Raw genomic sequence first — 285,877 nt, forward strand, 5'->3', positions numbered from 1 at the left:
CCAGGAAGAAGCTCTCCTTCTGCCTGCTGAGCTCCTTATGACTCCAGCAGCCAGCCCTGAGGGCTGCACCCCTTCCTGACTTGTCATCAGCCACAGTTGTTGAGAGCGCTCAGACCCTACTTCCTGCCTGGGGGCTGAATCCTGGCAGTACCTATCCCCTACTCCTGAGGAGCCCCTTACTCCTGAGGGCACCTGCACTGCTGGAGCTGACCCCCAGGCAACAGGAGGATTCCTGTACCCCATCCAGGGCTGTCACAGGAGGGTCCTCTCAGCAGTGAGTGGACACAGAAATTCACAGGCAGCAAAGAAAATAACTAAGACAATCAAAAGATCCCAATATCAGCTGAGAACTGTCCACTCAGCTGCCAAATCACATAGCTCAGGTCATTTGCATAATCCCAAATTAATGACATCTGGGACTGTCCTTGTAAATTTCAGGATCATTAAGATAACCCTGGATAGCAGCCACTTGTGAACTCACTTCCTTCCGGTTCCCCTGCTGCAACTCATTTCCTAACACTCGATTTGACAGTTTTATTCTTCTCTCCAGACCCCTGGCCCTCTCTGGCTGACATCAAACAAATTCCCACTTTTTTCCCACTAGATAAACATGAAAGAACTCCTGCATTTCAAGGTATTCAAATATCCCAGAACAGAGCATCTCTCTTCAAAGCAGCATTCCCTGTGATGGTATAGACAAGGAGAAGGGGGAAGAGTCCACCTCCAGGACAAACAGAGTAATTGTGTTTTTCTAGAATATCTCTAATCAAAAGATCCGTCAGCGTCTTAGCTTTTAAATCAGTTGACTTGCAAAGCCAATGAATTCATGCCCTCAGCAACATATAATCTTGGAAGGGGTGAAACTCACAAAGGCAGAAATAAATGATCCCAGTCCAACAAACTGTGGTTGCTTGAACTACACATGAATGTTGAGCCTGGGAATGTCCTCCTTTCTCCCTGAACTTTCCTCTTCCTCTCACATACCTGGCTGGAAAGGAGGAATGCTGCTTTCTCAAACCAGAGTTTCCCTTAATGACCAAAGTAGGGATCCTTGATCCTCCATACAAACCAAGATATCAAACCATTGTGAAAATCTTCCAGGGGATATGTAGCATCTTTGGGTCCATTAGACCTGCCACTGGCTTTAGCATAGTCCTCCCTTTTCCCCAGCTGGATCGCATCAATTGCTTTCTCACCTCAGAACAGTGTCAGTGGGATGGCTACTCAAATGAAGTGTGTGGGATTGAAAGTGATCCATCAGAAAGGAAATAAAAATGAATCCACTTGGGATCAGGCCATTATTATCTCACTGTTAATTGTCTTGTTGTAGTTGATGCTGAGATGTCACAGTTGGAAGGAACACACTGCAGGTGATGAGACATATCTTTGTAGGAGCTGTTTCTTTGTTGGACAGGTTCCTCAAAGAGGTAGATGCAGGACTGAGCCCAGGAAGGATCCTGAGTGAGTCAGGATAAAGTCCAGAAGACATGGTAGTCAACATGAAGTCCAAAGTAGAGGCAAGTGTACCAGTGCAAAGGCAGAACCAAAGTCAGGGCTATTTAAAGCTGCTTCCTCCTCTGACTGTACTTGGCCTCAACCAAAATCAGCATCAGAGCAAGCACAATTAAGATGGCTACTCCTAGGCGAATGCTGGCTTCTGCAGATGAGAGAGCTATAGTTTGCAAGAGAAGGTCACTCAGTCATTTGGGGCAAAGGAAAAAAAAACAGTGACAAGCTGCACCTGCTGAAATTCTCGCTCCTGCACAATTGTTAAAGGTCCAGGATCCCTAAAGCTGAAAGTTTGCCCACCCCTGGTCTAAGGGCTCGATCTTATCCAACTTTCCAGTGCCTATGCAGACACAATACAGCCCCAAGGTATGGGAACAAACATTATCTTACTTTGAGAGGCTTCTGTGACTGCCCACTCACAGTAGCATGTAGCAAAAGCTGCATCAGTGCTGGAAAGTTGGATAGGATTGGGCCCTAAATCATTTAAAATCAGCACAGCAAGTAATATAATAATTCTAAAAACCAATACACAACAAGCTAAAAACACATGAATACACAATTAAAAAAACGGTCCACATAAAGGCAATAAGAAGTATTCTACCCTTACCCAACCCCAAAAGTTACTGTAGATAAAAATGCTTTTAGGACTGGCTGGAAACTCTCTATGGAAGGGGCAGGTTTTAGATTTTCTGGTAGAGAGTTCCATAAAAGTGGTGCCACACATAAGAAGGCCCTGTTTCTTGCTGCCGCACCCCTCACTTCTCCTGGCTGTGGCACTCTCCACAGGCCCCTCTCCCTATAGGCTGTTTAGGTCTTTAAAGGTAATTACCAGCACCTTGAACTGGACCCAGAAACAAATGGGCAGCCAGTGTAGCCACCAGAGCAGTGACTCAACTGAGTCAACCCCTCAAACCCCTGTGACGACATGAGCGTGTTACAATAGTTTAAATGGATGTCACCAAGGCATGGACCACCGTAGCCACACCCGATTGACACAGGCATGGCCGCAGCTGACACACAAGCTGAAGCTGGGCAAAGCCCCCCCCCCCGACACCGATGTCATCTGGGCATCCAGGAGAAACTGTGGATCCACAAGCACACCCAGATTGTGCAAAAGTGCAACACCATCTAGAACAGATTGATAGTCTAATACCTGAATTGTGGTTTCTGAACTAAAAGGACCTCTGTTTTGTTCAGTTTTAATTTCAGCTTTTTGGCCCTCATCCAGACCCCAACTGCCACCAGGCAGGCTAAACAACCCTCCATCATATGCAGGGATTGGGACTTTGAAGAAAAGAAAAAGACATTAATCCATGCGGCTCACCTCTCACGACCAGCTCCACAGGGTCACTGGATTCTGACCAAACAAAGGGTTTTCCTCTGTGGTGATACTGACAGCTGTATTTCCCTGCATCCTCCAATCTCACACCAGGGAAACTGAACTGAGTTGTGTTTCCAGCTGATTTTGTCAACCATGATGCTGCTGGGTCCTTTGATTTGAACAGAGAGAGGTGCAGACCACTTCCCGGCCCCTAGCACTCAATGGTGGCATTTGAGCCCAGAGCAACTGCCTCCCTGGGCCTTATCTTGATGGTAGGCTTGGAGAAGCTGGAATCTAGGGATAGGAAAATACAGTGGAGATTCACCATATTCGAATGCAGCAATTTTCAGCCTTTTTCATCTCATGTCACACTGACAAAGTACTAAAATTGTCAAGGCGCACCATCCGTTTTTTGACAATTGACAAGACACACCATACTGCCAGCAGGGGGACTACATCCCCCAATGACCCTACTAATAAATGATCCTTCCCCAAACTCCCATGCGCCATGGCACGCTGGTTGAAATTCACTGCTCTAATGGAACAAAGCTTAAGTACGTGCAACTGAAATAGTTGCATATTTTCCCCTCTTTACCCTGTTACCTTCTGCTTTCCCCAGTGTGTCAATAGCTAGACTATACTCCTGTCAGATCAAGAGCCAGACCTCTAGTTTCTTTTATAACACCATGTACATAGAGGGTGGTGATACATAAATCAATTAAAAAATAATGATTCTGTTTCATATCCTGCTGATTTTGACAAGACCAAACAGACCCAAAGGCTACCCAGTATAACTGTTTCTGTATGTGAAAAGGTTCTTGGTGTCTTACAGTGCAATCCTATGCATGTCTACTCAGAAGTAAGTCCTATTGTGTTCAATGGGGCTTATTCCCAGGAATGTATGGATAGGATTGCAGCCTCAGCGGACAATAAGTTGAACATGAGCCAGCAGTGTGATGAGGCTGCAAAAAAGGCTAATGCAATGCTGGGCTGCAGTAACAGAGGCATAACGTTCCAATCACATGAAGTCATAGTTCTGCACTTGCCAGACCTCTCTTGGAATCCTGCACCCAATTCTGGGCACCTCATTTTTAAAAGGATATTGTCTCCGCTCACAACAGGAGAGGAAACTGAACGCTTTCCACATGCGCTGCCTCCGACGCATCCTCGGCATCACCTGGCAGGACAAAGTTCCTAACAACACAGTCCTGGAACATGCTGGAATCTCTAGCATGTATGCACTGCTGAAACAGAGACGCCTGCGTTGCTCGGTCATGTCGTGAGAATGGATGATGGCCGGATCCCAAAGGATCTCCTCTATGGAGAACTCGTGCAAGGAAAGCGCCCTACAGGTAGACCACAGCTGCGATACAAGGACATCTGCAAGAGGGATCTGAAGGCCTTAGGAATGGACCTCAACAAGTGGGAAACCCTGGCCTCTGAGCGGCCTGCTTGGAGGCAGGCTGTGCAGCATGGCCTCTCCCAGTTTGAAGAGACACTTGGCCAACAGAGTGAGGCAAAGAGGCAAAGAAGGAAGGCCCATAGCCAGGGAGACAGACCAGGGACAGACTGCACTTGCTCCTGGTGTGGAAGGGATTGTCACTCCCGGATTGGCCTTTTCAGCCACACTAGATGCTGTGCCAGAACCACCTTTCAGAGCGCGATACCATAGTCTTTCGAGACTGAAGGTTGCCAATATATACAATACTTCCTGCCCTACCAATCTGTGAATGGAATTTGTCCTTCCTCTGAAGGAAGCCCATTCATTGTTGTAGAGGCTGGGAAGAGACCGATGGGAGAGGGAAGAGAAGGGGTGATTCTCTCTGCCACAAGGATTGTGCTGTTGATTGAAGGTGGGAACACAGGACAGGTTGGCCCCGCAAAGTAAATTATACAAATTCATATCCCAAAAATCTCAGGCTTCATTTATTTTAAAGCACAATTTCAAGTCTTTGAGGTTTCTAATGTAAAACTAATGCCTGGTCAATGCCAAGTCTCATCTCGGAAGCTGAAGTGGAAGAGTGCGGTAGCCTGGGGTGCCAAATCAGATTTCCATTGGTCGCCTTAGAGATCGCCTACTTCTGTACAATCCGGCTCATCCTCTTGGGTCATCAGAGAAGGTCTTTTTACAAGTGCCGCTGCCTAAGGAGGTACGTGGGGCGGCGGCAGGAAATAGGGCCTTCTCAGCAGTGGCACCGTTATGGAATTCCCTTCCCCTTGACTTAAGAATGGCTCCCTCTCTTGAGACCTTTCGGCGAGGCCTGAAGACCCTTCTGTTTAAACAAGCCTTCTGAGTTCATGGCCTTTTAACATCTTTTCTACATCTTTTAGAATTTTTTACAGGCCTGATTCCTTTATGATCTGCTGCTCTATGCTCTTTTTACCTGACTTTTTATCTGACTACTGTTTTTATGATATCTGTCAAGGTGTTAATATGCTTTTATCTGTTTGTTAAATTATGTTTTAATCTGTTTTTAACCTGTTGTAAGCTGCCTTGGGTCCCTTTGGAGAGAAGGGCGGGGTATAAATAAAGTTATTATTATTATTATTATTTTGAAAATGCACTATAACAATTTCAAAATACACAATTATACAGATTTCAGAGTCCTGCTTTCAGCTGTGCAAAATTTAGATGATCGCAATGCAAAAATTTGCTTTCTAGCACAGAATATTATCCTGGTTCATTATTTCTACAGCACTCCTGGTGGGTACTGTATTATCAGTTACAAGTACCGGGCTTTATCATGTGGCCATTCCTAGTAGATTGCTGGTTAACTTTGCCACCTAGTGATCATCAAGAAGAACTGTAGTCCTGGAATTTTTGTCTCTTCTACACCCACATCCACTTCTGATCAAGACTTTGCACTGCTTGGAGCGGTCAGAGATGGGGGTTCATTGCAAGGCAAAACACCCGACTGCACGCAAAGTTTAGCTTAGGGGGATCATGCTAAATATACCCCTGTGTGCAACTGGTCCTTGACTCACTTGCTGCATTTTATCTGTGTTCTGTTAGCAGCCTTGAAGTGTTTGCAAAATAGAGGGGTAGAATGCAAATGTGTGAAATTAAAAATTAAACATCAATTGTAAGTGTTAGACAACACCACTTTTTCCTTTGATTTATGGATGCAGAAAGTGCAAAATATAGCCCCAAACTACAGATGATGCAGGTGATCTGTGATTCAGATTGCCCACCATTTTTTGGTGTTTTTCAATATTCATAGCAGCCATGGGGTGAAGGATAACAAGGATGGCAGTGCAGGAAGAGAAGGAGTTTAACTCTTTCCTCCATGCCCTTTTCCTTATAAAGATTACTCACCCTGAAACTGCTCGACCAATGAGAATTATTTGCAGCGATCATGAAATTATCTGTAAGTTTTCTTCTACAGGGCAAATAGTAGTTGCTGGAGCATTTAATTGGGCAAAAATGATGGAGAGAAGGGTTAAATCCACACACACACACACACCCGTGCCACAGTGCTACTATAGATTGTCCATCCCACTTCAGTACTACTGTTCAGTGTGGTTTTTAAAAGAGGAAGCTCCTAATCATGAATCTACCACTTCAAATGTCGTTGTAGCTTTAATGTTTGTTTGTGAAAATCCTATGCACAGAAAATAAGCCAGAGCCTCACCGGTTATGTTGATACAAACTCTGTCACTGACATCTGAGCAGGATTGCAGCAGGCTGGATTTAACGCAGTATTGACAGCGGTAGATCCCCCCCATCGGATTGTCTGGCATTGACAACGGGGAATGCAGACTCTCTCCGCTCTCCACTTCCTGACTGCCCAACGCTGGAAAGATGACACCCCTTCTTTGTACAAAGAGAACTCGGCCTCCTGGAACAGCTCGCTCTGACACCGGATGCTGACGTGTCCCCCCAGAGGCACCACCACACTGGGGGTCACTGAGATGGAAGGCCTGGGATACGTTGGGCCTGGACAAGAAAGACAAGTAGCAGTTGGAAAGTGGCAAATCTGTATTCTGAGGGCCAAAATCATGTTTTTTACTCTCATGCTGGGGAACAACCACATCTGTCCTTCACGAAAAAGAAACTGGGGGAGAATAAACAATCTGGATTGGGATGGAAAGTGCGGTAAGCCTGTCTGTTCCACCCATGCCGTTCCTCCACTGAAAGTGGTTCTGCTTTTAAAAAAAATGTAACTCTTAAGCAATTTTTGCATCCTCCTCAAATTTGTTCTTTCATCAGGACTTGACTGTTAGCAGGAACAGGAAAGACCAGAAGGCCATGCTGGGCCCCAAGGACCAAGGTTGTCCCTTATTGCAAAGGATCTCCTCGTGTAGTTCAAAACCTGCACAAGCATTTCTGGGCTGTCCACCATTGAGACTATCCTTGCTGGGTTTTGCTGAGCTAGAACATTGGGAGCAGAGGCTGGCAGAGTTTGGCAAGGGGGGCAGCACGTCTCATGCCTCCGCAGGCATCAGGAGGCTTTGCCACCGTGCTGCATCAGCAATCACAGACTTCTCTGGAGTCTGGTTGGAGTCTGACCCTCAGTCCATCCATTTCAGTTTTGTCTATGGGGCTTTCCAGCATTCCAGACAGCTCTAGTGGAGACATCAGGGACAGAAAAAGATTGATCTAATGCAGGGGTGCCCAAACTCTGGCCCTGGGGCCACTTGCGGCCCTCAAGGCCTCTCAATGCGGCCCTCAGGGAACCCCCAGTCTCCAATGAGCCTCTGGCCCTCAGGAGATTTGTTGGAGCCCGCACTGGCCCTACACAACTGCTCTCAGAGTGAGGGCGACTGTTTGACCTCTTGTGTGAGCTATGGGATGAGGGCTCCCTCCACTGCTTCCTTTTTCACATCTGTGATGCAGTAGCGGCAACAAAGGAAAGGCCAGCCTTGCTTTGTGCAAGGCCTTGTATAGGCCTCGAGCTATTGCAAGACCTTCGTTCATTCATATAAGTTCGTCTTTAATATATTCACTTCTGTAAACATATGTAAATTTATTCAAATTTTAAATGTAAATGCATCTGTGATGCAGCAGTGGCAGAGAAGGAAAGGCTGGCCTTGCTTTGTGCAAGGCCTTGAGTTACTGCAAGACCTTTGTTCATTCATATAAGTGCCATCTCTAATAAATTCATTTATGTAAATTTATTCAAATTTTAAATGTAAATTAAGTCTTTTTTTCCCTGGCCCCCGACATAGCGTAAGAGAGCTGATGTGGCCCTCCTACCAAAAACTTTGGACACCCCTGATCTAATGTATACAAAGCAGGTAGTCTATTACAGAGCTGTGGCCCCCCTCCATAGTGCATGAATAGGGCTGGATAAAATATATTAAAACATAACAAATGCAGAATATAGTACAATTCCTGGGATTCCCTTCAACGTATTTGCATTGGGCAGCCATATCCTTCCAAATCTCCTCCATAAGGGAAGTAGAATTGGCCATGAGTGTGCCATTGCCAACGCAGGATTCCTTACCTGTTTCAATTACCTCCACAGAATCACTTGACTCTGACCATATAAAGGGATATCTCTCACGATGGTATTGGCAGGTGTAGTTCCCTGTGGCTACCAGCTTTGCTACAGAGATAGAGAACTCTGCCATGTCTTCATCGGTGCTCCGTAGGGCTATTAGGTCTCCGGATTTGAAGAGGGCAAATACGAGACGCTGCTGCCTGTCCGGCCAGAAATGGCACTCGATGACCTTCAAACCTAAAGCGTGCTGGTCGCTGGCTGTCACTTTGAGGAGGCTGGGGTCTACGTGTTGGAGGGGGGGAAAGCAGCAAGAATCAAAATGCATTTTATATATGATCTCTATATTCTTTTGTGATGGACACAGCAGTAGACTCATTCAACCCAATCGAACAGTTTTGGTATTTTCTGTTCCAGGATTCTGCAATTAGAACTATCCAAGCACAGGAAGGCCCCAATCCTATCTTTTTCTTCCACCACCACCCCAATGCAGCCGTTCTATATATGCTGCATCCTGTGGGGCGTGGGGTGGGTGGGGGTCCTGGAGGTTTCCTCTGGATAAAGGAACATTTGCTCCCTTACATTTTTTCCCTTACCAGGCGGTAAGCCTTCAGTGCAGAAATGGGTCTACTCGGACCTGCACCAGTAATTTTAATGGCACCAATCTGAGTGTACCCAGGAAGGTGAATTGAGACCTGGAAGGGAGATAGGCTCTCCACAGCACCAGACACCTACCAGGCTGCAATCCGCCGCCATTCCACCCCACCCTTTGTGGAAAATGCAAAACCACATTTAAGTTATGTTTGTGAGTAGAGCACCCGGGACTAAGTCAGGTCCTCACCTGTTATGTTGAGATACATCCTGTCACTCAGATGTGACGATTCATTGCATTAAGGTCTGAAGCAATATGTGCACCAGTAGATTGCCCCATCGGATACCTTGGCATTGGTAATGGGAAATACAGCTCTGTGCTGCCTGGTCTTCTGGATTCCGGAGATGTGCGGAGACCTAACTGTTTGTTTGTGGAGATGAAACTCTGCTTCTCGATACAACTCACTCTTACACTGGATGGTGACACTTTCTCCCAGGAAGACCCTCTCACTGGGGCTCACTGAGATGGAAGGCTTGGGGTAAGACTGTCCTGTTTGAGAAAGAGAATAAGGGTGACATTTGGAAGGTGGATCGTGTGCGACAGTCTGATCCTAAGTTGCATTCTTAGAGCTGCAGTTCTTCCTAAGTTAGGTTCTCATAAGTTTGCCCTCAGGAGACCCTGGTAGAAAAAGAGGGGGAAAGTGGAGGAGAAGCAAGAGGAAGGTTTCATGGAAGGAAGAGCTGAAGGAGGCAAGCGCTCTAAAATAAGCAACTTGTGTTGGGGGGTCTTGCCTGTCGTGTCTTTCATATCAGGAACAGGATGCAAAACTCTGTAAAATGGAAGACATTGTTCCCGAATGGGCACACGGTTAATTGGATTATGGAGAGGCAAATAACAGATAGGAGAATTCAGAGGACTTATGACAAAGTAAACGCTTACCCGTTTGCAAACGGGACCCCCCCACACACAGGTGGAGGACCCCAGAGAGTTACAATAATGCAGGTTTTATAGAGCATTCTAAATAGGGGAGGGGTAACAAGAGCCCACAGAGAGAGGAGAACATCTGTGGGAAAAATAACACATAAGCAGGCAGAAAAACAAAATCGGCAGTCATTAACAGTTCAGGATGTTTGTTTGGGAAGGGCAATTTGACGTGCATCGACACGTTCTTTACAGGCAGGATGTCCATTACTGAAGATCTGGTAATCTATCACACCACTTTACCCTAGTCCGTTCATCTCACACCCTGATTTGTTTATTGCCATCTTGTTCGTCCTTGGAGGCCCATACCAGGCTTATCCTGTAGCCAGCTTGTTTGCTGAGAAGGATGTTAGATGCTGGCTGGTAGCATTCTCGAACAAGGGTCAGAGAGGGGCTTCAAGCCAGAGAATTTGGGCCTTGTGGGCATTTCAATATTGTGAGCTGGGCATTTTGGGGACAACATGAATGCGCTCCAGGACGCAGGTGTAGCTTTAGGTCTATTGGATTGATTGGGCCCAATCACGCCCTGCGCCTGAGGGAGCCCTGCTCTAAAGCGGTAAGGGGATCGCCCGCTGCCACAGCCAACACTTCACTCTACAGCTGACACTCACAAGTGCGAAGAACAAAGCGTCTCTGCTGGTGGGCCCTCCCACTCACCCCCTTTCCTATTGGCCCAAAATTGGGGGGGGGAAGCAGTTGGTGGTCACATCACATCATGTCCCTGCCACCTACTTCCAGGTGCCATGCTTCACAGTAGGTGCCATCAGCCCTGGGCCCACCACTGCTGCTGTTCATCCTGATAAGTATGGGGTGAAGTATGGGGTGAAGTATGCAGGGGGTGAAGTTCCACGAAAAAAGGTTTTGCATTGCGTCCCTCAGCTCCCAATGCAGTCCCTGCCAGGGGTACAGGATCACGGCTAATATTAAAATGCCGTTGTACAAATCGATGGTAAGGCCACACCTGGAGTATTGTGTCCAGTTCTGGTCGCCACATCTCAAAAAAGACATAGTGAAAATGGAAAAGGTGCAAAAGAGAGCGACTAAGATGTTTACGGGGCTGGGGCACCTTCCTTATGAGGAAAGGCTACGGCGTTTGGGCCTCTTCAGCCTAGAAAAGAGGCGCCTGAGGGGGGACATGATTGAGACATACAAAATTATGCAGGGGATGGACAGAGTGGATTGGGAGATACTCTTTACACTCTCACATAACACCAGAACCAGGGGACATCCACCAAAATGGAGCGTTGGGAGAGTTAGAACAGACAAAAGAAAATATTTCTTTACTCAACCTGTGGTTGGTCTGTGAAACTCCTTGCCACAGGATGTGCTGATGGCGTCTGGCCTGGACTCCTTTAAAAGGGGATTGGACAAGTTTCTGGAGGAAAAATCCATTACGGGGTACAAGCCATGATGTGTATGTGCAACCTCCTGATTTTAGAAATGGGCTATGTCAGAATGCCAGATGCAAGGGAGGGCACCAGAATGAGGCCTCTTGTTATCTGGTGTGCTCCCTGGGGCATTTGGTGGGATGCTGTGAGATACAGGAAGCTGGACTAGATAGGTCTATGGCCTGATCCAGTGGGGCTGTTCTTATGTTCTTATCACAGATGCCCTGATGCATGTAAGATCCATTTAAGATATAAGCCAACTCTCCTACCCCTAACATGTTTATATGTCTGGTTGACAACCAATGGGCAACAGATGACTGAACCTTATGAGACTGTGGCTCAATGCCACTATTTTGCTGATGTTTGTGTTCATGTTTCAGTATGTGGACATAGCTACATAGTCCTCCTTCAGTCAAGAGGAAAGAGCCACCACCCTCTCCCCCTGAGATTGATGGGCAGCAGAAGAGAAGATGTTACTGATGCATTATTCTGATACCTGGCCTTTCTTCTATGGAACAGGCCAGTGTCCATGGAGTGCCTGGGTGGCCTCCTGCCCAAGCACTGAACAGAATCAGACCTATTTATCTCCAGCAAGGTGGCTGCATCATTCAACCACGGTGGGGACAAAGCAATGATAACATGGAAGAAGGAGAGGAACAGCAGCAGCGTCTCTGCCAACTTTGCCCAACTTTGCCCTCTGCTGGCTCTGGCAGTTGCAGAAACCGCTGCTCCTTCTCCTCTTTGCACGGCCACTCTGGATGCCCCTGTTCCCTCTTACTTACCTTGCAGGTGTACAAGAGTCAAGTGGTGTGTAACACAGGCTTTGGGGCTGTTCCAGCCGGTGAAAGGAGATTCAAGAGCCCTTTGCCTGCGTCTGAGTCTGAACTGATGAAGAGCATACTAAGGGGGGTGGCCCTCCCAAAGCTTGCCTTGTTCCAACTCCTAGTGAGTTAGAGCCCTTTGCGTGTCTTTTGCAGGAGGAAGAGGAAGGGCAGGGCTCTGTGCTGAGCGTGAAAGAGGAGGCCAAGGAGGCTGGCTGAAGTTCCCAGGCTGCCAGCTTCCGGCTTTACATTGACAAACTAGCTTAAGGATTCTTCCCAAAGGGGGGGTTTGTGAGTACAGGGGCATTCAATGATTGAGGATAGGTGTCCCTGACATCCAGAATCCACACAGTCAAGGTAAATGGACATAGCACTGCAGCACAGCCATTGTGGCAGCAATAAGAGCACCAGACCCCTCCCTCCATAACAGTCACTTAGTACATCTTTCATAATGCATTGTGTTCCCACTTCCTCCTTGGTGCTACCATTGTTGGGAAGCAACTATAAGGAACTGACTGATGAGAACTGAGGTTTGACCAGTGTTCTCAACCAGTGGTATGGGTACCACCAGTGGTACTTGAGGTAGTGTCTGGTGCTACTTGCAGGACCCCTGGACCCCTGCCACTTGGCTGCAAGACCAAGGACACAACAAACAGCAGTAGGAGGCTCAGTTCAGCGGGCAGAGCTCTAAAGCATGCTTTTTCATGCTCAAAGAAAGCCCTCTCATCTACCCTGAGCCTCTTACCGATTGATGTCTGTCGTGTCGTATCTGGGCTGCCAAGCCGGAAGTAACTGGCAATGAAACTGGAGGCTTCTGTGGGCCATTCTGAGATCCGTGGAAGGGTCGTCAGTCCAATGCGATCCAAAAGAGACCTCCCTGGCACTACCAGGAACATCACAACTCACCACAGAGGACAAGGTAGTTTGAGGCACCAATACAATTGGAAACCGCTGTGAAAGAACTAATCTTACCACGACAGCAAAAAGTACATTTTAAAAAACCTTCAGACAAGTGTAACACAGTCAACTGCATTTAGCTTAAAATTCCAGCAATTCTGTTTAACGTATCATTGTTAAAAAAAACAAGTAATCTAGCTTTTGAAGAACAGGCCACTAGCAGTTACCTTTAAGAAGTCAGAAATACATTTTTCTCAGGCATCCTGGGTCAGTGGGCAGTTATGTAAATAGCAGGAATGAGCCTTGATGTGATCAGTCCCACATTATGGGATTCAATTTTGAAGGGATGGTGCCTTTGTTCCCTCCATCTCCCCCAATATTCGTACTGTATTCCCACAGATACTCACCCACAGACACCCACATCTCTCTGGTCAGCCACCCTGGGAACAATAGAATTCCATCAGTGATAACAAGACACCAAGGGTCTTTGATCCCCCCACTCTGCCACTACATCCTTCAGATCCCATTACTGTCCCAAACCTGATACCAACCAAGGAAGAGGATGTTGAAAGAAAGCCTCATGTTGAGACACCTCTCAGCGCAGAAGCCACCAGCTTCCTGACTGTTTCTAGCTCTGCTGCCTTCCAAGTGGAGATCTTAGCTGGACTCGGCAGCTTCTGAAATTCAGCACCGTACCCAGACACAGCGCATCTCCAGAAATGGTACAGTTTCTCCGTACCCCGACGGCACAGCTGCACTCAGTCATCTCCCTACAGGGACTGGCTAACCACACCTGTGATAACAATATGCCCAGCTCACAATATGGAAATATCCCAAGATGCCCAGTTCACCCATAAGGCTCTTCCCTGACCAAAAAGCTATCCCTCTCAGAGAACCAGTTACGCCTCCAAGGGTGAACAGAAAGGTCCTAGACAAGGGCAATCAACAAACGAGGATAAAAAGGTTAGGGTAAAAGGGATGAGTCAGAGTGCCAGACCCCCTCTAACGGATATCTCTGTAAACAAACTGCTGATGTGTATTGAATTGCCATCCTCAGATCAACATCCTGTACTGATAACATGCCGAATGTTGTTTTGGGCGTCTGCCTGTATGTTATTTTTCCCTATAAAACCTGCATGATTGTAATCCTTCGGGGTCCTCCAAGTGGGTGGGGGTCCCGTTTGCAAACAGTAAACGTTAAGAAGTTCTTTGAATTCTCCTGTCGCCTGTTTGATTGCCTCTCCAAAATCCAAAGAACCGTGTGTGTGTTCATTCGGGCTCAGTTTATGGTGCCGTGACTCGGATTGGAAGGCAAGGCTCTGCAAGAATTGAGACGAAGTCACTGTAGGGGACAGCGCACCGCCAGAAGATAAAATGAGTCGGCTCCCACACCCCTTGTGTGTGTCCTGGCGCTGGGTTGTCTCTGAATCTGACTGTCTCCTTCTGCGCAAGAAAGAGCCCAGGAGAACGGAACTTCACCCGCGGGAAGGTACAGCGCGCTTATGTGAGAATTCTCTGTGAGTTCCCAGGGTGGGGACTTTGAAGTTTGAAGGGAGGTTTTAGTGGGAAACCTCAGTGGGGAGGGTGATTGTGTTTGTATTACTGTACATTTTGTTGTGTGTGTTTGCCCATCTCCGTGGCTTCAGAGCAAGGCCACGTGGTTCTCTGCCTGACTGAGTGTTGTGTGATTGAGATACGAATGAGAATATGAGTGTGAGTGTGTGTGTGTGTCAAGGCAGCAAACCCCAAGGTTTTGAAGGATTGGCCATGAGTGAGTCACTGTTTTGGGCAGCCGGTCCAGTTGAGACCCCAGGCAGGAGGCTCCCAGGCAGGAGGCCAGCCCCTGTGACAATTAAGATGAGGCACTCAGAGCCTGGGCCTGAAGGAAGAAACCTTTTGAAATGCATATTGGGTAACTTTGAGTCTCTGGGAAGGGGAAACCCCACCCTTCTGAATGGGCGCATTACTGACCAGCTCAGTACCTTTCAGCAAAAGGTAATTTCCATATGTTGTTAACCAGGTCTCCTTAGTCTCAGGAAGGCATTAGACATTGAATCTTTCCTGAGTTTCAACAAGGCCCCCTCCCTTCTCTCCTCCAAAGTACTCAGTGTTCTGCTTGCCTGCCCCTTCCCCTCAGTGTTCCTGACATCCCTCCCTTTTATCTGCTTGGCAATTTCATATGATGTGTTATGTCTTCCCTTGTCTGAGAGACAAGATACAATTCGCTGTCTTGTTCATGGGTGCTCAGAATCAGGCTCATTTGAACTTAGTGTTTTTTAATGCACTTACGTAAGAACAAACTGCACTGCATGTTTGCTTAAGAAACACAGCCTGCAAGACAATATAGGTGCCCATTATATAGATCAGCAAAACTGAGTCAGTGAGACCCTAGGGGTCAGAATACAAGCTAAAAATGCTCAGAATGATTTAGAGAGACCCTAAAGTATAGTTTCCAGCTACAATAATAACCATGATTTGCTTCCTACCTATTTAGGTAACTAAAAAAGACTAATTGCAGCTGCAACCAACCTAGACAGTTGTCAAAAGTGTGTTTCTCTTTAAATACAACCTTTAATCATTCTTAATAACTTTTGGATTTCACAGGTATGAAATGCAGGAAGTCTGTGCTTTCTGTTTCCTCCCCTCCAAGAGAAAGGAAAGCTAGAGAAACCCTCCTAGCCTTTGTGCCTCAAGGCATGCACAGAGTGCAAACTAGTAGCAATCTTTTGTTTTAACCCTTTTTTGTGTGTGTGTTCCAGCAACTAAGAAGCATTGTTCCTAGGGAACAAGGAAAAAGCCTCTAAATGCCTAACTTTGCAATGGCTATCTTTTGTTTTAACCCTTTTTTGTTTCAGCAACAAGTAAAGACAAAGAAAACAGCATTTGCCCTCCAGAGGACAAATTTACGTAATCTCATTTCCTTTACAGAAACTAAGCCCTGATGCCTATATCTGTATATATTTCAGTTTGGTTTAATACTAATGAAGTATTTCTTTTTCTAATGGAAAGATTGTCATGACAAATTCTTTTAATTCTACTTATGTTCTCCGCTTATAGACATATAAATACTAAAATGTTCTATATGTTCGTTGGATGTGTGTGTGTGTGGTATGAAAGAAGCGCTTTGTCTATCTTTGTTCTTGTTTGTTTTTGACTTATAGTGAAGTCTATCTTAAGTCCACATGACTTCCTTTCTGTAATAGGCCTGATATTCGTTGCAACAATTTTTATTATTTTTGTATATTGAGCTCATTACCATTTTTGGTACCATGGTTCCTTTTTTTCTGTTTTTTAACATGTAAGAGTACTCTTATCAAATGTGCTTTATTTTCACACAACCCCCCCCCCAATCCAAGAGGGAGGGAACATGAAGAATAACCCTAAGATAATTGGACAAAATGTTTTGTTCCATCGATGATGGATATTTTCAAGGGTTACAGTCCCTCAGCAAATAATCTCTTAATGTTAAGCTTTCACCCCATTGTAAAAAGTATTGTGGTGCAATTAGAATTTTGCATTCTCTTAATTCTACTTATATGTTAAGAAAAAAAAAGGGGGGAAGAGAGAGAAAATAGAAGAGGAATGAACTGTGCAAGTATTTGCAGGACCAACTTGTGTCCTCCTTGAAGGAAAAACCCAGGTTCTCTCCAGCCCCCAGGGAATCAAAAGAATTCTGAATAAGAAAAGAAAAGAAAAGGAAAAAAAAAGGTCAGATTTGGCTGACTGTAGTATGTAAAGTTCATGATGTGTTCCAGTTTTCCTCTGTCTTAATGATAAGAAATTGCACTCAATCAGAGGTAGCCCTGGACAACCTGTTTACTTTCTCTGTGGCGAATGTGTTAAAACACCTAACCTTCTGTGCTCAACAAGAATGTAAGCAAAGTCAGCACAGTGTCTTTCCCCTACTGTATTTGTACTGTATTTGTATTTCTGTACTGTTATTACCTCTTCTCTAGTTCCTACAGCAAACCAACCAACAAGCAGGCCACGTACAGCGTTCTGTAACAACACCAGCCCTTTAAGGTTGAACAGTCCAAGAAAAAGAGAGAGAGGGAAAATAGAATTAAGGGCCATGTGGTCTGACCAAAGGAACTTTGAGCTAAGAGAAACTGACTCGGAGTACCAGACATAGCCAAGCAACTGACATATCTCTCTCAAAACAATTGATTGTATTTTCTCAAATCTAAAGAGGACTCCTACAGTAATAGGCTATGAGACAAAGCTTGGCCTGTCACCTTCTCCAGAAGAACCATACACGTACAGAGTGCCTTCATGGTGTTTTGGCAGAAGTCACAATATGTATTATTATTGTTTATTGTCTGCTGTAAATCAATGTCTGTGTGCAGGTTTAAAGCTAGCAGATTGCCTCTATTCCAATATTGCACTCCCTGAACTGCTATTCTCACAATGTTTTAAGTTTCCTATGTTTAGTAAATTGTTCCATCTTATCTTTGTTTGAAACTAAAGCAGCTAAAAGAGTCTGAAGTATGTGCAGTATCTGAACGTTAGATATCAACAAGAGTGTCTAGGCAAAGGACGGTGAGAAAACAAAGAAAGGACATCTGAACATATAAGATCAAGTTCACTAAAAAGTTTTGGTAACAAGGGTCAAAAATAACTTTAACCTTTAATTTATTCCAAGTGCTAATAGCTATGCTAGTTGTGTTTAACTGTTTGAATGTAGGGGCACAAGAGACCTGCACCCTGGTGCCCTCCCTTGCATCTGACATAGCCCATTTCTAGAATCAGGGGGGTGCACATACACATGATCACTTGTGGCCAGTGGTGGATTTTTCCTCCAGAGACTTGTCCAATCCCCTTTTGAAGGCATCCAGGCCAGATGCCGCCATCACATCCTATGGCAAGGAGTTCCACAGACCTACCACACACGGAGTGAACAAATATTTTCTTTTGTCTGTCCTAACTCATCTCTCCCCACACTCAATTTTGAGTGAATGTCCCCTGGTTTTGGTGTTATGTGAGAGTGCACGGAGAACATCTCTCTGTCCACTGTGTTCTCCCCATGCATGATTTTCTATGTCTCAATCATGTTCCCCCTCAGGTGTCTCTTTTCTGGGCTAAGGGAGCTCAGGCGCTGTGGCCTTTCCTCATAGGGGAGGTGCCCCAGCCCAGCAATCACCTTAGTTGCTCTCTTTTGTACTTTTTCTATTTCCAATATCTCCTTTTGAGATGTCTCGAATGTGTTCCAACGCAGAGAAAGTGTACCCTGAAATACACTGCTTAAGAAACCACATTGACCCCTTGAGTATGTGTTTTGCTTTGCTAACTTTTCTTTTCTGCTTTATACTCAGAAATCATGAGGGCTTTACCATTATCATCTGCAGTGAGCTCCCAAAGCAGGGTCGGTGCAGCTAACTCCAACCAACACATCCACTGGACAAGCTCAAGCAAGTCCAGAGCTACATGGACCCAACTTCCAACCAATGCTGGTTCAGACCTAAAGATGGTTCCTGTCTGTGCTCCTCTGAACTGAGACAAATGGTGGAGGCAACTTGGCTGCGAAGGCGACCAGACCTCTTTTCCTCAACCTGTGTACACTCACTGAAGAAAGAGATGGCAAGATAGAGGTTACACCTGCCCCTCGCCACATGCCCCCAGATGAACAGATGGAGATTCAACATGGGAGGTACAAGCTTGTCAGGTCACTGATTATACACTACGTCGCCTAGAAGACAGCTGCTGGAAGATGAAGAACACCTTGCTCACCTGATGCTGAAGAATATGTTGGAGTTGGACCTGCTGAGGGGACTCACGGCTGATGAATAATGAGTTGTTATGAGCATGTATGATTTCTTTGGATGAAGTTGTTTTAGTGTAGCATTTTTATTTCCTATTCTTTCTATTATTTTCCATTGTATCTTCAGTTTGTGTTTGCTTTCCCGAATGTAATTCCAGTAACTTCTGTATTTTGTACCAAAACTTTGGATTATATCTGTATTTAGCATTAACTTAGTTAAACTTCACTTGAAAGTTGCTAGACAGGCTCTGGCACCAAGGAGCTAATATGCATTTTAGCTGACACTGCTGGCCCAGTTTACCTGCATCCTGGGTAATTAAGGAAATTCCCTCCATTCATACCTTAACTTTCACTAATTTGCTAAAATTCCACCTCTTTTCTGTCCCCCTTTCTCCTTTCTGTTTTCAGGGGGGAAAACTGATAACAATATGCCCAGCTCACAATATGGAAATATCCCAAGATGCCCAGTTCACCCATAAGGCTCTTCCCTGACCAAAAAGCTATCCCTCTCAGAGAACCAGTTACGCCTCCAAGGGTGAACAGAAAGGTCCTAGACAAGGGCAATCAACAAACGAGGATAAAAAGGTTAGGGTAAAAGGGATGAGTCAGAGTGCCAGACCCCCTCTAACGGATATCTCTGTAAACAAACTGCTGATGTGTATTGAATTGCCATCCTCAGATCAACATCCTGTACTGATAACATGCCGAATGTTGTTTTGGGCGTCTGCCTGTATGTTATTTTTCCCTATAAAACCTGCATGATTGTAATCCTTCGGGGTCCTCCAAGTGGGTGGGGGTCCCGTTTGCAAACAGTAAACGTTAAGAAGTTCTTTGAATTCTCCTGTCGCCTGTTTGATTGCCTCTCCAAAATCCAAAGAACCGTGTGTGTGTTCATTCGGGCTCACCTGCCTTCAAGCTGCAGCCACAGGAAGCCCTGAGGAAGTGGACAGGTCTCAGACCAAGACTCTTACTCATTACACTTAACATAAGAACATAAGAACAGCCCCACTTGATCAGGCCATAGGCCCATCTAGTCCAGCTTCCTGTATCTCACAGCTGCCCACCAAATGCCCCAGGGAGCACACCAGATAACAAGAGACCTGCAAGGCTTCCTGGGAATTGTAGTTAAGAACATAAGAACAGCCCCACTGGATCAGGCCATAGGCCCATCTAGTCCAGCTTCCTGTATCTCACAGCGGCCCACCAAATGCCCCAGGGAGCACACCAGATAACAAGAGACCTCATTTGGTGCCCTCCCTTGCATCTGGCATTCTGACATAGCCCATTTCTAAAATCAGGAGGTTGCACATACACATCATGGCTTGTAACTCGTAATGGATTTTTCCTCCAGAAACTTGTCCAATCCCCTTTTAAAGGCATCCAGGCCAGATGCCATCACCACATCCTGCAGCAAGGAGTTCCATAGTCCGACCACACGCTGAGTAAAGAAATATTTTCTTTTGTCTGTCCTAACCCTCCCAACACTCAATTTTGGTGGATGTCCCCTGGTTCTGGTGTTATGTGAGAGCGTAAAGAGCATCTCCCAATCCACTCTGTCCATCCCCTGCATAATTTTGTATGTCTCAATCATGTCCCCCCTCAGGTGCCTCTTTTCTAGGCTTTTTATCTGCCCTTCTTCCAAGGAGCTCCGCTCAGTGTACATGGCACTCTTCCACCCTATGCCCCATGGCACAACAACCCTATGAGGTAGGAAACTATGAGAGAAAGGGGGAATGGCACTGACCTTCATGTCTGAGTACAGATTTGGAAAAACCCTTCATCTCTCTCTGGTCCTGCTCAGGCAAAGAAACTACTATACCTGGCTTGGCGCTGTGGCAAAATATTCAGATGTTGTTCCTTGATGGTAAATGGCACGTAATAGAGAAAATAATCTGCAGAGCTCCCAAATCATCTGCCTGAGGTGCACTGCCCACCCTCAGTCATGCAAGGCACTAACGGTTGGGAGGGATGCTCTTGGGAATAAACCAAAGCCTGAACTTTCTGGAAGGCAGGGAAGCATGTGCGGGGTGTGTGTGTGTGTGTGTGTGTGTGTGTGTGTGTGTGTGTTTGCATGCCATGAATTGCACAGGCCTGACTTTTCTGTCCTGCAGAAAGAGGAAGTCTCCACAGGGTTGGGATTTATGTCCTCTTTCACTTTCTTCTTGCGGAAATGGCATATTCAGTGACTGTACTTGTGACCTCCAAAACGACCTATCCTTTTGAATTCAGCGGATGAAACATTGTGGTTATGAGTTGAGACGCCTGGGATGGAATCCATGCCAATTGCCACCTCCGCCTCACCCACCCTATTCAGAGTTCATTTCCCAAATGAGAAAAAAATGGTTGGCAACCTTCAGTCTCAAAAGACTATGGTATAAGCCTACAGCACCCAGTATTCCCAGGCGGTCTCCCATCCAAGTACTAACCAGGCCTGACCTTGCTTCGCTTCCAAGATCAGACAAGATCAGGCATTAGATGGGGGTCTTAAGTCTGCCTGGCAGTCATACTCTGTAGCCTTAGAAGCCCTTCCTTCTCAGAGCAGAAGTTTCAGGGCTCACTGTGATTTCTCTGTAGAGAGATGAAATTCACTGTGCATATTTTCCAAGGCACTTTTCTCTATATGAGTAAATAAATTTAGACCTGTTCCCTGTGCTCTTGTTTTGTCTCCAATGAAAGCTGCCCCTTCTTTAAATGGAGTCATTCCCAACCTTCTTTCTTAACGGAGCATATTTTGCTGCTGCTCTCAGTTCATTTAAGATTCCTCCTTCCCTACACCAGAATATGAAATAAATGTGAAAAATAAAGAGGTTTCTCCACCTATGCCTCTCATTCGGAGTCCCCATCCATCTCTATATTATTTCTATATGACACTGGCACAACACTGTCAATCCACCTGCAATAACCCATCCGGCCACCCACCCGCATCTCCTAGTCATACCCATCATTCCCGCACAATATGGATGAATACAAACCATTTACTGTTGAAAGCCTAATTTTTCATCACCCCTGCACACGTCCTCTTCCCCACCTTCTTGCTTCTTTCTATTGTTAATTGCCAATTTCTATTGTCATCATCCACCCATCCACCTTCCTCACAAGGGCACAATCCTAACCCCTTACGTCAGTGCTTTCCAGTACTGGCACAAGGGTGCCAATGGGACGTGTGCTGCATCCTGCAGTTGGGTGTCACTCACGGAGGCCTCCTCAAAGTAACGGAATGTTTGTTCCCTTACCTCGGAGCTGGAAAGCACAGTGCTGGAAAGCACTGACATAAGGGGTTTGGATTGCCCCCAAAATCACTTAAGGAAGGCTGAAATGTTAAGTACAGGTATTTGCAACTCCTAGATGTTGTGCTTCAACTGTGGGAAACATCCCCATCTCAGAGGAGGGCAAGGCACCACAAGAACGGGTATGAAGTTTGTAATGGACTTTGAATGAACATGCCAACATATGACCATTTCAGCAACTCTTCATTTCAGCAACTCTTCAGCAACTCTTCATGGACAAAAAAAATCAGCAGCTATATTGCGCATGATACATGAACTATCTTTCTGGATACTTTTAGCAAAATTTCCCCCTAGAATGTTTATATTCCTCATTCAACCTTAAGGGGTATGTTAACCATCTGACATGTAAACCAGTGGTGGACCTTGGGGGAGTCAGGGGGGTAAAAATCCCAGGCACCATGCCTGTGGGCCTTGTGGGGGTGGCACCACCCTGCCTGCCACGGCAGTGCTGCCACTGCTTCTGCATGCCCTCCTGAACTGTTCCAGGGACAGGTGAAGCCCCACACTGTGGTCGTGGGCGCTCCAAAAGCTTCCAAGGACTCTGGAGCATCCTTAAACAGTACTTCTTTGTTGGAAAACCAGAAGTACTGTTCAATGGTGCTCTGGAGGCCTCAGAAGGCTTTGGGAGCACTCAGGAATGTCTCAAGAGGCTCCATACAAAGCTGGGTAAGTATGCCCTGAGGGGGCGTTGTGGGGGGGGCGACATGTTGTGGTCCTGTGCTCCAGGGCAGCACAGGGGCCAGGTCCACAACTGCCTGGCATCACTCTTTGCAACTGGGTGACAAAAGCATTTTTCTTACGAGAGAAAAGTTTCATAGGATTGGCTACAGCTGCCCACTTATGGGAAAAGACATTGGAGAAGCAACTAACTCAGGATCTCTCTCTTGCCATTTTTGTTGTCTACCTGTTATGGCTTAGTTGTCATTTAAATTTGATTTTTATCAAGTCGCACTTTTAGCTGCTAAAATGAGCTGTTATAGCCATAGAGAGAGTTCTGTTCCTTACAGGTATATTAGACAGGGTTGGGACTGATCAAAATCAGATCTGTAGCAAGAGAGCATAGAGACTGGAAATACGTGATTGAAGACAGTCAAGATAGGGTCGGCATGACACAGAATACTGCCTGATGCCGTCTTGGGTCTGTTGCCTTTGCGCTAGTTAAAAAAACCCACCAAAACTCTTACTGTTCCTCACATACTGCTGTGGAATCAGAAGTTCTGCACTCCCAGGTTTGATGGCAACGTGCAAACATCACACTAAGGAGGGGGGTTGATCTGCTTCCCACTCCAGTAAGTGGGAAGAGGAACATGTGGTTTGCATTGGTGGCACACTGGAGAGAAGTGGCAGTGGTGGCAGACTTGGGATGAAAGCCCAATCAGACCCTCAAAATCTGTTGCTGATGCAACCCACATCAGGTGTCCTCATGGATGGGCCAGCCATGTGTCTAAGCAGGAGCAACTGGGCCACTGTAAAAGACAGAGGCAAAGTACAGCAGGCCCTCCTTATCTGTGGTCTCATCACCAGCAGATTTGAATTTGAATGTTGAGCCCATAGCTGAAGGTTCTGAGTGGACCTCCCAGATATGACCGGAAGTGACTTTAGTCATGTCTAGAGATGTTCAGAGGCATGAAAAGGCTTTACACTGCCTCCCCATGCTTTAGAAGGCCTCCCGGACGCTATTGAAAGGCATTTTCAGTCTCTGGTGCAAACCAGAAGCGGTTTCCAGTCCAGATTTAATTATACATGGAATCCTGTGTCCATGGGGGGGTCCTGGAACAGATCACCTTCAGATACTAAGGAGCGCCCTACAGGTAGACCACAGCTGCAATACAAGGACATCTGCAAGAAGGATCTGAAGGCCTTAGGAGTGGACCTCAACAAGTGGGAAACCCTGGCCTCTGAGCAGCCCGCTTGGAGGCAGGCTGTGCAGCATGGTCTTTCCCAGTTTGAAGAGACACTTGGCCAACAGTCTGAGGCAAAGAGGCAAAGAAGGAAGGCCCATAGCCAGGGAGACAGACCAGGGACAGACTGCACTTGCTCCCAGTGTGGAAGGGATTGTCACTCCCGAATTGGCCTTTTCAGCCACACTAGACGCTGTTCCAGAACCACCATTCAGAGTGCGATACCATGGTCTTTCGAGACTGAAGGTTGCCAACATGACATGACTGTATCTCCGTTTGCCTGAAGTTCATCCAAGTGTAGCACTGCAAGCTCTGGTAGCACAGTGTAACATAAAGCCATTTCTGCCCACAGAAAGATACTGGGATGCTGCCACAGCATTAAAAAAAAAAATGAACAACACGAACAAAACTTGACATGATTCATAAACACAGCAGGTCCCCGTGATGCCTCTTTCGCTTTCATGGAGAAGCTGGTTCCTGTGCCTTGTCTTGCACTTGGACAGAAGGCACTTGGCTGATGGAATAGGTCGACTGTGGGAAAAGCTGCCCCTTCCTCCAGCTGTACATGGCCTCAGCCACTATCAGCACCAAAGCAAGCAAGACCAAGCCAGCTACCCCCAGGCGGATGTTGGCCTCCAAAGATGAGGTCCCTGTAAAAGTCGGAGACAGAATCGTCACTAGCATTCGGGGATGCACTGTGCAATTGTAGTAACATACGTATATAGTTCTGGTTATTCCCACTCCTGCCTGAATTACCTGCTAGGCTCTGCCATCTAGTGGTCAGCAGGGAGAACTGTAATCTTGTGATTCCAGGTTGCCTCTTCTCTAGAGCCACAAGGCCATCAAATTTTTAGAGAAACTTTTGGGCAGCTGAGAGTGCTAGGGGCAAACATTGGCAGTGTGGCAGTGTTGGTGTCCTGGATTGATCTGAACCAACCTCATCCTTCCCATTGGGGGGAGAGAAAGACTTGAAGGATTGCTGATCTCTCTCTCTCTCTCTCTCACACACACACACACACACACACACACACACACACACACACACACACACACTTGTTCAGAGCAAAATAGTTTTAAAATTGGAAGTGTACTGCTGCCACCACTGCCCTCCAAAACATTTTCACACATTTGCACTTCCTCCCTGCAAAAAAAAATGGGTGACATGGCCTCTCCATTTACTGCCTGAAAATGGGGCAGTGAATTTGGGGTGGTTATTTTCACTCAGTCCTAACAGCAAGACATCCCCCACCATTCCCAGGGCTTACTTCCATGTCTGTGCCTTCAGATGCCTATCCAGTTTTATTTCAAAAGCATTTGCTGATGACTTCTTTACTCCTGCCATTCCCCATAAGAGTTCCACCTGACGTGGCAATGGAAAATGGGAGGGAATGCCATGTTTGGAACCTTACCGCTCAAAATCAGCTCCACGGGGTCACTCGGCTCTGACCAGACAAATGGACTTCCTCTGAGGCGATACTGACAGGTGTAGTTCCCTGCATCCTCCAACCTCGCAAGGGGGAAAAGGAACTTAGCTGTGATGCTCGCTGGTCCTACCGTTTGTGATGCTGTCTGGTTCTTTGATTTATGCAGGCTGAAGCTCAGACTATGCTCTGGTCCCTGGCACTCAATGGTGACATTCATGCCTGCAGCACTCTGTCCCCTTGGTCTCACCTGGATGGAAGGCTTGGGGAGGCTGGGATCTATGGGTAAGAAAAATGCAATGACATTCAAAGAGGGTCACATTACCCTGTTGAAACAACTTACAGAGAATGTCTTTCAGTTTGGAATACCACATTTGTGAATTATATCCAAGTGTGACATAAAGGTGGGGGGAAAGCCATTTTCAACTCATTTTTTTTGTCATTGGGCATTGCAAAAGTCCATGATGATGTCATCCGTGAAAATGGCATACAACCCAGGCTGCTCTTGAAAGCACCTTAAAAACTGGCAAACCAATTTCTGCTTTTGGAGACTACAGCCCACTTGATTAGTGGACTGGACCCTCGTCCACAAAATCTTATGCCAAAACTAGACTGCGATCTTATACACATTTACCTGGGAGTAAGCTGCATTCAAATCAAAGGGACTTACTTCTGAGTAGACATGCATAGGCTAATGCAGTAAATTTGCCAGTCTTTAAGGAGATTTAAAGGGGATTCAGAGTTGAGTTGTTGGCAACCTTCAGTCTCGAAAGACTATGGTATTGCACTCTGAAAGGTGGTTCTGGAACAGCGTCTAGTGTGGCTGAAAAGGCCAATTCGGGAGTGACAATCCCTTCCACACTGGGAGCAAGTGCAGTCTGTCCCTGGTCTGTCTCCCTGGCTATGGGCCTTCCTTCTTTGCCTCTTTGCCTCAGACTGTTGGCCAAGTGTCTCTTCAAACTGGGAAAGGCCATGCTGCACAGCCTGCCTCCAAGCGGGCTGCTCAGAGGCCAGGGTTTCCCACTTGTTGAGGTCCACTCCTAAGGCCTTCAGATCCCTCTTGCAGATGTCCTTGTATCGCAGCTGTGGTCTACCTATAGGGCGCTTTCAAATATATATGTCTTAGTCAGTGCAGCTTTTCCACCTTGCTTTACAGGTGCAGAAAATATAAAAGCCAAATGTGGTGACTTGTGTAAAAATAGCATGCAAGGCCTGAGCCAGGCCCTCACCTGTTATATTGATATAGACTCTGTCACTTGACTCTGACCACTGTTGCTCACAGGACAATTTGGGGCAATATGTGCACCAGTAGATCCCCCCATCTCTTTGCTCAGCACTGACAATGGGAAACGCCACCTCATCCTTCTCGGCCTCCTGGGTACCGAGAGTATCGATGTACGATGCGTCTGCTTTTTGCAGGTAGAATTCCATTTGCTGGTGGCCTTCGCTCCTGCAGTGGATGGTGACATTTCCTCCCATCACGACCACCTCACTGGGGCTCACCCAGATAGAAGGCTTGAGAAACGGTTGTGCTGAACAAGAAAAAAATCAAACAAGAGTGAGGTTTGGATGGTAAAATGCCAGGTTATAAATGCCCCTTTGTACATTTGCCCTGCTCTGAAGTCTGAAGCACCTGATGCTTCTCAGAGGCTTTCATCTTGCTGCAAGTGTAGGTGCTGGGACCAGGAAACTGGAACAGCACAAGGAGGACAGGGGAAGTACTCAAAGAAGTCACACGAGGGTTTCTGCTTTATCTGCCACTGGATTTTAACAGCCTTGCCAAATGTGCCTCTCCTTTTACTAATCAGTCACTGCCTTTTGTTTCTCCCTTACATTTTCCCCTCCATTGTTTTGATTTTTCAGTCTTTTAATAAACTACTTTGACTTTGACGGCTCAGTTTGCTTAGGAAGGAGCAGGCCATGACAACTCCCAGACCTTCATGCTCCACCACTGTTGGGGACTCTCTGGATTTTAAGGCTCCCGAGTAACCTGGGAGGGAGGTTTCTCCCATGGTGGCCTCCTCCTGCCTGAGCTCTCTGGCTTTGGGTAGTGGCAGCAGAAACTGTTCCCTTCTCCAATCCAATCTTTTATCCAGAGAAAAGGGTGAAGCAGGGGGAGTAGGAAGGGTGGTACCATCATTAAGCACCACTAGATGCTTTATCCTTTATCTTCCTTCTTAGTTCCATCCCTCCTTCCTATTTCTATGACAAACCACAGAGCTGAATGAGAGGGGCATCCATCCCAGCCTCCTTTACAGAGCTCAGCTTGTTTGCATACTCAAGACATGGGAAGTTCATCATGGCCTGGAAGTTCAAGGAAGTTCATCATGGAAGCTCAAGGGCTGATGTGCATGTCAGAGCTTCTGTTGATGTTCACACTACTCCAGCCAGTGAATTATGAGCTCTTTAGTGTTGGCACCAAAAGATGCTTCCCTGCAGGGACGGCAGGGACTGGAGCAGCTGCAAGAGGCCTGATCCAAATCAGAACTTTAGTGGGATCAAAGGGTTACCTTCTCTCTTCCACCCTGCTCCCAATCCAGATTAGGGCCTCGGGCAACTCCTATTAGCATTTTAACCCACTTTTGCCTGGCTCACAGGTATATGCAACGGTGGGCAGAAATGGCTTAAAACAACCACATTGGCCCCGATCACACAGACTACTTATCATCTAGTTTTGGACTTGCACTGAGGTGTATACTAAGTGGAGAGATTTTCCCCAAACTTTTGTCATTCTTCACAGTGGGAGGAAGGGACTCACACACTACTGCAGTGTGAACAATAGCTTGATATTCAGGAATAAATAGATGAAGCAGCTTTTCAAATCACATAAACAATGATCACCACATGCTAGCTACTTCATAGTTAAAAGCACGATTTCGGAGGTCATAGAATATGGAGAAGATGTCCTTGAGGTCATCTAGTCCAACCCCCCTGCTCAGCACAGTGCAGAACATTTGATAAGCCAGCAATTCTGCAAAAGCAGCAACCATCGCATCAAGCACCCCATGCTAGCTAGTGTGCAATTTGGCACTATCATCAGCAGGAGAAGAAGCAGCCCTATAAGCAAGTTAACAGATATGGAGCACCAGGTTAGCATCTCACCTCTTTGAGGTTACTCTGGATCTACCTTTGGGGAAAAACTGGGAATCTATATGGCATTGGCCAGAGGGGACAGGGAATATGGCCCCTGCTTTTGTAATAATGGCACAGAACAAGGGCTTTTAGCAGATGTTGCCATTGTGCAGGGGGAGAAGATATTTGGTGGGAGAAGGCCACAGCATTTTGTTCCCCTTTCACCCCATTCATCACCCCTGGTATTAGTATTCAGTTGTCTTCTGATACTCACTTCCAGACAGCTCCCACTGCCCAGTCAGCCACCATCCTGGAAAGGAGAGGATTACATTAGCGGCAAGTTATCTGAGCAACAGGATTCAATACTGAACCTCCCACATGGTCACTCCACACCGCCTTGTCCCACCTCCCTGCCATTGGGGATACTAACCAAGAAAGAGGATCCTGAAAGAGAAACTCATGGTGAGGGCTATGTGGTGTCCTGGTTGCTTCTGGTTCTCCAGTCTCCAGAACGAAGATCGCAATGAAGGTGGCAGCTTCTGAAATACAGGAGTGCTGTACAACTCTACTCTTGCCCCTCATGTGTAGTAATTTGCAGCCTGACAGCACTGTTGACTCTGATCAGTAGTCCACTATGCTGGCCTTATGCCATCAGAAAGACCACATCCTTTTTCAAGATGTGTATGCAGCAGCAGCCAAAAAAAAAAAAGCTAGAGGAAGTGAACCGTTCTCTCTTTCTCTCAACATCCACATTTACAATTCTGTGAAAGTTCAGCATGTACTAGATCCTGTGTTTCCTGATTCTTTGCCAAGGGGAGGAATTCATCTTTGGGACCAAGGGGGATCTGAATTAACTGAAAGGACTGAGACCTCAAAGCAGAGGTGGCCCAAGAGGTTTTCTCCCCTCAGGTAATGAATTGAATGGTGGCCCCCATTCTCACTGGTTTCCAACTGTGATCTGTGGACCACAGGTGGTCTGTGAGATCCTGAGAAGTGGTCCACAAGGTCTCAGCAGAAAAAAAGATGGCCTTTGATCACTTCCAGCATTTCACTGAGCAAGAGTTCTGCCACGGACCACCAGAGAGAGCAGAGAATTGACCAACCACAGCCAGCACTGAAGTGTCAGCTATGGCTTTGGTTGGTTCATTTCCAACCCTCTCTGGTAGTCTTTGGGGGAGTGCTAACTTGGGAGACAAGTTAATCAATCACCCACAGCCACAAACAAAAGTAGCAACCCACAGATCTTCTCTATCAATAATAACTCTAACAAATCTCTAATAGATCTTCTCTAATTATTACAAATTTAATTGTATTTTTTGTGTGCAGGGGTGTGCGGTGCAGGGTTGCATGTGGTCTATGACAATTCTAATTTTTGCCTCAATGGTCTGCAGGTTCTTAAAAGTTGGGAACCACTGGTCTAAACATAGATGGAACTTTGAGTTAGGGAAATATAGGTAGGTGGAGGAACTCTGTGACAAAGCAGGAAGACATGAGTTGATGGAACAGCAACCAGGAGGTTGTACAACAGCAAAGGGAGAGCAAGAGAGTGCAGGAAGGACATGGAGGAGGTTAAAGAAGCATGCTCATTGCTAAAGAATGTGCTTTATGCAACTCGTGATTGACGCGAAACTGGTAACAAGCACCTCTTGCAACACACAGCATGTTAAAAATAATTTTAGAAGTACTAATTTTGACCATTTGCTACTTCTTGATAACTTAAAATCTGTCTCCGGGGTGGCTACCTCACTCTGCCTAATGAATGAGCCTGCTCTCCACTGGGAATTCCTTCCTTGGTGATAGGAGACATTCTTATGGAAATAAAGTCTGGCATTCCAAGGCAATGGAGTCTGTTTCTTTTGCAAGACATGAGTGATAAATATACACCCAGTTTAGGAGAAAGAGGAACTCTTCTCAGGATCAGCCTTTGTTTTGGTTTTCAGGAAATGGAGTTTAAGTTGCCTAAACCCATGTCTCTTCCCCTTCCCAAGGAAAATGATATACCAGCTGTGACTTTTAAGCTGCATGTTTAAAAGTTCAGATCCTCAAATTGTGCTCAGACCTGCTTCTCCCCCATTGCTTCCTTAAAATCGCTTCTCAATATCATATCTTAATATGTTGGGCTTTGATACAAATTGCTTGCTCCATTCCGTACAGTACGAAGTCAAGTACATTTCAGTCCTTCCTCTATTTACCTCTCCCTCCATCCCTTCCCCCCCACACTGTTGTTTCAATATCTCGAGATTGTAAGCACAATGGGGCAGGGACCTGTCTTTCCATTCTGTACAAACCTCTGGGTACATTGATGGCATGAAATAATAATACTAATAATAGCTGTGAAAGTTTATATAATAAAGCAGAGTAAGGATAGAATTGTTATACACAAAGAAAAGCATTGAAATGAACAGGAGCAGGGGATTCTGGGAAAAAGCAGAAGCAGTACAGAGCAAGAAGTCTGGCCCATCATGCTCACCATAAATAAAGGGAAGGAGAGAGGGATCCAAATCACCTTTCTCTGCCTGCTTGGCATCCTCCCTCCCCCATCCTCCAGCAGCCCTGGGGGGAGAAGGAGGCTGTTGTCATAGTAATCCTCTTCCAACTTACTCTAGCAAGTCGGAAGAGGTATGGAGCCCCCAGAGGAGCTGCAGCTTGGAGAGGATGGCAGAGAGATGGGTTGGTCACCTGTAGATGCCTGATCTTGTCTGATCTCAGAAGCTAAGCAGGGTCAGGCCTGGTTAGTACTTGGATGGGAGACCGCCTGAGAATGCCAGGTGCTGTAGGCTTATACCAAAGTCTTTCGAGACTGAAGGTTGACAACCACCACATGACTATTTCAAGTTGCTGCCTGGCAAAGCCAGTCCTGTACAGACTCATTTCTTAGGAGTCTAAGACCTGTTTCGTGGGTTTTTTCCTCCAGAGAATTAGTATTTCTTTCTCTTCCACCTTCTTTCTGGTGAAAAGACTTGGAGGAACTACTGACTTCCCCACCCCGTGACATCAACCTTTGCTGACTGCTCTGGATCTAGAGCCCACTCCTAAGCTCTTCTGCATTGGTCGTATGAGCATACTGCCAGCACTGGGTTTTGTAACCCTGCCGTAAAGCACACTTATGGCACCATCAGTGCCAGCCCAGTGCCTCTTGGCACTGAGCCCAGCACCGAACAGGCACCACCTGGAGCAAGGGAAGAGCTCTGGGTGGCAGTAAAGTTTGTTGGGGTGGGGAGGAAGGCATTTGGGGAGTGGGGAGAGGGCAGGGGAGGGAAGACAAGGAAGGAACTGGGGTGGGAGAGGGTGGGACCGGCAGAGTCTTGCTCCACCGGATCCAGTGCGCCATGTCAGGCTGAAAAGCCTAACATGGAGCCCCTCCAGTCTGCACCAGCAAAATAGCCAGTGTAGGCCAGAGAAGACCCGCTGAGGGAACTTCAACCTTCAATGAGGAGATGCGGTTGAATAGTCTGGTTTAAGTACTATGACCCTCAGGACTGTGGCCAGTTCTGTCACCCTTTCACTTAGCCACAGCCACCCCTCCTGTGAAATGAGTCTTTTTGGCAATGAGAGGAACAGCAGCTTGGCCTGTCTGGTAACCACAGTGTGTAGTCTGTGTTCTTGCTTCCTCCTCATGACAGACATTTTAGGTCTAATTGTGGTTTTTCTGTGGCACAGGAACACACCCTATAAATGTGCAAAGCACTGTTCTTTATTATTACGTCACATTTCCCAGCTCTGAGCACTGACATGAATGAACCTCAGGCCTGTTCCCTCTGTGTGCATTTTGTGCAGTGGTTCCCAACCTGTGATCCGGTGACCACAAGTGGTCCGTGAGACCCTCAGAAGTGGTCAAATTGAATTGTATTTTTTTGTGTGGTGGGGATGGAGGGGGATTGCATGTGGTCCACAACAACTCTAATGGTGGTCTGTGGGCACCTAAAGGTTGGGAACCACTGATTTTGTGTCAATAGAAAGATTCTCTGACTGAAGATGGAATACATCCCCACATAGCTTTTTTAGCTGAGCACATCCAGCTGTTGCATCCCCTATTGTAGCAACTGAACTGAAAAGACAAGCTGCCTTTACATAAAAGGAGGCCCACAAGGATTATTTCAAGAGCACCTGAAGAGCACAGTCATGCAGGTGACCCTGCCTTTATTTTTTATTTATTTTTATTTTTCACATTTTTATACCGCCCTTCCTCCAAAGAGCTCAGGGCGGTTTACACAGCTGCTCCTCCCCTCTTTCTTGTCCTCACAACAACCCTGTGAGGTAGGTGAGGCTGAGAGAAAGTGACTGGCCCAAGGTCACCCAGGAAGCTTTGTGGCTGAGGGGGGATTTGAACCTGGATCATCCAGGTCTAAGTCCACCTCCCAAACCACTACACCACCCTGGCTCTCTACACCTTTCATGTCCGTCACCCTCTGACATATCCCACACACCCCCAGGTATTTCTCAGTGTGGCTGAAATTGCTTTCAGGGAAGATGGCTGAAGCCCCACACAACCCTCACAGACGACTGAAACCAGAAGCTGCAGAAATAAGATATGCTTGCACTAGGAAAGGAGGCATCTCATTTTACACAAGTCTTTTGTTCTGACATTGTTTCTCAAGGAGCCTGAAGGCAAAAAGCAAGGCCAAGCAGTTCCCTTAACCTCTGCTCTTTCTAAGCAGTGGGAATAATATTGTCAGGAAACTAAGGGCCCAATCCCATCCAACTTTCCAGCACTGATGCAGCCACAATGCAACCCTGAGATAAGGGAGTAAACGTTCCCCTACCTTGAAAGGCTCTGTGACTGACCCCCTCAATGCAGGATACAGCGCACACCCCATTGGCATGGCTGCCTCAGTGCTGGAAAGTTGGATAGGACTGGGCCCTTAGAATGCTGCATGTTAAGTGTTGTGGTCTGCATAAGGGTCTCTTCAAGGCAAAAGGCAGTGGTCTTCAACCTTGGGTTCAGGAACCCAATGAAGTTGTGAAGCCTCAGTTGTGGGGTTGCGGCAACTTGCAGGAAAAAGAAAGGTTGAAGGCCACTGGACTAAAGCACCACCAGGTAAAGGGGAAGGCTTCTGGTGGACGCTTTCCGGTACCAGGAGATGGTGCCCCAGTCCTACTCAGGTTCTTTCCAGTTGTGCTAAAATAGCTTCTACTAGTGCCAGGCTTCCAGGTGACTTTTTCAGTTCTCTCTAATAAGAATATTTCATTACAGTGAACAGTGTTGAGAGGGCATAACAGGGGTGGGGAGTGGGCAGTGACGAGGGCAGGGAGTGGGCAGATAGGGTCCCAGGAGGGGTCAGGACCAACCGAGGGTCCCCAGTCTATTTATTTATTTATAGGGTCTTGGCATGGAAAAGGTTGAAGACCACTGCCGTAAGGCATCTTCAGAATATGATGGAATTCTTTGCATCCGTATTTTAAATGTTAATAGAAACAGAGAGAGCTGCTTTATCCTGAGGCAACTGCTTATTAGTTGTCAAATGCTTGGCAACCTTCAGTCTGGAAAGACTATGGTATAAGCCTACAGCACCCAGTATTCCCAGGCGGTCTCCCATCCAAGTACTAACCAGGCCTGACCCTGCTTAGCTTCCGAGTTCAGATGAGATTAGGCATCTACAAGGTAACAGTTGCTGCTGGTTGTCAAAGAACATTTGATAATTGAGAAAAGACTTTAAAATTACAGGGACAACAATAACAATAACAATAACAATAACAATAACAATAACAATAACAATAACAACAACAACAACAACAACAGGTATTTATATACCGCCTTTCTTGGTCTTTATTCAAGGTGGTTTACATAGGCAGGCTTATCCAAATCCCTTATTAAATAGGGATTTTTACAATTGAAAGAAGGTTCTCTCTTTCAAGAACCACTACATTCAGGTGTTTCAATCTGATCTGGCTTCACATTCTGGCCTCCATCCTCCCACGCTCAGAGCAGATGGAATAGCTCGGTTTCAGCTTGTCAGCTGCTTCAAGGTCGCACGGTGCTGGTGGCCTCAAACTGGCGACCTTGTGGATGTTATCTTCAGGCAGATGGAGGCTCTACCCTCTAGACCAGACCTCCTGCCCTTGGTTCTTGATCCCTGGCTATGCTGATGAACTGGTTAAGGCAGTGATTCTCACACTTTTAGAACCAGGACCCACTTTTTAGGATGAGAATCTGTCAGGGGCCACCAGAAGTGATGTCAGGACCAGAAGTGACATCATCAAACAGGAACATTTCTACCAATCCTAGGCTGTAATCCTACCCACACTTACCCAGGAGTAAGTCCCATTGACTATCATTGTTAAAAGCATAAACACAGTAGCCTGTTCAAAGTACGAGATCTGTCACATTTCCTCAAATGCTGTCACATACCATAGGAGCAGTAACTCTAATATATTAAAAATAAAATATTGAAATGAATGGGGACCCACCTGAAATTGGCTCGCAACCCACCCAGTGGGTCTCGACCCACAGTTTGAGAAACACTGGGTTAAGGGAATTCCACATGTAGGATTTTTTTTTAAAAAATGTGGGATGCTTCCCCCACAACAACCGATCTAGTTAGCGGGCTTTGGATGTTGGCCTCCTGATTACAGTCTAGTAGAATACAATGAACTGGGTGAAGTAACTGAAAAGTTTGTGAAGTTTTGCTAGTGGGAGGTGTTCTCTCTCTTCCCCCCCCCCCAAATCCAACTCATGGCTCCTGCTATAAATAGATCAATCCACTTGAGGGAGCCATCAGTCAGTCTCCCTGAGAGGTAGGGTAGGCAAGGATTAGTTGAAAAACCAGTGATGCAGCAGGAGTCCACTAGATGGCACCGTGCCTTGCTCAATCAACCCCCCCTTATTTTCCCACCATCATTCCCCCCTCCCCAACATCCCAAGCGGAGAAGCCCTGATGTTCTGCACTGCCTCCCTACACACCATTCCCCCACATCCATCCCTGTGTCAGCATGGGTGGCCGGCACCCAGCGCGGTGAGCAACCTTGGGGTGCCAGGTGGCCGGTGTAGGAGTGATGGGGTCCCCCCAGGGGTACCGAGCATCGTGGTGGACGTTCCTTCTGCACCAGGCACCGCACATCAACTTCCAGTTTGAGGCAGTGGGGAGTGAATTTGCCCCAGAGGATTGGGGGTACCAGCAGGTGAGTGCCATGCGGAGGCGGGCACAGACTGGGCACAGAGCTGTGGGTGGTGAGCAAAGAATCAGGCAGACCTCTGGGAGAGATGAAGTCAATGAGAGTGGCAACAGACAGATGCACAGGAGAGGAATGATGGAGGAGAGAGATGAAGGGATCCAGTAACACTGGAGCTGGCGAAGGAAAGGGCAGGGAGAAATTGAATGAAAATGTATCTGTATAGATTGACAGAGGATGGAACACAGGCACCCAGGCAAAGAGATCTGAATGGAAGGATGGGCAAAGGAGTCATGGGGAGAGATGTAAAGATGAAAGATGGACAAGAGGGAGGAAATCCAAGAGTGCCAGAGGTGGGTGGGAAAAGAATCAGGATGGGGAGAGAAAGTCAGGCTCAAAGGAGTGAAAGAGGTCGGTGGAGGAAAAGAGAAGGGCTGAAAGACCTATGGATATAATGCAAAGGGAAGGGGGAGAGATGGTGAGCAGTAGATCATGCAGGACTAAAGCAGGGAGAAGGAATGAAACATGGACCTGGAGAAGGGAGTGATGGAGGCAGAGATGGGAGAAGTGAAGGGGGAGGCAGCAGCGAGACTGAGATGGACAAAAATAGGATGGGAGAGATGGATGAAGGCAAGAGAAAAACCTGACAGGGAGACGGATGCATTAGGGAAGATGGAGGACCAGATTGCGAGAGATAAAGGGAGAGATGGATGGCAATGGAAATGCAGGTGGATGGAAGGGAAAGAAGAGGATAACAAGGCATGGGAGAGATGAATGGAAGGGGAAAGTGATGAGGAGTTCAAAGGAGACTCCCGACACTCAACTGTTGAGGGATCCAATGGATCCAATCTCTGATCAACGTCCCATCTCAGCTTGCAATGTGTCTTCAGAGGACTGTCTCACTTAGGACTTCAACCAACAAGCAGACCTATCTGATCCAGAGTGCACCCTCGTGTAGAGAAATGTAATGTGTGAACCGGCTGACCCTGGATGCGGCTGGCAGCATTGTATAGATTCTTTCAGAGAAAGTGCCGCTGAGATTGTGGAAATCCATGCCAGCCATATCTGGGTTTGGTTGATTCACACATTACATCACTCTACACCACCACCACCACAGACATGTGGGCAGCTGAGGACACGATGAGGTGGTGGTGGCAAAACTGGAATGGTGTTTCGCAACCCTTTGCTCCCCTGATTTAAACACAAATCCAAACCAACTCAATATGAATTGCAGTTGTGGCCTCTCTAATTAAAAGTTAAATTAGAAACATTGGTTCACCCCAGCATCGTTATCTGAATTGCTCAGTAAACCCTAATTCCTACCTCTCACTTCTGCTGGTTTCTCTTCCCTGGTCTATTCAACAGGGAAGGAAACTGTGCAACTGAAGGGACTGATAGATATTCTACTTCCGTCCAAGACAGGAATGGCTTGCAACCAAGTCACAAATGGTTGTCGGCCAAATACTTCCAAATAGGGATTTGGGCACAAATTGTACTAAAGTGTGTATACAATATCTAAACGCCTCTGATGCAGATGTGGTGTGTATACAATATATAAACACCTCTGATGCAGATGTGGCAACAAATGCTGATCGACCTAATTAGCGTGTGCTTGTGGAACTCAACGCCACAAGATTTGGATGGCACGAGCTGGAAAGCGAAATCTAGCAGATAAGTAATATTGGATAAATAGAATCTCCAAGCTATAGAACCAAGAAATTTTTTTTGGAGGGGGGGGAGGGATATCATCCTTCCAAATGAAGCCAAATGCTCTATGTAATTATTAAAAGACCTTAAGAAGAATAGATCATCCCCGTTCAGCATCTCTAGGGGGTTCTTTGCATCATCTTCTTCTGAACAGGCTGGTTGTTTGACATCAGTGGACTTGCTAACCCAGCATCATATCATCAAAGATTAATGTTAACTTTCAAACGATCAAGTAGACAGCTGTTGAATAAGCCACATGATGTCCTTTCTTGTTCCCATCCATCAGAGAGATCCGTCCCTCTGATCATGGTGATGCCCCCCATTTCTTCTCAACAACCACTGATGTTTCCGACCTCATTGCCTCCCTCTCTGCCATCCCACTTCAGAACTGAGTTATCGATTCCAGCATCTCACTGTTATTAGTTTCACTACCCAATCAGCAACAGAGCCAGAGACATTGTTAGATGGGCCCATAGGGTGTCCTCTGGGAAGAAGGAAAGTCAATTCATTCTGGCAGTAACAGGTGAAATCTGGGCTGTTTTCCTGATGTTAAGATGAAGCGATCTGTCGTTATTTAGAATGCTGAAAGCCAACTAGACGTGTGACATTCGATCAACAGGATACCAATCAGGCAGCAGATTTTTTTCCCCCACCTGTTTCTTAATCCAAACATGAAACTTCATGTTTCTCTCCCTGAGAAAGTCTCTCTCGCTGAAGTGTTTGGCTGAAAAAAGCCATCACCTTCACTCACAGCACTGGCAAGACTGTCCTCTCCATTCACGGCTTTGAGAATGCCTCTGGGAGGGGGCACAGTGCATTCCCCCCACTTGGTGAGAACATCCTGTCCTCAGAAGAACTCCAAGAACAAACTGTGGCCTGCTTGACAAGCAGAGCCTTGCTATCAATCGACACATTACGTAAAAGAAGGATGCACAGCTAAGATGGTTGCATTTTGACTGTCCCGCTTCAGAAAACTGGTGGAAGGGGTCATTTTTGTGAATGCTCCCCCATGCAAAAAACTCCCTTCATGTAATAAATGAGTTCATCAGGGAAAGGATTTTGTCATCTTATCATTTGGTGCCATAAACCAAATTTGATGGGGAGAGGCTATAGCATGGGTGGCCATACTCGCTTAACTTAAGAGCCACGTGTGATAAACTTCAAATGTTTGAGAGCCACAATATTTAAGAGGCATTTAAATTCTTAAATATATTTACTCACCATGAACATTAAACTTATGTTTTAATCCAGTGGGCTCTCACTTCATAGATGGTAAATAATTAAAAGCGTGATCATTTTTATTTACCCTTTTATATGAATCGTGATGCAAAAAGGAGCTCAGCCAATGTATTTCTGAGAGCCGAACATTATATGTCAAAGAGCCATATGTGGCTTTTAAGCTGTGGTTTGGCCACCCCTGAGATATAGCTTAGTGGTAGAGCAGCGTTTCTCAATGTTTATCCCCTGCTATATCACTTCACGTGGTCCACCTATTGGAAGTACCACCAGAAGTAACTGGCGATGATCGGGATGCTAGACACAACGTGACAAACACCAGCAAGAGGCCCAGGGCAGATGGGAGGCCATTTTTGAGAGGGTGGAAAAGTGCATGCTGGAGCTCTGCCCACTGAGCTTCCTACTGCTGCTTGTTGAGTTGCATTGCTGGTCTTGCTGCCAGGCATCAGGGGCCATGGATACCATTGGACACCACCTCAAGTACCACTGGTGGTAAACATACCACTGGTTGCGAAACGCTGTGATAGAGTACTCTGCTGGGCTTACAGAATGTTCCAGTTCCTTTTCCTGGCATCTCCAGGCAGGGCTAAACCTTGGTCCAAAAGCCTGCTGGTCAGCACAGTTCAGTACTAACCGAGGTAGACCAAGCGCCTGACTCAGCAGAGAGGCAGCCGCATGTATTCAGTTGCACCACACAAAAATGCGTGTTTCCCCACAGCATCCAGATTGCTCTGTTCTTTTCGCCGCCTCGTTCCCTGACACAGGAATTCCAAATGCTACAAAAACCTTGTACTCCGAAACCATCATGAAGTGTGCTGATTGAAGAAGCTCAGGCAAATCTCTCACTCCATTCGATTAAAGAATTTGGGTTTTCTGGTCACATAAAATATAGGACGCCCTCCACCTCCCTTCATAACCTCCTTTTGGAGATACTCCTGCAGACAGATCTTCACAAAGGCCTTTTTCTTCTCCTGTGCCTTTATTCTTTTTTTTTTCTAACACCCTGCGTTCCCGAGCATCCTTTCGAAAGATGTGGGTGTGAGAACTTGGCACGGGAGAAATACATAATTTATATTTTATGTAGCCCATTATCCTGGCATGTTGCCAGAGCTCTTGACTCCTCCGTGCTATTTTACTCTTGAGCTATAAAGAGCTCCTGCCACCTTGATTTATGCCACACTGTGGCACTGGCAAGGTGTGGCTGTTGCATATTTCCGCTTACCACTTCCCAAGGCCTCAGGAGAGGCAGCTGGCACCTCAACAATCTCTAAACTATCACAACAATCTCTGCATCTCAACAATCTCTAAACCATCCATAAGGGGAGAAAATAGGCTTATTGATTTGCAAGGTATGTCCCCGAAATCATGCTCCCTCCCCTCTGTTGACAACCAAGCATGCATTGTACATGACACTTGCTCCAACCACATCTACCTACTTCCTTCTGAGTACTAATGGTGTCCCTTCTTGGGACACACTTGCAGCAGCACTCAGACACTCGCCTTTACAGCAAGTGACATTTTCTGGTGCTTGGCCCAGTTCTTCTCACACATACTGGAGCTCACCTGCCAATGATATCAATAGATTTGGCTCCTCCAATACAGCCCACTTGAGTAGAGAATTGGTTCCTCCAAGTTGGTAGGCATGCTGAAATTTGAAATTTGAAAATTCTTAGCACATTCGTGGCTGAGACTGGGTAACACCGGGTCAATGCATGGCACCTAGATATGAAAGTCTGTGTTATGGATAGCACAAAATGACTTAGGGCCCAATCCTATATCCAATCCAACTTTCCAACCCCGGTACAGCTGCAGTGCAACCCCTAGGCAAGTGAACAAATAACTCTTCCCTTGTGGAGGCCTCCATAACTACACTCCCACCAAAGGACATAGCGCAAACCCCATTGGCATGGCTACACCAGGGCTGGAAAGTTGGATAAAATGTGGCCCTTATTTGAGATCCTCACCACCAAATGACAAACCTTTCTTTTTCCATTTACTACGGAGATTTCTTTCGGATTAGATGTGCTTGCCAAGTGATGAGAAACATCAACACGTGCATAAAAACCTATCAAGCAGTAGAATTCCCTTTCAAAGAGTTGCCAAGGCCAGTGGTGTTATAATGTGGGTCCTTTGGGTCCTTTCTTAAAATATTCCACCCCACAGCAATTCCGAAAAGACCAAAGAAAGCAGAAGACTTTGCTTAGGACACTGCCCTATCAAAGCAATCTTTCTTAGGTTCTGATTGGCCATCAGCTGAACTTCTTCCTTTGGTTTGGCCAACCAACCAATAAAGCAGACCAATTTCATTTTGAGCTACCTGGCACTACAGTTAATCAGGTTCATTCTCACTGAGATGGGAAGCCTATGCCTGGGTTGCATTACACAGTGTGGATGGAGACTCACATAACTGAATGCTCCTCCATACAAACATTTAAAAATCCTTGCATATAGAAAGCCAGCATGTCAGAGAGGTTAGGCAGAAAACCTCCCTGGTGTCAAGTTTTCAACGTGCAGGAAATGTCAAATACAGCAGACCCCTGCATTACAATGGTAATCCGTTTCGGAGACACCATCATATTGTGAAAATATTATAATGTGAACTCGGTAACGCATTATTTTTTTGGTAATTCATTCCAAGATCTCAAAAGTTGAAGTTCCTGCCACAGCGCTAAACAATTTCACTCTCCAAAAGGTTATTTAAAAGGTTCCCACTGTACTCTTTAGGGGCCGTGGTTATCAGTTTACATAGTGTCATAATGATAAAACACAAATCACAAAGCTGTATTCTTCCCTCACTACACATAGCCAAGATGTTAAAAATGTTACTACCAGCTGAGATGCAACCTGGAAGGCTTACATCAGCATCAGCATTCACATTGGCTATATCCTTCCCTCCAGACACACACGCATAGTGTTAAAAACACTGCTATTGGCTAAGATGCCACCAAATGCTTGCACTCGCGTCCCTGATTGGCTTATCTACCACCCACAAAGTCCTGTTGGCTGCAATCCTGAACCCATTGTAAAGTTAATAAGGGCACAATCCCGACCGATAAGGGTACAATCCAGATGACCCATCGTTGTCACGGAAGTGTCATAAAGCACTTTTCCACCAACGTAAGTGGGGTTAGGCTGGCGCACAGACTTGCACTGGCCTCCCTGTGCCAATGCGGGCCACGGTGAAAGGATGAGTTGTGCCGGCCCAACTCGGCCAACACAGGAGTTTGGGGGGAAGATGGGGAGGAGGCTGGAGGGAGGCATTTCGGGGCAGGGGTGGGGCCAGGACTTTCCTGGGGACAGGTGAGTGGGGAGAGGGGGGTGGGGCCAGGATCCAGCGATTATGCCAGATCTTAACCCCCTTCCCAGGTGGCCCGGGGCGATCCCAGGCTGTTGGGATTTATGCCACCTCTTGGGGTGGCACAGATCCAAGTAGCCCCATTGCGGCTACTGTGGCTATACCTGGGGTAAGGGGAAGCAATTCCCCTTGCCTTGGGTTGAGCCACTTTCAGCCCCAAGCCTGCCTTGGATGCAGCACAGGCCCACTGGTCTGTCTGCTCCAGGGCAGGTTAGCATTGCGCTGCACCTTATTTGAATAGTGAACCATGTTTCATGATGGAAAGTCAATCGTAAAGTGATTTGATCATCTGCTAAACCCATCACAAAGCAAAGGTCCACTGTCTTTCATTGTAGCCTACCCTTCTTCCATGATGCTCAGGGCAGCATACTTGATTCTCTCTTTCCCGCCCCATCTTAGCCTCATGAGTGAAGTGGGTTGGGCTGAGAGGTGGTGCTGTTCCAAGGCCACCTAGTGAGCTTTGTGGCTTGAGTGGAGATCTTACCCCAGGTCTCCACAGTTCTGGTCCAGTCATTCTCCAACCACTAAACCAGTGATTTAGTGTGCTGGGGCACATTGGTTTTGAATGGCCAGCAAGTGTGCGGCAGAGTTTGGGGGAGGGTCATTTATTAGTAGGGCCATTGCAGGATGTGAGCCTGCCACCAGCAGTGCGGTGTGCCTCGTCAATTGTCAAAAAAGCTGATGGTGTGCCTTGATAATTTTAGTGCCTTGTCAGTGTGCTGTGAGATGAAAAAGGTTGAAAATTGCTACACTGCACCATATTGGCTCGCTATTTGCTCAGTGGATGAGTATTCAGTCACATGAGTCTCCATCTGCAGTCCAAAGTGGCACAATCCAGACACAGATCACCACCCAAGCTTATTTCTGGATTATTTCCAGTCCATTTGTCTGCTTCAGTTAGACTCAGCATTTGCCTTCTGTCTTACCTTCACCTACAGCAACATTTCTCAACCAGCGGTACGGGTACCACCAGTGGTACTTGAGGTGGTGTCTGGTGGTACTCGCGGGACCCCTGAACACCTGCCGTTCAGCAGCAAGATCAGGATCATGACACAACAAACAGTGGTAGGAGGCTTGGTTCAGTGGGCAGAGCTCCAAAGCAAGCTTTTCCATGCTCAAAAAAGCCCTCCAGTCCACTCTGAGCCTCTTACTGGTGTTTGTCACATTGCATCTGGCCTCCCAACCCAGAAGGAAATGGCAATGATGTCATCACCAGTTACTTCCAGTGGTACTTTGAATAGGTGGACCTTGTGAAGTGGTGTGGTGGGGGACAAACATTGAGAAACACTGACATAGTATATATGTGGCACATTCCAATTCAAGGCCTGCTTCTCCAATTTTTTGATCTTTACTAGCTACGACAGCTTGAATGACTGCTGGAGAGCAAAGGTGCATACCCCACCTACCTACCCATATCAATACACACTCGGAATTTGGCTTACTTCCATATACTGAATACTATTTCACGTCATTCGTGCATCCCATCTGAGGATGGCAATGGTGGAGTGCCCTTGCTAGATCCAACCTGGACGATTCTCCCCACTTCTGCAGTCTGTTGATTGTGAAGGTTCCACATGGCGCATGTCATCTAAAGCAGGCCTGGACTGGAGGTAGATTGCAGCACACCGACGGACCATTCCTAGCCTTAGTGTGCACACATTTTAGTGATCCTCTGGTAGTGGTAGCTGTTTTGAAAGGTGTGTGTCTTCTTGGGTGATTTGAGCTATTCTCATCAGGTAGTATACAGAAATTTCCAGAATGTGAGTTAAGGTAACTTCTCATGAGAAAAAAAGACCAAGGGTGTTGTGGCATGTTAAAGATTAACAAATTTCGTTGTTAAATAATTTTCTATGGACTACAGTCCATCGTGAACATAAAGTCTTACCCGCAGTTGGTAGGCATCTACCGAGAAATATATGTATGTACTGCATACAGGGGAAAAAAAGTGACCTGAGAGGTCAAATGGCCAGGAAATGTCAGAGGCATCATCTATGACAATTCTATGTACAACTACACTGTATATAAGAGACCCACAATGACAACTCACAACAGACATCAGTGATAGTGAAATCTTCCTAGCCTAGCTGAGTTCATCAGCCACTATAGTATGACAGACTCCATTTTCATGCTGAAGTGTCTCTTTCAAGTTTCTTTGTTGACAAACAAAGACTTTCAAGTCCACAGCAGAGTGTCCTAGCATGATGAGATGTTCTCCCACTGGTCTCTGTATGTTGCTATTTTTCATGCCAAATTTGTGTGCAATGTGAGAAAAAAAGCACTCTCACCAAGCACCTGCTGGTTGCTGGAGTTCTTGTAGGGATGCTGGCTGAGAAAATGGACCTTGTTCTATCCCAGCAAAACACTCATGTTTTGACAGAAGAGCACATACGTACAATAGCTCACTTAGCAGAGACTCACTATAGCTTTGCTCTTAAGAGATCCTGTACATGCACGCTTGGCTTGCATGTGAAAACACGAAATTGGACCATTGGGATTCTTGAAAATGCAGTTGACTGCTCCCTGGCTCCCTGGCTCAAGATCATTTTCCTGGACAGTTTATCAGAGATTCCCCAGAGATATTTGGGACCTTCCAGTATTGACTCCCATATGTTACATGGTTGTTGTACTATGGAACTATAAATAGGGAGGCATGAGAACACTTCAGTAGTAGCGCTCACTCCATACTCATTTCTAACCTGAATATGGGATAGACAGCAAGAATGTGCCCCAGGAGAAGACGTCTCCATGTATCAATTGTCACTGTACAAAAGGTAGCTTCCCCCTCCCTACAAACACACCATTTTGCATTCATGTGATCCCGCATAATGGAGCAGGGTTCACCCCGTGTGGGATCGAGCCCCACTGACGAAAACAATGAAATGAGGCTGGTTCACACCAGCTGAGAGATTTGGCTTTGGGATTAGGAGATTCAAATATTGAAAGTGCTTTTTAAAACAATCAGATCAAATTAGGAGGATTAATGAGTGTCAGGGGATCTGTATATTCAGCCAGAATGTGTGTGTGGGGGGGGGGGGGGGTCTGGGGAGACATAGTTTCTTTTCTCCGCCTATTCTACACTGAGGTTTTATATTGATTGTTTTCCTGCCTGTTCTATTTTTGCTGTTTTATTAAAAGTCTTGTAGTGCACATATTTACTTTCCAATGATTTCTTCTGCTCCCAGTCTGTCCTCCTCATTTTGTCCTTCTCCATTCACAAGTGTCAGTTCCTGCCATCTTTCTCACACAGGAAGAGCAGTCAGGCAGGACTTCAGAATTACACTTCCGCTTCTCTGTTTTGGAAACCAGTGGCTTGCACAGATCCCCAAGTACCACAGGGCTCAACTACAGGGCAGATTGTGATAGACAGCACCCTCGGCCTTACATGCCCCTTCAGTGTGACTTGAGGGGTAGGATGCACAACTATGGATCACGAACAGCCCAAGCCTACCTAACTCCCCATGTGGCAATGCAGTAGGACCAATGTGGCATCCATAGCATTCCACGGGGAAGTTTTGGCCTCCGGAGGCCTCCTTGGGGGAAGGGAACATTTGCTCCCTTCCTCCGGTGTAAGATCCTGCCAGCCCAGTGGGTCAAGTTGAACCTGCACCAGCAATATCACCTGTGCAAGTCTGCGTGGACCCATGAAGATGGATCAAGCCCAGGAAGGGGGTTAGGATTTGGTGGGCATTGCTACCACCAAACCCACCCTCTTCCTGGGCCTGATCCACCTCCTTCCCACCCCATCACCTCCTGCCTACCCCTGTCTCATTCCACCCCTTCCCGCTTCCCTTTTGCCCCTTGTGCAATCCTACCTGGGGCAGCGGGCTTCCAGTGTCCACTGCCATGCAGAGCAAGCCGCTCACTGTTTCTGGCAGTGGCCAGCCTGTATGCTCCTGTGTGTCACCCTTCATAACAGCCAGAAAGCACGTTACACCACCAGAACACTTGTTCCAGCAGTGTAATATGCCGTCAGGATTGGGCCGCTAGACTGCAGTCCTATACACATGGTTGGCAACCTTAAGTCTCGAAAGACTATGGTATAAGCCGACAGCACCCGGTATTCCCAGGCGGCCTCCCATCCAAGCACTAACCAGGCCTGACCCTGCTTAGCTTCCAAGATCAGACAAGATCAGGTATGTGCAGGGTAAAAGTTGGGGCACCTTCCTTATGAGGAAAGGCTACGGTGTTTGGGCCTCTTCAGCCTAGAAAAGAGGTGCCTGAGGGGGGACATGATTGAGACATACAAAATTATGCAGGGGATGGACAGAGTGGACAGGGAGATGCTCTTTACACTCTCACATAACACCAGAACCAGGGGACATCCACTAAAATTGAGTGTTGGGAGAGTTAGAACAGAGAAAAGAAAATATTTCTTTTCTCAGCTTGTGGTTGGTCTGTGGAACTCCTTGCCACAGGATGTGGTGGTGGCGTCTAGCCTGGACGCCTTTAAAAGGGGATTGGACAAGTTTCTGGAGGAAAAATCCATTACGGGGTACAAGCCATGATGTGTATGCGCAACCTCCTGATTTTAGAAATGGGTTATGTCAGAATGCCAGATGCAAGGGAGGGCACCAGGATGAGGTCTCTTGTTATCTGGTGTGCTCCTTGGGGCATTTGGTGGGCCGCTGTGAGATACAGGAAGCTGGACTAGATGGGCCTATGGCCTGATCCAGTGGGGCTGTTCTTATGTTCTTATGTTATGTAACAGTTGCTGTATCCTCTACACATATCCATGGGAATAAGTCTCACTGAACTCTGAGTAGAAATGCATGGGATTGCCTTGTTACTGTTGCCTGATTACATCCCAGAATTTTGCTGCTGATCCTGCTGCTTTCCCACCACCTGCTGTAGGTTAAAGGTGGAGTCCTGTTTCCTGTTAACAGGTGGGGAGGAGAGTGGGTGAAAGCACCAGTGGAGAAAGAGGGTCCTAAGTTTAGTCCTGGAATCTCCACTTAAAATAATCAGGTGACGAGAGAGACCTCTGCCAGATACCCTGGAGAGCTGCTGCTGGTCAAACTTACACAATAAAGCTGAGATGACCCAATGGTCTGACTCAGCCAAGCAGTTTCATATGTCCAAATGGGATGAGTGGCAGTCCCACTGAGTAGCAGTCCCTACTGCTGATAGAATTCACTGTAGCACAGTGGACACCATTTCTTTCAGTACACTTGCTCCAGAGGAACAGGGTGGCTGAGTACATTGGCTCATCTTAATTACTGACTGTTCGTTTTTTAAACAAGTGGCATGCCCTCATTGTGGTGAAGATACGCCGAACAAAGCCTGTTGACCATTTCAGCTAAAAGCTTAAAGACATTATTTGAATAAGGGTGGGAGAGTGTTCCCTCACCTTTTGTGATGGCCTCCTTAGTTGCTACATAAGAACATAAGAACAGCCCCACTGGATCAGGCCATAGGCCCATCTAGTCCAGCTTCCTGTATCTCACAGCGGCCCACCAAATGCCCCAGGGAGCACACCAGATAACAAGAGACCTCATCCTGGTGCCCTCCCTTGCATCTGGCATTCTGACATAACCCATTTCTAAAATCAGGAGGTTGCACATACACATCATGGCTTGTAACCCATAATGCATTTTTCCTCCAGAAACTTGTCCAATCCCCTTTTAAAGGCATCCAGGCCAGACACCGTCACCACATCATGTGGCAAGGAGTTCCACAGACCGACCACACGCTGAGTAAAGAAATATTTTCTCTTGTCTGTTCTAACTCTTCCAACACTCAATTTTAGTGGATGTCCCCTGGTTCTGGTGTTATGTGAGAGTGTAAAGAGCATCTCCCTGTCCACTCTGTCCATCCCCTGCATAATTTTGTGGTTGTACCCATGTGGTACCCATGTGTACCCATGGATTGTACCCAAAGTTGTACCCAAAGTTGTACCCAATGTACCCAAAGTTGTACAACCCAAAGTTGTACCCACGTAGCCTTCCTCTGTGCCTGCAGTTGGCAAATTTGTGGCCATTGTGCACCAAAAAAAGCAGTCCCCATTCGGACGGGAGCTTAGCGTTCCGCCTCTGCACTGCGTGTTTTCCCATTGGGCACTGGGACGCAAGGGACAGTTGCATCTGTTGCCCAGTGTCCCAGAAGGCTGTGCTACAGGGTGTCTGGGCAGATGCAATTGCCCAGAGCGTCCCAATGCCCACATCTACTGGGGAGACACATGGCACAGAGGCGGAACGGTAAGCTCCACTCACAGAGCAGAGGGCTTTCCCCAAACCTTGGATCCAGCCCCTGGGCTGGGGTTTGGAAAACCCTACTCTGTGTGATCTGGAACTCTGCTAAAGTCTGTCTTCCTAATAACATAAACAACGGAACACACAGGGGGAGTATGAGGCCAATGTGTGCAATCTCACCTCCTTCTGCCCACATCCTCCATATCCATCTTCATGTGTCACATGAACAGGGCTTCGGTCTGGCTGAGGAAGGGAGAACAGCATCCTGAGACATTCCCTGTTTGCGTGTTTGGGGCACAAGTGCTAGTGCTGGCCTTCCAGACTTTGGATAAGGGTCAAACTAGATATTCATGTGAATGTGCTTAGCAGGTATGCTTCCAACTGGAAGTGTCTCTTTTTCCCCCACAAAGGAGGGAAATTGAGATCAGGACCATGGCACATGGGAAGGGGAGGGTATGCGCTTGATCCTTAAGGCTCAGAGATCATGTTATGTTTCCACTTGTGTCATCCTTCCCCCCCCTCCAATTGCTAGTTGCTGCCAACACAGATATTGGCAGCAACTAACCAACTGAGGGACAAACAGCAGTTTTGGTGAACAGTTTTCTATAGGAAAAACACACAAGGAGAAAGAGTTGTGTGTCTCCTCCTCTCCCCATACCAAGCTCTGGCTGTTGAACAGACAATGTTGGATATGGACCCGGGAGACGTGATTTTGAATTCCTCGTCGGGCCAAGAAGCTCCACCAGAGACTTTGGGCCAGTCATTCTTTTCCAAACTAATATACCCTGGTTGCATCAGCGGTGGATTGCGGGGTGGGATGAGCGGGTGGTGCATTTGAAGAGCCTTTCACACTGAGTCCACCACTGCGGCCTCTTTCCAGCCCGTCGCAGATGCAAGTCCCATTGATCCACCTTCCACCCACTAAAAACAAATGGCAAGCTGATCATCCATCTCCTTACCATGCCCACAGAAGAGCGGGGCTTCTGGTTTTATTCACAGGGACTGTGCAAACAAAGAAGTTCCACTGTTTGAGTAGCTCCTTTCAATAAAACCGGAAGTCTTGCACTTCCATATTTGAAGAAACAATGTGCAGAGCATGGTAAGGGATTATTCCCCCCTGCAGAGGTGGCATTGGGTGGTGTTCCAGGTTGTACCACCCTTGAATGCACCTCACAAGGTTGTTGTGGAGAATAACTGTGTGGGGGGGGGGGGTCCCATCCATGAGATCCTTGGAAAAAGGATGGGATATAAATAAGAGGAATCGATAACCAAATGCATTGGGTATGTGCTCAAGGTTCATGTTCCATATTGAATCTGCTAGCTCTGGGTCCGGCTCATGTGTCATTAATTGCTCCCATCACGGATGCCTCCAGCGCTGGGGAAACACCGCCATAGGGGCAGAGGAATGTAAATGTATGGTATGGTGAAGACTGAGGAGCACTGTGAGGTGGGGGCAAAGGAGTCATGGGAACCTGCAGAAATCTGGAGCTTCTGCTCCCATTTGGCTGCAGAAGTGGTGGGTGGGAAGCGGTGGGTGACTGTGGGACAGAGCAGCGCCATCCCACCCTGCGGGTGAGGGGGCGGGAGTTTGTGGCAGCAGATTCCCTCACAGCGCCAGTGCTGAGGCGAGCACTCTAACTATTGATATGTAGGTCAGGCTGAGCCTCACAGCTGCAGCTGATCCAATTTACTCAGAGTGTGTGTGTGTGTGTGTGTGTGTGTGTGAGAGAGAGAGAGAGGGGGGGGGATGAAAGACTCAAAGAACTGATGGAACATAGAGATTCGTGTTCATCTCACTGTTTCTGTCCCCATTATCTCTATCTGCCCCTCTGTCCATCCTTAGTAGGGGCTCAGGCACAAACCCTGCGGAGAAGCTGATCTAGAATCCTAGATCTAAAGGAGCAGGGTGTGCATATTTCATGCAGCACTCTGTATATTCTCAGTGGTTCTCTCTTCTCATCCACATTATTGCTTCATATGTTCAAGGGTGGAAGCCCAGCACTGAAAACTACCCCTCCAGAGGAGTTCTGACTCATAAGACCTTGATCTTTTCCCTATAAGCCCAAAGCATTCCAAATTAAACGGATTTCCCCGCCATCAAATATTTCTATCCAACTCACCCCTCTTTTGCTACTGCATTTTTATCCCAGGGGAGTTCAGGACAAGATTTTCTCCTCCCCCCATTATTCTCAACAACAACTGTGAAAGGTAGGTTAGATTAAGAAATAGCAACTGACCCAATATCACCTAGATCACAGTAGAATTTGAACCTAGTTCACTGTGGGCCACCCTAGCCTGACAGTTAACAGTAAGACCAGTGATTTTCAACCTTTTCCATCTCATAGCACACTGGCAAGGCACTAAAATGGTTAAGGCACACCATCGGTTTTTTGACAACTGACAAGGCACGCTGTGCTACCAATGGGGGGCTCACATCCCCAATGGCCCTACTAAAAAATGACCCTCTCCCAAATTCCTACTGCATACCCGGGGACCATTCATGGCGCACCAATGTGCCATGGCGCAGTGGTTGAAAATAGCTGGATCAGACTCTAACCACAACAGTAGCTAGTTAATGGTTAGAATGTAGAGTGTAGTGGTTAGACTTTAACCACTGCAATACACCAGCTTACACTGGATAGAGGAAATAAGAGAAGAAAATGATAAATATTTCATGGTGAAAATCTGCATAACAAGTATAATTATTACATTAATTTAAATCTAACTCGTTCGAAAGCCATTCCAAGTTTACCCCAAAGTCACCCCAAATGCCAGTACCAAAAGGAAAAAGTTGTGTGGCATGATAAAAATAGAAGAAATGACATTTAATAACCACATTATACAGCATCAATACAGGGTTAAAATCAATGATGAAAATGTTTCAGATATTCTAGCTTCACATAATGAGATTTAGCACCTCAAGCTTTAGCACCTCCTGCAAACTATCAGGAACTTTCTTATGTTTTACCTTATGTTTTACCTTATTTCCCATGAGCTTTTTCACCTCCTGCTGTTCTTTATTTACAATAATTTGTAGAAACACAGCACAAAAACAGATACAGTCGGACCTCGGCATTGCGAGGGTTCTGTTCTCGAAACCCCCAGGGGTGCAAAAAACCGTGGATAATGAAATCCACGGTCGGCCCACAGGGGACCTCTGAATGCGTCCATCTGTAAGAAGCTCTGCTGTTCTTTGAATGAGTGCAACAGTGCAGAAAGAGCTGATCGGTTCCTTACAAATCCTGGCAGTGAACCCACCCACCCGGCCACCCCCGTTCACAACTTGGCTCCCAAATCTGCCCTCAGAAGGGGCACCAGGGAGGACCAACAGCTTGGCAAGGGGGTCCCAGCTTGGCAAGGCAGAGGGAACGGGCAATGCAAGCAAGGGGACAGAAGCAGCAGACAGGTGGGCGGGCGGGCAGCGGGAGGGAGGGAGGAAGAGTCACCCTCGGCAGCCAGGAGGAAGCACGCACAGAGAGACAACAAGCAGAGTTTCCAAGTCTCCACTTGTTCCCGAAAAAACTCTCAAGTCCCAAATCACTTCCGGTTTCAACCATGTGTAACGATAGTCCATACGAGCCACTGAAAATGCGTGTTTGGCGACTCGAGTCCAGAGTCATTCAAGTCTCTGTCCCATCCCTGGTGTGTGGCCAGATACAGGTTATCAGGTCAGAAGGATATGTTTGAAGTGTGCATGTGAATTGGAATGGAAAGAGGAATAGCTTCCTCATTTGCGTGAATGGAGACTTAGGCAGACGAACGTGAGGAACAGGGGCGTGGAGCACCGATTGAGAAGACATGGCACCCTTCCGCTTTGAAAATCCATTTTGCTTGGCAAAGCAGTATGCACATATTATCATAATAAATACTGCATTAAGTAAGTGAATGGTGAACTTCCCCCCAGGGCCAAATAGCAGTTGTGGGTGCAGGGGAATATGGATCCGCACTGTGGCCAGGGTGAAGAGTAAAAAAATACTCCCTTGTTGTGGTCCCAATCCAGATGGAACCGGTCCCCCCCCCCCCAGCTGCTTCTGACATTTTTAACAACATTGAGAGTTAGGAGAGTTAGGACAGGCAAAAGAAAATATTTCTTTACCCGGCGTGTAATTAATCTGTGGAACACCTTGCCACAGGAAGTAGTGATGGCATCTTGTCTAGATGCCTTTAAGAGGGAATTGGATGAATTTTTAGAGGAAAAGTCCATCACGGGTTACAAGTCAAGATAGGCATGTGCCAGCTCCTGGTTTCTGAGGTAGGCTACCTCAGAGTGCCAGATACAGGGGAGGGCACCAGGACGCAGGTTGTGTCTTACTGTCTTGTGTGCTCCCTGAAGCATTTGGTGGGCCACTGTGAGATACAGGAAGCTGGACTGGATGGGCCTTTGGCCTGATTCAGCAGGGCTCTTCTTAACAAACACACAAGACCCATCGCACAACCTGCGTAAGGTCTAGTTTGCCTAGATGGGAGTGAGAGGAAGATTCGGGGGATGGATGGTGACCAGGGAACAGGTGAAGTAATGCATGGATGTGCAGATGACTGGACAGAGGGGGTACTTTGCAGGCAGTGTGAGGACCTGGGGGACCCAAGAAAGCATGGCAATGTGTAGTGGACAGGACAGATACAAGAACTGAGTTGTGTGGTTGGCTGGTGGTGTCTGCACATTCAGTGACTCTGTGCAAAGATGGATATTTTCGTATGCGGGGGAGGTGCTTGGATGCATCCTTGTTCTCATGACCGGTGATGCTTTCAGGCCTTGAAAGGCCAGAGAGTGTAACGGACTAACTCCTGCCCCCTCCAGCCACTCCCCTTGGCCCTGCCAGCTGCTGTGGGCGCAGATTGTGGTGCGTCTAAGCCTGAGGCGAATTGTCAGATTGCCTGTAATCTGTTTGTTTGTATGCTTGCAGGGGGGAGTGCGGGCAGGCACATGAGGCAGAGAAACACTTCCACCCAGCCGCATCTCTTGTGGTGATGCCTCAGGCAGTACCAGCAAATCAGGGGAGGCTGTTACCTGCTGTGTGCTGAGCATCGGTGTCATCCAGAACATCTGTGAAGAACTCTTTGTTTATGTGTGTGTTTGCGTGTGAGAGATCCTGTTGCACCTTCTCTTGCAAAGGAGGATGTGGGCTTGGGTGTACCTCTGGGAACCTTCAAGGATTGTAATGATTCTTCACACTTTGTGTGACGAGATTCTGGGACCAGGGCCCAACACGCAAAAGTGCCAAACTCTTTGTAGTTGTGTGCCAATAAAAGATCCCATCCTTGGCACTTACAGTCTCTCAAATGTTGAGGAATGAATAAATAAAAGTCAGGCATCTTGCTTGTTTTACATAAACAATCAGTCCAAATCTAATGCACATTTCATCAGACGTTCGACCGAGTTCATTGAGGATTACTCTCGGGTAAATGCACAGGATTGCAACCTTATGCTCCCAGAGAGGTCAGTAAAGTTAATATCTCTAGTAAATGTCTTAGGGCCCAATCCTATTCAACTTTCCAGTGCTGGTGCAGTTGTGTGAGTAGGATGTGCACTGCATCCTGGGGTGAAGGGCCATCACTGGGGCCTTCTTAAAGTATGGGAATATGTGTTCACTTACCACAGGGCTGCATTGAGGCTATACTGGAAAATTGGATTGGATTGGGCCCTTAGGCTACAATCCTATGCACACTTCCCTAAGAGTAAGCCCCATTGAATTTCCTGAGCCTCACTTCTGAGCAGACATGCCTAAGATTGCTAGTTTTGTTAGTTAGAATTGTTAGTTTACATGTTTTATTCTGAGCCTAATAACTGCAGAACAGGGGATATTATTGTTAATGAATTAATTTAGATCCCAATGTACCAGACAGTCTCTTTCCCATTTTAACAACGACAGCATGAAAATACAATTAACATAAAGTCACCGTTTTTAAACAAATTCACAAAGAAACACTTGTCCCAACGCCAGAAGATCACAGTCAAGTGTGAGGTGCTCAGTGAGGCAGTGGGCTCATAAAAATTCACCAACATGCCTTCCTGAGCAGAAAAGTCTTTCATGTTTTCTGAAGGATTGGAAGCTCTGGCTGACATGGCCCTCTTGATGCATTTTGAATATGCAGCACTCACCTTTCCTTTAACAAAAAAAAAAAAAATCTACATACTACACAATACAACTGCAGAGTGAGGCCTGTCTCCATTTTTTCTGCTTGTTAGCACAAAAGGGTAACAGGGTAAGAAAAATCATTGGCCTGAATTTGGTTTTTTTTTGCCAAGAAAGGATGAGGAAAAAACTTCGTCCCAGCTGCTCCAAGGAAGGAAGGGCTCCGAACTTGGTTGATGGGGGAGAGGGACACAGATATGAGTACTGTGGTAGGATAAAAAGTGAACTGCGAAAAAGGGGTATGAAAGAGATTCTGGAGGCTTTGTGGGATGATGAATACACAAGGCATAACTGTTCTGCTTTTGTATGCTTTCCAACACTATAGTAATGAGAACTAGAAACTTGACAAAGGAAGTTGAGATTTCAGATCATGTTTGATGTGGGCAGCATGAATTTAACGTGTTTTCCCAGCTATGGGCCAAAGACCCTTCATTTGACTGGATTTTTTTATTTCTACTTGCCCTTTAGGCACTGCTGTTCCTAGCTAGCATCTCGGGCCTATGCTTTGCCATCAGTCTAGTCCTCATCTGTGTCTACCTGATCCGCTTTTGCTGCTGTAGCCACGAAGATGACGAGGAAACCAAGACGCAACGGGTTTGCTGCGTCACCTGGAGCTGCGTGGCAGCCGTTATCGTCTGCTGGTAAAGAAAGGCTTCCGTTTTCCCAAACGCAGTCAGCCCTAGTCTAGTCAGCCCTAGTCTAGCCCTAGTCTACTTTTGGGGAGAGAGGGAGGGAGTGTAGGCACTGGGGGGGTCTCAAATCTCCAGCTTAAGTATCCGCTGCTTTGCAGGTAGGATGGCTTGTGGGTGTGCTGTAGCCTTTTGACCCATGGGATTAGTTGGAGACAATAGTCTTACTTAGCCCTATACAGTCTAACAATTGTCTCTGGGCTGGATATAGACAACCTGAGTCTACTAAATTGTTATTCTGCCTTCTGATTCCCAACCTTGTGCCCTGTTTACCACACTTTATTTTATTCATCATGGTTTGTTTGTTTTTTTAAAAAAAAAAAAAACAGAAACAAAATCCTTCCAGCAAATTGCTCAGGGCAGCATCTCCCACTTTTTATTCTCACCATGCTGTTCGACTGAGAAAGATGTCTGGTCCAAGTTTAGGTTGATTGGTCAAAAGTCACCTAGTAAGCTAAGCGTGAATTTGAACCCAGGTCGCTAAAGTAAATCCAAACATTACAACCACTACATCATGATGCCCCCACACAACCCCCTTAAATCAATAGGGATTGGAGGTGGTGCCCCCCCAGTGGTCCCCAAACTTTTTCAACTGGTGATTCCCTTGTCCTACTGGGCCATTGGCCACGGCTCCCCATTAGGGCTACAATCTTATACATTGTATAGGGCAGCAGATTTTCAGGAAGATTCGGCTGCTCTCCTGGCTGGTGTCTGCGGCTCCCTAGGCAGCCAAGGTTCACAATTTGGGAACCACTGCAAGGCAAAGGTTGCACACTCAATGTATCTTCTTCTTAACCATCAGTACAGCCATTTTCAACCACTGTGCCGTGGTGCACTGGTGTGCCGCGAATGGTTCCCAAGTGTGCCGCAGGAATTTGGGATAGGGTCATTTATCAATAGGACCACTGGGGGATGTGAGCCCCCACTGACAGCAAAGTGTGCCTTGTCAATTGTCAAAAAGCTGACTATGTGCCTTGACCATTTTATTGCCTTGCCAGTGTGCTGAAAGATGAAAAAGGTTGGAAATCACTGCATCAGTACCTAACACAGAATTTGGCCCCTGCCTCCAGATGCCATCACCTGTCTTTTGAACATACCCACTTGCTCCTCTGGGATAGGGAGGGTGGTAGTCCTTCCATTGTAGCAATATGCACCAGTGCAATCTAGACTGGTTGCTCTGAGAACCATCATTCGAGCACCAGGTTAGTTTGCCAGCTGTGATTTTCATATGGGCACATATTCTAGGCAAGTGACCAAAAAAAAAAACAAAACACCCACCTTTTAAATTGCTCCCTGTTCCATAATCCAAGGTAACTGCTTTATCCAACCTCTGGCCCATTTCCTCAACATTCTCCTTGACCTAACCTATCTGAGAACCAGAGCTAGAAGGGAAAGAGACTTTCCCATTTTCCAAGGCCCATCCAAGTCGAAGCAAATGAAAATACATCCCAGTGGCACCCTCTACAAGGAAAAGGCTTGAAAACCTGCCCCCTCCGCACGCCCCTCATCCAGACACTAACTTGCTGGAAAAGGATTGCTTTCCCTACTTCTTTCATGACTCTGATGGTTCACTCTTGTCTCTCCAACTAGATGTCCATTCATCCCCCATCATCTCCACCCCCTTTTTTCTGAACTGATGCCACAATGGGTCTCTTGTTCCCCTGGGAGAATAGGAAATTGTGTCCCATTCTTTCTACCCCGTCACCACCTCACCAGGCCCCTTTGTCTGTTTGTTATTCCAGGCCCTGCACTCTTCCCCCCCAAACCCCCACCAACTCCACTTGTCTCTGCCACTATTCCCTCTCTCCCTACCCCCACCCAACACATGTTGCCCAACCTTGCGGTGATGCTCAGGATTGAAATGCACTTCTATCGCCGCCCTTCCAAAAGGAAAAATTCCCTTCCCAGAAACAGTATTTCACTGACGAAAATATACTAGTCCATCTGCAATACTATCTTAGACTGTATATAAAAGTAACACTGTTTGAGTAGTGGGGAAGCTGTGGAAGAACACTCACCACATTCTGTTCAAATGACATTCTGTTCTTTCTGGGGTTGATTTTGGGGTGGGGGGCAGTTCTGTGAATTTGTAGCAGAAACTGACTGTGCACAGCTCTCATTGGTAGGTGTGAAGTTGCAAACCCACTCCCCCCCATACCATTCCTGAAGCATCTTTATTTAAATATATTTTGCTCTTAAAAACTGCAACAAAAAGGTACCAAATCAAACCAATGCAGAAGTGAATCAATGTACATGCAGCTATACAGTTAGAAAGGTGCAGCTGGAAACCCACCTGAAGTATGAGGGAGGCAGGATTGACAATTGAACCAGCATTCACTAGTATGTACCTATCATTTACTTGTGAAGAAAGAAGGTTCAGGCTTCTCGTATTGGAGGGACATCTGCCCAGGCTCCTGATTTAATGTTGCTTTGGTACACACCCTTGTTTTGAAACCAAGAAGAAGTATTTGTGCACCCTCCGTCTATGCCATTACACAGTGCTAAAAGGTTTTCTCTGTACACTGTATTCATTTACTACAGAACAGTCTGTTTTGCACTAGTTTCCAAAGGAGGGCACGTTAGTAACAGTTTCTTTTTTGGAAAGCATAAGAACTCTTTAATAGAATGTTTTGGTTCACATTGGATCTGGTGGTACTTAAAGAATAGCTGCAGTTCAAACGCATTCAGCAACGTTTATTGCCTAGCTAGGCATCCCAGTGGCACCCAGTAGGGGTGGGATAGTGCACTGCCATTTTGTTTATATTAACTTGCATTGGAAGTCAAGATCCTTCCTTTCCTCATTCAGACATTTAACTCATAGGGAACCTGGGGGAGGAAACTGGAATCTGAAAATTAGACTATGCACACACTGTTTTAAAAGCATCCTTAACATCTCCCTGAAAAACAAAATAGACACAAAATAGGGCACATTGTTTTACAGCTACCAAGAAGCAGGGGTTGATCCTAGAAAATAAGAATTGTTGGGCCATGTGGAAAAGCACCCATGAATCTGGTCCCATGCCCACAGCATGCACAGCTCTCAGGTTCGGAACAATCCGTGAGGCCAACTGAAGCAGTTGCCTCACAGCCCAGTACTGAGCTGCCCAGTGCACAGGGCTGCCACGGCATCCTATGGGCATTTGGGAAGCTGCCTCCAGCCCCCGGCATCTCCTTGGGTGAAGGGGACATTCATCCCCTTCCCCTGACTAAGTAAAGTAGTTTGGAAATTAAACTACTCAACTCTGCACTGGCCACTTTGCTGGTGCAGAGTAAAGGAGTTCTGTGTCGGACCAAGAGGCACAACATGGGGCTCTGGATCTGGCGGAGCTGAACTCCACTGGTCTTGCTCCCTCCTGCCCCTCTCCCTCCCCTGCCATGCCTCTCCCTGCCCACCCCCACCCCAGAATGCCTTCCCCACCTTCCCCCACGTCCCCACTAACCTCTTCATTACCCAGCACTCCATGAGAGCGCCAGGCAGTAGTCTGCCTGCCTCCTACCGGTGCTGGCCCAGCGTGGGCTTGCACCGTGCCAGCTCTAGTGCTGGGCTGGTGCTATTGCAGTTGTGCCTTACAGAACATTTGTGATCATGTGCAACGGTGGTGAGTTGGTGCGTGTTCTTCATGGGCCTTCAGTCAGTAGTTTGGTGGTGAGTGGCCACTTCTGTCTGCCTGCTACCCTACACTGATCTCCTCTCCTCTTTCTACTCACTGGCTTGGAAAAGGAAAAGGGAGACACAGCAGGAGTGTGGAGAAGAGGAGAGTGATACACTAGAGTGTCAGAGGAGCATGTAAGGGAGGTAACATTTGGCATTGGCACCTCAGGTGGCATGAAGTCTTGGGCAGCCCACTTTTTTCTCAGGAATCCTGGTTCTCAACCATTCCCTTCTTTATTAGATGGCTCTCTTTTCATTAAAAAACCAAGGAGGGGGATGTCTGAGACCCCCTAGACCTTGTCGCCTTTCTAACTGTTTTTCCAAAGAATTTTCCAAAGAAATTTTGGCTTCTTGATCTCCATCTTTGTTGTAAAGATTCTTTTCCAGCTGACAAGAACCCATTCTTGTCCAACAAAACGCTGGATCTTAATGCCCTGTTGCTTTAAATCCTTTCTCTCACTTGGCTTCCTCGTTTAAAATGGTCAGTGCTGTGCATCCATTTCTCTCTCTCTCTCTCTCTCTCTCTCTCTCTGTGTGTGTGTGTGTGTGTGTGTGTGTGTGTGTGTGTGTGTGTGAAATATCTGATATGTAGAATGAGGAGCTTCAAATGGTTGGGGGTATCTGTGCATTACCTGGTCTCCGAGCCAGTTTTTACAGTAATAATATCCTGGATCTTTTCATTTCCTTGGAACACATCCATGCTGGCTGTGACTTTTTCCTATTAGGAGTTGGCCTTAACTACAGGGAGAGGAATATATATGTATATATAACACAAGAAAGATTTACAAAGCCTTTCATTAAACAGACACAGTGTCAGGTTCTATTACATGCAGAGAGCGTTGGATGACTCGCCCAGACAAAAGAGATCATCGTAGATTCTCTGTGATTCCTGGATTTCTCACTCAAAAATAAACTTCAAGGAGTTGGCAGATATGGAGAGATGAGCTGTTCTGCGGTCCCAAAACTAATTAAAGCGTGCAAATTGGCATTGAGGCTTCTTTCACTTCTGCCTCTTCAAATATTCCCCATGATAAATCAATAAAAGACCTAACTATGCATCACCTTTAGCACCATCAAAACCTGCCCAGTGCTGGAAAGGAGCAAAGAATGATAGAGACATCAAAATACTGCTACTGAGATCACACATCTCTCATATTATGTGCTGCAGCCATTTTGCTTGAGAAAATGTTTTTATTAGTTTTTATATACGTATAAGAATTTAGAAACACACAGTCTCCAAAACAAAGAGCAAGCATAATAGCCTTTGAGTTGCTCAGTCAATTACATAGGAACAGGAAATGAAAGGGAATACATGAATTGAGTACATCTCTCCAGAACATCAACTGAAGGTCATTAGGATGCCAAATGGATACATCTCTGCTTCTATAAGAAATGAAAGGGAACCAGTTATTATCAGAAGCTTCCAATTTGGCCAAACCTTTAGAAAGATGAACTTTGCATAGGTGAGCGTTTCTGCCAGGGCTATTTGCCATATTCATTTATACCACCAGTTCAACAGAAGAGGCTCAGCACCATGCCAACGCAGACCAATTTCCAACACGGCAGCAATTAGCAGAAAAACAACTACATTCTTGCATAAAACATGATCACATCTCTCATCACAAAGTAACAGAAGAGCTAGCTTAGGACTAGTGTAAAAATGTTGACAAATACGTCATTGCACGTACTGTATAAGAAAAACTGGTAGCACCTGCTGCAAAAGCATAGTTCAGAAGGACACTCTAAGGTAGCGATTTGCAACCAGTCTGCAGGGGCACATTGGTGTGCTGCTAATGGTGTGCCCCGGAAGTTTGGGGGAAGGTCATTTATTAGTAGGGCCATTGAGGGTGTGAACACGCCCCCCCCAGCAGTGCAGTGTGCCTTGTCAATTGTCCAAAAATTAATGGTGTGCCTTGACAATTTTCGCACCTTATCACTGTGATGTGAGATGAAAATGGTTGAAAATCACTGTAAGAGTGGCTTATGTGTTCATTTTTAGTGTGGAGGGCAACATTTCTACAAGATCCCCCCCCCCTTCCCCGAAAGCATTACATCCTCACTCACTTCCCTGATGAGCTTGGCCAGTTTGGGCCCACAAGCTGACATTAAGCATTGGGAAAAGACTGGAAGATTAAACCAGACCCATTCCAAGCTACTGCCTTCTTCTCTGCTAACCCACCATGACCCAGTCCCCAGTGTGAGAGTCTTTCTCCAGTGTCCCCACTTTCTCAGTAGGAAAACATAGCTCGGATCCTTCCCCCTCCCACCAACAGCACCCCATCCCTGTCCTGATTTGACAAGGGTCGCATCAGGGTCCATTCCCAGCCGCTTTGGGAACAAGCCCAGCAACCACAAAAAGAAGGCTCTCATTCATGCCAAGACTGTACCCATTCATGGTGGGAACAATGGTTCCTCTGTGTCCTTGGCCCCAATTGGGGTAGATTGCGGGTGGGGGGGGAAGGACTGCTTAAAGAGACCCTGCCCCACATCACAATGGTTCCAAATCCTTCCCACAACAAAGAGCCCCAACAATGGAGGCGGGATTGGCCCATGGCGTGAAGAACAAAAGCTGTTACTAAGGGGTTGCTATGCGCTGGCTTTGGCCTCACGGCTAGGCCTGAGCTTTACATACATACCATCCTGTTTATGGTAATGGCATTTTGTCGCCCTCACCTTGCCCGAGACGTTGCTTACTTGTTACCCTCATGAGTGACAGTCTGGGTTCATGGTTCAAGGCAAGGTGAGGTGAGGATATTCATTATGAGACTGCCAGACTTGACACAAGGCAGGATTCTTAAAATTTGCAACTGGCTTGTGTCCAAAGGAAGAATTTCAGCAGGTGCCACTTCTTCCATGAAGGTGGAAGATTATGCACGGGAAGGATAGAGTGGATAGAGAGATGCTCTTTTCCCTCTCACGCAACACCAGAACCAGTGGACATCCACTAAAATTGAGTGTTGGGAGAGCCAGGACAGAAAAAAAAATATTTCTTCATTCAGCGTGTAGTTAGTCTGCTTGCCACAGGATGTGGCGGTGGCATCTGGCCTAGATGCCTTTAAAAGGGGATTGGACAAATTTCTGGAGGAAAAATCCATCACGGGTTACAAGCCATGATGTGTATGTGCAACCTTCTGATTTTAGAAATGGGCTATGTCAGATGCACAGGAGGACACCAGGATGCACGTCTCTTGTTGTCTTGTGTGCTCCCTGGGGCATTTGGTGGGTCACTAAGATGCACAAAGCTGGACTAGATGGGCCCATGGCCTGATCCAGTGGGGCTGTTCTTATGAGAAGTAGCAAGAGTCAAAATGTACTCCTTATGCAGCTATTAAAAGGAGCAGTGTCTTAGGGCTTAGAATATTTAACATAGGGCTTGTTTCTGCAATGGAAATTCTCCTCCCAGCATGGTTATTCTGAAAGAACAAGCCTTATCTAGGCAAACAAGAAATGAAGGAACAACTAAACTTCTTCCATCTCTGTCTGCACATACAAAAAGTCACTTCAGGGAGCGACGTCCCAGGACCTTCAGAGGCTCCACTGGTACCTTCTCTCCCAGTTTCCCAGTGTGCTTGAAGGGTTTTCTGCTTTGCACATTTGCTATGAATTCGTGTAATGGAAATTAAGCGCTTTCTGTTCTTTCCATAAGTTTTGCTTTTACCACTGCTTTTTGTTTTGTGGTGTTTTAAATCATTTTTCTTGCACACCACCTTGAATCTGTAAGGTAAAGGCAATTTATAACTTAAAAAAAAAAAATAAGCCATGAACATAAACAAGGACTTTCTCAGATAAGCAACGTAGATAATTCTATAGAAAAGCATGGGCACCTGTTAAGTGCCTGGGAATGCAATACTGAGTGCTCCTTTGGCCAGCGCAAGTCCCTTGTGCCAACCCAGGAGTGTTACAAATGTGCTATAAAGCACACTTGCACCTCTTTGTGAGTCGGGGAGGCCGGTGCAAAGACACGCTGGCCTTCCTATGCTGGAGCAAGCCCTAGGACCGGACGTTCGCACTGCTCGAGTCAGGCAGGCATGGGGGACTGGGGATGGTGTGGGAAGGACGAAACAGAGGCGTTCCAAGGCCGGGGAGGGAGGGCGATGAGTGGCCTGCGGCCGAGCAGAGCATGTAGCCAGATTCTAACTCCTAACTCCACTCAAGGACAACCCATTGCAGCATTGGGCTGCTCAGATCTGGGCCACCTCTTTAGGTGGAGCAGATCTGAGTAGCCCCACTGGGGCTGCTGCTGTATTATCCGAGGTAAAGAAAATTAATTCTCCTTGTCCCAAGCTAAGCCGCAGCCAGCCCCGACTCTGCGCTGGGTACAGATCAGGCCTACCAGCCTGCCTGTTCCAGTGGAGGTTAGGATTGGGTGGTGACTGCTCAAGCCTGGGTATGTCTACTCAGAAATAAGCCCTTGATAAGTTCAGAGGGCCTCACTCCCAGGCAGGTATGCATAGGATTGCGGCCCTAGCAAGTTAGCTAAGAGCGCATGACAGAACCAGACTAGGCAATGAGCAGGAGGAGAGCATAATAATGGCTTCCCCACGGTTTGCTTTTTAAATGAAATCAACCGCAGGAGGCTTAAACAGGAGCAGAGGAACAGCAGAGAAGAGGCTGTGTAAGGGACCATTTCTCTGTCACTTGTTCATCCAATCAAATCGGTAACTTCAGCAGCATTTCCAACTGCAGGGGAAAATACATGACCTGTATCTTTTCCCCCACAGATGGAAAAGCAGACTAGGGTCGTTTTGTTTGTTTATGAGAAAACAGCTGGAAAGAAAGGGGTTAAGTAGCACACACACATGCCCACCCCCCTGCTATTCCCCCCCTCAAACTGGCAGCGTTCCATGGCTGATGTTCATTTATTATTGACTTTAAGAGTCCCATATGTTTTCTAGTAGTATTTTGGTTTTTTGCTTTTTCTCTTACTCATTTCAGAATCTGATTCTTCCATTGAACATACAAGCAAAACAGAGGTTGGTGTGAGCTCAGAGGTCATCTCAGGCTAACCGATCATGCAAGCTGGCCGGTAGAAAGGGCAATAGCATCTGAACAACCACCAATATTAAGATGCATCATCTATATGCTAGGATACTGGCCTATATATACAACCCCAAAACTATTCACACAGATTTCAAGAAAACTTGATGCCAAGTATTGGGCTTAGAATAGTAGTCCTACTCTATGGCTTTGTAGGCCTGTAGCAGGATGGCCACAAGTGACACAAGCATCAGGAGTTTGTGGCATGCCTGGGCAGGAACAAGAGCACCCACAGGTTCTGGTGATGGCAGAATGAGGCCTCTTCTGCTTGGTTCTCCAGTTACAAGTGATACAGTTACAAGTGCTATAAGTGATGCCAGATATCAGGTCTCCAGAACTTGGAGGGCTGCCATCAACCCTCTTGATAAGCAGATTAATCTTCAATCTCCCTCCACCTCCACCACCTCTCCTCTTCCCACTCTTTTACAAAATTGAGTGTGCACTGCTGACCTGAAAGGAAAGGAGGAGGTAGATTGGGGGGGGGGGTGTGTGTGGAAGTCAAGCAATCATTGGGAATCATATGACAGCACCTTTACTTCTTTACACAGCGAGTGGTTGGTCTGTGGAACTCCTTGCCACAGGATATGGTGACAGCATCTGGCCTGGACACCTTTAAAAAGGGATTGGACAAGTTTCTGGAGGAAAAATGCGTTATGGGGTACAAGCCATGATGTGTATGCGCAACCTCCTGATTTTAGAAATGGGTTATGTCAGAATGCCAGATGCAAGGGAGGGCACCAGGATGCAGGTCTCTTGTTATCTGGTGTGCTCCCTGGGGCATTTGGTGGGCCGCTGTGAGATACAGGAAGCTGGACTAGATGGGCCTATGGCCTGATCCAGCGGGGCTGTTCTTATGTTCTTATGCACCTTCCCCACCTTGCTACATCACCAGGCCCCACATCTTGAATCCCAGGTTTGGGGATGTCTTCAATTGGGCAACCCTATCCCTGACATAGTAGATTATCAAAACCATCCCAGAGAGCTAGCAGGGAAGCAGGGGGGCTTCCATATAAACTCTATTCAGATAGCACTCGCCCAGGCCTAGTCTACACATGCAGTACAACAAATTGGGAATGAGGTGGTACAATCCTGAGCAGACCAGTGTAAAGAGGGCTTTGAGCCCTTTGTCAGAGAATTTCTAGAGAACATTTTTGCAGCTTGTTGTTGGATTCTTACTAGAGCCCTTTCAGATGTGAATTTGCATGCAGACCTGCGTATGTCTGTTTCCAGAGCAAGTAGTGTGTAGGCACATAGACTTATTCAAACATAGACATGAATGTGTGTAGGTTGGGGGTAGAACCTGAATACATTCAGTTGGATCCCAACTAGCATTTCCAAGAGAAGAACAACATTTCCACCTGTGCATGGGGAGCAGGATTTCCTTTGATTTGCCCTTAATCAACAGTTCCTGCTTCACATCTTACATATTTCTGGAGGATCCCTGACCTTCAGGATTGACTTTTGGGAAATGCTGAGGTTACAGAACAGAGGATGGAGAAGGAAAGCTCCATTTCGCAAGTGGTACACAATTCACACGCCTCTCTAGAGCCAAGCCACACATTATCCAAACACTTCTGAAAAAGGCTTAGAATCTTTGAGGAGTGCAGTGATTGGATATGTAGTTCATTGTAACTAGAATGTTACCAACTCCACATTGCTGGAATGATGCTACATCCCTTCTAGATCATTACTACTCATTACTGTGTTAAAGCGATCCCATCCCATTCCCCCTTACTTCTAGAAAGTAATTAGGATGATGTTTTTGAACCATTACCAGTCCATTCTTACTAGAGGAGTACCAGTTTCTTGTGCACCACAGCAACACTGCTACTCCTGTATTGCTATGAAGTTACTAATTCCCTGTTGATGGGCTATTATCTGCTTTCTAGTAGTGTGATCTTCCTGGATTATAATTGACCTATTATTAGAACATCTGCCGATTCCTTTTGATACAGCTTTACAACTCTAATTTCTAGGAAGTTGAGGTGAATGAATGTCAGTCCCTTGTTACTGAATCCCTCTTGTTGCCATATTACTACCCTGGCATGTTATTTAATTAGCACATCAGTAGCTGTTACAATATGATAAATCCCTTGTTCCTGGCATGTGTTCTGTTGCTGTAATGTTACCAGTTCCCCAAAAATGTGTTACTCATCTTTGGACAGTAAACCAGCCCTCCTGCCGTTCTCAAGGGGCATATCTACACAACAAATTTGCAAGTGTTACATACCTGTTTATCATAGTTTCCCACAATAAGTTGTAGGCTTGCTTGCTTGCTTGCTTGCTTGCTCGCTCGCTCTCTTTCTTACGCTTTAATTTGATGAGAAAGTGAAAACCCAAAATCTCTCACCCAGTTGTTTCTACCTTCCTGGGTAAAAGCATTTAGGCAAGTTATTTTCAGGAGAAGATCAGAGTGAGGGAAAATGGTTAAGAAGTTCCTCTCTTTCCACGTCAGCTGTATCATCACTAAACTTCCAGAGCTCCACGCTATGCAGAGCTCAGCAGAGAGGCACACGGCCACTTGGCCTCACACCTTAGAAGGAATATTGTTCCACACTGGTCTTCCGCATTAGTTTGCAGCCTCCAAGGCAGCAGCGGTGTCCAGTGAAACAGTTCACCAGGTCAAACCAATGGCAATTGTTGCATAATAATCAGGGAGAAAGATTTTCCACCCTTAGTTGTAGGTGTCAGGAAGATGGATGAGGAATAGTATGCCATAGCCAGCTTCAGGTGTAGAACTAAAAAAAAAAGATATTGGGGGAAAGACATAAGAACATAAGAAAAGCCTTTCTGGAACATGGCCAAGGGCCCATCTAGTCCAGCTTCCTGCATCTCGGAGTGGTCCACCAGATGCCTCTGGGAGCACACAAGATAACAAGATACCTGCATTCTGTGGCCACTCCCTTGCGCCTGGCATTCAGAGTTAGACTACCCTCTATAACCCATCATGACTTGCAACGTATGATGCACTTTTCCTCCATAAAGCTGTCCAATCCCCTTTTTAAGGCATCTAGACCGGGTGCCATCACAATATCTTGTGGCAAGGAGTTCCACAGTTTAATTACTGCTGTTCCACACAAAACCCCCTCTGTTGCCTTGTAGACTCTTAAAGGTGTGGGCAGAAATTCCTCTTCCCCTCAACGCCCACACAGCAGCTGCTGGCATTTTATCTAGTACATTGCCTTATCATATGCCACTGCTCAAAGGTTGCAGTGTATATTTTTTTTAAGTTTAAAAAAAAAAAGGAATACTGGGACTATATGTAATGTGTAGTTGCACCATGAAGAGAGGGGAAACAACTTCTATAGTAGGGTAAATACTACACAGTTTTACTATAGATGCATATCTCTTTTCTTCATGCATCCAGTCCCTTTTGTCTCTGAGTGAAGACCGCAGCTCATACAAATGTTACTCCAGCCCCTTGCTGCCTGGATGACCTATGTGATCTCTTTGCTCTTTGGAGTGTATTGAAAGGACAAGTGGCTGGGAAATATTTTTAGCACAAGGACCTTTATTCATCCAGCCCCGGGAGAAATAACCCTTCCAGCCGGATGGACAAGGAGGGTCCGGCAGCCAGATGCCACCCGTTTTCAGCACAGAAACCAGCCCAGAGCAATGACATGGGCATTTGCTCATCAGAGAAACAATAGTGGTTCCACCAGCTGTGGTGCCAAGACTCCTGGGTACTCTGGTGCATTAGACTGGGGGAAAAGCTAGGATCTAGAAGACATTTTCTGGGAGGTGGGTATATGCAGAGGAACAGAATAAGGGGGCAACAGGAACCATAAGAGGTCAACCCACTCACCTGAGGGAAAAATTGCTTCCTAGTCCTAAATGTGGTGTCCAGCTAGATGTTGAGCAAGTGCAAAACCAGTCCACTACAGGCTGGTTCACACACATGAATGTTCACTATTTGATGACTGCAGCTTGTTTGAAGCAGCCATCATGGATCAAATGCCAGGGATATAACTTTGATATAATCCAGGGATCTCCAAAACCCGGCCCAGGGGCCAGATGCGGCCCACAGCAAGCCTCTATCTGGCCTGTAGCCAGCCTCTTGTCCCCTGAAAGCCTCTCACCCACTCGACTGAACATGACCAGAGCTGACTGCATCTGGAGGGTGTTCTGAGGGCTGGAGAGGCTGAGTGAATGAGCCCACTCATTCATTTATTCACTCATCTAAGTTCCATCTCTAATTTATTTCTTTAAATTTTATATTTCAATTTGCTTCTGGCCCTCAGCACTGCGCCAGATATTTCATGCGGCCCTCTGGCTAAAACGATTGGAGACCCCTGATATAATCTCACATAGGGTTGCCCCGAGCCCATATGGTGCCTTTGTGCTAGTAGAAAAAGGTGCCCCGTCCTCCCTGCCAGAAGTGACATTCCTCCAGCATTCCTCTTCCTCCCTATGTGAGTGGTATCCTCTTAGATGTGGCAGTGCCTGGGGCACAAGCATATGGGGCAACCCTGATCTCAGATCTCAAACCCAATGGAGAAAATTACCATATCTGAGAATATAAGAAGAGCCTGACTGGTTCAGACTAAGGTCCATCATCTTGTGAGTGGCCAAGCAGATGCTTCTGGAGAACTCCCAAGCTGGACATTAAGGCAATCGCCTTGGTCCATCCAATGGAGGAAAAACTTCATTTTCCCCACCTCATTTTCCTGCCTCCACTGGACCGCAACTAAGTCCAGGACAGCTGGGTACACAAAGTGATAGCATTGTCAGCTTGTTCATGTATAAGTAGGCATGGAAAATGAAGACATTGAAAACCTCCATACATTTTGCAGGCTTATGGCCCAAACCTATTCAAGCACTGTACCTGCAGACAGCATGTTCCACCGGCACACACTGCCACTCAAGCGCCGTAAAGTGCTTTGGGACAGTGTTAGTAGCCAGCATGCCAGTGGTAAGGCTGGAGCCTTCCTGTGCATGCCAGTGGCCATCAGGACACCCTCTGGACCAGGTAAGCCCAGCACAGGTGCAGGGAAGAGTGGGGAGTGGAATGGGATGGGAACGAGGTGCGCAGATCAGGCCCAGGAGGGGGTGAGATCAGCGGTGCTGGTGCATGCCGTATCCTAACCCCCTTCCTGGACCTGATCCGCCTGCAAGGATCAACTTGGACCTTGCGCCCTGGCACTTTCCTGAGGTGAAGGAGCTCATGGTGTAGCTATGAGAAAATGTGGAGGAAGTGCTGGCATTACTCTTCCCCCTCCGCATAACAAAAATGTGGAGGATTCCAAATTGATCATTTGGCCACACTGGAATAAGATCAAGCAGGTCTACAGAAGGGTGGGGTGGGAACAAGGCTTCCTGACCTCTTGGGGGGGGGGAGTGGTAGATAGAGGGGGTCTGCAAAGGGGTGGGACCAGAGCCAGGAAGGCTTGCTCCCCAACCCTATGCTTTTTATCCCCTCACCCCTCAGTCTGGGAACTGCCTTCCATCTCATGAAAAAGCTTGATTATCATGAGAATGGCGCTGCCTCTCTCCTGCCCTGCAAGGCTGTGAGAGGAGGAGGAGGGATGTGGTTGCCATAGAAATGAGATTTAGGGAGAAAGAGAAAGAGAGGGCCTGGTGTGACTGAAAGAGGCAGAGCTGGAGGGGGGGGACACAAAGACCTGTGAGAGAGTTGGGTGGGGATAGGGAGGAAGGGAGGGAGAAGGGGGAGATGATGGCTTGAAGGGGGGATTGGTGTGTGAAGGAGGAACAGGTGGATTGACGGGTGCAGCACAGGCTCCAGGACTCTGGGGAGTACTCAGGCAAGATATCCCCAGTTAGGTACACCAAATGGGAAAGTTCTCATGGGAGCTCCCACCTTCTCAGGTACCCTGCATAAGGTTACAGTGACCTGAACCCAGACAGGAATGGATGTGAAGGGCTGGACGTGTGTATGGATGGGTGGCTGGTTCTGATTTGGCTTGAATTTATTTTGAACTTCTCTACTGGGGCAAATAGTAGTCGAGAAGGGGAGAGCGGATCCAGACTTGGGCAGGAGCAGGGGCAAACTCTTCCCATTCCCATCCACTGCAGTCCCAGTCTGGAACAGGGCTGTCCTCCTGAGCTGCTATTTGGGAGGAGGAAATCCCTAAACATGCCAGGGCTCATTGTATTCTTCAAGCACTCTTAAAGTTTAACCTCAAGTGCTATGCTCTGAAGCTTCATGCTTGATCTCTGAAAGAGCAATCTTCTTTAAACTGAGAAATGAAAGGTTTCTTACGCCAAGTATAACTTAATGCAGCCTTGGAAATAAACCCACATTTGACTAGCCCACAAATAGATGTACTGGCCCATATGCTCATATATACCTGTAATAACTGTTTTTGATACACCAATGGCCCTAGGTGGTTCCCAACCTAGGGTACATGTACCTCCAGGGGTACTTGCTAGGACTTTTAGGGGTGCTTGAAAAAGAATTGAATAATGGTGGAAAAAGGCAAGTCTGTATTAGAATGCCTTACAAGGCTAGCATTAGAATGCCTTGTGGGGCTAATATGAGGGGTAAAATTTATGGAAATGGGCTGCCAAGGGGTACGCAAGTGAAAAAATGTTGGGAACCACTGCCCTAGGAGAAGAAAAAAAAAAGATGCAATAACTCTATTCCAATTTGCTAGCATTTCTCTTTGGCCTCCAAGGCTGTCCTTGCGGGGAGACCTCTGGGGATTGGCCCCTCCAGGCGATTACATAACTGGCCTCCCCTACATTTCAGCTTTCTTTTCTTTTCCAAGTCTTTTTACAGCTTGATCCTATGCAGGGTTAGGTGTGCTTCAGTCTACTGATATCAACAGGCTTAGGTATACTGTGTTGGACCAGGCTATTATCTGTGGATCTGTAATGGAAAGCATGCAAGCAGAATTCTAGCCAGTGGCTCCAGAAAAAGCAAACTTCCCAGAGATCCTCCCTCCCAGAGCTAATGAGTACAAGACAGAGGAATTAGCCCACACACATTTGGCAGTAATCAAATACAACTACAGGTGGGACCTTAGTACCCACTGATTTGGTATCCACTGATTTGGCTTATCACTGATTCTGAGGTCCACCTTTAAATGCCTTGTAGCAAGGGAAAAAAGGCACCAAAATCCAATTTCCTACCTTCGCGCTATTAAGTAATTACAGTTGCATTCCATTAGATTCCATTATTCATCCCATCTAGTGGTTGAATGTGGTATAGTGTCTAAACCAATGCATTCTGGAACAATAGAGGAGCAACAAACCTGGAAGTGGGTTTTTAAAGCTATTTTTCCACTGATTTGGTATCCACTGACTTTTTTTTTATCTGCTAGGCGTTCCGGAATGGAATCCCAGTGGAAAACGAGACAACCTGTAAATGATCTGAAACATATTTGGCTCCCTGTGTTGGGTCCTTGCAGTTGTACACCGATTCCCTCCAGTGGCTAGGGTTCCCTCCATCACTAGGGTTTGTGTCACCTGGTGCAAGAGGCCAGCATGTCACCCCCATGATGGTCCTCCTCCCATACAGTGGGCAGGGCAACACCCCAGGCAATCCTACCCACACTTACCCAGGAGTAAGTCCCATTGACTATCATTGTTAAAAGCATATACACACAAGCCTGTCAAAAGTACAGACCTGTAACATTTCCCCAAATGCAGTCACATATTGTGATAACATCAAGTCTTATTAAAAATAAAATATTGAAATGAATGGGGATCGACCTGATATTGGCTTGCGACCCACCTAGTGGGTCCTGACCCACAGTTTGAGAAACACTGTGATATACAGTAGTGAGATGGATCAAGAACTGGACAGGATATATGGAAAGAGAGAGGGATTTATTTATTCATTCATTCATTCTGATTCACAACTGATCCCATCCACAAACGTTTTATTAAAAACTATTATTAACCCACCCTTCCCGGCAAAATCCCCTTATAGGAAACACTAGATTAAAACACAAATTCTGGTTATCTGTGGAAACCCACATGTGAACTGAGTGGCTCAGGTATATGGGTGTGTGGAGATGAGGGACGGCTGCTGTTTTGGTCTTTCTTGGGTTAATCCCATACATTTTCGCTGCAGCTGTTTCCTGCACACTTGTGTCATTACCAGAAAGACTATAATTACCAACCCAGCATGCTTCATAATTACAGTTAAGGAGCAAGCCAGGGGGTGGATGGGCAAGTGCTGGCTGTCAGGAGCCAGCAACAGATAGATGGGCCAGTTGGGAATGAGAGAGAGAGAGAGAGAGAGAGAGAGAGAGGGGAGGGGAGGGGAGGGGAGGGGACAGGATTGTGAGATACAGGAGCCTCTCTTGTGCACTACCCCCCCTCACTCTCTCTCTCTCTCTCCCTGCAAATCCTTTCCCAATCCCCTGCCAGCTGCCATAAGGAGCTTAGACATTTTCCTGGCTGCTGCTGGTGCTTCCCTGAATCATCTTTGCGCTCTTCCCATCCTTCCTTTCCTGCTCTCTCCTGCCCGAATCTGCACTCCTTCTTCTGGTATTGCCAATATCCCCACAACCACCTCATTCCTGCTCTGGGTTCTTCAGGACAAAACCTCAGCTCTGAAAGCATATAGGGGGCTTTACAGTACAGCCAATGCGCACAGCCACCTGCGCCTGTAACTTCATTCACACATGAGATGCCCCTGCCAATCCTCATCCAAATTCACTGCAGGCGACGGCAATTGTGGGACCAGCAGGAGCTACTGAGGATGTATGCACAAGTCGCGCTCCAAGCTAGCAAAAGAAGAATTGCTTTTCAAATGCCCCCCCCCCTGCACTTTTCCTGTATTTCCAGTTCAAGCCTTGAATCAAGAGTGTGGGAAATTATTAAGATACAGCTATTTCAACCCATCCATCCAAACAAGACCATTTGCATCCATCTCTGACATATGCACCAGCTGTTTATGGGGAGAGGGTTCCTCTTTTCCAATACCTGTCTCTAGAAAATAATTGTCCCTGTTTGGGGAAGTTTTGTGGGTACCTTTGACATTTACAGTTCTTCAGGTTTCAGCTCTCCCTTCCCACCCCCATAACGGTTAACTATATGGGGGAGGAAAATGCATCTCGCCATGCATGCAGCTAGCGCACTTGCTTGCAAAGAAATGCACACAGGCACCCGTGCACTGCTGCCTGTCTATCCTCTGCCCCATCCAGTAACCACCTGTCCAAAAAAGTAAATGTTGCTGTGTTTCAGTGCAGCTGTTTGACAAATAAGTGCAGATCCATTGTGAAATGAACATTCTATTCAAACGTGATGATGATGATGATGATGGTGATGATGATGATGGTGGTGATGATGATTTTGAAAACTGCTCTGGTCAGTATACACACTGTGCTTTAGAAGCCGGTAGACAGGACAAGATATGGCAAAGTAAATGAATATCATGGACAGCAGATGGGGAAGAACCTTCAGCAATGGTGGACAGAGATCAGATGATTACAGTGAGATGTGAGGGCATGCCCTGACAGTCATGTCTAGCACAACTGTAAGGGCCTATATCCATGCTATATAAACCTAAACTAGTTTACAATATGTCCAAGGAACTGTGGAAACTATAATTTGTGACAGCCTGGGGGGCTGGCCCAAGACCTCCTGTTGCCTGATGCCATGCCAAATGCTGTTCAGCCTTACCTAATGATGATCTAACCTCTGCTCCTCGCACATTCTGAATAGGAAAAGGAAGAAGGGTACAAACTGGAAGAGGAAGTCTAGAGGAGAGGAAAATGGTGGGCTAGAACATCAGATACACTCTAGTCCACCACTCTCCTCTCCTCCGTGCTTCCTCTTCCACTTCATCTCCCTTTTCCAATCCAGGGAGAAGACAGATGGAGAAGAGCTGTATTGCTATCTGCTCCCTGAGGCAACCACCTCAGAGCCCAATGTCTATTCAGAAGTAGGTCCCATTGCAGTCAATGGGGCTTACTCCCAGGAAAGTGTGGATAGGATTGGGCTGTCAGTTGTCTATGGATGGGCCAACCCTAGGGTAGCTGAGAAGTCTCAGTTCTTGACCAAACTACAACCCCAGGAGTCTCTGAGTGGATGTTATTACAGTTAAAGTGGTACAAAACCAATGCATGTTTGTAATACAGTACGGTCGAAATTTTACTAGAGCTGAGGGCATGCCAAGGATATGAGGCGGAAGATGCAAGAACTGGGCTGAGATCAAAGGGCAGAGGAGAAGGAGACACTTATGATCCTATGCATTTTTACCACTGCATTTGGTTTAGCAGTACCTGCGCAGGCTGTCAGAACACGCAGTGGTGAAAATGATTGCCTGACCAAGCATTCATTCTCACCTCTGCCTAACAAATCATCACATTGATCTCAGGAGTGCAAATCAGTTAGAGGCGTGAATGGCTTCAGCAGGAGGCAATGTTGAAAAGCTCTGAGGCCAATATAGGTGCCCGCTGAGGAGGCAGGAGAACTGAATTAAACCACCCTTGGCTTGGCTTATCTTGGCTTTTAACTAGACTTGTTATTGCCCACAGTTGGAAGAAGCTGGTGTCAAATGTGTATATAAACCTCCAGAACAATATTGTAATTAACGTGGGTCGACTTGCTTGCATGAATCATCTAAGCAGAGGACTCCGGGGTATTCCCTCCAAATTCCCAATCCTCCCTCCTCACTCCTATTGGTTAAAAGGGCCCTGATGGTGTTTTTCCTAGGGCCACTTGAAATCCGAAAGGAAGGAGGGAGGCGCATCAGGGCGATTCATGACATGGGAGTGCTGCCTCCAGGATGCTTCTGGGGAGGGTTATCACAGTCTCCAGCATCTGTTAGGCAAGAAGGCCACAGCAGAGTTGGGCTATTTTGGTTCAAGGAAAAGTTAGTTGGTAACCCTAAGATGGAAGCAAGATGAAAGGAACTCTGGGCAGGAAGTTGAGGTTTCCACAGGGGCCTGGTGGAAACCAACACTGGTTTCTGTTCAGGTGACCCAATAAGGACCATCATCTGGTACTGAAACTTGTCATAGCCAACACAATGGCAGCCAATTTGCCGTACTTGGGCCCCGCATTTTGAGGGCCCCTGCACCAGCACAGCAACCAGATCACCTGCTGCTGCAGCCAGGATCTTGGCATCCTGGAGACTGGCAGGGCAAGTGCAGCATCTGCATGTTGGGCCTGCTCGCCTGCCCCTGTATCCGATTGGCCCAAAACGGGCCTCCAAGAAGCAGTTGGAACTTGGCAGTGACGTCACCACGTCACTGCCAACTATTTCCGAGTGCTGCACTTCATGCGTGGCACCACTAGTACTTGTTTCACCACAGCCACAGTTGCCATGACTGTATGGTGAGTGGGGGGGGCTGAGGGAAGGGGCCCCCCCACAAGAATGCCCTGCACTGAGCCCCAGTACTCCTGCGGGTGGTCCTGTGCACACCCTATCTTCTCCCCTCACTTCCCAGCAAATGTCTTTAATCACAACGGGGTGGGGGAGAGTTCATCTGAACCATCCCTCTATACATGCTGCTAAACTTACTCTGAAGGAATTAACCAGGAAGCAAGGGACATGTGCGTCATCAGTGCACATGTGGCCGTGATTGTGTGGTGTTTGTTCAGTTTTAAAACACATTGCCCAAACTGGTCCAATGATAAGCAGGGAGTCCTGTTTCTCCTGCTAGGCTTGTAGGGCACTCTAGATCAGGGGTGTTCAAACATATGGCCCGCAAGCCGGCTACGGCCTGCGGAAACTCTTCAAGCAACGCGCATGCTCAAGAGGAGCTCCATGGTTGCCCAACCCATGCCACCTCTGATCGTGACCGGAGCTGTGCTCAGGTCATGTCCAGAGGCTGTTCTGAGGGCCGGCCCTCAGAATGGCAGCCTGATGCCTCATAAGGCCTTAAAACGTCACTTCCGGAAAAATCAGAAGTGACGTTTTATTGTTTTACAAGGCCACAGACCAGCCTCTGGACATGACCAGAGCACAGCTGTGGTCACATCCGGAGGGGGTGGGGGTGGCCCTGGGTGGCCCTCGGACCATGGCCCTCAGCCAGATGCCACAATGTGGTCCCTGGGCTGAGGTGAGTTTGACACCCCTGGTTGGCAACCTTCAGTCTCGAAAGACTATGGTATAAGCCTACAGCACCCGGTATTCCCATGAGGTCTCCCATCCAAGTACTAACCAGGCCTGACCCTGCTTAGCTTCCGAGATCAGACAAGATCAGGCATGTGCAGGGTAACAGTTGCTGACAACTGTTGACACCCCTACTCTAGATCTTTGACCTAGTTCAGCCCAAGGCAGCAAACCAGTGTTTAATGGTGGTGCAGGTGGGGTCTCATGTCATTGAATGCTTCTCTATGCAAAAAAATAAAATAAAATCCCTCTACATAGGACACTAGCAGGTGAGAGAGCCATTTTCCATAACCTCTTGTATGCTAGGTGGAAAGAGGAACACTCAAGGTATTCCCCATCCACAGTCAGATCTGAGAGAGGGGGGCAGGGGGCAAAATCCCCAGGGCCCAGGCCATGACAAAACAAACTATACAATATAAATCAGATTTATTACAAAATAGACATGGGTACCTCAATCCCAGCCTATCCAGGTCTGCATTTCCACTGCATCTTTAATCCACTTTCAATGCACTTCTATTACCCCAATCGGGCATCTTGCCCTGGCCCCAAGGCCAGCTCCCAGCTGCCCTGTCTGCCGTTCCAATTGGTACAGTCCAGGCACAGGTTTACTGCACCAATGACAACTAATTCTTGCTCACATGATATTTTGGAGACATATGCCCGAATTTAAAAAAAAAAGCATTTCTGGCAGGAAAAAAATACCCTGCCTATGAAGAATTTGGGACACATAGATCAGAAAATGGGCCACAAGGTCAACAATACCTGGATGCTGATCATGCCTCTCTCTTTGTCTCCCCAGTGCTGGGATTGGCATTGGTTTCTATGGAAACAGCGAGACCAATGATGGCGTGTACCAGGTCACATATTCACTGCTGAATGCCAACCACACTCTAAGCTCCATCGATTCCCTGGTGAGTGTGTGAACATGCTAGACCCAAGGGCTTGTTATACTGTCAGTGATCTGAACTCACTTTAAGCTGTGTTCTGCTTACACATTCCAGAGGTAAGTCCGAGGTTGAAATTACTTGAGTCAGCAAACCCTGGCAAGATCAGTGGCTCTTAGCTTGCATCTCTTTCTTCTAGGGATGTGCACCTGGTGTAGTCCAGTGTGTATTAGCCAGAATGTGGATGTCACAAATGCGGATGACGTAATGCCACATGACGACTGAGTATACATGTGGTGCCTCAGCATCTGTGGGAGTTCCATTCCCAGAACACCCACCGATGCTGAAACCTGCAGATAATGAAATCTGTGAGCCAGGGCACCTGGATCTCCAAGCACAACCAAAGCTGTGCTCTGGTTGCATCCAGTGGGTGTTCTGAGGCCTGGAGAAGCCTTCATGGGCCTCAGAAACACCTCAGGAGGTGTTTAAAGGGCACTTCTGGTTTTCACAAAAAACCGGTCCTCAGAGGCCATGAATAGACTCTGCAAACCTCAGAAAGATGTGACCAGAATAAGGTTCTGGTCACCTCTGGGAGACTCAGTGGATCTTCAGCCATGGGTTTGACCTGCGGTGGGTCAAATCTGCAGGTCCCGAATCCATGGATAAAGAGGTCCCACCTGTATTATTTATTTATTTATTTATTTATTTAATTTATTTATCATACCACTTTTCAACAAAAAGCAATGCACAAGCTGTTTAGGTAGCACAATAAATCAATAAATGGTTCCCTGTCCCCCAAGAGCTCACAATCTAAAAAAAGATGCAGAAGAGAAACCCGTTAACAGCTACTGGGAAGATGCCATACTGGAGTGAAGAGGGAGAGTTCCTCTCCCACTGCTCAATATAAGAGGACACCACTTTAAAAGGTGCCTCTTTGCCCAATTAGCAGGGGTTATACAAGCTATAGCATGCAGCTGATGCATGGGAACGGAATGAAATGTGTGCACCATGCACCAGGCTGAAGTTCATTGTATGGAAAGCACAGTCACAAAACATGCCACACCACGGGGCATGTCACACTGATAATAAAGCTTGAGCAGATAACACCAGGCTGGGGTGTGTGCCTGCCTTGAGTTGTGAGGTGCGAGCTGCATGTGGATGGTATGTAGCTAATGTGTGTTAAAGGTGCATGTATGTGCTTTGGCTTTCACACTTCATACCTCAAGTTTATCCCCATCAACCAACATGCTGGTGAACTTCTCAGAAGAGGACCTGGGGGGCTTGAAAAAGTGCACTCCAAAGAAGAGATGACCTTTTCAGCCTAGAAATTTCTTCTCCAAGTTCAAGCTCAGAAACATTCAAGGGTATCTCCCCAGTAGTCCTTCCCATCCTGACAACTCTCTACCCCCTCCTCCGACACGGTTTCCCAATCTTTGCTTACCCATAAGCAGGGTGATACCCATAAGCAGGGTGATAGGAGAACTGGTGGTGACAGTGAGAGGTGAATGGGGAGTAGGGTGGTCTGCCTGCCTTGTTGCCTCTCAGGAGTGAAGAAGTACTGACAACGCACTGCATGTCAAATGCTCCACTTCACACAGTCAACTACACATTACAGAAAGCTCAACATTTCTGTGCTTGGGGTTTTTAACAGCAAATAGTAGCCAGGTCAGTCCCTTGTGGATTGGGACAATGGTGGTGGAAGGGGTCTTTAACCCTACCAATGGTCCTGATCTGAATTCACAGAGAGAGAGAGAGAGAGAGAGAGAGAGATGCTATTTGTTAAAGAAAAAAAACACTCATCAGTGCCAATGGGTACCGTATTTTTCGCTCCATAAGACCACTTTTTCCCCCCAAAAAAGTGGGAGGAAAAGTGTGTGCATCTTATGGAGCAAATACTGGGGGCAAGATCTGCACCGGGGGCAAGGTCCTCATTTGCACAGGCACCACAGGGGGAGGGCAGGCTTACTTTAAAAGTAAGTTTTCCTCCTCTAAAAACTAGGTGCGTCTTATGGTCAGGTGCATCTTATGGAGCTAAAAATACAGCACTTCTTTCCCTTGATAAACAGCAGCCCAATCCAGATTGGGACCATGGGGGGGGGGAATTAAAGCTCCCACTGCAGGTCCGATCCATGAGGGCTTCCAATCTGGTTGCTAATGTATTCACTGTGAAAACACCATCACCAAGCAGGCACTTCTTGTGATGTAGTCAGCTGTGGGAAGTGGACCTTGTGGCATGCAACACATTTCCCTGGGTATCTGTTTCCCTAAGCTATGCCAAGGCCATTCCTGCCATGTAGTGCCCTGTGGTGCATGGTGCCTTCCTCCTACATGCCACTTGGTGACACCCCATTATTTCCCACACAGGTTTCAGAGACAGTGGAGCTACTTTCAGCGACGGTCCGGGGGGAGTTGACCCAGCTTGAGGAGACGTTGTCTCCACGGACTGAACTGGTGGCTGTGGTCCGAAACACACGTCGCCAGGCCGAGGCCGTGGCACTGACCCTGGATGGCATTCCTTTCTGGGGCGAGGCCCGCGGTGGGCCCAGCATCCTGGCAGAACAAGTTGGCTACCTGGAAGACTACAGGTGAGGTGGAGGGGGAAAGGATGTGGAGCAAGTGAGGATGGCAGGCTGGAGGACTGTGTGGACATGACTGAAATAAGGGACTCCTGTGGGAATGGAAGGATGGAGGAGGAAGCATAATTTAAGGATGGACAGACACGTGTGCAGGGCAGATGGATGAACAGAGGGAGAATGTCACACATTGGGGGCATGAGTGCTTGTTACGCAAAAGTTCTGGTGATGATGGAAGGAACGCTGAAGAGCTGGGGGGGGGTGGAGGGATGAAGCGGGCTGGTTGTGCTGCCCTCAGTCCCTTGCTGTCTGCCTCCCTCCAGGTGGCTGGCCTACATTTTGCTGTTGCTTCTGGACCTCATCATCTGTCTCTTTACCTTGCTGGGACTGGCGAAGCAGATCAAGTGGCTGGTAATCGTGTGAGTGCGCCATCTGATGGGCACATCGGGTATTGCAGTGATGAGGGGACAGTGAGGGAGGACCATAAAACAAGGAGTGAGCCTCCAACCATAGCCATGTTGCTGCATCTTATATTATACCAAAAGGATATCCTGAATGTGTCTGGCCTGCAGAGAACTTATACTGAGCACACAAGAAAGAACAAACAAAAGTCAATGAGTTATGGGCCGTACAGCTTTTCTTCTGGGAAAAACTGAATCCCAAATGAAGCTATGGGTACCATGTCACAGAAGCATAAGTGCCTTAGCTTTGAAAGGACCACCCTGAATCTGACTCCAGCACAGAGGTCCAATGATGGTGGGATCTATATCGGTCGAATTTCTGCCTGCCATAAAGCTGTTTCAGCCCAAAGAAAAGAACTGTATTCAGGGAAGATGAATAACAAACTTATAGCAGGCCATCAGGAAAACATCTGAAAGAAAAGAAACATTTTAACTTACCATCTCAAAGAAAGTAACCCTGTTTCTGTGGGGAGGGCAATCCAGACATAGGGTGCCATGACTGAGAAAGCCCCATCTCTTGTCACTGTTTGCCTCACCTCTGTTGTAGTAGAAGGTGCTTGGAACAGATGGCCTCCAGGTTCACATGGGCCCTCAGATATTCTGGTTTCAAAAGGTTTTAGGTTTCCAAGGCCATCGCCAAGACAGGTCCAACCTTGTTACACATGGATTTTTTATACAGGGATTTGATCCAACAGTATAGCCACTGCAAATGAGAAGGAATGTACTGATCCCTGGAGAAGAGGAAAAATGCACCCCTTTAAATGCTTTTCTTAGTGTTGTAGAGATTTTTATCTCAGTGATGAGAAGGGTCCTTTAAATTAAAGGAAAACTGTCCTTTACAATAGTTAGAGAGAAGGCAGCCAGCTGACAATCCATCCATTATTCTCTCTTCAAGTGACCCCCTCCCTTCCCCATGAACATGTGAAAGAAAGATAATCCTTTCTAAGTGCCTGGAGAGAGACTGACTGTTGGATTGTCATCTTAATGACTCTATCTTAACATCACAAAGGTCAGCAAGGCTGTTTTTAAATCACCAAAGGGACTTTGTTTTTTAAATTGATTTTCTATAGTGAGATTTTTGCCATCCACTGACCTTTGTGAGTTCTTTGTGAGAACCCATGAGAATAATGAGACTCAACCTGTACTTTGAATTTGGAGAAGAACCTGGAAGCCTCTGCCAGGAAGAGGATGCTAAGGGACTCTGTGCTCATCTGAGAGCCTTTCTTTCTCTTTTCTGCCATCAGCATGACTGTGATGAGTTTCCTGGTTCTCATCCTGAGCTGGAGCTCCATGGGGCTGGAAACAGCAGCAGCTGTGGTGAGTAAATAGCTGCAGTGGGGGTTAACACTAAGAGACAGCCACAGAATTGGGCTGATGAAACTCTAGGCTGGGTTTGGTGGAAGGGGTGGGTTTGGTAGAAGGGGTGGGGGGGGCTATCTAGATTAGGACTAACCTGGTTGCATCAATCTGGCAAACATGTCCCCAAAGATCCTTGGTCAACCCAGGGCCGGCCCTCATACTTGAGGCCACATGCCAAATGCTGTCCCCCCCCATGATGTGCCAGCCTCTGCTCTTCCCACTGATCAACATTTTAGCTCAGCAATCTCCACATTTCTTCTTCCTCTTTGTCCCCTTCTTCTTTCTCCAATTCAGGGAGCAGAGAGAGGAGCACTGGAGACAAGCAGGTGGACAGAGATGCCCCCCTCCCAATTTGCTGCCTGAGGCGACCGCTTCAGTTGGCCTCATGGATGGGCCAGCCCTAAATCAAGCTCTCCCCTGCCACTTTTGTCTTGTGAAAGGCCCTGCTTTTGTATGCTGTATCCAATTACTCTGCAGATCCAATTACTCCGTGTGTGAGCTCATCTAATTTAAAGCCAATGGTGTTCATTCTGCCAGTTGAAGATATATTAGCAAATGTAATTGTCTCACAAAACAGCAAAATTCAGAAATTACCTCAATATAAACAGTGAAATGATGAGCTGCGCACTTCATAATGCCTTGGTGAATATGGGCATGCCCTTAGCGCATTATTATTAATTATTAACAGTATTTATATACCGCTTTTCAACTAAAAGTTCACAAAGCGGTTTACAGAGAAAAATCAAATAACTAAATGGCTCCCTGTCCCAAAAGGGCTCACAATCTAAAAAGATGCAAATGAATACCAGCAGACGGCCACTAGAACAGACACTGCTGGGGTGAGGTGGGCCAGTTACTCTCCCCCTGCTAAAAAAAAGGAGCACCCACTTGAAAAAGTGCCTCTTACCCAATTAGCATGTGCGTTTGACACAAAAGACCACCGACCCTCCCTCCCACTTCCTGAAATGTAACTTCTTGGGACCCAGGAGCAAGAAGTGATCCCTGAGGAATGACACCTCAGGCATTTCACACTAAAAAAAGATTAACAAGGCATCCCCAAAAGGGCAGGGATAGCAGGTAACCAAAAAACCACGACTGTCCTGTGTAAGCTGCTAGAACTTGAGCATGTGTGAGCTTTGAGTACACCTCCAAATCCTTGGTGGTCTTGCAGGATGTCCTCTGGCCACATAAGGGAAGGAAAACCCTTGCCCCCTCTAGGGAAGGAAAACACCCTGAGTAAACCCTGGGGCTGATATAGGCTTGCTACTTATTTTTTCCCCAAGACCAGTTTCCTCTGGCTTATTACCATGGAAGAACATTGACTATGAACATTTCCATCCTGTTTTGCAGTCCAGGGATTCCCCCCATGTCAAAACCGCTGTGTGGTTGGAAAATCAGTTGCAGAAAGCACAGGAGCCTCCAGTCAGAAAAAAGGTGGCAACCCCATGGCATCTGAATGGAGGAATGTCAATCAAACGGAGCTGGCTAGGTGGCCTTGCTGTGGAGCTTTTTCCTTCTCATGCTCTCTGAAGCACAGTAATTTAATTGCTTGCATTTCCAAGCAGAGTTGGGGGAATCTCTCACCGTTGCCACTGTACACACACACACACACACACTTCCCTCTTACTGTTGCTTTTAATTAGCAAGTCCTACACAGAGCCTCTGGGGGAAAGGGGGGAAGCTCCGAGCACATTCTGGATGCCTTGATTAATGGGAAAGGGTTTCAAGCACTTATCCCATCAATGCGCAGCCTGTTGGAGGCCCTTCAGTTCTGAGTGAGAGTCCCACCCCATTTGCACAGTTCAAGATCCCACAGCACCTCCTTCGGTTGTGATCTAGAGCCCCTTGTATCTTCTTGCAGGCCCTCCTCTCAGTTGTAGCCTGCCTGCTCCCCTGCTATCATATGAGCCTCTCCCACCACCTTCAGGTGTCTCCATTTTCTAATCTAGCCCTAGTTTTCAAGCTGTGGTTCAGAGATTTCTGGGTGTTCCTTGAAAAAAATCAGATCACAAATGGCAGACAAGTGTCCCTGAAAAACTGTTTGTCCATTACAACTTGTTTTCAGAGTTGCAGAAGAGTCTGGCCAGCTGCACACTATTGTGATATAGGTGAAGCCCAGCATGGCCTGAATGTGTGCTCTAGTCTGGAACAGCTCCCAGGCTCCTCTGCCGGTCATGGTGATAAGGGGGGTGGGTCAGAGACGCCACAGCAGTCAAGCCAGTATGGAAAGGGATATATGAACACATATGAAACTGCCAACATATGTAGCTGTCAGATCCATCAGCCCAATATTGTCTTCACTAGCACCACTTCAGAATTCCACATGTGTCTTTCCCAGCAGGAGTTGAACAAAGTCACTTCTGCATGCAAAGCATGTCCTCTGCCTGCCACTGAGGTTCAGACCATCTCCAAAAGCAGAAAGGTTGAAAATCACTTCCCTGAAGGCTAAACTGCAAAGTTCAGTGATCATTTTTAGCCTCTTTTTATTTTTTTAAACAGAAAGCAGCAGAAGTTTGAGCTTAAGCTTAAGAAGAGGAAGCTTAAGTTTGAGCAGGTTAAGGTGATGTTTAATTCTTTCTTTGGCAGTCATTTGCCCACTCAGATTTACCTCCCCCCCCCCCAAGCTGCTTTTCTCTCTAAAGGGAGAAAAGATGCAAGGGCCCCTATCCTAGCCTTGCATTCAGTTCCCAGATACTTTGGTTCCAACCAAAGTCTTTGCCTTTCAGCAAAGGGTGTCCATTCTGACTTAGTCCTCCTCCTATTTATGTATGCATTTACTTATCTAAGTCCAACTCTATTTTTCAACCATTAGGTCTTTAAAGCAGCTTACACCATATTAAAATACACCTCAAACTCCCCCCCCCCAATTTCCCATTCTAGTTTCCATAGGTCTCGCTATGGGGCATGAATCTGTAACCCCTTCCTGCCCAACATCTACCCTTTCCCTACCCTTCTGTAACCACTTAAAAATACCCACACCATTAACCTCCTAGCTCCAAAAAACTGTTCCTCATAGGGTCAGGTCCTTTAATCGCCATTTGGCAGCTGCCTGAAGGCTGATTTCCCCCCAGGGAAGCAGGGAGGACCCAGATGCTATTCTGCTCCAGGTGTGTTCTTTTGAAGAGGTTTGGAATAGCAGTTGCCCTGATGATGTGCTCTGCATTTTCAGAACCAGAGATCTGTTTTGGAGTCCTCCCCTCTCTCTCACACCAATCCATGGTGGCCACAAGTGTAAACTGCTGCCCCGCACTCCTTTCAAGCCCTCTGATGTGAAGCTTAGGGAAGCAACTCTCTGCTCTCCCAGCCCTTTCTGTAGTTGCTCATTTTTATTTAGATGCCAATAGCAACTGAATGCAATAAAATAGACATTTGTTTCTGCCCCTCCCTCCCCCACCTTCAGGGACTGAGTGATTTCTGCTTTGAGCCAGATGGCTATGTGATGAACACAACCCAAGCCAGGACTGGACTCAGCTCAGGTAGGATTGGAGCTGCCTTGGTCCTGGGAATAAGTATGCTGGATTTGCACCTTTGGACTGGCTGCTGCCGCCGCAGTGTCATTATAGCAGCCTCATGATTGGCAGACATTGAGGGCCCAATCCTATCCAACTTTCCAGCATTGGTGTAGCCGCAATGCAGTCCCAAGGTAAGGAAATAAATGTTCCCTTACGTTGAGGAGGCCTCTGTGATTGCCTCCCCCGCCACAGGAGATTGCCTATCCACTGGAAAATTGGATAGGATTTGGCCCTAAGTCAGTGCTACTGTGAAGAATGTTCACCTGATGATTTCTGCTGTGGAAGACAGCTGCCTGAACGGCCCCTCCTGACCAAGGAATTAAGTCAGATAGAGGTTGAAAGAGAAGGTGTTTCAGACCTCATTGATAAATTAAAGATCAATAGGTCACCTGGCCCGGATGGCATCCACCCAAGAGTTATTAAGGAATTGAGGAATGAAGTTGCTGCTCTCTTGACTAAAATATGCAACTTATCCCTCAAAATGGCCATGGTGCCAGAGGATTGGAGGATAGCAAATGTCATACCAATCTTTAAAAAGGGAAAGAGGGGGGACCCAGGAAACTATAGGCCGGTCAGCCTAACATCTATACCGGGTAAGATGGTGGAATGCCTCATCAAAGATAGAATCTCAAAACACATAGATGAACAGACCTTGCTGAGGGAGAATCATGAACCTTATACAATTCTTTGAAAAGGTCAACAGGCATGTGGATACGGGAGAACCCGTGGACATTATATATCTGGACTTTCAGAAGGCGTTTGACACGGTCCCTCACCAAAGGCTACTGAAAAAGCTCCAGCAGTCAGGGAATTAGAGGACAGGTCCTCTCCTGGGTTGAGACCTGGTTGAAGACCAGGAAACAGAGAGTGGGTGTCAATGGGAAATTTTCACAATGGAGAGAGGTGAAAAGCGGTGTGCCCCAAGGATCTGTCCTGGGACCGGTGCTTTTCAACCTCTTCATAAATGGCCTGGAGACGGGTGAGCAGTGAGGTGGCAAAGTTTGCAGACAACACCAAACTCTTTCGAGTGGTGAAGACCAGATGTGATTGTGAGGAGCTCCAGAAGGATCTCTCCAAACTGGCAGAATGGGCAGCAAAATGGCAGATGCGTTTCAATGTCAGTAAGTGTAAAGTCATGCACATTGGGGCAAAAAAATCAAAACTTCACATATAAGCTAATGGGTTCTGAGCTGTCTGTGACAGATCAGGAGAGAGATCTTGGGGTGGTGGTGGACAGGTCAATGAAAGTGTCGACCCAATGTGCGGCGGCAGTGAAGAAGGCCAATTCTATGCTTGGGATTATTAGAAAAGGTATTGAGAACAAAATGGCGAATGTTATAATGCCGTTGTACAAATCGATGGTAAGGCCACACCTGGAGTATTGTGTCCAGTTCTGGTCGCCACATCTCAAAAAGGACATAGTGGAAATGGAAAAGGTGTAAAAGAGAGCGACTAAGATGATTACTGGGCTGGGGCACCTTCCTTATGAGGAACGGCTATGGCGTTTGGGCCTCTTCAGCCTAGAAAAGAGACGACTGAGGGGGGATATGATTGAGACATACAAAATTATGCAGGTGATGGACAGAGTGGATAGGGAGATGCTCTTTACACTCTCACATAATACCAGAACCAGGGGACATCCACTAAAATTGAGTGTTGGGGGGCTTAGGACAGACAAAAGAAAATATTTCTTTACTCAGCATGTGGTCGGTCTGTGGAACTCCTTGCCGCAGGAAGTGGTGACAGCATCTGGCCTGGATGCCTTTAAAAGGGGATTGGACAAGTTTCTGGAGGAAAAATCCATTATGGGGTACAAGCCATGATGTGTATGTGCAACCTCCTGATTTTAGAAATGGGCTATGTCAGAATGCCAATGCAAGGGAGGGCACCAGGATGAGGTCTCTTGTTATCTGGTATGCTCCCTGGGTCATTTGGTGCGTTACTGTGAGATACAGGAAGCTGGACTAGATGGGCCTATAGCCTGATCCAGTGGGGCTGTTCTTATGTACACAGGAGCAATCAGTTGGCAACTCTACCTGGGAAACCTGGGTTCAAATCCCACCATACCTCCCAACTCAGATGTATGCCCTCAGCAAATCCCTATGTATTCAGAATTAAATTTAGAGGTTGTAATCCAGAAATAGTTAGCATCGCTCCATATAAGAAATGAGATTCAAAGTGATTCCTGGGTCATTTCCCCGTCCCTGTGTTTCTTAATTAGCCAGTGTCAGAAGTTGTGTGCCTTTAGCACATGCAGTCAGATGCCCTGATGGGGAAATGTTGAAGTTCTAGCCTGTAGCCTAGCTGTCAAAGGCACAGAACCTCTGCTGGGTGGGGGAAATATGGCAACCCCTTTCTTGTCTAGGTGGCAACATGTAAAAAAGCCCCAATCAGGTAAAGAAGAAGCTGGGGAGGGAGGGTGCCAATCCTGATGGGCCAGGTGACCTGATTTCTTTTTCTTTTCCTCCTAACCCTGCAGAAATCCTGCAGTATTACTTAACCTGCAGCCAGGACATCTTTAACCCTTTCCAGCAGGTAGGTACTCTGTCCTAGAATGTGCACATGGGTGTGCATGCATGTGTGTGTTCACTTACACGCATACATAATATAAATGTACAAATTATGAAAATGGTGTGAGCTTAGACTTACACCACCTCTGATACTGCCACAAAGCTATGCCAGCCTCTGAGGGCCCCTCAGGGAAGTATTGGATTAGGCGTACACCCACTCCTGCCCATGTCTGTGCCTTCTTTGCACCCTCTGTTGCACTGATAGTGCAGCTACATCAGTGTGGCACCAATTGCACCAATATACCCCTGTGGTTATGCCTGCATCACCATTTCAGTAGAGCCCTATCTAAAGTGGTGGATGGGGACTTTCACCATATTCTGTGCTGCTCAGACTGGCGTTATTTGAATGTAGGATTGCACCTTCTGCCAATTTCCATTTGGCCATTCATTATGTATCATTTATGGCCCAATACTATGGGCACATACAGTGGTAGACCTCCTGGTCCACCACAATAATAATAATAATTTTATTTTTACCCCGCCTTTCTCCCCGAAGGGACTCAAGGCGGCTTACAACAGGTTAAAAACAGATTAAACAACATAATTAAAAAAACAGATTAACAACATAATTTAAAAACAGGTAAAAGCATATTAACACATATCATAAAAACAGTAGTCAGATAACAAGTAGTAAAAAGAGCATAGAGCAGCAAATCATAAAAGAATCAGGCCTGTAAAAAATTAAAAGATGTTGAAAAGATGTTAAAAAGGCCGAGAACTCAGAAGGCTTGTTTCAACAGAAGGGTCTTCAGGCCTCGCCGAAAAGTCTCAAGAGAGGGAGCCGTTCTTAAGTCAAGGGGAAGGGAGTTCCATAGCATTGGTGCCACTACTGAGAAGGCCCTATTTCTTGCCACCGCCCCACGTACCTCCCTAGGCGGCGGCACTTGTGAAAAGGTCTTCACTGATGACCTAAGAGGACAAGCCAGATTGTAAGGAAGTAGGCGATCTCTAAGATACCCTGGCCCACAGCAGTATAGGGCTTTAAAGGTCAAAACCAGCACCTTGAATTGGGCCCGGAAATGAATGGGCAGCCAATGTAGTCCCCGGAGAAGCGGACTGACCAAGTCAAACCGCCTACCTCCAGTGACCACACGGGCCGTCGCATTCTGCACTAGTTGCAGTTTCCGAACCGTCTTCAAGGGCAACCCCACATAGAGCGTGTTACAATAATCTAACCTCGATGTCACTGTGGCAATGACCACCGTGGCCAGGTCTGCACGATCCAAGTACGGCCGCAGCTGGCGCACCAGCCGAAGCTGAGCGAAGGCCCCCCTAGCCACAGTCGCCACCTGGGAATCCAGGAGCAGCTGCGAGTCCACAAGAAGTGCCACAGCAGCATCATAAAAGGTGTGCCGCCGCTGTGCGCTTTGGGGTTGCCAGTGCCAACAGCCAGAGGACCTATGCATGCAGCAGCAGCTCCTGGATGCCATGCTGGAGCAAGTAATGTGGCACAGGGTGTGGTTCAAGAGCTAGAGGGGGTTGGAGGCATTTTGAGGGCAGGAGCAGACTGGAGATGGCAGCACATGCCAGGATGCTATCCCTGTTTTCCTGACCTGACACTCCTCAAACTTACACCAGCAAATGAGCTGGCACAGGTCCAAGGAGACTCATTGTTGGCCAGGCAGCATATGGAGGGGTAAGTAACAAAATAGTTTTACTTACCACTCTCAGGCCATTTGGCCACCCCTTTCTTACCCTGCAGATGCCTGATCTCGTCTGATCTCGGAAGCTAAGCAGGGTCAGGCCTGGTTAGTACTTGGATGGGAGACCACCTGGGAATACTGGGTGCTGTAGGCTTATACCATAGTCTTTCGAGACTGAAGGTTGCCAACCAACCTCTCACCTGCTCTGTCAGCATGGCTGTATGGCGGAAGATGGTGGGGGATAGGATTGGGCACTGATTCCATTTTATTTGTCACAAGGGGAACTGAAGACAATAGTAGAGGTAAGAGAAAATGGTTCTATCTTTTTTGCGGATTTCAGTGTTTTCCAGAGTTAGTAGTGCAGAGAGAGGTGTTACGTGTTTTTATCAAAATTTACATTATAATTTTAAATTATAGAGGTGGGGCCTCTTTGCGGATCCAGCTTCTGTAGATTTGCCTTACAGTGGATGCTGGACTCACAAATCGCCCCCCTGAAGATCTCCCAGACATGACTGGAACCTCGTTCCAGCCATATCTGGAAGCCCTTCTGAGCCTTGGAGAGGCCGCGCACCACCACAAAACCTGGTGAAAACCAGAAGTCACGTTCTAAAGGCTCTAGGCGGCTTACTGAGTCTCAGAGAGGCTGCACCCGGCCTCTCTGAGGCTCAAAGTGCCGCCTGGAGCCTTTTTAACACAACTTCCAGTTTTTGCCAAAAACCAGAAGTTGTGTTCTAAAGGCTCCAGGCAGCATTCTGAGCTTTGGAGAGGCCATGTGCCACCTAACACCACCGGAACACTCATTCCAGCTGGGCTAGGTGCCAATAGGATGGGACATCAGTCCACAGACATACTTGTGTGGCAGTGGGTATTAGGGCTTTTGGGAGTTCTTGCTATTGGTTCGTGGTTTTCTAATCCAAAGTGCTTTGTGTTTTCTCCCATCACCCCTCACCCCTACAGCGGCTCACTATGTGCCAGAGGGCACTGTCCAACATACATTCTCAGTTGTATGGATTGGAACGAGAAGCCATCCCACAGTTTCCAGCAGCTGAGGTCAGTAGGGAGAGGTGCTGGGAGCCCAGACTCTTGTGCCTTCTTGGGGGGTATGGGGATTTGACGTAGTTAAAACGTGGGTCAGGGAAGGATTGTGAGCCAGGATTCCTGGGTTCCCTCCTCACATCTTTTCTGAATTTCAGAAGAACATCTTGTCCATCCAGAGCACTTTGAACACCACAGAAAGCAATTTCCACCACCTGGTCGCTCTGCTCAATTGCCGGGGACTTCACAAGGTACCTCGCCCAGTCGTGTTCCTCCACAAGAAGGTGGTCTACAGGCCTTCTCTATCCACCCTACCAAACCTCCTCCCAACCTGCCTTAACCTGTGACTTGTCTCAGCTGCACCTGTCCTTGAGAACCCCAGTCTTCCCGGCACGTCTCCTTATGATGCCATCATGTGTACACACTTTCGCCCGTATATACAGGCAAAACATGTGAGCGCATTTCCATCCACGTACACAAGCAAAGTATCATAAGGAAACAGGGAGAATGAACTGTGGGCTTCAAGGCAACTGGAAGCAATATGTGTATGTGTAGTTGACCAGCCTAATCTCATCTGATCTTGGAAGCTAAGCAGGGTCAGGCCTGGTTAGAACTTGGATGGGAGACTGCCTGGGAATACCGGGTGCTGTAGGCTTGTACCAGGGGTGTCCAAAGTTTTTGACAGGAGGGCCACATCATCTCTCTGACACTGTGTGGGGGGCCAGGGAAGAAAATAATTAATTTACATTTCAAATTTGAATAAATTTACATAAGTTTACATAAAGTTTACATATATTAAAGATAAACTTATATGAATGAATGAAGGTCTTGCAATAGCTCAAGGCCTATAAAAGGCCTTGCACAAAGCAAGGCTGGCCTTTCCTTTGCTGCCTCTGCTGCATCACAGACATGAAACAGCAAGCAATGGAGGGAGTCCTCATCCAACAGCTCACACGAGAGGTCAAACAGTCACCCTCATGCTGAGAGCAGTTGCGTCTGGCCAGTGTGGGCCCCAGCAAGTCCCCGAAGGGCCAGAGGCTCATTGGAGACTGGGAGCTCTCTGAGGGCTGCATTTGGAGTCCTTGAGGGCCGCAAGTGGCCCCGGGGCCGTGGTTTGGGCACCCCTGGCTTATACCATAGTCTTTTGAGACTGAAGGTTGCCAACCAACCAACCAACCAGCAACCAATGTGGCCGGTCAGGGAGAGCTTGCCCACTCTGTCTTTTAATTTATCAACATATTGGGGAGAGGTACAGTGGGAGGTAGGTGGGAAAATTGTTTCTTTGCAGAAAGCCAGAATTTCTAAAGTTTGTGGGGCAGGAAGGAGGCAGGATTGAGAGGAGCATGTGATCCTGTGTGGGTAAATGCCTTGCTGTGAATGTGGTAATGATTGCAAAAACCACAGAAAGCCAACATGTTATAGTGGTTAGAGCAGTGATTTTCAAAATTTTTCATCTCGAAGCGCACTAAGAAGGCACTAAAATTGTCAATGCACACCATCCATAATTTTTACAATTGACACGGTGCACCACACTGCCAGTCGGGGGCTCACATCCCCCAATGGCCCTACTAATGTGCGACCTTCTCCCAAACTCCCACAGTACACCTGCAGAGCATTTCCAGCACAGTAATGTGCTGCAGCACAGTGGTTAAAAAATTGCTGGGTTGGAGGGTTGGATCAGTCACTGCCTCTCAGCCTAACCTACTTCACAAGTTTGTTGTGAGGATAAAAGGGAGAACCATGGGTGCTCTTTTAAACTCTTCAAGTAAGGGTACAACAGAAATAACCTAATGAATGCCAAATGCAGTCTTGGATCTAACCCAAAGTTTATGCAGAAAGCATACACTTGGTCTATAGCAATTACTAATCTCTCTGTCCATACATTGCAACAATTTATGACCTTTTGTCGATTTCATTGTATGTCTTGTGATCTATGCAAACTTATCTAGGACCCATTGAACACTGTTGGATTTACTTCCAAGATGAATAGCCCAGCACTGAAATTGTGGCTGTCATCTTCCTTGCACAGTATCTCCAAAGATTTGTCCAGTCTAGTAAATCAGCTTAATGTACTTAAAACTACCGAAATTAAACTTCCTTCAAAGCACTGAACCACATTTTGACCAACATCTTTCTTGGCAGCTATTCCAAGAACCAATATGTAGCCCCTTGACAATGTTCAGAGTAAATTACAGCTAGATAATAGACCAAGATGCTCAACTGATGTTTCATCAGTGAGAGCTAATGGATAGGGGGAAGGTCTGACAGTGGGAAGTCTCTCTCTGTGTGTTTTCTGATGAGATAACTATCAGAGCAAAGATAAAGTGACACCCCTTCTGGCAGAGTGGAGAGACCAGAAAGGGCAGGAGACGGGAGAACCGGCAGTTTGAAAGCTGCCAGGGCAGAGGCAGAAAGCCACCTGATGTTAAAGGCAGTAGTATTATCCCAGATACAAGCTCAGACTGGGAGTCAGCCCTACCTAATATAGTGGGACTTACTTGTACAGAAACCTGCATAGGATTGCACTGTTCATTTTTTTCTGGTGAAAAGAATGTTGTAAGGAGGGGGGGGGAAGGAAACCATCAGGAGCTGACTCCTGAAAATATGGTCCAGTGACATAGCCCAGGGGATGGTGCAGTAAGTATTGCAGGCACTACAATGTGCTGTGTAAGCGCACCCCCTCCCATTTGCTGTCAAAGCCACTGCAGACAGTGATGGCAGTGCACTGATGCTCAGTCACCAGCGCATTGCTATCACTGCCCAGAATGGCTCCGACGGCAAGCGGGAGTGGGGCACTTACAAGGTGCATTGCAGTGCCTGCAGTAGTTACCGTGCCACCCCCCCAACTATGCCACTGATGTGGTCAGCACTGTAAGCACTGCTAAATCAATTATTACCCTCCAAGACGCATCAAAATGCCCCACTGCAGTCTTTCAGCCAGATATATATTCAAGGTTGCCAATGGCCACTCAGCAAATAGTTGAAGACTGCTTTGAGTCTACCCCTACAACCACTGTGGTCCTGATCTAGCAGCTCCTTACCCTGGAATTGTAGCTGCTTTTCCCACTGATGCCCTAAGCAAGGGGGCTGCAGGGGCTGCATTTGGAAACGGAAGACAAGAGGCCTTCCAATCAGCAGCCATGCAGAGCCGGCCCATCCACAAGGCTGACCGAAGCCTCAGGTAGCAGGTTGGCAGGGGCACCTGCCTCTATCCAACTTCCTGCCTCTGCCTCTTCTCCCCCCAGTCCCTGAATTCCACAGGAAAAGGGGAATGGAAAGAAAGAGGAAGTGTGAAGGAAAGGAGGGTGGAGATTCTGTAGCCCACTACTCTCCTCTCCTCCACACTTCCCTTCTCACTCAATTCTTCTCTGATGCACTGCTTGCTAAGTAGGACAGCATTTGGGGCATCATTGTAGGTGCTTGGAAGTCTCAGGTCAGTCCTGCAACCTTTCCTTACGAGGAAAGGCTACGGCGTTTGGGCCTCTTCAGCCTAGAAGAGAGACGCCTGAGGGGGGACATGATTGAGACATACAAAATTATGCAGGGGATGGACAGAGTGGATAGGGAGATGCTCTTTACACTCTCACATAACACCAGAACCAGGGGACATCCACTAAAATTGAGTGTTGGGAAAGTTAGAACAGACAAGCGAAAATATTTCTTTACTCAGCGTGTGGTTGGTCTGTGGAACGCCTTGCCACAGGATGTGGTGACGGCATCTGGCCTGGACACCTTTAAAAGGGGATTGGACAAGTTTCTAGAGGAAAAATCCATTACGGGGTGCAAGCCATGAGGTGTATGCGCAACCTCCTGATTTTAGAAATGGGCTACGTCAGAATGCCAGATGCAAGGGAGGGCACCAGGATGAGGTCTCTCGTTATCTGGTGTGCTCCCTGGGGCATTTGGTGGACCGCTGTGAGATACAGGAAGCTGGACTAGATGGGCCTATGGCCTGATCCAGTGGGGCTGTTCTTATGTTCTTATGCCTTGGCTCTGTCAGTTACTAACCAGCTAGTTAGGTAGATGCACTCCCCACAGTTTAGTCTGAATCCAGCATTCTGCCTGCTGCATCCCTTGACCTTGTGCGTGCATCTCTTCCTCTGCCTCCTAGGACTATGTGGATGCCCTGAAAGGCCTGTGCTATGACGGCATGGAAGGGCTGCTCTTCCTCTTCCTCTTCTCCTTCCTCTCCGCCCTTTCCTTCACCACGGCTGTCTGCAGCCTGCCCCGTGCCTGGAAGAGGTTCCAGAACAGGTGAGTGGTAACCGTCTTGAGCTCTGGAGCATCCAATGTCTTACAAGTTTGCAACAAGCCCCAACGGATTATTAACTAACACCAACACCACCCCCTGCAAATTGTCACTTGATCACCTCCCACACGTATTGATCATTTTTTTTGGCTTAAAAAGAACAAAAGGATCCACTTCTGCAAAGCTTGAACCTGTGAACCTTTGTGTTATAGACTGAGAGCCAAATTACATTTTAGAACAGCTGTTCCCAAACTATCTGAGTCATGGAGATGCACTTTTTAGGATAAAAATTCATCACGGAACTTTTTGCCTAAGGCACATATGTGCATTTTTTGGCTGTTTTTACCTAACTGTATTTTTCAAGTTGTTAGTCGATATTTTACCGTATAGCAAAAGCGCAAATTATTTTTTGAATTCTAAATAGCTTACATTTTGATCTAAACTTGATTTTTCCCATTGAAAGTCATTAAAAATTGGAATTTTAAATATTGCTTTCTCAAAACAAAATTTTGTTTTTACATGTCTGCCATAAGGGTGATGATATTTTCACCTCTTGCTTACATAGGTACTAAAACAAATGACAGCAGTATTGACAGTGGAAGGTATTTTTGAGCAGTTGGGCATGTTAAATTCCAGTTACATTCAGAAGGTTATTTTTCTCCACTGATTTCAGAGAAATAAGAAACTTAGGGCGCAATCCTAACTTGCGCTGGAACAGGCAAACCAGGAGGCTTGCGCTATATCCAGCACAGGATTGTGGCCAGAAGCGGCTTAGCCAGAGGCAAGGGGAAACTCTTCCCCTTACCCCTGGGTATGGGCTGCTGGTACCTATGGGTCTCTTCAGACTTGCGCCACCTCCTGAGGTGGCGCAAGTCCAAGGAGAGCGGAGTGACTTGAAGCCACTCCGTTCTCCCCGGGAACGGGGGTTGGGATCCACTATAACTGCAGGATCCCAGCCCCGCCTCCCGCTCCCCGCCTGCCCACCCCCGGGCCCGCCCATCACCCTCCCTCCCCCCACCCAGGAATGCCTCCCTCTCTCCTCCTCCCCACCCCCCATGCCTACCTTTTTCACTTGCGTTGGCCCTGCGGGGAAAGCACCGGAGGGGAAGCTGGTACGGAAGCATCTGTCAGCCTCCGCAGACTGGCACTTCTCGGAGCGCCGGCCTGGCTTCCCTTCGAGGAGGCGCAAACGTGCTTTATGGCACGTTTGCGGCCCTCCCAGGCCGGCCCAAGGGACTTGGGCTGGCCTAACTGACAGTTAGGATTGCGCCCTTACTCAACTACATAAATGAAGAAGAATAACAAAAAGCATAAAGTAAGTCAAAACATTGGCGAACGATTTAAAGCAGTTGAAACTGTCAAGCAAACAAAATTCACAATTTCAAGCACAAACTTGCAATTTTGGGAACTTGTCACATTTTATTTTATTTATTTTCTTTCCAATCCCTTTGCGGAGCATGTGAAGGTGCTTCATGGAGCACCAAGTGCTCCACGGAGCACAGTTTGGGAACTGCTGCTTTAGATTAGTAAAAAGCCTGATTTCTACTCCCTAAATGCAAGTCAGAGAGGCATGAATCCAGATTGGAACTGCAGTGTTAGAGGACGGATTTTTCACTCTTTGCCCGCATCACAGTCCTGATCCAATTTGCCCTGGGAAGACGCTCTCATTGGATGCCAAGGGAAGGTTCCCATCTTGGGCACACTGCGACTTTGGCAGAGGCAAGATGTTAAAACCACCCTCCCTGAGGTCCCAGTCTGAATTCCTCTCCACACCCATTCTATTTAGAGAATAAAATTGAAGCTCATCCAGGCTGAGCATGTTATCAACGTAACATGTAAGGTGTTAAACAGCTGGCTCATCTAAGCCCATTCCTCTCTCCTCCTCAGAGCCTGAGGTAGGTTTTCTGCAGCCCTGCTCTATTCAAAAGACTCTTCTGCCTGCAGAACACACATTCTACCCCTGGTATTCCTATCTGGTTGCCCAGAGATGAATGTCACTCTCCATAAGTGACTGGGCAAGTGATCATTTACAAAGCTTCTATAATACTTTTTTATGTGGTACAATTTCCTGTGCAATTTCTGGGCTGCTGAGTGGAAGCATTGAAGCAGACAGCAATGTCTGAAAGATGGATTATATTTCTGGGGAGGCTGATGACCATCAGCCTGTTGAACTGTAACGTCAGTCTTGGGAGTATGGCTGATGGACATTTGCATAATATCTGCGCTACACCCAAGACCTCCAGGCATCAGAGGTGGCGAGCCAAATGCTGGCCACCTCTGCTCCACCCATTCCCTGGACTGGAAAAGGAAGAGGGGCGGGGCAGAAGAGGAGGTTGGAGGAGATGAGCGTGCTGAGCTAGAGCGTTGAGCTAGGGCGACATTCTAGCTCACCACTCTCCTCTCCTCCGCACTTCCTCTTCTGCTCTGTCCTCATCTTCCTTTTCCAATTCAAGGACTAAAAGGAGGAACAGTGGAGGTGAATGGGCAGGCAGAGGTGAGCACCACCTGCATATCTTCTGCCTGAGGCGGCCCCTCAGTTGGCCTCATGGATAGGCTGGTCCTAGCTAGAGCAGCTGAACGTCCGATGCAGTCAAAGGTCTTTTGTCGGTAGCACCTCCAATGCGTGCTTGCATACTGATTAGAATCATCAGCTTTTTAAACTGACTTCTGTACTATACTTGCATGACAGCTCCATTTGCAGGCATTAGCAACTGTTAGGAACTGTCTACTCCCTGTAGCATGTCACATTCTTCAGTGAAGCAAGAATGTTCCTTTGTTAGGCAAGAAGCATCCCTGCTCCAAGCAGTTCTAAGGGAAAGCAAAGGTAATGGGTGGGGGGACACGATTTTCTGTATCCGCAGTGGAATGGAATCCCCACGGATATGGGCGACACACACAACTGTATAGTGTGGCAGTCTTTTCTCCCCCTAGTTTTTTAAAAGCAGGTTTGAGAGAGCGTGCACGGCTGCCATGCCATCGCCTGGCTGTTTCTTAGTTAGAAAGAGCAGTGTAGCCTCCCCAACCGCCATGTTCTTAGCTGTATGTCCTTGTTAGACAAGCAACAGTGACAGGACAAGTGAACATGGAGAATCCTGAATCTAGGAGAGAATGAGCTCTGGGCTTTTTCTGGGTTTTCCGAAGCCTTTGGGCCATAGTCTCCTAGTCACATCAGGCAGGGCGGCTTCCCCCAACCTTGTCCCTCATTCTTTCCTTCTTGCAACCCTGTGCAGGGACTCGGACTACGACGACATGGAGGACGACGACCCTTTCACGCCCCAGGCACGTAGGCCGCCGATGGTGCGCGCGGGGGGGGCTGGGCCCGCCCTGCCCGGCTCCTATAGCCACTGTTCAAGCTGGGGCAGCCGTGGCAGCCTGCGCCTCTCAGCCCCCCCCATTTCCAACGCCCCCGTCTCACAGTACATGTGAGTAGCCCCAACCAACCACCTCCCAACCCCCTCCCCGCGCGCTCGGTCATGATGCCCCCTGTGAGGCGGGAGGGGCTTGGAGCAGCCAGAAATGGCACAAAGCTGAGTGCGCGAGTGGTGGGGGGAAGGGAGGGCAGACTCCCCCAAACCAACATCGGAGTGCTCCTTATACCTTTTCCTCCTCTTTTCCTCTCCTTTCCCTCCAACCCTTTCTACCATTGTACTCTCATTCATTCATTCATTCATTCATTCATTCATTCCTCTTGTTCCTCTCTCCTCCACCTTCATTGCTCATTCATTTTCCAGGAAATGTCTCCTATGTTACTCTTGCATGTCAATCCTATATTCTGTTTCCTTGTGAAGTGTACTGGAGGCAGGCCATAATTTTCAAGAGAGCTGAAGTTGATTCAGGAAGCACTGATTGTCTTGTGGAAATGGGCTGCCAAGGGATACGAAAGTGAAAAAATGCTGGGAACCACTGAAGTAGAGCAAAGTATACCAGAGCTTCAAGCCATCCCTAAACTGGTGAAGGTTGCAGGTTGGCTTGGAATGCAAGGACCAAAGGAAGCAAAATTAATTCCCTAAATACGTCTGGCTAGAAATCCATAGTCCTTATTGGTCTCTGCTTCAGTTGCTCTAGGAATCCCAATCCCTGCATTTACTGGAGAGTCACTGGGTGTGCTTTCACTTTCCAATAGCAGACCTGACAAAACACATCCAACATCCTTGGGCTTGAACTCAAGAAACCTAAGATGAATGATGTCATCATGTTAGCTGTTTGGATGAGTGGGGTCCACCTGGCCATTCCATCTCACCCCTTTACCTAGACCAGTGTTTCCCCAACCGGGGGGTTAATGACCCCCCAGGCCAGGTGTTCATGTTTACTTTTGGAATGCTACTCCTTAAAGGAGGATAGCGACTGGACTGGCGACCCATAGGTATCATTAATGTGGCACTTCCAGGTTTCGCTGCCACCGCCGCTACTGCCGCCAAGCACAGGTAAGTTAAAAAGGATTTTTTAACCTGTATTCAACAGCTGTGGCAGCGAAACCCAGAAGTGCCATAAGAACAGCACCTATGGGTCCCTGGTTGGGTCACTACCCTCCTTAAGCACTCAACCAGAGGTGGGGAACTACTGACCTAGACAGACAGGAGCACCTTCATTTTCAGCCCACACCTTGTGCATTTTTATTGTCCAAGTATGGAAGTACAGCACTGACATGTATCTCAAGTGTACACTTGCTCAGATGCTGATAGGCTATAAGCAAATTGGTCTGAATTTGCTTGTTTTTTTTCTGAAATACTGTAGTTAGAAAGACATACTTGTCTTGAGTGCATGCCAAGCTCAGTAGGTAGGCTTGGCTAGCCCAGCCATAGAAAAGGACCAAGACGCACCCCAAGTACATGGCTATTTGGGAATGGCATTTTCAAAGGACAAAGACCACTTGCAGGAGCACATCCCAACAGCTTTTAGGCTGCTGAACCAACACGGAAGCTTCTGGGGAAATAGAAGTGTCCAAAAATGGGGGGACGGATGGACAGGGCATTCATCACAGGCATATTTTCAGCTCCCTTCCCATGCTTCTGGCAGACTTTGGACTTTTTACACTTTTTTTCAGGCATCCAGCATGTTTATCTATTTAAATGTTCATTTGCACCTTTTTTTAAGTATTGGATTTTGTTACTGCTATAAGAGTGAGCCAATCAGCATAGCCATGGGGTAGTGTGGAGACACACACATGGCTTTGTGATTATTCACAAGGGCCAGACAATCAGCTTTCTGGACAGTCAACATCTCCTTAAAACAGAAAGAACCAGTTCCTTCTGAGCTCAATTCAGTGCAGATCGACAGAAGGCTCTGTGCTGGAGACAGGTACATCTTCCTTCCCCCCAATGGAACTAACGGTGTGCGGATTTTAGAGCAAACTGCTAGCATGGAAGCAACTGTGGAATCCTTCACGCTTTTGCAAAGCTACAAGTTCTTCCATGCGTATTTCAGGAAAAAAAAAAAACAAGTTAAACTACATTCAGACCAATCTGCTTGTACCCTGTCAACATTTAAGCATCTTGAGATTACTTGTCAGCGCTGCACTTCCATACTTGGACAGTAAAAATGCACAAGGAGTGGGCTGAAAATGAAGGCGCACTTCCTTGAAGTCTTATCACTTTTCCAAACAAAAAGTTTTTGTGTTTGTTTTCCCCAAGAACTGTCAGTGACTTCTCCTTGTCAGTGACTTCCACTGTTATTCCCTTTGTGGGGGTGGGGGAATGTAATACCAAAAAAAAAAAAAAAAAGGTATTGTTTGTACTTGCAATACTGATGTAGGCAGTGTGGGTGGTTTCATGATCACCTGCAGTCAGACTTTCTTGTGCTTTTTGCTACCTGTCTTCCAAAAGCAGAGAAAATATACTATTCCACCTTGGCTCTGTTTGCTCCCCTCACCCTTCCTAGGAAAATGTCACGCATTTCTCCACTTTGCTCGGGGTGCTGGGAAGAATTGAGGTAGAGCGAGGTTTGTGGACAGAGAAGGAAGGGGGAAGCCGTTGAAATAAATCTTGAACTGGTTCTTGACTTGTTGATCAAAGGAGGAAGGGGCATCCTCCTTTGGTTTGCCATGTGTGTGACATTTTTAATCCTGCCAGCCCCACAGACAGTTCAGGGCAGCAGACCAGGTCCTTTCTTCTTACCATCAGCCTGTTAACTTTACAACCACCTGGGAAGGAGGTAAAACTGAGAGAGTGGCTGGTCCAGGATCAGCCAGTGATTTGGCCATGGGTCTCCCTGGGCTTCCATGTAACACTCTTTAACATAGACACCACACACTGTTCTTACTGGTGGGACTTTGCCCCCCCCCCACACTCAAACTGGTACCCAGGAGTCACCAATTTAGTTTTCCACTGCCCCACCCTCCTTGAGCAATTCTGCACGTGTGTGGGATCCTGATTCATGCTGTTTTCTTCCCTTGCCTGTCCCCTTCTGTGTCTCATTCCCCCATTCCCATTTCTGTCCTGTCCCTGAAACTGTTAGCCAACGAGTCCCAATGAGCTCCCCTCCCCTTATTTTTGCACAGCAGTTTGGATTCAGGACCTGTGCTGGCCATCAGCCCATCTATCCCAAGATAAGACTTTTCCACATACTGTTTTAGGGAGGCTTCTCTGGAAATGACACTGAGACCCCTTCAATCCATGCCACAACTGAATACGTTTCTCAGGTGCTGACTCTTCAGCTTCTCTCCCAAAGCTTCCCAAGCCAAGGTCAATTTTGGAGGGCATTCAAATCAATGTGTTGTTTCTTTTTTCAATTCCCCCCCCCCTTTAGGTATTGTTTTCTTAATGCTCTACCCTTTGGTGGGAGATTGAGATCAGAATATGTCCCTAGCACCAGGGAGAGGATTTAGGCCCAAATCCTAACCCACTTTCCAGCATTGGTATAACTATGCCAATGGGACGTGTGCTGCATCCTGCAGTTGGGGGGCACTCACGGAGACCTCCTCAAAGTAGGGGAATGTTTGTTTCCTTACCTAGGAGCTGCATTGCCCTTATGTCGGTGCTGGAAAGTGGGTTAGGATTGCGCCCTTATTTATTTATTCATTCATTTATCAATATATCTAGATTCATTTTAGGCCAGCCAGGCAGATACATTTCCTTGGCTGTGGATCCCCTTGGGGTGGTTGGAGGCTGCACATTCCCACCCATCCCCACCAACCTACACACACACATATATGACAACCTCTAATGGAACGTCTCCATAGAAAGGATTCTTCACACAGGCGGTGTGATTTGTTTGATTCTTCTCCCCCATTTTTCTTCTTGAGGTAAAAAAAAAGGGGCCTCTGTGTGTGCCATGTCTACACATGGCAGCCTTGTATAAGACATGACTTTATGTGCATGGTAAAGGAGGAAGTACACTCACTCCTGCATCCTGCAGAGCAGATCCACAGCTCAGACAGTTGCCTCTTAGTTAAACTGCCCCTTAGTTAAATCATTATTGAGTCTATGGCTTCCTGTCATCTGATCGAAATGAACCAAGAATCTTATTAACGACCGCATGGAGAGAGATCTCCAAAAGGGTTGTTTGGAAACCACTGAACAATGAACAAGGCAGAGGCTTCAAGTATCTCTGGTTGTGTCTGGCACTCGGATCTGGAGTGGTGGTTTGGGGAAGGGGGACACATGATCAGCTTCCTTGTCCGTGTCGCTTGCAGGAGTCAAAGCGCTTCGTACAGTGGCAGTCCTCGATTTGAGAGTGTCCCCTTCATCGATCGCCATTCCCCGCCCCCTTCGGTAAGTTGGACTCCTCTGAGCCATGACTTGGAGGCCCACTGGCTACATCAGGGCCTCCAAGAGGAATTTAATCGGGGCGTACAAAGTTTCTTTTGGGCCCCTTCCTAAAGTGGAGGGGAGAGGGTGAAAAAGCGCCAGGGAGGGTGGCAACAGGGGCGGGCAAAATGGGAGTGGGGAGAGGCCACGTAGGGCAGGAGGAGGGTGGCAACAGCCGGAAAATCTTTGGAGCCCAGGTCTACTGCACTTCCCAATGCGAAGCCCAGGTCTACCTGCCCACACAGTGTCAGCGGCTAGATACAATAATATGGAAAACCAAACACACTTCTAAGGGCCCAATCCTAGTCTTCACGCACTGGCTCACCTCTGGCACGCACTGTTGCAAACGTGCCATAAGGCACCTTTGCAGGCCTTAGTGCAGGTGGTCTGCCAGTGCTAGCACCAGTGGAGCACCAGAGCTCTGCTGCTTGGTGGTCGTGCAAACCGCCAAGCAGCAGAGAGGTAGGTGGGGCACAGAGGGAGGCAGGGAGGAGGCGTTCTGGGGCGGGGGGAGGCAGAGGAAGGGCAGGGAGAGGGTGGAAAGGAGGCGTGCCGGGGGGAGCGGGATGGGAGGGAGGCGGGACCAGTGGAGCTTTGCCCCACGGGATCCAGAGCCTCCATGTCGGGCTGGCCACTGAACTTTGGGTCAGTGTAGAATTGAGTAGCCCTATTGTGGGGCTACTCGGTTTACCCAGGGGAAGGAGACAAAAGTCCCCTTCTCCCAAGGAGGAGGCGGCTGCTACCTGGAGCATGCAGGATGCAGCGGCAGCCATTTTCGGCAACACTGCAGCTCTGCACACCGGGCAACTCAGGATTGGGCTGCCCTTCTCTCTAAAATCTTTTAAATGTAGAAAATCATTGCAGAAAATTAGCATCATCTTATTTATAGAATTGAAAGTGTCCTCTGCGTACCAAAACTACTGCAGCAACCGTAGTCCTGCAGCTGTGTCCCTGAGCTGCTAGACTGTCCTTCATCGTAAGCAGATCCACAAGCCAAAGAGCAGCAGGCCAGTTTCCTCCCAGATTTGACCCAGTGTTAGGAGTGTTATGTATGCATTGTTTGGCCCTGCACATCTGGCTTGTGGCAGCAGCTGTCCATGGTAGTGTCCCAACATTCCACGCAGGCAGTGAGTCTGGGTGAAATGAGAAAATATAAAATCCCAGAGAATTTCTGGGGCTCTTCCTTTGGTTCCTGGACCCCCTTTTTGACACTGGGCCCAGGTATAAATTACCCCCTGGACTCCCTTCTCATGGGTCCTGGGCTATATGGTGTGGCACAAGGGGTGTGGGACAACCCCCTATTGTTTTGCAACCCAGGTTGCAGTCTAAAATGGAAGGGGAGGGAAGCTACTACAGATCTAGTGGCCATAATATAAACTACAGCATTGCCAGCTTTAGATTTCAAAAATTCTGGTCTCTGAGTAAGAACAGATGGGCTCTGCCAGAAAAAGAACAAGCAGCAAAAGCTTTATGTTTGGCACTGTGGCGGCTGCTGGCAGATGCAGTAGACTTAGCAGAAGCACAAGAATGCTTGTGTGAAGGAACTACACCTGTGAGCTTTCCTTTGCCAAGTAAGGGCCCAATCCTATCCAATTTTCCAGCACCGATGGAGCCACAATGCAGCTCCAAGGTAGGGGAACAAATGTTCCCATGCATTGAGGAGGGCTCTGTGACTGCCTCTCCACCACAGGATGCAGTGCATGCCTCAGTGGTATGGTTGCACTGGCACTGGAAAATTGGATAGGATTGGGCCCTAAGTTGCTCTACCACCATCTTTCCTCTCTTTCTTAGTTCAATAGAACCTGCATGGGGTAACTATAAAGAAAGTCTCTTGCGCAGCAGCATATATGATGGTGTGCTGGGGCTGAGCAAAACAAGCTGACCCATTTAATGTGCATGTGTGGGGAGACACAGTTTGAGCATGTGCACATGAGAGAAAATGATGCTGCTGATTTTAACTGAAAAATGTCTAGCTTTTACACACACACACACACACACACAAAATCAAGCAACTGCTCATAAAACTATACAAAGGATTGTGTTTGGTTTTTTTCCTGAGCAGCTTAAAGCCAGCCTGCCCATTTTCCTCCACCCTGAGTCCTACTTTGCCACCATATGCATTTATGAATGGAAAAGTATGATGGAATAGAACCTTCTTTACTATTGTAATATGTATCTTTGGGGTATTTACCTTCCCGCTCCTCTCTATGTGTTGTCCCATAGTATTCCCCCAGCATGCGAGCGTCTTACGTCGGTGCTAGCGAAGAAGTGGAGCACCCCTACCGGACTGGATTCCTGTCCTAGATGCACCTCAGAGGACCCCTGCCCCAACCCACATCCACACAACTAACACGAGCAGATCCCCCCACCTCTTATCAGAAAGCAACTGAAGCAAGCCCTATCACCATGTGTCCCCCCCACCCCTTCACCTGGATCTCTTCTTCACTCACTTTTTCTGCCCTCTATAAGGAAGCAAGCGGAGGGTGGGGAGGCTAATCCCTGTGGGTTACACAGAGAAGATTAAAAGAGGTAGGAGGGAGGAGTGAAAAAAGACAAAGGAAAGGGGATCAAGAAAGAGAATGTAATTTTTAAAAAAGACATAATCGAGAAACAGGACAAGGGTGAGCTGAGTAAAAGGCAAAGGGGATGAAAGGCAGAAAACAGTAGGCGAGTGATTAATAAGTACAAATTCAGAGTGGAAGAGTAGAAAATTATATAGGAGTGTGTGTGTGTGAGCGTGTGCATGAGTAGGTCGAAAGATGGAGGGACTGAGTGATAGAATGAATGAAGGAAGGAAGGGATAGACTGAACAAGCAAAAGGAGACTGGAGACAAAAGATGGCTCAGAATAACAGAATCACCGAAGCTGCTCAGTAAGGGATCCAACAGCCCTGCTCTCACATTGGGTATTCCAGAAAGGTGAGGCCACTGCTGGGACCCACAGGCAGATCTGAGGGAAGAGGGGGAATCCAGAGTGGGCTCAGAGCCTGCTTCCCACCAGCCTCCTTGATCCTCATTAGAGCCCCCCAACACTAACAAGCGTTTGGAACTTGCCCAGTTTAAATAAAAAGGGAAACTTTATTTTACACTGTGTTTATCTTTGATTTTGTTTTCAGGCATGTGCAGTCATGAAGTCCATCCAGAGGTTGTAGGCTCCTTTGAAAAAAAAAAATTTTTTTTTAAAGATACATAAATTCAAAACCTCCCCGTTGTTTAAAATCACTGAGCTGAATTTTGAAGACCAGTCATCCAAAATGTCAAATAGATTTTGAAAAGTTGCCAGTTGCAATTCCTGTCCTTGGGCAAGGCGGCCATGGGTTTCTCAGACATCAAAACTCCCAGTTTTGAACTCTGATGCAAAACACAGTATAGGCTGCAGTTCAGGAATTGTAAAGAAGACGCTGACATACTGAGTCAGGCTGCCAGTCCCAGCCCATCTAGGTCAGTCTTGTCCCTCCTGACCAGCAGCTGTGTCCCTGCAGGATTTTAAACAGGAGCCTTCTTCCTGCCCTACCTCTACCTTGAAATGGCTGGGATTGAATCTGGGACCTTCCTGCAAGCAAAACAGATGATGTGAGCACTGCGCTACACACCCATCCCCATTAACTCAAGCTCACACCACTGGGATGAAGGTGAAATTCACATTTGTTGGGGATGCCAATTCAGACGCAGAGAATGTGAATTATCTCAAAAAAGACATAGTAGAAATGGAAAAGGTGCAAAAGAGAGCGACTAAGATGATTACGGGGCTGGGGCACCTTCCTTATGAGGAAAGGCTACGGCGTTTGGGCCTCTTCAGCCTAGAAAAGAGGCGCCTGAGGGGGGACATGATTGAGACATACAAAATTATGCAGGGGATGGACAGAGTGGATAGGGAGATGCTCTACACTCTCACATAACACCAGAACCAGGGGACATACGCTAAAATTAAGTGTTGGGAGAGTTAGCACAGACAAAAGAAAATATTTCTTTACTCAGCGTGTGGTTAGTCTGTGGAACTCCTTGCCACAGGATGTGGTGATGGCGTCTGGCCTGGACGCCTTTAAAAGGGGATTGGATAAGTTTCTGGAGGAAAAATCCATTACGGGGTACAAGCCATGATGTGTATGCGCAACCTCCTGATTTTAGAAATGGGTTATGTCAGAATGCCAGATGCAAGGGAGGGCACCAGGATGAGGTTTCTTGTTGTCTGGTGTGCTCCCTGGGGCATTTGGTGGGCCGCTGTGAGATACAGGAAGCTGGACTAGATGGGCCTATGGCCTGATCCAGTGGGGCTGTTCTTATGTTCTTATTCATCTCAAATGAACAAGGGAGGGGACCTAGTTCCCATTTGTTGCTGGGTAGGAACTACCCTGATTCTTCCTCCTTACCCAGCCCCATCAATCACATGTCAGCTTTTGTCAAGGTACCCATATATTTAAAAGTGTTTACATCCACTGAGAGGTGGCAGAAAGCGTTCTGTACACCAGCTGCATTTCTCCCTCTCTCCTCCCAGTGATTCAGCTGCGCTAAATTTAGTGATGAGGCAGAAGTGTGCTTTCTCCCTGTGGCACCTGCTGTGATAATAGCTCCCCTTTTCAGCGATGAGGATGTGGCACTTTCTTGGTTATGGAGGCCTCTGTCGCACCCAACCTAGAGCCATTTCCCACTTTACCCCATTCATTTGGAGGGATGGATCCCTCTCACTGCTCTGCTTTCAGGAGTACTGCTTTTTAACATTTTTATTCCCACGCAAGGAAGACTCTCCAACTGCCCCATTCACCCAGGGACAGTCCCTATTTTCTGCTTCCCTGATAAATCCCTGTCCCTGATAAATCACTGTCCCTATTGCCTGATTTTCCAGAGTTCAGCTCCATCCTCAAGAGTCTCTAGAACAGCCATTTTCAACCACTGTGCTGTGGCACACTGGTGTGCCGCAGATGGTCTGCAGGTGTGCCGTGGGAGTTTGGAGGAGGATCATTTGTTAGTAGGGCCACTGGGGCATGTGAGCCCCTGCTGTCAGTGCTGTGTGTCTTGTCAATTGTCAAAAAGCTGATGGAGCGCCTTGACAATTTTTGTGCCTTGTCAGTGTGCCATGAGATGAAAAAGGCTGAAAATCACTGCTCTAGAAGTTAAATCACAAAAGAGTTTGGATGTATCTTGTCTCAGGTGCACAGGCATATAGATATGCTTGCATGGATACCAACCCATTGTGAATACAGTACACATTGTGTCCATTGTGTACACAGTATACACTGGTTCCCAAACCTTTTAGCACTGGGACCCACTTTTTAAAACTACACTCTATCGGGACCCAACTAACAGCCCAATCCTATCCAATTTTCCAGTACCGGTGCAGTCATACCAGTGGGGCATGCATTGCATCCTGTGGTGGGGAGGCAGTCACAGAGACCTCCTCAAGGTATGGGAACATTCATTCCCTTACCTTGGGGCTGCACTGCAGCTGCACTGGTGCTGAAAAGTTAGACAGAATTGGCCCTTAAGTTGGCCGGACTTTAAAAAAGGAGATCTAGAAAGAAATAATATTTATTTCTTTGTAAGTAATAACAACCTGAAAAAGACCCACAAACATTTATCTTCCTATATTTACACATGCTTGCAAACTGCAGGAGCTGAACTCTTTGTAGGGTAATTAGCAGGTACTGTATCTGATTTTTGTGTAGCCTCAGGGCTTGAGGCAATTAGATATCTGATCTTTCCATCAGCGTTTGGTGACCCACCAAAATTCAAGTCAGGGAATTCAGGTTTGGGAACCACTGGTCTACTATATCACACATCCGCACTGCTGAGGTATACAGTATCTTCAGTTGTCAATAATATTGTTAGAATTAGCATAGAACTAATTTTTTTGCCAAGTATATCTTTAACCAAAAGAACAAACAACATCTTTGGCTTTTGAGATCACTGGAGAGCAGGGTTACTACAAGGTAACCAAATACAGCATACAGTAGATGCAGCGAAGCCTTCAGAGGTGGGAGGCTCTGGCAATCAACTAGTTATGAAATGCAGTCATATAAGCACAGCCCTATTTTCATCTCTGGCTTGGTTCAAATCTGGAGAGTCTTGATCTGCAGCTCAGCCTCTTAGCTGCCAAGCTTCACCTCCTGGTCCCTTTTGCTCCCACCATCCGGAATAACTCCAAAGGGGAGGGGGAAGAGCTGTTTGCACAGTGTGGTGAGGTTCTCTGCAAAACTTAGTGCTTTGCAGCCCATCTAACTATGGCACTGCCTGGCTGGCTCTCTGACACATGCTCGCACATTGCCAAGCCTACCAGAATATATTCTGGAGTAAATAAGATATGCTGGCAAGAGTGTGGGGAGAGCGAGGAGAGACAAAAGAAGATGTTAGTCCGTGGAACTCCTTGCCACATGATATGGGGGAAGACATTATGCAGAGGGTGGGTAGAGGGATGCTCTTTCCCCTCTTCACACAACCCCAGATCCAGGGGACAGCCACTGAAACTGAGTATGGGGAGAGGGAGGAGAAACAAGGGAAAGTGTTAGTTGGTGGAACTCCTTGCCACATGATATGGGGGAAGACATTATGCAGAGGGTGGGCAGAGGGGGCTTTTTCCTGTGGTTGGTCCGCGGAACGCCCTGCCACGCGATGGCCCAGATGCCTTGAAAGGGGGACTGGGGAGCTTCGTGGAGTAAAGCGGAGCGGGGTCGAGAAGGAGGCTTCCAGAGGGCGGGTGTCCTGCCAGGGAGGCCCAGCCAGGAGCAGGTCTCCTGCACGCCCTCTGCCGGCCGGGTCTGCTGCTGCTGCTGCGCGCCGCCTGCCCGGGAGGCCTGCGGGAGCGCTGAGCTTGCTGGCTGCCCCGGCGTCAGGCGCCTGGGTGGCGGCCTCGCACCCGCAACCGTGGAGGCCTCTCGGGACGTCACTTGGAAACGTCACGGCCGGGGGCTTCCCCCGCCACGGGGGAGAGCGGGCGGTCTGCCTCTGCCGGCCGCCCAGCGCTGCCGCCCTTGTTTTTCTCCTCCCAGCCTGTGCCTCTGCGCATGTCAAGAGTGCGAGCGCAGGTCTTCGCTAGCCTAGGTGCACGGCTGTGCCCGCCGTGTGCCTCTGCGCATGTCAAGAGTGCGAGCGCAGGTCTTTGCTAAGTGCACGGTTGTGCCAGCCGTGTGCCTCTGCGCATATCAAGAGTGTGAGCGCAGGTCTTTGCTAGGTGCACGGTTGTGCCCGCCGTGTGCCTCTGTGCATGTCAAGAGTGCGAGCGCAGATCTTTGCTAGGTGCACATCAAGAGTGCAAGGGTGGTTGATTCATGGGGGGGGGTTCTCTGTTTCTCCCCATCCTGTCCATCTCCAGCCACACTCCAGAGTGCCCAGAAAGCTAAGCCCCCCCCCCCCCAGGATATGGCTGTGGAGGGAGCAGCAGCCTGGCTTCTGAATGGGTGGGGGGTCACCAAGGCAGGGGAAGAGTTCAGCTGCCTGCCAGCATCCTCATGAGGCCCCCTCCTCTGCCTGATTCAGCAGTGAGTGGCTGCCACTGGTTTCTAGGGAGGGGTCTCTGTTCCTTGGGTTGGGAAGAGAGAAGGAGAGCCAGGGGTGCTGGGAAGGGCAGGCGCAGAGCCAGACTCTGGTGGGGAGGTGGAAGATGGCCGAAGGTGAAGAGCACCCCAGCCGCTCCTCTCTCCTGCGCAAGGGGCTCTCAGATCAGTTCCCTGGGCCAGCGGCACCGCCCTTGAGAGAAGCTCCACTTCATTGCTGCTTCTTCCCACCCCCTTCCAACCTGAATAGGCACGTCTACTTGGAAGTAAATCTAATGGCATTCAATGGGACACCCTCCCAGGTCTGCATGTACAGGATGGCAGCAGCCAGAGACTGGGGCTGGGTCCCCCTGCCTTGCCCTGGGATTATCCTGCACTTTGGAGAGCCATTGGGGAACGGCCAGGTCTCTGTCCTGAGAAAGGTCCAGCCCGGAGTCTCCTTGGGAACCGGTGCTGATCCATCCATAGGCAGGCAGGAGACTTGCCAGCAGCTCTCTCTGGAGGCTTCCAGACCAGTTGTCATAACTGCAAAGGAGAACAAAATGTAGAACATCCAAGAAAAATGTAGGACATGACAAAGTAAAAACTAAAAGCACTCGTATATTGGTTTCATGGGGTCAATTTAAACACTACACACATGTTGTTGGCATCCTTCAGTCTCAGAAGACTATGGTATCGCACTCTGAATGGTGGTGCTGGAACAGAGTGTCCTCTCCAGTGCGCAAAGCCTTTGTAAAGTAGATATGGAAGATAGACAGTTTCCCATGCAGCAAATCCCCCCTCTCCACGTCGCTGAAATGATCCAATGGAAAGACAGAAGTCAATACGGTTGGTTCCAGGGCGTCACAGGAGTTGCCAGAACGTGACTGTGTTCAGCCATGAACTGCCTCAGGGACTCCAGCTTCGGATTTTGCCTCAAGGTTGACTCCTGAAGCCTTTTCCATAACTGGATGTAGCCACAAGGCAGTGGAGGTTTGGGGTCAGAGTTTTCCTTCTCTCAGATGAGCTGCCTTCCCAGGCTATCGAGTCCCATCTACCCAGTGGCTGTTTAGACGTCTCTTACAAGTACAGCCAAACTGAGGGCCTATTCTTATCCCCCAGCCCCCAGGGGTTATTTAAACACTATATTACTTTTTATTAAATGTAAAACTATATGACATGTAATTTATTGCATACTGTATAATTTATTAATTACGAGAAGGCTACATGCTGCCTGCAAGAGCTGCTCATAGGAAAAAGGAGGACATTTAAGTTCTTTTCCAGGAAGCTAAAAAGAGGACATGTCCTGGAAAAAGAGGATGTCTGGTCACCCTGACTTGGAAAGTCAATTCACTTTCACTGGGAGTGAATTCAATTCACTTTAGACCAGGGGTGTCCAAAGTTTTTGGCAGGAGGGCCACATCATCTCTCTGACACTGTGTTGGGGGCCGGGGAAAAAGAAATTAATTTACATTTAAAATTTGAATAAATTTACATAAGTTTACATAAATGAATATATTAAAGATGAACTTATGTGAGTGAATGAAGGTCTTGCAATAGCTCAAGGTCTATAAAAGGCCTTGCACAAAGCCAGGTTGGCCTTTCCTTTCACAGACGTGAAACAGCAAGCAGTGGAGGGAGCCCTCATCCCACAGCTCATGCAAGAGGTCGAACAGTCACCCTCACGCTGAGAGCAGTTGCGTTGGGCCAGTGTGGGCTACAACAAATCTCCGGAGGGCCAGAGGCTCATTGGAGACTGGGGGCTCCCTGAGGGCCATATTAAGACACCTCGAGGGCCACATGTGGCCCCAGGGCCAGGGTTTGGGCACCCCTGCTTTAGACTGAAACACCAGTGAGACTAGTATTTGACAACTCGGGGTTGGTTTCCTCCCCCTCTTCCCCCTCCCTTCTCTTCCCTGGAAAATTTATTTGCATTTGACTGGTTAAACTCCTCTGACATCATCCAATTAGACTCTATAGACTCTACCAATTCCTAAACTCAGAGCGCATGTTGACTTTGTACAGGTCTTATGATCTTCAGTGAGACTCCCAGAGAAGCAGGCCTTAGGATGGCAGCCCCAGGAGGCATTATACTTCAGCAACTTTGCAAATGAAGGATTCCACTAGTTTAAGTGCCAGAGCATTTAAGCACTTAAATTTCAGTGCCTTGGCACTTTACAGCCACTTTGCAGCTGCTAGAATTTCCTTTTTTATTTAACCACTGTTAGAACCCAATCCTATCCAAATTTTCCAGCAATGCAGCTGCAATGCAGCCCGAAGGTAAGGGAGCAAAAGTTCTCCTACCTTGAGGAGGCCTCCTTGACTGCCTTCCCACTGCAGGATGCAGTGTATACCCCTTTGGCAGGGCTGCATCAGTGCTGGAAAGCTGGACAGGATTGGGCCCTTACATTGGTCCAGTAGTGCCCCTTTCCCTCTTTTGCACCTGGCTGTCTGAGTAGATCCAGTCCATTTGTCTTCTTTATGCCTGAGGCAGATCTATCAATAACTGTTGGGCACCACCATATAGCTACCTGAAATCTCCATCTTCCAAAGAATACCCAAACAGCAGTTGTGTGGAGTGAATGCTATTGCATTTAAAACAGGATCCAGGATTAAAACAGGAATCCCAGGTGGGAAAAGCTGTTGCAGTAAATAAATTCCTACTTGTGAGATTCCTGGAAGCACCTTTTTCACCCTGATGAGAAAGAGGAAGCTGGACCTAGATAGACCTTTTGTCTGACTTTCTGGATCCTAAGAGGGCTTTAAAATGGGACTCGGTCACAAGACAGTAACCAAAATGATTACTGGGCTGGGACACCTCCCTTATGAGGGAAGGCTACAGTGTTTGGGGCTCTGTAGTCTAGAAAAAAGGCACACATGATAGGGACACAAAATTATGCAGGGGATAGATAGATAGAGTGGATGGAGTGATGGTCTCACACAACACCAAAACCAGGGGACATCCACTAAAATTGAGTGTTGGGAGAATTAGAACAACAGACAAAAGAAAATATTTCTTTACCCAGTGTGCCATTAGTCTGTGGAACTCCTTGTCACAGGATGTGGTGATGGTGTCTGGAATTGATGTCTTCAAAACACTATTGGGCAGATTTCTGGAGGAAAAATCCATCATAGGTTACAAGCCATGATGGGCATATGCCAGTGGTTCTCACACATTTAGCATCGGGACCCACTTTTTAGAATTAGAATCTGTCAGGACCCACCAGAAGTGATGTCTTGACTGGAAGTGACATCCTCAAGCAGGGACATTTTTAATAATCCTAGGCTGCAATCCTATCCACACTCACCCAGGAGTAAGTCCCATTTAATATCATTGTCAAAAGAATATACATAGTAGCTTGTTAAAAGTACAGGTCTATCACATTTCCCCAAATGCAGTCACATACCTGGGAGCATCAAGTCTAATATATTAAAAATAAAATATTGAAATGAATGAGAACCCATCTGAAATTGGCTCTTGACCCACCTAGTGGGTTCAGACCCAGAGTTTGAGAAGCACTGGTATATGCAACCTCCTGGTTTTAGAAGTAGGCTACTTAGCATGTGCAAGGGACTGGCACCAGGATGCAGGTCTCTTGTCTTGAGTGGGCCCTGAGGCATTTGGGGGTGACTGTGAGATACAGGAAGCTGGACTAGATAGATGGGCCTTTGGTCTGTGATGGAGTTTTCCTCCAGAAATCTGTCCAGTCTCATTTAAAAGGCACCCTGGCCAGATGCCATGACCACATCCTGTGGCAAGGAGTTCCACAGACTCATGACACACAAGAAATATTTTCTTTTTCCTGTCCTAATTCTCCTGATTTTAGGGGATGTCCCCTGGTTGTGGTGTTTGACAGAGGGAAAGAGCATCCCTCTATCCGTCACCATCACATCTTGTGGCAAGGAGTTCCACAGATGACTTACAGGCTGTCTGTTCTAACCCTCCCAACACCCAGTGTCAGTGGCTGTCCCCTGGTTCTGGGGTTGGGGGAGGGAAGAGAAGGGCATCCCTCTGTCCACCCCCTGCATAATTTCTGGGCACGGGTACAAATCTTGCCCCCTTTAGGCTACAGTTTCCCTACATGCACACTTTCCTGGGAGCAAGACCCATTGAACATAATAGGATTTACTTCTGAGTAGATCCCCCCTCCCACGCAACGTGCCTGGCACCGCACTGTATTCCAGACAGGCTTTGCATGCACGCCTACTTAGAAAAAACAGCCCCCCCGTTTGCCGGGCTCGCCCGCTGATTGGCTGGCGTGGTTGGCTGGACGCGCGTGATTGGCTGGCAGCTCCTCCGCGTGCTCAAGTGTGTGACGTCATCGGCCACGCCCCTTCCCAGGGAGCAGCGGAAGGGAGGGCGGCTGTCTGAAGAGCAGGAGGGAGGCGGACTCTGCCGGTCGCCATCTTGGGAAGCCAGAGGCGCGTTGGTGGCGGGCGGAGACCGCGGCCTTGCAGACCCCCCCGCCTCGCTTGGGACCCCACCTCGCCTCAGCTGGGCTCTGGGCGCCGGGGCTGGGGCCGGGAGAGGCAGCTTTAGTAGGCTGAGGAGGAGGAGAGGTGTGGGCAAGGGGCTCAAGACCCGGATGTAAGTGGCTAAGGAGCCACAGGGCAGGGCCAGAAGGAGTGGGGAGGGGGGCTAAGCAGGTAGGCCCAGGAGTGGGGGGGGCTAGGCAGGCAGGGGGTGGGTGAAGGCCAGCTGCCCTCTGGGAGAGGCTAGGTGGGGGGCTTGGGAAGGGAAGCCAGGGGTCCTAGAAGGAGGCAGCTCTTGTGGGGGGCGGGCTTTGGCACCCCTAGGGGGCTGTTTGTGTCCCCATAGAGAAGGGCCTTAGCTGTGGTGTAGGCTAGAAGAGGGGTGGGCAGGGGGTCTGGGCAAGGGGGGGCAGGAGTGCAGAGCAGCCCCTCTCGGAAAGAGGGCAATGCCCTGGCCTGTTTTGCCCAAGCCCAGCAGTCCAGGCTTTTTGCGGCTCTGAACCCCACTGCCCTGTGGAAGTGGGCCTTGGGGTGGCAGAAGGGTTTGCATTGGTGCAGAGTGGCAGTGCTGCAGTTCCTTTGCCAAGAGTGAGATATTCCTCTTGCCCAGTTAACTTCCTTTGTTTGCACTCTGCCTGTTGAAGAAGAAAAGGGGGAACCCTGTTGCGCTGGGAGAGAAAGAGGGTCCCTACTAGGCTCTCTTGGGCCCTTGCAGCCATTTGGCAGCCACAGCCCCCTGCGCCACAGACGGAGGATGGCTTCCAACATAGGTGACCAGCGTGCCTCGGAATGGTGATTGCATCAGTTTTGTTTTTTGCTGGGCTGGATGGATTTAAGGTGGGGGCTTGGATGGGCTGAATTAGGACTGAAGATTAGGTTGATTGGAGTGTGTGAGTGGGTGCAGAGTTAACTGTTATGTGAAATAACAGCTGCTTTGCAAGGGGAACTTGCAGAGGCAGGCAGGAAACATTCTTGATAAAAGGAGGTGGTGCCCCAAAATTTGAATTCCTAGAACTGTCAAAGTACAAGGTAGCCTAACTCTTTCCAAATTGAATTGGTTAGAAAATGTATGAAGTCCTGGAATATATATTTTCCTCCTCAATATAGTAAAATTAAAGCCTAAAACTGGGAATAAGGCATACAGGAGATTCATTTGGGTTCTTCTAGACAAGTGGAAGAAGTGGGGTGTGTCCACATTGTGATTGAATAAAACATGTTTATTTTTACTCATTTTTACTCTTTTACTCATGCCGTAAAGGAATAATTTGATCTTGTTAACCTGTATTAAATTCTACATTCAAAACCTGTGTCAGAATCGGTCAAACCACTTCCTTTTTATATTACAGAAGACTATTGAGGCTGGTTTGCAAATCTTGTAAGAACAATTGGGAATTCCTTTTTTTCCCCCAGGACTCCTGAAATGTTCTTATCTGAATTAGAGTTTTAAAATTGAGCAACTGGTTTGGATTTTGCAATATTTTGAGCAACTGGCTTGGATTTTGCAATATTTTTACTTCAGTTGTATTTGACATTCTCTTTTGGATTTACTTCCTCATCCTTAATCTTATTTAATTCACTGTCATAACAATGTTTTTGTTGTTCTTCACCTGTCAGTCTGTGGTTGAATTGATTTGAATCCAGATTGATATTAGTCAGCTGGAAGCTCTGTATATAAGGGATGTCATTAGTGCAAATTTTGTTTGACTACATGTCAAAATTCAGCTATACCATTGGGGATATCTAGATGTTAACAGTGGTAAGAATTCAGTTCGATCAACTATGTCATTTAAAGCACTGTAGAGTGCTTTAGCAAGGACACATGCAAGTTGAGATTTTTTTGAGACTTTGGTCAAGTAGGAATAAGCATTTCAACTTGTGACATCATAATGCTTCTTAGATCACAAGGTTACTGGTCTTGCACAGTTGACCAAGACTTTCAGAAGGAAGGCAGGTAGAGCAACATAATCAAATGTATAATACCTGCACCTTTCAGGCCTCCACTCCTTTTTTCAGTCATACATCTGGGTGAGTGTTGTATGAATTTGTATTATCGCTTCTGTATAATATATTGGTCTGTGGGCAAGTAAAAATTAAGCTTTGTTGCCATTGTTTTATCCATGTAAGGATAAAATGTAAGGTAAATTTCATTTGAGCTTCAGTGTCAACTGACTTTTTAGCTAATCATACTTGAATATTTAACATGAAGGGTGATGGCTGCCTTGGGAGGGGGTTGAGGAGAGAGTTGTGAATAAAAATGTTCCATGTTCTTGGAAGTTAGATACTTTAGACCAGATGTGGCTTTGTGTTATCTAACAGTGCATTAAGATGAAAGTGAGCCAACTTTGCTTCTGTCAGTATTTTTGTGCTATAATTGAAAAAGATCTAGAGCTGGTTTAAGACTTGCCTGGTCTCCTCAAAGCTAAGCATTCAAGCACAGAAGGCTACAAAAACTGGTGTGTTTTCCTTAGGCTGCAGTTAACCAGCATGGATGTGTAGACAGGTGGTCTAGTAAATTGTTTTGTGGAGGGTAGTTCTTATGGTTCTAATTTCAAGGTTGAATTTCCACAGACTTTCAGAGAGTCCCTTTTTGTGTGCTGATCAGTTGAGTGGTCTGGTATAGTTGGAAAGACAGGCAATGAAATGAACAGATAAAACTTCTTTGATCTCTTGCTCTGTCTTAGATGACAAAAATATAGTATATGATTAGGGTCTTGGTTGAAATTGTGCTTTCCTAGGCTTCCTTACTGGTGACCCTCATCAATCCGCTCTTACCTCATAGCATTGCCATGAAGGATAAGCAAAGATTGGTACACACGATACACTTAAGTTTAATGTTGATGATTAATAGTAGTTTGAGGCCCTGTTATAACTGACTTCTGGAATTGACTACTGTTCTTCCTCTCCTGCCTCTTTCCAATGTTTCACTGTGCAGGGTTCCCCAATACAACCTAGGCAACGGGAGCGCTAGAGAGAATGGAATGGAAGGGCCAATGCATGAGAACCCTGAATGGGAGAAGGCCCGTCAGGCATTGGCTAGCATTAGCAAGGCCAGCGCTGCTGCTTCTGGCAACAACAAAGGTTCCACCAATGGGCCAACTAACACACAGGTAAGAGGGTTGGCTCTCTTCAGTTGCCTGGCAAGAATAGTACCTGAGAACTTGCAGAAATTCTCTGTATCCAACTTTGAGTAAGGCTGCTGTTCACAAGCCTTTTGGAATTTAGTGCACAGATACTATTGGAAGCTCAGACCCCACTCAGAAGCTGTATTCTAGGGAGAACTCTGCAACTTATTTCTTTTATTAAGAAAACTTGCACTCCTCCCCCCCCCCATGGCTTTCAGAGCAACTTACAATAAAAAAGAAAATCTTAAAGTATAAATGGCCTGTAGCTATCCTCCTGCAGCTTTTTTTGAAATAACCAAGTTAAAACAACATAGAGAGAACACAAAGAACCAATACAGAAATCCCAATGCAAGGCACGGTTCAGAGTCCCATTACCTTAAATGCAGTCATTCTTTGAAGTGTCTGCCCCTTGGGTGGGGACAAGTATGACTACTATTTACATGTTGTTGCATGTCTTGTATATTTTGAGCAAGTTGGAACAGATTCTTCTTGACTTGAGGCTGACATGGCTTTTACTTGTCCTGGAGCCAAGAACATTACCCAAACAAACCTAGAGTGTTAGGCTTAAGGCCTGTATTGTTGAGGGCTAGAACTCCTGAGTAGCATTCTTGACTTTGAAAAGCAAGAAACCATTCTTTCACTAATTAAGGAAAGTCGCTCAATTGTTGAGAGGATAGCATGGCTTGTTCCAGTCCTACTCAACTTATATGACATTTGAAAAGATTAACAACTTTCTGACCCAAAAAAGTTTTGTGACAAACATTGGTGCTCCCTCTTTCTACAGTACACAGCCCAGCAAGGGGAGTCTCTACAGCAACAACAGCAGTACTATCAGTGGTATCAACAGTACAGCTATCTCTACCCCTACAATTACTATTACCCTATGGTGAGTAGCAGCACATGCCAGATGCAAGGGAGGGCAGCAGGTCGCAGGTATCTTGTTGTCTTGTGTGCTCCCTGAGGCATTTGGTGGACCACCGTGAGATACAGGAAGCTGGTCTAGATGGGCTCCCTTTGGCCTGATCCAGCAGGGCTGTTATTTGCTTTCAGATTAACCAGATAATCCAAAGCAAACTGCAAACAAGGTGTATCATAGAAGCAAATAAACATGATGCAGAGAGGCCTTTCTTTAGATGGGAAATAACTGCATACTTAAGTGGAAACTAGTTATTAGGGTGGGGAAGAAGGTGGAAAACTCCAGGTTCTGGCCTCCTCGATTAATGATGTTGTACATTTATTAAATGAATTTACAGAATGTGGCAACTGTGTATTAAAAATGTCTTCGGTGGATAGCTCAGAGGAACAATGGTGGTTGAGATGTACCCGGTATGACTTTCTCCCTGGTTGTAGTCTTCCACGAAATAGCTGGTGAGAGTAGAAATTCTAGACTAGATTCAACAGGGCTTTTCTTGTTCTTATTGCCTTTAATGTTGTTTGAATGTCTTCTGATTCCATGGCTTGGGTTGCTTTCTCCATAGAATGTCTACCCAGGCTACAACTCTCCTGGCCAATATGGAGTCCCAAGCTCTTACTCCTCTACAACGTCTCAGCAACCTCCAGTTCCTGGGCAGCACCAAGGGAGCATGAACCAGGTAATGGCTACTTACTTGTATTTTACTTAGAGGAAATCCCACCATGAGACTCCAACAAGATTCTGAATCCATCTCAAGATTCCCAGTACCTTAACTTGCTTGCCATCCATATCTGTTCCTATGTTTTTACAGTTAATATTGGTGATTAATTTTTGCTTGTGCCAGTTTAATTTTCCTTGATCTTTAAGTAGGTAGCTATAAGGCCTTACCTTTAAGGTTTAAATCGGAATGGTCTGATTAAGACTTTAGGAAGTGAGACAATTGTGTACAGTTAACAAGAGGCAGCGCAAGTGTTAAAAGTGCAGATGAGTATAACACTTGGTTATATTAGCTAGTCAGTTGAAATGTATCTTTCTCTCAATACCGAGCTAAACAAACGCATCGGTAAAGCAGCTACCACGTTTTCCAGACTCACAAAGAGAGTCTGGTCCAACAAGAAGCTGACGGAACATACCAAGATCCAGGTCTACAGAGCTTGCGTCCTGAGTACACTTCTGTACTGCAGCAAGTCATGGACTCTTCACTCACAACAGGAGAGGAAACTGAACGCTTTTCACATGCGCTGCCTCCGACGCATTCTCGGCATCACCTGGCAGGACAAAGTTCCAAACAACACAGTCCTGGAACGTGCTGGAATCCCTAGCATGTATTCACTGCTGAAACAGAGACGCCTGCGTTGGCTCGGTCATGTCGTGAGAATGGATGATGGCCGGATCCCAAAGGATCTCCTCTATGGAGAACTCGTGCAAGGAAAGCGCCCTACAGGTAGACCACAGCTGCGATACAAGGACATCTGCAAGAGGGATCTGAAGGCCTTAGGAGTGGACCTCAACAGGTGGGAAACCCTGGCCTCTGAGCGTCCCGCTTGGAGGCAGGCTGTGCAGCATGGCCTTTCCCAGTTTGAAGAAACATTTGGCCAACAGACCGAGGCAAAGAAGGAAGGCCCACAGCTAGGGAGACAGACCAGGGACACACTACACTTGCTCCCAGTGTGGAAGGGATTGTCACTCCCGAATCAGCCTTTTCAGCCACACTAGATGCTGTGCCAGAACCACCATTCAGAGTGCGATACCATAGTCTTTCAAGACTGAAGGTTGCCTACCAGTGAAATGTTGAGTATTAAGCGTCAAATGACTTAATTCTTTATTTAAAATGGAAGCTTTCATGTTTTTGGAAAAAGAATCTGGACATTCTGTTTTTACAGGTGATTCATAAAACTGGGTGAAGAGAAATATTAGAATTACTTGAAACTTGGCAAGGTCCATGCAACCTTTATTTTTAAGTTTTTAAACTCCACGCAAGTTTTTATTGGGAGGGGTTGTTTTATTTGAACATTAAGAAGGGTAAGAAGAGAAATCTCTTGTTAACAGGAGCTCTAGCAGACCAGATTGTATGTTAATGTTTATTGCCCAAATCCAGCATATTCTTTCAGTCCATTATGAGTTTGTTGGTACAGGAGGCGGCAGTTCAAGTTATTTTAGGAGTGATTTCAGTGGGGTGCAAGACAGAAACTTACTGCATAAGCCTTTGTGTGTTTACCCAGGAGTACAGTGGGAGAACTGAATGGATATATCACCGCTAGTACTCTTCATTAAATCTTATTTTGATGAATTAGAATTAATTTAAGAAACACGTAGAGATGCTAAAAGGTTAACAAGTGGGATCATACCTTTTCTCATTTGCATAATGCTTATTCAAGAATATACTATAGCTCCTTGTATAGATGCATCATGGTGGGATTGAACTTCCAATTTTGGACTGGGAGTGCAAAGCTGCCTGTTCTTTCACAGTTGAGTGATGAAGTTGTGAGGGCAAGAAAGATATAGCATTACGCCCATTTGGCTAAACATCATACATTGGAAAAATTACCAGTAGTATCTTGTACATCAACTTGAAGTTCAACTAAGTGCAGGAGTCTCCCTCTTAAAATCTTTTTTTAAAATGATGAATTCAGTGCAGAGAAGTCATTGGGCAGTATGTCCCTATTAGTAGTGTGTTTCTTTGGTGTGTATTAAGGATTTGCTAATTCATGGTAATTGGCAAGATAAAGGAAATCCATCTTCATCTTTTCCAGTGTCTTCAGATCAAAATGTGGTGAAAATTAAAACATGGCTCATAATATTAACTTTCCTAGTGTGTATTTGTTTGTTTTTTATTATATAATTTTTGATCTGGTATGTACGTGTTAATAAAGATTATATAGCAACATTCCCAATGCCATCTGAATGCTGACCATAAAGAGTTAGCTCAGGTGAAGACACTTGGCAATAATAGTGAGACTGTTTACTACAGTAAACGGCTTCTCTGCCTGAATTCACAACTGTGTGATGGCAGGTAATCGCACTAGAAAGGCTGTGACTCCGTTTTCTTGCCTTCTGTGCATCTTTGACTGAGTTAGATTCTGACACTTATGACTTCCTGCCATGCTGTCCCCTTGATGTAGGTGATCCGGCGGGTAAAACTAGTTGTGTCACATTGCAGTCTGGCTGCTTGGATTGTTTTTGGCTTCTCAAATATGTATGAGATCCAGCTTCTTGCCCTAGAAAGCTTGTGGTGATTGTGCAATAAAGAGCTGCCCTATGTTAAATAATAAGCCTGTGGGTCCAGAGGCTCAAGAAACATTCTTTTAAACATTCTTCCTTATTCTCAGGGCAGAAAACAGCTAGAGCTCTAGGTTTTCAGGCAGAGGAATGGGGCATCATAGATATGAACTGAAATTTTTTGCTCATCACATGTTTGAGGATTGCACCCTTAATGTTTTCAGTCCAAGTGTGTGGCTTGCAGCGATTGTGATGGCATGGATCTCTTCTCTTTCTCCCAGCCTCCTGTCCCTGGCATGGAAGATGGAGGGATGTCCTACTCAAACCAGCAGCAAATGCCAGTCCCCAACCCGCCACAGCCTCCTATGCAGCACCCTAGCCATCCCTCTCAGCATAGCAACCATCCCATGGGCTCTGGGGGACAGCAGCAGCAGGGTGGACCACCTGGGGGACCTCACTCCCAACCAAACCAGTCAAATGCTTCCTACAACCAGCAGCAGCATTCTTACCAGGATGGGAATAAGCCCAAGAAAGGACAGCAGCTGTGGAACCGCATGAAGCGTGAGTTTCTGGTTTCCAGAGGAGGGGAGTGGGAGTTGAGTATTCCTAAGCAAAGAGTGGTGAAGGGGTTCTAAAAGGGGGTGGTCTGGAGCTGGAAGGTGATGCAGCAGGCGGGTCACTTGACTGGCTCTGCTAACTGTAGTTGGAAGAATTCCGTGTATAATTTTCGGAATTATTTTATCTCTGACATCAAGATTGTGTTGCGACAATTTATTTTATTTTAGAACATTTGTATCCTTCCTTTCTTGCCACAGAGACAACCTAGTGTGGCTTACTGAACAAAAGAAACAATAAAAAAATTTAACGGTTGAAGGCAGTTATTTTTTTTATTACAGAATATATATTTACAGAAACAACAACAAAAATAAATGTAGTAGACTAAACCGAAACAAAACAGCGTGACAGTAGAGCAAGGAGTCAAGCAGTCAGTTCTTGAGGGCCAACTGAAATGAAGCTGTTGCCTCTTGAGTCTAGTGTGTTGACATCTGTGGCCATAGACATCAATGGCAAACTTCTTGTGTTGATGGGAGGTTGAAGGCTAAGCTGTCTTTTAATCTATTGCCCCCAAATCCTTTTTCCAAGCAGAAGCACCAGGGTCTGGTGGCCTGAAATTCAACCTCCCCAAACGCCCTTTTGTGATGACAAATCAGAACTTCAGCTCAGAGCAGCAGCAACAGCAGCAGCATGGAAGCTTCAGTTCCCAGCAGAATTCAGAGAAGCGCCATAATCATAGGTGCCTATTGTCTGTCTGAATGTTGCATACTTGGATAACCCTGCTGGACAGCTCTTTAGTGAAAGGAAGGGAATTGGGGTGAGAGGTGTGTGGCTAAAGCTTCAAGTTTTAGAGATCTGCTAAATTGTGGCTGGGGTTGAAACCTCCACGTTTGCTAAGGTAAATGGGTTTTTCAGAATTCCTGAGAGCCACTAGCTTTTCATTCTGAGAGTTAAGTTTCTAGCCTTGCTGTAGAGGAGCAGCAAAGCATGTGGACAGTGTGTATGAGAAACAAGTGATGTATACTTGCTTCAGATTTGATACGACCCGAAACTTGGCTCCAGGCAGGAACAGATGTTGAGCTAGAGAAGTAAAGTGTCTTGCTTATTTTGTCACTGTTTGCTGGAGGTTAAAAATCTATACCAGGGATGCCAGTTGTCAGTCCATGGGCTACACAGTTTCTACGAGACTACCAGCCAGCTGGGCAGGGAGCACTAGATCAGTGCAGCCTGTTGCTTGGCCATTGCTGTACTTGGGCTTCCTCAGTGATCCTTCCTGGAGGCCTCCCTACCAGCACACATTTGTGTAGCAAACACACACACAGCAATGCAGAAGCTTTGGCCTGAGGTGGCTTCTGGATTTGAAGACGATGCCTTGTATACTGCAAAGCAGTAAAGAGGGTGTTGCTTCTGACCTGACAAGCACTTTGTGTAAATGGCATGTGACAGCACTTCAGATATAGCATGCTCTGATGAAGAGTGGGGCAGATGGCCTGCTTGTCTGGCCAGTTCCTGAATGTCATTTGCTACCATGTTAATAAGACTGGGTAGATAGGCTTCCCTGGGGTGGTTCTTGAGCCACAATGCCTTCAGAATTATTACAGAATTATAAAAATGCCTTCAGAATTATTACTCGAGGTTCGTGTAGGATTTTGCAGTAAATGAAAAACCTGGTAAAGGAGCCTTGTAGTATTGATTCACTTCTGCATTCAGTTCTTCAGGAAAGCCAGAAGATTGGCCACAGGACATGAAGGAGTACGTCCAGCGTTGCTTCACTGCCTGCGAGTCAGAGGAGGACAAAGACCGCACTGAGAAGCTGCTAAAGGAAGTGCTGCAGGCCCGACTGCAGGATGGCACTGCCTACACAATCGATTGGAGCAGGGAACCACTTCCAGGGTCAGTAGCAACAGAACTGAATGGGGTGGGGGTGGAGACAGAGTTCCTACTTATTGGGCTTGGAGAATTGACACTGGTTCTCTGAGTGATATGTGGGAACTAGAGCGTCCAAGTTCATGGTTTTTTGTGAGCAAGAGGGAGAGTTTATGGTTCCCTCACAAAGTGAGGGTTTGTGCTTCAAGACATGGTTATATCTGGCTGATTTAACAGTTTATGTCCTTTGTAGCCTGAACCGGGACAACATAGCTGAAAGCCCCAAGAAGAAACAGCAGCGCTGGGAAATGTCCTCTCTCCACTCCTCACGGGCCTCCATGCAGTCCAGCCTTGCCCAACAGCAGCAGCAGAGTGGAGGCAGCAGCTCTCAGCCCCAGCGAGGTGGAGGGAGCGGGGGGGCCACTCGTGCTCGTGGAAGTAGCTTCCCCACCAAGTTTGGGAATCGCAACGTCTTCATGAAGGAGAACAGCTCTTCCTCAAGTGTTGACTCGCGCTCCAGGTCCCGGTCCTCATCACGGTCACCCAACCGCCACTTCCGACGGAGGTAAGCATTTAAGGTAGAAGAGGCAGTATAAGCTTGGTGTGTGCAAGGTGCGCTGTTGCATGTGAGAGAAGCGAGCATAAGTCCTACACAGGGTCTGAAGTTTCTGCTGAACGTTCACATGGACTGTGTTTTCTCGCGCATAATTGCAAGAGCTGGAAGCTTCATTTAAAAAGTCACTCATTCTTTCTCTGAGATTCTTTGTATCTCAGTTTGTATTCTCCAGTTCCACCTTTGCAGAAACAGCATGAAATTACAGTTCAGTTCTCTCTCTTTTGTCTGTCATAATTGAAGTTAATGTGAGATTCTTTTGAGTTGATTACAGTAGAAGGCCTTGACTTGGGAGGGGGGTACACAGGAGAGTTGAAGGAAAACAATATTTCTCCCCTTCTCTCCAACAGCGATTCAGATTCAGACAGTTCCTATTCAGGCACTGAGTGTCGCTTGGGTGGCCGCAGGAATGTCCACAAAAACCGGGGCCGTGGAGGCCACATGGACAGAGGCCGGATGAGAGCCCAGCGAGGGAAGAGGTAAGGTTGGGTGGGAAAAGGAGGTTCAGGGTGATAGCTTGCTTGCTAACTGATGACATTGGGATACTGAGAGAAATCATCACAGCAGGCTCAGCTGTGGGAAGTTAACAGTGTTATTCTTGGACCTCTCCGAGGAGCTGTGTTTAGCATGTAGCTCCCATGAATGGCTTCTCCTTCCCTAAGTGATCCTGGCAATTGTTTCTGCAGGCATGATCAGGGCCCTTCCAAACGCAACCGGAAGCGCAACACTATGGACTATGAAGATCCTGAGAAGGAGTTCAAGAAGGAGCGGCGAGCTGCTCGCTTCCAGCATGGGGGCCACTCCAAAAAGCTGCGGTTGGAGCCCCTCATCCTGCAGATAAACAGCCTGGACACTGCTGGTTCAGATGGCCTTGACTGGAACGAGCTGAAGATTGTGGGCACCTGTCAAGAGATCACCAAACATTACCTACGCCTCACTTGTGCACCGGATCCCTCTACTGTCCGACCTGTTTCGGTGAGTGGCTCCGAAGCTCCAAGAACGTACCCTTATACTTCTGTGGTGCAGAAGCACTTGCTGTATCCACCTGCCTTTTGACTTTTGGTGCTAAGATTAGGGGAAAGCTCCTGATGGAACTCAACTGTCGCCTATATAGTCCTAAGTACAAGAGAGCCAGGCAAGAGGTGGTGAAGAACACACACAGCCCAAACACAAGAAAAGAGATGATTCAACAGACAAATAAGGGACACAGGGAAAAATACTGTACTAACATATCCTTACTCATCACCCACACATGTTCTCTACTGATTCCATCCACTAACATTGTTTCTACCTTTTGTAGCGAGGGTTTCCATCTGGCTTGCCTGAAATGTTGCAGATGAGTGACAAAGTGGACTGCATGAACACGAAAAAGATTTCTTGACAGGGTACACAGTCTGCTGGACAGATACTGTTTTAGCTGAATAAGAATTTTTACTTGTGGAGGTAGCAGATACTCTGATTTTTTTTAGGAAGGAAGAAACATAACAAATATTCTAGCAAATAAATAAAAAAGTGCATGTGTATGCTGAGTAGAGAGGAGAAAAAACCCTGAATAGATAATAAATGCTGCAGTTGAGGCAACAGTTGCCAGTCCACCATACCTCTGTAGTGGTTTACCACAATAGCCCTCCTGGCTTCCCCTTTTTAAAGGATGTTTTCAGTTTGGTCCTGTCTTGCTCCACAGGTGACGGCCTGCATGATCGATCATTCATTCCTGTCGAATGTCTATGCATGTCCCTAATTTATCCTTCCCTTGTCTCTCCAGGTGCTTAAAAAATCCTTGTCCATGGTGAAATCCCACTGGAAAGAGAAACAAGATTACGCTTATGCTTGTGAGCAGATGAAATCTATTCGACAGGACCTCACAGTAAGCCAGTTCAGGCGTTGGAGGGTGGGGGGTGGGGATTGCCAGGGCTGTGGCAGGTAGGCTGGTTCTTAACTCAGGTTGCCAACAAAATTGGTCACTGCCGCATATTTAGGTGAAGGGAGCTAGGAGTTGGTTCTTTTGCAGAAGAGAGAGGCTTTCTGGTTCAAGACAGACCAGGGGGGTAGTTCTGTGCAAGCATGAACATTGGTAGTGAGTACACTATGCAGAGTTAAACTGTGATATGCAACCTTAACTCGTGTAATTTATACAAGTCCCAGAAGTCAGTCCAAATCCTATACAAGAAAGTTATTGTAGCCCACAGAACTGTTGATGAAGTTCCTGGGCTCTGTACCCAGAAAGTGAGGTTGCATCTTCTGTATTATTGCTGTGATGCAAGAGTGTTGTTCACCCACTTGCTTGCTGCCTCTGAACTTTTGGAGTAACATGATGTGGACAGCTTTAACATAGCACAGGTGGCTTAATGAGCTATAAGTATAACAGCTTGTCCCTCCTTCCCTTCCTTTCATATTAAGGAGTGGCACAACCTCTTCTGGAACAGCTGTTGGGAACAGTGATGGGCCCATAGCTAATGTACGCCACTGTGGAATTCCCAGAGGCGATGCAGAACCATTGTTGTCATCTGTGTAACTGATGGGGATTGTTTGTTGCTATGTAGGGCACTGGTCTCCTGTATGTTTTCTGCAGTGGAAGGGAGCATTAAGAGAATGATGAAGCTAATTGAATAAGACGGTTTAACTTTTGAAAACTGTAGCTTTTCCAGGCTCCCAACCAGGCAGAATGGAAGTAAAATGCAAGAATATAAGTTTATGTCAGTGCCTTATTATCTTTCTCTCAATGCACAAGTCATGATTTGGGAAATTGTATTAAAAGTTCCTGTCTGCAGAGAAAGATGGCTTGTGCTTCTGGATCCTAAAAAAAATAGACATGCAGGTGGCATGGTGGTGGTCTTTGAAGTTCCATTTTTGAACCCTGAAAAAAGAATAGAGAAGTTTTAAATGCCATTTTACCATATTACAGTATGGTATGTCTCAGTCTTCCCTGCTGTTTATGCACATGTTGACTTGTGGTTAGTTTCCTCTTCTGTATAACTTGATCTGTTTGAAATACAGTCATACTGTAATTCTAGCAAACTTTGCTTCTGGTTAAGTGACATTGTCCCATCGTCATAAGCAATGCCAGAAGTAGAAACTTTTATATGGGAAATTATAAACAGTGATGTTTCTGATGTCCTCTAGAAGAGTTTACTTGGCTGGCTAGAAGAGGAAATGTGCATGTTTGCTTTTTGGTGTGACTAACAAAACATTTTTTCACTGGTTGCAGGGATGCAGTTTTTTTAATTCAACCCTCTGAATCCCAACTAATGAACCATAGATAGATATATTTTTTAAAACTCCCCCACCCTGAGAAAGAGGAGTTGAGCTTTTGGCACTGAAGCTAGTATGTGAACACTTTAAACTACTATTGCTCTCTGGCAAATCTTTCTTTCCTTATTTAGGTTCAGGGAATCCGTACAGAATTCACTGTGGAGGTGTATGAAACCCATGCCAGGATAGCACTTGAGAAGGTAAGAAATCATTTTTTCAAATTACATTTGTATCCCATCTTTACGGACTTGTAAAGGAAACATGGGGGGGAGTGTCTTCCATTCAAGCATTGAATGAACCTTGATCTGCTTAAGTTCCACTAGATTGCTTCATTGCATGCTGCCAGGCCATGTCCTGGAATCTTTTTGCTTGCCCTTAATAGAGAAAAGCTAGAATGCTTCAGTCTGCATCTTATAGGATGCAGCAGCAGTATCTTGGAAGCCTAGCTATCTCAGCTCTTTCTCAGCACCCCCATCCCTTACATAAAATGAAATGCACCTTTCTAGGCCTCATAGCTCTGAAGTTTTGTAAATGTGAGGTGGTTTTCTTGCATTGGTTTTAAAAACTGGGAATTGCTGGAGGAGAAACTTGTGTGTCCTGTACATCTCAATTTTTCCTCTTGCTGGTTTTCTACACCCATATCTTCCATCTCCCCCCCCCCAATAAACCCACCATAGTAGTTCTTGCCCAAGAGTTGGTGTGTTATAAAACATTGGACAGCAGCATCTTTGAGTTTATTATATGCAGAACATGGAATCCCTTTGAGGACAGGAGGCAAAAGGCAAGCAAAGCCACAGGAATAATTTGCCCTTGAAGTAGTAATTGTACTACTTCTGTATGAGGCAAAGTAGAATAAGCAAATTAAAAGCTCCTTCATCAATGCATTTTTCTTTCCTAATAGTGATCTCTGGCGTTCAGGAAAAGTATTGCTTTTAAGAGATGGGGGAACTGGGTGGCTATGGGGTGGGACACAGGACTCCCAAGATACTGATTGTAGGAGGAATGTAGCAATTTTGCATTCATCTTCTGATACTGTGAGATTATCTTTCTCCAGGGTGACCATGAGGAGTTCAACCAGTGCCAGACACAGCTTAAGTCTCTTTATGCAGAGAACCTCCCTGGAAATGTTGGAGAATTCACTGCTTACCGGATCCTCTACTACATTTTCACTAACAACTCAGGGGGTGAGTAGCCTGTGTTGGGGGGGAAGGACCCATGTACATTATTGCTCGTAAATTGAGCACAGCCTCATTTGTGCAGTCCGTTTGAGGTACCTATAGCTGGCTAGCAGATTTTCTCATTTTGGCCATCAAACTGGGTGTTAAAGTTCCTTCTGCATTGCTACTCAGCCCACCTTCCTTAGGGGATGAACTGAGCTAAAGATCCTTCCAAGCCTCTGTTTTACCAATCTCTTTGGGCACGGGAGGAAGATGAATCTCATTTATGAGTCCAGCCTAGAGAAACTGCAACAGGTATTCTCAAACTCTGGATCTCTTCCATTGATGTCCCTCAGAGCCCCCTGTTGTGTAATGCCAGTGCTTGCTGCCCCCTCATTTTTAGTCACTGATGCATCTAACATGTTGGGCCACTTACTCTTGGAAGATCATAATATTATTAAGAATCTCTTGTAAGAAGGACTGTGTAGATTTCCTGTGTGTTGTTTTTTTAATTGAATTGGGCCGTCAAGTCAAGTCAAACCAAGCTTTAATTGTGAGAGGTGCAGAGTGGTCATAAATATTTAAGGCCAAGAAATGGGGGGGCAGGCTTTTCAGTGGCTTTTTCTCCCCTGCAGATATCACTACAGAGCTGGCATATTTGACAAAAGAGATGAAAGTGGACCCCTGCGTGGCACATGCACTCGCCTTACGGGCAGCCTGGGCCCTGTCAAATTACCACCGCTTCTTCTGTCTGTACCGCCAGGCACCCTGCATGTCTGGCTACCTCATTGACAAGTTTGCAGAGCGAGAAAGGAAAACGGCCCTCAAAGCCATGATCAAAACGTATGTGAAGCTGAGCCAGGCATCTGTGGGGTGGAGGGGCAGGGAGGTATCTCACACCTGCATGCTTTCCTACACCTCTTTCCTGCCACAGCTCCGCTGTGTGGCATGGAGGGGAGGACTATTTTCCTGTAGATAGAGTTGGGTAAAGTGGCTTATATTTCAGTCTGCAGGTAAGTAGCATGTTGCTAAAGCCACCCTTGATTATGCAAGTTTTGAAATAGTCACTTGACTCTATATTGGGACTAGAAGTCTCGATGATCTCATTCAGAAGATTCTGTGACTTAGTAATGATAGCCATTTTCAGTTTAAGATGGGAATTCAGTTAGGGGCACTTACTGGAGCAAAGAGCTGCTCTATTTTTCTCTTTTAAAACAGGACTGTGTCTTGGAATGAAGAGCTTTCAAAAATAATTACCAGAGTAAATCTGCAACAAGATGTAATGCTCCATCTTTTTTTGCTACATCCTACTCTTAGAGGAGGAGACAGCAAAGGCAGGATGGAACAGGAAGCTATCCCTCTTTTTGCCATCCTTCTCTTTGTACCCCCTCCCCATTCACACGATTCATTTCCTAATCCAACTAAGGAGATTATGCATAGGAGTGGCTACCTTAGCACTTTTCTCTTACTGAACCTGGAAGCACATACCTATTTTGAGTGCAGGTGCTGTCACACTACATTTCTTTCAGTATGACAGATTTGGGTCTATGTCCTGATGACAGTTCCTTACAAGCAGCTACAGTATGGCTAGGCAGCTATATTTTTGCATTTCTATTACTTTCGTCTGTCTTCACGCTCTTACAAAGGGATATCGTGTCTGAAGACCTTCTGCCACCTTAATCTTTTCTCTCTGGTTTTTGGCAATATGTCCACATTGGGAAAGCCATTTTACAATAATTATTTATGTGCCATATTTATATCCCACCAGTATTGAGCCCTAATGGAGATCTAATCTCTGTATAAAAACACGGTCTGACCTGAAAGCTTAGAAGGAGCTTCAGCAGTCAGACCAGCGACAGTCTTGCTGTGTAGAAAGGGATACTTGGACGGGAGTTGATAGGAAGCAAATAAGACTCCACATGTGGATGGAGTGATGGGCTTGTTGCTACAGTACATTGTTATGCTGTGTCTGGCAAAAGATACCAACCAAGAGAATGAAAGTACAGAGAAGAGCTTTAATTGAGACGTGTTTCTTTATTGTATGGCCTGTTTTAGGAGAAAACACATTCTCCCTGTGACTACAGCGACAAATTCTGGCCGTGGGGAGTTCTCCTCCCTATGTTCAGTCTGTGTTTTTGCAAATACTTGAGTGCTCAGAACAGGGGTGAGGTTAAGTGTCAGTGGAGGGCAGGGCTAAGCCAGTATGCTCTGGACAATACCCTGTGCATTTGCTTTTCATGGGATGTTGACCACCTAAATGGTGGAATTGGGGAGAGATGGTCATCCAGAGACATTTTTAAGCCTAGCAGAAAAAAATTATAGAGCTGAGAAAATTCCAGATTATCTTGACACATTTGGACCCTCTGCTGCTTCCTAAGTTCTGTCATGGCTACAGGTGAACTCCAAATTGATGTCCTGGTTGAGGGGGTGGGGTGGGGTGGGGGGAAGAAATACTATTCAAACCATTTCCAGTCACACATGGCTTTTATTATGCAAAGGAAATGTGTAGTATTTGCCATGCAAGTGGAAACTGTACCCAAACCTGTACATAATCTGGACAAAAAGACTATCTTGTTTTCATTCCCCTCCCCCCCATCTAATTTTGTTCAGGGAGGAGATAGAATTTGGATATGTTCCCTAGTTCTTTCCAAGACCAGAATCCTGGAATCCACAGTACTTGAGTCAACAGCAGGTTTTCATCTACTAATTATACTCAGTTGGATGACCACCTGTAGTTTAATTCGCATAGTCAAAACATTCTCCTTGCCACTTTTGTCAAGCACTCTTTTCTGTGGTGTCGTCACTTTTAATAGGTAGAATGCCAGTCCATTCTCCAGCAGTGGAAGAGGGTATCCTGAAGCAGGCATCTCTTCCACTGCACATGGCATTTTTCTAGGCTTTTTTTTCTGTGGGGGTAGATTGTCTCCTCAACTTCGTTCCAGTCCTACCCAGCTCATAACATGGTGTGGGGAGTGCTTGCTCCCGGATGCAAATCTTGTGAGATCTGAAGTTGGTCTCTTTAAATAGCACCTGAAATACTGTCTTCAGTATGGTAGAATTAAACAGGTAGGGGAAGCCTTGCCAGGTTTGTGCTCTCTCTCAGTTCTGTTAGTCAGGCACTGTCAGTGCCTTCCTGCTCAGTGCAGTGCTTTCTCATCACCCTCTAGGTTCAGTACCACCACACTGGTGTGCAGGAAGAGGTTTTAATTTGGTGTTTGATTTTGTTGCCCTCTTGCATTTCTGCAGGTGTTTGTGGGGATTATTTGAAGGGCTTTGTGGCCAAGGTTGCCACACAGATTGCTCAGGGGTATGCTTCTCCACGCCTGCCGGTTGCTCTACCTCTGTGATGGTTGCAGCTGTCTTAGTTCTCTGCAGTTGAGGGGAATGGAAAGCATGGCAGAATTTCAGTGTAAATCCAATCCCTGTGCTTCCAAATGTACAAATTCAGCAGCACCTCATATTACATAGTTCCCTTTAAGACTCTTTGACAAGATTTACTATAGATCTATTTATTGCTAGGGTATCTAAACATACTAAGGTTATTCTGTTTGTCATCTTAGCATGCCTTTTTCATCTGCTGCCTTTGCCCATTCACCAGTGTCTCTTTTTATCTCCCTCAGTTTCCGCCCGGTGCTTCCTGTCTCCTACGTTGTGTCAGAGTTGGCCTTCGAGAGCGAGGAGGAGTGCCAAGCCTTCCTTGCAGCTCTGTCCCTTGTGTATACTAGCCCCGACGCCACCAAGATTGATTGCAAGCAGAGCTTGGCGGTCCTGGCCAATTTCTGAAAGCATAAGCCCACTTCCCTGCCCCTCAGTTTTAACATGTACATATCTGTATGTATATAATATATAAAACCAGATCCAGCTGGCTACTATGGGCATGCCGGAGCCTAGCTCTACTGCCTCTCCTGCTGTCCACACCGCACACGGATAGAAGAGGGTAAGATCCATGGACGCTGGATGGCATCTAGGACCATCGGAAAAAGAAGAGCAGAGTCTAATGGTTGTGTTTTTTTGCCAGCAGTGGGGTAGGGAGGTGGGGGGAATATTCTCGCAGCGATGGCTCATCAGTTTACGATCATCTGTGTTTTCTTCCCCTCGTGTCAAGATGCTTGAGAGGACATAAGCTGCAAGCCCCCCTCCATCATCAGTTGGTCAGAAATTGCTGAGATAAAGGGTGGGGAAAGAATCAGGGGTATATGAAGGAATTGCTGGGAGATGTGGATTTAATTGCTCTGTCTTCCTGTTCCTACCAGCCCTTCATCCTCACAAGAGTTCAGGAAAGGAGAATATTTTCTCCCTAACCTACATGGGGGGGCGTCTAAGTATCTTTTCTAGAGGCAAAAGCTCGTCCAGATTCCTCTTGACAAACCTCTTAGAAGTCAGCGGTACATGAGAGCAAATGGCTCCTTTGTGTAAATATGTGGAATATAATTCTGTACAGAAGCTACAAGTTGTAAATAATGCTAGGAAAACTGTTGTTTTCTAAGAAAAAAATGATTTTCTACTTTTATAATGATGAGTTTAACAGATGGTTTTCTCTGAAGATGAAAAATCCAGGTTGTGTTATGTGCACATTTTTTTGTGTTCTCCATTGTGCTCCTCAAAAACTAACACTGTCTCAGTTTTTTCCTCTTCCGAGCTATGGCCTGGCTCCGAAAGAGCACCTGAGAGAGATGCCACCTCTCCAGCCAATCAAAAAACCAGCCTGAGGGGGAAGAGCAAATCAAAAGCTGCCTTCATGCATTTCCTACCAGCTCAAAGACTTTCCTATGTAGAGGAGAACGCAAAAGACTTCTTTTGTAATTAAAACCATGTGGATGTGGCAGTGTGAAGCCGAGCAAGTTGGATCAAGGCAATAAGCAGTGGCTGTGGAATCCAATCAACATGCAGCACAAGAAGACCCTCGCAATCTGTTGTATGTTGGAGTTGTCATGCTCAGTTTTTTAATTTATTTTTTTCTCCCTCTGTCCTCAGTTCTTTACAGGTAAACTCAAAAAATGCACCACCCCATTTTCACCACCTTCCGTCACATTGTTTCAGTTTTGTTTTTTAAAGTTTTTGAAAGATTGTCTTAATTGTCTCTTTCTCTCTCTCTCCCCTCCTCTGGCCCTTAGTCTCTCTAGCTCCTCATAAACCCTTCCCTTCTTTTTCCTCCTTTGCTCTCCTTTCTTTTTCTCTTTTTGTTTTTGAACATGTGTAATTTTGGGATGTTTTTGGCTTGGGCTGGATTTTTCAAAGATTCCTTTTTCCTTTTCAGAACCCTCTGAATTTTTTCCATTTGATTAAAAACAAAAAAAAGTAAAATCAGTTCTGATGTGGTGATGAAGAATTGGCAGTGGTCAGGTACCTGTCTCTAGGAGTAAAGTGTAAATGTGTTGGATACAGGGCCAGGAAGGTTGTGCCTGTCTTCAGTGGGTGGGCGGTACACTAATCAAGAAGCTAGGTTTTATATTTCTGCCTCTTGTTTCTGGGGGAGGTGGTCTCCTTTTACATCTGTATGTCCTTAGCTATACCTAAGAGTGACAGTGTTCCTTTGCACACAGGTTTTTGTATAATGGCTTCTCAAAACACCACACTAGGAAGATCAGGGAAAGGAAGACTTGTTAATGCAGATGATTTATAGGTTCCATTCTCAAAATGGCCATCACCAACTGAACAGTCAGTTCTATTCACTGCCACCTTGTTCATTTTTTTTTTTGTCACAAAGATGATCCCACACAAGTGCATTACTCATTTTAAATGACTAAATGTGACCATTTAGTCATACTGGTCATGGCTAATGTATGTTAGACTAGCTCTGCCCTGTTTCTCTGGCTTGAGGAGGCTGTTTTACACATGAGAACAAGAGATTTCAAAAATCAATTCCTGTATGTATTTGAGGGAGAGGGGACTTCTTGAGTCATCAGAACTTGTGAAGGAGACCACCAATACTTCCTGTATTTCAGTTTACATAAAACACTAGGTCTGGTGTGCTTGTTGAGAGAAGTAATAGTGCCTCTCTCCACTGCTCTAACCTACTACTTGCCACCTAAAAATATTGATTGTACAGTAACATCTCCTGCATGTAACCTTAGCCTTGTAATCATTTTTAGAGGTAGCATAGCTTCCTGTCTCCTGTCTTGCACTACTTCAAAATGGATTTAGGATTATAGCAGGTGCTAGTTCACTACCACTTGTCATTCTGCTGTTCACAACAGTATGCTCCTCATGTGGGGAGCTTCCAGCCCCCTGCCATACTGATCCACACAATCAGTCTTGGGCTATAATCATGACCACAGAAGGGTACCTAGCCCTTTGCTGACATGCAATTTCCTCTTAGTATAAATCTAATTTCAGTAGTGTGGTGTAAAACCCATCTGTCCTTCTACCTTGTCCTGTCTCACACAAGTATAATGCCTCTACTGCCTGTGTTCCTATATCCTTAATATGGGGAACCCATGAGGAGTGTGCTGGCAGCTTTGGCCGTCCCTTCTTTGCTGGGATCTTCACTATGGTCAAATGAAACTTCTCTCTGTAGGGTGGATGAATCACCACCAAGCCCTTCTCCTTAAAGGTATCCTCCAAAGTTCGGGCCAGTGACTCCAGCTCCAACGCAGATATTGGCGCTATGTAGAGCACACGTGCATTGAAAGTATCCACCCCTTGGAAGGAGAGAAGTAAGGCTGGTGGTAATAGGCGCTGACTGTTGGCTTGTAGCTCTTGGAGAACTGTGATGGCTTTTAGGATCTCTTCTGGGGACTCCAGGTGCAGCAGGCAAAGTGTGAGGTGAAGAGTAGACAAAGTGGTACAGAATTCAGCCAGATCTGGGCGAATGTCACATAGGGCTTCTTGGAAGCGTTTCGCAGCTTCCCTGATTTCTGGGCTGGTGATCCGGATGGCTATGAAGTGGGTGGGACGTTGTTTGGAAAGGGGAAAGGATTTGTCATCTCTACTGTTAGAAACCACATTTTCTTCATCCTCCATCGTAAGGCTATTTCCATCTGTGATACCATAAGCATGTTTGGACATATCTCCTTCCTGGATAGCCAAGACACTGGCTTTTGCCTCTTGAGTTAAATCATCCAGGATCAAATGGGTGATGTCATCAGGGTTTAAATTGCCCACTGCTTCCTCAAACTCCTTGACCATTTCTGGTCTATCAGTCCCCATTTCTACCCACTTTCCCCTATTTTCCTCTTCTTCGGTGTGGTCAGCCATCCCTCCCCCTTCAGCTCCCATCACTATTTCTCCATCTCCATTTGAAGAATGGTTATGAACCTTTTCCTCAACAGCCTTAGCTGCCTCCTTTTCTTCCTTTATCACTTCCAAGATGGTGATTCCACTTCCTGTAGATCCAAAGATGTCATCTGTGCGGCTGACTTTGTCCCACACCACACGAGTCTTGTATTTGAAATACTGGATCCTATGTTTGGGGATAGCCAGGACCCCTGGCCCAGCTGAAGCCAGATCCTCCCATGAGAAAGCACTGAAAGGCTCTTCCACGATCCCCAAGAATCGGTCAAGGTAACCAATAGAAAAACACTCAGTTGGCACCTGTTCATCCCAGAGGATACGAGAGATGACATCATCTGCTGTCTTCATTGCAGGCTTCTTGCCTGATTGTAGCTGTGGGGCAGGACTATGGGGGGGTATGCTGTCTTCTAAATGATGGGCATCAGAGGCATCACCAGCGTGGTAGTTCCGGCAGCGGGTGCCAAAGTGGCAACGTCCTTCTTGGAAAAAGCGGCAGGGGTTGTTGACTTCAGCAGTGGCGGCCGTGGTTGGGTGTGTCAGTGGTTCATCAGAGGTAGCAGAAGAGAGATTGGTGGGCTCCTTGTCAGAAGAGGGCACTAATTCAGCCATGACTAGATGGTGATTGCACTGTGAGAGAAATAGAAAAGGGAAGTTTACTTTTATCCAGTTCTCATAGTGGCCTGAGGACTGTGATGGTCAAGGGGTGTGTCGATGGGGGTGTATCGTTTACCATCACATTGATGGCTTTTTCCTGAGGATGAGGATCCCTGCCACAAGGGGCTTATTATAATTGAGATAAAAGGCAAGCAGCAGTAGAAGGGAAGGTAAATGGAAACAAGGCGAGCAGTTTGGATTTCTGAGCTACTCTATCTACAAACTGAATATTTAAGAAAATGGATCTGTACATCCCTTTGTTAAGTTCATTAATATGAACGGGTTTTGTAGATTGCAGTAATAGGGAGCAGTAAATGAGCCCATTTCCTCCTCTTCCTCTCCCCCCCCCCCACTGAATGACACATCCAAGCCCCACCCTCCAACTAGTGACAAGTCTGGACAAGTCCAGAGTACACAGGAGGAAGAAGTGCAGGACAACCACTCAACTATGCAGGCTTCATAAGACTTGTAGTCTTCAAGCCTTTCTAACCTGGGGTCCACCTCTACGTGCAACACCCAAACTGGTTTGTAAAACTTACATGTCTCTCTTCCAGGCCATACAGTTTTTACAGTGGCTTAACGATCGTTCCATCTCCCTATTATGTGCCCTAATGTTTTGGCATGCTGCCTGCCTCTCACAAGGGTGGCACACAAGGCAGCTCACAGCATATACATAAATATGTTTATATCCTACCTCTTGATCTAAGTGATCTTAGAGGAGGGAGGGGGGCTGAAAACAGAAGACAACCCAGGAACCCCTTGGCCCCCCTAGCTGATTGTCTCCCCCTCCACTGTGGAATCTGGGAACTGGGGTGGATGGTTAAGAGTCTGGTGACACATGAGCCTTAGCATCTGCCCATAAAAGTACAATTTCAGGGATGGGGGGATCATGATAGTTAAACTTGTACAGTACCAATATAATTTTGTACATACTGTATAAAGGAGCCATTCCTTCTTTCCCCGCTACCCAATTAGCAGAAGACCAATGGTGAAGGTGACAGCAGTTATGTATCATTCTATAGGTGACAGCAATTATAGCTTCCTCCTAGGTAAAGACTGGTCTCCTCCTCCCCAACTCTGGCTGATCTGCCCTCCCTAGTAGACCTGCTTGACTCACACCCCTTTTGCCCATCTGATGCAGTCTGGAAGCCCTGTAGCCACCCAGCATCTAGCATGCTTTTGTCTTAAAAGGGAGAAGAGCCAGAAAAATGCCTTACCGCACTCCAAAAGCTGCTCTGTAGCTTCCTGCTTGTAGCTAGGTGTCCCTCCTCGCCTGCTTACAGCCGCTCCCAGAGCCAACTGATGTCACTGGACAACTTCTTCCTGGAGTGACTGAGTAGGGAACAGAGGGCAAGGGAGGGAGTTTGCAAATAACCCGAAAAGCATTGTGGGCTAGGAAAGCCTTGAAATCATTTCTATTCTGCAACCAGCAGAGGGCCCCCAATTACCATTGCAGGGAGCATAGTCAAGAATCAGTGGTTCTCAAACTTTTTAGCGCCAGGGCCCACTTTTAAGCATGTCAATCTGTCGGGACCCACCAGAAGTGTCATCGACATCATCACCATCAACAAAAGGTCCAATTACAGCTCGTGCTGTTATTTTGTGCAGCTTGGAGTTCAAGCATTCCAGCTCAGAAGTCAAACTGGGATATAGACTTGGATTCTTTGCCAACCGCATAGCCACCCCTCCCATCTTCCACCAATTCAGGGCAAAGCATCAGGCCTCTCTTCTGCCAGGAGCCTGCCCTGCCCAGCAGCTCTGGACCCTGCATTTTCAGCTCTGTGTTTTCAGTGGCGGCTGAGCTTGATCCTATGCGAGCCAGATGAAATTGGCTCACGACCCACCTGGTGGGTCCTAGCCCACAGTTTGAGAAATGCTGGTCAAGATAATTTAAGGCAGTAGTTCTCAAAGTTTTCCATCTCCAGAGACCTTTACACTATTAAAACGAGTCTTGGGGAGCCCAAAGGCGCTGGCACGTGCGTAGCGGCGCTGAACTCAAAGCCAAATAATGGCAAATTGCTGGAACAGGAGGGGAATGAGGAAGCAAAGCCAGGAGCGGGGCAGGTGGCAGGGAGAAGCAAGCAAACCAGGTTGGGGGGGCGCTTATGGAGTCCCTGAAGGGTTTCAGGGAGCCCCAGGACTCCTCCGCCCATACTTTGAGAAATGCTGCTTTAAAGTACATACACACTCTTTTGATTTAACTAGGGGAGTATGTAAAACAGAAGCCTATAGGCCCCTGAGCATGGACAGAGTGTCTTCTTCCCCGGTGTGTAATCACAGACAGTTCCTGTACATCAGGGATTCATAGGAAGGTATATTCCTGAGATTGTGAGAAGCCGGACATCTGCTGTTTGTTTTCTAAACAGAGCGAACAACGACCTTTTAACTAGCCTGCTGTGGTCACAGACTACGTGTGCTCACTGGGTGGCCATCTCCCATCTTTTCTGGAGCTGGCATCCGCAACTGGGCCATATAAGGCAGAACAGTTTTAAGTGGCTGACATCACCCTGCAGGAATTGCTTGAAAGATGAATCTGCACACCTTTGTGTGTTGTAGGTCCGGGAAATTGTGTTTCATACTTGGGAATTTCCCTGATTGCCACGCCTTCTTCTTGCCTCCTATGAGTGAATGGATGCTGTTGTTCCTTTGAGCCGCAGGGCTGGTGCTGCCTGGTTGATGCAGGAATAGGAGGATCCTAAGAACATAAGAAGCTAAGAAGAGCCCTGCTGGATCAGGCCAAAGGCCCATCTAGTCCAGCTTCCTGTATCTCACAGTGGCCCTGTCAGGGTATCTAGGCAGAGGACCCCAAAATTTGTAGCCTGAATGGAGCAAGGGATGCGATCCCCCAAAACTCAGTTATGTCAGTTATGGGGGGGGGGGGGGGTGTGTGAGGTAATCAGTCTTTTGATTGGTGCCTACAGCTGTCTAGTTGGTGGGGCCAAAATGACAGTTTCTCTCTGTGTGGACCTGTTCTGTCAGAGCTGAGTTTTATGTCTGAGGTGCTGTTGAATTCTCTTCATAGCTGCTTGATCCTGTACATAGTTAAATACAGATTTAGTGTTGAAACTCAGACTATCTGTGTCTATTCTTCCGCCAGTTTGCCTCTGCCTTAAGATAAGCTGCCCGCTGCTCCTCTGTCTTAGAGAGGAAAGTGAAATTCCCTCTCAACGGGCCCACCAAATGCCCCAGGGAGCACACAAGACAACAGATCCTATGAGTTCCTGCTAACATGTCATCCAGTGGGATGGAGTGGCAGGGGCATTGGTCAAGGCCTGGGCTCAAATCCCTCTCAGCCAACTTCATGGCATAGCTGGGGACCAGTCTGCCACTATGGCACAGCCTAGTTTACCAACAGAGGGGAGCGGTGGGACTGAGCAGGGAAAAGGGAGAGAATTGTGTGTGCTGCCTTGAGCGCCTTGGAGGAAAGTGAACTAAAGAATAAAATGAGTGACTGACCTCCATCATAGACAAGGTGACATCGAGATACCTTCATCCAATGCACATGCTCAGCCTTGCAAGATGGAGCAACCGCCTGTGGTGTGTCCCACAGTAGTCACCTTTCTCATGAACTTTCAGTGCATGCTCATAGAACTCTCATTTGGGTTTGTATGTCTGACTGCAGAACTGGAGGGGTCACTTATTGTGGCTTAGTTGAGAGCGAGTGCAGGGGGTTGAGTAGCTCTGTCTCCCAGTTATCTCTGCTCCAGCCCTCCCAAGGAACCCGGCCCATTTGACAGGACAATGAGGAAAACCAGTGAGCATCAAACAGCAAGGACTGGGTTGGCTCCAGGAGTCCTTAGGAGATGAATCAGGAGAAAACATCTATCCTTTTAAATACCCCTCCCCCAGCCCTTACCAAGAGGCTGGGCTTGACAACTCCTCTGTCTTTCATTCAACCCTTGAACAAAGTGGGTTTGAGGTGCTTCAGAAAGCTGCTTGCCAAAGTGTCTCTTCCAAAGAGTCCTTCCTTCTGGGCTTAAGGAAGAGGTTAACAGTTGTGTTGTGCCCTCTAGAGCAGCCATTTTCAACCACTGTGCCGTGGCACACTGGTGTGCCGCGAATGGTCTGCAGGTATGCTGCAGGAGTTTGGGGGAGGGTCATTTATTTGTAGGGCCATTGGGGGATGTGAACCCCCCCCCCCACATGGTGCGCCTTGTCAATTGTCAAAAAACTGATGGTGTGCATTGACTGTTTTAGTGCTTTGTCAGTGTGCTGTGAGATGAAAAAGGTTGAAAACCACTGCTCTAGAGCAGGGGTCTCCAAACTTTTTGGCCAGAGGGCCACATCAAATATCTGGTACGGTGTTGGGGGCTGGAAAAAAATTTAAATATAAAATTTATATAAATAAATTAGAGATGGAACTTAGATGAGTGAATAAATGAATGCATGGGCTCATTCCTTCAAACTCTCCGGCCCTTAGAACATCCTCCAGAAGCAATCAGAGCACAGTTCCAGTCATGTTTGGCCAAGTGGGCCAGAGGCTTTCAGGGGACAAGAAACGGGCCAAATAGAGGCTTGCTGTGGGCCGCATCTGGCCCCTGGGCCGGGGTTTGGAGACCCCTGCTCTAGAGGAAAAGTGATTGACTGACTTTCTCTCTCTCTCTCTCTCTCTCACACACACACACACACACACACACACACACACACACACACACTCACTCCTCTGCAAGGCCCTTTTTGAGCACAGGCCTAGAGCCTTCATTAACTGGAGAGGGACTCTGAAGCCCAGGGCTGCCCCCCCCCAATCATTACTATCTGTCAGCTGGTGCATTTCACAGGTTGGCTTTGCAATGGTTTCCTCCATACTGCCGGGCCTGGCTTGTGTCAGTGATGGCCCCTGATCTGTTTATCCTCTGGCAGGAAATTCACAGCTGGGAGAGACAAGCAAATGGAGGCACCAGAATCCCAGATAAGGCTGGAGAGAGATGTTGCAGCTGGAGTCCATACAGGGGTGGAGAGCGATGGGGTGGAGAGCAAATGCTTTCACTTTGATCCGCTGTGCCCTGTGGCTGCAAAGTCCAGCGTCTACCCTCCCTGGCCAAAACCAAAACCCAACTCCAAGCTCGTGTGTCCTTCATTCTGCAAGACCCCATTCAAGCAAAGTTTGCAAAGCCCAGCTCCTTTGCCATTCCCTCCCAAGATCCCCTCCCCCCCCCAAAAGGGAACTTTATTAGATGGATTAGGGCGCATATGGTTTACCCCCCAGTAATATCAAGACAAAGACACGTGTACTTAGGGTCAGCAACCAAAGATTAGTGCAAGGCTAATGAGACACAAAATGAAATGGAAAGCAGGCAAGGCTGGCTGAAGAAAGCTAGTCTTGCCCCCAAGACTCAGGGCATGGTGCCAGCTTTCACATCAGATTCCAAGCTGTAGTTCCAGCTCTCCCTCTCAGGTTGGATCAAGTGTGGCTAATTACAGCCCCCCCCCCTTTTACAGCAGACCACTAAATACCAGTTGCTAGGAACAACAGCCAAGGAGCCTTCTTGCTTGCAGTTCCTGCTTGTAGGGCTGTGAACTTCCCAGGGGTCTCTGCAGGAAGCAGGGTCAGATGGGCCCTTGGTCTAATCCAGCCAGGCCTTTCCCATGTTCTTACTTTGCCCTGTAGAATCATCCATGTAAGTCCCACACTGGGTTAGTCTGTTGCTTGGTCACACCTAAGAGTGACACGCAGTTTACAAGGACATGATATCTTTGACCTGGATTTCTAATCTCTAATTTTCTGAATTTGTTTTGCAGTTCTCTCTCTCTCTCTCTGCAAGCAGTTCCGCTTAATTCTTCATAATTAAAGGCTGCTTCCAGACATGACATGATGGTAGTGGCAAACAGAAAGGGAGGGAGTACATCCAAAATGTAAACAAACAGCTCCATGCTTGTGGGTACAACATACTAACAGTAAAGAAAAAAAAGCAAAAGACTTAAAAAAAATTGTTCTGCTGTGCATGTTGAGATAGTGCTTTAAGAGAATACACGACTCAAGACCACCACTGCAATACTAATTGCAGGATAAAGATCCTTTCTTCTTCAAGGGTGGTGTAATGGTTTGGGAGGTGGACTTAGACCTGGAAGACCCAGGTTCAAATCACCCCTCAGCTATGAAACTTCCTGGGTGATCTTGGGCTAGTCACTTTCTTTCAGCCTCACCTACCTCACAGGCTTGTTGTCAGGACAAAAAGAGGGGAGCAGCTGTGTACACCGCCCTGAGCTGTCCTTGGAGGAAGGGCGGTATAAAAATGTGGAAATAAAATAAATAAATAATCTTGTCTCACTTGCAGAGAAGTCTTGAGTAAAGCAAAAGCCACTGTGTTGTACCAGAGGTCAACTGCTTATGACAACAATTAGTTTCATGAGCACTGTAAAAACTAGTAGGAAGAAATGCTGAGAGCACATGCTTTGTGTGCAGAAGGTCCAGGGCTGGTCCATCTGCCTCAGGCAGTAGACTGATGGGGGGTGCTCATTTCCCCTCACCTCCTCCTCCAACTCCCTGAACTGGAAAAGTGGGGAGGAGATGGGCGGGCTAGAGTGTGTTCTAGCCCACTACTCTTCTGTTTCATCCCCCTCTTCATTTCCCAGTCCAGGGAGTGGAAGGAACAGAAGCAGTCATCACAGGTCAGGTGAGCAGCAATTGACAAACCTCCTCAGGTACCAAAGGATTTGGGCCAATCCTGAGAAAGTTCTAGGTTCAGTCCTAGGCATCCAACTCAAAGGAGCTCAGGTACCAAGTTGGAAAAAAAATTCTTCTCTGCCTGGGACCACTCAAAGCAGGCATTAGTAGCCAACACAGATCAATGGTTTGACTCCCTGGAAGGCAGGTCCACACATTCAGAGGTGAAAAGGGGCAGATCTCATCTGCTCTTGGGGGGGACGGGACGGACATGGCCAAACACTGCACTGTGTGTATCCCTTCTGCACTCACACCCTTTCAGATTTGATTGGAAAATGGAGACACAGAGTGAGCTGGAAGTGCAATCACTGTTTCGATACGCCCAATGGCAGGTTGCCCACACCAACTGCACGAGCCCATGCAAACTGGCAGTGACTGGTGCAATCCCCCCAAGGACTGCGGTGTCTAGGACACCAACCTAGTGTGACAATCAACCACAAAACCCTTTGGCAGGTAGTGCTGTAAGGAGTAGTGGGGGGGGGGGTAGAGAATAATGAGCAGAAAATAAGGCAGCAGAAAAGCATCCAAAACTAATTTGCTTTTAATTACAAGAAATATCAAACACTTTGCTACTAGGATGAAAACTAACATAACATAGAGAAGGGAATGGGGGAGTTTATATAGACATCTTATACACAGGAATCAATAAAATGAGCTATTAAAAATAATACAATGTACATATTATAACCACCTTGCTGTGTTAAAACCATGAGGATCGCAAAAAAAAAAAAAAAAGCCACAGGTGGATCCAAGGACTTGGTTCCAGGCTTAAAACCTGGTGGGTGAATAAATGAGGACAACAGTTGAAGTCTCTGCCTTCCAAGGGAATGGAGATCAGAGTCCAGCCCTGATCTCTTTTGCAGTCAGTGGCTGGACCTCACTGATGCACCAAATACAGGTTTTAAAAGGATCAGGGGGACGTGCAGCCTCTGCCAGAAATTAATAATCTTCACCTTTTTACAAACATAAAACAAAGTCCACAATGAGATGCAAAGGCAGACCGAGATCACACAACAGGTTACATTATGATAGGAAAGCTCTCAATACCCTCTTATTTTGTTACTGGAACTCATCACCCCCATCACAGAAACCCCAGGAATCCCAGCACTCCATTTAAGAAACTGCGATTACTTTTCCTAGAACAGTCCCTTCCACTTTTTCGAACTCCTGATCCACCTTTAATGCCAACCTGCAATTTCCATGTAGAGACCTCCTCCTCTCCTCATATCATGAAACTCCAGAGATCCTGGTTCCTTCTCCCTAGGAAACCCCGGGAATCATAGTCTGTGTGTATTATGCTTTGTATTACCATAACTATTTTTGGAGAGAGGGGCTGGGAAGAAAGAAAGTTTTGACAGTTAAACAAATGTGGACATACTCTGGTTTTCACCAACCCCTCCCCTTCCTCTAACACTGCAGAGGTCTGCAACCCAGGAGCTGAAGACCAATGTCCTAGGGCAACTTCCAACCACAAATGGTGGCATTGGGTAAGGTGAGTCTGAGTTTAGGTCACGACCACCAGCTAATGCACTAGAAAATGCAATGGAACTGTAACTCCCAGACCTAGAAACCCAACTGGATTCCTTTGCACTGCCTGACACATTTAAACCTGACCCTTTCCCAAATGTTGGGGGCACCAAGTTTTGTCCTGGGGCATCACCCTCCCCCAATACCCTTCAAATAACTCAACTCCCACTTCCTGGCTTTCCCACTTTGACTCAACCAAGCTTTTTGTAGCTGAGAGCAATACATTAAACATGAAAATTTAAAAAAGTATATAAAATATGCATGTGAAGATAATGCTTTGCTTAAGCAGAGGGGGCAGAATTTGGGATCACTGTAGCAAGGTTGAGAGTCAGAAGCCCTTCCTCGACAGCTTTCTTTCTCTCCACCTCACCCGCCTCTCTTGCAGAGCAATCAAGGTAGAGCAAAATGCCCTGGCACAGAGGCTTTGACACCTATATGTCAGAGTTTGTGATAGTGATCGCACAGGAACTCACAAAAATCACAGGTGTGGGTCCATTAGGGAAAAAACCCAGAGACACAGTAATGCAAGATCTTTATTAGGACCAACCAAAAAGATTCAGAGAACTACTGCAGGCTTCTGAGTTTTCTAGAAGTTTCCTTAAGGCTAGATATTAAGCAAAACGGTGGGTGGGAAGGAGAGAAAACAGACAAAGTCAGACATGATGCAAAGTGTGAGGATGAAGCACAGAAGGTTTTATGCCGATTTAACTCGATTAGCCTCTTGCCAGGTGTAAAGCAGGTTTCAATTTGCTTTGCACCTAAGCAAATTTGAACTACGCAAATTAAGTTTGCATAAGACCTCTTCCACTCCAACGCTATTACAGACAGCTTTCCATCGTGCCCAGATTTGCCCTTGCCTTTGGTTCAACATCCGACCTGACAAAAAGTTCTGGAGAACTCAGCTTTTCTCCTAATAAAGAAATTGCCCCACTATGGACCAGTAGGGACTGTCATCTCACCTCCAAGCATCATCTCCACTATTCCACTATTGTGATAAAGGGAAGAGGAGACAGTGGAAGGGGTTAGATCCCATCTCAGCAGTGGAAAAACTACTCATTATTATAGTGGCAAAAAAACAACAACACAAAACTGCATCTAATGGCCCATATATTACAATTGTGCCCATTTCATTTCGATGAATGGATCTGGAATAAATACATGAACATAGGGTGGGGGGGGGGAATAGCACTAGACAGGGATCTGACTCCCAACCTTAAGCACAAACTGAAGAAGCAAAAAATCACAATCCTTTCCCAACTCAGACCACCTTGTCAATTCAAACTGTGTTCAAGGATAACTTATGTGTATTCAGTGATCTTTGCTACTCAGTGGTTTGATATCACACTGTAGTTTGAGTAAACAAGCTCACAGATAAGAAACCAGTGGCAGCCCCATACATGCAGATGCTCAGGAACTAGCCAGAGTTAGATTTCTGCCAGCAGTGTCAGGTCTAGGGAGGCAGACATCTGATCTTTTAAAAATGAGGTTCACAAAGATCATTGCACAAACCGGCCAGATCAATGAACCGACGAACAAAAGGACAGACTGTCAGGTTGATGAACAAGGGTCTCTGGAATCGGTTTTCAAGGTGGTCTGTGGTGCAGAATCAGCAAATGAATTCCCTTCCAGTTATCAGCACCTCAGGCCCGCTAAATGAAATCCAGTTTAAAGCACCTCATTTAGAAGGCTGTCCAGTTCACGTTTGATGGAGATGCAGTCTGTCGGTGCAACCTTATCCCAAACAACTAAATCACCCTGGCCCCATCACAGCTTGAAAAATGACATGTGCCATATCTCCCCCCTGGGCATTCCCAGTTTCGCCCTTTGCAAATCAGTCTACATAAAACTTATTAGCCCACAAAGCAAGTGTACCAGCTAGTCTGCCCACATATATCTATGCCAGCCATTTGTGGTACACTAATGGATTGAAAGGGGGGGGAAGCAGCTCTGATAATTTACAGATGTCCTGCTTTGATTGTTGGGCGATGGTTACACTCACTATAGGCAACCAAATGAGTGGATATTTACAGTTCTGCTCAAGAGTCCGTTCACATTATGTCTAAAACATTCTTCATTTACTCTCTTAACCGGCTCCTTAGGAATGTAACTGCGGCAAGCTCCTCCATTTTCTCTTACTCCCAAAGCGCAAACCATGTTCCTCAGCTTGCTCTCTGAACCCCTTCACACTGCTTTTCTACCTCAACAGTCTTGCACTAGTTCAGAGTGCAAATTCCATAAGCATTACTGTGGTGGCAACATGGCTGCTGGGTATACAGAGATATCAATCCATTCATTGACGAGACAAAGACAGTCAGTGAACAGGTACCTGGACAATCAGAAGGGCACGGAGTAAATGGATGGATGAACAGACGAAAAGCAAATGGTGAGTAACTAGATGGATTGCTACACAGATGGTTGAACAGTGAACTCTACAAGTTAGGGGGTGGGAAAATAAAGGGATAATTGAATAGACAGATGGAAAGTGACAAATAGACAGAAGAACGTTATGGAGAGATCTATCCATTCACCCATTTCCCAGCATGCCGCTTGTCAATCTATTCTGGCACCCCGCCAGCCATTAAGTTAGCAACCCAACGGTCTTACCAAGGTTAGGCAGGAAAACCAACCATTGGGGAGACAGATGGAAGGCTATAGCTGGGAAGCGTCCCTGACAGATGGTTGTGTAGAAAGATGGAAAGAAAGGTGAGATGGAAAGGCAGAGAGTCCTGAAAAGCATCAACAATGTGTCACAGTCTCAGTTCCAAAGGGGTGAAGTGATGAGGAACCAAGGTGCATTTTTTAGACCACAGAAAGGTTTGCTCCATCCCAGGACACGGGAGGAAAGAACAAGAGGAAAAGGATGGAGGATTAAGGGAGGGAATCGCTTGGCAGTGTGTGTTGCAACAGTTCCGTATTTCAGAGGCGGTATTCTGCAAGGCACCCTCTCTCACAAGCCCTCAAGCCAAAACAAGTTGCCAATCCATAGAAGATCACGAGGGGAGGGGCCTAGGTTCCTTCCCCTGCCACATTGTCGGACCCAAAACAAGCCCTGAGGCTGGCACACAGCCTTTCCTCGCACAGGGAGACAACAGGAATCACACTGGGAGTGCAAGACATGCCTCTCTTTCTGTTTTCCTTTTGAGATAGAGATTCAAGGCTCCTTTGAAGATAACAGGCAAGTTCTGGTTCAACCAGCAGTCGTCAGTAGGCCAGAATGGGACCACTGGCTGCCAGCTACTGTTCAAGGGGCTGGGAAGCTTGGCAGGAAGAGGACTGAAGGAGTGCTGGGAGAATAAACCCAACAAAGGAAGAGCAGCATTGCTCCTCCCTCCTATAGGCCAATCTCTTCATCCTGCTCATCCTCAAAGCTGTAGCCCTGCCCTTCGTCCTCTTCATCATCGTCCTCCTCTTCTTCCTCATCATGGTGGAGATGCCTCACTGGGCTTGAGCTTTCAGCTCTCAGGGGCTCCTGCTCCTGCCCCCCAAGACTGTCCCAGTCTTTGTCCATCACTCCCAGCACCTCATCCAAGATGGAGGGTCCCAAGTCCAACTGAAAAGAGAGCAGAGATTCTGCATGTTCCAAAGTGGGGCTCTCCAATGGAAACTTCTGTGGCAGGCCCCAGTCTTCTCCATTTGGGGGTCTTTGAGGCTGCTGCCCAGCACTCTCTGGGTGCTGCAGGACCACAAAGCTGCCATCAGGGGTCGATGTGGCCGGGCTTGGAACAACACCATTCCCACTGCCCGGGGGAGACAGCAGTTCAAAGCGGCCAGAACCAGAAAGGTCTCCAGGACCAGAGAGGCGCCCAGGAGACACAGCCACATCCGGGGGCAGCCCATTGGCCTTGGAGCCACCATGGTTACTGAGGAAAGAAGTGTCGCCAAAGGCATCCCCGCCACGGCCGATGTGCATGGTGTGCCGGAAGTCTCCCAAGGGGGCGCTGATCATCGCCCGGTCCAGGCGGGGCCGCTTCTTGGAGTGGGAAACTGGGGACTGCTTCAGGATGGGCATCTGGAAAGGAAAAAGGAGAGAGAAGTGAACAGGAGGGAAAGGTGGAGATTTCCCCTTCAAGGTCTGCTGGATCTGCGAGAGCAGGATTTTGAGTCCCAACCAATTCATCATTTGACCTTGGGCAAGTCACTATCTCATGGCCATCAAAATAAGCAAAAGACAACTTTCTCAGGTTCCCATTTGTGAGGTTAAACACAAAGATGGAACAAAAAAAACAAAAAAAAACACACAACAACCCTTCACCAAAGAAGTCTTGGAAGCAGAATTCATTTGATCCATTTGCAAACAGCTGGCATCAAATTTGTATTCCGCCCTCCCTCCAAGAAGCTCTTGGTGGTGAAAGTGGGCTTAGCCCACTTTATCCTCACAACAACCCTGTGAGGTTGGTTAGGTTGAGTGAGAGAGAGAGACAGTTATCCACTCCAAAACTACCCAATAAGCATCAACATGGAAATTTGAGACTAACTCTGTCCCCGATTCAAAACACTGTCCAGTAGACTTTCTGAAAACTGGAATGTGAGGCTTTCAGCCTTCGGGGTGCTGGCTGAGAATGCAGTGTCCGCCACCTGCAGAGCCTGATTTGCGCAAAGGAAGAGGTCTAGGAGGAACTGTTCTTGCGGCGGCCTGGGATGCTCCGTTCCCATTTCCTCAGCCTTCTGACAACTTGTTCAACCAGTTCCTAGAACAAGGGAACGCCTCAGTTACCAGGGGGACCCAGGCCATTTGGGTTCCTTCAGGAAGGAACCTTAAGGAGGTTCGTTCCTGGGGGTGGAGCACAGAGAAGGAAGTCTGGAGGGGAACAGTGTTCACAGGTGCTAGGAAGAGGGAGACTGGGACTGGACACCTTCAGCTACCTCCAAGATGGAAAGAGCAATTAACCAGGCTTTGATGCAAGTGCAACAAGATCAGGGTCCCTCACCTCAGGGTCTCCAAGTACAGGAGAAGCTTCACCCTTTTGTCCCCACCCATTACTGAAATGAAGCCTCTGAACATAGAACCAAAATGAACACATATCCTTCCTCATTTGCCATCACCTCCATTGGGGCCCTCTGTTTTCCCTGTGGTGAATTTTAGACTGTAAACCTGTTGGGGCAGAGACCTGTCTTTTACTCTGGACTCCACCAGGCATACTAATGAAATTACTCCAGGAAAGCAGTCTGGGGAGTCAGACTCCTAACTTCTCTCAGTCTCTACTATATGCCTCACACTGCAGAACTTTTGCTAAAGGTGCGATGATCTAACCTAGGAGATGAGTCATGTTTTAATGGGAACAGTGGAGCTGCACTGGGGGATAGGAGACACAGTCTGGGCAAGTGCTGAGGGGGGCAGAGGAGAATGGGGAGGAGGCAGCCAAGTTTGAAGAAACCCGGCAAGGCTGCTCCCTGCCTTTGGAGATGAGAAAGTGCTGACGGAAGTGGAAAAAGGCTAGAGAGCCAACTCAGCATGGGAGGGGGGGGGGAGAGAGAGAGAGAGAGACCTGGTGTTCTCAGGAGGCAGAGATAGAACCCAGAAACTCTGGCTCCAAGCATTCCTCTTCTCCATCCCACTAGACACCACTCCCTTTCCATACAACACAGGAAGAATTGGCCACAGATCTCCCAGAAGAGATGATAATCTCTTCAGGTGCCAAAACTCTTTTCAGGGTTTTCCATGGCCAAGAATTAGATACCTTTAAAAAACCATTTACTCTGGCCATTGGAATTTGTATAATTACAACCAAGGGCCTATACAGTCCAGCAGATCACAAGGTAACAAATACAGGAATAATAATATAGATGCACACCATATTTAAACGTGACATGTGTCTATTTTTAAAAATTGTCAGGATTAACAACACAGGCCAACACACATTTTGCTTCCTTAAACATACACCAATTCCTGGGTATATTTGGGGTGTAGATTCCAAAAATGGCATCCGTTTTGCCCTATCGCGTCTAGTTTTGGAGATATAGTATAGCCTCTTTAGTGAATGGTTCAAGCAGGTTCCTCAGGAGGAAGCCTACACCATGGCTTCCTCATGAGGAAGTTGCTTGAACCATTCACTAATGAGGCTGTGCCGTGTCTCCAAAACTAGACGTGATAGGGCAAAAACGGATGCCGTTTTTGGAATCGCCACCCCAAATTCATATCAAACCACCATAAAGTTTGGGGAAAACTTTTCTGACCCTCAGTTTTGTAGGCCTGTGTAATCAACACCACACTTTGTTTCCAAAAGCCAGCTGTTGGTAAATGTCACTTTGGCTGTCATTTCTTAATCTCATAGATAGCGTTTGCTCTTGGTCAGACTTCCAAGACCCATTCCTCCTCTCTGGGTATATGGGAGTTGTACCAGTTTACCACAGCTGCCATTTCTGCCGTGATCAGGAGTTCCCATATGGTGCACCTTGCCACATGGTCAGATCAAGAGCACCTTAACTGCACACTTCATCTTTTGCTCAATACCCTTGCAAGCCCCCTGTTCAGCACTTGCTTTGCTTGCCTCCTTCCACCCCTCTCCTCCTCCCTTTGCCATATTCCACCAATATCAGCACTTAGATCAGAGATTTTCAACTGGTGTGTCATGGCATACTGGTGTGCTGCAAAAGACCTGCAGATGTGTTATGGGAATTAAGAGGTTAAATTAATTAATTCCCTCTTAATGGGAATTAAGAGGTTTAAGCACAGAGGGTAAAAACTGCTAAAAAAAACTCTTCCGGGTTCATTGCTCTGTTTCTAGGGAAACCATCTATAGTAATAAATTATCTTTCCTTCCCCCTCTGTTGACTCATGCCCTATAAACAAAGCCACAGAACCCAGAAGAGTTTCCCAGAAGCCAGAACTGACATCACAAGAGGTGAAGACCATAGAGAAGACCATAGAGGTCAGTGTGCCATGAGAAGGAAAACATTGAAAATTGCGGTCTTCAAACTGTAGTTCCCTTTTGAGCAGCAATTTATCCTTGCTGTCTGTGCTACTCTGTAGAGCAGCAGCACTGACCATGACACTTGCACTTCGTCCATGTTCCTTCCACAACAGAGCTCAAAGCAGCATCTGTGGGATTCCTGGGCGGTCTCCCACCCCAGGCACTGGCTAGATCCAGCCTGTTTAACTTCAGCAAGGTTGGCGTGCCAGTGGCCTTCAGACCAGATGTCCCCCACTTGACCACATGGAAAGGCCCCCTTCCAAATCTGCCCTATCCTTTTGAATATCAGATCTGCTGACTGCTGCAGAAATGACAACTAAGACAAGCAGCCCTGATCTAGCAAACGGAGCAGCATTTCACTGGAGGGTGGGAAGGGCGAACCCATGCATAGTTAACATAAACCTGGTTGAACATGCACACCTGCAAAGAAGGAGGGGAGCACACAAATAATGCAAGCATACCAAAGGATCAGCACAGGTAGAAGGTAGGCATGGGAAGGAAGATATGCAGGAGGGAGAAGTTTTGCTATCTCAGGTCCCTTAAGACCTGAGGGCAACAGCATTAAGGCTGTATATTAAGGGAGCACAAAAGGGCCCCCAATGCAAAAAGATGAGTTTTTACAAGGGTGCAAACGCTGGTGAAGGGGAAACTTGGGGTGCACATCACTTATTGTAGCACAGGGGAGATCTACTACGCAGCTGATGCACAGATGCCAAACAACAACAAAAACACTACCATGGGCATGAGGTTCTGGGAGGGTGGCTGGGAAGAGAAGCACAACATCCCCTCCCCAATAGAAGGCTGCGCTTGTGAATCCGGTTTACCAACAGTTGCTCACCTGGGCTTCCTGAGTTCAAAAGCACCTCATGGAAGTCAGGGAGGACAGGCTGATGAAACCTAGTTTGATTTGCATTCATTTAGGCCACAAATGACTGTGGACAGGCAGGTTCTGAATAAAATGTTATGGACTAGTAACTTTGCTGACTTGCTTCAAAAGACTGTTTTCAGTACTGATGGGGGGGAGGAGCCCCCAAAAAGATCCCACAATGGTAAAGTACAGCCCTATGAGATGGCACATGGACCATGCATATAACAAATGCACAGGCCAAACTAACAGAGATGGGGAACAGCTGTAGGCCGTGACTACAGGGGTCTGACAGGGTCCTGGCACGAACCCAGGCCGGCTTTACTCTACCATCCCTCGGGAGAGAATATCTATTCTCTTTCCCCTCCAAGTTTCCCCTCTCTGCAGATCACAGATATGGTTACAAGCCCCGGAGGACGATGACGGAATTTCCTTCAGAAAATGACATGAAGCCTTTGAAAAGCTCAGAGACAGGATACGGCCAAGCCTGGTTCAGGAAGTGATTGGGGCGCGGGATGGGAGAGAGGCTCCAGACTCTGTTTGCTCTGCCTGTGATGTCAAAAGCTAGTGTGAAAAGAGCGTGAACACCTGGACTCCCTGGAAAGGAATAGAAACTTGGCAAGTTAAGGTGGAGAGGGGGTTAAAAGTCAGAGCTGCTCAGGTTCACTGGCACAGGGAGAAAATCCAAAGAGTTTACAGTGGTGAAGGCAGCGTGGGAGTAAGTGCCGCTGGCGGGAGGTCTGACTTGGTGGATCCAAGAAGGAAGGGGCTGGGGCTTTGTGTTGATTGAGTCTGGTGGGTTACAATTGGTGGGGCAAGAACTAGGACTCCTGGGTTCTGTCGTAGGGAACTCAAGAAGATGGCGAGAGAGGAAGGATTACCTGTGATCTAAGAGTACCAGCATCCTGACAGAGGAGGATACCTGGGTTTGAATCTCCACTCAGACCTGAAGTTCATTGGGTATCCTTGGGGCAGTCACAACCTCCCAGTTTGTTCTACCTCATAGAGTTGTTGTGGGGATAAAATTGAGGGGGGGGGGCGTGTGTGAGTGAATCCTGTCCATCACTTTGAGCTCCTTAAAAGGAAAGGTGGGACAGAAAGACAACCAATAAAATAAAACCCAGCGGTTTTGATTTGCTGGGTGATGCGTGCCAAGGAGTTCAGGCAATGGTCTGGCGGGAGACTTATTTGCTTTAGCTGCTGCCCACACTCTCCCTTGTTTTTAGCCGGGCTGCTGTTTGATTTACGGCCTTTGGCTCATTCCTCTGCCAGACACACACACCCCTACCTTTTGCTACACATAAGATGGTTTCCTCCCCCTGCCCCTTCTCCTGCAGTGAAGCACCTTGGACTAAAGATCATCTCCAAAGTGACCACCCCCTCCCCTTCCAGGAAAACACAGTACATACTCTCTAGAGCTGTCTTCACAGCCCCACAGAGCCCTGAAATCCTGACTTTTGCCCCTCCTCTTCCAGTCAACTCCAGAGACCCAGCTCCCTGTACCTTATCAACTCCATTCTCTTGCTAAAGGATTCTGGAGCCCTACTAGCCAGCCAGCTAGCCCAGGCAATCAAACCTGCTAAATTCCACTCACCTCCTGGAAAATCCTAGAGTCTGAGCTTATTCCCTGCTTTTTCCCCCGCTCCTGCGTCAGAAACTCCTGACTGCTTTATATGCTACACTTTGAATAGGAAAAAATTTTCCCTCTCCTGGCTTACAGTGAGGAGAGCCCAGATCTATTGATCAATGCAAAGCATGACTTTCTCCAAGTGACAGAAGCTTTCCCAACCTACATCTCCTGGCTTACAGTGAGGAGAGCCCAGATCTATTGATCAATGCAATGCATGACTTTCTCCAAGTGACAGAAGCTTTCCCAACCTACATCTCCTGGCTTACAGTGAGGAGAGCCCAGATCTATTGATCAATGCAAAGCATGACTTTCTCCAAGTGACAGAAGCTTTCCCCACCTACGTACAAGGCGTGGAGGGCTGCAACACTCACCTTGGCAAAAAAAACACTCCCAACGTCCTCGTCCTCCTTCCCACAGAGACCGACCTGGTGACTCACAGCCTGAATTGTCCCCGTCGCTCTTCCTGCTTTTGTAGTCACCCCAGCCCGCTGCCTCGACCAAGAGGCAGTGCCAAGTGGAGCCGAGTCACAAAACTGTATATCCTCCCAGTGCTCAAGTTGGATCCTGTCACTGCTTTTGTCCAGCAACGTCCGGGAAGTTTGCTCAAAGTTCTCAGAAATCCCCAGCAAATTTCCTCTTCTCTCTCTTTTCGTTTGGCTTTCACACTCCCTCCTTTTCCTCTCTCCCTTCGTCCTCACAGGCTTACACTCCTCCCTTCTTGGGTGGCAGCCCAGTACTTTATTTATTTATACCTGCATTAAAAGAAAGATGAAATCATAGATGTCAGAAACTCAAGCGAAACCAAACAAACCGCTTTGCCCCTCAAGAAAGACGCCCAAATGGGATGGAGAGATTGGAATCCAGAAACCAAAGCACACAGGATTCCAAAAACAGGGACAAGGAATTTTTTTTAACCCCCCCCCCCCCTTATATAGCTCACTGCATTCCTGGACTTCCGGACTTGGTTGGCGGTGTTGGAAGCCAGGCAAAAGAACTGGAGAGGAGCGGAGTGGTGAACAGTGGAGGGGGTAGTAAAGGAAAAAATGCTTATTTTAAAATGTGGCTTTAAAACAAAAGCGGGTTGCAAAAATGCATTCTGGAACAAGGGATATCAAAATTGGAGGAGGGCTAGCTGGCACTGGGAAGAGGCGACAAAGAACCAGATGGTGGGGAGAGAGACAGAAGAAGACTCCTGGAAGGTGGCAGAGCACGTCTCTGCAGGGATCTATGGGGGTATGGATGTCTATGGGTATGAAGGTGGCCACGGCTTTATGGACAGAAGGGGACATATGAAAGATGCAGCTGCCCCAATAAGCCACTGCCTCTATTTTTGACTGGGAGGGGAGGGGGGTGTGCCTAGTTAAAAGGGCTTCTGCAAGTTGGCAGGACAGCCATTCTTCAGATCTAGAGAAATTAAGTATTGGGAGAGGTTATCAAAGCAACAGAGAGCATATTTGAATGCAGAAAATCCCAGGTTCAATACCTGGCCATTTGAAAGAAAACAGGGAAAGTGAGCCATTTGGAGAACCACGGTTTGCCAGTCAATGTAGACCAGCAATTTTTAACATCTGTGTCACGGCACACTGACGTGCCACGAAAGGTCCGCAAGTGAGCCGCAGAAGTTTGGAGCACAGCAGTGGATAATCTCTACCGGAGCTGGCAGAGGAAGCGGGACAGACACTTTGTTACAAAAACGTTGAAAAATAGCTGGTGTAGACAATACTGGGCTACACAAACCAATGGTCTACTCAGACTGGTATTCATCCTCTGTGCACACGAAGCTGTCGTCTCTGATGTGCATAGACACAGACACATCATGAACATTACGGTATCATGTAGTCCACTGCCTGCCATTTCACAGGCTAAAGAAGCTCACTGGGAACTGCTGGCTGCAGACTGGAGAGCAATGGCATTTTTCTAGCACATCTTCAACCAAAGAAGAAGCACCTTCCAGAGGGGTGGGGTCCTTTTTTAAAACTGGGCAGGAGAAGTCATTGCAAATGAACTTTGCAGGCTAAGCTGAGCACTCAGCAGCATGTTATTTTGTAGTGGGGACAACCTGGCCAGCAATTCTTAGCATAGGGGTATTGCTAACATCTCCCTGTGGCTTTTGGGAAATGGTGGAGGGAACATACAGTGGGGTGCGAGGAAGGGAAACATACATGGAAGAATTGATAAAAGTGGAGCAAAGAGGTGAAAGAATGAAGGGGGGGCTCATCCACTAAAACTGGATGTCGGGAGAGTTAGAACAAACAAAACATTTCTTTATACAGTGTGTAATTAATCTGCGGAACTCCTTGCCACAGGATGTTGTGATGGCAGCTGGCCCAGATGCCCTTTAAACAGGGATGGGACAAATTTAGGGAAGAAAAGTCCATCACAGATTAAAAGCCATGATGGGTACATAATATTTAGTCCTAGTTAGCCTATTTAGAAGTAGGCTACCTCAAAACACCAGGTGCAAGGGGGAGGCAACAGGATGTAGGTAACTTGTTATGTGCTCCGAGGCATCTGGTGGGCCACTGTGAGATACAGGAAGCTGGATCAGATAGGCCTCTGGCCTGATTCTGCAGGGCTCCTAGATGGACGGAGCGTTCCATAACGCACAGTAGGATGGGGATAAGCCAAGATCATTGATACTCTGCTATGAAAGAGAATCAGTATTCTTTCTTAAGTTTCTGGCTCTCAGGGTTGCTTTTGAAAACATACCCAGAGAAGGTTCCTGGGCTGCATATTGGCACCCCCTCTTTTGATAGTCTCCAAATGGTTCCTTAATTCCTCTCCCCCCACCCCAATCTTCAACTGCCCTTACTGGGTTATTTTGGAAGGGAAGAGGGGTGGCCTCTGCTTCAATTTTGCAAGCATTCACATGCAGTCTTCAGCACACCTCTCATGCAAACGCATGCAAAATGAACACATCTGCATACACTCTATGGATCTGTATAGTTTCTAAAGTCGAGTTTTCTTCGCACCTAATGCATGCCTCCTTGGTGAATAGCACGTGCAAGAACTCTACAGACCGAAAAGAGCTCTTTTACTCTGCCTTATCAAGTCCCAAATTCATGCTTAAAAAAACACCTGCAAGAAGAAAGCTAACATGAAATGGGCCTGGGCCACAGCTTCTCCCCATGATGTGCTAATCTTTTTATTGAAGGGAGTTGTCTTTATATGGGACAGCAACTAGCAAGTCTGCCAAAACTTCCCTCCAGTCTCAGTTGTGAGAGTGTGTGTTGTGTTCATGCACAAAAAAAGACCTTTGCACTTGCTCAAAGGCACTCATGTTATTATGCCATATATCCTAGGGATTCTCTATTCATATCTTCCTATACAAGAAAGATATTTTTAATCACCCAGGTTATTTAGAAATAACTCCTTTTAGTGCTATTTCTAGTATTTAATGCTGTTTGTGGCTAATTGTGTTGTATTATTATTTGAATTGCCCACTGCCTTGCATATTAATTTTTAATAGAAAAGCAGCTTTAAAATATCTTAAATAAACAATTCAGCGCTGAAGAGAAGTCTAACCTGCTCCAGCACTTAATGTGAACTAGGAACTTGTTTTCAGTGCTAAGACTTACCCGCAGAATGTGAGAATGTTTATAAAGATTCACACCTCTGAGCATGATCAGAACACATCTTCACTGCTGAATAACCACAATATACACATGCAAGCATAGGAGAGAAATATTTTCAGAAGATTGATTTCCAGGTAGACCTATATCCCTGCACCTCTTTTTTCTTTTTCTTTTTTTTTTAAAGAAATTTAGGTAATAGTAAATTGACAGATATGGAGGACAAGCAGATCCCGAGAACCCAGATGGATTGATGCAGTGTCAGAATGCAGGAACCACAAGAAAGATGGTTAGTTGAAAGGAGAGGACTTTGGAGATGAATGGGCTGAAGGGGGAGGAATGATTGCAGGCAAGTTAACTGCGGCTGGGGAGGGACTGGGTGAACAGACTCCGGGAGGCAGATCTCAACTGGTGTGTGGGATGCAGGGGTGAGAGAGGTCGTCGTAGCTACTAATAAATCTGGTAGCCAAGAGCTTTTTATCTCCATTTATGAGCATCAGGTTCAAAGCTTATGTTTTAACAGCAAAACAGAGGAAAAATGGGGAAAGAGTACAAAGGGAGATCATTAGAGGCAGCAGTTACTGTCCCACACCCACTCCTTCTCCAGTCCTAACCTCATCACAGCAGTATTCATATACTGTAAAAGGTATTCATCACTTTTCATGGACACAATATCAGGATGGATCTATATAAGCAGCAGAGCAGGTCCGGTCCGTTTATGAGGCCGACTGAGGCAGTCGCCTCAGGCAGCAGACTCCCAGGAAAGCCCTCTAGAATCTGTTGCTCCTCCTCCCATTTCCTGGATTGGAAAAGAAAGCCGGGGAGAAAGCCAATGAGGAAGAAGTGGGGAGAGTAGTGGGCTAGAACATGTCTGATGGTATGCCACTACTGTCCTCTGTTCTCTACATCTCCCACTCCACTCCCCTCACTCATTTTCCAATCCAGGAAGTGAGAGCAGGAGAGGTTTGCCTTACCATCTGGTAAGGGTATAATCTGGTATGCAGACTCAAGCACTGGGAGTCTTGTGCTGGTCCTGCAGCAGAGCCAGGTGGTAGAAGAGACTTGATACAGGAGAGGACTGCAAAGGGAGGGGGGGGTCACATACCTAAATACTCCTCCTCCCCTGCCTACAACTAGAACAGCATGGCTAGCTTTCTTTTTGCAAAATGTTTTCATTAGAAGGAGCAGCATCCGCAAATGTAATTTCCCCCAACTTGCAATCTGAAGTGGTACGGTCCACTCTAGTCGCTTGGGATTCGCACTCTCCATCATACTCACAGCTAAGGTCTATAGGGCTGGTACTATCCTCAGGCTGCAACTGAGGGCTGATGCTAGGAGACATGACTTGTCTATGGCCACCAAGTGAGTTGATAGCAGAGGTGAGATCTGAACCTTTCCAGTGCATTGTAACTCCTCTCCACTATGCTACACAAGGTCGAACAAGGGCTAGTTCACATGTCCATTTGCATCACTTGAAGCGGGCAGCATCAGGCAGCAGCTGGAATGTGTGAATGAACCATCACAGAGATTAGCCACCGCAGAAGAAGCTCTCATATGACTCGGAGTCACTTCAAACACAATGCAATTCATAGATGAACTCAAGCAGCTCCAAATCTCCCTAGTTTCCCAGTAAACCCAAACACTCTCTGGTCTCCCTCTCACCTACCTAGAGACACGAAAGGCCGGGAATAAAAGCAGCAGCCACAACTAAAACTTTGGTGTGGGGAGCAAACTCCCCTGCCCCAGCATGGCTTTAAAATTTTCAGAAATTTTAGGTCCCTGGAATGAAAAACTTTTCTACCAGATTCTACCCCCCCACCCCAAAATGTTACAATGCCCGAGGTAAGAAATCAGAATGGCATTCCACACACACACACCCCTGGCCATAAAAACCACCAAAGTAACTAGCAATTTACTGCCCTGACATGGTGCCCTGCCTCACTTTGCCCAACTGTATTCTCTTTCCAAGGAAGCCATTCTCACCAAAAGACCATTAACGTAACAGATCCAAAGGACCCCAGATGCAGCACCTTGCTGTAAAGGCCTGCTAAGAAAACAGGATTGTACTGCCATCCCCACCCGATGTCACGCTCCTGTTCAGTATCCATGACAATCACCAGGCAGGTGAACTGCTTCAAGTCAGGCCGTTGGTCCCTCTTAGCTCGGAATCATTGGCCCTGACTGGCAGTCACTCTCAAGGAGTCTTTTCCTAGAGCTCCCCAAGATGGAACCTGGGACTTTCTGCAACCAAAATATGCATCCTGCCATTGAGCTGAATACCTTCCCTGGCACATCTGCAGCTTTCCCAGAGTACACCTACACAGCATAAAAAGAGATGCAGTGCAGATATTTATCTTGACTCTCGTCTGATCTCAGAAGCTAAGCAGGGTCAGGCCTGATTAGTACTTGGATGGGAGACCGCCTGGGAATACCGGGTGCTGTAGGCTTACACCATAGTCTTTCGAGACACACAAATTTGAATTTCTTTGCAGGGGTGGCATTAAAGGTCAACCAGGCTGGGTAGTGGCATTTGGCCACATCGATCCTTGAACTCTTAGTACAAGTGACCCTCAACGCACCTTAAATCGCCCAAGGGAGGATCTGAACCCAGGATCCCTGAGAACTTTTCTTGAAAAATTGAATATAAATAGCAGCAGCAGCTCAATCACACCCACTGAGCATCCTGTTTCCCAGTGTGGCTTACAAGTGAAGACCATCCCCTTCTGGATGTTTCTAGAATTTAAGACTCAAAGATATAATGTCAGTTGTAATGTAGCTGTCATCGTGGTGGTGTTGGTTGGCAGCCTTCAGTCTCGAAAGACTATGGTATAAGCCTACAGCACCCGGTATTCCCTGGCGGTCTCCCATCCAAGTACTAACCAGGCCTGACCCTGCTTAGCTTCCAAGATCAGACGAGATTAGGCATGTGCAGGGTAACAGTTGCTGTCGGGGGCAGTCTTATCAGCATTAACACATTCCCTCAATGAATGTGATGGAGGGAACATTAGATGGAGAAGATAGTACAGTGGTTCCCAAATTGTGAGCTGTGTCTTCCTGGGGAGCCATGAAATCCTCATGAAAAAACTCACCATCCCATACAATGTATAGGATTGTAGCCCTAATGCGGAGCCACGGCCAGTGACCCAGTTGGTCAAACGAGCCACCAGTCACAAAAGTTTGGGATAGTCTCATGTATAGGGCAGGCCAGTCTTAAAATTCAGATTTTTTGAATAAAATCTTGGCTAAAACAATGGGGGGAGAGAGGGAAATCTACCAAGGAATCTTCTGGCTCTCGTATCCTGCTATTTAGAGAGTAGTTCCACTCAGATTGCCAAGAAGAAGCTAAAATTTCTTAACTGTAACCATGAGTGCGGCAAAATTTTGGGAATGTGACAAGGAATTGTTGATTAAAGTATGACACCCAAAACTCACCAGAAACATAAATGCAAGATTTTTTTTTTAAAAAGGCAGTAAAATATAATAGATGCCTGTGTTTTTATTAAGTTGAGGTAGAGGAGGAAGAAAATTAACAGTAAGATCATTGAAATATTTGCCCTGCAAGTTACTGAAAGTCTACAGCAGGGGTCTCCAAACCCCGGCCCGGGGGCCAGATGTGGCCCGCGGCAAGCCTCTATCTGGCCCGCAGCCAGCCTCAAAGCCTCTGGCCCACTTGACCAAACATGATTAGACCTGTGCTCTGGTTGTATCTGGAGGGTGTTCTAAGGGCCAGAGAGATTGAATGAATGAGCCCCTTCATTCATTTATTCACTCATCTAAGTTCCATCTCTAATTTATTTATGTACATTTTATATTTCAATTTTTTTTCTGGCCCTCTACACCATGTCAGATATTTGATGCAGCCCTCTGGCCAAAAAGTTTGGAGACCCCTGGTCTACAGGATTGTGCATAATGTGGTTGATTCCTTTAAAAATGTTTGAAAGAATGATGAATCCTTGTTAAACGTTCTTGGATACGTACGCACCCTAGAACCCAGGAGTACCAGCTCCTACTCAGATCTGCTCTAGTGTCATCAAGTCAATGGCACTTTCCGTCCATGGATGCTTCTGCTGTCAGAGTCTTAGCTGTCCAGTTTGCTGCTATCTGAAATGTTTATTCTCTCGATTCCCTCCCCCCCCCCACCACTGACATGTCAGCAATATGATGCACAGCCACAATGTGACTCATTGATTGGTCTATCCATCTGCAAAGGGATAAAACTGCAGGACCAGGGTCCTGGAGAATTAAGGCCACAGCTGTCTTTCAGGGCTCAGTCCCGAATGCCAACAGGGGAGCTAAACTCCTGCATTGGAAATAGAAGGGGGGTACAGAGCCACGACTCCTGGACTCTCCGGGAAATGAATGGGGCCCGGATGATTAAATCTAGGAGGCAGTCTCCAATGCAGTGATTTTCAACCATTTTTGTCTCACGGCACACTGACAAGGTACTAAAATTGTCAAGGCACACCATCAGTTTTTGGACAATTGACAAGGCACACCATGCTTTTGGTGGGGGGGGGGGCTCATATCCCCCGATGGTCCTATTCATAAATGACCCTCCACCAAACTCCCGCAGCATACCTGGGGACTGTTCGCGGCACACCAGTGTGCCACGGCACAGTGGTTGAAAATGGCTGCTCCAGTGGAACGTTGTACCCAGAGAAAGTGAACCTGATTAAGCACCCTTGTCAAAATCAACAGAGACAAGTTTGCTCTTTTTTTCCCCTTTGAATACAACCCAGCATTTCCAAAGCTTTACATGGAAGTTACACTTAAGTAGGAAAATCTGCAAATCCTATTGGTGCAGGGGCCAAGTTATGGGGCCCTTGGGCAAAGCCCTGCACTGTGCTTCCCATAGCACCCCACCACCTATTTCCTGATGGTATACCGAGTACTACCATGGTCACTGGTAGTGAGGGTTCAGGGGCTGGACTGGACAAGGAGGCCCTTGGCTATTGCCCCATTTGGCCAACCCTCAACACCACAGCAGTTTCCATATGCATAAGTTCACATACAGACTATTACGTGCCTGGGAAAACTGAGCACTTAGGAGAAACCCCGCCCTGCCCTTAAGGTCCACCTAGCCAGAGATCTGCTTCCAGCAGTGGCCAAACAGATGGTGGTGAAGAGACACCCAAAGTGAAGGAAGACTATGAATTGTTTAGATCCTGGGATGAGTAGTGAAGTTCAGCATTACACTGAAGGTGGTGGTGGGATTCTGGGGCAGTGGACAGCATTTTGAGCTCAAGGTTGAGCTCCTTACAGCTGTCTCATTCTATGAGTTGGAAAGAACCCTGAAGGTCATTTAGTCTAACCTCCTGCTCAGGACAGACAACTACAGCATCCCTAGCAGATGACCATCCAGTCTCTGCATGAAAACATCCAAGGAAGGAGGGCCCACAACTGGCACTCAGCAGCCTGTTCCAGGACCAGAGAGCTCTTACAGTTTGCTCATGTTAAAATGGGACGCACATTGGCATTACTGGGTAAACAACAACTTGGTCTTCATTCCCATTTGCTGTTTGGCCAATGAACTGCTGGATGCCTGAACTTCAGTACCCCTGTCTGCAAGAGGGAGAACCCAACACAGAATGATTCATATCAACCCCTTCCCTTCCTTAAGCGTTAGACTGATGTGATCAGAGTTTGCTGGGGGGGAGGGTGTTATTGGCTTGAACACCTCCTTGCAATCCAATCAATAGCCAAAGTGATTCTCCTTGACCAGAGGCAGTCTACTCTCAATGCCAAATGCTAACAACACACAACAGAGAATAGTTGTTGCCTTCATGACATCCTTTCCTGAGGCATCAGACTGCTTGCCTGCCCTTGGAAACAGGATGCTGGGCTATAGATGAGACGTTGGTCCAATTCCAATCCAAGAGGGCTCCTCTGATGTTCTTTTATTTAAAGAGGAAGGGAATTGAGAAAGAGGACCTCTGATTTCTCCAGGAAGAGACTGAGGCCTGGTGTGTGTCAGGAGTCAGGAAGGAATAAAGTATCAAAACAGTTCAAAAAAGCAGACAATGCAAGCAAGAGTTGCATATCTAAGAGAGCTAAATGAGCTGCAGCTGAAACATCAAAATAAAGAAAAAAATCAATCAACTAGACAAGCAGGAACAACAACAACAACAAAAAAAGTCATATGATGCTGTTCAATCAGTAGGCCTATACCAGTGTTGGAATCCAGATTTATATAACCAGTGGAGGATCCATGCTGCCCTTCCCCCATCAGCTGCCCTGGAGATCTGGAGCACGCTTTGAACATGCCTGGTGCCATGTGATCTGCAAAGGCGCGGCTGGGACAGCAGGGGCTTGTGCCCAAACAGGGCAGGTTTTGCCCGGGGAAGTGGACAGGCCCTGCCAATCAATGACTGTACATTTGCACACAGAAAATTACAGCAAGACCCACCCCGCTGCAGGCTGGCAGCACTTCAGCCCAGATAGGAGCCAATTGCAAGCAGTCGCCTGCTTCGACACACTGGCACACAAGATCACACAGTTTCACCACCACTCATGTGCTCGCAAACCTGGCTTCTCCACTGGGGCACCCTCCCTATACGCTCACCCACACCAAAATACGATGCCTACCAAACCAAACATGAACCTCTCATTATCCAAGATGCGCTGACAACACCCTCCCTGACTGTCAGATAAGGGATGCTTCACCACCCACAGAAACACCCTTCCCAACCCACTTGCGCCCATTTCCTTGCAATTTACATGTACGCCTGTGGCCTGCCTGCACCTCCCCTGGCCTGATGTCTGATTTCTGCCTCTCTAACTGGCGCCATCTGCCCTCCTAGTCAGCACCTCTCCTTTCACTTGCAAACTCTCTTCCATGGCTCACAGCTCACCATCTCTTGGGCTCAGGCAACTCTAAACCTCACTTCTTCCTTCGGCCAAACCATGGTTTTTGGGAACAAAGTGGATACAGAACCCAGGAGGGGGGCGGGCAGCTGTTGTTCTGAACCTTCTTGTTTTTGACTCTTTAGACACCAGAATTCTGTTCACACGACCACAGACTCCATATTCCAATTGCCCCGTTCCAACCCCCGTTTATACCCCTTTTGCAGAAAAACCCAGGTGTCCCATCTCCCAGCCTTCTCCACATTCCCCCCCCAGGCACTCCAAGGAGCCTTGTGTGTCACAAATTTCTCCCCTGTCCGACCACCACACCCTAGCTCTAACTAACTACTCTGCTTTCTTTCGAGAGAATCCAGGGGTCCGGACTCCCAACTCTTTTCATGACACCCACTAGGCGACACCACCCTCACCCTCAGAGGTGCTCCTTTTCATTGCTATTTCATGACACCCACTAGGCGACACCACCCTCACCCTCAGAGGTGCTCCCTTTCATTTCGATTTCATGACACCCACTAGGCGACACTACCCTCACCCTTAGAGGTGCTTCTTTTCACTCCAATTGCCCAACCCATCACAGGACACTACCCTTTCAGAGGACCCAGGAGTCCTGGATCGCAGCCCTCCTGCTCCACCCCACACTCCTCACCAAGAAGACCCAAGAGCCTGGCTGGTCCAGGCTCCCTTTCCAAAGAGAACCCCCCCCCCCACCAAACCCTGCCCCGCGGACCCTCCATGCGCACTCACCTCTATCCATCTCGCGTGCAACTAGCGGAGCCGCGTCTGCTTCTAGCCTCTCAGCTCATGGAGTCATCCGCTCTCATGGATCTGGCTCGCCATGGGTTAAAAGGGAGGGGCGTGTCTCAGGCCACGCCCATTTCCCCACCCCCACTCCCCCAGCCTTTTTCTTAGAGGGAGCAAAACAATCTTGGGGAGAGTTTGGGTTGTTTCAACAAAGCTCAGAGTGATCGTGGGAAAGAGAAGCACTTTTCAGGAGCAGGCACACGAGCGTGCAGGCACGGTGGGGCTGGCAGGAAGGGAAGGGGGGAGGAGTGGGAGGGGCATTTAATGCAGAGAACAGGGCTCCTGCCTGCCCACCCCCAATGGCTTACCCAACCCTAGGATGGAATTTCCTGGAAGTGGCTGAAAGTTCCTTTCCCAGAGAGAATGATCAGTTCCAGATGCAAAGAATGGATGGGGGTAGAAGGGGGGGGGAGAGAGAGGGAGAAAAGCCTTGGTGGGATCAGGGGGGCCAGATGTCCTAAGCACAAAAGGGGGCCAGGCACCCCCAAATGTAGGACATCCAGGAAAAATGTAGGACACGACAAAAGGAAAGCTAAAGACACTGGGATATTGACTTCAAGGGTTAATTTCAGCACTAGATTACTTACTGCAACGTTTAAAACTATATTACATAGAATGTATTAATTCCAGGAAGGCTACGCGCTGCCTGCTCACAGGGAAAAGGAGGACATTAAAGTTCTCAGTGGTGTAGCTAAGAGGGTGCAGGGGTTAGCAACTGCACCAGGCAACAAGCTATGGGGGGGCAACAACCTGAGCGGCCAAACAAACTGGCTGCCAAAATTGTGCAAACCTTGGTATTTTCAATGTACCATCAAAATACCACTTGGTATTAACATGTAGCATCATGTTATAATATAAACCATTTGGTGCGGAATTTAATGCATAATGCAATGAAACAAACCACATCGAAATATCTCTGTTCTATCAAAGGTTATAACCAAATAACCAGAAAATAAAAACACATCTGCATTATGTAACAAAAACAGGATTTTCATAACCCAAAACTGACAGGTGAGACTGATTGTTCCAAGAGCCAATTAGGTCTTATTATGATACAGCAAGGAACCAATAAGGTGTTAAGAGGAGGAGACTGGGTGGAGGTGGCACAGCAAGAAGATAGCAAGTTGCTGGGGGCCAGGAGGCTGATTTTCCCCCATTTTCACTTTCTTAAAAGCCCAGGCATGATGTCACTTCCAGGGCATTATGTTGAGTTCGGCACTGGTCTACATGATCATTAGCTACACCACTGGAGGTTCTTTTCCAGGACACAAGGCTAAAAAAAGAGGACATGCCCTGTAAAAAGAGGATGTCTAGTCATGGTGGGTGGGATAGAGTGGGTTAGCTTGAGGAAAAAGAGAAAGATGCAGGGAAGCCAGGGTGGCAAGATGCGAGAGGGAAAGAAAGGCAAGAAGGGGGCAAGGCAGCACCAGGAAGAGAGAACTTTGCTGGCCCATGGAGGAATGGAAGGCCGGTTAGAGGCAAAGATGTACTGTTCACATGTTGCAACTTCTCACATTCCCAAGCTGGAGTCTCTCAGCATGCTGAGCACATGTCTGCCTGTCTTCATGAAACCTCTTCCTGCACTCCTGTTGTGGTCACCTGTAGCTCACACCTGCTGGGAAACCACCACCCGTGGCACCTTCTACTGCAAGTCTGCGCATGTGTGGTGGTCAAGACACGTGTGTCATAGGTAGATTCCTGCACGGAAGCATCACTTGCCCACAAATTCTGTAACGTGAAGAAACTGGAGGGGGGGGGGAGACAGGGAAAGGAAGTGAGGATAGAGAGTCAGGTGGGAACAGTAGGTGGAAGAGAGAGAATAAAAATGGGCACAGAGGAGAGCGAGGCGCCAAAAGACATTAGCAGAAGTCAGGTTCACCTCTTGCATCCACTATAGCCTTCCAAGTGCTGCCTAGAAGTCCTCCAGAAGGGCTTGAAGGCACAACAGCAATTGTTGTTTAGTGGCTATGCTGCTCCTGATCCTGGAGGTTCAGGCTAGCCATCAACCTTCCCTCTGCGACTGTGTCCAATCCCCTCTGAAAGCCATCTAAGCAAAAGTGGCCACAAATTCTACCAATTAATTTTGCAATGTGGATAGAAATATTTTCTTTTTTCACTTCAAACACCTACTGTACCAATTGCATAATTTCCAGTAACAAGTGAGAGAAAACAGTTTCTCTACTCTGTGCATAATTTTCTAAACTGTACTATTCCCCCCCCCAGTTGTCTTTTTTCTCTCAACTTAAAAGCCCCCCACACTATAACCTTTTCTTGCAAGGCAGATGCTCCCAGGGATGTGCTGGAGCCACAGCATCAAGACTCGAGTTGAGTCTCAAGTCTCCACCCCCTTGACTCGAGTTGCTCACCAGTTATAATGGGTGGACGTTGCGACTTGTCTAGAATAGTTCTTTGAGTCATTTTGACTCGAGTCCAAGTCTTTTTGAAAAGTGAGTCAAGCCCCAGAAGTGGCGTAAAAAAGCAGGCACACATGCAAAACAGAGGCACAAGCACAACAAACGAGAGCCTTGACTCAAGTCTTTTCATTTTTAGGGTAAAACCCCTGAGTCCCGAGTCAGTGCCCAAGTTTTTTACACACGTGACTCAAGTTTGTACAAGTCGCGGAAAATTTTCATGACTTGAGTTTGAGTCATCAGCCCATCTCTGCCTGCTCAAAAACTCCCCCCCCCCCATTATTTCAGTTGCCTTTTTCCTCATTTTCCCCATCTCTGAATCAGACAGTGTGAACCAAAAGCTCTCTAGTGGACTCCCTCCAAGGCCAAATGTATTCAGAGGCTGGAGTTTACTCCTCCTGCCAGGTCTAGAGGAGGACAGGAGAAAGACAGGGCTGCTGGAAGGCCAACAGATTTATGGTGGCACAGGCCTTTGTGGCTTCAGCTAATGAAGTGCGCTGTAGTCCATCAACGTTTATGCCCCAATAAATTTAAGTTGCCACCAGACTGCTGGTTGCTGTCTCACAGCACAGCTCTCCCTCTTGAAGAGCAGAGCTGCCTTTTAAAGAAATCCTTCCTGACTAACACAGAGGCAAGGCAGCTGACTCTCAAATGCTGTTTGCATCACAAAGTGAACATTCATACTTTAAAAAAAGTGTATTGGAGCAGTTGGAAGAAGGAAATTGTCAAATTTTTACCCCCCCCCAGCTGAAAATTGCATTAGGCTGGTTGATTGCTAGTTAATCAATTACTCCAGAGGCTGCCCTCAGAAGATCTGATTATATAGACCACGTGGGGTGTTCTCTAATCAATGGTAGATTCCAAGTTTGCTTGATGGGATTGTTCAACAAATTAAATCACTATGGCTTAGTTAAAGCAATCCAGCTCAATTAGTCATTGCACAACCCTCACTGGGCACAGAGTGGGCAGGCCAGAAATCTAGCTGTCTGAAGTGTCTGCTGCAAGCTCCTGTGGGTAGAGATATCTTTTGTTTTGTTTCTCTTGCTTTGTAAAATGCCAGGTACATGGATGGCACCATGCAAATACTATAACAACAAACTGGAATAGACATTCAAATTATGTGTGTTAGGCCACAAGCTGGGGGAGGTGGGGTGGAGTCAGGATCCAACACTTGGGCCAGATCCTCACCCTACTCCCGGGCAACTCAGTGCAGCTCTGGGCTGCTCAGATCTGTGCCACCTCTTTCAGTGGCACAGATCCACGTAGCCACATTGGGGCTGCTGTGGCATTACCCAGGGTAAGAGGAATCAATTCCCCTTGCCCCAGGCTGAGCTGCAAGCACCCCCCACCCCGCTCTGGATATGGGACAGGCCAACCAACCTCCCTGTTCCAGCACAGGTTAGGATTGGGCTGTTAATCACAGGGCTAAGAAATAAAGATTTCTTAAATAAAGAGTGACCCAGTACCTCTTGATTTGATACTAACTATTGCTCACAATTCTCTTCCCATGGCAGTTGGAACCAGAAATCCCCCAGCATTTTGCAGTCTCAGCCTATAGATCAGAGGTGCCAAACATAAGGCCTGCAGGCTGAATGCAACCCCTGGAAGTAATTTCTCCACTCCACCCCCCATTATAATTGGGTTCTCCCAGCATGATAATTGGGCTCTCTCATATCTTGAGAATATGAACAAGATTAGCACATTTTCTCTTCTATCATGTATAGTTAATGAGTTTCTATATGAGAACAAATTGCTTATTTCTGGCTAGAGTGCCTAATGATGTCACTTTCTGCTTAATGATGTCACTTCTGGCACTTAGAAGGCACCATAAATGCTAACTTTGGCCCTCTTTAAAAACATAACTCCTAATGAAAACAGCAGTTGGCAAATACCATCTTAGTAGAAGCTTTCCCTCCAAACTTTCACTCCAGGAAGGAATGTCTCTTCTAAGACAGCCATTGCTGCAACAGACATGCAGTGTCTTTCTGTGTGTGATAAAAAAAACACAGCATCATCAAAACAAAGGAAATATTTTTTTTCTTTGAAACAAATGTTTTTTCCCCCCCAACTGAATAAATACATCCATTAAAACTGACGAAAGCTACAATCCTATACGTGCTTACCTGAGAGTAAGTCTCATTAAACATAGGGACTTGGGGCTTACTTCTGAGTAAGCGCATATAGAACTACGCTGTTAGATTTCTTTCATCACATGAGAGCCTTAGTGGCAAGCCTCAAGTTAGACCAGCCATTTTCAACCACTGTGCCGTGGCACACCAGTGTGCCGCGAATGGTCCCCAGGTGTGCCTCGGGAGTTTGGTGGAGGGTCATTTATTAATAGGACCATTGGGAGATATGAGCCCCCCACCAACAGCATGATGTGCCTTGTCAATTGTCAAAAACTGAAGAGAAGGCGGAGAGGGGATATGATAGCGTGCTTCAAACACCTGACGGGCTGTGATATGGAAGAAGGAACAAATTTGTTCTCAACAGCCTCTGAGAGTAGAATGAAATGGGTTCAAACTGTAAGACAGGAGATTCTGAAGAAATTCTTGAAGGTCATGGTGGTTCAGCAGTGGAACAGATTGCTGAGGGAGGTGGTGGCTTTGGCATCGCTGGAGATCTTGAAGAAGAGGATGGAGATGCGCTAGGACAGGGTTCTCCAGGCTCTGGCCCTCAGATTGGTTCCGGCTCCCTGCCAAATCCCTCCCCCGTGTGAACAGCGCTTACCGTTCCATGGGGGGCTTCCCGTTCATGCTGCAGACCTTCATGCTTGCCAGCTGCTTCTAAGGTTTTCACCCCAGCTGGCTTTGAGCCCAAATTTCTGGGCATGCACGACTGACTGGCACAAAGTTTGGGGGCAATCTGCGGCACCAAACAGAGACCCCCAGGTGAAACACTAAGCTCTATCTGGGGATGGTTTTACCAGCATGCAACGATCTCCACTTTGGAGATCCACTGCTCTAAGAGTATTTCCTGCTACAGGCAGGGGGCTGGACTAGATGACCTGTGGGTAACTTCAAACTCTATGATTCTTAGCCCTGGTAAGTTCATACGCTTGTGTGCTAACACTAAATGTGTAGCAGTTGAGAGCCTGGTTTAAAAGATGATGGTGGAATGCCATGTGAGTAAGCTTTCCTTGCCCTCCTGGCATTGCATTTAAATTGGGCCATATGAGAGCCTGTCACAGGCCTGGCATCTGTGCGCTACATGCTCAAGCTGCGGCTGGAGCCCCAGCAGAGCTGACCATTGGTGCCTGCCCTCCGAGAGGATTCGGCATGGCCGCCATTTTGCTGGCAGCAACCACAGCACCTCAATGTCACATCCTTGGAGAGGAAATACTGTGGGCACCAGAGAGTGGCTACTCAGAGGAGAGAAAGTAGTAGCCAGTCACACACACACAAACCAGAGGGAGTTGCACCCACAGAGGAGAGGCACCAGAGTGCAGCTTACTGAGGATCTCCTCAAGTGTAGTGCCAGTCTTTCTTGCTGAGAACCCAAGGATCGGTCTGGGTCAGAGGCACAGCTTAAGAAAGGAGGAGGGGGTGCTGCGTGGAGGCTACAGCCCCCAAACAGCTTGTAGGCAAATCCTGTTGTTACAGAAATCACTGGGATGACAGCTAGAGGGTCATGGGACACCCCCCCCCCAAGCTGGGGTTACTCTGTTGCTGACTCTGTTGATACATTTCTCCTCCTCGAGAACCCAGGAGTCCTGGGCACTGACACTCCCTCCCCCATAATCCACGATCCTCCAGGATTTGGGGTTGAAACGGCATTTTTCATGCATCAAGATGCTATCTACTAAGCTGGGCAGGGAAGCGTCGTTCACTTTCCCCCAGTAAATCAATTCCTTCCAAGCGAAGCTGATGGCAGGAAATACATTGCAGGCTTTCCTAATCCCCTTTGGGCCCAAGGCCGGGCGGATTTCCTGAGCTGGGCCGTGGCCTGCAGGAGAACCAGGCTGAGAATCCAAAGGTGGGTGCACAGAGGAGGCGTTCGGTTAACCACTGCCTGGCTGTGGGAAGTTATACTGGAAGAGGCAGGGAGGAAGGAGAAGAAAGAACGGCCTCCGATACTAGGCGGATGGAAACAGGCCAAATTTCCTGTGGATGGTTCCTTGTAGACGATGAGAAGGATTCAAGGAGCCGCGTGGCAGCCATTTCTGTCATTCCCTGTGGCTGCTGTTGAGAACTTTTTTTTATGACGTATATACGTATTCTAATAAAATGATCACAAGGAGACAATCCCCTTGACGTAATTCATGTGGCTATGGAAACTAGACCAAAGCTACCAGCCCACAAAAACGAGAAGCTGGGCATAGCTGTCACCAAATTGCCAGGCCCTCACGCTTGTGACACTGGGGTGGGTGGAGTCTCCACGGCTCCAGCAAAACCATGCAATTCAACCATCCAAACACGCAAGTGCAGCGGGGGAACAGTAATATTGCCTCTTTGCCGAAATAGGAGTCACCCACCCACCCCCCACTTTGTCCCCTCCAACTTTCTATTGGCACTCATTCTCGACTTCTGAGCATCTGCACAGATGTGCTTTCAGTGGGCTCAACCACATGACCAGAGTTACAGAGCAGGCATGGGAAGACTTCAGGCGGGTGGGATTTATTTTATAGCTAGATCTCCAAGGTACGCTAACTACAACTGTGTGCAAAAGAGTGGGGGAATGGAGCCAGGTGCAAAATGGTGGCTTGGGGGGGGGGGGGAGGACAGAGCTGGTTACTTGTTACACCCCATGAGGCGTAACCTAGGATAAACGGACTATGCAAAAACACATGTGCACTTAAATTACTATTGAGCAGGGATTCAAACACTCAGTATAGGAAACATTAAATACAGGGGGAAGTGGCGGGGGGAGGGTCATTGCTAATATAGTTCAACAACTAGAAATTAGAACCCTGTGCCAATGTGGTGCAAGCCATCCAGAAGTCTTCCAGCTGGTCCTGATCAAGCTTCTACCCTGCATGGATGACCCACCTCCCTCTATAGGCACCGGTATCATGCAGAAACTATTCAATGTCTATCCTGCAGGTCCTGGTCATATGAACTACTCGAGAGGAAAGGAAGGCAAGCTCCTGGCTGGGAGGTCTGGCAACTTCCTTCCAGTAAAGAATTTTGGAAGCCTTCCCGTCAACATCTGCATTTCCCTACCACTTCGAAAACACATTGAAGATGCCCAAATCGGCATGTTTGGGGTATTTTTTTCCTCTTCTTCAGCAAATCATACAAATTAACTCCCAAACACTATAATTGGGAGGATTTCAGAGTTTGCTAGCCAAGTTACTTGCTTGAGCCACTCTGGTATCAAAGTAAGAAGCTGATGCTGGTTTTCAAACAAACATCCTGACCGCACACCCACACAAACAAACTTTTTCGGCATGGATTTTTCTGCTGTGGAACCCCTTGCAAGTCACAGAGGATTCTGGGATGTGTTCTTGCAGTGCTGGCTCAAGCTTGTTTGCTGTCCTAGCTGAAAATTAACTCTGGGGCAGATGTATATTCATAGGGAGTGCAGTGTTTTGACCATACAACATCACTATCGTATCAGCTACCCTGGCTCTAGATCCATTTCTGGGCCTGATTCTTGGTGCTGGTTATCACCCTCCAAGCTCTGCATGGTTTGGGACCAAGTCCCTGAAGAACGGCCTCCTCTCTCATTAGCCTATCCTTAGGAGACAGGGCTGTAGCTCAGGAGTAAAGCAGAACAAACCTGGCAGGCAGATGATCCAGGGGCAGCAGTGCCTGCTGAATTGGGCCGGTCCTGCATTGCTAGAGCACGTGACTGGTTCTGATGGGGTGCCAGCCATTGTCCTGCGCAAATTGAGCCTATCTTAGTACAGTGCTGGCCTAGTACAGCTGTGCATTGTAGAGGAAGACTGATGATAAATAAACTTTCAGAGAAGCTTGTTGGACACATTTGGGATCTCTTCTCCCAAAGTCCTGACAAAACCTCCGAAGAACTCCAGGGGCTCCTTGGAAAACAGCTGCAGAGGCAAACAGATAAAGGCTCCTACACAAAAAAACAAATTAGGTGCCAAGCTGTGGGCCAGCCAGACAGTCCTCATTCACACTTGGGGGATAAAGAAGTCACCATTTATCACTTCAGTGGATGGGGAAGGGAGAGAGAGACACACATTTTCTGCTGATGCCACAGCAGTCTCTGAAAAAAAAAAAAAAGGGATTTGGTAGTTAGAAGCTGAGGAAACACCAGAAGATTCTGGGTAATGAAACGGACAACATGCTTTATGGCCACCAGCGCAGTAAGTGCCAAGAGTGAATGATGGCCACAACCATCAATCCAGAACCCAGCTAGGAGACCTGGAGGGGGGAGGAGAGATTCCATTCCTCAGTACAGAGATTGCTTCTAGTAAGTCTGAGGCTCCTCAAGCAAGAAGACCGGAATGGTGGAGCAATTGCCCCAAAGGTAGCTTGTCCAGCATCAAAGATATTTCCCTGTAATGCTCAGCTGATGGGAAGCATTGAGTACACTCTCCAGTAATGGGGAGGTGGTTGGCAACCTTCAGTCTCGAAAGCCTATGGTATAAGCCTACAGCACCCGGTATTCCCAGGCAGTCTCCCATCCAAGTACTAACCAGGCCTGACCCTGCTTAGCTTCTGAGATCAGACAAGAGCAGGCATGTGCAGGGTAACAGTTCCTGCCTGCAACTGCAATGGGGAGGTGCAGCTAGACCTAAGAGACCTGGCCGGCAGCCTGTGTGAGTTGACCAGTGCTCTCCGGGTTGCACCCAGAATCTTCTGCAAATGCACAGGGAGTCTGTTTAGGGACCCCAATTGGCAGGCAGCTATTCTCCAAATCTCAGCCAGTAGCGTAGCTAGAGGGAGGGCAAAATGGTGAGAACCGCAGGCTCCGCAATGTGCTGTGTAAGAGGACCCTCCCACTCACCGTTGGCGCCATTCTAGACAGCAAAGGCAACATGCTGCCCTGTGGGTATCCCCATGGCCAGACATGCTGGCAACTTTTAAACAACGTGTCATGACACTAAAACACATTTCGATGCACGTTCTAAAGAGCCTTCCGCCCACTTTTCTTCCCAGTGCCATACCATAAAAAAAAGTGAGTTGGTGATGATTATAAAGAAAAAGAAAATGTAATTGTGGGCTTGGCGTGCTGTCATCTGCTTTCTCCTCCTCTTGCCCAAAGCCATGTGAATTGGGAAGCAGCAGCAGAGAAAGGAAGGAGAGCTGCAGGGACACATCCTCTACCAAATTCTGTAGGCACAAAGGGAAGGGTTTCGTAAACAAACAGTGCAAGCCTCTGTGTTTCTACTCAGAAGTAAGTGTCCTTGTATTCAATGGGGCCTACTCCCAGGAAAGTGTGTTTAGGATTCCAGTCAAACTTTCTAGGGACACCCTCAGTTTCCCATCTCAAAAATGGGAATAATGACCTACCACTACAGGGTGGTTGTGAAAGCACATTCTAGAAGCTCCAAAGCGCTCACGGCAGATTAAATGTCCCTATTTAAATACTCACAAAGAGTCAGGATCTGGGAACTGGATCTCCCAGGATTAATGCGATTAGAGTGGCAGATTAGGCAGGAGAAGACTGACTGGATCTCCGGGGTTAGTTAAAAATTAAAATGGGTATCAGAGGCTGGAAAAGGGTAGCGCGTGGCTGGCCCCGAGATGTGCCTCTTGCTGTTCCTCTGGCCTACAGTCGGGGGTCAGGCCAGAGCTGACAGGATCCGATTTCAACATGAAAACGGAGCCACTACAAATGTTTTTGGTTAAACACAGGATTGTTGGCTGGTGCCAAAAGGGCTCTGAAGAACAGCAGCTGCCATTCCCCCTGGGGGTTGGGTTGGCTGCGTTCGAAATAGGGGAGTGGGAGTGGAGGATGTGATCAGGCACCATTACTAAACCCTGCCAAAGGTCTATTCTACACACACACAAGCTATGTGTTCTTGGTTTTAGGGCTCGCTAATGTGGTTTCCTCCTTGTTGGTTGAACCAAGAGGTCACTGTTGTGTTTGGCCTCTTTAGACAGGGGTCAGCAACTGGAGGGCGCAGGTCCCAATCTGGAATATCAGCTGGCTCCTAAGTGCCAACCTAGAGGCAAGCTATACAGAGGGCACAGCAACTTTGGGAACAAGATTTAGTGGCAACTGCAAGATGGAGGGGCTTGGCTGGCTGATCTTCCTCTGTCTTCTCTTCATATATTAGTTCAATAAAACTAGCTGCTGATCAGTGCGCTAAGCTTAGAAAGAAGCAAGAACCCACCAGAGGAGGGAGAATGAGAAGAACTCTTCACAATGTGACGAGCTATCACAAACACGAGGTCTAGAGTTAGCGTATTAATATAAGATAAACAAATATTTGCACTAGGTGTCAAGAGGGATTTCCTTCCTCTCATGCAGGAGCCTTCAAACATGCTATCCTCCCAGCTTCCCAAAGTGGTACAGCCTGGGGAATGCCTTACCACTTGACATTCCTGACTGTCTCTAAACTGGTCCTTAGTTCTACCTCACTGGAAGGGCACTGTTGTGGATGTCTCTTTCTAAACTTCATGAGTCATTCTGGATGAATATAAAGTCTGACTTTATGCAGGATGGTATGTAACTGGTTTTGGTGGGCAGATGAGGGGAAGGATGTGTCATTTCTGTTGATAAGGAGATTTCGGGTGGAGGTGGTATATTCATTGCTATGTTTTTCGCAGCTATCATCAGCTTTCCTACTGATACAGGGATAAAAATCTGAAACCTGGTTGTCACTGACATAGATTGTGTGTGTGACGTATGGGCTATATCACTTCAAACTGTGGGCCGGGATGCCAGAGAGGGTCAGTCTGGTGCTTGCAGAGCAGAGTCAAGTGGTAGCAGATGATTGAGCGATAGGAGAGCTGCTCAGTTCTTGTTTTATGTCTGTCTTCTCTTGCATGGGAAGGTGGCCCTGACAATAGTTGCACTATTGGGAAAGAGTGGAGGGTAAAAAGGGAACACCTAGTTACTCTAAAAATAATGAATATAAGTCCCCAGGACCAGATGAATTCCCCTGCCTCCCAGGGTACTGAAAGAGTTTGCAGATGTGCTATTGGAGAAGTTGACTCTTAGGGAATGGATGAGGTGCTGAAGAAGAGCACATGTTTTCCCTGTCTTTAAAAAGGGGAAGGAGAAAGATCTGGGAATATACAGACTGGTCAACCTGACGTCAAGAAGTGGAAAGATCCTGGACTGTCTGTGAGCACTTGGGAAATAATGGGGTGATTTCCGGAAGCCAGCCTGGGTTTGACAAGAACAAGTCAGGCCAGACTAATCTTGTCTCCTTTTATGATAGTGCTGCTCGTCTAGTAGATCATAGGAATGTTATTGACGTAGTGTACCTAGACGTTAGCAAAGCATATGGCAAAGTCTCCTGTGATATCCTTTGTGGCTTGGCAGCAGTACATGTGAAAAAGATCTAGTGGTCTTAGTGGACCACAAGCTGAGCATGAGCCAGTAGTGTGATATAGCTGCAAAAAAAGCTAAATGCAGTGCTGAGCTGCATTAATAGAGACCTAGATTTCAGATAACGAGAATAGTTCCACTCGATGTTAATCAGACCTCAGCTGGAACAGTGCATCCACTCTAGGCACTAGATCTTAGGAACATTGCCCATTGGAATGGGTTCAGAGGAGGGCGACAAAGATTGTGAGAGATCTGGAAACCAAGGGCCCAATCTTATCCAACTTACAGCACCAATACAGCTCAGAGGTAAGGGAACAAATGTTCCCTTACTTTGAGGAGGCCTCTGTGACTGCCCCCCCTCTGCAGGATGCAGCACATACCCCATTGGCATGGCTTTGTCAATACTGGAAAGTTGGATATGATTGGGCCCCCAAGTCCTATAATAAAAGAGCTGTTAAAAGAGCTGGGTATATTTCTGGGAAAAAAAGGGCAAGGAGAGCAGTGATAGCCATCATTAAATATCTGAGAGGCTGTCAAACAGAGGAAGGGGTTGACTTATTCTTGGGGCAGGTCTAGAGCCAGTGAGTTGAAACTACAGGGAGATATATTTGGGTTAGGCACAAGGAAGCTTTTCCCAACTGAAAGAGCTGTCTAGCAGCCCAGTCCTATGCATGTCTACTCAGAAGTAAGTCCCATTAGTGTCAATGGGGCTGACTCCCAGGAAAGCGTGGATAGGATTGGGCTGTAGCACTGGAACTGCCTGCCTTGCGCAGTAATGGGCTCTTCCTCATTCAAGGTTTCCAACCGGAGGCCGAGTGGCTACTTAGCAGGAATAATGTAGCAGTGGCCTGCATTAAGCACAGGTTGGACTAGATGACCTCCAAGTCCCATCCAATTCCCTGATGGAATGTGCTTCCATTAAAACAAAATATGTCTACATAGAAAAATCAACATATCAAGGATTAAGCTGGACCCCACTCCCCACCATCTATGGGCACAGAACTAGTTTTGTACTAGGAGCATTCAGTTACATGAGTCCTCACTCAGTCTAGGGTGGCACAGCCTGGGCCCCAGTTTATCAGGGCTTCAGTGAGAAGAATCAAGCTGGAGATGCAGCTGCCTCTGGGGAAGAGCGTCCCTGCTTCTGCAACCAGGGAATGAAGGTGCCTTCCTTGGCTTTCCTTCCCAGCCCTACCCTGTTCCCGGCACCTTGTGTGGCTGCTTACGTAATGGGGAATGCCGGTGGATTGCGAAATATAGAGCAACAGGGAGGTCCCTGAAGGAGTGCGTATATGTGGCAACGTGTGAAATTTGGGTTAATGGTGACTCAGCCTGGTGATGAGCTCTCAGGCCCACCCTGCACCCACCAGACTGTCCCACATTCACCCACCGTATCAAGCCTCCGCTTCCCCACCCCACCCCTTGTCAACACCCTTTCTGCCCCACCTTCCAATGTTATCTGAGACTCCTGTGATCCACCCCATTTCTGCCATACAAGTATGCCCACGTGCCAGGGCGTGACAGAATCACATTTCCCCCCCCCTCCACCCCACCCCACGGGCTCCGCGAGAGGCTGGCAGCTCTAACCCACATGGGGAGCCGCCCTCCAAAGCAGGCCAAAACCCGCTCCAGTAGAGCCTGGGCTGTTTTTGTCAGGAATTGAAAGAATCTGCTCCATAAACACTGCTCACCACAACACTCGTGTTGCAAAATCAGACATTTTTTTTTCCCTGAAACAAACTGCTCAGACCTGCTCCCCCTCCCAGGGAACCCAGGCAAGCTGTGCCATGGCGCTCCCCCCCCCCACTGTCAGATCCTGGAGACTGGATGTATGGGCCTGCGGGAGAGGCGGTCTTGATCCAATTTGGGGAGACTGGCTGGCTTGGGAAAGCAGGAAGACAAGGCCTGACAGGAAAGATCTCATCTGTCAATTGCATTCCTCCACAGAGCCTCAGGCAACCTACATGGTACGCCCCCCCCCCTTTATCTCCACAAAAACTGTGGGAGATGGGCTAGTTCAGGGAGAACATGACTGGCCCCAAAAAACCAGAGAGGATCTGCACCCAGCTCTCCCTGATTCAAGGCTATGGCTGCAATCCTATCTACACTTTCCTGGGAGTAAGCCTGATTAAGCAGAATGGGACTTCTGACTGGACGTGCGCAAGCTTGTGCTATACCTCTCTTAACCATTGCACCACCCTGGCTGTCACACAGTTGACTCACAGATATTTGTGTGGTTGGGGAGCAATGGTCAATTTCTTATGTTCTTTAGTGACAGCTTTAAAGGGGGATTAGGCAACTTGATGGAGAAGTGGGTCCGTGGCTTGCTATGACTCATGGTGGCTGTGTGAAACCAGCATTCCCAGAGGTGCTAAATAGTTTGAATACCTGATGCTGAAGGGGCAATGATATGGGAAGTCTCCCGCCCAGCTCCTGCTTAGGGGTTTTTGCAGAGACATCTGGTTGGTCCAGGATGCTGGGCTAGAGGTGAACTGGATCTCAACAGGGCTTTTTTTTAAAATTTGGGGCTAGCAGATGCTAAGGAGCACCTTAGATCAGTGATTTTCAACCTTTTTCATCTTGCGGCACACTGGCAAGGCACTAAAATGGTCAAGGCACACCATCAGCTTTTTGACAATTGACAAGGCACACTGTGCTGTCAAGCAGGGGCTCACATCCCCCAACAGTCCTATTGATAAATGACCCTCTCCCAAATTCTCACGGCACACCTGGGGACCATTCGCGGCACACCAGTGTGCCACGGCACAGAGGTTGAAAATGGCTGCCTTAGATGGTCTATCCAAGATGTCTCTTGGTTGGCAGCTAGAGTTGCTGACGGATCACTCTGAGGAGTTTTTGCATGCTTGAGAGAAGCGCCAGCCAAGCTTTCCTTCCTTTTCTCCACTTCTATGGAGGTGGATGCCATATAGACAATCCATCCCTTTATAGGTTATCATTGGCTAGAAGTCCCCACCCATGAAGCATGAGCCAGAAATCTGCATCTGTTTTCATACATTCACATATATATTTTATTTACAGGCTTTTTATGACATGAACAGTTGCCCCAGTGATGAACACCATGTCAAACTTCCATCATGTGCCATCTACTGCAAGGAAAGCAGCCAGGCATCTCAGGAAGGTACGCAAGATAAATCAGAGACTGAATGCTTGTAAATTTAAGGAACGATCACTTGAGTACCCTGATCAAGAGCATTTTTCTCTCTGGCTGTGCCCACATGTCGGGGCCCCTCCCAGATGCCCTGCCCCCCGACTTACCCTGGAGCAGGCACCCCATGTCCAGGGTGGGGAGGCGTCCCTGCCCTTGAAGGGGGCAAAGCAGGTTGGCTCACCCCAACCAGCCAGAGGGGGCTGGCAGGGCAAACAAGGAACACTGCAGGAAACAAGCCAGGGACAGGAAAGGCCTTTTCTGCCCCACCTGGAGGAAGGGGCGGGGCCAAAAGGGGGCGGGCTTGCTCCATAAAACAGGGAGGCCAGGGGTGAGAGGCAGTCAGTGTGAAGCAGGGAGCTGTGAGGTCAACAGCTCCTAGGCCAGGTTTGGCAGCTGTGCTAGGGAGGAGGTGAAGGAGGAGGGAGAACCCCCTCCCTCTCCAGCCAATCTGAGGCCTCCCTGGGGGTGGAACAAGCCTGCTCCAGGTCCCTCCACGGCTGGGCCCCCACACCACATGTCTGCTTATTCTGGAATAACCCTGCAACCTTCTAGGTATTGCTACATTAAAGTGTTCAAAAGCACACACTGGCCCCTAATACCATGACATGGTTTTTGAAAGCCATAGTTCTCAGACTTATGTATGTAAGCATGAGGACTAGCAGCTTATCTTGAGAGTCTTACAGCAAGCCACATAAAATACCTCAGTGGTCGCATGTGGGCTAGGCAACGCAGAGTAGACTTTCTGACAAACACTTTAGACCATTAAATGTTGTCAGAGAGCCAGTTTGAAGAGGTAATAGCAAGTCAAGGTTCCTCCCCGCCCCATCATCTTGCTGCCAGTAAGTCCCATTACAACACAGCCTGTTACCTTTCACCTTGAGTCTACAAATCGGAGGGGGGGGGCAGATTGCACCCTTCAGAAGGGTCAAGAACCTGGTCTTGATGCTGCCAATTGCCAACTCTACTTGCAGGGGGGATGTCTCCCTTAAAAGAAGCTTATTGCAGGCAAGAAAGCAAAGTAAATAATTCAACTGCTCCTTACAAAACATCAATAGCAGCCCATATTAAATTAATATAAATACATTTAAAAATAAATATTCCCTTCCTGTCAATTTCCTCTGGAAAAAACAGCTACAGGCAAATTTGGCCAAAATTCCTTCAAAATGCTAATCTTAAGGCACAGGGGTCAAGCATAAACAATCCAACTGCAGGCAAAGTTGTGTGTTTGACACAGAACACCAGGAAGTTCGCATGGAAGCAGTTCAAGAACCGAAGAGCTCCAAATCATTGCATATTCGCCCTCAAATCTGTTCACAAACTGTGTTTGAACACAGCTGAAAAAATGATCAGTTGAGTGAAATGCAGAGCCCTCCCACACACACACACACACAGAGTGAGAGTGAGAGAGAGAGAGAGAGAGAGAGAGAGAGAGAGAGAGAGACCCACAAATGGAGACACAGCACATTTCAAGATAAATGATCAAACTTTGACACGTACGTAAAAACAAAAATAAGTTGAAGGATCACATTTTGTTGCACAACAGTTCTTAAAAGCAGCTGATTCAGTTCAAATTTTTCTCCAAAAAAACACCAAAAAACCCACACATATGGAGATGAAGGGGATGAACTGTTAAAATCTGGCCAAGATTTTGTGCACGCAATTGGAAGTGGAAAAAGGGCATTCAGTCAGACCCTGAATTTCTGAGCAGTATCTTTGTTGGCTTCAGAGACTGCCACCTGATGGCCAGAGATGGCTGTGCTCTCCTACAGTCTCCACAGACAGCAGGACAGCCTCCAGCTGTTTTGGAGAATGGAACAGCTGTCTAGTAAAACAGCTTCTTCTCTCAGTCTCCCATGAAGGATGGCACATTGTTCCCAAGAAATGTTCGCATTTTTGCGTGCAAACTCTTCTTTCACAGGTGCCTTTGTTAACTCAAATAAATCAGTAAAGGAGTTTACTTAGAAATAAAGCCATGAGTTTCCTTGTGAGAAGTCAAGACAATTTTGACTACAACCCTCAGGAGGATGGAGAACAAAATGCAAGAACATGCAAATGCGCTTTGATGCAGATGTGTGATAACAAACTTAATGATGTCATGCAGTCACAAAACAAACCACATGTGCCGTGACCGACTGAACTCAGGCCTGTGGGAGCCTGGCCCCCCTGCTTCCTCCCGGGGTAGGGGGAGGTCCACATTGGGAACAACATTTGTGGAGATGATTCTTACTCACACACTTTACCCCAGGTTGCTCTGCTCACTTGTTTGCTTGAGGAGGTGGAGGTAAAACACAAAGCAGGGTGCCTTCAGGGGTGGTCTGGCCTGACCCCTCCCTGTGGCGAGCAACATGGGTCAGAGGGATGCCCGCCTCCCCCAGATCTTTTTTTCAGGTGTGGGCCTGGGCCAGGAAGCTCCTAGTCTCTTTGCCTGAACCTCCACCTGTCCTGGTCTCCCTCCCTGAGGCCCTTCTAGCTTCCCCCTTGTGCCTTCTCTGTTCACTCTCTCCTTCAGGACCTTCACCCCTGCCCCCAGAATGTCCTCCTATCTGCCCTCCCCCATTCCATTTCCTGCCTCTCACTCTGCCACACTCGCCTGTTGACAGTCCTTCCCCTTCCGGCTTCCAAGGACTCCTTCAATCCCTTGTCCCTCTTTCTTCTCTTCATTCTCTGCTTCCCCATCTTCATCTTCCAGCCTTCCTCCTCCTCCTCCCCCACCTTGCTGCTTCCACTTTTGTACTTTCTCGCACCCATCACCATCAGCTGGTAAGCCACTGGCGTCTCGTCCTCTGGGGTCACCCAGCAATGATGTCACTACCAACCACAGGTCTGTGGAGTTGCAGCGCAGGCCAACCCCCTGAAGTGGCAGATGTGCTGGGTGGCCATAAGGCCTTAGATTTTGACTAAAGAACCGATAAAAGAGTGAACAGTGAGAATTCCCAGAACCAGGAAAGTTTTTGGTTTCCAAAGAAATCTGTTGCTTGGAGAAACAGGAGCAATAGCGGTAACCAAAGTGTGAGGTTCCAGGTTTCCTTTGTTGAAGATACTGCCCTATTCCAAGGGGGCAGTTGTGGACACAAGACATGGATTTAATGACAAAATGTTCAGATCAAGAAAATGTTCCTGCACAAGTTGAAGTTTGGTGGTTGTGGGGAAAGGGGAAGAGGTGGTTTGAGGATGATGTGATGTCTGCTACCCTGCAGTTCCTCGTTTTCCCAGCAGAGGGTGCTCCCACATCAGAACAGGAAGGCCTCCATCTACCCAGTTAAAGCATCGACTTTCTTTTTCTGTTTCTCCATCACAGCATCCAGCTCTGATATTCTCCCAGAATCCTGGGGGAAAAAAGGATGCAAATGAACAAGGGACTTTGTCGTGTCCTCAAATACTTCTCCTCTCAACCTCTAAGCTCATTGTAGCCTACTACACTATAGGCAATTCCCAGACAACTCTTGGTATTTTGAACAATAAGCATCTTTTCTGTTTCTCTGGACTCCAGTCCTGTTCTCTGTCTCTTTGCTGTAGCTCACTAGACTCTCCATTCCCAAGGATCCTAGAAGTCTTGTAGCTGTTCTCACCACCCTGTTTCCACCCCACAGGAGAGATTGCAAAGCTGCCTGTACCTCCAATAGGGCTCTCTGTACAGTGACTTGACTGTAGACCCGAATTCCTTCTTCTGGGCTGACAGCTTGGAACTCCTGCTTCTTCAGGGAGAAAAGCTGAGCTCCATTCAGAATCCCCAAAGCGTCAACAGTCCTGTGGAAGAAAAGGTGGGAAGATCTTGGGAAGGCATGTAAGGACGTTACAGTGGAACAAGGGACCAAATATCAGAGCAGCAGAAGAATGCAAGATTTGAATCGCTCGTGAGAATCCGCAATAGACGAAGAGCAGTCAGGAGTCTCTAGGACTCCTAAGGCTGGTGTGGCAATGAAGGAGGGGACACTACAACAGCCAACCAGGAAACTTATTTAGGACAGGCTGGTTTTTCTGAGTCTCAGATTTGGCTAGCATCAGTCAAGAATATAGAAGAACCCACAGCCAATAACTGGGCAATGGCAAACAGCTGGAGGTCATGAAAAACAGAGTTGTTCACAAAAATGGCCAATCGGGAAGCTGCTCATCCAATGTCTGCCAATTGGGCAGCTCGCTGGCATGGATTCATGCTGGCCATTAGCCAAAGACACCAATCACAGCAGTAAGGGAGATACTGATGTCATATTTACACCAATCAACTTGGATTCCCTTCAAACTCACACATCCTCTTGAGGAGAAACAGATGCCAACTCACATGGGGCTGAATCCTTTGGCCTCCAGCCAGGTGCGGACCTGGGTGGGATTTGAGTCATATCCTAAAGGCACATCGGTGTCTGGAGCCCGCTGGATGTGAAGAGTCTTACCACGGCCAGCTGTCCCGTTGGCTAGCCTCAGGGCCAGCTCCTCATTGACACTGCTGAAACGCTCTGCCAAGGCAGGAATTCATGTCAGACACAGCACATGGTGACTCAGTTTTAAACATATGTTTGGGTAGGCAGGTGATTTAAATGTTTGTCCCCACTATCCACTACACAAGTCATTGAAGGCTGTATGTGCTGTTCAGAATGGCAGCCACATCCTTCCCAAAGAACCCTGGATTAATATGAGGAATTTTAAAATATCTTAAAGCTCTTGACTACTAAGAACATAAGAACAGACCCACTGGATCAGGCCATAGGCCCATCTAGTCCAGCTTCCTGTATCTCACAGCGGCCTACCAAATGCCCCAGGGAGCACACCAGATAACAAGAGACCTCATCCCGGTGCCCTCCCTTGCATCTGGCATTCTGACATAGCCCATTTCTAAAATCAGGAGGTTGCACATACACATCATGGCTTAGAACCGGTGATGGATTTTTCCTCCAGAAACTTGTCCAATCCCCTTTTAAAGGCGTCCAGGCCAGACGCCATCACCACATTCTGTGGCAAGGAGTTCCACAGACCGACCACAGGCTGAGTAAAGAAATATTTTCTTTTGTCTGTTCTAACTCCCAACACTCAATTTTAGTGGATGTCCCCTGGTTCTGGTGTTATGTGAGAGTGTAAAGAGCATCTCCCTATCCACTCTGTCCATCCCCTGCATAATTTTGTATGTCTCAATCATGTCCCCCCTCAGGCGCCTCTTTTCTAGGCTGAAGAGGCCCAAACGCCGTAGCCTTTCCTCATAAGGAAGGTGCCCCAGCCCCGTAATCATCTTAGTCGCTCTCTTTTGCACCTTTTCCATTTCCACTATGTCCTTTTTGAGATGCGGCGACCAGAACTGGACCCAATACTCCAGGTGTGGCCTTACCATCGATTTGTACAACGGCATTATAATATTCGATGTTTTGTTCTCAATACCTTTCCTAATGATCCCAAGCATAGAATTGGCCTTCTTCACTGCTGCCGCACATGAAGTCGACACTTTCATCGACCTGTCCACCACCACCCCAAGATCTCTCTCCTGATCTGTCACAGACAGCTCAGAACCCATCAGCCTTTATCTAAAGTTTTGATTTTTTGCCCCAATGTGCATGACATTACACTTACTGACACTGAAGCGCATCTGCCATTAGTGCATCTGCACTAATAACTATTCACTTATTAAAACACACACACACACATGATATAAGATACTTTAGAGGCAAGGTACAGGACATTTGAGGAAGCATGGCTCATTGACCTCCCTTGCCCCTGTTCAACAGCTCTGTGCTTTTGACTAGAGCAGAAGCCAACTTGTCTCTCCTGCAGCCTTTCGAAGCGCCAGTGGGACAAGCTACCTTGATCCCTCCCTCTGTGCTGGGACTTCTCCCAGATCATTTGGGCCAATTTCCTGGCAAAGGAGTGAGAGAAAGAAATTATCTTTTCAACAAGTCACACTTGTAGTGACTCTCACCTCGTTCACTCAGGTCCATGTTAAGCCCCTCAGAGCTGTTCCAGGGTTTGCCATTTGAATACAGAGCTTTGGTCTTCGGTGGAGTTTGGGGTGGGGTTTTCTACACAGCGGGGAAAGGAGACAAAATTAAGAGCGCAGGAGGGCAAAGAGGGCAAGTCACAGGCAATATATATTTTAAACCTCAGTATGCCAACTTGTGGCAGGTCGTCTCACCTTGGTTATCTCAGGGCTTTTCCCATTGATTTGGACAGTTGTTGTTCTGTTGTTCTGGTTGCTGGAATCATCTCCAGGCACAATTGGGATGAGGATGTTGTAAGGGACGTAGCCAATTTGCCCATAGCGGTTCTGGACCTTCCACCATTTCTTGCTGTCATCCAACACCTAATGACCAACAAAAAAGAGACATTCCCAGTGAAGCTGAAACAAAGCTAGCCAGCCAAGTTCTTTTTTCACTCAAGGGACATCAATAAGGGCCCCAATTCAGCTTTGCAAAAAGTCTCACTGAAGTTAGTAGCCTGCCAACCCATGTATTTCTATGATGGTCATTTAGAGCAATTCAGCTAGCAATGTTTTTCCCATGGCCAAGATCCTTCAATAATGTCTAAGTTCCATTCATTAAAATCCTTGGCAACTTCAGAAAAAGTTTATGCCTTGAAAGTTCAACTGAATTGTTGCTTCCTGTGGCTCTCAGCAGGGGATTAGTAATTGCCCCTTGAATGTCCTCTTTGTTCATTGCCCCGTGTCAGTTTCTGTTCCTGCAGGAGGGATGGGGAAGGCTTTAAGTACTGTACAGCATCCCTCTCATTTAAAAAAAATATTAATAGCTAAAAAGCACTCTATATAGAGAGAATTTCATTTGCTGCCTTCTGTCCTTCTGGTGTTTTTTTATTGTTTTTGCCTGTTTTTCATGTTCAGCTGTTTGGGTTATACTTTTTAAACATCACTTGATTATTTTATGCTCATTTTAGAGATACCATGAGTTGCTTTAGATATTATCTTTCTTAACAGAGAAGTGAGCAATATGTATCAACCAATACATTATATATTGTGCATTTTAAAATGGTACTAGGGCATTTTTGCATCCTGGACTATTGTGTCCCGGTCAAATGCATCCTGGTTATTGCCAGATCTGGATATTTGCATCTGGTTTTTCTTTTTGCGTCCCAGTGATTTGCATTCCACTATCATTGGGCAACAAAAGCTATGACAGGGCAACAAACCCCATAATAGATATGTTAAGGCTCTTAGTAGTTAGTAGTTGGCATCCTTCCGTCTCGGAAGACTATGGTCTCTGAATAGTGGTTCCGGAACAGTGTCCTCTCCAGTGCGCGAAGCCTGGGTAAGGTAGATATGGAGGATAGGCTGTTACCCATGCAGCAAATCCCCCCTCTCCACGTCGCTGAAATGGTCCAATGGAAAGGCAGAAGCCAGTACAGTTGGTTCCAGCGGCGTCGCAGGAGTTGCCAGAACGTGACTGTGTTCAGCCATGAACTGCCTCAGGGACTCCGGCTCTGGATTTTGCCTCGAGTTTGACTCCTCCTGAAGCCTTTTCCATGGGCTCTTACACCAGCCTTAACCCTAACCCTACCTTTTGTTTTAAAAATAAAAAAACTACATCTAAAATTAATATACACATATTGGGACACAAAGGTCCTGTCACATTAAAATATACAACACACGTGTCCAGGAATATATCAATATTTCCAAGCTGGTCCTAAGGCATCACCTGCTTTCCAGAGGCTAATTCTGTGGCAGCAAATCAACAAAGAGCTCCTAAAAAGCTTTCTTGCACGCCACTTGCAGGCCACAAGAGTTTTTCTAATCCTGCGAGCTTGACTATAGCAGTGCTGGTGCTGCAGAGAGCATCTCTGTCCATGACACCCAGGCAGCCTGTGTGCAGGTGCCCCCAGACTTCGCACTCACCCACCTCCAACACATCCCCTTGCAGCACGGAAAGCTCATTGCTGTTCCTGGCTACGAAGTCATAGGTGCAGCTCATCCACTTGTTGTTCTCGGGGTGATTGTGTCTGTGGGGAGGAAACAGGGAAGAAACAGCACATGGGGTCATAGGCAGGGAGACCGATGGGTTCTTTGGAAAACCAGGGAAGTAGCTGGTAGGTTAGAGTAGTGGTTGGAGAGCGAAGGTTCTGGGGTTGTTATTCTTATGCTTCAGGAGTGGCCACCCCTTACGGTTGTGCCCCCACTAACATGCTTAATTCAGTGTTGCTTTTGTCCCCTGCAAAAGCCTTCCTGCACACTCTTTCCTGGAATTACATATCACTTGTGGGCTTTATGCATGGCTGCAGTCCAATCCGTATAAGCCAGGGCTGCAACATTTAATCAATTAAGGCAAAGGAAGCGTGTGGGTATTTTTTAGGACTAATGTTTTTACACGTACATTTTGCCAGTCAACTAGAACTCATGTGAGGCATCAACGCGAGTTGCTTTGGGCCTTACAACCCAGCTGAGACACTGTTTTCCATAATCAGTTAGAAGACAAATTACTTAAAACACTGGGGACTTTTTTCATATATTACAAAGTAATGTTGTTTCAGAAAGAAAAAAATAAGGGAGAGGAAAACAGTAGTTAAAGGTCCTTCAGGGAACAGGAAGCAATTAATTAAGGGGAAATCAATTGGTCCAGCCAAGGCTATGCTGCACAGGAATCAAGCAGAAGCAGAAGCCGCAGAGAGGAATCCTCTAATTAAATTTGAGTCACTGACTACTCTAGTTTTTTTGAGATGCTTTACTGAATAAATGTTGAACTGGTGCCATTCTATGGGTCTATCATTCCAATTTGGTGCAATTGTTCGATAAAAGGTAAGGGAGGGCAACACTTTGAGAGACAGATTTTTGCTTTAGCAGACACTGAGTAACCAATTGTCTCTAGCAGTAGTCGATAATAGCATATTCACCCACACAACTTTTTTTAAAAAAAGAAATTGTTTTATGAGGCTGTGGGAAGGAAGGGTCTGGTAATGAAAAGGGAGGGGCAACGCTGAAAGACCTTGTGCCTCTTGCGCAGACAAGTGGGGACTTGTTTCCTTTCGTACTAGAGAAGGGCACCCCGTGCCTCCAGTTTGAGGACTTTCTTCCAGCTGGAGTGTGTGTGTGTGTGTCACAAATTGGGCACCAGTGCTGCCAAGACACACAGAGAAGAGGACAGGAGATTGCAAAGAAAAGTAATGAGAGCCATCCATTTCCCCACCCACCATCCTACCTTAGCTGGCTGCCTAGTGTCCCCCTCCTGGCTCTCTTCTGGGCGCCATCTTTCTTTAAACTGCTGTCTTCATCCTGTTGTCTTTCCCTTCTGAGCCCATCACCAGAGCACCTGTCCTGTGTTACCTGCCATCCCCTTTCTGACCCCTATGGTCCTGACTACTTGCCTTCTACCCCGACCTCCACAGCTGAATCTTCTCTAGGGAACCCAATCTTCATGCCCCTCTGCTCTAAGCCATCACGGCCTTCCTTAAAAACCTCAATTCTTGGCCTCTTCCCTGCATCACCCAGCAGCAACAACCTCCCATTTCCTTCCAGGAACACACAGGCATGCTTGTTCCCAAGCCCCACTGCCCAGGTTCATTCCCACTGACTTTCCAGGAATCCAAGGGTCCTGATTGCCTCTCTCCCCATTCTAAGTGTTTCTCCCCTCCCCATGAGCTGAACTGGCCGTTCTTTTCATTAGCCCGCTTCCTGCCAAGTCTGTGCCTCCCCCATTTCATTCATCTGACAGCTCAGCCACAGCTAATATAAGAAATAGGTATCTGGGGGAGATGAAAGTTCGCTGTGCCCTCTTGAGCAGCAGCCTGTGCTGTTTTTGTTCTCTTTGTCTGCCATCCTATTTTCCAATGAAGAATTTGCTCCAAGTTGTTCAGTTGCCATGTATCCAGGTTATGTGGCGTTTGGTTACCAAACTGCCCTTCTCTGTACCCAGTTCATAGGACTATTAATGAACAGAACTAGGGCTGTTTGGGAGGGTGACATCCTCACTTCTGCCCAAAAAGGACTTCATGTCCAATGCAGGATATCCCAGAATTCTCTTTGGCGCCATAGTGTTGGACAAGAATGACACACAGGTTGGACTTTGTCAGTAAAAACTGAAAGCTGCTGCAGGCCATGATTCTTTGAGTACCAGAGATGTACCTTTTTCAAACAAGTGCAAGACTAAGGGTACCAGACCCAGTATTACCAATCTTCCTCTTTCCTAGGCTGTAATGGGGGTGAGGGAGCAAGCATATTAGGAAAGCATTGAACGTAGTGTTGAACGTACATTGGGTGGCTTAACCTGAGTACTCCTGCACATACAGCACGCTGCAATCTGAAGCTGTCTGGCTTGCTGGTTTTCCCTGTCCTGCTCTTCACCTCACCTTATCTCTCTCAGGGCCAAATCCTATCCAACTTTCCAGCCCTGGGGTAGCTGCACCAGTGGGGTGCGCACTGCATCCTGTGGTGGGAGGGAAGTTATGGAGGCCTCCACAAGGTATGGGAATATTTAGGTATGGGAAGGTATGGGAACATTTAGGGCAGGAGGTCTGGTCTAGAGGGTAGAGCCTCCGTTTGCCTGAAGATAACATCCGAAGGTCACCAGTTCGAGGCCACCGGCACCATGAACGGCGAGACCTTGAAGCAGCTGACAAACCAAGCTGAGTTATTCCACCTGCTCTTTGGCCACTGTCAGCCTGTGTGGGAGGAAAATGGAGGCCAGAATGCGATACCAGATCATTGAAGATCCATCTGAAATGTTGTGGTTCTTGAAAGACAGAACCTTCTTCAATTGTAAAAATCCCTATTGGGATTTAGTATAGCCTGCCTATGTATACCACCTTGAATTAAAGTCTGAGGAGAAATCTGACGACCAAGAAAGGCGGTATATAAATACCTGCATTATTATTTATTCCTTCCTTCCTTCCTTCCTTCCTTCCTTCCTTCCTTCCTTCCTTCGCCTAGGGGCTGCATTGCAGCAGCACCGGCACTGGAAAGTTGGATAGGATTGGGCCCTTGGTTGCCAATTTTCCCAGCAACTGAGAGGAGGAGGAACAAGGAAAATTAGCCGCTTTATTAGAGATAAAGAAGGATAGACAGGAGTCAGGACAAAGAAAGGCAGTCCACAATGGCTTTCTTCACCAGGCGTGTGATTGCAGCTTCCTTGCATGCAGAGCCATGCAGGGGGAGGGAAAACATGATTCACATTGGTCCTTAACTTGTTGACATTTTTTTTGCATCAGTTTAATTTGACCCATGTTCTAAAAGGCTTCCAGGAAGTGGAAATTCACAATGGTTACACATTATTGGAATATTTTCATGACTTGTCTGTGTAAATGTCACATCATAAAAACTTGTGAGAATCCACCCTAAGTCATAAAAAGGGGAGAGGTCACTTGCCTAGATTATTCCAGTGACACATGATAAACTTAGTCTTTGTCTTTCTCCATCCAGATACTCTTGCCTGAAATCCAGAATTTCCAGTTCAGCTAGAAAAGAAGTACCTAGTTTTGATTACTTTAAGAACATTGAGAGGAATCCACACCCTCTGTGATGCATCCTACCTCAGTGGTCAGTCACGACCTCATTTTGGGTGTATGTGGGGAGGGGGGAGTGTATTTTTGTTATTATGTTGTGCTTGTTTTGCAAAAATTTTCAACTACCTGTGCTGATCCACTTCCCCTTCCTGGACTGATGATCATTCAGACAAGGATGGGCCTTGGGTACGTCACTCTGTCAGCATAAGCGCCATCTCCTAGGATGGTGGTTAGGACAAATGATATAACTGGATGGGGCCAAAAAATGTGATTACTCAGACATGAATTGGTGGGGATTAAGATGCCAGAATACGTGCTTTGGGATTTTTCTTGATCTTAGTAAGCATTAGGACTCAGTGGGACACTAGGGAACTAATGAGATATGGAGCGGGGAGGGCAGATTCTGACACAGGGTTGCATCTGAAGACAATGAATCCCAGCTAACCACCACTGAAATTAATAGGACTTGTATTTGCCATGAGTAAATGGTCTGATTGACTTCAATGGTGCTTCATCAGGATTAATTTTCCTTGGCTATAACCAAAGGCCTGGCAGTTATGGGATAAAACCCTGCTTTCCTGGCTACTGGGTTGGAATCTACTACCCTCACTGAATCATTAACCTATGTCAGTAAACAGCCTATTTTTTTTTTTAAACCAAGTCTCCCAATAGCAAAGAGGATTAGAAACATAGTTTTTTTTCAAATGAGATAGATGGCAACTGTATATTTTACATTCAGAAGATTTTCATTCCATACTTGTGGCTGTGCAGTTCGGAGACACTCATTTGGGGGAGGTAGTTTGAACAGTAGCGTAGCCTGAAGGGAGCGGTAAGTACTGCAGGTGCCGCAGTGTGCCGTGTAAGTGGCTCCTCCCACTCACCATCAAAGCCATTCCCCCCTCTGGCTACGCTACTGACTTTGAACCTCTCCTCAACACTAAATGGCTGCTACTCCCCTACCATAAGCTGCCTCCCTCCTGCTCCCCTGCAACGACTTCTAAGGACCACCACCCTTCCCAGCTAAGCCCCTAACCCACCACCTGACTATCTATCCCATCATTAGCTTCCCTGCTCACCACCGGACCCAGCTACTCCCAGGGAAGAGAGAAAAAGATTGAGAGAGAGAGAGAGAGAGAGAGAGAGAGAGAGAGAGAGAGAGAAACAGGAAAGAAAAGGGTTTAAAACAAAACAAACAACAACAAAAAGCAATGTAGAGTTGATTTAAACTTCCCACAAACAAATGACCTTCAGCCCTTCCCTGCCCCAAAGGCTTCATTTTAGCCTGCACATGCTCAACTGACCTGCCCTCTGAGTTTCTCATTGTAAGCCCTTCAAAAGTACAATCTCCCCTGTCCCCCAGGCACAGACCTGCTTGTCCCAGTCTCCCTTAGGATGCAGAGAATGGCCTCACTCAGAGCACACAATGCTGTAAATGCAGCATAGACCTCAAGTGCTTATGCCGGAAACTATCCCAGTTTCACCGAGCCGCATTAAAAAGTGGCAGCTGCTAGATACTCACTGCCACTAGCAGTGATGGATAGTCACACTGACACTCACCTGCCCCTAGGCCAGGTGCCAGTGTTATGTGGGAGGGGGCTCTACTTTTTAACAGAGAGAGAGAGCACAGCTCAGTGGGAGAATATGTGCTACACATGCATGGTTGGCAACCTTCAGTCTCGAAAGACTATGGTATAAGCCTACAGCACCCGGTATTCCCAAGCGGTCTCCCATCCAAGTACAGTGGTGCCTCGCATAACGAATGCCCCGCGCAGTGAAAAACTCGCATAACGAAAGAGTTTTTCGATTGAGTTTGGTAACTCGCATAACGAAAATTTCTGGCCTTGCTTCGCATAACGAAAACTTTTTAGGTCTGTGCTTTGCATAACGAATTTTTTAAAAATTAAAAATTTTGTGTATGTTTCAAATTTTAGAAATCCTCTGTGCAGTATGTATGCCTTTAAAGAGCACATAATAAACACTTTGTAAACCAAATTTGACTTCGTTTTGACCTTTTTTGCCCATAGGAACGCATTAATTAGATTTCAATGCATCCCTATGGGAAAACGTGATTCGCGCAACGAAAATTTCGCATAATGTAAGGATTCGCGGAACGGATTAATTTCGTTATGCGAGGCACCACTGTACTAACCAGGCCCGACCCTGCTTAGCTTCCAAGATCAGACAAGTTCGGGGATGTGCAGGGTAACTGTTGCTGCCATGAAGGTTCAATTTCTGCTATCTTCACCTCAGAGCTCAAAGGTGGAAAAGCCCCTCTCTGCCTGAGAGCTTGGAGAGCTGCAGCTACTTACAGTAGACAGCACTGGATTAGACTGACCAATAATCCAATTACTGTTAAATTTAACATCATATACTCAATATTATGCCTTTACCCCATTGCATCAGGGTCCCTGCATTCCACACACATCTTATGTGTTGGGGACTCTTATGTTCGACATAGACATGCTTGTCACAGACTGTTCCTCTTGCATTTCACAGCCGTTTGCTCCACTGCTGACTGTTTGTTTTAACTCTATACTCATGTTCATAGCTATGTATTTGCTTGTTGAGGATAACACTTCATGCCTCTGATGAAGTGTGCTTTGGGCCACGACAGCTTTCGTTTCAACCAGTGCGTAAGTCTTTAAGGGTGCCACAAGACTCTTGGTTGGTTTTGCTGACACAACCCTGTGTCTAGGAGATCTAACAAACCACACAGAATGTGCTCTTACACTGTCATGCTCACTCACTCCTCCAAAGTGGAAAAGTGGAGGGAGGTTTGGATTTGGCCTAATAGTTTAAGGGGAAAAAGCAGCAGCCTTATGGACAAGTGACTTTCTGTAGGTCCTGGCATAACGCCACAGGACACTGGTGGCACCTATTGAACTCTGGCACAAGCTATCACATTTTGGAGAGCATGTCCCAGTCTGCAAAACAGCAGATTCCACAGGTCCCTGGCTTTGCCAATCCTAGCCCTCAAGATCCTTACCTCTTTCCCATTTTCCCTCTCATTCTCTGCCCCGCAAAACCCAATTTCTAGCCTTCCTCATCCTCTACACCTTCTGTCTTTCAAAACAACCCAACACTTCCTGATGACCAAATTAGTCATCCAAAGGTTTGAGGGAGACTTACCCATTGGCTGCAATTGTGGGAGCCGATTGCTGTAGTGGGGGGAAAGAGAGAAATAGTTAATAATCGAAAACCTATCATTTCCTTAATTCTACACCTTGCTCAAAGCAGGACCTTCCCTAATTGCTACCTCCAGTTAATTAGCCCAGAATCATACTGGCCATAGTCAGAGAGCCTCTGGATATACTAAGCAGCTCAACTTAAACTAAAGAGCTGGTAAGGAGAGAGTTGACATCACTTGCTGTTGACTGTAAGGGCAGGGCAATGCACAGCCCAATGACATAACGTGAGTGTCATGTGCTATGCTTATCCAGACATTCAGAGGAAGAGCAGGCTGAGAGACATGTTAACTCCATGTTAACGTAAGCCCTGAGACTTGGGCCGGATGACCAAGTTGTTCAAATAGGTATTGACACTCACAGTCACCAAATGGCAGAAATAAAAATGGAAATGGATTGTCTGAAAGAGTCTAGCAAATAAAGATCTAATTTGTTGAATGAATGATGGCTCCTAAATCCATTATTGGCTTCTTTCAGACAACTTGGGTCCATCGAATTAATATCCAGCAACTGTGAAAGTCAACACTGAAGAAGTGGTTGTCTGAATCCACTGTTAGGGAGACTCAAATGCATCACACTAACCTCTTGGTCAAAAAATACACCAAGATGGATTCTTCAAGCAAGGCATGACACTTGCTACAGGAAAGGAGAACCCACTGCTTCCCCCTCCCACTGCAACCCACTGCAAAATAATGACAATTGTCTTCTTGCCCCAAACATAAGTTTTACATCTGCTTCTTCTGCCTGGTTTCTACCTCAAGTCTCACCTGGGCACGGCGTGCTTCATGTCGATGTTGTACCTCCACTGGGTCTTCCCAAGGCTGTCCAGAAGAGTCCCGGAGGGGTGGCTCCCAGCCACTCCGGAAGGTTAGGTTATAGGGTACTGCATAGTCCCGGGGAAGGTCCACTCTGGGTGCAGAGGGAGAAGAACGAAAAATAGGAATGAACTAGGAATGGATGAAATAACATCCTCAATCCACATTCTGACGCAGCATTGTTTCTGATTCAGGTTGCCACAACTGTTCAACCAACCTGCATTACATTGGCCAAGGGACTGATCAGTACTCATCCCCTGTGGTCCTGGTGTACTGCCATAAACAAAGGTCTACTTTCCAAAAGCAGAAGAGCAAACTTGGAATTCAAATTCTAATGTTTCAGACGGTTTCCTAAAACAGAGCTGCAGGATTCACGCTGCCAAGTCCTTTTGTGACATCAGAGCAACTCAGCCAATGGCAGTCAGAACCATGGTTGCAAAGCCCCACTCTGACATCAGAGCAGAGCAACCAATGGTTTCAAGAGAGGCAGGGCAGGCAGATAATTCAGGAGGTTTGAGGAGGAGGAAAGTTAAGCAAACCACACGCCATGCAGGAAATTTAAAAAAAACAAAACACAGCCAGTCATATAATGGAGAAAAGAATAGACACAAGGAACAGACAAGCTTGAGACAAAACAGGTCTCAAGTTCCTTCCTTTTACAGGTACTGTACCTTGGCATGATCCAGTTGTCACCCAGGGAGTACCACACATCGGTTTCCTGTTTATTCAAGCAGTCCCGCATCAGAGTCACTGCCTCCAGGGTTAGCATGGGGTTGCGGATCTCAGAAGCAAATGCTGGCCCCCCAGAAGAATCCACAATCTGATGGGGGGGGGGAATAGAAAAATCAGAACTGAGAATACCTGGCTCCCCAGGGCAAGTGCCCACATCCACCTCCATTTTCAGTGAACCTTGGAATGAACCCCCAACTCTTAGAACCAATGTAGACATACAGCATAACCACATGATAGAGGCTCTCCTGGATTGGACCACATTGCTCTACATGTGTGCATGTGGTCACATGAATGTGTCTGCATGAAAAAGACAACTCATTGCGCATATCATGTCAAGGAGAAGAATTTTAAGCTAGTCGTCTCTCTGACACATTATTTTACAGATGCAAAAGTCTGTGTGTATGTGTGTGTGTGTGTGTGTGTGTGTGTGTGTGTGTGTGTGTGAGTGAGTGAGTGAGTGAGTGAGTGAGTGAGTGAGTGAGTGAGTGAGTGAGTGAGTGAGTGAGTGAGTGACAAGCATTCAAACATATCATCCTGAATCTGCCACTTAACTGGTACCATAAATTTATTCTGCTTTTGTAGGTAAGCTGTTAGTATCTGGCTGTTCATATTTGTCTACTACTGGCTCATAGACTATCAACCACCCACGTGTCCAGATGCAAATCTCCTTTCCCTCTCACCCACCCCTTTCCTTTGAACCCACTACTCACCATCCTCAAAGGCCCAAAGAGAAAGTGGATCAACTCTTCTGAGGTAGGGTTTGTGATGTTTGACTTCAGTCTGGCCTGGGCGGTGGTAGAAATAAAAAAGTGTAACCTAGTGGTTAGCATGAGCCAGGCAAGGGCCCCGCCTGCTCCCTGAGAAGGATTCAGCACACAAATACTCACCAGCAGACTGAAGGAATATTTAATCTTAGCCAGGGCATCTTCAAATTCCTCTTGGGTCGGGGGCCGGGCTCGTACGGTCAGGAGTCCCTCTGTGCATGTGGCAAAATAAGAAGAGTTAACCTTCTCCTGAGGCTTGAGACTACTGTATTATTCAAGGTTGCTGGACTTCCGCACCTTGGTTCAGAATCCATTTTGGATTCCAGTTCAAGAGTTTTCCTCAAGCTTGCTACAGAGGTGCAAAAGTCTCATACATCCACAGCAGGGGTGCCCAAACCCCAGCCCGGGGGCCACTCACGACCCTTGGGGGCTCTCAATCAGGCCCTCTGGGAGCCTCCAGTCTCTAATGAACCTCTGGTCCTCCAGAGACTTGTTGGAGCCCGTGCTGGCCCGACACAACTGCTGTCAGCAAGAAGACGACTGTTCAACCTCTCACCTGAGCTGTGGGACAAGGGCTCCCTCCACTACTTGCTGTTTCACGTCTATGATGCAGCAGTGGCAGCGAAGGAAAGGCTGGCCTTGCTTTGTGCAAAGCCTTTTATAGGCCTTGAGCTACTGCAAGACCTTCATTCATTCACACAAGTTCCATCTCTAATATATTAATTTATGTAAATTTATTCAAATTTTAAATGGTAAATTAATTCTTTTTTCCCCAGCCCCTGACACAGTGTCAGAGAGATGATTTGGCCCTCCTGCCAAAGTGTTTGGACACCCCTGATCCACAGCACAATAAGACCCACGTAGGTGGCCTGTGCATGCAGACTGTGTTGGGAAGTTTATTTTCAGAAACACAGTAGAATCTCCTGAATTTATTCCTCCCAGATTTGGAATGTATTTGGGGTTCCACAGGCCCTGGTTCTGAGTTCCAGTAGCTCTAGAGGCATCTCTGACACAGCAGCTGTGCAAAGGCTTCCTTTACATGTGCTATGTAAAATGTTCCTGTGTCATATCAGGACAGGATGGAGGCCGCTGTTTCTATGTGCCGAGACCTGCTCTGTCTAGGAAGTATTTTGGAGCCGTGACAGAACCTACTGGATTCCAGGATGTCCTAGAACAGGGGTGCTCAATAGGTGGATCGCGATCTACTGGTAGATCGCAAGGCAAAATGAGTAGATCGTGGAGTGCCGACCCCCCCTTCAGGTGCCTCTGGGAGGAAACGCTGGGAGTAAGGCCCATTGTACCCAATGGGGCTTACTCCCAGGTAAGTGTGGCTAGGATTGCAGCCTCACAGCCTAATCCTAGGCATGTCTACTCAGGAGTAAGTCCTGTTATACTCAGTGGGGCTCAAGGTACACCAACATACATTGTACACATAAATGTTATATGTTATGATGGTGTGAACATTGTAAAAAAAAAACTCTGGTAGATCTCCGGGCCTTGCTGGGTTTCAAAGTAGCTCTTGAGCCAAAAAAGTGTGAGCAGCCCTGTCCTAGAACCATTCTAGGGGTGGAAACTGAATTTGCTGCTGAGTTCCAACAGAAGCAGGATTCAGGGGGCACCTCTATTTTCTAGCACCCTCATTCAAGCTTGGTATATCTCTTGGGCCCTCAGATATGATGGAAGGGGAGAGAAGGAGCTGGGGCAGCTTCCTGGGGCAAAGCCGAGCCGTCTGCCTCTCACCGCCTGGCTTTCGGCGGCGCCCCCTTGAAGAGTGCTTCAGCTGTTCCAGTACACGGAAGGCTTCTGCAGATTTCTTTAACTTCCCCACAAAGGCCTCCACATCGTCAAAAACCCGGTTCAACAGCTCCTGCCAGGTACAGACACACACAAAAAAAGGAGTGAGAGAAGGAACTTCTCCTGGATGTCACACATGAGAACCACACAGCAGGGCACCATTTTAAAATGAGAGGTTCTGGGCACAAAGTCATTTGAGGAGGTCATACCTGTTGATGCAGGGGGCTCCTCTCCTAATCCCGAGTGTGAGTGGGGGGGGCACTGACCAGTCATTACTTGGTGGTTAAGCAAAGGCAATCTGCCCGTGATTTTTTTTCTTTAAAACCGTTTTTCCGTTTGTTCATTCAGAGCCTCAAGCCCTACCTTGCGCCAATCACTCCCACCCTCTCCCTCATCCAGCCTCCCTCAAGAGGTGTGAATTTGATTTTCACATCATGTCTGTCCAGCTAACTCACCACGTCTTGCTCGGCATGGAGGAAGTTCAGTTTGGACTCCGCTGTCAGGTTGCCTGGAAGCAGAAAGAACTGGAAGTCAGAAAGAGTAGCATTGCCAGATGATGACCCAGATGTCACGTCTGTGTCTTTCCCGGCTGCATGGGAGGAAAGGAGGTGGCTACCCTTGCTTCTCTTGATCCACACTTCCAGCCCCTTTCCCCCTCCTCCCAGTTGCCCAGAAAATGGGAAGGGAGGGTGGGTGAAGAGGCCAGAGGAAAGAAGGGAGGGGCTGCGGCAACAAAACTGAACGATCTGGGTACAAGTTGGGTGTCAAGACTCCTTGGCTCTTTCCTAGGAGAGCAACATGCCGGGAAGTGAAGCATAAGCCTGTGCTTGTTTGCTCAGAAGAGAACCTCACTGAGTTCAATTGCCCTATGGAGCTAGTCAACTCCAATGAGCACATGCCGTTTCCTGAGTCAGACCTCCGACACATTCATCCTAGTCTTGCCTATGCTGACTGGCTGTGGCTCATCACAGTAAGATCCATTCAACTGGAGACTGAAGATATGACCTCTTGTGTGCAACGTACTGTATGTGCTCTACCACTGAATCACAGCCCTTCCTCAAGCACGCAAGGATGCTTCCAGAAACATGCATAAGGCTGCAGCCTAAGGTTCTCCTTGGACCTTCTCACCATTCTCTGTTTGCTTCTTAGCCGGGTCCAGCGCAGGGGCTGACGGTGTAATGACCTCTGTCCTGGAGGGCACCTGTTGACGGGGCTGAGAGACCGTCTCTGGAGCTGTTTTTGCCTGGTTGCCAAGCCAGTGCTGAGTTGCTCTGTCAAGGAGACACCAAGCAGAAGACTGAGGTCAAAGGAAAGGCCCCCTCACCCACACACGACAATGCAACCTCCTGCCCTCCTAGCCTGATAAACCCTGTTGTAATCTCTCTAGACCAGGGGTGTCCAAACATTTTGGCAGGAGGGCCACATCATCTCTCTGACACGGTGTCGGGGGCCGGGGAAAAAATGAATTAATTTACATTTCAAATTTGAATAAATTTACATAAATGAATATATTATAGATTGAACTTGTATGACTGAAGGAAGGTCTTGCAGTAGCTCAAGGCCAATAAAAGGCCTTGCACAAAGCAAGGCAAACCTTTCCTTCGCTGCCACTGCTGCATTACAGACGTGAAACAGCAAGTAGTTGAGGGAGCCCTCATCCCACAGCTCAGGTGAGAGGTTGAACAGTCGTCCTCATGCTGAGAGCAGTTGTGTCGGGCCAGCATGGGCTCCAACAAGTCTCTGGAGGGCCAGAGGCTCATTGGAGACTGGGGGCTCCCCAAGGGCCGGATTGGGAGCCCCTGAGGGCCACAAGTGGCCCCCGGGCCAGGGTTTGGGCACCCCTGCTCTAGACTGTGCCACTCTGCCAAGCAACATGAGACGCCTGGATCCCGTAACCCCAAGAGAAGCCTTTTCTTTTCTGGGAGTCCAAGACACAGAAGGGTGACCAGTGTTGCTTTTTCTGGCATGGAAATGAAGGGGAAAGCTTAACCTACTACGATTAACGTCTACTCATTGGGCTGCTGATAAAGGCCCAGGAGCAAGACCAGCAATAAAAAAAAAAAAGATTGGCAACTAACCTGACAATGAAAACACTAGGGGGGATTCGAGGCTCTGAGGTTCCAGGATGACATCCTGCTATGGGCCCCTGTGACCGGGCAGGATATAATCTAGACCAGAGATTCTTAACCAGGGGTATCCATAACTCTTGGGGATATGGGAATCAAATGATGGGGGCATGGGACTCAATCTCTGAACAATTTTTTTCTAATTGTTGCTAGATTAATTAATAACTATCGCCATTAGCAATACAGATTGAGGCGCTCTATTCCCAGCTATCCATACATAAAGTAAAACCAAGCTGTTGACATCTTTGGGAGTCATAGTGGTGTCTAATAAGAATGGTGACGACGATTATTTTGACAGTCTTGTAAAGGGGGCATAGGGACATATTGGGCAATCCACTGGGGTGTGTGTCTGTAATTAAAGGTTAAGAATCCCTGGTCTAGACCATCCCTCCTATCAAATAGCTCAAGAATGCCATCTCCAAGCCATTTCCCCACTTTAATTATAGGACTGCAGTAGGGAGACAGAGTGTGCATGTGAGAGGGGGCGATTACATGTTTAACTTTTTTCCTGTCTACTGATTTCTGTTGCAATGCCCCCAGCCACTTTGTCTTATCTCTCCCAGTAAAAGATACATAAGGTGGGGGGGGGGGAGGCTTGCTGTGAAACTTTTCCCAATAGGAAAATGCCCTCCCTTTTCCCTGAAAATCACCCTCCCCATAGAGGAGATTACCTAGGGTTACAAAGTTAATTTTTTTTTTCACACTGCACACAAATAAGGCTGCAATCCTATACTCATTTTCCTGAGAGTAAGCCCTACTGAACACAATGGGACTTACTTCTGAGTAGACATGCATAGGATTGCACTGTAAATCAGTAATGTATCATTGGGCCTTTCCCAAAGAAGTCTGCACTAATAAACAAAAAGGTCGTTTTAAAATGTTCTTTTCCATCTCTTCAATTCCACAGGTATATAGGTCTCTGTTCACCTGAGTGCTTCCTTCCGCTGGGTATTTCCCCCGGACCTGAAGTCCAAAAGTGCACTGTTAATGTCTTGACGGATCAATTCAGCCTGGAGAGAGAGCACATAATAATACAGGTATTTATATACCGCCTTTCATGGTCTTCGGATTTCTCCTCAGACTTTATTTCAAGGCGGTTTACACAGGCAGGCTATACTAAATCCCAATAGGGATTTTTACAATTGAAGAAGGTTCTGTCTTTCAAGAACTACAACATTTCAGATGGATCCCTTTATGATCTGGTATCACATTCTGGCCTCCAGTTTCCTCCCACACAAGCTGACAATCCTTCATATCTCACTTGAAGGGAGGCAAAGGAGCAGATGGAAAAACTCGGCTGGGCTTGTCAGCTGCTTCAAGGTCTCCAAGGCCACATGGCGTGGATGGGCAGAATTCTTCCCCGCCATAAAAGCGTGCATTAGGTAAGACCCCCTGCAACTAGCAGAAGGTTGGATTCCTCCAATTTTCTTACCCCAATGTTATCACATTCAAATAAGTGGATGTCTGGTTTCAGTTGATCGGGTTCCTGGCACACAAGAAGCAGCAAGGGCTGGAGACGTGTCTCGGGTCGCACAGCTTCGCAACGAGCCACAGCTGCCAGGCCATAGTTCTCCAGTTCCTCCTACGGGGGGGGGGGGGGAGAGAAAGTCACCAAGTGCTACACTGGAGAGCGCATATGTCATTCTCTCCAAGGCAGTGGTATTGGAGGAGCACAACATCCAACCAAACACCTCCTGATCCTTTTGGCCACCCAACATCACAGGCACTGGTCATGCCTCACCTTTGAGTCAACGTCGAAGAGCTTGATGGCTGATCCGTTGACCTGAAGCAGCATCTCTTGAGCCCAGATCTTCCCTTGGGCATCCATAACAGCCAATTTCCTTGTGGCATCCTCCACTGATGCCAAGTCATCATCTTCCTCAATGGAGAAAGTCACCAGGTGCTGGAAGGACATAGAAGCAAGAGAGGCATAAGCAAATATCAGACATGTCACTAAGGTCCTCCGTTGGTTTAAAAACCGATGAAATAAACTACCTTGGGAAACTTCCTTGGAGCTACTATATATTCTGGAGTTCCTTGGAAGCTTTTCATGGATTACTCAATGAGAAAATCGGTAAAAATGGACAGACTTCCTTGAAAGTCAGCTTATTCACCATGACCAATTTTCCACGCAGTGTGCAGCTATAGGAGAGTGTTTTGAACATGTGGGCTAGCCAAAGTCCCACATGAACTAAGTGAATGCTCTAGAACAGCCATTTTCAACCACTGTGCTGTGGCACACTGTTGTGCCGCAGGAATTTGGGAGAGGGTCATTTATCAATAGGATCATTGGGGGATGTGAGCCCCCATTGACAGCACAGTGTGCCTTGTCAATTGTCAAAGAGCTGATGGTGTGCCTTGACCATTTTAGTGCCTTGCCAGTGTGCTGCAAGATGAAAAAGGTTGAAAATCACTGGTCTAGAATATTGGTCTTCCATTAGTAGGCAGAACCCAAAACTGGTTTCCAGACCAATCCAGGCTGGGTCACACCAGTGGCAATATCACCATTCACCTTAATTTTGTAGGAGTTGTTGTTTTAGGAGAAAGCAAAAGATGGACACGCACAATGGATTCCATGTTGCAGGTTAGGCCTGAGGACTGGTCCAAGATCAGAGGGAAAAAGAAGACTACTGTTCTAGAATACTGCCCAGAATCCACTGCAAAACAATTTCTATCTCAGGCATGCAGGACCACACCCTCCAGTTTGCCACCCAGAGAACCCACCAGTTCTGCCCCCACTTCAGTATACCCCAAACTCAAATTTGGGAGAGAGACCTACATTGACAGTATACTGGGAGACGTCGGCCATGATGACATTGGAATATTTTTTCCTCTGCTCTGGAGAAAGAAAGAAAATATCTTGTTTCTAGAGGAAGAATTGCTTTGGAGGTCAGAAAGTTACGTGTTGATTTGTCTGCTTGTAAAGAGCATAATAAAGGAAGAGCTGAGAATGCTTCCGTCATGGGAGGGGCATCACACCCTCTTTGGGGCTACTAGCTGAGTAGCCCCAAAGAGGCTACAAAGAGTAGCTACTCTTTGATTCCTAGCTGAGTAGATGGGCAGAGCGGCCCATTGTAATTTTAGCTGCATGCTGGGAAAGCTGTATTGGTTAAATATCTACCTGTCATGCAGCTCTGAAAGGCACAGCAGAATTCAATACAATATATGCAACCATATAAATGCTCACATGCACACCGATATAGGTTGTTCTCATTAGTCTGCTTGAAAGGGCTCCTTAATCATTGCCACCTGGGGCCTATCCCTCTAAGGAAGACATTTCTGTTCTTAAGGAGTTATTACTGCCTCTCCCTGGGGGAACCAGTTTGGCTTGTGAGAATTAACCATTAGTCACCTCTCCTGACTTGTTCCTACCTCTCCCAGCTCAGCACCCCAAGAAACTTTGGACTTTAATAAATTCCAGTAAACGGAAACATCCTGAGACCCTCAAGCTGGTGGGGGGAGAGACAGACAGACCATGTATGGGCTGAAAAATCAGTAGGATTTCTGGGTTAATTTATAGCGGAAGGGCAGATGTAGATTATGGGAGAGAGAAATTCCATGCCCACGTCTCAGTCAGTTTATTAAGATCCTGGTTTTTGAAGGGAAGTTCATGGCGCCTACCGATACACAAGGAGAGGAAGCCACCCACTGGCAAATGTGCCCTACAAGGACAGGTCTGACCCTAATCTGTTAATTTCCAAGAAATATTAAGCAAACGAGAGCTATCAATCTATTTTGCTTTGCAAAAGGTTACAAGAAGAAAGGAGTGAGGTCCCTGCCTCCAAGAAGTCTACAATCTAAATGTAGATGGTGATGAAGGCAACAAGGAAGCAAGGGATTATTAATTATTATTATTAACAGTATTTATATACCGCTTTTCAACTAAAAGTTCACAAAGCGGTTTACAGAGAAAAATCAAATAACTAAATGGCTCCCTGTCCCCAAAAGGGCTCACAATCTAAAAAGATGCAAAAGAATACCAGCAGACAGCCACCAGAACAGACACTGCTGGGGTGAGATGAGCCAGTTACTCTCCCCCTGCAGAGTAACTGCTTAATGAATGCTTAACATAACTGAGGACGAGGACTAAGGGGTTTTAAGCTAAAGCTTCACTGAAAAAGGTGGGAGGAGGGAATGGGACAGCACATGTTCAGGGACGGAATTCCAGACATAAGGAGTGGCAGGATGACAGGGGTGGTTTATGGGAGCAACAGAGCTTCAAGTGGCTACGGGTGGCAAGACTGCTATAGCTTGAAACTGAACTCAGCACCCCCTCAGTTCTGCCACAGTGGACTCACAAGCTTGAGCTCAGTTTTTGATGTATCACAGCCAATCATGAAGAAATCCTCCCCATATACCCCCCCCCCTCCAACTCACCATAGATAGCTCTGGCACTGAGTTTGGGGCCGCTACTGACACTGGAAGACAAAACAGAGGACCAGTCAACCCAAAAAGCCAATGTCACAAGCACTGAAAAGTTAAATACTAGAACTTTCTATGATGGGCTAGAGCAGGGGTGTCCAGGAGGGCCATATTATCTCTCTGACACTGTGTTGGGGGCCGGAGGAAAAAAAGAATTAATTTACATTTCAAATTTGAATAAATTTACATAAATGAATGGAACTTATATGAATGAATGAAGGTCTTGCAGTAGCTCTATAAAAGGCCTTGCCCAAAGCAAGGCCAGCCTTTCCTTCACTGCCACTGCTGCATCACAGATGTGAAATGGCAAGTAGTGGAGGGAGCCCTCATCCCACAGCTCAGGTGAGAGGTCGAACAGTTGTCCTCATGCTTAGAGCAGTTGCGTTCGGCCAGCAGTAAATCTCCAGAGGGCCAGAGGCTCATTGGAGATTGGGGGCTCCCCAAGGGCCTGATTGGGAGCCCCCGAGGGCCGCAAGTGGCCCCCGGGCTGGGGTTTGGGCACCCCTGGGCTAGACGTAGGCTACAGATGGGCTAGAGTTAGAATAAAAAGTGAATATTATTTCTTCTGGAACATGGTACAACATGCTCTGTACATGCTCCTGTACAACAGCTCTGACAGAGATTCTTAGACTGTCACCTCCTCATCTCAAGCCTGTGAGGCTCTCAGGCTCCTTGAGGATCCAGAAGCTCTCTTAGTCCCACTTTCCTGCTGCAATCCACAACGTCCCACACATCATCCAGAAAAATTAGTATTCATCTATGCCACTTATGGAGTCCAAGTATGTGCTAGGCGAGCAGTGAAGTGGCACGTTCCTGTTCAGAGCTTTGACGGCAGTTATAGAAATGCCAGAAGCTACCACACATGAAGTCAGTCATTGGCCGTCTAGCTTAACATTGGCAACACTGACCAGCAGCCACATCTTTCTCTGCCTATCAGGAGATGCTAGGAATTGGGGATCTTCTACATGCAAAGCATGTGCTCTGCCATGAAGTTACGGCCCCTTCTGGACCTCTAGGGGTTTCACTAATCCCCTTGCATATTGGCAACCCAGAACTGAAAGAAACATGGGGTATGTGGTTGCTTTTTTAGGAGCACAACATACCGTAAAGTGGGGAGGATGGGGAAGATGACACAGAGCAGTTGGGTGCCTTGGCCCATCGCCCAAGGGAGGGCACCAGGATGAGGTCTCTTGTTATCTGGTGTGCTCCCTGGGGCATTTGGTGGGCCGCTGTGAGATACAGGAAGCTGGACTAGATGGGCCTATGGCCTGATCCAGTGGGGCTGTTCTTATGTTCTTAAACTACAATTCCCAGGAGGCCTTGCAGGTCTCTTGTTATCTGGTGTGCTCCCTGGGGCATTTGGTGGGCCGCTGTGAGATACAGGAAGCTGGACTAGATGGGCCTATGGCCAGATCCAGTGGGGCTGTTCTTAAGTTCTTAACTACAATTCCCAGGAGGCCTTGCAGGTCTTCTTGTTATCTGGTGTGCTCCCTGGGGCATTTGGTGGGCCGCTGTGAGGTACAGGAAGCTGGACTAGATGGGCCTATGGCCTGATCCAGTGGGGCTGTTCTTATGTTCTTATGCCCAAGGGCCTCAAATTCTGACTTTTTAGCTCCAGAATATCCCATGAGGTGGGTTAGGTTAAGAGACTGTGTGACTGGCTCCAGGTCATCCAGTTATGCAGGGATTTGAACTGGGGGTCTCCCTGTTCCAAGCCCCCAAATGTCAATCTCTGCACTGCACTGGCTGGTGTGACACAGAATAGAGGACTGTCAGGTTGTAAATAACCCAGAAGCCTTGGTGCAAATGCTGGAGAAGCAAATGCTGGAGAACGCACTGAGAGCTTCAGTGTTTACACCACCCCTTGCCCCTCCGCACAAGCCTAGCAAAGGCAGAAGAAACTATGCAAAATCGCAAAAGGTGTACAATACACTCCATTTGCATAAATATACACAAGTTGTGTAGCATTTATCTGTATGTACAGGTTACCTGGGTGGAGAATTCTGATCACTGATTTAACACTATAGAGTACACATGTCATTGTCTGTGGTGGGCTTTAGAGAACGAGTGCATACATTTTCTTCTTCACAGTTCAGAGTTAGTCTGTGGAATTCATTTCCACAAGATGTGGTGATGGCCGCCAGCTTGGATAGCTGTGGTAAAACTAATAAACATCTCTAATTCATGTGTCCCAGATTTCTTATTACCTTATGTGTATGCGTGTAGCGGGGGGGCAGTGCGCAAGGTTCTGGAAAGTATGTGCAGTTTGCATAGGAATCTGGGAAGCTTTGCTATTTCAATCCTTGATGTATAGGTGGCTGGATGGGGTTTACCACCTCACAGTTGCTTTTCTTACCTTCCTGAATCACTCATGGTGCCAGCAGTCCAACCCACAATTCACAACCTGAGAGGTTTAAGAGGAGAAAGTTACCCTTCTAGCCAAGACTGCAGATTGTTTATGAACCTATGAAACTGCCTTTGCCCTGAGTCAGAAGCCACAAGGAAAAACGGGGTGGGACCCAAAACAGCAGGAGAGAGAGAGAGAGAGAGAGAGAGAGAGAGTGTGTGTGTGTGTGTGTGTGCGCCCAACACTTTTCAGCAAGCTAAATTTCTTCTGCCAGGATGGTATCCCACTATAACCTTGGCTAGCCTGCAGCTGGGTTTTTTGTGCTGAGTCAGACTCTCTCAGCATTGCCTGTGCTGACTCAGAGTGGCTTTCCAGAAATCCAGGCAGGGGTCTTTTGCTACTGGGATGGAGCTGGGGACCTTCTGCATGTGAAGCACTGCAGGCCCCACTCCAGCTTGTTATAAGCAGCTACAAGGACCGCTCCTCCCTTCTGGACCACTGCCAGATGGGTGGTTTCGAAATTGGAGACTTACCCAGCCTCTTCAAAGAGGCCCAGTCAAATTGCCAGTGGACACTCAGGGGACTCTGGATTTCAGGGATCATGTCCTTCACTCTCACCTTATCCTCTGAGCTCTGAAACTTTGCCTTGTTTTTGGCAACCTTGACTGAAGTTTCCTAAACAAGGTTATTGGCAAATTAAAGTTGCATAAAAACAGACTTGGTTAAAACGGGACGCTGTCCTCTGTCCATCATGGCTTCAGCCCCCGTCCCCATATGCCACATCTGACAAGAAAATGTGATCACCATCAAGTTGAGTTGTGAATCATTTTCTTGGGATACAGAGAGAGAGAGAGAGAGAGAGACTATTTAGAAAAATGCTAAGTTGCCCTTCACTACAAGGTTCCCAGGGCAGTGTGGATATTTAAAATAAAAACAGCTGTTTATGAGGAATGTTGAAAACTTAAACATTAGAGTTGCTGATTCATTATATCCATCCGTATTTACCCCATGTTAAATGGGTACCAAAGAACTGGAGACTCGAGTCACAGTCCTTCTTAAGCAGTTACCCACAAAGCCCCCTTTACCTAGGGAATTCAAAAGATCTGGCTTCTTTACTCTAAGTTTTATTCTCTCCTCCCCAACCCCCCCCCCCCAAATCAAACCAAAACAGGAATCCTGGTTCCTATTGCCCCCTCCCTGTTGAAATTGATTAGAGACGAAGTTGTACAGGTTAAATCTCCTTCTCTCCCTTTCAGTGCAGGCTTGTGAGCAAGGAGGGGACTCTATTCTGAATGCGCAACTATGAGGATAGATCCAGCAGAGGCCGGATTATTTACAGTACAAGGGTGTGCGCACTTGCGTATTTGGGGAGGAGGAACAGCAGGCTCACCCAAGTCTCACTCCCTTGTCGCCGCATCTCAAAAAAGACATAGTGGAAATGGAAAAGGTGCAAAAGAGAGCGACTAAGATGATTACTGGGCTGGGGCACCTTCCTTATGAGGAAAGGCTACGGCGTTTGGGCCTCTTCAGCCTAGAAAAGAGACGCTTGAGGGGGGACATGATTGAGACATACAAAATTATGCAGGGGATGGACAGAGTGGATAGGGAGATGCTCTTTACACTCTCACATAATACCAGAACCAGGGGACATCCACTAAAATTGAGTGTTGGGCGGGTTAGGACAGACAAAAGAAAATATTTCTTTACTCAGCGCGTGGTCAGTCTGTGGAACTCCTTGCCACAGGATGTGGTGCTGGCGTCTAGCCTAGACGCCTTTAAAAGGGGATTGGACGAGTTTCTGGAGGAAAAATCCATTATGGGGTACAAGCCATGATGTGTATGCGCAACCTTCTGATTTTAGGAATGGGTTAAGTCAGAATGCCAGATGTAGGGGAGAGCACCAGAATGAGGTCTCTTGTTATCTGGTGTGCTCCCTGGGGCATTTGGTAGGCCGCTGTGAGATACAGGAAGCTGGACTAGATGGGCCTATGGCCTGATCCAGTGGGGCTGTTCTTATGTTCTTATGTTCCCTTCTCAAAAGTTCTGCAGCATCCCTTGCCAGTTGCCACACCTGTGGCATGTCACCTAGCAGGAGGGCTGCACTGTTTATTCAAGGCGGGATGTCATCTTCTGTGCCTCACTTGGTGTCTCTAATTGCTGGAGTGGAATCGATATACCCTTATCTCACCCCCCTTTGCAGAGGAGAAGCCACCAAAGGGAGCAGGGGCCTGGTGGTTCTGGCTTGTGAGGAAATCTGGGTGTTACTTTCCCAAGATTTGCTTGTATCCCTGCCGCGGTTTTGCCTGTTTTGACCATCTGAACCGAAATCTGGCACTGGTAGCCGTTGATGTGAAGAAATAAAGTCAATATTTACACAGGCTTAATACCATGAAGAGGTGCTCAGATTGTGCGGTTACTGTAATTGTTGGGAGAAGAAATGAGACTGTGGCTTCAATCACATCCCTTTTTCTCTCCCTTCTCTCTGCCCCAAGGTGACTGTTTTGCAAGGTGGGGTGCCATCTTCTTTGCACTATCAGAGCTTCTGTACTTGTAACAATTTAGGAGGGGAAGGCACAGGGGTCTACATGAAAAACTCACTGCAACTAGTTCTGGGGAATCCAGGAGTTCTGGATCTTTCTAAGCCCCTAGATCCTGCTGTTCTAGATAGTCTGACTGCTCTGCCTGTGGCTTTACTTTGAATAAGGACTGAGTCCTGGAACTCAGTCTTGAAATCCAAGGCCTAATCCTAGCCCTGGGATATGCAAAATGAATATCAAATACGAGAGCACCTCTGAGCATGTACAGCATGCCGTGCACTCACCCCTGAATAAGCACAACTTGATTATCAGATGTAAGGGCTTGTGCCTTCTGGCATATGCTCCCACCACTCCTATTTTCCAATACCTGTCCCCACAAAATCACTACTTTGTCCCTATTTTTTGCTTTGGGGAGATGCCTCGGAAATTGTAACTCACATGAGTTGCTAGAATGATCAGTCTTCAGGGATTCACTCCCCACCACCAGGGTGACTAGAACTTTTATCTTCAGGTACAAGATAGTCTTGTCCCCTAGTGCACAAAGATACTTAATTCACACACAGGAATGCTAAAATGCTATGCATTGAACCGACAGCAATTTTACATACTGCAACGGCAGAGGTATATTTTGAACTATTGAGTGCATATGGTTAGACAATTACATTTTTCTTCCACCAGAAAAACAAACACCCTCTTGGCTTATAAATCAGTAGAGAACAGGTTGCGACAGAGTAAACACACATCTCACCCAGGGAACAGAAAAGCCTCCGGTGATGTGTGATGGTTAGTGGTGCAAGGCTGGTGCAGTGAAGAATGGGATATTTCAAGCATGTCCTGTTTCCTGCCTGTGAAATGTTGGAAGAGTCTGTTCTAAACCAGCCGGTGTAAATTGTACTACTGTTAATACTGAACTTCTGAACTCTGAGCGGCCTGCTTGGAGGCAGGCTGTGCAGCATGGCCTTTCCCAGTTTGAAGAGACACTTGGCCAACAGGCCGAGGCAAAGAAGGAAGGCCCACAGCCAGGGAGACAGACCAGGGACAGACTGCACTTGCTCCCAGTGTGGAAGGGATTGTCACTCCCGAATTGGCCTTTTCAGCCACACTAGACGCTCTGCCAGAAACACCATTCAGAGCGTGATACCATGGTCTTTCGAGACTGAAGGTTGCCAACTAACTAATACTGAACTGTATTATAGGTATCCACCATATTCGTAGTCCACCTTTCCTCCAATTTGCTCAGGACTACCTTATCTTTTTATTAACCATCCTAGACATTTATATATCTCATCTGTCCACCTCCTAGAAGGCCCTCAAAGTGGCTCACATTTGGTTTACAGCATACACTGAAATCAGGCTGGCAGAGTGCAATTGACCCAAAGTCATGAGGTAAGCTTTCTGGCTGAGTGAACCCACAGCCCTAGCTCAGCACTCTTACCACTACTCCACACTGCCCCTCCTGTCTGTAGGCATGTACAAGTTCTTGGTAACTCTCTTCAGAGGAATTCAGCACTGTCTAGATACTCTACTGTTTGCACCCAGAAACCTTGGCCAATGTCTCCTGTCCTTTATTCATTTAGCACTAACAGATATTCTAAAGATGTATTCTTTTAGATCCAAAGTAAATGCTTCCTTTTGACCACAACATCCACACAAAGCAGTTCATAATAACCACAGATGTGCATCTTTTTGTGTTTACCAGGGACAGTCCCCATTTCCTGGTCCCAAGTCACTCTCCCCATTTTTGCCTGTGGCAGGAGGCCTTCTTACAATGTTGCACACATGAGTTGTGAGCAGTCTTATTCTTTCCAGGTTCAGCTCCCCCTCCAGAGCTCTCTAGCCGTTAACCCTCTGAGTGGGAGACATGCACCTCTTATCTCTTGTGCGTGTGCCTGAAAACGTACACACGTGTACAGTAAAATCCCATGCTGTGCACATCCTCCCATTTCGCACAGGTTCTGTGGGGAGGGAATGTATGTGTGTGTGGGGGGGAAGCTTCAGGCAGGGATTCTGGGTGTGAGATTTGAGGCATTTCATCGTTTTTGTCTCGTTTTCATCTTGAACATTGAGGGCGCATGGAGTAGTGATGAGGTTGAGACAAAATAACATTTCAAAAAATGCATATGCTACAACAACAAAAAATATTCCGCAGCCTTAAAATGACAATTAGTTGGCAACCTTCAGTCTCGAAAGACTATGGTATAAGCCTACAGCACCCGGTATTCCCAGGCAGTCTCCCATCCAAGTACTAACCAGGCCTGACCCTGCTTAGCTTCCAAGATCAGGCATGTGCAGCGTAACAGTTGTCAATAAAAGATTTTAAGGCAGGAATCTCATGCACACTTGCCTGAAAGAGAGTCCCAGTGAACACATTGGATTTACTTCCATAGGACTAGCTGGTAATTTGCCTAACATACTGCTGAAAAAAACAATGATTTAAGACCCAACAAGGTAAACTTAGGAGTTCACAACAGCAGGTCATGCCTTTAAATTAAAAGCAAAATAAAATAAGAAATAAGAGAAAGAAAGTGTGCATGCTCATGCTGAGCCTCAAACCTGTCTAAACACATGTCCTGTGATGAGCAGGCCTTGCCCCCCAATCTCAGAAGCAAGAAAATGACTATAATACTTCAGGTAAGGAAATGCACTCTGTAACTGCTCAGAGGCTTTCCTGCTACTAGGCAGCCGATGGCGGAGCAAGGCCTGGCCACCCATGCAGGTTCTGCGATTCTCAATGCTGTCTCCTCAGAGCTTCTTATCATCCTGTCCTATGTCCTATCTGAGATTCTTCCAGATTTCAGAAACAAGAATCTTGTACTGCATTCCAAGAACAATTGCCCAAAGGGGTTAACATCCGTTGAATACCAAGGAAGAATCATAGCAGAATCAGTGCCAGGAAGAGAGTCGTCGTAGCAGTGGAAAATACAGCCAATGTCAGACTCTCTCCCCACAAGATCTCTGTTCTAATCTTTTCCAAATTAATCTCAGCATCTTTTCTCCAAATTATTTTTGTTGCAACCCCAAAGACCTACACTAGACCCTTGTCTGGTTTCCAAGGTGCTCCAACTCGCAGCATTGCAAACCTTGCTGGAAACTATTAGTTTCCATTTCTCAGACCCACTGCCCAACTCAGAGAATACAGAGAGCTTTCCTGTGATGCACTGGGCTCCCGTTTTGAAACCAAGAGTTTGGTCCAGTTCCTCCTTCTCACCATACACTCAGAGCAGTGGTCCTCAAATGTTTTAGTACCAGGACCCGCTTTTTAGAATGACAAGCTGTCAGGACCCACCAGAAGTGATGTCATGGGAGGAAGTGACCTCATCAAGCAGGAAAATTTTCAACACCCCCAATACAACAAAATCAAACCAAGTAAATAAATTAAATGTTTACAATAAATATAAGTTTAAACATTTACTTAAAAAAAAAAAAGAAGAACCTTCCTAACCCTCCCAATTAGTTGCTGATCCGTTTTAAAAAAAATTCCTCAAACATCCTAAAAAGGCTGCAATCCTACCCACACTTACCCAGGAGTAAGCCCCATTGACTATCATTGTTAAAAGTATAGAGCCTGTTAAAAGTACAGGTCTGTAACATTACAGACATATTTAAGATGTCTAACAGTTCCCCAGATGCAGTCACATACCATGGTAGCATCAAGTCTAATATATTAAAAATAAAATACACATTGAAATGAATGGGGACTCAGCTGAAATTGGTTCATGACCCACCTAGTGGGTCCCAACCCACAGTTTGAGATACATTGACTTAGAAAATCCTAAATCTCAGAGAATCCTGCCTCCTGTTCCAGTCCCATCGAAATCCACCATTCCATCAAGGAAATCAGGAATCCTAAATTTATCTTGCTCTACTCCACTAGATATTCACTAGGTACTTTTGTATCAGAGAATTTGGGACAAACCTCTTTGGTCTAACCAAACTCTCTGGTCTAACATTCCATCCCCAGGAACCCAGACATTCTATCCCCCCAGTACTCATCCTACAATTAGACTTACCTACTAGATTATCACCCTAGGCTCTCAGCTATTTCTCGACTCCTACCATCTCTCCTATGGACATGGAGCTTGTGACACCTGGCTTGTCATGCAGAAATTGGAAGCTACCTCTGTGACTTGCAACCTACTGGGCCCTGCACAGGTGAGTTTGCCAGCTGAACCACACCCCTTGCATACCTGGGCAGGTAGCAGTAACTCAGCTACGGCTGTTGCACACACACACACACACCCCAGAAAAATAAACTGTACTTGAAACGAAACTTAAGCTAGGCGGAGAAAAAACACACACCTGTATTTAGGCTCTTTTTGAAGAGTTGGGCCCAGTCAGCTGAAAGGAAATGGGAAAGAGACACAATATGCAGATAGAGAAATCATTTCCATAGAGCTATTAGCATGCAATTTTCATGCATTTACATTAAGATATAATCTGTAAATTGCTTTTTAACCAAAGGGCTCCCTTGGTGTACAAGCAAATTTAAGATGCTGTCAATGTAACTTGACAAGCAAACAAATCCTTTACAGAGCAAAGCGAAGACCAAGAAGTGTAGGTTTGCCTCTGGAGTTAGGTGGGGTCTAAAAGTCCAAGTTATGGATCTGGAGCTTTCCCTGTTTATTTTGCTAAACTAGCTGGAAACCTGTTTAGGGGATTGCTTGAAGGGTGCCAATATTCTGTTCTGCTCAAGCTCTTGTTCATTGGCTAGTGCCTCGTTATAGCTCAGCTTTTCCCAAACACAGGCAACAAATCTTCATTTACAGGCCAAATGTTACGACCACATTGCCTTCCTCTCTAGCACGTGATGCATCTTGCTTGCTGGAGGCAGCAGATGGGATTGTACTTGGCATTGAGTTCTCCTGCGCACATTGTGTGGGCTGGTCAGCTGAAGGAAATCTATTCACCAGACTTCCATTTGTGTGTGTGCTGTGTGAGGAGGAAAAAATTGGTGTGTGGAATAGTTAGAAAACTAATCTTCTGTAACCCAATAATCTCTTGAGGTATAGGGCGGTACTGCTCTCCAATCCCAGGTGTACGAGAAGCTAATGCAGCAATTTTCAACCTTTTTCATCGCATGGCACACTGACAAGGCACTAAAGTTGCCAAGTCACACCATGCTGCCAGTGGGGGCCTCACGTCTCTATTGGCCCTACTAATAAATGACCTGCCCTCAAATTCCTGTGGCACACCTGTGGACCACTTGTGGCACACCAACGTGCCATGGCACAGTGGTTGAAAATGGCTGGGTTAATGGAAAGAGAGCATTATGGAAAGAGCACCCCTGCCCAGCCTCTCTCACACACAGGTCAACCAAGGGCGGACACCGACTAAAGGTTCGTGTCCATCAGAGGGCCCATCTGGCCAGACCAGCTCCTCAACCCTCCACAGCTGTGCTCCGCACACCTCATGTAACTGGACTCTGGAGTTGGAAACTGAGGATCAGGTGCGTGAAACATCTGGCTAGAACAGGGGTGCTCAAACCCCGGCCCGGGGGCCACTTGCGGCCCTCGAGGCCTCTCAATGCTACCCTCAGGGAGCCCCCAGTCTCCAATGAGCCTCTGGCCCTCCAGAGATTTGTTGAAGCCCACACTGGCCCAACGCAACTGCTCTCAGTGTGAGGGCGACTGTTTGACCTCTCTTGTGAGCTGTGGGATGAGAGCTCCCTCCACTGCTTGCTCTTTCACATCTGTGATGCAGCAGCGGCAGCAAAGGAAAGGCCAGCCTTGCTTTGTGCAAGGCCTTTTATAGGCATTGAGCTATTGCAAGACCTTCATTCATTCATATAAGTTCATCTTTAATATATTCATTTATGTAAACTTATGTAAATTTGCTCAAATTTTAAATGTAAATTAATTCCCCCCCCCCCCGGCCCCTGACACAGTGTCAGAGAGCTGATGTGGCCCTCCTGCCAAAATCTTTGGACACCCCTGGGCTAGAACATGGAAATAGCTGCCTATGTTTACCTGAAGACAGACCTGTTCTTTGATTTTCACTACTTTGCAAGGTGATAGAATGCAAGCAGGAAATTCTGTCACTCACATGTATCCTTTTCCACCCATCAAGTTTCAGGTGTTAATGCAACAGGCAAGAAAGAAAAAAAAGAGCATAAAAAGCACTTTTGTACCACACACTGTCTCTGTTCAAGTTGTTAGTCCACATGGTCACACAACCACTTCTGGGCTGAGCTAACCATTTACATGCTGGTCTGCTGCCTGATGCAGAGATACGTGTGGGTCTTTATAGGTATCCTTCTTAATGGCAAATGTGATGCGATCTGAACACTGGAGGGAAAAGTCCTACGGAAAAGGGGCAGGGCTGTAGCCAGCCTCTCTCAGGAAGTGGGGCTTCAACCAAACAGACCGCCAGACACTTCTAGAACCCGGTTACCAAGCCCAGATTTCGCTTGTGTATTTTAGCATCCATGCGTTATTAAGCATGAGAAATGTACAAGTCAAAAGAACAGTTATTTTTAAGTACAGAACAGTTTGATTTGAATTTATACTGAAACTTTCTGTAAACAAACACAATGCTCAAGTTACTCCTTATATCCCTTTTAGAGGCCTTGCTACGCCAGCACTCATAGGGGTGGCGGTCCTGGGGAGAGAGGGATAGCAGGTGACAATATCACTTGGGGGAGTACTTTGCCCTCCCTTTTGGCTGCAAATTTCTCACTTTGAAAAGAACCATCCTTTAAACGGAAGCTGTCAATGTTTTGCTTGTTTTTTTTTTTAAAAAGTTTATAGATAAGGAACATCAGTGGTGCGGCAGGGAGAGAAATACAGTCCAATGGTCCCATTCTGGTTAGAGGTTTGACAGAGGGCAGAATTGCTCAGCAGCTAACATTTTCTTAAGGGTGATGGAGACAGCCTGCATGAGATAGAGGGACAAGGTAGTGGGGTCCAGACCCCCAAGTCATGCGCAGGGGGATGGACAGATGCAGTGCCCCACCCTCCCCAAGGGTGACTCCTCACTTTGGCATCCTCATTGTTCCTGCAGGTTAGGTTTGGCCAGAGGAAGAAGAGGTAACAGTAGGGCGAGGCCCAGACCAGCTCTAATTTTAGCCCAAGGAGAGGCTCAAAAGAGAGCTGTCTCAGCCCCCAGGCACGTTCTAAGCCATGAGCAACTTTTTGTTTGCCCTGGGAGGTGTGGGCACTTATGTAACTTTGCAGCAGAGATCTTGGCATAAGAGGCACAGTTTGCAGAAGGGCAGCTGATCAACGCTGGGGAAGGGGGGAGAGAAGGAGAAAAGGGCCAGAGGCCCTTTAAGTTTGGGCCATCTCCAGTATGGCCAGCTGAGGCTGTGATTGCCAAGATCAGGCAGTAAGGCTGGGGGCACAAGGCCAGCTGTGAGATGGGGTGAACCCAGAGCAGACCAGACCAACTTAGCTAAGGGAACTGGGTTCCTGCAAAGGGAAGACTTCACCCAGGGTTTTCCTACAGGAACACAAAGATTTACTGCAGAGTTCAATTTGAGGGTCACAGACCCAATGGGGTGAGGAAGCCTCCTTTGGCAATCTTCCAAAGCCTGCGCAAGAGAGGGCTTGGATCCAATCCAATAATGGTACCGCCTTACCAAAACCAAGTTCTTGATATCATCCTGCAGTTTCTTCTCCGTCTTGCCCTGCAGCTCCTAATGCCAGCCCTGCTCTGGCTGCAACCTCACAGGGTTGTTGCAAAGACAGGACTGAACCACCCAGACTGCAAACAGGGATCACACATTTGAAAACAAACGCAGCAAATACAAACCCAATGTAGTTACGTACATTCTCCCCAGGGCGATACTTCAATTTGCAATGGGTGTTTTGCAATTGTGGCATTCAGTGTAGCTACAGGTGGAAGCTACCACCTGTAGCCTAAAGTGGTACAGTCCTTTCTGCTGACCACAGTTCTTCACATTAACAGGAGTACCTATGGTTACCTATGTCAGGGGCACAGGCCCCAAAAGGGCACCACAGGGATAATGGAGAAATCTAGGGTTGTGTGGGGGCTAGATTTTTCTGAACTCCATGTGCAAGTCATGCAGAGTATTAAAACATATAGACTCATAGCACAACTCTAGTTTTTCAGGCTTGCTCCAAGCAGGCTGTCTACAAGAGGACCACCCCTGGGAACAAGCTGACAGAGAGGGAGGAAGAGGATGATGTGTGCACAGAAGTCTTGCACAGGCACTTCCTTCTATCTCCTCCCTGAACATCCAGCTGTGTGCTCTCCTAGGGCAACATTTTGCCTGCACTATTGCAGAGGGACCTGGAAGAGGCCATTGGAGATGCTTGCGCTTGATGCGGTAAGAAGGTGAAGTGGGAGGGAGGTCAAAGAAAGGAAGAGAAAGGAGTGGGGGAGAAGGGAAGTGGACAGACAGCAATCTATTAGCTAAGGGGAGAATAAGCCTGCTCCTAAGGGCATTATCCCAGGGTAGGTTAGGCTGAGATAGTAACTGACCCAAGAGACCTCTCGATGAGCTTCATGGGCAAGCAAGGATCTTAACCCATGTTTCCTAGAGACAAAGTTCATCCAATATCCACCAACACTGACTCTTAATTCTACTGTTGTGAGTTCACATCATATGAAGAAACGAGCACATCCAAGGGTCTTCTTTTTAATTTTTTTAATTATATTCAAACACAGTAATTTCAATTCCCTGTTCTTTAAAACAAATGCAGCTGAGCTGCTGAATAAACAAGTACAATATAGAGACTTCTTTGGAAAAAAAATACTCATGCGATATTGCACATTTAAGATTTTTCTGCATTTTTCTTCTTGTTTTTGTTGGCGATGCAGTCATATAGAAAATACTTCTGTTATGTACAGATATGTTTGGGGAAAGGAAGGGCTTGTTCACAGAGCGGGGCAAATAAAGGGAGGGCATGGCAAAAAGGAAGGGACAATTTCTGTTGGCGGAGGCATCTTGGCTCATGATAGCGCAGGAAACACACACACACACACACAGGATTTTCAGAATAATACTTTGGACCCGTTTCTCTTGGAATTACTTCTAGCCCTCAGTTTCACTTGGAAGTACTTCTAGCCCTCAGTTTTAACATTGAAAATATTTGATTGTGTGCGTGCAGGAAAAGGAACAGAGGACAAGAGCCACAGAGCTCGAACTCCATGCTGTCCTATGGAAAAATGGAAGAGTTCAAGGAACCGGAAAAAAGAGGTCAAGGAGGCAGAGCTCTGGGAGGAGGAGTGGACTGTAGGGAACTGGCAACCGTGGCAATGTAAATATGGACTTTGGGCAATGGCCTATGTTATCTGCTTCAGACGCCAGAGTTACAGATTCCTGGGTGACCTCGCAGCCCGGTCAGGGCACTGGCAAAGGGCTGTGGGCATTGATCAAATGGTTAAAAAAAAAAAAGAAAGAAAGAAATGAGACAATTTCTCTCGGTCTGACCTCAAGCCTGGCTCAGGCAAGGAAGCACCTCTGTAACAGTGGTTGGGTTCCAACCCCACCACGCCCCGCTCAGCCCCACCCCACTATGGCACTTCAGTCTCATCTTCACAGCTAATACTATCTTGGTTCCCAAATGATGCCACTCCTCCCAGGCCAAGTCCTTCTGGTCCTAGAATGCCTAAAGGATGGCCCACCACAGTGGGCCGTTTTAAACACATTCAACTGTTACATACCCAAACTCCCCCCTCCTACTAACCATACAGAGCCTTGGCGGCGCCTCTCTCGTATTTGCACACCTGCTCCCCAGGGCTGGGGCTGCCCCCTGACCTCGCTATAACTGGCCTGCTCAGTTTTCAATTTCCCAAGCCACCTGCCAGCTGAGGCTGCAGAAGACTTGCTGCTCAGAGACACCTCCCACTTTGTAAGAGTGCTGCAAAAGCCTAATCGTCAACCATGCCAATGTTAGGCAAGGCAAGGGGTACATACCATCTTCATACCATGGATCCTGTGGACTGCAGAGTCCAACTCTTTAGCGGAGAGGACAGACTATAAGCAGCCCCCATCACCCATTAGCAACGTTTCACTACCGGGGACCCTTGCTAGCCCCTCGACTTCAACAGTCTGCTCTTACATCTTGCCTCTCTGCTGTCAGGCAAACTGCCACCCTCACTCCTCTAAGCCCCCCCAGAGACTGGCTCCTGTCATCCCCACTCCCCTGTGCATGAAAGGAAAGGCAAGAAGCAAACAATGTCACTTTAAAAGGAAGCCACAAAATAAATATTGTCTCAGGTTGGAAAAAAAAGGGGGGAGAGGGACAGGTGGGAAAAGACCAGGGCTGAGACATTACATTCGGTGGCAAACTTGGCCCCATGTGGAAGGGAATGGTCGATGAATGTCTGGCTGGCTGAGGCTGGGAATAGCACACACTTGGAGTGTTTTGGTGGCGGTGACAGGGGTTGGCAGCCCCATCCTTGTGTAGCTCTCCTGTCCCTGCTGAGGATCTGGTACACAAGAGGCTGGGGTGTGGAGTGAATCCCCTGCTTCGTGGCAGGATCAGGGGGCAATGGCAACAGTCACTTGGAGAGCTTGCTGATCACCCGAATAAGAGCGGCATTCTCATCTTTGAGACGCTGGTTATCTGCCTTCAGATCGGAAAGAGCCTGTAAGAGGAGAAAACACCCATAGGCACCTTAATGCACCTGTACAAGCCATAGTCCCCGCCCTCCTTAGTCAGGCCCAAAAAGGATCTCCCAGGCAAGCTATCCCTAGCTCCAGCCTCCAGGAAGACTCATTCCAACCAGGTGAGAATTACCTTCAACTCTTCCTCCAGCTCTGCTGCTTTCCTCTCCAAAGCTCGCCGCTCCTAACGGGGAGAAGCAGGGAGATGAAGGCAAGGGTGGGAGATTCCAACCCCTCATTCCAGTAGCATTAACAATATAAAATACAACTGGGTTTATTTCAGTTTTGCATGTTCCATGGCAGCATTTCTCAATGTTTGTCCTCTGCCATACCACTTCACATGGTCCACCTTTCCGAAGTACCACTGGGAATAATTGGTGATGACACCATCACCAGTTACTTCTGAGTTGGGAGGCCAGATGCGACACAACAAACACCAGTAAGAGGTTCAGGGTGGACAGGAAGGCTTTCAGGTGTGAAAAAGTGTGCTTTGGAGCTCTGCCCACCAAGCCAAGCCTCCTACCACTGCTTGCTGTGTCGCATTCCTGGTCTCGCTGCTGGGAAGCAAGTGTCCAGGGGTCCTGTGAGTACCACTGGGCACCACCTCAAGTACCCATACCACTGGCTGAGAAACACTGGTCCACATTTGTATTAAACAGAGTCTCTTCCCCCCTCCCATTGCCTACGGCTGTGTGCAAAATTTACAAAGCAAGAGTGCACTCTTGGTATTTCTGTCCAGTTTAACACACTGTGTCATCTTGACAGTGCACTGTTGCTAAGAACTACTGGATCAGCCAAAATCCACTTAGGTCTTCTTTCCAAGAATCTTGGCAACCTGCAAGCATCAGATAGTCTAGGAGTGGGCCAGTCGGCCAGCCTCCTGCTATAGAGCATAAGGATTTACATTACTCCTCCCAGCCAGTAGGAGGAAGAATTTTATTTCCTTCTACATCACTACACTGGGTGAGCTGGAAGTTTTTTTCCCCCCCAGAATAGGAAAACACTCCCTCTCTCATTTTTGCAGATTGCAAATGGGATGAGATATTTTGCGACAACTCAAGCTCACTATTACAGAACTGGCTTACTGTTCGGACTTCTAATCAGAGACATGAATGAACAAGCAGTCCTGCAAAATCCTGTTTACGGTGCACACCTGCAAAGGGCAGCTTGAGGAAAGGACAAGGGAACTGATACTTACAAATCTCTCCAGCTCCAGCAGAGCTGGTCGCTCAGCAAAACGCTCTTGCTTCTGAAGGTGTTAAAAAAAAAAACAACAATACACAATGAAGCCTGATCAGTGGGGAGGAAGGTACTCATAAATAGCCAGGTTATTTAAGAGACTTCTGCCCCGCCTTGTTATTCAGAAGATGTCCAAGGCAGCTTACATAAGTGGTGGTGTTTTCAAAAAGGCCAAAATAAAAGGGATCAAGCACAAAAAAAGAGTCATAGAAATGCACTTCAGGGAGTGGCAGCAGCACCAATGGAAATTCCCCAATGCTGTTTGTAATCAAGACATGCCAAAGGTTTTGGTAGTCTTTGCCCGGCACCTGAGAAGATATTAACTGCGATGGGGGCAACAGACAAATGTGTTTGGGGAGCGAGTTCCAGTCCAGGTGGCAGCTCCAGTCCAGATATGGCAGAAAAGGGCCTCCCCCTGACTGCCACCCACCTGACCTCTGACACCTGGAGCAGGGACTCAGCTGATTTTAAGATATGTCAAGCATTTGGAAGGAATCCAGCTGGAAGGAGGAGTTCTATAAAAGACTAGAACTATTCAATTGTAAAAATCCCTACGGGGGTTTCGAACAGCCTGCCTATGTAAACCGCCTTGGATTAAAGTCTGAGGAGAAATCTGATGACCAAAGAAAGGCGGTCTATAAATACCTGTATAAATAAATAAATTTATTTAGCATGCATCTCATGCCTTTTGAGCATTTGAAATGCTTCATATACACCAACTTGGTAATCTTCCCAAAGAGAAGGCCTGTAAAAACCAGCTCGGTATTGCAGATCTGGAGGCAGAGGCTGAGAGAAATTGCTAGTGACATCTACGGCAAAGATGAAATGTGAACCAAAAAACCTTTCTCGTTCACATTCTTGGGCAGAAGCCAAAAACACACTTGTTAAGGAACACGCAGGCTTACTAGGGAAAAAGACCCATCAACCTCAGTGAAACTTTGCTCCAAAAAAGGAAGCTGCTTGTCTCAGTCCACTGACTAACTACTATCCAGTATCCAGGTCCAGGGTTTCACATGGAGGAGTCTAATAATAATAATAATAATACAGGTATTTATATACCGCCTTTCTTGGTCGTCAGATTTCTCCTCAGACTTTAATTCAAGGTGGTTTACATAGGCAGGCAATACTAAATCCCAGTAGGGATTTTTACAATTGAAGAAGGTTCTGTCTTTCAAGAACCACAACATTTCAGATGGATCTTTAATGACCTGGTATCACATTCTGGCCTCCATTTTCCTCCCACACAGGCTGACAGCGGCCAAAGAGCAGGTGGAATAACTCAGCATAACTCAGCTCGGCTTGTCAGCTGCTTCAAGGTCGCACGGTGCCGGTGGCCTCGAACTGGCGACCTTCGGATGTTACCTTCAGGCAAACGGAGGCTCTACCCTCTAGACCAGACCTCCTGCCCAATCTTTCCCAATCCTGCCTGGAGATGCTAGGAGTTGAACTCAAGACCCTTCTGTATGCAAGGTGCAGGATCTCCCCCCTGAGCTAGATGGCCCCATTCCCAAAGTGAGCTTCAGCATCAGCCACAATGCCACAAGTAACACACGTGGGCCTTAACTACTGACACAAGACATGCATCGTGTGCCTTACAGCAGCAGGCAGCTGCCATCCCCACTGCTATCAAAGAAGCACCTGTCCTTCTGACTTGTACCTGGGTCACTCTTTCCAGCTCCAGCTTGATTTGGGTCAGCTGTAACTGCGACTCCGTCAGCTGCTCCTTCAGTTTCTCGTTCTCAATCAAGAGATCTTCATATAGCTTCAAAGGACAAACACAGAACACAGTAGGTGCCACGGTCAACACCAGTCACTCCCCACTATCCATCTCCCTTCCTAAAAGGCTGGACCTCCCCCCCCCCAGAGAAGTCAAGAGCCCCAACTCCAATCACTAACTTTCTTGTAATAGGGATCGGGCTCCTCTTTGCAGTCCGAGACACTGCTTCGCCTCTGGCAGCTGTAGGGAACTGTCCGATTCGGCAGGAGGCTGTTTAAGTGTTCACTGAAAAGACAAGCAGGCAGACAGACCAGCATCACAGGGGTTGTCTTAGGGGCTCCTCACACGCCAAAAAGGGCAGAGCAACTTTATACTTACGCAGACCAAAATTTAACCAAAATGTCCCATAACGGGATGAAAATAAAAGCATCCAAATTAGGAAGCTTAAACTGCGTGCTATGTGATGGGATTCCATAGGGTTTATTTTGCGTGCACCACTGATAAGTGTTCTTGGTACACCACTGACATCTTCTGGTGACAGGAAGGATGGAGATGAGCAGCTGTGACTGAGGAAGCAATCACTGAATCCTTCTCTCAATCTGTGTTTTGTCTCCTTCTCCACTTTTAATTTCTCCACTTCTCAATTTTAAGTGTCAAGTCTCAAAAAGAAACCTACCTGCTGTGCCCTGAAGGATCCTCTTCATTGTTGATTTGCTCAACATCTTCTTCATCCTCACCCTGGAGGAGAGGAAGAGAGTTGGGGTTCATGGGCTTTCCTAGATTATCCATGAAGACAACTTTGGGTATACAGGTTGAGACTAATTATTTGCGTGGGTTCCGTTCCAAGAACTCAAGTGGATTAAAAAAAAAAACGCACCATAGCAAATCAATTTAAAAAACAAAGTTTCTTTGCTCCAGTGATTAAAAAACAGCCTTGCTGACCTTTTGACTCTAAGAGTCATTAAGAAGACAATCCATCAACACTTCACTCAGCCCCTCCCTTCACCAATGCAAAATGATCACCTTTCGTTCACATTCTGGGGGAAGGGAGGGGTCCCCAGGAGAGAGAAGGATTGATGGATTGTTAGCCTGCTGCCCTCTCTCTCTCTCATTAAGGAGGCTGTTAAAGGACTGTTCAATTTTTAAAACCGATTTTAAAGGGGTGCATTTTTCCCTTCTCCAGGGATCAGCACATTCTCTCTCATTTGCAGGGGCCATTAGTGTTGAGTCAAATCCGTGTATAAATAGGCTGGACCTGTACATGGAAGGCAGATGCAAAGGTTTCCACGGGTGGACTGAACGGTGATCCCCTAAGGATGTCCTAAAGCCTTGTCCCTTCCTTCAGCACAGCCATCCCTACAACCCACTTTTACAATCACCTCAGAGTTACCCCCCAGCCCGGTGATGCGTCTGTCTCGCCGGCCTTTCCTACGGTCCCGAATAGCCAGATGGGATGGAAGATCCAAATCCGTCTCCAAGACAGTCTCGTCAGATTCTGAGCCTATGGGATGAACAGAGGGTAAAACATGGAGATTAGTTCAGGTCCTCGCACACTTGTTCAAATGAAATACGAAGCTGCTTCATAACAAAAGAGTCAGGATAGTATAGTGGTGCTGGTGTCAGACTGAGAAGTTCCAGGTTCAAATCCCTGCTCACAGTGCTTCCTGGGTGACCTTGGGCCAGTCACTACCTCTCAGCCTAACACACCTGGCAGGGTTGTTGTGAGGATAAAAGGAGGGAAGGAACCATGTCCACCGTCCTGAGCTCCTTGGAGGAAGGGTGGTATAAAAATGTGAAAAATAAAAACCACATCAGCCTGTTGCCCAACTTGTTCAGTACTTTCCATGCTGACTGGCAGAGGTTCTCCAGGGTTTCACAGGGATCCTTGCCAGCCCTACCTGGAGATACTGCGAGTTGAACTCAGGACCCTCTAAATTAAAAGCACATGCACCACCACTAAGCCACAGCCCTTCACTGCAATTATTTGGGAACCACTTCATGCCAACAGTGGAGCCTGGAATGTTGGCTGCTATTAGAGGTAGCCAAACCCTGCCAACTCTAGCCCCAAAATAGTAATTTGGACCTGGTGGATTCTTCTGGAGAGCGTCACCCCTCCTCCTTACTAGACCAATGCCTGCCAGGCTTATTGACGCAGGAAGAAAGGGGAGAGGATACCCCACATGAGTGGATATGTTACCTTTTCGGGGCTGCGAATTCACTACCAACGGATTCACAGTGTAAACTGAGGAACTGTCTGAACTGGGAAGCCGGAATCTTCTAGAAGAGTCCTGAACACCACAGAGGAGTTGGAGAGAACAACAGGATACAGATAATCAATATGCTACAGTGGTCTGAGAAAGAAGGGTGGCAATCTTTGGCCTGGGCTGATGAAAAAGCACCATGATATAACATGATGTGAAAAATATAATCAGATCCTCACCTAATCCAGTGTGAACAACTGCAAAAAAAAACTCCACACGGGACACTGCATAATATACCCCCTCCTCTTCCTTCCCCCACCACAAAGATGAGGAGCAGATGCTGCTCGGCTGGCATCAACACCCCGTTCCACACCCTTCTCCCTCACGTCATGCTTTCCATTCCGCCAGATCCCCATTCCCTGCCAGTCTACCGTTGTCTCCTGGGACGGCTGTTCTCCATCCTTGTCACACTTTTCATCTTCTTTGTTTCGCTGATCTGAGGTGGTTTTGGAGTCTCCAGCCCGGCCCATGGTTTTCTCAGCCTCCTTCAGATCTGTGAGGGTCACACCCTTGAAACAGAGCGGGAACAACATGGCAAATGTAAAATGGCAAATGGCAGGTAAAATGGAGAAGTATCGCATCACCTAGGGGTGGTGGTGGTGGTGGTGGTGGACACTAAAAAACTCTTAGCTTCCAACCAAGGCCCGGTTCAGCACTGAAAAGAGCAGCCGCAGCATCCCCCAGTGCTGCCAATCTAAGCTTCTAGCCCGCCTGGCATTCTCTCAAGCTCAAACGTGAGCTACAAGCTCCTGCATGAACCTCTACCTGTGTGGAACGCCTGGACTGCCTCATGAGCCTGGAACGGGCTTTCCTCTGGGACTCCGACTCTTCATCCCGCACCGGCGTCTGGTATGACCTGGCAGAAAAACAGATGGGTTGGGCCACATCTTAAAAGCTTCCTTTGACACTGGTTTTTGGTGTGTGTAACCGTCAGAGCCTTTGTCCTGGCTGGCCAGTTTGCTAGTGGGAAGAAAGCATTTTGGAACTGCTAGATATATGCCTTTGCCTACCCAGTTACTGACTTCCACCCTTCATCTCCACATACAATTCACTTTCTAAGCTAGCAAAATGGCCTAAAGAAGTGGAATGACGTATCTGAGTGGGAAAATGGTAGCTGTGACCTTGTTACCCATTCCTCCCTCAGGCGCCTTTTCCGCCTTGCCCAACCAGACAGGGAGAAAAGAAAGAGTGGCCAACAGATGGCTACAAAGCACCCAAGGATAGCCAGCTGCCTTGTACAGAAGCTCCTCCCAGCCAATATCAAAACCAGCCACAGATGGCAAGAGCAAAAGGAGGTGGGGACTGTGTGTGAAAGATGCCAAGGGGGAATCCAAGAAATGGCAACCGCTGCAACAGAAGTGACAGTTCACAGAAATCTGAGTCATAAGAACAGAAAAGCAGCCCAGTTGGGTGAGACCAACAACCTACCTAGTCCAGCAATCCACTTCCCACCATAGCCCACCAGATGGGAAGATGGGAAGGCTGCATCAATGGGACTTCTCACTTGACGCAGAGGCCAAACCCTCCACCGTGGTCCTAATTGCTTTCTCAATGGCCTGCCCAGGCCCAACCAACCCTCACCTTCGGCGGTCCCGGGGATCCGTGCTAGAGCCGATGGCAGTGGAAGAGAGGGGCAGGTGTGGGGCAAGGGCTGTATCTATCTTCATCTGAAGGCCACCTTCTAAGTTTCTGTGGGGAGGGAGCAAGGAGAGAAAAAGAAAAGGAAGAGAGGAAGAGCAAGACAGCCGGACAGTACACGCAAGGATATGTTTACTAGAGGAGGGGGGTTGCCCCGGCAAGACCTAGAAAATAATGACCCCACCCAAGGTTTCTCAGAACTCATACTTTAATTCAGCTGTCCCTAAAGTTGTGTGACAAGCCCCTCCTCCTGTTAAGATATGTGTTCAAGATGTTTCCATGTTTTTCCCATCCCACCCGATAAGTCAAGGAGGGAAACCTGCCACTCAGTCAGAACCTCCTCTTAGACCTTTCCTTTCTGCTGCTGCGAGATGCCCCTTTTCAAAACAAATGCTGACTTTTTAAATTCTGTCTGCCCTCATCAGTCAGAGATATGCACACGATCAAGGCAGCTAAGCAGGGACAGTGTCAGCTTGAGTTCTGAGTGATGCAGAACCAAAGCTTACATGTTGGTTCAGGGAGCAGGTGCAGAGCAATGATTCAGCAGAATCAGCAAGCACCTGGGACAGGCACACCCTGGGTGTGACCAAGCCAAATACTGATTGGCTGAGCTGACTATATGAAGATAGTCAGGAGGAGCCTCAAGTGCAGCAGTAGGGGAGTTGATGGAGTAACTGAAGAGGCTGGATACTGTATGTATGTGATATTACTGACTTATGGACTGAACCTTTGACTGTGTATTATTGGAACTGATTTGGATTTGTTATACTGGAACTGACTGCTCTCCGTGCTGACTCTTGGACTGTTAAATGACTACTCTATATGTGATATCCCTTGACCAATACAACTGCTGAAAGTACTCTGCTGTAGTTGAAGTGTTGTTCTTGCAACCTGCTCATATTGGGACAAGACTGGCAACCTACACCAATCCTCTTATAATTTTATACAAGCCCCCCTTAACCTTAACAGACAGATCCAGAACTGGCATACTACTGAACTGTGTTACTGTTTTCCATTTCATATACATTCAGTAACATAAGAGAAAATGCCGAATAAATATTTATAGAGACTTTCTATGTATGTTCTAAAAACTCACTCTGGATGTTTGTCCCATAATCCTTGCAAAAAATCTAGTACAGCAGGCTGATAATGTTAATCTCAGAATTACAAATGGGAAGAAAGATCAAGAAATAGTGACTTGCTTAAGGCCATCCAAGAGAGTCCATACCCAATCTCAAATGGGGGCCATGGGTTTGTAGTTCATGCTCTTAACCACTATGATACACCCCAGTGGAGGTGTATCTGTAGAAGGCCAGGTAGCAACTATATCCTGGACCTCTCCATGCTCTTCTTCCATCTCTCCCCACTTTGTGACACACTGTGCTTCAAGCCCATTCAAACCCTCACACCTTTCCCAGAGAAACTAGTTATGGCTCCTCTAACCTAAACACAAATTCCCAGAAGTTCTAGCAACTGGCTCTCCTTTTGCTATAACCTGCTGGTTCCCACTGCTACAGAGCACCAGAATTTGTTTTCCCCTTGCAGGCTATCTTCACAACAACCCTGAGGGACACCAACTAGTCCAAGTTCACCTGCAAAGTGGAATGGGAATTTGAACTCGAGCCTCTCCATCTCCTCTCCAATTCAAAGCCCAACACTGTACAGGCTCACCAGTAAAGACAGCTACTCACGTTCGTCGGGGGTCCCGATGAGGTTCCGTGTCTGGGAGGGCAAATATCCGCCGAGTAGGGGTTGGGGTTACCCGAGCCAGGCGTGGTTCTTTGCTCTGTAAAAAAGAAAGGGGGGAATTGAGGGAAAAGCCACTTGATTTATTTTGTTAAGCTGTTAATTCATGCTCGGGCCAGGAGGGGGAGCTGCTAGAGGCCAGCTGGAGACCAGGGAAGCTTTGGTTTGCTTTCGGCCAGCTGTCACAGGCAGAGACTGTCTTAGAATTGTCTTGACAGGTACCAGTGGTACCACTCCCCCAGAAACCTGACTGATGCTTTAACTAAGAGGACTACAAAATACCTAAACCCCAAAGAGTACAGGGTAGAAAAAAGTAAGAAATAAACTTGTCTTGACAAAAAAAGGAACCAAACAAAAGAACACTCAAGCTAGAATTTCCATCATTCTAAGACAGTAGTTCCCAAACTTCCTGGCACCGGGACCCACTTTTTAAAATGACATTCTATAGGGAGCCACCTAGCTTTACGAATCTTAAAACATTTTCACCTTAACAGCTGCTCAAGCCTGCTTTTATCCTTTTTACTATGGGTGGATGCCTTCTGGAGCATTTGATGAGCTCCATGTTCATCAGATTGGGACCATTCTGGTGGTCTTGCATTCCCCTTTGCCTGGCCTTCAATAAGAGCTGAGGCATGTGTGGCTCAGTTCTGCTTTCCATTGGGTTCAATTTATTTCCTTGTCGGCAGGGGGGACGAACGACGACTTCCTTTGAGAGTCTGTTGGGTCCTGCATTCGTTGGATTGGGACCATTCCGGCGGCACTGTATTCCCCTTGGCTTGCCTTTTGAAGTAGACGGAGGCACACTTGCCTACTCACAGGTAAGCATGCACAGGCTGCTCTGTTTCAATTTCCATAGGGCTCAATACATTGTCCTTGTCAACTTGCCAGTTTCGCAACCCACCATAAAATCTGTTCGAAACCCACTGGTGGGTCCAGACCCACAGTTTGGGAAGCACTGTTCTAAGCGACTGCACTAGGACCCTTGCCCACTTGAGATTCTTCCCCCTGCCCCTCAACTCTCAAGTTCAGTGCCATTGCACCTAACCACCACCAGTCACACCTAGAAACTAGTAAGCAAAATAACCACACGAAAGCAACTAGTATGCAAGCCCCACCCTCTGATGGGCAGAGGCTCCTACCGAGTCACCAGCTGGCTCAGAAGCTGCACTCCTATTGGCTAACCCTGGGCCAATGGGATTCTTGTTCCACTTCTGTAAGAGCTCCTGGATGTCTTGCTGCAGGTATATAGACAATGATGGGGTGGACAGGGAGGGAAGGAGAGAGAAAGAAAAAGAGGGCAAAGCAGAGAAACTCATGGCAAAGAAATACACCCCAAAATCCCACTTCCAAGAGACCATTCCATGGGAACGAGATGTTCTATGCTAAGGCAGACTCTCTTCCTATAACGTAATCTCCAACACAGTTAGATCAGAGATGGAAATGGGAGATAGAGAGGCAGCAAGAAGCTTTTTGCTCTCCAAAAGAGGCAAAGAGACTGCCAAGACCAAGAGGCAAAGGAGACTTTCTCTCTCCTTTCTCAGGTTCTTCTCTAGAAGCCCAAGGATAGAAGCCACCACCGCCCTCTCAACATAATCAGCTTCAAGGGTCAATGACTATCTGCTCCCCAACCTGGAAGTCTTGCCCCCTTAAGGTATGTGAGGCACCACGGCTACTTAATAGGCAACTCAATGGTGAAGCAAAAGCATTTCACACATGGTCAGAGAAACCCTGTTCGGCCAACCTGCAGATGCTCAGACACTATATGGGAAATTTCAGAGCAAGCACCAGTGAGCCTTGGAGTAAGTGCAGACAGCCTCAGCCCACCCGTGCAGCTCTAGTCCATCCTCATACACCTGAGATTAGGGAACAGAACTGGGTGAAAGCGTGCAGTTGGCAGCCTGGCTTGGGATGCAGAACCCTCTTCAGAAATTAACCACAGTGCTAGAAGAATCTAGCTAGAAAATGCCTCCCCAGAGAACTCGTGGGTTTAAAGAAGGTGCTAAACACGTTTTATCTGGCAAAGAATTCCCATCAAAGTTTTGATGTGAAATTTACTTTTAAAAGTCAGTCATTTTACTTAAGTTTCAATGTTATTTTACTCTCTATAAATAATCTTTAAAGATGTACCTATGGTTATTTTCATAAACCTTTTTTTTAACCTGCTTTGATTCTTTGGAAAAGTGGTCCAAAAATTGAGTAAATTTTTAAAAAATCTATTTTTGACGGCACCAGTTTGCCTTGCCTGGTCAGCCTTTTGATAGGATATAATCAGGACTTCCTTCACTATTCCCATCCATTGCCTATTGCGCGCCTTCTCCTGCTCGTGGTTTTCTTTCCATCTTAGCCATTTCATTTACATTTAATCTATTCTTAGCCCATTTTCAACTTTGGCGTGCGAACTGCCTTGAAGACCAAGTGGTGAGAAGGCAAAGAATACTTTAAATAAACGGGAACTCTCAAATCAGAGGCATGATCACCATTCCTCCCTTGTCTCCCGCCCCGTCACAAAAACTGAGGGAAGATCCTTCCTTTGCTTTATGATGCTCCCAGGTGGGATTCAGATGAGCAACAGAAAGTTTAGTCTGCAGTGATGTTAGGACATGTTTCACAGCTTGCATCATTGGCGGGGGGGGGGGGATTACCCCGCCCAGGCTTACCTTTTCCTCTGTGTCCAGCCGGGGACTAGAAGCCGAGCGCTTGATGCCACTGCCCTCCTTGGTGGCCCCTTCATCCAGCTTTGCATCCTGCAACACTCCAAAGCTACTAGTCTTACGCAGGCTCTGCCTCCAGGTGGCAGGGGCTAGAGAGTCCTCTGGCTCCATGGTGCGGCTGGAGCCCCCGGAAAACTGCATGGTTGGGGCAAGGGGAAGAGACAGTGGGGAGAAGAGGGACGAAGGGAAATCAGGATGGATGATGGGAACTGTAAACTCGGGAGAATGGACTTGGGGTGGGCAAATTTGGGGGGTGGGGCGGGGGAAGAGAACAACCAGGCAAGGCTAGACAGGGACGTTCAGGCCTGCCAACAGCAACCAATGATTCCCACAGACAGCAAGCAAGGACTACCAGGTGACAGGACTCTAAGACAGGGGTGTCCAAACTTTCTGGCAGGAGGGCCACATCAGCTCTCTGACACTGTGTTGGGGGCTGGGAATAAAATCTGAATAAATTTACATAAACGAGTATATTAGAGATGGAACTTATATGAATGATTTTGGGCAGGAGGATCACATAATCTCTCTGACACTGTTTCGGGGGGCCAGGAAAAAAAAGAATTACTTTAAATTTAAAATTTGAATACATTTAAATAAGTTTACATTAATAAATATATTGAACTTATGAATGAATGAAAGTCTTGCAATAGCTCAAGCCCTATAAAAGGCCTGGCACAAAGCAAGGCTGGCCTATCCTTTGCTGCTGCTACATCACAGACATGAAACAGCAAGCAGCGGAGGGAGCCCTCATCCCACAGCTCATATGAGAGGTCAAACAGTTGCATCGGGCCAGTAAGGGCTCTAGCAAGTCTCTGGAGCGCCAGAGGCTCATTGGAGACTGGGGGCTCCCTGAGGGCTGGGTTGGGAGTCCTCGAGGGCTGCAAATGGCCCCAGGGCTGGGGTTTGGGCACCCCTGATCTAAGACAAAGACTAGCATGGAGGGTGGATATAGGATTCCTCACAGGTGGACTCCCCCAATTTAGGAAGTAGGGCCTAGTAGAATGGTCAACCAGGAGACACAACAGGTTTCCCCAAGATCAGAACAGAGCTGGGGATGGACAGAATGGATGGTAGCAGCGAGTCCTGGCTGCGTAGCCAACTTGGAAAGATGGGATGCAAACCAGGCCTCCCAGTTTGCCTATACAAGAAATGGGCAAGAACAGAAGTGCTCCCAAACTCTGCCACCTGTGAGGGCAATTTGTTTCCCCCAACACAGAGGTGCTGGTAAGGGCAACACTGCCTGAAGTATTGGACACAGTTCATGGGAGTGAGAAACCACAGCATTACATCATGCCTGAACAAGTCCCAGAGAGGGACCGGCTCACTTGCTCCCCCCTTATTCTGACTTGCAAATGAATCAGCAGCTCTCCAAGGCTCCTTCAAGGCTCAAGAACTATGACCTTGCACTCTCAGGTTAGACCTCAGCAGAATACGGAGGGCAGCTCTAACCTCAGAGTCCTGTGCAAATCACTTTGTACTTGTTGAAAAGTATAACTTGTTGAGATATAGTTTATATTAATTCAGAAATACTGTAGTAATAAGATAGACAAGTATGTCTCCTCTGTCCTGTGTTATTACCATGAGATAGAAGAAATCAACTTTATTCTGTGATCCTTAACAAAAACAGCCTGGCATCAACCAAAGCTGGTCCGTTCATGAGGCCAACTGAGGCAGTCACCTCAGGCAACAGATTAGGAGGTGTCCACCACTGTCTCCATCTCCTCCCACTCCACGGACTGGAAAAGGAAGAGACGGAAGAAGAAAAGCTCTAGCTCAGGGGTGTTCACACTTTTTTGGCTCGAGAGCTACTTTGAAACCCAGCAAGGCCCGGAGATCTACCAGAGTTTTTTTTACAATGTTCGCACCATCATAACATATAACATTTATGTGTACAATGTATGTTGGTGTACCTTGAGCCCCACTGAGTATAACAGGACTTACTCCTGAGTAGACATGCCTAGGATTAGGCTGTGAGGCTGCAATCCTAGCTACACTTACCTGGGAGTAAGCCTCATTGAGTACAATGGGCCTTACTCCCGGTGTTTCCTCCCAGAGGCACCTGAAGGGGGGGGACAGCACTCCGCGATCTACTCATTTTGCCTCGCGATCTACCGGTAGATCGCGATCCACCTATTGAGCACCCCTGCTCTAGCTTATCATTTCTTCTTCTACTCCATCTTCTGCCTTTTCCAATCTAGGGAGAAGGAGGAGGAAGTAGGTAACAGATCACCGGGTCAAGGAGGCAGAATCTGGCACACGACTTCAGGTATTGGAACCTCTTGGGCTAGGCCAGGCATCAACCCAAGGTTGTCCAAGCAGTAGGTGATGCAACTGTTTTGTACCCAGGAGGAATAGATGAGCCACAAGTGGCCACTGTGCCAGACAGAGGCAGTCGTCCCTGCACAGTTCAGGGCCTCTTCAAAATAAGGCTGCCTTGTCCTGTTCCCACTGCGAGTCCTTTGCCAACTCTAAATTCCAGAGCTGAGCAGTAAGCACTTGGACCATTAGAGCTGTCAAAATTCACATAATGCACCCTGGCTGAGCAATCTGGAATGCTTTCCAGGCAGAGTTCATGGCAGGTGAGCGGGGGCGGGGGGGGGGGGAGAAGAGAGAGAGTTGAAAAGCTGTTGCTTCCAATCAAAAGCTGAACTTCTCAGGAAGTTGCAGAGTTTCTCAGGAAGTCCACATCAGCTTCCCTGCTGCGGACATTTGGACAGCAGCCCTTATACCGATGATGCATTCCTCATCAGCTCCTTCCCCACAACCCTCATCTTCGCTGCCAGGCTTCCCTGCTCTGTGCAGGCAGGTCCACTCACAACCACAGTCTAGATGAACACACAATTCCCTGGGACTGGGACTAGGTTTTCAGTAGGGCTTGCTCCAGTTTAACAGAACCCTAGAACACCAAGATCCCAACAAACCCTGGAGCAACTCACTAGAAGCCCGTTCTTCTGGCAGCCTATACATCATGACAAGCCCACCAAGCCCCTCCCCTACCTTTCCCTCTCCATCACCAGCATTCTTATAAATGTTAGGGAAAAAAAGGTGTGGCCATCACATAAAAAAACCACAAGTGAACTTGTGCAAAATCGAAGCAAACCTACTGGATCATGCTAATGGTCCAACTTGTCCATCTTCCCATTTCAAACAGTGGCCAGCCAGAAGCCCACAAAGGCAACAAGCCCTCTTCTGCTGCTGTTACCCCAACCACCAGTACTCCGATACATTGCCTCCAAATAAGAAGGTTCAACTTGGAAATCATGGCTCATAGCCACTGAAAGACCTCTTTGTTGTAAACGCGTGTAATCACCTTTTGAAGCCATATATTAGGACATACAGGAGAGCCCCACTGGATCAAAAGGAAGACCCATCTAGAATCCTGTTTCACACAGTTTTGAACGAGAGGCTTCCAGACTCTTTCCATACGGACACATGAAAAGCCTTTTTCCCTATGAGCGCTGCCATTTTTAAACACTATAACACCATTAGGAATTATGGCAGCTGGGAGCAAGGGGTTCCAAAGCATGGAGAAACAGGAAAAGCAATGGGCCCAGGACATCACATGATCAGGGGTTCCACCTACTCTGTTAGAGCAGCAACTCAAACAGAAATACAATGTTCTGTTTTAGATAAAAGAGTTTAACCTCTTGCTCTCATTAGGCCAGTAATAGGGAAAATAATGAATAAGTGCCCACCCACAAGGACACATTCTCAATCTGTACAGAACACTCACTGTAGCTTTTTGTCCCTTTTGGGGCACCAGAATAATTCCTGTTTTGCGCAAGCTTTGTCTCCACATAGAAGGTCCCAGAGGGCTGGGGATGGGCAGCACAGGAGTAATGAAGGCAAACTGTGGCTGGTGGGGAAAGGAAGCAAGGAGGAGGATAAAGCACATTCAGCAATGAATGAAAAAGAAAAACGCAGGGGGGAGGGGAAAGACAGAAAAAGAAAAAAATCCAAAAGTATTTCACACCATGCAGACTGAAATGACATGCAGTGGAAAGAATGGCCGACAAGGAGTCAGAATGGAGAAAGAGCATTGTGTGGTTCAGGTTAGACCAGCAGGATCACCTCCACGTGTCTTAGGAGGTCTCTTCCTGGTAACATCTCTGGATCAGATCACCAAACAGGACAAAAGCCAACTCCACCCCAGGAGAACTGCAAGCAACAACTGGTTAATCGAGCATGCAAGATGCAAGTGTTGGCACATTTAAGACAGGAGAAGTTATCAACATGAATTCAGCACGTGCTGCATGACACGGGGAGGATTTGTGAAAGGATCCATGCAAAGCCAGTGAAGGAGGGGCGCGGGGAAAAAGGACAACTCCAATATAAACCTGATTGCTCAGGTATATCAAGTACAGGTACAAGGTCTCGTGGCCTCTAAGTACCATCCTGTATTTAAACGTCTTTTCCACAAAAACCAGGAGTTTTAAGACAGCTTCACCAGCTCCAAGCCTAGCAGCCCCCAAAGACAGATAAGCTGGGGCCAGACAGATACAGCAGAATGAAGTGGTGGAATAGACTGTGCAACTTCCAACTGCAGGTGGGAAACAGAATCCCCCACTTGTAGTCTGATGAGGCACCGTCCATTCTGCTACCTTGGAATTCGCCCACTACATCCTGCTGTGTGCGTGTGTAAACAGGTCCCAGCCTTATGCAAATGGCAGAGAAACAACTGGGTATGTAGGCACACTCCGAACTCGTACCTCTAGGCCTGCGTCTAACACGAAGAACCAGCAGAGAACAAAAAGTGATAGGAAAACAACCCTCAAAGAGACTTGGTGTTTGCCACCCACTACTCTCAAACTCCGACGCAGGCTGGTTTGTGCAGCATGCAGGGCCTGGACATCCATAAGGATGCCTTTACCCATACTTGTCACACCCAACCCTACACGGTGAAAGGTGATGAGGCAATAGGGAAAAGGAAGAAGAGATCTATTCCACCAGCTATTCCCCCCCACCCCATTTTTCCTTAGTGTGACCAAGGAATTGCGCTCACATGGACCACAAAGCCTTACCTTCTGCCCAGTCGGACTGGGGGACACAGGACTGACAAGGGGCACGGAGACTCCATTCATGGCATTGCTGTCCGTTTGGGGACTGGTCTTTGCCTCTGTAAGGGCGGAAAGCAGTTAGGATTCAACTTCTTGCATTCGCACCTGCCAGGGCCAGAGCCCACCACATAGCTCTGATTACCATTGGAATTTGAAGTCTCCTCCCCTTCCGAGGCAGAGCTGGTCTCCTCTTCACCAACCGCAATGGTGCCCAAGGTCTTGCGCTCTTTTGATTGGTCTTGGACAGAAATCTTCTCCTTGCTGCTCATGCGACACACAGAGCTCCTGGGGACAGGCAGGTTAAAGGAGAAGATTAACTAACTCAGTTGTTCCACCTTAATCAATTATACAAGTACTTGAGCTGAACTAGTGGAGGGAAATACTGCAGAATTGCCAACTTTAGCAATGCCACTGCCACCATGGCTAAGGAGTGAAAGGAGCTTGTGGAAATCAGGGTTGGCATCTTCTGTGAAAATGGCTTAGGCCTGGACAGCAGCTGGAATGCCTGCCATCAATATGAACTGCTGCAGCCCTGCCAGAAAGTGCTGCTTCTGCAATGGGGCCTCCACAGTCAAGATGCTGCTAACCGATCTGAGAGCAAGGGTAACTCTGTGGTTCGGGAGCTGGACTCGGAACTGGAAGATCCAGGTTCAAACTCCACTCAGTCATGACGTTTCCTGGGTGACCTTGGGCCAGTCATAAACCCTTTGGAGGAAGGTGGTATAAAGTGTGGGAAGAAAAAAAGGCTGAAAGACCATTTCACTTGCATAAGCCTGGGTTTGAGTTTCCACTCAGCTGTTCACTGGGTGACCCTGGGTCATATCATCTCCACCTCACCTAACCAGATTGTTAAAATATGAAAGGAGAGCAGGAGAAGAGACAAAGAACAGTGTAAACAGCAAAAAAAAAAAACCAAACAATTAATAATCGGGTGAAAGGCTTATGTGCAGTCACATTGTGTGCCTACTACTTCCCACTGTGAACATGTACAAACAGGCCTTTGGTTTGTTCAAAATTGGAGGGCGCCTCAGTGATCTGCCATTCACCTGTGTGTCCGGCCAACACAATTTTATGTGAGTGAATCAGTGCATTCTGCTAAGTGACGGATCTGACTTCCTGCTAATGTTTGCAGTACAGGCACCCGTAATTTGTATGAAATTAACTTGTAACTGCAAGCAGCTGGATTATTGAGCTTGACATCTTTCGATTTGCAACTGTAAACATTTCTGTAACAGATTGGGTTGAGAGGCTGCTGCTGTTTTGTGGTCAAACTCACAGAACACCAAATAAAGCTTTCTCTAAACCTGCTTTGCAACTTACCGGGGGGGGGGGAGGGGAGGTATTTCCATACCACTGAACCATAAGTGGCAACCTAATTTAAGCCCAAGGAGGGAGATGGAAACCAGAGGCTCGAGATTCTCTTGGGAAATGACTGTAAGTGGCTGGAAGCAAAAGTCAAGCTGGGGACTTGAGAACTAGAAATCTGGCATATTGGGAGAGGATGTCAAAGAGGTCTGAAAAGCAGATACTCCACACTCACCTTCGGTGCTTGCTTGTGTATGATGGAGGCTGTTCCAAGCTGGTGTCAATCACAGTCTGCTTCAGATGTGCTTCCTTTTTGCTGCGTAGCTGTAGGATATGGATAGGGAAGAGGGTAAAACTTCCATCCTCCTCATGCAAGGGAATGGCGATGCAACCTTTTCAGAGAAGAACAGATTTTCCCGGGGGTGGGGGGCGGAGAGGAGCAATCTGCCTCCCTGAACAGAAATAACAGGGATGAGAGCATTTCCCAAAGGCTGCCGGCTTTCTTCAACGCACAGGGCAACAGCAACGAAAGTGATGCTGAAGGTGCCACAGGAACCATTCTGGAGTGCATGACTGCAAAGGTTAATGAGATGAGCAGTTTGTCAATACAAGCACAAAAATGTGCCTGTTGTAGGCATTCAGTGTAGTCAAAGAGCAGTAGCACAGATGCATCCTTCCGTACCCTGTTCGGAAGCAGGGAAGGTCAGCGCATGAACCATGAAGAATTAAGGGCATCCCCTGCTGGATTAGATGACAGATCCATCTCCTTTCCCCACAGCGGCCATCCAGAAGGTTCCAGGAAGCCCACACGAAGGCAATAGCTCTCCCCCACTAAAACTGACTGATAAACTACCTCTGGACATGGAGCCTCCATTTATCTAACAGATCCCTTCCTCTACAAATCTGCCTATTCCCCTACCCCCTTGTAAGTGGTCATCACCATAACTGTGGCAGTTAGGCCCTTAAATGAACAATGTTCTTCCTTCTGCCACTCTTCAACCTCCTGCCTATCAATCTCATCAGGTGGCTTCCAAGTTTATATATTAGTAGTAGGGCTGCAGCTTAATCAGATTCATCAGTTGACTTTTAAAAATATGCCCTAACTGATCAGGCAGAAGATTCTGAAAAACTTCACTTCAACCCAACACTTAAAAACGCCTAACTACAGAAGACACAGAATGTCTCTTCTAAGAGGAGACCTGCACACACCAAAAGAAAATGTATATTTACTTCTAAACTATTCTTTGCATCACATGCAAATTTAAGTTGAATAATAAACAAGGACTTAAGGAAAGCCACCCCACTTAGGGAATAAGAAACACTCACAAGCTAGTCTATGCATAATTTTGTAAACCGCAGTTGCCCTATGTCCCCCATCCCTTCCAGTCCTTCTCCCCTTAAATCTAAAATGTCCCAAACACTTCAGGCTTTTGTCACAAGGAAGGTGCTTCAATACTCCATTGAATACTCTTGGTTATTCCCCAAGCTGCACAAGACTTTCTTTAAGGGGAACAGCTTGGCTCTCTTGAACTGGTTCTCATAAGAAGATTCCCGAAGCCCAATAAGAACAAGAGCAGAAAAAAAAGTTTAGGGTTTCCAAAGGCTCTGATCTGGCTTCAGTCTGCAGCTGAAGAAAGCTTACAGCTAACAAGCAGGAGGGAAGACTTTGCCACTTGCCTTCCTCATGGGGACCAAGTCTGTCATGGACTGAAGTTTTTGCCTGGAGCAGTCCAACAGGAAAGCATGCAGCCTCCTCTGGCAACAGCTGCCTTGGGAAGGCCCAACCTGCAGTTTCAGAAATGCAGCCCCAGGGCTTATGATACCCAAATTAAAGTGACAGGCAAGCTGGCCTGCTCCCTCACCCCCCTGCAAGGGAGGGTGAGAATGGCCTTCGCTCCTGTGTCTGATGCTCCTGGTAGCTGCCAAAGCATTAAGTAAAAAAGCATAACCAGGGCTGTGCCCCCCCCACCGGTTTCTTGTTTAACACAAAATAAAAGTAGGCACCAAGGGAACCAAAGTACTGGCCATCCCCTACAATTAGCAGAAACTGAGCAACACAAAGCAAGTATAGCCAGCTGCTTGATTTGCATAATATACACAGCCCACAGAAATTAGCTTTTCCTTGGCAGTGAATTGTGGTTTTTTGTTTTTTTTTAAATGCAAGGCACACACAGGCCTGGCAGGATACAGGCTGCTATTTAAAGAGATTTAAGCTCCTCCTGATTAAAAAAAAAAGTCTCATAAGCAGCTTATAAAGATTTTCTACAAATCTGAAACAATTCACAGACAATAACCTCAAAGATAACGATAAGTAGCAGCGAAAACAAGAATCATTAAGAACGCCTCAATAAATTACAACCTATCAGTAGTCTTGATCTGCCCTCTCAAACTCAGACTGAAAACTGTTGCAAAGAACTCTGGAAAGAACATTTAAAAGTCACCATGCTATCCCCAAAGAGGCCCTGCCCCTGATTGTTTCCTCTATGGCAGAGGCCTCTACCAGGACACAAGGAGTCTGCAAACAAGAGAAAGGGGGACAACGTTTTGCCCCAATGACACTGGCTATACATCAAGTTTAGGTGTGCATGAGAAGTGCGAGTGCTGCCCACACAGCGATTCCCTCCATGTGCCCGGCTCTAACCCAGCTTATTTCAACCTTTCTCATCTCATAGCAGACTGACAAGGTGCTAAAATTGTCAAAGGCACACCATCGGTTTTTTGACAATTGACAAGGCATGCCACGCTGTGGCTCACATCCCCCAATGGCCCTACTAATAAATGACCCTCTGCCAAATTCCTGCGGCACACCTGCAGACCATTCACAGCACACTGGTTGAAAATCACTGTTCTAAATGAATGAATAGTAGCAACGCTGGAGCAAATCTGCTTCAGTTCAAAGATGTATTTAGCTTATGAATTCCACAGTTTCTCCAGAGCAACTTCTCTCTTGACTCAGATCCCTAAACCAGCCTCTATAACCTTTCCTGTGCAAGGGCTCCATCGTAAAAAGACCTCCAGATGCTGCAAACTCTACACAGCAGCACACAAGTGAGGGCTCCAGGTGCTGAATGCTCTTTGCACTGGTGCACGAGCACATCATGAGTAGCAGTTTAGTCTCTTATGTCTGCCACGCAGGGAGCAAGAACAGTCACTCACATCATTTTGCTTGCGCTGCAGCTCTTCGAGCAGGGCTAAGGTATCCTCGTCCGCAAGGTCACATGGCCGCTGGCCCTAAGGTGGGAAGGAAACAGGTGGACTGAGAGGGCTTCCCAGACTTGCCCCAAAGCTCTATTGCCCAGCAGAACAAAGTTGCAACGTACAATGGGCACAGCACTTTGCCCCCAGTAGAGCCACAGGGCACTAGCTTCACTCTGTCTACTGAAAGCAACGCCAAGGACTTTTACAACCTCACCCCACTGCTTTCGCAAGTGTTGCATCCCCCCCCCCTTTCAGATTTCACCAGTTGCTGTTTAGAAGAAGAAAGCAGGAAAATTGTCAGGGTATGAATGGAGGGAGAGCTGGTTGCTGTCCAAGCAGAGGGGGCAGTTTCTTGTCCAAAATAATTTGGAGTGCAGAGAAATGCAACAGAGGCTAACACCCTCTCCGCAATACAAAACAAATAGAACCCTACCACCAAATGTTTATGCACATCTGTGGCCATGCTAGCACACTCTTCCCCCTCATTTCCCCAGCCAAACCATGCTAACCCCGTTTTTCCAGATCTCCATGCCTGCCACTTCTACCTATTATGAGAATCCCGAGCACACCTATTTGTTTTTCACATTTTAATTCCACCCTTTCTCCAAGGAGCTCAGGCTGGTGTACATGGTTCCTTTACACCTTTTGCCTCACAACAACCCCGTGAGGCGGGTTAGGCTGAGAGAGGTCCAAGGTCACCAAAGAAGCTTTGTGACTGAGTGAGGATTTGGACCTGGACCTTCCAGGTCTATGTCCAACTCCTAAACCACTACACCATCCTAAATTCTCCAAAATTCTACTCCCACTGCCCGTCCTCACTCCCTTTGGGTTTCCCTGTCCTAAGAGAACGCTTCTGCTTCAACTAAGCAAAGTGGTTACAAGTAGCTGATGGTGCCTTTTGCCAAGTCAGGGCCAACGGTCCAACGCAGTACTGTGGGCGGAAGCTGCTCTCACAGACCTTCCCTAGCCCTGCGACACAAGATCCTTTCAACTGGATTTCTGGCAGATTTTGTCACACCATCCACAACCCCCTTACTCACCACATTGTTGAGTGCCTCCATGTCACAGAAGTGTTCAGCCAGAAGGCGGCAGGCCTCCTCCACCCCCCAGTGGGCTGCAGCATGTAGGGGAGTCCAGCCGTCCCTGTCCTGTACACTAGGGTTGTAGCCGGCCTGCAAGAGGAGCCTAGAACAGAGGAAAAGCGACAGTGTCAGGACACTTGGGACCATCTGCCTCCTAGAGAAATAAACTAGATTACATAATGCTCATGCAGGATGAACCTCACATACAAATCAAGTCAATAAAGAGAAAAGCTGGGCCTGAAGGGGTAAAGCACAGAGGCTTCCAGACACTGGAATTCCAGGGTCTTTTTTGAGGAAGGTGAGGTATAGTGGTCTTCTGCGGCCTGACAATCCAGAATTAGGATGCTCAAGTTATCCAGGGATAGGCAAATTCTGGCAGTCGGAAGACAACTCCACTTAAGTCTCTTTAGCGTCTGTGCATGCTATGAATGAGCAAGCTGGGGATTCTCAGAACAAGGATTGTTAAAGAGCAGGCAGGAAAGAGAATTTAGATCGCCAGGGCCTTTGGGTGGAAAGGGGGCAGAATGAATGGAAGTAGTGTTACCACCCCCTTGCCTTTTAAGGAGTGTGGGGGGCCTTAGGACTCAAAGCAAGATGGCAGGGAGCCAGGGCACAGATCGACACTGCTTGGCCTACGCTTTTCCCTAAGCCCTGCCTATGCTCAGGGGGTGTTTGGCAAGCTGGATCAAGTCTGGAAACCTTCCCTAAAAACAACAACAAACATGTCTATGCTTTCAGAGGAAATGCAGAAGAAGTGACACAATGAGACTTCCTGGGTTGGGTGGAGCAAGTAAATTTGGGAGGCAAAGGAGTTTCAAGTTCCTATCCTTGTTGTTGCAAATAAGACCCTGGAATCCAAGGTGCAAGTTGCTAACTATGAACCTCCAGACTGACACTGGAAAAGAGAAGCTGGATCTAGTTTTTTGCTCTTAAAGGACAACAGGTACCCTGCATATGACAAGGAATGGGATATGGTGTTTTAGTCCTCATGACAATTCATTCAGCAGGCAGTAGGGAATGGGTGCAGGACCAAAATCTCACCTCATGACCTCGACATAGCCTTTGGCAGCTGCCACATGCAGGGCGGTCGCCCCCGTTTTGGAGTGTGGTTCATCAGATATTTTACCAGCATTCAGCCATTGGCGCGCGTCACGGAGCATCACCTCCTCCTCTTCTCGTTTTGCTACCTCTACATCTACTCCTAAAAGCAGCATCACAAGAGAAGCAGAGAAGGGAAGGTAAAGAAACGCAAATGGCTGTGGCCACAATGTGGAGCAGAGAATAAATATGGCCTTTGAATTACGCTATGTAATCCTCAAAACCTGACATATAATTCCTGCCTCCCCTCCATAAAACCTCAATACAAATGAATAAAACTACAAGTTCCTACTCATCACCGTTGCAAAGAAATGCCAAAAGTCAACTGAACTTGCCATCAAACAACTGAACTGCATGCGTGCCACACATAGCTTCTTGACCATTTTTGTGTGTGTGTGTGTGGGGGGGGTTTTGAAACAGAAAATATAAACAAATGAGCAACTGTACGATGTTTTGCAGAACTCATGCAAGTCACCTTTGTGCAGAATTTAATCGGCTCTGGGAGTCTGGTGGACCTTTTAGAACTTTGTCAGGTTCTCAATTTGCAGGCAGAATGAATGAGCCCTGGCCTAAACCAAGATGCAAGAACACCAACACAGTTTCCTCCCGCTCAATCCCAAGAACCATGCACAATGTTTCTGTAGTGTCACTGGCACAAAAAGGGCAGAAAACATACAGGGCTAGCTGGCTGGCTTGAGAAGTCCCAAATGGCAACAGACTGTAAAGTAAAAGGGTGCTAAGAGAAAAGAGAGTCACATTCAAAGTGGCTGAAGCCACATGCATGACGGCCCGCTCTCTCCTTACCTCTCTTCCCAATCTCCGAGCGCAGCAAGGTCTCCATGTTGTCAGCCTCAGCGATGTCCAATGGCACGTCCCCGTCACTGTTCACTGCAGCAATGTTGGCACCATGGTCCAAGAGGTATCTGGGCAAGACAGTGAAGCCCAGGGTCAGATCCATGAGGCCCATTGAGCATGGCATCAGGCCTCCCACCTCTGCAGTTGATCTAATCCGATCAACAGACTATCCAATTGGGTGTCGGACCTCATTTCCTGCCAGGCATGATTTGGGCAATCTAACTTCCTTAAGACGTACTGGAATGGCAACTGCATGCCAGACCTTTATTTTACTCATCATATCCTGCTTCTTTTTCTGAAAGGAAAACTTCAAGAAAGACAATTAAATAGATATAAATAAGAATGGGCCACAGCATGTATATGGAAAGGGCCTTTCCTCTTGCAGATGGTCTGCCCACTTGATGCTATTGCCACCTACAGTTTCACAAGGGTGGGTGCTGGCACACAGGGCCATTCCAACCTCCTTTGCCAGTTGTTTTTCAGGTTGGAGCCTTTGGTAATCCAGCTGCCATGGTTCTCCCATGTGCTAAAGGCCTCTAGGGCAACAGAGTGGTGCTGTGCAGATTCTCGTGCTACAGTCCAAATATGGCATCTTGACAGATCCCTTACAGCAGCTCTGCAAGCAGGTCCTCAAGGATGAGCTTCTGCCTGGCCCCTTTCCCCTTCATGGTTTTCCTAGTTGGGGAAACAGAGCAGGGAGCTCTGGGGGGGGGGGGCTGCTTAATTTTACAGTTCTATTTACCCCTTTCTTTGACAGATGAGAAAGACAGTGACAGCCCTCTGCTGCTGATATGCACTGCCCTCCCCTTCCTGGGAGTAAAGGGAGACTGTACACTGTAGCCTCAGTACCTTCTTGCATTTCCACAGTCGGAAAGATGCAGTGCAGCACAATGGCAGCTGCCAGGAGTGAGTGGTTCAATCCACTATAGAGGAGGTGAGAGGCTTGCACAAGCCGCCACTCAATGCAGATGAGCAGCAAAAACTGCCCCAGGGGTGTAGGTTGATCTCACAGCCTCAGGCAAAATACACATCTGTTGCGACACTACAACAGCCATTTGTGAACTGGCACCATTCTAGGGCATCCTCCCAGCTCCGAACTCACTGTGCAATTTCGATGTAGCCACAAGAAGCAGCAACATGCAGTGGAGTCCAGCCCTCGTTGTCCGCCTGGTTCACATTGGCTCCGTTTGCCACCAGAAATTCAACGACTTCCATGTTCTCATCAATGCAGGCCTGGAAGAAGCCGGAGAGACGGTCACACAACAGTCTCAACACCCAGTTTCCCACTCCACATATGGGACCCACCCCGAGAGAAACAAGCAGCCCCAAATTTCCCTCCCTTATGCTACTTACACCCTCCGTTCTTTCCCAAGCACATAAGACACCCTATTGTGTCACTGTATCTTCTGCACCACGCAACATTAATGCTGATGGATGCTGGAAACTCACTGAGCACCCAGTGAACAATTGGGTGCCACAAACGCCTCAGAGGTTTTACAAGGAGCAGGGCTGGGAGGGAAAAGACCACCTCATTCCCTTTGCTACGTCAGCTGCTTTGAGGTTTTTTTCTGCTGCTGAAAGGCAATACCAAAACACTCTTAATGAAAAATTATCCCAGGTGCTGGGAATTGGGCATCCCTTCTTCAGTTCTGGTGCAGAGCCTAGAAAATGTGGTGCCAATGGGGGTGGGTGGGAGAAGGCTGACAGGGAGGCAGAATGTAGGCAAATATCAAGAAAAGCTTCCTAAAGTTAAGAGGATTGCAGTGCAGGAACAAGCTGCCCCAGGACTGCTGCAGAATGAATTCCTAGGTCTGGAGGGCTGAACAGGCTTCTAGAGGGGATGAAACAGAACGCCTGGGCAACATGAAGAGAGTTTGAGGTGATTCACTAAAGACACTGGCCTTCACCTGATGGATTGGGACCCAGGCCCACAGCAGTAGCACAGCTCACACAGCTGTGTGCATGTGTGTAAGTATTGAAGGTGCTGCAATGCGCCATGCAAGCAGCCCCTTCTACTCACCATTGCTGTCGCTACCCCAATGGAACTAGCAGCACGTGGGAGCGGCCGCTCACACGGCACACTGCGGCACCTGCAACGCTTCCCTTCCCCACATGCGCGGGCTATGCTACTGGCCCACTTCAAGACTTTTTGAGGTGAGGGGCATAAGGGAGCAGGGAATCACCACTAAACATAAATACAGAAAGCCTACTATGTTGGAAGTTCTTTCACTAGACTAAATACACTATACAGAAAATGTAATTGTATGATATTTTCAACAATCAGGGCTTAGCTACCTTATGCCTTTTCATTCACTAACAGCACACAGAGAAGAGAAAGCAAGTTCAGTTCTTTCTGAGCAACGGGGGGATAATGCCTGGACACTTTTCCTTATATCTTCACCAGGAAGACGTCTAAAAAACCGAGGGTTATTTAACACATTACACTGCGCGTACACAGTTTTCACAGAAGTGACCAAATGTTGAGTATACAGACAGCACAAATCATAGCAAGTGAAAATGGATGTAGGTACAGATCAACAGTCACATATACGCAACACAGAACGTCCTTTCATAGAGCACAATGTGTTTTTTTCACAAGTGACATCTGAACATGCAAACAGGGGCCTGGAATACTCTACAGAGGACTAGGCTCCCCTGCAGCTATGATTCTGTGTCATTCCCTAAGTTTTTAAGAGAGATGTTGAACAGATGCAAAGGATGACAAGCTTTAAGTTTAAGCTGTCCCTTTAAGTTGCACAGACAGGGAAAGTGCTGTTTTTCCTTAGCAGATACATGTGCTGCAGGGATGAAATTCCCTATTCTAGCCTCTCTCAAACTGTGGGTCACGACCCAATTTCTGGTGGGTCCCGTAGAGCTTCTAATGAAAACACAGTTGATGGAAAGATTGGATCACTGATTGTCTCAAGCCCTGAGACTATTCAAGAATCAGATAGCTGCTAACTACCCTGCAAAGAGTTGAGCTCCTACAGTTTGCAAGCTTGTGGAAATATAGGGAGATAAATGTTTGAGCACCTTTTTCTGGTGTGTTTTTTCCCAAGTCTGTCAATGACAAGTAGTGGGGGCAGGTGAAGGCTGGATCATGTAACTAAGCCCATCAAGCCTTGACGCTATTCATTACAGTTGACTTATTATGAGAAATGGATTGAGTTTTATTTGCAAATAAAATATTACTTGTAAATATATTATTTCTTTCTAGATCATCTTTGTTTAAAGTCCTATAAAGCTAGGTAGGTCCTGGTGCTAAAAGTTTGAGAACCACTGCGCCTTATTCTATGTAACTATTAAAAAGACTGGATTCCCCTCCCCTCTGCATCTTGTTCCTCTAAAGCAGTGTTTCCCAAAGTGTGGGTTGTGAGCCCATTTTTGGTGGGTCATGAAAATTTTTTGAAGTGTTAAAATAAAAACTTTGCAAGCACTCTTGCCTGGTTTGAAAAGGAACACAGCTGGAATGCTACCTGTGTTTGAGATAATCTTCAAACCCCCACATTAACATGTCACATTTTCCCAATTTTCTCTAGTAATTGGCATGCCGTAGATCACAAGTGAACCCAGTTTCAGCCTATTGTCTGGCCAGGAAATCCCTAACTACACAACTTGCTCTCCAGTTCAGCCTTCTGGGTAGCCTGAAATGACTATAAAGGTTTTGGGGAATGGTCCTTGAACTCCATTTCTAGGGAGAGTCTAGCAATTATTTGCACACATACTACATGTAAGGTATTCAGCAGCCTCAAGAGCACAGGCCCCTGGTTATTATTAATTAAAACTTATTATTATTAATGCATAAAATATTTATTTCTAGATCTCTTTTTTTGGTCTAGTGCAGCAGTGTCCAAATTTTTTGGCAGGAGGGCCACGTGTCTAATACTATGTCGGGGCTGGGAAAAAAGAGTTAATTTACATTTCAAATTTAAATAAATTTACATAAATGAATACATTAAAGATGGAACTTATATGAATGAATGGAGGTCTTGCAATAGCATAGCCTATAAATGGCCTTGCACAAAGCAAGGCCAGCCTTTCCTTTGCTGTCACTGCTGCATAACAGATGTGAAACAGCAAGCAGTGGAGGGAGCTCTCATCCCAAAGCTCACACAAGAGGTCGAAAGTTGGCTATCACGCTGAGAACAGATGCATTGGACCAGCATGGGCTCTTGCAAGTCTCCTGAGGGCCAGAGCTCATAGGAGACTGGGGGCTCCCAGTGGGCCAGATTGGGAGTCCTCGAGGGCCACAAGTGGCCCCAGGGCCGGGGTTTGGGCACACCTGGTCTAGTAGGTTGCAACAGATTAACATCTTAAGAAGTGGGTCTCGGTGCTAAAAAGTTTGGGAAGCACTATTCTAAAGAGAAAAGGGGCAAGGTAGTCATGCATGGTTAAACATATTTGAAGTGAGCCGCATGTTACAGAATGTAAACACAAAGTACACTATTCTCGGAACTTTAAATGTCTGGTTGCCCAAAGATACTTCTTCCCTTCAAGAAAGGGGGAAGAAATAAGGAAGTGAAGACACAATAAGAGCCAAACTTCAGACACAGGTCTCTTCTTTTCTTGCAAAGGCACAGGAAGTGGGGCTACTCTTTTCTGTGTTTGTGTCTCCCTCTCACTGCAAGGGGACGGCTGATGGTGTTGCTGCAGGACTTTCCCAGTTTAGGAAATGATGCATGGCACTGGGAGGCAGAGGGCAGCAGGTGGATTGGAAGTGCAGTTGACCCCTTGGTTGCTTTCCTGAAGGAAAATCCTTCCCAGTCCGGGCAAGAGGCTTCTTCTAGCCATGCAGTTAAGCTTGCAAACTGGACATAGCTGAGTAGGATTTACACAGCCTGCACTGCTGAATGGCTGACTCCGAGGACCTTAAGTTGGAAGTTGTCAGGTCTTGAAAATTAAGTGCCCACTTCACCCATGAAATGGGGGGTAGGACAAACCATGCAAGTCAGCTAGCTTTAGCTCCACTGCTCAGCAAACACAGCAGCCCCAGTTGTTGTGCAGTCCACCTTGTTGCAAGCTGGTTTGCAGCGCCTGGTTTGGAAGGCATGGGCAAGCCACAGATGCAACATGGACTTGTGCTGTAGAGGAAGGAGCTATTGAGGCATGTGAGGAACGGCAGGATGGGGAAGAGGAGAAACACAAAGCCTTTTCAACCTAAAACCAAACCACTGCAAGGCAACAATGCTGAACCGGACTGCTTCCCAAGGACAGCAATGCAGTACAAGCGCGACACCCACCAAAGGCACACAGGGGTAACCTAGTTTTGTTTTAAAGAACTCCAATTCTCAGGGATCCTCCCAATTCTGTTTGAAACACCAGTTATGCCGCAAGATTCCACATGCGCTGAACAGCCCAGAAACTTGCAGTCTCTGTTGAGCCCCAGTGTGGGGAGAGGTTTGGATCAGGACGCCTTTGATGTCTCTTCCTGTGCCAAGATTATGCAGCTGCGCTACTTTTCCACTTCCAGCACAAAAGACGTCAGAACCGAAGGCAGCGGCTTCTGCTAGATTTCATCTGCCTTTAATAACAGGCCTCAGATTTGCAGTCAAGAGACCACGCAGAATAAAACTGGTTCAGGCAACAAGCAAAAGGAACGTGGGTGTATTTGATCAAACTTGAAAAAGAATTTGGGACACCTTGCTTTTGCTTCAAAGAGAGCTGCTTCAGCTCGGGAGGACTGGAAGACAAACTCCCAGGTCCACCTGAGTTGCAGAGGATGGGGGGGGGGGAACATCTATACTTTGAAAATGCCATGATTCTCAAATCCAGTGGCTGTCTCTGCCCTGCCATATGCTTGCAACACCCAGCACTTCACACGCACAAACAATTCTGCTGCCGTGGAGGAAAGATGTATACACTCTGCTGAAAACCAAGAGCAAATGCACACACACTACTCAAACTTCTGTGCCAAGAAAAGCTGAATTATGTGACCAGTATTAATTAATCATTCATTTGCACAATGTGGTCATGCAAACTTTGAACATAAAATTATGCTTAGGTTGCATAATTTATCCTGCTTCAGCCAATCACTCAGAACGGCAGGAAAGGAGGCATGCAGGACTCTGAAGCACTGAAAGTCTCAGCTCCAACTAGCTACTGCCTGTGCTTCCCAAGCCTACCTTTACAGCGATAAGGACAAGAAATGTTTTTTAAAATGAAAGCTGCACTAAGCTAGTGTTGAACTGCAGAGCGCACAGCCCTATTGTAGAGCCAAGGTCTTGCTTTAGACTGGTTATGTTCTCCGTCTGTACAGAAGACAGGCTGTATTCTGTCTGTTTTTATCCTGCCCTTCCTCCATGGAGGTTCAGGGTGGAAGATGGGGGTCTTCAAACTTTAACCTCACAACCACCTTGAGATACAGCGACCATACCAAGATCACGCAGTGCGTTTCACGGCTAATCAGGCATTTGAATCAGTCAGATATTCTAGCTACAGACATGCAGGCTAGTTGGCTATAAAGGTGGACCCTTGTTATCCACAAGGGTTCCATTCCTGGACCCCTCGTGGATACCAAATTCTGGGTGATACCATGCAGATTTTGGGCACCACTGAACTCCGAACGTGACTGCAGCCTTGCTCCAGTCACATCCAGAGCCGTTCTGAGGCACACAGAGGCTGCGCTCAGCCTCCACAGGCCTCAGAAGAGCCTCTGGAGGCTTCAGGTTGGGGTGAATCTGACTCAATGAGGGTCTGGATGATCTGTGTTGAGCCAAATCTGCTGATCCAAAATCCACAGATAAGTAGGCTCAACCTGTACTGAGTGGTAGGAAGCAGGGACAGTTTGTTTTATCTGGATAGGAAACCAAAGGGTAGCAGGTGGCAGCATGCATGGATGCGTGATCAGGATTCCAATTCATTAGAGCAGTTTTCTTCAACCTGAGGGTCAATGATTGCGAAGCCCAATGACTGCGAAGTCTCATTTGAGGGGTCGAGGTAACCTTTCCAAGCCTGTGCAAAAGAGGGCTTGGATCCAATCCAATAACGGTATCGCCTTATCAAAACTGAGTTGTTGATATAATCCTGCACAGCCTCTTCTCGCTGTCTTGCTCCGCAGCTCCTAAGGCTGGCCCTGCTCAGTTAGCTACCTCACAGGGTTGTTGTGAAGATACAAAAGGTTGGGGGAAATGGGGCAGGCAGGGGCAGGCAATGAAGCAACGGATCGGAGAGAGGCGAGATCAGCAGTGGGTCCCCAGTGTCATACTTCATTCATTCATTCATTCGGGTCACGGCACAAAAAAAGGTTGAAGACAACTCCATTAGAGGAACTCTAAACCAGTCCTCTATTCAAAACATTGCCTGTGGCTCAGGGTTCCAATCGTACCACCTCCAGCCATGTGCCTGGCTTCTCCTATATAGGTGGGGCCCCAGTATCTACAGGGTATCCGTTCTCAGATCCTCTGAAAATTCCACAGGTAATTAAATCCACGATCAGCTGCACCTAAGCCCCTTCGGACGCCTTTCTGAAGCCCACAGAGGCAGGGCACATCTGCCCACTGCCTCTGCAAGCTTCAGAATGGCCGTCAGCAAAAAACAAAACAAAAAAGAAAAACACTACTTCCAGTTTACCGAAAAGGCCATTCGAAAGGCCGCAGAGGCAGCAGACAGACATGCCCTGCAGGTAACCTCTGCTGGATTCAGAAACCCCACTGGGGGGTGGGGACTGAAGCAGAGCCTCCAGAGGGCTCAAGTGGGGTCAAGTCTGGCTCACACAGATCTGGGGGGACCCGCGTTGAGCCAGATCCACGGATGAATAATCTGCATATATGGAGGCCCCACCTGTAAGTGCTGAAGCTTTGCTTTGTGCCCCACAAAATCTTTTCACGGACTTTTGTCAAAGATGCACAACTATTACGTCACAGAAAATCTTGAGCTACTATCTTAAACACCAGCCTGGGCTTGGCTTGGAGTGGGGGGAGGAAGGTAGTCTCTATGCCTGTTTTGTGTGCTGATATTAATAGCCTCTGCTTGGAATGCAAAGATTTCATTTTCCACAAACAAGAGCAACCGACTGGTGCTAGCTGAAGTTTCTCAGAAACATTCCCAGACAAAGTGTGCTTACCAGAGAGCCTAGTGAAAGCACTAGGCTCCCTGGTAGGCCCTCTTTCCTCAAGACGAATCTAGGAATCTGGGTTCTGGTCCTCCTGCCCAACTCTACACCTCCTCTCAAACACTGGTGACCCATAATGGGTGACAGTAAAAGCACACACCACGGTCCAAGACATTCCACAGCCATGCACTTTCCATCAGTCCTCCCAACCTGTAAAAAGATCCTTCATCAGGGGAATTGCAAATATTTGGAAAGTACATGCTTTGGAATCAGTGCACAATGCAGTGTGCCTTTTTTTTACCTGCTTGCTCTGGAGACTATACCTTCCAAGTATACATAATTCCTCTGATGGAACGGCCATCTGAGGTCTAACACATGGGTCATTTCAATTTGCAATATATTTGCTGGTATATTTGAATGATTTTGACAGGTACCAAAAACTGGTAATTTTGAATACATTTGTGTCTGCAACTTCCTATGGTCTGTTCTCTTATTATACTGAAAAAAAATTCAACTAGGCATCCTCTTCATTCCTAAAGCATTTGGAAAATGCCACCCACTTGCTTCCAAATATTTCTCTACAAGGACTAGAAACTTAAAATATAGAGAAGTACATGTTTCCTTGACAGCTACTAGTTTCTAAGTTAAAGTTACATTCTCTACTCAGTGGTAGGTTTGTTCCCCACCCCCTAACTTCAGATCCTCAGCCCTTTTTCTCTTTGGCCAATGCTTGGTCCATTTCACACTCGCACAACCAGTGAGACACCACTCCCCCCCTTTTAAAAAAAGAAAAAAAAAAGAGAGCAACTCACAGTCCCATGCCCGCCCACTATTCCATCTATTTGTGGCTGCACCTTGGAAACTGGTCCCTCACTCAACTCCCAGGCTTTTTCAGTATCTAGGGAACAGTAGTTTTCCGAAACAGGTCTGGCACTCCACTATGTTCCTTGCTGCCAGCAAGCGATCCAGTGGGGCAGCCTGGCAGAGAGGAAAATGTCTCAGACTCTGGGAAAACAAGGTGAGGGGAGGCCTCATGGGAAGAGAATGGCACCTACTAATGCCAACCAGGCAGGCAGTCTGAAGGCAGGACTCAGTTTAGCCTGGAAAAAAAGCCCCCAAATCATGTCCTTTTAGCCTGTGTATCAAACTCAAATGGACAACATCAACTACAACACAGAAGTTGATTGGGTGGATTCTTCAATGAAAAAAGTACCTCTGAGCATGTTCGGAGAACTGGCTATGGCTGTGCCATGCAGATACATGAGCAGCAACTAAATGAAAGAGGCTGATTCAGCAACAGGATGGTAAACCAAGTGTGTGGGGGATCACCAGCCCATTCACCATGACAAGAGTGGTGATCAAAATTGGGAGGCCCGTGGAGAAGAACCATTTCTGCACTGCCACTTGTCTCTAAGTTTAACTGAATTCACTGAAAGTCTCATGCCACCTGTGTTTCAGCAGTCTTCCTGCTTGTCCCATTGCTCCAGTATCTTGGGGGATCCAAGAAGCTGACCGGGCTCCACACTGCAAGGAAAGATGCTTAGAGGCTATTGTGTCTACCAACCAATTAGGGTAATCTCTGCTCCCCACAGAACAACACTCAACAGGAACATCAGCTGCCAAATGGAGATTCCCCAAGGCACTCTTGAAACCCTCTAATTCAACCAGGTTCCAGGGATGCACCCTTTTGAACATCCCAGTCTCCAGTGCCTGCCTCATCATTAGCTCTCAATTACCAAGCAGTCCCCTCTTACATGGGAACAGGCTTCACCCTATCCTCAGACCAGATCTACACTCTTCCCTGCCCCCACCAAAGTTTTGACAGATTGGTGTTTGGAGATGGTGGGAGGATGGAGACCAGGGCAAGAAGCCAAGCAGCATCAAGGGAATGAAGTAATGGAAAATTAACCAGGAGCGCGGGGAGGATGAGGAAAGAAAGCATGGAAGGGACAGCAGCCCTCCAATCTCCTAATGAGAAACCCAGGAAAAGATACAGTGTAATTTATTTCAAGTCCAGCCAGCCTTCCTTGCATACTCATACAGCACAAACTCCGTTGCTAAATCCAGTGGGAGCTGCAAGGAGGGATTCTACACAGCAGAAAAATTATACCTTTTATAATCCTCAATAATGCCAGCCTCGTAGCCAAATATTAACTAATTTGTTCCTGGAAAACTGAGCTTCTTCCCCATCTATCCATCCAGGAAAAGGACCCCCATTTCCTCAATGTGCCACCCCTTCCAAAACCATTTCTAAGGGCTCCATTTGTTATATCTAGGGGGTATTTTTGTTTAAACTCCCTACCTTAGCCTAGATTGTGGGTCAGCTTCCATTCATGGAGAAATACTGGTAGGGTGACCAGAATGCTGGGCGTGGACATGGGAGAGCTGGGTTCAAAATTCTTCTCAGTTTACAATGTTCACTGAACGAGCTTGCACAAGTCACATTCCCTCTGCATAACCCCAAGGTTCTTGCGAGGACAGAGTAACAACTGAAAGCACACCACCCTCATCAGCTTGTGGGGATGGGGAAGATATATAAAGGCTATAAAAATATTCACAGCCAAACAGGATAAAAATACCAGACTGTCTCTAGAAACGCAGTTTATTATAGGAAAGACACAAGAGAAGATCAACTGGATCTAGAAGAGTTCGTTTAGCCACTGGAAGATTTCAGCAGCACAAATGGCCAGATTTGCTGCTTTGGCTGCTGTTTGCCAGTAATGTATGACATAAAGGAAGAAGTCTAAGGAATCAGCAACACCAATCGTGGGAGAAGGAAAAGAAATCAGATATGCGCTCAGAGTCCACACCAGCCCTACGCTCATCCGTAATGCAGAACTCCCAGACAATCTGAGATGGTTGTGCATTACCACCAACTACTCAGTCCGCTTCCCCTTCTCCATGTGCAAAAAGGAGTTAACACTCTGCTTTCACTTCGCACAAACCACAGTTCCACATTATGTACACATTCCAGGAACTGCGGTTTGTTTAGTATTAGAACAAGCCAGTCTTGCCAACTTTGCTTTCGTGAAAAGCTGTATACTGTAATATTTTGGCTTGTTCCCATCCTAGTTACATAAACTGGGACAGAACGGAGGAGGCAATATGGAGGAAAGGACAATGGCAGACGAGCCACCATTTTGTTGTCTGCTGTGCCCCCCCTTCCTTTTCCAATCCAAAAACTGGAAGGAACAAAGGCTGGTGCATCACCAGGAAAGAGGGAGCAGATCTGGCACACTGCCTTGGGCGCCAGAACATCATGAGCTGGTCCTGGGAATCTGAAAGACCGGGGAAAGCTAGCCTCTTTTTCATCAGCATGACTAGCATGATACATGGGACAAGAAATAATTGTTTAGCCAGCGTTTCTCAATGTTTGTCCCTCACCATATCATTTCACACCTATTGGAAGTACCACCAGATGCAACTGGCAGTGGTAAGAGAATCAGTGTGGACGGGAGGGCTTTTTTGAGTACATGAAAAGTACATGTTGGAGCTCTGCCTGCCAGGTTTCCTACAGCTGCTTGTCACATTACATTGCTGGTCTCGCTGCCAGGCGACAAGGGTCTGGAGATGCTGGGTGTACCACCAGGCACCTCTTCAAGTACCACTGGTGATACAAGTACCACTGGCTGAGGAACGCTGGTTTAGTCCAATACATTTTTGCAGACATTTTTGAGGTTGACTTAATGCACCAACGCATCCAGAAACTTCAGCAGCATTCTCTCAAAAAACCTCAATGCAGGAAGAAGCTTACATTAAGTTAAGAGTTTACAACTCCACACCAAACGTCTGAAGCTTACATTAAGTTAGGAGTTTACAACTCCACACCAAACGTCTGAGAGCCACACTGCCTACAAAGTATCGGCGTTCACACAGCTCACTCAGTCCTTGAAACAATAGCTTGAAATGGGAGAGTTCCAAAGTCATTTTCCACCTGGTCAGGGTGAAAGACTGCCAATTTAAGGAATGGTGGAAGCATGAACTTTTTCCCCATGTTGAATGCATGCTTACGAGTTATGGGGGGGACTATCTGCACAAGCGTCTTACACTACAGAGCCAGGGATAGTGAAATTTAACCACCCACCAGGAATGGGGGACAAATGACTTTTGCTCACTAGAAGTGATTTGTACCGTCTAGGTGAAAGATGGAATCACATTCCAAGACTGTCTCAACACAATCCTCCTGGGACATACAATTTGGTACAAATCCCTAATATCGTCTGTTAAAAAATTTCAGTCAAAGGAAGACTTTCTAGAAGAACAGCTGTCAATCACAACACCAGCAAGACAGATCATTGATGCAAGTTCATATAAAAGCAGCATTTATGCGCACAACATAGAATTACTCAGGAAATTAATCAGGATTAACAAAACTGGCACATAGGAAAGAATGCAATGTCAGGCCGAAAGCAGTTGACTAGTGCTTTGCATCCTCAAAGGATAGACCCAGGATGCAAAGCAAGTCTCCCATTAATTAGGCAGCCTCTCCATTAACATTTCTCATGCAATATAGTTTTCTGCCACATCAGAGAGTCTAGCATGCAAATTGGAAAATTATCCAGCCTTTGCTTTTGTATCACTTGCTGATGTTGCAAACACTGTACTGTTACACATGCAAACTGAATCAGCAGATGGCTTGCAAAATGAGAACTGACAGGACTCAGTTTTACTCCCAGAATTATCAACACTGAATTGAGTGCACCTGCCTCTAATTCCAGATGTGGGTGAAGCACAGCTGGTGATAGCTGCTTAGATGGACACTCTGGACATGCTGAGAGACAGTTTCATCTCCTTCTACCTCAGAGCTGCATCCTGGCACAAAAATAAGGGGCTAGAACAGCGATTTTCAACCAGTGTGCAGCGGTTCCTTGGTTCACAGGTGTGCTGTGGGAGGGTCATTATTTGGCCACTAGAGGATGTAAGCCCCCTGCAAGTAACACAGTGTGCCTTGTCAACTGTGAAAACTGATGATGTGCCTTGATAATTTTAGCATCTTGTCAGTATGTCATGAGATGAAAAAGGTTGAAAATTGCTGGAGAGAAGCTCTGAGGAATAGGGCTGCCAGAGTCCCTTCATAGAGCACAGCCCTGGTTTACTTAATAAACCAGTGTCATGGGGAAAGCACTTATTACACACTCAGGGGCAGTACTGTCACACATCCCAGAGCCAAGTCCTGGCATCACTGACACCACACATACTCAGAGACAATTCCATCACAGCTGAGTATCTAATTAATTCCATGCCAAGTCTCAATACCATGGGGGAAAGATTCCTTCGGGGAAACTATCTTCAACCTTTTTCATCTCAGGGCACACTGACGAGGTGCTAAAATTGTCAAGGCACACCATGCTGCTGGTAGGGGGTTCACATCCTCCAAAGGCCCAACTAATAAATGACCTCCCCTCAGATTCCTGCAGCACACCCGTAGACCATTTGAGGCACACCAGTGTGCCACGTTTAAAAATTGCTGCCTCAAGAGCACAGGAAGGCACGAGGTGAGGAAGGCACCCTCTTCCTAACACCCTATTCCCAGAACCCAGCAAAAGAGCCGAAAACGGGCAGTGTACTTAAGAGGGAGTCACTCTGCACATGCTCAGAAGCACCATTTCATTCCCAAGGGATACTGCCCCCCTCCCTGGACGCTGCTCTGGAGAGTCACTCTGTACATGCTCAGAGGCAACCTTTCACTGACAAGGAATGCTACCCTGAAGAACAGCCGCTCTGCACATTTTCAGAGACACACTCTCATTCCCAAGGGATGCTGCACTGAACAGTCGCTCTACACAAGCTCAGAGGCACACTTCCACTCCCAAGGGACGCTGCCCTGAAAAAAGTCACTCTGCACATGCTCAGAGGCACACTTTCGCTGCCAAGGGACACTGCCCTGGAGAGACTGCCACTCTAAACATGCTCAGAGGCACACTTTCACTGCCAAGGGATGCTGTCCTGAAGAAGCAGTCACTCTGCACATGCTCAGAGGCACACTTTCGCTGCCAAGGGACGCTGCCCTGAAGAAGCAGTCACTCTGCACATCCTCAGAGGCACACTTTCGCTGCCAAGGGACGCTGCCGCCCGCCCTCCCCGGGTGCCCACCTGGTGCAGGGCGCTGATGCCGTCGGCGTTGGTGCCGTTCACGGCCCCGGGGTCGGCGCTGAGCATCTCCCGGGCCACCTCCAGCTCGGCGCCGGCGCAGCAAGCCAGGAACTCGGCGGCGGCCTCGAAGCGGACAGCGCGGGGGGGCCGGTGCCCGCCGGAGCCGGTCCCCGGAGAGGGCGGAGAGGGCGCTGGGCAGGGCGGGGAAGAGGAAGCCGCCGCCGCCGCCTCGGCCTCCTCCCAGGCTCGGAGCTGTTCCCGCCGCCGCGCCCGGGCGCCCTCCCCCTCGGACAGGGAGAGCAGCGGCGCCGCCATGTTCTCCTCCTCTGGCCGCCGCCAGCCCGGCTGGGCGGCCCTCCGGCCCAGCGCTGCTCTCGCCGCAGGAGAGGAGCTGCAGCGACGCCTCCCGGCTTCCGTCCCGGAACCGGAAGGAGCAGCGCCGCCGCGTGGCGCGACGGGAAATGGAGTCTGCGCCGCTCTCCTCGGGTGCATGACGGGAAACGGAGTCTGGGTCTAGGCTGGAAACGCCCTCACAAGAGGGATGCCTGCCGCGTGCCCACAGAGATAGAAAAGACTAGAGTCACATTCACACCCTTAGGAGTGCCTCCTGTATCCCACAGTGGCCCCCAGATGCTCAGGGAGCACACTAGACAACATGAGACCCGTATCTGAGCCAGATGCCGTGGCCACACCCTGTGGCAAGGAGTCCCACAGACAAATCACATAGGAAGAGCCCCACTGGATCAGGCCAAAGAGGGCCCATCCAGTCCAGCCTCCTGTATCTCACAGTGGCCCACCAAATGCCAGACTTGCATCTGCCAGTCCCTTGCATCTGGCATTCTGAGGTAGCTCACTTCTGAAATCAGGATGTTGCACACACACCCATCATGGCTTGTAACCTGTGTTGGACTTTTCCAGAAATCTGTCTCATCCTCTTTTAGCGGCATGAGCACCGGGCTACATGATCATTAGCTACTACACCACTGTGTAAGGTTTTCACCCTAGAGATCCCAATTGTTGGCAACCTTCAGTCTCGAAAGACCATGGTATCTCTGAAAGGTGGTTCTGGAACAGCGTCTAGTGTGGCTGAAAAGGCCGACTCAGGAGTGACAATCCCTTCCACACTGGGAGCAAGCACAGTCTGTCCCTGGTCTGTCTCCCTGGCTATGGGCCTTCCTTCTTTGCCTCTTAGCCTCAGACTGTTGGCCAAGTGTCTCTTCAAACTGGGAAAGGCCATGCTGCACAGCCTGCCTCCAAGCGGGCCGCTCAGAGGCCAGGGTTTCCCACTTGTTGAGGTCCACTCCTAAGGCCTTCAGATCCCTCTTGCAGATGTCCTTGTATCGCAGCTGTGGTCTACCTGTAGGGCGCTTTCCTTGCACAAGTTCTCCATAGAGGAGATCCTTTGGGATCCGGCCATCATCCATTCTCACGACATGACCGAGCCAACGCAGGCATCTCTGTTTCAGCAGTGCATACATGCTAGGGACTCTACGCTCACAACAGGAGAGGAAACTGAACACTTTCCACATGCGCTGCCTCCGATGCATTCTTGGCATCACCTGGCAGGACAAAGTTCCAAACAACACAGTCCTGGAATGAGCTGGAACGAGCTAGAGATGCCAATGGATGGAGCAAAACACACAGACTCGGAGAATTTTGGCCAATGGCAGTTTTCACTGTCACCAGAAGTTCAGGCTTCTTGTCACTCTAGTCTTTTTATATCTCTATGTGAGTGCCAAGACAGGCATCTTTGGACCATTGTTTTAGGAAGCCCTAGCAGTCTTTTCAACTGACCACTGCATGTTGCAGAGGATCCTGGGAATGCAGAATTTCTTGGGCGCACAAATCAGGCCAATGGCCAGGTCTGTTGGGTTCCAGCCTCAAAATGAGAGTGAGCTTTAGAATACACCCAGCACTCCACTATGATTGTGCATTCAAGTACAAGATTGATAGTGGCAAGCAAGGGACCTTGCAAGAAAGTTTCTTTGCCGTGACTTTTCTTCTCCCTGAACAACCCATTACTTGCAAAACTTGCAGAAAGTTCCACGTTGCGCCGGAATACTGTTTGAACACTGCTGCTGCTGCACTGCGTATTGCTACTCCTGTTGTCACAAGACGTCTCTAGATTCTTCATAATGTTTTGGAAAATTTGGCCGCTAAAGACAGAAGACGCTGCTATTTTGGGAACAGGAGCCAAAGGAATTGAGCCTGTATGCAGCGCACACCATTTATGGGTTGTTTACATGTGTACTAATTCATTTTACAGCACATTTTCAGAAACAGACTACAGCTTTGCCATGCATTCCTGTTCAGGAGTCTCACTGACTTCAGTGGAACTTACTCATTGCAGCCTATATACAATTGCAGCCTTACAGCCCAATCCTAACTTGTGCTGGAACAGGCAGGCCAGCGGGCCTGAGCTGTATCCTGTGCAAGTTTGGGACCGAAAGCAGGGCAGCTTAAGGCAAGGGGAATTGAGTCACTTTGCTCCGTGTCGCGCTGCAGCAGCCCCCATGGGTCTGCTTGGATCTGAGCCACCTCAGGAGGTGGCCAGAGACTGCTCTGGGCCACCTGAACAGGACTGCATGGCAAAGCTGTAGTCTGTTTCTGAAATTGTGCTGTAAAATGAATTAGTACATGGAGAGTTAGATGATAATGTAGAGGTAGGACATGTTGGAGTATAGAGCTTTGAGAAATCCAACCATTCTGTTTTCCTATGCCTGGCCCCAAAAGCAGATATGCAGAACATAGCTGCACAGTCATTGTCACCTCTGGTTCCCCGTAAGAGTGGGGGAATTGTACAGCCCATTGTTTTGCTTTCCTGGATGCAGAGGGGGTGATACTCAAGTGTAGGGATAGAAGCAAATGGGTAGGGGCAAGTGTGCCGGATCCTGACCCCCATTACCAGGTGGCCTACCCTACCAGGAAAAGTGTGTTTTCCTGTACTTAGGCAGGAGACTAAGAGCTCCAGCTCCAGAGGTGTAATCTGTAAACTGTAATCCAGTTCAGCTCCAGAGGTGTAATCTGGGCTTACAGCATTTTCTGCTTAGGAAGAAAAGGAGCAGAATACAAGACATGTTATTTGTTGTCTACGATGTGGCGAATGAAACAATATGCAGGAAGGGGGGCATATATTCTTCTCCAAGTAGACCAGGGAAACACAGTGGTGAAGGTCTGTGGGGGGGGGGGAGGTTAGGTCACAAAAATTTCAGGTGTCCTGTAAGGAAAGCATAAGCACACAATACATGCTTTTGTTTCACGTGTTGGGAAGTAAACAAGGTGATATGCAGATAGGTGAGAAAGAACCTACAGAAAGTCTGTACTGTAAGAACTGTACTGTAAGAAAGAACCTACATCACCTGCAGAAAGTCTGTACTGTATACATCTTGTTCCACATAGATAGGCAATGTCCAGTTCTGCAATCAGGACTCAGCAGTTTCTCCTTCCCATTTTATATTTCCACTTTATGTCATTCTCTTCCCCCCCCCCCCGGTACTTATTAGACAAGGCATGTTTGTGTACTAAACAAGATGTCTAAAGCTGCATCCCTGGGGCTTCTGTAGTGGTCCGACTAATCTGTCTTGGTGAGTTCCACCACCCAGTTTGCAATCCTGGCTGGCCAGGGTTCAAACAGTTCAAGCTTCGCATTCAGTGTTATCCTTTCCAGACATGCCCGGGTGGCACAGCCAGCAAGCACTCTGGTGCAGCTAACTAAGGCAGCCCTGTTTCTCTGTGCATTGATGTTTCAATATCCAAAATAAACTCCTGACCTTATTGTAGAGGACTTTATAGTCTCACTTATCCTATCGTTCTATCCTAATCTTCTGTTATGTTCATTCCTGTTAGTGATATTTGTTCTTATAACTCTGCTACACTCAGTTGCTTAATGGCTCCTGCTCTGCCAAATGAGTCTGCCAGTTCTCCTTAGCTACCCCCATGCCTGGAGTTCCCTCAGTGCACAGCGCCACCTTTCGCTCTGCATCTTCTTAATACCCATCTCTTCTGCAAAAGCCTTTGGCTGAAGCCCATAAACCAGTGGTTCCCAAATTGTGAGCCATGGCTCCCCAGGGAACTGTGGAAACCAGCCAGGGAAGCCGCAGAATCCTAGCAAAAAACCCACTATCCTATACAACATATAGGATCGTAACCCTATTGGGGAACCGCAGCCAATGGCCCAGTAGGTCAAGGGAGCCGTCAGCTGAAAACGTTTGGAAGCCACTGCTGTAAACTGATCAGTGCCTGAAATGAGGTGAAGGTTTGTTGTAGCACATTAACTGTGCACCTTGGCTCACAGAAAAGGGACAGTGAAGTTGGTATTATGATAGTGGCCACAGCTATTCAATGGCAAGGTTGTGCTACTTTATGTGTCGACCAGGAGAGGGGCAGATGCAGTGGTGTTGCTAGGGGGGTGCGGGCCACACTGTGTAACGTGCACACTGTGTAACGTCAAATAATATGTTATATATATGCAACATGTTATATATATGTTATAACATATATAACATATATATATATATATATATATATATATATATATATATATATATATATATATATATATATATATATATATATATAATTCGTTGCAGAATTGCATGCAGAATGCAATGAAACAAACCAGGTTGAAATATCTCTATCGTAAAAAGTTATAGCCAAAAAACCAGCAGGGCAGGGCGATGACACATCACCACACGCATCACCCAGGGCATTGCACTGTATGGGAGGAAGTCCATCCTGGGGGTGATGTGCTGGCCTCCCGTACTGGGTGACTCAAACCCTAGTGATGCCACTGGGCAGATGCACAAAGGGTTGAAGATGCTGCCAAGATCAAACTTTGCCAGATGTGCTACAGAGAGCCAAATGAAACATTAACCTAATGGAGTTATTAAGAAATGTGTTAATGGCTAGAAATGTCAATTTTTTAACAGAAAGCAGTTTGAGACAGGTTAATGCCAGAGCCAATGGGGTACACCCTTTCTCCTTGATCCTTTTTTCTCATAAACTGTTCCAGGTACTTTTCTTATTTGATTCCAAAGCTGGGAAAAGAAAGGCAGCCCAGTCCTAACTGGACTGCCTGCCCTTGGGATAGTGGCACTGCCGCAGGGCCAGGCAGACAGCTGGAGGTCTCCTCAGAGTAAGGGAACATTGGTTCCCTTACCCCATGTCAGGCCCTGGCAGTCTATGGGGTCGACTCAGATCTGTTCTAGCTCAATCACTGATGCAGAACTGAGAAGACCATGCTGGGCTTTGATACGTGAGAGGGGGGATTGGATGCAGCAGCAGCCTCTGCCGCCATCCCAGCCCCCCTCCTGGACCTGAGCTGCCCCAGGCCACCCTCCCCCCACCCAGTTACACCCCCTCCCTGCCTCTGTTCCGCCTTCCCTCCAGCTGCCTGCTGCTTGGCAGTTCAGTTAGCCCAGCCAGTGGGCACAGGTCCAGCACTGGCCTCTACACAGCTGCAACATGCTTTACAGAATGTTTGCAACCATGCGCATGGCTGTTCCACTGGCGAGGATCAGGCTCTCAGTCTCCCCTTCCTGGGTGCCATGGTCCCAATGTAGTCCTCTCTCATTCGGTTGCTTTTTATTAAAGAAGAAATGATGTTTGACTTAGGGCGCAATCCTAACCCCTCATGTCAGTGCTTTCCAGCACTGACATAAGGGCAATATAGCTCTGAGGTAAGGGAACAAACATGCCCTTACTTTGAGGGGGCCTCCGTGAGTGACACCCAACTGCAGCACACGTCCCATTGGCACCGCTATGCCAGTGCTGGAAAGCACTGACATACGGGGTTAGGATTGTGCCCGCAATCTCATAATAATGCAATTAGCATAATGTGAAGTTTGACCCTGAAATGCCAGGTGTCACCTTTGTGTATCCCAATTCTGACCAGCTCACCCCTCCTATTCCCTTTGAGGAACAGCCAAAGATCTTCCTTTTTTTGCACCAGTAAAATGCACCATCTTTTTTTGTCTTTGTGCTTCTTAACAGAAAAGGCATTTAGTCACTGGAAACAGTCCATTGAAGGGAGTGTTTGGTTTATTGTGTGAGGCTTGTGACACGGAACATGCTACAGGTGTGCGTGATGGAGGTGGAAGAAAAAGGACACGGGGCAGGCCAGTCAACTTTCAAAGTGAGACGGGGCAGGGCAAGCCATGGGATATCAACAGTTGCACCTGCAGCCAGTGAGGCTTCCTTCTGTATGCTGGGGTATGTTATTACTTCCAGCGGCCACCAACTCTGGCCTTCCCGGCACCTTTTTTGCTGCAAGGGAGAGAAACACAAGTTACCCTATAAAGTTTTTGGCGTTCCTGCTCCTCAAATCAACAGCAACAAAACACCACCCGGCTTTACTAAGTAAAAGGCTGTTTCTGAAATACAATCTGTGGGGAAATTCAAACCAAAAATCCCATTCTCTGAATTCAGAATCCAGACATTTGAAGTATAGTTGACCTAGACTGACATTTAAATTTTGAATTTTCAGCACTGGGGCTGCTCAGGCTGAGGTGACAAGACTTGTATGCTAGCTTCCAAAATAGGATTTCAAAACTGAAATATACCTTTTCAAAATCTGAATTTTTAGATTTGAAAAATTCACGCCGAATTTCACTTGACCTCTAGTACAGGTTGAGACTAATTATTCGCGTGGGTTTGGTTCCAAGCACTCACGTGGATGGCAAAAAACACACTATAGCAAATCAATTTAAAAAACAAAGTTTCTTTGCTCTGGTGATTTAAGAACAGCTTTGCTACTTTTTGACTCTAAGCTAAGAGTCAAAATTAAGAAGACACTCCATCAACCAGTCCTCTTCCAAGAGCTTGGAAAGCTTTACTCAGCCCCTCCCTTTACCAATGCAAAGTGATCACCTTTCTTTCACGTGCTCAGGGGGAAGGGAGGGTTCCACTGGAGAGAGAAGGATTGATGGATTGTCAGCCAGCTGTGCCTCCCACCCCATTAAGGAGGCTGTTGTTAAAGGACTGTTCAGTTTTTTAAACTGATTTTCAAGGGGTGCATTTTCCCCTTCTCCAGGGATCAGCACATTCCTTCTCATTTGCAGGGGCCATTCATGTTGAGTCAAATCTGTGTATAAAAAAATCCGTGTATAAACAGGCTGGGCCTGTATTCTTTTCTGAAGCAATTTCTACTCCCTATTTCACATTCCACGGATTTCAATTCCAGTTGGGAAAAAACACTGGCAGTGCAAGCCACGTATACTTAGATCAATGGGACTTACTCCCAGGTAAGTCTGTACAAGAAAGCAGCCTAAACTGTGGTTATGAAAACATGGCGGCAGGAAGGGTTTGAGGCGACAGGCTTTTCTAACTAACTGTTGGTTCCGGAATCAAAGGTCACTTACAATTTCTGGGCATGGCTGATGCGGTTATAAAGAACATTGATCTGGAAAGAAATAAAAAACCAGAGAGGAAATCAATGATGAAATAATATTGGCCTTAAGAAGAGCTCCAAGTTTTTTTTCTTTATTTTTTCTTAACAAGCGGCTGTAAATTTTTATCTCAGTTCTTCATTAATATATCCAGCTTATTCAGTTCCTTTTCATAGATCATGTCAAATTTAATCAAGGAAGCTATTGATTAAGCAGGCTTTGTATCCATTGGAATTCATGGACTGTATCCAAAGAAGATGAATCCTGACTAAGCACCACTGAAATTGACAGAGACGTGTTGGTTGGCAGTGACGTAAGTCCCCTTGATTTCCTCAGGGCTATGTCAGGATTCATTTTCTTCAGACACAACTGCAGAAATATATCAAAGTGTAGATGGATTTCCAGTGCCAATGGGATTGGTTGGTGCTACCATTTTGGTTCTTATTCAGAGTGGTGTCTAACCAGGGGCCTTACTCAGAGGGGCGCTTTGAAGGCAGTGCATGTTGCCTCCAGGGTTGCCAAGCTCTAGATGACATGCAAATACTACCAAGACTCCCTCCCTCCCCCTCAGGGCAGTCCACCCATGAAGTGGGCAGAAGTGCTCACTTCACGTGGCATGCAGGGGGATGAACTGGTGGGACAACTCAGACTCTGTGCCCACCTGCTATCTGCTCCATCTGGCCACAACTTCCTGTGGCAAGGGGTTCCACAGATTCAAGACATGATGGGTAAAGTAACATTTCCTTTTGTCTGTTCTAACTCTCCCACCAATCATCCAGTTTCAGATCTGACAGCCCAACACAGGAAAGGAGAGGACTTTCATTCTTCTTTCCCCTACCTCATATCTCTGCCCTTGGAGTTTTTGCATCAGGTCGAACTTCTCTGACTCTAGTTGATTGATCCAGTCATGCAGTTCCTTGGCCTTGTCCCTGGGCAAAGAAAGATAGACTAAATTGGAAATAGGGCTCCTATGGAAATAACCAACCCAAGTATCTCTTTAAAAATTAGCCCTTCAGCCCTTCCCTGCTAGGAAGTGCAAATACAGCTCTGGGACGCACCTCAGCTGTTGCTCACTTAAGTTCTCTATGTTCAGCGGTTTCTTCCTCTCCGATAAGATCCGTATCTTCATTTCGCGTCCTGTCTGCCTCTTGCCACGTTTTTGTTCTGCCTAGGGGACAGTAGGCAGAGACGTGGCTGCTTCCTCAGGGTGGGCAGCTGCTTATACGGGAATCTTTGACAAGGCACTGAGATGCAACTGCTTCTGGGGTGGATTGCCTTTTATTTATTCAATTGGACTTCTAGCCTGATCCCATCCAAGGGCTCAGGGCAGCTCACAAGAGCAAGGAAGGCAAAAAAACAACAACACACAACAGTATATTTACAGGTGAAGCAGACTCAGGCCAGCCAAAGAGGTACAACTGGCAGGAAAGTTCCACTTCTAGGCACAAATTTGGCACACACACCAAAAATGTACAGAGTTGCCTAATAGAAAACAATGTCTGAGATCTCTAGGCAGCTTACCTTTACCAGGTATCCACCAAAATGGGCTCCCATATTGGACAACACTTTCTTTTTCTTAGCATCATCTTCAGCCTTTCTCTTGGCCTCTTCCTCCTCCTTCCTCATCTTCTCTTCCTGTGCAGGGTGATAGAGTGGAATCGATTAACTGATGGCAGGGAGAAGGAAAGCTTATCTTTTCCACCCCGAGAGATAAATAGTCAGTCTGGGCTTCGGAACCAAGAATGCTCCAATTCCTGATTGCTCTTCCGCCTGAAACCCCTGCATGAGAACCTTTTCAGATTCAGGACCCACTTTATTTATTTATTTGTCAATGTGATTTGTTTGTGTATCGCCTTTCAGGCATAGGCCTTCCCAAATGGTTTACATACAATTAAAAATGACTAATTGGGTTTTCTCCTTTCCTGGGCTGCGGGTGTGAGAGCGGACTCTGGCTGCCTCCTCTTGCTCTTTGCACAGCAGCTGCAAATAGCAGCAACCTTTAACCACTACCACTTACAACAGTTGATCACATATAGCTTCCTGATTTTCTTTTTAGGGGAACTGGACCAGATGCAAGAAAGGACAAGTCATAGTTGGAGTATTCCTGCAACCTGACTTGCTGCTTGGAGAGGAAGATGCATTTGTCATGCAGGATTGAGAGAAGCTATGGTTTGTCCTTACCATTCCTCTTCCATATAACAATTAAAGGGACAAGAGGCCTCTCTTCATTTATAGCTGATGTCACTTTCTCTGTCTTTTTGTTGCTTATTTAGAATTTTATCCAAAGGAGGAAAAAAACAAACGAAGAATGGCACTGACGTCATGTCCTGTACTGCCTCTGTACAGGAGAAGCCCAAAAAGCCTCAGGATGAGAAATGCCATGTGAGAACAGGAGCAACAGATTCAGTTTTGCAACCGAAGCCTCTGTGACTGGCCTGTATGATCTCCACAGAGGCTTGACTCATCTCAGGTGTTGATGAACTAGAAACCAGAGACAATCACTCACACAAATTGAGCTTTTTTTCCCCTTTTTTTTGCATTTTAACCAATGTTTGCTGCACATGGCTTTTCCAGTGTGTTGTAAGCTATTAATATTTGAGCAATTAGAAGAGATCCTATGGGTGTGTGTGGCTTTGTCACACCACCAGTAGCTGCAGCTCTGACCCACCTTAGGCTGGGATGCCACGCATTTGTGGGCCCTTGTCCACCAGCTGCAGACCAGGGACCTGGAAGATTACTTTTCAATCCATTTCTCCTCTTTGCTTTCTCAAAAGCCTCAGCCTTTCCTCACAAGCCAGAATGCAACCTCCTGGCTTTCAAGGACGGTGATACTCACGGCGAGTTTGTTCTGCCGCTCCCGTTCCTTCTCAGTGCGGACCCGTTGCTGCTCCGCACGTTCTGCCCGCCGGCGTTCCTGCCAGAGGGCACAAGAGATTGCTTGGATCATATGCATATGAAATTAACACAAAGCAGGTTTAAGACCAAGGAGAAGAAGAATAGATAGCTCCGTCTCCCCGCCCCACAGAGAGTGTACTTATGGAAGCCTCTTGACAATTGAAGTAATCATATATCCAAGTACAGGTTGACCCTTGCTATCTGCAAGGATTTCGAACCTGTGGCTGTTGAGATCCACAGGGGGAGGGCCCTCAGAGGACCTCCAAATGCAACCAGAAGTGCCTTCCAATAGCATCTAGACTAGAGGCATGAGGAGTGGCCTCCCTGCACCTCAGAAGGCTTCTGGAAGGCTTCTAACAAGCACTTCTTGTTTTTTGTCAAACCAAAGTGCCTGTCAGAAGTCTTCCAGAGGTCTTCTGAGGCATGAGGAGGTCACACATGGCCTCTCCATGCCTCAGAAGACCTCCCAGACACAACCAGAAGGCACTACAAGTTGCATCCAGGAGGTGTCTTGAAGCCCTCTAGCCATGGGTCAGCCCCCATGGTGTGTCAAATCCATGGGTGCAGAACCCACAGAAGGAGAAAACAGTGCTTCTCATGCTGAGACAACAGCTTCCTATTCAGTCACAACTTCCACGCAGTGTCATTTTCTGTGTATCCATTCGTGTTTTGAGAGTAGCTCTTTCTTGTATCAAATTCAGTCTCTAGTTCAGGGGTTCTTAACCTATGGTCCATGTACGCCTGGGGGTTCATGGGTGGGCTTCAAGGAGTCTGTGACTGAGGCACAAAACTCATTATGCATTTTTCTGAGGAGGTTCCTTAGCTTTTTCAAGGGATCCATGACCCCCAAAAGTTTAAGAACTACTGCCCATGTACAGCTCTCTATGCCAATGCAAATAACAATCCACTAGGTGGGAGTAAAGAGCAATAGTTCCCCTGGTTGAGAGAGAACATTTCAGGGAATCTCTCTCTCTCTCTTCATTTCTGGGGTCATTTCTGGAGACAACCAGCATGGTATAGTGGTGAGAAGGTGGATTAGGTAAAAGATAGATGGGTAGGTAGCAGGTGGATTGCGTTCCACAGCTGGATGACAGACCAGTTTCAGGTGGAGCACCTAATACCTGCTGGATGCTGGCATTCTTGCAACTGATGCTGAACTAGGTGGATTTCAGCCTGAACTGGTGCTTCTTAAACAAGGCTGCACAGGACTACACAGATTAATTATGCCGTAACTGGGAAGGGGTTCCAACCATGTCGTTTTGCATTGGAAACTGAACACACAGCACTGCGGATGGAGGGAGAAAAAGTTTCGACCAGAGTAGTATCCTCCTGGTACACAATCTTAATAAACTGTTTCAAGGGCCCGTTTTAAAGTTTGCTCATCATTCCACTTCTGCTCTTCCTGGTGATAATAATCCAGAATTAAGAGACAGCAGGAAAAGAGAACAATCTACAGTTTAGTGGAATTGCTAAAAAAAAAAAAAAAAGGTCAAGTTATGCAAATACATCTCTCTGTCTCATTAACATTTTTTTTTTTTTTACAGATAACAGTTGTGAGTCAGGAAGCAGGATGGGGAAGGGAGGGGAATGGCAAGTTCTGCAAGAACACAGCAAGGGGGGGGAGTTTAAGCTCCACCCCCATTCCATTTTCACCTGCCATTGCAGGGATTATTTCCAAAGGTGAGGCTGATCTCTGAGTACTTTACCTGGGCACCAAGTGCTTCACCTGACTGCCTCTTGCTAACGTTTCTGCAAATAGTATCCAGGGAAGTGGCAGTGAACAGCACCTGCCCTGCTGGGCTCACTATTTGCAGAAGTTTTATAGAGGTAGAAATGCAGGTTATTTGCAGTTATAATGCAGCTGTTATCATGTGTGATCTGGTATAGTAACCTTCTAACTTTTTCCCCTGACCAGAAATGGGATTTTCTTTCCCTTATCTTTAAAAGGTTGAACATCAAACTGGGGTTGGGAGGAGAGCAGTCCAGCACCATGGACAGCCTGAACATTGAAACACTATACAGGGTGTCTCACTGCCTGCTCTAAAGTTATGTGGAGGCTATGGGACATGAAGTTTGGTCTCTGGTTTTATTTTCTCCAAATAGCTATTTGCCTACTGAGCCTGTGGACTATCAAGAGAACATATAACCCACATCTGCATATACAACTGAAAACTTAGGTAACAGACTCTTCTGGTAGGTAGCCGTAATTCTGGTGGGAATGTCCAGCAGAATCGCTAGGGGCAGCAGTACCCATAGTGGAGATGAGGAGATGGCATCATCATGCCACTTATAGGTTCTCCTTTGTTTAGAGCTCCAGAGCATTGCCAGCAGACGCTTTAGTAAAGAGTATCCAGCTAGTGTCAGCTGGTGACGCAGCCGCCAGAGTTCTAAAGTCTTGCTTGCTTACTGGAGACTTCAAGTGCACACGTGACTGCATCATGGCCATGTGGTGCCTCCTTCTGGCCTGGTACTTGGGATGGACTGCCCCCCGCTTGCTACACATGGAAGTGTCATATGGGTATGAATAGCCCTGTGAAATGAACAGGACTGATTCATACAACACATGAGCTATGAGAATAGATGTTCAATCTGCATGCAAGTCAATCTGTGTCTAATGTCCAGTCCTTGGCATCTTCACATAGGACTGTGAAAGACCACTCTGCGACATCCAGGAGAGCCCCTAGTCATTGTAGATCATATTGATCTAGACCAGTGATTTTCAGCCACTGTGCCACGGCACACTGGTGTGTCATGAATGGTCTGCAGATGTGCAGTGGGAGTTTGGAGGAGGGTCATAAATCAGTAGGGCCATTGGGGGATATGAACCCTCAGTTGGCAGTATGGTGCGCTTGTCAATTGTTAAAAAAAACTGATGGTGTGCCTTGACAATTTCAGTGCCTTCTCAGTGTGCCATGAGATGAAAAAAGTTGGCAATGGCTGACCTAGACAGACTAACATTTAGGCTGCAATCCTAACCACACTTTCATGAGAGTAAGCCCCATTGAACAAAACAGGACTTACTTCTGAGTAGACCTGGTTAGAATTGTGCCCTTAGTCTGTCAATAGAATCATAAGACCTAGACTCAGCAGAAGGAAGCCTCCCATGTTCGTAGGATCAGATTCTACTCTGCTCCTCACTGCCCATGATTCTTTGCTGCCCCAAACTCACAATCCTTGACATGAGACCAACGAGCTCCTCCTCCTCTTTCTTTCTCTGCTCAAAGTGTACATCAATGAGGGTCTGCAGCTCCAGGAGATCCTTCTCCATACGCTTGCGGTGAATATCCTTTCCAACCGACAGACAGAGTGAGAAAGAAAGACAGAGAGAAAACAAATTGTTAACTTGAAAAGACCAATGTCATCTAGGTTGTCCTCCATGCATCTCCTAAGGATGCCAGCTGCAGACTCTGAGAGGGCTTCTGAATCTTCAAGAGAGTTAGTAAAGGAGGGAAAATTTCATTTGGGACTACTACATGTCAGGGGATAGGAAAAACCTGCCCCTTTGGAGACAACTTTTAAAGGTGTGGGAGCCCTTTCTGGATCTGCACCTGTCAACCTTCATGAGACCCCTCACTACAGCTCTCCTACCCCACACTTGTGCACTCACAATAAGTGAGGGCCAAACTAGACCTGTGTAACTGATGTTTGTAGCCATTTTCAGAAGTTTAAAAGGAAAAAAAAGTAACCACAAGAGGTTGCAAATAGGAGTAGAAGCACAGTGGAAGAAAGCTGTTAAAGCTTTTCCCTTCCATTCCAACCATTTTCCACTCAAAACCGCCCTCCTCTCAAGTCTGTTGATACCCATGGGCAGAAGGACAGCTTTGAATGGAATATGGCTATAGGGAAAACAGCTGAGCAGGACTAATGAGACTCGGGCAGGTGTGCTGTTGGGGTTGGCACCCCCTCAAGGCATGGTACCCAGGGCAATGTACCCCCTGCCCCCCTTAACTACACAACTGAAAGTAGGTACAGTTGATTAGAAAGTTAAAGCTACAACCATTTAGCAAAACAAAACACTCACATCAAAATCCACTCTCTCCCCCTCAGGGATTTTTGGGGGAGCCAACTGTGGAACCATCGGCCTTTATGTGAGCAAACAGAGACAAAGAAAACAAACACACATGTAATTAATATATGAAAATACAGCCAGTGAAAGAATTGCAAGTAATTAAGACAAAGCTCTTCTCTGACTCCTTGAAGGTTCCTATTGGTAATCAATTAGAACTGAAGCCAATTGCAAGGTAGAAATTATTCCTTTCCAACTTTTCAAAGTATGCATGTCAAAATCAGGATGTTCAAGTGCAAATTTTGAATTTTGTTGCCACCTGTCTCCCCCTACCCACCCTTAGTTTTAGTGCCTTTCATAGCAGCATGAGAATTATTCAAGGGCTAGTTGTCCTCCAGCATGGATGCTGAGAAAAGCTGCATTGGTTGGATTTCTGCCTGTTAGGCAGTTTATAAAGGGACAAGAGCCCTAACAGGAAAAAGAGTTTTTTTTAGTTTATTCCCACCCTCTAGTTTATTCCATCCCTCCAGTGAGGCATTCAGGTTGCCATTTTATACATATTTCCTTGGGAGTAAGTGCCATTAAGTTCAGCAGGACTTACTTCTGAGAAAGTCTGCATAGTCTTGGACTGCCAGTGTTACCACAAAAGAAACACTGGTCTCTTTCACTTACCTTGGTCTTGGGCGTTCTTCCTCTGTGGAAAATAGAAGACAAAGGAAGACAATTAGATGAAGAGAAAGAAATCTATGGATAGGCCACACTAGGAAGCCAGTCCTGAACGCTCAGAAGGGGGAAAAAATGTTTTTTTGTTTTTATCTGTTGCGAATGACCGTCTTTGAGTGTATGCCAAGGTAACAATGGGGTTGTCATGAATGGGGAGGGGAAAGGCAAGTGCAGCAGCAAATCGGGGAAACAATGAAGGTAGGCCAGGCCAATTGTGAATTTCATATCACAAAGCCACGCAAGGCTTCCTGGTATAATTCAGGTGCTGAGCTCAGTTCGTTTCCTGGGCAGCGTTAGGTCTTCTGCTATATTTCATATTGATGTGCTGTTCCACTGCTTTCAATTATTGTGGAGAATGGTAGGAACACGCTGGCCAGCACTTAGGAAGGGACCTGAGTTTAAAAGCTCCAAGTTGGACCAGGTGGCCAATGAAGGCGCAGGAAATCTGTGCCCACCTGTGGGCCTGAAAAGCCCAAGGACACAGCTCCTCTTTGGCAGGCCCTCCAGCACGTCACATCTGATAAGTTGGGGCCCCCAATTTATTGGCCTTCCTATTATTGTATTATTGAATGGCTTTCGTATTGGTGAGACATTTTAATTTCTCTTTTCATTGCATAGACGGCCAGCCCATTCACAAAGCGGGTAATGTGGCTCACACTGAGGAATAGCAAGCAGACTTGGGATGCCCTTCACCTCAAATCTGTCACCATATCCCTTCATTCCACAGCAGGTTGGAACTAGGAATCCACTTCTCTTACCTCATTTCTCCCTTGCACATCCCTTTCAGCCAAAGAGGCAGTGCAGGACACACTGGGAGCTGAGTGGATAGGAAAGCAGATCGCCTCCTGCCATGAGGTTTTTTTTTTTTTAACAGGGCACACGCGTGTGGCAGCAGAGGTAGCACAGAATCTGTGCCTGCTTCAAGCAGCACTTGGGCTCAGGCCAGACCTGATATTATGTCAAACTTTTTTTTAAAAAAAGAATGAGTCAAATAAAAGAATACTTTTTTGGGGGGGAAGGGGGACTACCAACTGCACAAAGGGAGGAAAATGGTAAATGAAACAAGATGGTAAATGAATAAAACAGGAACAGGAGCCACTCCTTCCATATGTCACGGGGGGGGGGGGAGAAGTTCAGCAAGGCACCCCCAGTGGCCTCCCCTCCAACCTGTAAGAAATGAGGTGTACAAAAAAGGGGGTCTCCCAGGAATTGACTGACCTCACTGCCTTCTGAAGTGAATCATTGAAGTTGCATTTAACTAACCCTGGGAACAAATTCTGGAAAGCAAATGTTGTCACAGGTATGCACTTTAAAAAAAAAAATCTGAGAACATATGGATTTGCAGGCTATAGAGCAGGCAGAGCAAAATGGCGAATTGAGAGAGAGAGAGAGAGAGAGAGAGAGAGAGAGAGAGGAAAAGTACTCCATGTACACAACTTTGCGGTGACATGGGAGATCTATGTGTGACACATATCTACGTGTTGCATGTTTTCTTTACCAGGGTATCATTTTGCTGTCCACATTCCAGTGCATTAGATCTTCTAGGCTACATTATGCCAATACACAGCCACTAGCAGAGGCTGGTATCATTGGACTATCCAATTCTGCTGTACTGTAATTATGATATATCTCCTGCTGCAGCTGTAATGGAAGATCAGAAGATCATCAGGTGGATGATGTGGTGTTGACAGCAATTCCATGTTTTGACAGCTGTTTGACAGCTCTGGGAAGGAGGGGCTGGCTCCACAGCTGTAATCAATCAAGGCCAATGGAGACCTGGATGGACACCTTAGCTTCATTTGAGCTTGATGGGACTTTGAATGAACATGGACTGAAGGGATGGCTCACCTGAGCCTAATTTGGACTTAACAAGGGGCTAACAAGGTAGCTCACAGGTGAGCTGCATTTTGGATTCTGAGACATCCAAGGATAAAAGGCAGCTTCAGAAGGAGACAGAATGACCCTGAGGGAGGCGCTACCTGACCAGAGGGACCCCAGACTAGAGCTACCTGACCCCTACCTATGGGAGAAGGGGACTGCCAGGACTCTGCTGGAAGAGACACTCTGCTGGAGAGAACACAGAGGAGGGACACTGCTGCAGAAGACTGGACTGGGAAGACTGGACTGTGCTTTGGAGATTAGACCAGATTGGACTTGGCCTGGAGGCTTCAGGCCTTTACCCACTGAGTTAAGTGGAGTTCTGGGGAGGTAAAGCCTCTGGACAAGAGGACTTGCAGGGAGTGTCAGTGTTTGTAGCAATAAATTTGGTTAATTGCTATAGATAAGGAGTTGTGTTCTCTTCTTTGCACACCACAGCTGCTGTTCTTGGAAAAGGAGGGTGTTAATTAGCCAAAAAGTGGGCATTGGAAGGGAGTTGGAATATTTGGATGGGACAGCAGCCCAGTGTCTTGTGTGTGTGTGTGTTGTATTTTTTTCCCCCCAAACTTGTCCTTGACTGTACACGCAAGAGTTCCAGGGTTAGCCTGGAAGGACATGAGTTTGCCAGCCAACCCAAACCCCAGTGTAGTGATAGGTAAGTCCAGACAGACACCAAATGGAAAACATTTATGATCTGACACAACTTTGATCACAGGCATGTCTATAGGTACTAGAAAATATCTGTAACCCCGACCTGGGCTTAGATATGTTGCTTGCCTTATAGACATGATGGGAATACACATGTTCTCAACATGGAGAGATACATGGAGAGAACACACTACTTGCATGTATCAGAACATGTGTAGCACACAGACAGCATTAGAGGCCCATAGATATATCTATATAAATATATCCATAAAGTCTGTTCTGTTAGGAACCTGTGCACATCCTCCTCTTTTAGGGGGTGTGGACGGGTAGGATGGAAATCTTGGCAGTCTGAAATACATTGTAGGAGCTACGGGGAAAGAAGTGAGTGCATATGGAGTAGGTAGGAAGTCAGCTGACTTTGGGTTGGAAAAAACTATGCGCATGAAGTAAACAAGAGATGGTGGACAGAAATGATATTTCATATCCACTTGGTGCTGCAGACTCATCAGTGCCATCTTCTACTTGCCCATCCATTCGTTCATCCATCCATTTCTGCAAGTCCATTTGTTCATTCACCATCCAGTGGCTGCTTTCTAAAGAGATAGGGAGCAGCTATCTCCTCAGAAAGCAGGCGCTGGATGGTTGCTCCCTGGAAGCTTCATTCCCTGATATCAAAGCTCGGCCCTCTTAATCCCACATATTTTTTTAAAGGGTACATAAATGCAGAGATGGGCTTACTTTGTTTCTAAAACCAGACATGCTGGGCCTCAAGTTGGTCTAGATGCCATGCCCTCTGACTGGGAAATTCTTTCCCTTGTTCTCTCATGACAAGGAGCTGGTTGCCATGTTTCTGGATCAGAGCCTTAATCTATATCACTGTCTGCACTCACTGGCATCTCTCCAGACAAGGGCCCTTTTCAGCCCAGCTGCTTAAGCTCTTTTTTATAAATAGAGATTAAATCTGGCTTGTCTTCATGTTGTCTGCCAGTGACCTTCATGTTCTCTGCCACTGACTGGCTGGTCAATCATGGCCTGGTCGGAAGAAGCTGAAGGAGGTGGTAGAGTAAGGCAAGCATCAGAGGCGTAGCTAAGACATCTGACACCAGTGGGGGGGGCACAAACATTTTTAACATCATCCATATCCCCACAACACCTCCCAAATTTTTTAACACCCCCCAAATGACATCATGAGGGGGTGTCTTAGAGACCTCCAAAAAGCACTTCTGGTTTTCCCCCAAATCTGGAAGTACCTTTCAGAGACTAAGGGCGCAATCCTAACCCCTTATGTCAGTTCTTTCCAGCACTGGCATAGCGGTGCCAATGGGACATGTGCAGCTTCCTGCAGTTGGGTGGTACTCACAGGGGCCTCCTCAAAGTAAGGGAATGTTTGTTCCCTTACCTCGGAGCTGCATTGCCCTTAGGTCAGTGCTGGAAAGCAATGACATAAAGGGTCAGGATTGCGCCTTAAGACACTCTTTCAAGGCATGGCACCTGGAGAAAGATACTGCCTGCCCCCCTTAGCTATGCCACTGGCAAGAATCCAGCCATCTGACTGAGACTGTGGCTCAGTTCTGTCCATCATCTGTCACATGCCCAGTGTTGCTGGAGGGGAGGAAGAGCGGAGTCTCTACTTTTGCTCCCCTTTCTGGGGTGTTTCTTCCCCACCTGATGGAAGAATGGAGTGGAGGAGGAATATACCTGGCTCAGGAGCCGGCTCAGGTTCTTCAGTCACTGCAAACAACACATGTCAGGGGGTGTAGGGAAGGAAACAGAGACGGAGCAGGGTGGGGGAAGATGGAATCAAAAGACAGAGGGAGATTGTGGGACAGAAAACAACCCAGGAGAGAAAGGAAAAGGCAGTTAGATCAATCAATCTGGAGGAGGAGGAGGAGGAAGGGGCAGCGTCATTAACATTATGGATCGTTAGCCAAGGGAAGTAAACCCACCTCCATCAGCAGGGGGCACAACCCTACCCATCCACACCAGGGGCAGCCACTGCCCCTACACTAAAAGGAGCATGAATGGCATGGTTGGAGTTTATTCTAGAAACGCCACATAGGAGAATCAGGGACGTCTGTATAGCAGCACGGAAGGGTCAAATCCTGCCCCTCAACCACAGAACAGGCACTCCCTTGTGGCTACATATAGCTGCAGAAAATGCTAGTGGCAGGCAAGCTGTCCTTTGGTCCTTATCCTCAGAGATTACTTAGGAAAGAGGTATGCTGAAGTCCTCGCATTTTGCAGAGAGAGGTGGAGATTTAGAGCTGTGCCAGATTTTCACCCTTGAAAATATTTGAAGCAAAATGATACAATATCATTGTATCAGGAGGAATGATACCATACTCTGAAATTCTCTAAACAATGTCCTTTTTTCCTTTGGGGGGACGGGACTTTTGTTCATAACCTTTGTTCTCTCTTTGCTTTCTTCTTTGGTGACATTTTTTGCCTAGGTTTTCCTCTTTCTCTGCTGATCCCAACCAATCAGGAATCACTATGAAAATGTGATGACATCATAGCACCATGTAACAAATCAGACTTTGCTATGTGGTGAGGTCCCTTCAGGCAAGCAAAGCCCTTACAGTACCCTCACTCTGAGTGGAGGGGGAAAGTGGAATGTGTTGGCTTGGTTTCCTGTTCCTTAATCCATTCAGCCTGAGTCCAGTAGAATGGCTTAATTTGCTCTCAGTGACATTGACATGAAGCGGTATCTGATTGGCTATGTGGTACTATGACATCATAATTCCTTCTCTACTTCCTCTCACAAGCATTTTCATGCTCGTCCATGATCTCCATGATCCCTTGCACTGTGACTCAGCTCTATTTTGAAACAATATCTGATTAACTAACCCAAGTGCATTTCTTTTTTGGTATGCATTGGAACCTATGTACAAAATGTCACAGGAGGAATGCTGGTTACAACCAGAAGGCAAAAACGACCATCACCAAGCATTGGAGTTTGGTTAAGCAACAAAAACAAAACAAAACAAAAATGAATAACTAGGAAGGTGTGGTGATAAGAAAAAGCGTTTCAAGCATCTGAATGACAGATCACAGACGAGAAAGACTTTTTAAACAACTTGGGAGCCAGTTATGACATAGTGGAAATCGGACTTTTGTGTGACATGTTAACATTCAAAAAAACATGCCCTGAGAGTTTGATAAAATGTAAAAATAAATCCACGAAGACAAAAGAGGTTTAACCCCTTGATCTGGCCTGAGTTGTAGATCAAGAGGAAAGAAATACTGTGAGTGCGAGCAGGGGACTCACAAAGAGATGGGTACAGAATCCAGGCACCTTATGACCCATCCAGTTGACCCCTCCCTGAGACAAGAAACTTTGTTCCCACTCCTGCAAGCCTTACCCACTATGCCCCACTCCCTTTGGAGAATCCCAGAAGCCACAGGTCCAAATGTTCTCCTGGTTCTCCACCAATTAAATCACCTCTAAACTCTGCTTGGTTCTGGCTGCAGTTCTGTTTGTCATCATGGGTCTAAAAATGGGGGTCCCTATCAGAAGGGGGGGAATAGATAGGGGTGATGTCACCTCACCTTCTTCTTCAGCTGGTTCCTCTTCTTCAAAAGACAGAGAGAAGGAAAGAGAGATACCAAGACAGAGAATGAGACAGAGTGAGGTTCTTAGTTTGGAAATGAAGTCAACGAATACTGGATATTGGAGGCCAATCACAGCAACTCAAGGGAAAGCTTGTGTGAGTTTGAGAATGTGCTCAGTGGTGACCTGGCCTTGAACGGAACATTGATCTACTGGTCTTTTAAAAAAGCATGAAAACACCAAACCAAAACAAAGGAGAGTTCAAGAAGGGGGGAAAAAAAGAACTTAATTCTTGTAGCTCTGGAAAAAAAAAAAACCCTGGAAATCTTAAAGGGCAGAAAGCAATAATCAAGCAGCAAAAAGGGCCCTCCAAGACATTCCCTTTAAATGCCAATCAATATGATCATACGTGTACAGACAAAAAATTGCAAACATTAAAGGGGAGTTAGGCTAGGGTTAGGTTTACTTCTGGTAAAAGGAAACTGGCATATTTGTGATACAGGCATTTATTACTCTAAATTAGAATCCTAATTGGGATCTTTAAGAAAGCAAGCAGGAAAAAATAAGCATCAATAGCAAATTCCAGCCTATGGAAGATATATCTTGGCAATTAAAAAGAAATTAACTGAAAAAGCGCATGTAATTGATAACAAATAACAATGGATGATTTAGAAACCCCTTACCTTCCTGCTGCTCCCTGGCGTGTGGAAGGAAACAGGAAGTCGGCAGGGAAAAAAACAGAGAGGGTGAGAGACAGAAATTGCTATACATTAGCGCATCTATTCTTCGGTGCCAACCTGAACATGTGGACGCACTATCTACAGTATATAGTTAAACCATTTTGAAATCTGTGTAAAACCAGTGTAATAGCTGTGGCTTATTCTCCCAAATTATGGGAACTTTACCCTTATGAAAGTGCTAAGAATTTTTTGGTAGAAGTTCTTGATTCCTTCACTGAAGTTACTGGGGTTGGACAGTGGCCTCATTAGTGTCACCCAGTGTAGTGTCATCCAAGAGGAGAATAGTGACAGCAGGAAAAGTTTCTGGAGCCCAGGTCTACCAGGTTTCCCAATGTCGAGCCCAGGTCTACCCACTGGGTAGATCTAGCCTCCTGGTCAGTGTTGGTCTTATTGTCAGCTGACAACTGAGGAGGCTCCAGAGACCAGGTCTACTGGGGTTCCCTGAAACAGAGCCCAGGTCTCCCTGCCCAGTAGACCTGGCCTCCTGGTCGGCCTGGCCAAGAAATTTCCGATTCCCTGATTTTGGTATCACCTAATATCGTGTGTGCCCCCCCCCCACTCTCCCCCTAGTGATACTACTGGCAACACCAAATCCCCACATTTTAAAAATGTAGATTCTTTATTCTACTTTGAGGAACTCAACTATATTTTAAGTCTTGTTGACAACTGAGGTGGCAATGTTAATTTGTCAAATAAAATAATTTATTCAATGGGAGAGCACATGATTTGCCTCCAGAAAGTCCCGTGTTCAATCCCCAGTGTTTCCTGGTAAGGCTGGGGAAATTCCCAGTTTGAACTTCTACTAACTTCTGCCCATCAAACAAGATGATAATGACGCAATTGGACTGACAGTCAAACTCACTAGACAAGAGCTTTGTAAGCTCACATGCATGTGCACTTTCAGCCCAATCCTATCCAACTTTCCAACTCTCATATGCCAGTGCCAATGGGGCATGCACAGCATCTTGAGTGGGAGGGCTGTCACGCAGGTCTCCTTGGGACTGCATTGGGGCTGCATTGGCATTGGAAAATTAGATAGCATTGACCCTTTCATCTAAAGCACCTAAATCCATCAGTATCCCTTGCTGAGAACGCCATCGATAAATCACTTGCATTTGAGTTTGCTTGCATTCCACTGCCTCCCCCATACGCACACATTTCTTATGGCATGTTTATGATGGTGACTTTGTGATCCAATATGGATGTTACTTACTCCTCATACTCAACTTCCTCGTCAGACATGGCGGCGGAGATGGGGTTTCACCTGAAAGAAAGGAATAGACAAGTTATGCTTTGCAGATGGAGTAGTGACAGATCTCTACTGACAGCCAGTTATGAAATATGGTTGTCTTTTATTCGATCAACTTCAATTGTTCCAGGTTGTGTTTTCTTTCATACTGGCTTATCTTCAGGCATAACACATCAGAACAAACATTAAATGAGACACGTAACTTGTAGGCCAACATCTCTTATTCCAGACCCCTCCCCCCAGTCAATTCTCTTGAAAGCCCACCCTAAACCCATGTGGAATCCCTTCTCCTTTTATGGTGTGAACTGCAGGCAAGGGGCAGCCCATGGGCAGACAAACAAAGACTGGGATCAACGGCAGCAGGCTGGGTATGTTGGAGCAAGGTGGGGGGGTGCCTGTCCCATCACCAGGGCTTTTTTAAGATATTTGATATTTAGCCATTAGATATTTGATTTTCTCTGTAAACCGCTTTGTGAACTTTTTGTTGAAAAGCGGTATATAAATACTGTTGTTGTTGTAATGGAATGCACCGGAACCTTTTTCTCCCCTCCTTCCCCCCCCCACCTTTTTTCCCTCCCTGGACATTCGAACCTCCAACCTTGTGCTCCACAGCCCAGTACTCTCTCCATTGGGCTATAGGAAAGCCTAGAGTTAAAGTGTTCAGAACTAATATATAAAGTCTTGGGCCCAGCTGGTGGCCATCAGCGCCTCGAGTATTAGTTCCAAACACTTTGAGCCTAAGATTTCCTATGGCTCAATTGCAAAAGTGCTGGTCTGTGGAGCCAGAGGTTGGGGGTTCAAATCCCCATAAGGAATAATTTTTTTTCTTATTTTTTTTTTTAGGTGGGGAGGTAAATAAATAAATAAAAGATTACACTTGTTAATCTTAAACTTGTTCTTGTAAGTGAGCTCCTGCACCTTTTTTTTCCACAAAAAAAGCACTGCCCCTGCCTCACCGCACTCACAGCTCTCGCCTGAGCCCAGCCCGCCCTTCCTCTCCCCGCCCTCTGCTTCCTGCGCAGCTTCCAAGCCAGTGGAGGGCCCGGGGACATGTGCTGAGGAGGAGGAGGCCGACACGACGAGGGACAGCCAGTCAGCCAGGGAGACGGGCTGCAGCACCCAGGTACTGGCTTGGCAGAGAAGGGGGGGAAGGAAGCTGGCTGGTGCAGCCCCTGCACCTGAGATGGCCTAGGCCTGTCTACTCAGAAGTAAGTCTCACTGTGCTCAATGGGGCTTGCTCCTGGGAAAGGGTGCATAACCTTGCAGCCTGAGAGCCCAAGCCTATGCATGTCTACTCAGAAGTAAGTCTCATTGTGCTCAATGGGGCTTGCTCCTGGGAAAGGGTGCATAAACTTGCAGCCTGAGAGCCCAAGCCTATGCATGTCTACTCAGATGTAAGTCTCATTGTGCTCAACGGGGCTTGCTCCTGGGAAAGGGTGCATAGCCTTGCAGCCTGAGAGCCCAAGCCTATGCATGTCTACTCAGATGTAAGTCTCATTGTGCTCAATGGGGCTTGCTCCTGGGAAAGGGTGCATAACCTTGCAGCCTGAGAGCCCAAGCCTATGCATGTCTACTCAGAAGTAAGTTTATTTTTAGGGGAGAAGCACATAAAAAATATTTTACTTCTCCTATAAAAAATGGTTTATAAATAAATAAATAAATAAATAAATGATTAACAAGTTGTGAGTTCCTGCACCTTTTTTTTTTAAACAAAAAAAGCACTGCCCATCACAATCTATTTTTAACCTTGTCACTGAAGAACTCAGGATGGAAGGGAATCCAAACTACTTCCTACATTGGAAGCTGTGTGGCTTTCACCTGGGCATTGTGGAATGAGTACATTCCCCTCTAGAAGTGTCAGGGCAGCTGGATGGTCTGAGATAGGAAATTTGGGAATAAGGTACTCAGCTTTTCCATTACTAAAGAGGCATCTACATGAACCTTAAATTGGCTTGTGCTCACATAGATACATATTTTAATGCAAACCTTAGACTGGCTCGAATAGATAGTATATCCACATTGCCTTCCACCCTGTGGCAAAAGGCGCCCTGAAATTGCCACTCCCTTCGACCCTTTGCATCAGCTGGGCTCAGGGATGGGCCGGACCTGGCGCATTGGTAGGTATACATACCTATACATGCATGTTTATATTCTCCTCCTTAACTAATTTCTGCCCGGCCCACAGATGTACACATTTGATCCCTGTGGCATATATGCAACGTTGGGCAGAAACAGCTTACATGCTTCTGAAAATACACATACATTCATGCACACATGACACCACCCTTTTTTTAACCACAAACATGTGAGTACAGCAGGGTGCTTTAAGCTGCAATCCTATGCCCAGTTATCTGGGTGTTAGTTTCGTTGAACTCAGTGGAGTTACTTCTCAATGGACACACATGGGGATGTGCTGTTGAAAGAGTAAAAATGGGTGACTGGCAGTACATGCCAAAACACATCTATTCAGAAGAAAAGCCCATTTATTTTAATTGGACTTACACCCAGGTAAGCATGTGTAGAATTGCAGCCTAACAGCCCCATCCTGAGTTGCCCAGCGTGCGGGACTGCTGCAGCACCAAAATGGCTGCTGCGGCATCCTGAGTGCGCCGGGCAGCCAGCAATGGCTCCTCAAGAGAAGGGGACATCTGTCCCCTTCCCCTGGGTAAGGGAAGCAACCCTGGCTTAGGGTTTTTCCACGCTGCTCTCTGAAATCCGTCAGCTGCACTAGGGTTCCCCTGCGGGCAAAACCCAGACTCTGACACTGAGATGGGCCCCCTCCGGATTCCAATTTGGTGGCCATTTGGAGCAAATTTGGTGGCCATTTGGAGCAAACTCACACATTTGGGACTTGTGAGGAGGGACACTTAGGGGCACCCTATTCCTGCCCTTCCCTGTGTCCTTCGGAGTTTTGTTTGACACAGCAGAGGTGATGGAGGTGCAAGCCTTTTCCGTTCTATTCATAGCAGCTGTTGTAAAAGGTCACAGATATTTTCAAAGTCACATCTATTGTTTCTCGGCGTGTCTTTAAATAACCTTAACCAGACTGGGGAGGCATCCTTACATACTCACCTCCCTGCCTTTCTCTTGTACTCCAGAGCACTCCTAATGGGACTCACCCCTGTGCCAAGTAGACACATCCCCCCAATGGAAACTTTTTAAAACAATCCCTGACAATCATGCTCTAGTTTTAAGACCACCAGTATGGTTTGAAATGACACTTCTCTTCTGGCATCCAGGAAACAAACCCAAATGAACAAATCCTTGATCGTACGCTTGCCAGGCAAAAGAAGTTTGAATTGTTTGAGCATCATTTTCTGAGCACACTTCAGTTACTATATTACTTGCCAGCTTCCTTATCTGGGAGAAATATGTCAAATACGATAAGCCATCATGTTCCTGGCTGGATCTATTTAATCACCGGAACTAGAACTGACCTAGAGGTAACTTTGCTCAAGCCCTTAAAATAGTTAAATAATTATAAGGTTATATTGGCCTCAACCTAAGACGTGTTTCTCCCTAATAATATTAGCAGGGCATTTTAGACTCTTCCAAGTCCTTTGCATGCATGATGTCAGTACACTTTACTACTGGGGTGTCAAACTCGGTTCACATAGCAGGCTGAATAGCATTCATGGTGCCTGCTGAGGGTCAGAAGTGACATCATTAAGCAGGAAGTGATGTCATTAAGCAGATAGTGGCCAGAAATCAGCACTTTGTTCTCACATAGGGAACTTATCAGCTCCAGATGACAGAAAAGAAAATGGGCAAATCTTATTCATACTTTCAAGATATGAGAGAGCCCAATTATCAAACTGGGAAAGCCCAACTGTAATGGGTGGGGCTGATAAATGGCTTCCAGGGGCCACATACAGCCCACAGGTCATATGTTTGACACACCTGCATTACAACAACCCTCTAAGGTAGGCCTTGACAGATAGAGAGAAGGCTCCCAATAAATCACAGAGTTATTATTATTAACAGTATTTATTAACAGTATTATCAGTTTGCCCAAGACATTTCAAGACTTTAAAGTATCTCCCATAGATTATTCTTGTTGCTCTTAACCACAATCCTGTCGAAGGTAGATCAGTTTCTTTATAAACCCCCCCGGGGGGGGGGGGCTGAGGCTCA

General features: G+C 47.1%; 8 protein-coding genes and 4 pseudogenes across 15 annotated transcripts in view; 3 read left to right on the forward strand and 9 right to left on the reverse strand.

The window, feature by feature from the left end:
• Positions 1-1,559: 1,559 nt before the first annotated feature.
• LOC136653459 (immunoglobulin superfamily member 1-like) lies at positions 1,560-28,687 on the reverse strand. Its single transcript, XM_066630356.1, has 9 exons — positions 28,664-28,687; positions 26,547-26,849; positions 25,306-25,596; positions 9,210-9,412; positions 8,909-8,936; positions 8,278-8,556; positions 6,616-6,767; positions 2,834-2,999; positions 1,560-1,672 (listed from the first exon to the last, which is right to left on the reverse strand). The coding sequence occupies exons 2-9, from the start codon at positions 26,794-26,796 to the stop codon at positions 1,560-1,562; spliced, it is 1,482 nt and encodes a 493-aa protein (XP_066486453.1). The 5' UTR covers positions 26,797-26,849; positions 28,664-28,687.
• Positions 28,688-29,927: 1,240 nt separating this feature from the next.
• TTYH1 (tweety family member 1) lies at positions 29,928-104,716 on the forward strand. 3 transcript variants are annotated; one of them, XM_066628121.1, is made up of 14 exons: positions 29,928-30,021; positions 54,588-54,760; positions 76,331-76,442; positions 78,780-79,000; positions 79,312-79,407; positions 80,694-80,766; positions 84,209-84,284; positions 86,800-86,855; positions 89,491-89,583; positions 89,727-89,819; positions 93,680-93,822; positions 97,048-97,096; positions 101,448-101,526; positions 104,678-104,716. In XM_066628121.1, the coding sequence occupies exons 1-13, from the start codon at positions 29,986-29,988 to the stop codon at positions 101,484-101,486; spliced, it is 1,260 nt and encodes a 419-aa protein (XP_066484218.1). In that variant the 5' UTR covers positions 29,928-29,985; the 3' UTR covers positions 101,487-101,526; positions 104,678-104,716. The 3 variants fall into 3 exon arrangements, with proteins under 3 accessions (XP_066484218.1, XP_066484216.1, XP_066484217.1); XM_066628119.1 differs by lacking the exon at positions 104,678-104,716 and adding an exon at positions 103,786-104,647 and having other exon boundaries at positions 97,048-97,239; XM_066628120.1 differs by lacking the exon at positions 104,678-104,716 and adding an exon at positions 103,786-103,874.
• On the reverse strand, positions 33,890-34,009 carry LOC136655053 (5S ribosomal RNA; annotated as a pseudogene).
• On the reverse strand, positions 75,532-75,648 carry LOC136654844 (5S ribosomal RNA; annotated as a pseudogene).
• Positions 88,569-88,687, forward strand: LOC136655136 (5S ribosomal RNA; annotated as a pseudogene).
• A 9,192-nt stretch (positions 104,717-113,908) lies between the features above and the next one.
• LENG8 (leukocyte receptor cluster member 8) lies at positions 113,909-133,501 on the forward strand. The gene is made up of 15 exons (XM_066627711.1): positions 113,909-114,292; positions 116,433-116,607; positions 117,407-117,508; positions 118,101-118,214; positions 121,036-121,315; positions 121,901-122,048; positions 123,020-123,202; positions 123,429-123,740; positions 124,139-124,267; positions 124,475-124,763; positions 125,554-125,655; positions 127,172-127,240; positions 128,095-128,224; positions 128,833-129,040; positions 131,818-133,501. The coding sequence occupies exons 1-15, from the start codon at positions 114,255-114,257 to the stop codon at positions 131,978-131,980; spliced, it is 2,442 nt and encodes an 813-aa protein (XP_066483808.1). The 5' UTR covers positions 113,909-114,254; the 3' UTR covers positions 131,981-133,501.
• On the reverse strand, positions 133,047-137,402 carry LENG9 (leukocyte receptor cluster member 9). Its single transcript, XM_066627713.1, has 2 exons — positions 137,302-137,402; positions 133,047-136,057 (listed from the first exon to the last, which is right to left on the reverse strand). Exon 2 carries the CDS (start codon positions 136,037-136,039, stop codon positions 134,513-134,515), a length of 1,527 nt encoding a protein of 508 aa, XP_066483810.1. The 5' UTR covers positions 136,040-136,057; positions 137,302-137,402; the 3' UTR covers positions 133,047-134,512.
• A 9,904-nt stretch (positions 137,403-147,306) lies between these two features.
• Positions 147,307-164,979, reverse strand: CDC42EP5 (CDC42 effector protein 5). The gene is made up of 3 exons (XM_066631119.1): positions 164,859-164,979; positions 154,053-154,433; positions 147,307-148,284 (listed from the first exon to the last, which is right to left on the reverse strand). The coding sequence occupies exon 3, from the start codon at positions 148,282-148,284 to the stop codon at positions 147,607-147,609; it is 678 nt and encodes a 225-aa protein (XP_066487216.1). The 5' UTR covers positions 154,053-154,433; positions 164,859-164,979; the 3' UTR covers positions 147,307-147,606.
• Positions 160,085-160,204, reverse strand: LOC136654802 (5S ribosomal RNA; annotated as a pseudogene).
• Positions 164,980-183,157: 18,178 nt separating the features above from the next.
• EPS8L1 (EPS8 signaling adaptor L1) lies at positions 183,158-205,139 on the reverse strand. Its single transcript, XM_066628856.1, has 19 exons — positions 205,118-205,139; positions 203,520-203,578; positions 202,482-202,643; positions 202,173-202,322; positions 201,668-201,750; positions 199,743-199,885; positions 199,070-199,122; positions 198,561-198,687; positions 196,944-197,032; positions 196,767-196,841; positions 195,996-196,144; positions 195,277-195,418; positions 194,454-194,482; positions 187,733-187,832; positions 186,019-186,186; positions 185,806-185,905; positions 184,186-184,357; positions 183,521-183,653; positions 183,158-183,232 (listed from the first exon to the last, which is right to left on the reverse strand). The coding sequence occupies exons 2-19, from the start codon at positions 203,547-203,549 to the stop codon at positions 183,158-183,160; spliced, it is 1,980 nt and encodes a 659-aa protein (XP_066484953.1). The 5' UTR covers positions 203,550-203,578; positions 205,118-205,139.
• A 14,726-nt stretch (positions 205,140-219,865) lies between these two features.
• On the reverse strand, positions 219,866-259,089 carry PPP1R12C (protein phosphatase 1 regulatory subunit 12C). 3 transcript variants are annotated; one of them, XM_066627461.1, is made up of 23 exons: positions 258,670-259,089; positions 245,629-245,759; positions 244,476-244,594; positions 243,615-243,774; positions 242,532-242,676; positions 241,450-241,524; positions 238,529-238,617; positions 237,131-237,273; positions 236,953-237,047; positions 231,878-232,066; positions 230,360-230,455; positions 229,166-229,260; positions 227,418-227,525; positions 226,602-226,692; positions 226,208-226,345; positions 225,773-225,863; positions 224,955-225,076; positions 224,252-224,313; positions 223,755-223,860; positions 223,516-223,620; positions 221,818-221,868; positions 220,753-220,803; positions 219,866-220,600 (listed from the first exon to the last, which is right to left on the reverse strand). In XM_066627461.1, the coding sequence occupies exons 1-23, from the start codon at positions 258,982-258,984 to the stop codon at positions 220,514-220,516; spliced, it is 2,664 nt and encodes an 887-aa protein (XP_066483558.1). In that variant the 5' UTR covers positions 258,985-259,089; the 3' UTR covers positions 219,866-220,513. The 3 variants fall into 3 exon arrangements, with proteins under 3 accessions (XP_066483558.1, XP_066483559.1, XP_066483560.1); XM_066627462.1 differs by lacking the exon at positions 230,360-230,455; XM_066627463.1 differs by lacking the exon at positions 227,418-227,525.
• Positions 259,090-264,690: 5,601 nt separating this feature from the next.
• TNNT1 (troponin T1, slow skeletal type) overlaps positions 264,691-285,877 on the reverse strand; it is a 504,690-nt gene continuing 483,503 nt past the window's right edge. For 2 of the 4 annotated variants that reach the window (XM_066627288.1, XM_066627287.1), the window contains exons 2-9: positions 272,971-273,034; positions 272,119-272,235; positions 268,891-268,968; positions 267,576-267,689; positions 267,113-267,222; positions 266,893-266,983; positions 266,028-266,068; positions 264,691-264,933 (exon numbers count right to left, since the gene is read on the reverse strand). In XM_066627288.1, coding sequence (XP_066483385.1) covers positions 264,888-264,933; positions 266,028-266,068; positions 266,893-266,983; positions 267,113-267,222; positions 267,576-267,689; positions 268,891-268,968; positions 272,119-272,235; positions 272,971-273,027 — 654 coding nt within the window. In that variant the 5' untranslated portion in view covers positions 273,028-273,034 and the 3' untranslated portion in view covers positions 264,691-264,887. Of the gene's footprint in view, positions 264,934-266,027; positions 266,069-266,892; positions 266,984-267,112; positions 267,223-267,575; positions 267,690-268,890; positions 268,969-272,118; positions 272,236-272,970; positions 273,035-273,627; positions 273,650-277,902; positions 277,936-279,753; positions 279,795-285,877 lie in introns of those variants that run through there. The other 2 variants (XM_066627291.1, XM_066627289.1) reach the window with 2 other exon arrangements.

The sequence above is a fragment of the Tiliqua scincoides genome, chromosome 5 (genome assembly GCF_035046505.1).
Source record: "Tiliqua scincoides isolate rTilSci1 chromosome 5, rTilSci1.hap2, whole genome shotgun sequence".
NCBI classification, from domain to species: Eukaryota; Metazoa; Chordata; class Lepidosauria; order Squamata; family Scincidae; genus Tiliqua; species Tiliqua scincoides.

Excerpts from the sequence above, each read along its gene's own strand:
- LOC136653459 (XM_066630356.1), bottom strand. The coding sequence starts at position 26,796 with ATGGGAGGAAATGTCACCATCCACTGCAGGAGCGAAGGCCACCAGCAA. Across the intron at positions 6,768-8,277 it reads TGTGGAGGTAATTGAAACAG|GCCCAACGTATCCCAGGCCT; the intron begins GTAAGGAATCCT and ends TTTCTTGTCCAG. Across the intron at positions 3,000-6,615 it reads CATCTTTCCAGCGTTGGGCA|GACCCAGCAGCATCATGGTT; the intron begins GTCAGGAAGTGG and ends TTCAAATCAAAG.
- TTYH1 (XM_066628119.1), top strand. The coding sequence starts at position 29,986 with ATGTGCTTTATGCAACTCGTGATTGACGCGAAACTG. Across the intron at positions 54,761-76,330 it reads GCAGCCGTTATCGTCTGCTG|TGCTGGGATTGGCATTGGTT; the intron begins GTAAAGAAAGGC and ends TTGTCTCCCCAG. Across the intron at positions 93,823-97,047 it reads TGGAAGAGGTTCCAGAACAG|GGACTCGGACTACGACGACA; the intron begins GTGAGTGGTAAC and ends AACCCTGTGCAG.
- LENG8 (XM_066627711.1), top strand. The coding sequence starts at position 114,255 with ATGGCTTCCAACATAGGTGACCAGCGTGCCTCGGAATG. Across the intron at positions 114,293-116,432 it reads GACCAGCGTGCCTCGGAATG|GGTTCCCCAATACAACCTAG; the intron begins GTGATTGCATCA and ends TTCACTGTGCAG. Across the intron at positions 129,041-131,817 it reads CTCAAAGCCATGATCAAAAC|TTTCCGCCCGGTGCTTCCTG; the intron begins GTATGTGAAGCT and ends TATCTCCCTCAG.
- LENG9 (XM_066627713.1), bottom strand. The coding sequence starts at position 136,039 with ATGGCTGAATTAGTGCCCTCTTCTGACAAGGAGCCCACCAATCTCTCT.
- CDC42EP5 (XM_066631119.1), bottom strand. The coding sequence starts at position 148,284 with ATGCCCATCCTGAAGCAGTCCCCAGTTTCCCACTCCAAGAAGCGGCCC.
- EPS8L1 (XM_066628856.1), bottom strand. The coding sequence starts at position 203,549 with ATGGCCGACGTCTCCCAGTATACTGTCAAT. Across the intron at positions 198,688-199,069 it reads TCCATGCCGAGCAAGACGTG|GAGCTGTTGAACCGGGTTTT; the intron begins GTGAGTTAGCTG and ends TGTACCTGGCAG. Across the intron at positions 196,145-196,766 it reads TCTTTGGGCCTTTGAGGATG|ATTGTGGATTCTTCTGGGGG; the intron begins GTGAGTAGTGGG and ends CCCCCCCATCAG.
- PPP1R12C (XM_066627461.1), bottom strand. The coding sequence starts at position 258,984 with ATGGCGGCGCCGCTGCTCTCCCTGTCCGAGGGGGAGGGCGCCCGGGCG. Across the intron at positions 242,677-243,614 it reads GGCTATGTCGAGGTCATGAG|GCTCCTCTTGCAGGCCGGCT; the intron begins GTGAGATTTTGG and ends CCTCTGTTCTAG. Across the intron at positions 226,693-227,417 it reads GATCCCCGGGACCGCCGAAG|GTCATACCAGACGCCGGTGC; the intron begins GTGAGGGTTGGT and ends TTTTTCTGCCAG.